The sequence below is a fragment of the Erythrolamprus reginae genome, chromosome 7, assembly GCF_031021105.1.
Source record: "Erythrolamprus reginae isolate rEryReg1 chromosome 7, rEryReg1.hap1, whole genome shotgun sequence".
NCBI classification, from domain to species: Eukaryota; Metazoa; Chordata; class Lepidosauria; order Squamata; family Dipsadidae; genus Erythrolamprus; species Erythrolamprus reginae.
In genome coordinates this window covers 73253499-73533498 of record NC_091956.1, presented here as the reverse complement: position 1 = coordinate 73533498, position 280000 = coordinate 73253499, and the positions used below count along the sequence as shown (strand labels likewise).

General features: G+C 40.3%; 3 protein-coding genes across 13 annotated transcripts in view; 1 reads left to right on the top strand and 2 right to left on the bottom strand.

Moving 5' to 3' along the window:
- Positions 1 to 95051: 95051 nt before the first annotated feature.
- Positions 95052 to 176808, bottom strand: FHDC1 (FH2 domain containing 1). The gene is made up of 12 exons (XM_070757832.1): positions 176536 to 176808; positions 155717 to 156333; positions 132720 to 132781; positions 131947 to 132046; positions 119351 to 119436; positions 119164 to 119264; positions 116267 to 116337; positions 116053 to 116160; positions 114370 to 114440; positions 112945 to 113062; positions 106476 to 106640; positions 95052 to 99346 (listed from the first exon to the last, which is right to left on the bottom strand). The coding sequence occupies exons 2-12, from the start codon at positions 156182 to 156184 to the stop codon at positions 97397 to 97399; spliced, it is 3300 nt and encodes a 1099-aa protein (XP_070613933.1). The 5' UTR covers positions 156185 to 156333; positions 176536 to 176808; the 3' UTR covers positions 95052 to 97396.
- Positions 176809 to 190521: 13713 nt separating this feature from the next.
- Positions 190522 to 253579, bottom strand: ARFIP1 (ARF interacting protein 1). 6 transcript variants are annotated; one of them, XR_011559638.1, is made up of 11 exons: positions 253342 to 253579; positions 243074 to 243153; positions 225234 to 225335; positions 219444 to 219552; positions 218220 to 218315; positions 213282 to 213394; positions 210678 to 210899; positions 209095 to 209252; positions 208006 to 208180; positions 191358 to 192004; positions 190522 to 191187 (listed from the first exon to the last, which is right to left on the bottom strand). XR_011559638.1 is itself a non-coding variant. In XM_070757827.1 (10 exons), the coding sequence occupies exons 2-10, from the start codon at positions 243149 to 243151 to the stop codon at positions 191849 to 191851; spliced, it is 1209 nt and encodes a 402-aa protein (XP_070613928.1). In that variant the 5' UTR covers positions 243152 to 243153; positions 253342 to 253490; the 3' UTR covers positions 190522 to 191848. The 6 variants fall into 6 exon arrangements, 5 of the variants coding, with proteins under 5 accessions (XP_070613928.1, XP_070613930.1, XP_070613929.1 ...); XM_070757827.1 differs by having other exon boundaries at positions 190522 to 192004; positions 253342 to 253490; XM_070757829.1 differs by having other exon boundaries at positions 190522 to 192004; positions 253326 to 253487.
- A 22357-nt stretch (positions 253580 to 275936) lies between these two features.
- TMEM154 (transmembrane protein 154) overlaps positions 275937 to 280000 on the top strand; it is a 39574-nt gene continuing 35510 nt past the window's right edge. For 3 of the 6 annotated variants that reach the window (XM_070756658.1, XM_070756656.1, XM_070756657.1), the window contains exon 1: positions 275937 to 276075. In XM_070756658.1, coding sequence (XP_070612759.1) covers positions 276012 to 276075 — 64 coding nt within the window. In that variant the 5' untranslated portion in view covers positions 275937 to 276011. Of the gene's footprint in view, positions 276076 to 276170; positions 276284 to 278735; positions 278763 to 280000 lie in introns of those variants that run through there. The other 3 variants (XM_070756659.1, XM_070756660.1, XM_070756661.1) reach the window with 3 other exon arrangements.

Below are 280000 nucleotides of genomic sequence, written 5' to 3'. Positions count from 1 at the left end.
AACATCTAAGTCAGTCTGTTGAATAGAACTATGTATCTCCATAGTCATCAAATGCAAATAAAAGCCTTTCTTTGATTTGTGTGAGGATTGTATGTGCAAAACCTAGGTAGGAAGTACAGTGATACCTTGTCTTACAAAATTAACTGGTTCCGGGACAAGGTTCTTAAGGTGAAAAGTTTGTAAGACGAAACAATGTTTCCCATAGGAATCACTGGAAAAGCAATTAATGCGTGTAAGCCCAAAATTCACCCCTTTTGCCAGCCGAAGCACCCGTTTTTGCGCTGCTTGGATTCCCCTGAGGCTCCCCTCCAAGGGAAACCCCACCTCCGGACTTCTGTGTTTTTGCGATGCTGCAGGGGAATCCCAGCAGGGGAATCCCAGCATCGCAAAAACGGGCGCTTAGCTGGCAATGGAAGTCCGGAGGTGGGGTTTCCCAGTGAAGGGAGCATCAGTGAAATCGTAGCAGCGCAAAAACACTGAAGTCCTCAAAACCCCACCTCCGGACTTCTGTGTTTTTGTGATGCTACGATTTCACTGAGGCTCCCCTCACTGGGAAACCCCACCTCCGGACTTCCATTGCCAGCGAAGCGCCCATATTTGCCCTGCTGGATTCCCCTGCTGGGATTCCCCTGCAGCATTACAAAAACATAGAAGTTCAGAGGTGGAGTTTCCCATGGAGGGGAGCCTCAGGGGATTCCCAGCAGCACAAAAACGGGTGCTTCGCTGGCAACGGAAGTCCAGAGGCGGGGCATCCCAGCAGTGGCGGTGGGTTTGTAAGGTGAAAATAGTTTGTAAGAAGAGGCAAAAAAATCTTAAACCCCGGGTTTGTATCTCAAAAAGTTTGTATGACGAGGCGTTTGTAAGCCGAGGTATCACTGTAGTTGATTGGAACAGTGTACAGGTAATTTTTCTGCTAACTAAAACCATGCCTCACCTACAAAAAGATATTGACAAAATTGAACGGGTCCAAAGATGGGCTACAAGAATGGTGGAAGGTCTTAAGCATAAAACATATCAGGAAAGACCTAATGAACTCAATCTGTATAGTCTGGAGGACAGAAGGAAAAGGGGGGACATGATCGAAACATTTAAATATATTAAAACAAGGTCCAGGAGGGAAGTGTTTTTAATAGGAAAGTGAACACAAGAACAAGGGGACACAATCTGAAGTTAGTTGGGGGAAAGATCAAAAGCAACATGAGAAAATATTATTTTACTGAAAGAGTAGTAGATCCTTGGAACAAACTTCCAGCAGACTTGGTAGATAAATCCACAGTAACTGAATTTAAACATGCCTGGGATAAACATATATCCATCCTAAGATAAAATACAGGAAATAGTATAAGGGCAGACTAGATGGACCATGAGGTCTTTTTCTGCCGTCAGACTTCTATGTTTCTATGTTTCTATGCAATTTAAGAGACGTGGAATGTTCAGTAGGATATGAAAAAAGATATTTTCTCCTCTGTTTCCTTCTTCTGTTAAGCTTGCCTTAATGATGATTGGTAACTTTGCTACAGGCAAAGTGTACATGAACTGAAGTTTCACTGATTTATATTTAGAAACATAGAAGAAACATAGAAGACTGACGGCAGAAAAAGACCCCATGGTCCATCTAGTCTGCCCTTTTACTATTTCCTGTATTTTATCTTACAATGGATATATGTTTATCCCAGGCATGTTTAAATTCGGTTACTGTGGATTTACCAACCACGTCTGCTGGAAGTTTGTTCCAAGGATCTACTACTCTTTCAGTAAAATAATACTTTCTCATGTTGCCTTTGATCTTTCCCCCAACTAACTTCAGATTGTGTCCCCTTGTTCTTGTGTTCACTTTCCTGTTAAAAACACTTCCCTCCTGAACCCTATTTAACCCTTTAACATATTTAAATGTTTCGATCATGTCCCCCCTTTTCCTTCTGTCTTCCAGACTATACAGATTGAGTTCATTAAGTCTTTCCTGATACGTTTTATACTTCAGACCTTCCACCATTCTTGTAGCCCGTCTTTGGACCCGTTCAATTTTGTCAATATCTTTTTGTAGGTGAGGTCTCCAGAACTGAACACAGTACTCCAAATGTGGTCTCACCAGCGCTCTATATAAGGGGATCACAATCTCCCTCTTCCTGCTTGTTATACCTCTAGCTATGCAGCCAAGCATCCTACTTGCCTTTCCTACTGCCCGACCACACTGCTCACCCATTTTGAGACTGTCAGAAATCACTACCCCTAAATCCTTCTCTTCTGAAGTTTTTGCTAACACAGAACTGCCGATGCAATACTCAGATTTAGGATTCCTTTTCCCCAAGTGCATTATTTTACATTTGGAAACATTAAACTGCAGTTTCCATTGCTTTGACCATTTATCTAGTAACGCTAAATCATTTACCATATTACAGACCCCTCCAGGAATATCAACCCTATTGCACACTTTAGAGTCATCGGCAAATAGGCAAACCTTCCCTACCAAACCTTCCCCTATGTCACTCACAAACATATTAAAAAGAATAGGACCCAGAACAGACCCTTGTGGCACACCGCTTGTAACCTGACTCTGCTCAGAATACTCGCCATTAACAATAACTCTCTGATGTCTATGCTTCAGCCAGCTTGAAATCCACTGAACTATCCAGGGATTAAGTCCAATCTTCACTAATTTATCTATCAGCTCTTTATGTGGAACCGTATCAAAGGCTTTGCTGAAGTCCAGATAGGCAATATCCACGGCACCACCTTGATCCAACACCTTTGTGACATAGTCAAAGAACTCAATGAGATTAGTCTGACACGATTTGCCTTCAGTAAAGCCATGCTGATTTGGGTCCAATAAGTTATTGTTTTTTAGATGCTGATTTATCCTCTTTTTGAGTAGAGTCTCCATCATTTTAACTACAACTGATGTCAAGCTAACTGGCCTGTAGTTTCCAGCTTCTTCTCTACTTCCCTTCTTGTGGATAGGCACAACACTGGCCATTCTCCAATCCTCAGGAACATCTCCTGTTAACAGGGATTGGTTAAACAAATCAGTCAGGGGGGTAGCAATGACAGATCTGAGTTCTTTAAGAACTCTGGGATGGATGCCATCTGGACCCATTGCCTTATTTATCTTTAATCTTTCAAGTTCTTCTAAGACATCGGCTTCTAAGATCACTGGAGCTGAATCCGTACAGCTGGAAGCAATGCTATATCCCTCTATAGTATTATTTTGTAAGGTGTCCTTTGAGAAAACTGAACAGAAGTAGCTATTGAAATGGTCAGCGATCTCCTTATTCCCATTAATGCATGTATTATTCCCGGTACTAAGCTTTGTGATGCTGCAGTTTTTCTTCTTCCTATCACTAATATATCTGAAGAAGGTTTTATCCCCCTTCTTTACAGATTTTGCTATTTCTTCCTCTTTTGAGGCTTTAGCAGCATATATTATCTGTTTCGCCTCCTTCTGTCTCATTTTATACACCTCTCTATCAGCTATACTTCCAGACTCTTTATACCTCCTATATTTGAATAAAGAGACATCATGAACATTTAATTTACTGCCTGCTTTTACAGAAATAGACAGAAGGCCTTCCTTGCCTTGAGGAGGAGGGGTTAGACTTGAAATTACATATAAACATAAATATTTTGGACAGTGGCTGCCAAAAGCTCAGTTAGAGGACCACACCAGAAGTAGGTGTAACCACTAATACTAAGACACTTTCATGCTTCACTGCAGGCAAGCTTCATGGATATGGAAAAAGCAAAATCCTAAAGAAAAGTTCAGCACAGCTCATGAAATACTCCTTTTATCAATTTTAATGCTCCATGTGACAAATTTACATGGCCCTTCATGGCACTGGACCAGAATATCTCCATGACTGCCTTCTACCGCACGAATCCCAGCAACCGGTTAGGTCCCACAGAGTTGACCTTCTCTGGGTCCCATCAACTAAACAATGTCGTCTGGCTGGGCGCAGGGGAAGAGCCTACTCTGTGGTGGCCCCGACCCTCTGGAATCAACTCCCCCCAGAGATTAGGATTCCCCCCATCCTCCTTGCCTTTCGCAAACTCCTTAAAATCCATCTCTGCCGTCAGGCATGGGGAAATTGATTCCCCTGGGCCATTTCCGTTTTATGTATGGTTTGTCTGAGATGTATGACTGTTTTTTATATTAAAGGGTTTTAAATTGTTTTTTAACTATTGGATTTGTACTGTTTTCTTGTTGTGAGCCACTCCGAATCTTCGGAGAGGGGCAGCATACAAATCTAATAAATAATAATAATAATAATAATAATAATAATAAATAATTTCAAAAACTCTAATTTGTTCACTCTGCGACAAATTTAAAAACTCTTATTAATTCTTAGTGGAGATTGTGTGGCTTCAAAAAATGTTTTTGAAAGACTTTGATTTATGGTTTGAATCAGGGTTGGGTTCTAATTTACCTCGTTGCTGATTTACTTCCTCCTGTGATGTGTGGGTGTTTGGTGCACTTGTGGGTGCACACATACTTCAGGCATGATGCATGGGAACACACAACATGGGTGCATATGTGCTTCATGGGTGCATGCATGTGCAATGCCAAAAAATCCTAAAAAAATAATTAAAAGAAAAAACCAAAAATAAGATGGTGACCACATGCACAGTGCCGGAAATAGATTATATATATATATTTAAAAATAAAAATAAACAGGGAAGGGAGGTAGTTTATCACAATTTCCCTCCCTTCTGGCTGGATATTTTTTTAAAAAAAAAAGCTTGGTCATTTTAAAACAATAAACATACATTGCTGGACAAAAGACATGGTTTTTACTGTTTTTCTCAACAATTGTTTGCTGCATGGTGCAAATATACCCTTTTAATATCTTATTTCTTTTATTCATTAAGTGAAGGAAGTTTGTAATGTTAGCTTTTATTCCGTGCTGGTGTAGATAGTTTAAAAAGTATTTGAAATTTGTAAGAGGGAACATTGAAATGCTCTAATCACATGCAACTATACTCCTTGGCCAGCAGGCGACACTGCAGAAATTATTTCCATTGTTATGCTCTAAATTTTTAATCCCAGAGAGGCAAGTCGATAAGGTGAGAGAGCTTTTCCTATATGAATGTTAGTGAACGATGTCAGGTATACAGTCTCTGAAAGGTAGGAACTACCAGTTGCTGTCTAAGAGCAAAGCTAGAGCATGAAAATACAGATCTTCTTGGAAGTTGGTCCAAGATCATTTTTTATTCTGCAAAGTTACCTATCTTTAGCAGTTTGGCTTTAGTTTAGCATCTTGTGTAAACCTAAAAATTTCTAAAGGAGGGAATGGGATAGAAATTCACAAAATATTCAGTAGAAATATGGGCTGGATTCACATTTTGGTGTAAGATATAAAACATGGATTTTAAATAACAAAGCTAAATTCACTCAACCCCCAAAAGAAAATTCATGCCACCCAATTATAGTTTAGCAGCCTAGAGTTTATATAAGAACCAGAGGTGGGTTGTGGGGGTTCGCAGGAGTTTGGGAGAATCTCTAGCTAAGATTCTCTACAGTTTGGAAAAACCCCTAATTCCACTCCTGGCTAGCCCCGTTAACCCCTCCCGCCCTCGGTAGGAGTTCCCATGTTTATTTTTATTTTATTTATTTATTTATTTTGTCCAATACACAATGAGGGTTTTAGTGGGTATATATCTATATACACATAGTAAAATACATGATGAAGGTTATAGAGGAGATACTCATAGTAAAATACAGTATATCTAAGAAATAATAGAAAAGAAGGTATAGTAATAGAAATACCAACACTCCGCAGTCTGCATTGGTGGCCGATCAGTTTCCGGTCACAATTCAAAGTGTTGGTTATGACCTATAAAGCCCTTCATGGCACCGGACCAGATTACCTCAGGGACCACCTTCTGCTGCACGAATCCCAGCGACCAGTTAGGTCCCACAGAGTGGGTCTTCTCCAAGTCCCGTCACTTGGCGGGACCCAGAGGAAGAGCCTTCTCTGTGGTGGCCCTGGCCCTCTGGAACCAACTCCCCCCAGAGATTAGAGTTGCTCCCACCCTCCTTGCCTTTCGAAAGCTGCTTAAAACCCACCTCTGCCGCCAGGCATGGGGGAACTGAGATACACTTTCCCCTAGGCCTTTACAATTTTATGCATGGTATGTCCCTCTGACCTCTTGCCAATCAACTTAAAGATCTGTTGGAAGAATTGGCACTAAACCTATAGTTGGGGGTCACCACAAGATGGGGAACTGTATTAAGGGGTCTCGACATTAGAAAGGTTGAGAACCACTGTTCTAGATTAGAGACTGAGGGAAAAAAATAGAATGACGCAGATTGAATAGTTTTAGCACAGGTGAAACATGAATTGACTCATGTAATGCAATTGCTTATCAAAAGGTAATGGGATTTCCTGTGACTTAATTTAAAGCTTATAAACACATGCAAGCATCTTTTGAACCATATATTAGATAGAGATTTAACTTCTTGGCACTTAATCATACAGCATATTTGCCTTGTTCAAGGTTATGGAATCCCTTTCCAATTCCGTACAGATTGCTCAAGTTTAACACTTATCAGATCATAAAATACATATCAGCAAATTATTCCTGCGTCATGTGCCTCAAAGGTATCAGCATTTTTCTTTCTACATTATGTGGCTCAGAAAAGTATCTGCAATTTATTCTTAATGTCATAGAGAAAAAATAAAAATAAAAAGCACATTTATTCAGATGCTTTTCAAAAGACAGTTTGGCATCAAATAGAATGAGTAAAAGTATTTGTTTTTTTAAAAAGGATAATTTGATGAGATGAACTAACTTGCATTAAGTGATATTTAAACTTAAAGATCTATTTAAGGTTTTACAAAAATCACAGGGGATGAAGAAAGATTATTCAGATGATGTAGCAGTTGCATACACTCAAAGAAAATTTATATTTCTTTATCTGCCTAAATATTATTATATGATAAATAAAAGCAGTAACACTTCTTTTTTTAGAAAACAATTTCTAAACAATTTCTTTAAAAACAAAGTTATAATCATACTTTTAGTGCTTCTGAATTGTTACATAAAAAGTTTCATATTTATTTATCATCTCAGCACTCTTACAAAAACCTTATTCATTTAATATAACATTTCTTTTTTACATACAGATATTTAAATTTGTACTAATTTTGAGTTACTCACGATCTTCTTATTTCTATTCCTTAATTCAACCCATTTGTGCCTTTGTTCCCATGTCTCATAATACAGTATTCTTATTCTTTTTGGCCCCTTAATTCCAATGTAAGTTTATCCATTTCGGAACAGTCGTAAATTTTATTAATTATTACTTTTTCTGGTGGTGGCGGTGGGAGGTGTCTGCATTTTTCCAGAACTGGGCAAAACCAACCCTAGCTTTAGTTGTGATATGCAATATTAAATATATATTTTCTCCAAGCAGTAACATTTCAAGTTTGTTGGCCTTTTAAGAAGTTACTTGCAATAAATATGTGTATGAGTGTATAAATCCTTTAAAAAGGAAATCAAACCAACCATACAGGGATGGGCTTCAAAAATTTTAGCAAGGGGTTCTTTGCCCAGTAGCTGAGTGGGTATGGCCATGGTGGCCTAGTTGACCTTCTGTACCATGGCAGGCTCTGGAGGCTTTTCTCAAGCCACCAGGAGGGCAAAAACAGCCTCCCCAGGCTCCAGAGGTCCTCTGGTGACCTGACACGGGCCCGTTTTGACCTTCCCAAATTTCCTGTAGGCCCATTTTTCGCCCTCCTTGAGTCTCTGTGCACACCCCGCACTTACCTGCATTCAAAAAAGGCTGCGTGGGGACATCTCGGAGGGGCAGGGCAGGGCGAACAGGGCCAATCAGGAGTGGGATTTGGTGGTTCTCCGAACTGCACAGAATTTTAGCAAGAGGTTCTCCTGATTCTACAGCCCAACCCTGGAACCATGTTGTTTATCTCTTAAAAATAAATACATATTACAGTGATGGGCAACCTTTTGAGCTTGGTGTGTCAAAATTCGCCAAAAAAACGAGCATAACTTGGGTGGTGTGTCACCTTGAGAAAAAAAAACATAATTTTGTGATATTTATAGTTTAAATAACAAATATGTATAATTATTTAACTTACCTGCTTAGTGACTTCTTTGTTCATCTGTCAGTTGGTTTCTTTTGTTGGTCTTGCTGTTATTTAACTTGTGTGGGGTGCCATGAACTAAGATAAGTGAGGGGGAGGGGGAATTCTTCCAGTGAAAGGGCAGAGTTAATAAGCAGAAATAGGGGTTAATAAGGATGCGCAACTATAATAGTGATGAAATGGAGTCTGTACTATGCTGCAAGATGGCGTTCCTTATGTAAATTAATGGCGGGAAACGGCACCCATAGCACAGGCCTCTTCCAGCCTCCCCCTCACTTATCTCAGTAATAACCTCCAGACAGCGATCACAGGACCTCCAGACAGCGATCACAGGACCTCCAGACAGTGATCACAGGGCCTCAGATATGCGTCCCCCGTGGCTGTTCCGCTGCTCCCTGCTGCGCCAGCCGGAAATTCGGCCTACTGGAAGTCCCAGGCCTAGACGCTCTGTTCCGGAGCTCTGCTGTTCTGGCCTATAGACCTCCGGCATAGAGTCACTCTCTCTACAGTCTACACTACAGCAATTTTTTTATCCTCGGCTACTGCACCTGGCCGTGTAGGAGCCGAGGATGAAACGTAACTCTCCGAAAGTGGCTGCATCAGCATGCCGGCGGCCGTGTGTCACTGAAATTTGCTACGCGTGTCAGTGCTGACACGCGTGTCATAGGTTCGCCATCACTGACATATTACAACCAATGTATCACCATGTATTTACAACAGTTACAGCATCCCTGACTTATGTTAAAAGATTTGCAAGCTAAAATCAATGGAAATACCTCAATTTGCTTAATGACCACACGATTCACTTAACAATCTCAATTAATTCCTTAACAAAAGCAAATCTTTTCTGTGGCAAAAAAAAAGGTTTTAAAATTGGGCAAAACTCAGTTAAGAATAATTTAAGCTTAACCACAGAAATTCTGGTTTCAATTGTGCTCAAAAATTGAGGATTACTTGTAGTTAGAGGACTCTGGAATGAAATTATGATTCAATTTCCCAAAACTTCAAGTCCCAATTCTGAGGGTTGAAGTCCACAAGTCTTAAAGTTGCCAAGGTTGGAGACCCCTGACCTAGACTGACATTAATAGTTTTTCTGTGTTAGATGTCTTCATGGCTTATGCTAAGTTATTGGCAAATATGGGAGTGCCAATGGATAAATAAAAGGAAATATGCAGCTGAGCATTTTTGATACAAGTGTCGGGAAGGATGAATTCTTCTGCCAGTTCTCCACCCTGCCTTTCCCGAGAGACTGAGGCTGATGACAGAGATGTGTTGGGTCCCCAGAGAGATTTATTATTTATTTATTTTATTTATTTATTTTATCCAATACACAATGAGGGTTTTAGCGGGTATAAATCTATATACACATAGTAAAATACACGATGAAGGTTATAGAGGAGATACTCATAGTAAAATATATCTAAGAAAGAATAGAAAAGAAGATATAGTAATAGAACATATCAATGAAAGAATAGAAGAAGAGATATAGGAATGGAAGAAAGGTATAGGAGATATAGGAGAGCAATAGGACAGGGGACGGAAGGCACTCTAGTGTACTTCTACTCGTCCCTTACTGACCTCTTAGGAATCTGGAGAGGTCAACCGTAGATAATCTAAGGGTAAAGTGTTGGGGGGTTTGGGGATGACACTACGGAGTCCGGTAATGAGTTCCACGCTTCGACAACTCGGTTACGGAAGTCATATTTTTTACAGTCAAGTTTGGAGCGGTTAATATTAAGTTTAAATCTGTTGTGTGCTCTAGTGTTGTTGTGGTTGAAGCTGAAGTAGTCGCCGACAGGCAGGACGTTGCAGCATATGATCTTGTGGGCAATTGTGGGAAACTGAGTTACAAGAAAGCACCTTCTTCCACTGCTATGATGCAAATTGGCTTTTAAATAAATATAAAAATAAATAAAATCACCTATTTTCTATGCTAGGATAATGGCCTCACCATGACTATTCTTGCAACCTTATGCAAAGATACTTTTAGCCAACAAAATATTCTGTAGCTGGAAACTGACACATAGAAACATAGAAACATAGAAGATTAACAGCAGAAAAAGACCTCATGGTCCATCTAGTCTGCCCTTATACTATTTCCTGTATTTTATCTTACAATGGATATATGTTTATCCCAGGCATGTTTAAATTCAGTTACTGTGGATTTACCAACCACGTCTGCTGGAAGTTTGTTCCAAGGATCTACTACTCTTTCAGTAAAATAATATTTTCTCATGTTGCCTTTGATCTTTCCCCCAACTAACTTCAGATTGTGTCCCCTTGTTCTTGTGTTCACTTTCCTATTAAAAACACTTCCCTCCTGAACCTTATTTAACCCTTTAACATATTTAAATGTTTCGATCATGTCCCCCCTTTTCCTTCTGTCCTCCAGACTATACAGATTGAGTTCATTAAGTCTTTCCTGATACGTTTTATACTTAAGACCTTCCACGGGTCTTTGGACCCGTTCAATTTTGTCAATATCTTTTTGTAGGTGAGCTCTCCAGAACTGAACACAGTACTCCAAATGTGGTCTCACCAGCGCTCTATATAAGGGGATCACAATCTCCCTCTTTCTGCTTGTTATACCTCTAGCTATGCAGCCAAGCATCTTACTTGCTTTTCCTATCACCCAACCACACTGCTCACCCATTTTGAGACTGTCAAAAATCAGTACCCCTAATTCCTTCTCTTCTGAAGTTTTTGCTAACACAGAACTGCCAATGCAATACTCAGATTGAGGATTCCTTTTCCCCAAGTGCATTATTTTACATTTGGAAACATTAAACTGCAGTTTCCATTGCTTTGACCATTTATCTAGCAAAGCTAAATCATTTACCATATTACAGACCCCTCCAGGAATATCAACCCTATTGCACACTTTAGAGTCATCGGCAAATAGGCAAACCTTCCCTACATGGGTACACTGTGTGTCAATTCCTCAGCCATGCGCAGCATAGCTACGGTATCATTCCTATGAGTCCTTGACAACAGGCCAAAGGGAACAGTTATATAACTTAGGAAGAAAGTTAAAACAGTACGACAGAAGCAAACAAGTAAAAGTCATTTTTCAACTTCAAAGAGCCCTTGCAGTGCTTAGTTACCAACCTAAATATTTTATCGTCTCCCTTTTGGCAATCAGAGCTTTCATTAATTGACTTTAAAATATACACACATACATAAATGATAGATAGAGAGCAACACTAATTAAAAGGAAAGGCAACAAGTTGAGAAGCAATGCTTTTAAACAGCTGCCATTACGCACTGTACAAAATTGCAGAAGGGTTGCTTGTTACCTACGTCTTGGCTCCAAAGTGAGATTATCGCAGTCTTGCTTTGGGAGAAGGGATCAAATAAAGCAAGTTGTGTCCTTGCACATCAAAATTGCAAGATGAAAGCAATCATATGGTAATCAAAAATGTTCTCAACCAATTATCCACCCTCCTTCCTGTTGTGGTTAGCTCTGGCCCAGCTCCTGCCCCAAGGACTGTGGGGGAGACATCCACATGCTGCAGGCCTGGTTTGCCCCTGGTGGAATCTGCTGATGAAGGCTCCTCTGACAAAGAAGACAGGAGTGACAGGGAGGGGGAGAGTGTGGCAGACAGCTCAGAAGGAGATCAATTATCTAGCTCCTCCTTGGATTCAGAACAAGAGTTAATGATACAGCCACGCATGTGGAGAGCGATGCATAGGCAACAACAACTGAGAGATTATTATCAAAGAAAATGAGGCCACCTGTGGTTGGGTGGGGCTGTGGTAATTAGTGAGGCTGCTATAAATAGCAGCCTGTGGGTTTGGCCATTGTGGAGGATTATCTGATCGTTGTGTTTCATGACTGCTTTACTGACTTTGACCTTTTGTGTGCTGATTTTTCCCCACTTTGAAACTAAACCAGAGCAAAGTGTGTTTCACTTTGTGAAAGAAGAAGGACTGTGAATTGCCTCACAGCTGCAAGCTAAGTATCACAGAACTGATAAGGGACTTGTATAAATTATCAGTTTGTTTGGAGACAAGTGCTCTTTGCTATATCAAAAGAGGGCTTGCTTTAAGTGAATTTTCATTATAAAGAACATTGTTTTGAATTTTCAAGCGTGTGTGTGTCTGAAATTTGTACCTATGAATTTTTGGGAGGATTCTACCAGAGAGCCTGACAGAACACTTCCATTCTGCTTCCTTATGCGCCCCAACTATTTACATATCTCCTTTTGTTTTTTTATTTATTTCAGTTCCCTTACACTTTTATGTGAGATATTTTAAGGCATTTGTCACTTTAAGGACCAGCTAAAAGATTTCTCCAAATTTTTTCAACAGAGGCTACTTCCTGACATTACTGTATATGTTGCGGTGGAGGTTCAAGCAGCGGTATTGGGGTCTTCCGGGATTCACTGGCTGTTCAGAAGCTGCAAGGAAACAAAGTGGCTAGTGGTGGCTTCTCTGCTCCCGCCCTGTTCTGCCGGCGTGTCCCAACCGCCCGTAATTACAGGGTAATTAGTCCAAAAAGACACACACCACACGATAGAAGGAAAACCAAAAGTCTTTATCAACAGAAAAGCAGAAAAAACTCCCTTTTTAAATGTCAAAGGGATTTTATGGTACACGCAAGGCACAGGTTAAATGCCATCCAATTTCTCACCCAGTAACTGGGAAATTGAGTCCAATTCCAAAGTCCAGAAAGTCCACACACAGTCTTGAATAGGGAAACAGCAAAACCACGATCTTAGTGAAACTATGAATCAGATAAACTTCCACAAGGCTAAACCAGCACGCTGCTCTTTTTATCTGTAGCACTAATTACAGCAGTCCCACCCAACCACAGGTGGCCTCACTTATCTCCTGTAATAATCCTTCAGTTGTTCTGATAATGATGGTAAGGATGATTGATCTCCCGCTGGGCTGTCTGCCAAACTCCCCTCTTCCCTGCTACTCACGCTTCCTTCGTCAGAGGAGCCTTTGTCAGGAGATTCTATCGGGAGCAAAACAGGCCTGTGGCCTGTGGATGTTTCCCCCACATCCACCTCCACATTCCTTGGGGCAGGAGCTGCGCCAGAGCCAACCACAACAACCGCCCATCTCCGGCTCTTGAGTGAAGTCAGAGGGGAAGAAAACTCTTGCGGGCTGCCTGAGGAAGCCAAGCTGCAAGCCAAATTTCTAGCTGGGTGCAGCAGAAGAAACAGCCGGCGAGCAAAGTATAGGGGACAGTGCATGTAAGATACAGCACCAGGACAACGAACCTTTTGACTGTACGCTACATGCAAGAAATCATTCTCCCCTTTTGCTCCTAGAGGCTGTGCAGGCATGATGAGTCTCATTTCTGGTGGAGATTAGAGGAGAGAAAGGTTGCTTGTCCTACTGCTGTGTCTTACAGGCCAAGGCCATATTTTGGGGGTCAAAAATATAAGACTGTGTCTTTTTTTCGGGAAACACAATACTATTAATGTCTGTAACAATTCATGACCAGGACTTGATAAACTGCACAATACCAACACAAGCAAGGCAAGGTCATCAGATCTTACTTAATGGAAAAAGAACTTCATACTTGGCAATGTTTGCCAACCTTGGCAAGCTGAAGATATGTTGCCATGCTTGTTGGGGAATTCTGGGAATTGAAGGCCATACATTTTTTCAAGTTGTCAAGGTTGAGAAATATGATATTCTACATATTTGGGTGTGCCTAGAATAGCCATTATATGGATTCATGTAATGATGAATCAGGAGATAATTGATGCTGCTCAGATAAGTTGATAACCATATCACCAATGAGACATCGTTTTGGTATTCATGATTTGAAAGAAAACCTGTGCAGCAATTAGCACTGCTCAATTATTCTTTTATCCAAATGATAAAGGAACAATTGACCACATAATTGGATAAATATAGTTTATTTTTACAGAGATGGGATTCAAGCCAGGAATACTTCTTCCTTTACATATTTTACAGGGCCTTTAAATTTTTTAAAATTGTATTTCTGAATTTATTAGAAATAGACTATAATTCTACTACATAGAGAACCATAGTAATTGGGAGGCTCATATAATTGCTATCAAAAATGAGCATCTTATTGCTTTATTAGCCTCCAATTAAAACAGTAAATATATGTTTATATTAATACGCATAATAGATGTGCAGGATGGAAGAGGAACAACATATTTTGGGGAACATAACATAGGTGGTTTCCTGCCGGTTCAGACTGGTTCTATAGAACTGGTAGTGGGAAACACCCCCCCCCCCCAGTTTATTGAACCGGCAGCAATGGCCAGCTGGACATGCCTCCGAACCAGCCTACCGAGCCGCCATCTTGGTTTTTTGCTTCTGTGCTCATACAGAATCTGTTTTTTGCTTCCACAGAACCTGGGTTTGTAGCATTACGCATGGTGTAAATTATAGTTTAGAACCAAAATTATGTGTTTCAATAGAAATTGTATTTGCTTTAGTGAATGGAACTGAATATATTTGCATTAATGCTAGCTTATTGTCATAATTTCACTCTGCCTTGTATGTGTTATATCATATAGCAATGTTTGTATGGTGTAATGCCAGCATATTCTACAATACTTTCTATTCAGTTAAGATTCTTTCTCAATTCTATTTTTATAACTAGGCTTTCATTTTTTTCATAGCTGAAAATGCATATATATAAAAGTTATGAAAACATGTCCTGTCCTAAATTAATCTCAATTTCATATGAGATTAATATTGCTATATTTTGATGCACAGATTTCATTATTATAACCTCAATCTCTTTGGAAAATTTGACTTCCCCCTAAAAAAGCTACAATTACCGGTACATATAATATTTGTATTTTTTTCTTTCTACCATGTACAGTAATTTTTAATTAAGACAACATTCCAAGGATCTTAGATCAGATATCTGATCAATACTTTATATTTAGAAGAAAATTGTAGGGTCAGAAATCAGGATCCGAGAACACTAAATCTATCAAAGGCATACAAATAATTAAATGGTCCATTGTGCAATACCAGACAAAAAAGCGTGCCATCAGATAATTTCTATTCTTCTCCCCCTTCCCTTATTTTACGTTTGTTCATCTATGCTTCTAAAAAGATACTTAGAAAAAAAAACCCATATTGCATCGCAAATGGAAATGAAAAGTTTTGCTATTTGCCAAGAGCAAGTACTCCGTGCCAAGAACACTTAATAATATGTAACATTTACTTCAAAACATTTTATAAAACATTTAATTAGTTAAACTAGAAGGCAAACTGCTTTTGCTCACAGAACAAGCTTGAAATAACTGTAAATAGATGCATTTGCTACTTTTATAGGCTGATACCAATTACTGGTGCATTGACCTAATTCTAATTCGGAATCCATAACCAATACCAAAGTTCATAAAATTAATATTTTCTTGGAATCAATTCATTGCCCTTCCCTTCTAGTCACTGACTACATTGTCTTTCACAAACATTTTCACAGCCTTTTTGTTTTACAGGTTTACTAGACCAGGTTTAGGCAAAGTTGGGTCTTGTATGACTTGTGGACCTCAATTCCCAGAATTCCTGAGCCAATCATGCTAGCTCAGGAATTCTGGGAGTTGAAGTCCACATGCCATAGAAGACCCAACTTTGCCTACCCCTGTACTAGACGAATAGTGAAAAACTGGAATTGGAGTGTTTGGCTTTTGGGAAATTCAACTGAAACAGTGCAGTTCTGTTGTTGTTGTTGCTATCTTACAAATTTATTTATAAAACAATAAAAGCATTTTTTTTAAAAATTGGGGAAAATATTGTCCTGGCATCCCAAATGGTAAAAGTGTGGTAAGATTAATATTGCTATATTCCTTCCTTGTTCAGCTCAGAATAGGTTAATTCAATTCAATTTCAATTTATTAGATTTGTATGCTGCCCCTCTCCGAAGATTCGGGGCGGCTCACAACAATAATAAAAACAATATTCCAGCGAAAACAAATCTAATATTAAAAAGCACATAAAACCCTATCATATTTTTAAAAAGCAAACAACATATACATACCCAAACATAAATATAAAAAAGCCTGGGGGAAAGGTGTCTCAACTCCCCCATGCCTGGCGGTATAGATGGGTCTTGAGTAATTTACGAAAGACAAGGAGCGTGGGGGCAGTTCTAATCTCTGGGGGGAGTTGATTCCAGAGGGCTGGGGTTGCCACAGAGAAGGCTCTTCCCCTGGGGCCTGCCAAACGACATTGTTTGGTCGACGGGACCCAGAGAAGGCCAACTCTGTGGGACCTTATCGGTCGCTGGGATTCGTGCCGTAGCAGGCAGTTCCGGAGGTACTCTGGTCCAATGCCATGCAGGGCAGGAGGAGCAGACAAACTCATAACCCAGACTATGGAAGATGTGGTCCAGACAGAATACCCATGATCATAACCAAAGAGGTGGAAAGGGTTGATATCAGGAAGGGATTTAAGTCTGCTTCATTTCCAACCAGTTTTCACAGGGGAAACCAGCAGCTTAAGGTCACTAATATGGAAAAGCTTTTAAAAAGCCTTTTTTTTAAATCATCACTTGATTCCCGTAACCTTTTATTGCCAGACCAACAATACAGCTTCCACACCACAGAAACCACTTCTAGAAAAGAGGAAGTCAGTACATAATACAGGAAAATAGCTCTTCTTGAGGCACATTGCCACATTAGCTGGTCTCTTGCCCTATCTAATGTCCTCAAAATATGCCTGAAGGCCATTATTTCCAGAAAGAATAATTAAAATAGCTAGGATGATTTGCACCTTAGTCCCACATATCTAGAAAGCAGGAAGTAGGGCAAAATTCTTAAAGATATAGGAACAGTCTAGGCTAAGGGCCAGCAATTGCATTTAATCTGGAAAACAAACATGAGATATTTGTAAGCTAATTGATGAAGATCTAATTCTAGATACAGTGTTCCCTCGATTTCCGCGGGGGATGCATTCCGAGACTGCCCACGAAAGTCGAATTTCCGCGAAGTAGAGATGCGGAAGGAAATACACCATTTTTGGCTGTGGACAGTATCACAAGCCATCCCTTAACACTTTAAACCCCTAAATTACCATTTCCCATTCCCTTAACAACCATTTACTCACCATTATTATAAATATCAGTGAACCTGATATTTATAAACATAATTATTTATTAACAATAATTTTTTTGTTTGTTATTTATTTGCAAAAATTATTAGTTTGGCGATGATGTATGACGTCATTGGATGGAAAAAACCGTGGTATAGGAAAAAAGCCACAAAGTATTTTTTAATTAATATTTTTTGAAAAACCGTGGTATAGGCTATTCGCAAAGTTCGAACCCGTGAAAATCGAGGGAACACTTGTACCACGGTTTTTCAAAAATATTAATTAAAAAATACTTTGCGGTTTCCCCCCCATACCACGGTTTTTCCCACCCGATGACGTCATATGTCATTGCCAAACTTTCGTCTGCCTTTAAAAAACATTTTTAAAAATAAACTTTAATAAATAAACATGGTGAGTAATCATCTAAATGGTTGCTAAGGGAATGGGAAATTGTAATTTAGGGGTTTACAGTGTTAAGGGAAGGCTTGGGATACTGTTCATAGCCAAAAATAGTGTATTTACTTCCGCATCTCTACTTCGCGGAAATTCTACTTTTGCGGGTGGTCTCGGAACGCATCCCCTGCGAAAATCGAGGGAACACTGTATTCTATATAATTCTTTCTTGTCATTTTAAGAACAGTGGGGAGCAAGGTTTTCACTGCTATGAGGATTATTTAATTGTGGCTATTTAACTTTAGATGTGACTAATTAAATCTCTTCTCGTTAGTACTTTACTCTTGTCATGAGAGAATAATTCCAGATGGTGGCACCACAAACCAATTTTCATTAAACATGTCTGAACTTGCAGTTTAAAGTTTTTTACAGGTGGAAGCAGCAATTACAATACATGCTAAAACTTATGTCCAAGTCAAATATGATATCTAAACCACATGATGAATTTGCTATGAATCTTGCCAATATGATCAGGGCCAAATGATATTAAAACATGCATAGAATCTCCTACATTGATGAAATTTCCTTACAAAGTATAATCATGGGCCCATGCGCCTTTGGACTAGGCAGGTGTTTCAAATTTGGCAACTTTAAGATTTATGGACTTAAACTCCCAGCAAGTTTGAAGACTTCTGGGTTAGGGCCTAAAATGGACATCCAGAAATTTATTTATTTTTACACCACCATTGCAGTCCCACTTGAAATTTTGTATGCAATTATGCATTTTCTATGCATTTTGTAAGTGTGGGTGGGACTGAGTTAAATGTTTTCATGTTTGATTCCTAAGAGGACAGTAAGGGGCGAGTACAAGTGCACTAGACTAGAGTGCCTTCCATCCCCTGTCCTATTGCTCTCCTATATCTCCTATACCTTTCTTCTATTCCTATATCTCTTCTTTTCTTTCATTGATATGTTCTATTACTATATCTTCTTTTCTATTATTTCTTAGATATATTTTACTATGAGTATCTCCTCTATAATCTTCATCATGCATTTTACTATGTGTATATAGATATATATCCACTAAAGCCCTCATTGTGTATTGGACAAAATAAAAAATAAAAATAAAAATAAATTTTATATCAAGAACATCAAGGGTTGAAGGAGCCTTTTTTTCATCATCACTTGAACAGCATCAAATCGGCTGTTATTCCTTCTGGTACATTTATTCTTACCCATTCCTTCCTTCAGTCTATCAGCATATCTAATAAAATTAAGTTAAAATCATAAAGGAAAGTTACTAAAATTTCCCTCATTCGTGTAACTGTATACAATCTGTTGAAATATTTTATTCCTTGGCAAGTTTATTTCTGAGATGGATTGGAAAAACATCCAATTGCATGAAATTAAATTATTTATTCTTCATCTAATAGTCATAACAATAAGCTGTTGGTTAATTGATCCCAAAAATACCTTCCATCCTGCACAGTTTATACTCATTACAATAAGTCCCTCACACAGAATACCACCTTTTCCAATCAATCATATCCCTCCTCACATCATTCCATGTAAGGAACTTCCTTCCTTTGTCAGGTTTTCTAAGTTTCTTGAGAATATTTATCTAAGGAGAAACTATCCTTGGAATGTACACCTTATCTCACTCACTTCCCTAGGTAAACTACTTTCAAAGTCCGTGGAACAATAAAATGTCAGAAGGCCAACAAATCTTAAATTCAAAAAAGAATAGAATAGAATAGAATTTTATTGGCCAAGTGTGATTGGACACACAAGGAATCTGTCTTGGTGCATATGCTCTCAGCGTACATAAAATAAAACATACATTTGTCAAGAATCATGTGGTACGACACTTAATGATTGTCATAGGGGTCAAATAAGCAATGAAGAAGCAATATTAATAAAAATCTTAGGATATACGCAACAAGTTACAGTCATACAGTCAACATGGGAGGAAATGGGTGATAGGAATGATGAGAAAAACTAGTAGAATAGAAGTGCAGATTTAGTAGAAAGTCTGACAGTGTTGAGTGAATTATTTGTTTAGTAGAGTGATGGTGTTCGGAAAAAAACTGTTCTTGTGTCTAGTTGTCTTGGTGTGCTGTGCTCTGTAGCGACGTTTTGAGGGTAGGAGTTGAAACAGTTTGTGTCCAGGATGTGAGGGGTCAGTAAATATTTCCCCCGCCCTCTTTTTGACTCGTGCAGTATACAGGTCCTCAGTGGAAGGCAGGTTGGCAGCAATTGCTTTTTCTGCAGTTCTGATTGTCCTCTGAAGTCTGTGTCGGTCCTGTTGGGTTGCAGCACCAAACCAGACAGTTATAGAGGTGCAGATGACAGACTCAACGATTCCTCTGTAGAACTGTATCAGCAGCTCCTTGGGCAGTTTGAGCTTCCTGAGCTGGCGCAGAATACATGGTTTCTGAGCCTTAATAAAAGTGTAAATGCTCAGGAGAAATTTCTAATACAATATTCTATAAAATATTCCAACAAACTCACCAATTTTGATAGGTGATATTTGATGAGCTTTTTCATATAGAAGAATGTAGCTTCTTTTTGATCATAATCAAACATGTGCTTGGAAAAAGAAATATTACAAAAGACAGAGTGGAAAATCTCTATCATTGGCCATATGTGAACTTCAGATATAGTTGTCTGGATTTGTCCAAAGGCCCCTCTGTGTTCCACATTACTTAATGTACCTTATTTAGTCTTGTTATTATAAATTCAATTCAACCAATTCTTAAATTCAATGAAGCTTTACTTTTGTTAATTACATTAGTCTGGTTACAGGAAAAATTAAAGTCTTATCTCTAATTTGCTTTCTCTAATTTGCCTAATTATTTTTAATAAATGCTAAATTATTGGAGTAAAAGGTGAAAGATTGCAGTACTAGTGATAATTGTGCTATGGACTAAACCTAGGATAACAATGAATTAATTAAAAAACTAAGTTATTTTTCCTTACTTATAGGAAAAAAACAAGATATAACACTGAGTTTTATTTAAGAAGTGAGCAAAATTTTTATTTGTTTATTGTTTATTTATTTATTTTATTTGTTGTGAAAACAACTTTATGTTCACAGATGTGGGAAATAGTTGCTGAGAAGTCATTGGATGTTGATCCTTTCTTACCTTTGCTACTGTTCACAATTGGTATTGCAATGCCTTGTCAGTCACTAATTGCAGATCACTGGGTGACAGCATTAATTGTTATTGCAAAATATTTGAGACAAACCCAGTTTCTACACATGAAGAATGTAAATGTCAGCATATAAGGCTCCTGAAACAATTGCAGGAGAGATACCTACCTACTAAGAAATAAATTCAGTTGCTTTCAATGAAACTCAGTCTTAAATATATGACCACATTATTGTTGCTTTTAGAAAATAATCAAATTATCACAGATAATCCCCACTCGGTTAAAGACCTTGGTATACTAATAACAAAAGATTTAAGTGCCAAAGCCCACTGCAACAATATAGCCAAGAAGGCTTCAAGAGTTGTAAACCTAATCCTACGTAGCTTCTGCTCTGGCAATCTCACACTACTTACCAGAGCTTACAAAACTTTTGCCAGACCCATCCTCGAATACAGCTCATCTGTTTGGAACCCATATCGCATCTCAGACATTAACACCCTTGAAAATGTCCAAAGATACTTCACCAGAAGAGCCCTTCACTCCTCCACTCGAAATAGAATACCCTACGAGACTAGACTTTCAATCCTGGGCCTAGAAAGTTTAGAACTAAGACGCCTTAAACAAGATCTAAGTATTGCCCACAAGATCATATGCTGCAACGTCCTGCCTGTCGGCGACTACTTCAGCTTCAACTACAACAACACAAGAGCACACAACAGATTTAAACTTAATATTAACCGCTCCAAACTTGACTGTAAAAAATATGACTTCAGTAACCGAGTTGTCAAAGCGTGGAACTCATTACCGGACTCCATAGTGTCATCCCCAAACCCCCAACACTTTACCTTTAGATTATCTACGGTTGACCTATCCAGATTCCTAAGAGGTCAGTAAGGGGCGAGTACAAGTGCACTAGAGTGCCTTCCGTCCCCTGTCCTATTGCTCTCCTATATCTCCTATACCTTTCTTCTATTCCTATATCTCTTCTTCTATTCTTTCATTGATATGTTCTATTACTATATCTTCTTTTCTATTCTTTCATAGATATATTTTACTATGAGTATCTTCTCTATAACCTTCATCATGTATTTTACTATGAGTATATAGATATATACCCACTAAAACCCTCATTGTGTATTGGACAGAATAAATAAATAAATAAAATAAATAAAAAATATTGCCATCCTTCAATTTCAGGAACTATGGTTCAGTTTGGAATCATAATAAGAGAACATAAGCAACACTTTTGTAATTGTTTTCTGTTTCTTTTGAAAAGGTGTTTTCTATCAGTTTCCCTTGTTATTTATTTACAGTATTTGTTTATTTATACAACTTATCGGCCATCCATCAGTTATCTCACTAAACTTCTGATCCTTTATTTATCATAGAGAGTAATGAACATTTCTATACCCAAAAACATAATAAACTAGCCATAAGGAGAGGTGAAACCTGACATTGCTAACAGTAATTTCTCAACTATGAAAGCTCACTTCTGTCACTCAAGTAGAATATGAGTGGCAGCATGTTACTATATTCTAGCTTCAGTCCTACTTCAAACCTGTAGTAAATAGATAATAACTGTGATGTCTGATTCATGTAAGGTCTGTTCTACTTTCAGATTTGGAAATTTGGGAGTTAACAGTCTTAATCATGTAAAGGACCCCTGGTTGAGAAAGACTTCTGTAACCCTAATGGAGTAATGTGTGACACACTCCATTTGTACTACTTTATTACATAAATGCTAAGGAACTTCCGTTCATAAATAACAAGATTGCGAACTTAGCCCTACTTTAACTTGCATTTATGTACATGGCAAATAGTTGTATGCGATCTGTAAATACACATCACTGCAGAAAAAAACAATTGCTACCAACCTGCCTGCCATTGAGGACCTGTATACTGCATGAGTCAAAAAGAGGACCATGAAAATATTACTGACCTCTCACATCCTGGACATAAACTGTTTCAACTCCTACCCTCAAAACAACGCTATAGAGCACTGAACACCAGACCAACTAGACGCACGACCAGTTTTTTTCTGAATGCCATCACTCTGCTAAACAAATAATTCCCTCAACACTGTCAAACTATTTACTAAGTCTGCACTACTATTAATCTTCTCATCATTCCCATCACCCATCTCCTCCCACTAATGACTGTATGATTAAGTTTGTTGATTATATCCTTACGATTTATATTGACTGGTTCCTAATATGATTGGATTGCTTATTTGTACCTGGACTATCATTAAATGTTGAACCTTATGATCCTTGACGAACTTATATTTCCTTTTATGTACACTGAGAACATATGCACTAAGACAAATTTCTTGCGTATTCAATCATACTTGGCCAATAAACTATTCTATTCTATTCTATTCTATTCTATTCTATTCCATTCCAAAGAAACAATTTATAACTGCTTGTCCATTGAACTATTTATTTATTCATTCATTCATTCATTCATTCATTCATTCATTCATTCATTCATTCATTTATTGGATTTGTATGCCGCCCCCTCTCCATGGACTTGGGGCGGCTAACAACACTGACAAAAACAGAATGTAAAAATCCAATACTAAAACAGCTAAAAACCCTTGTTATAAAACCAATCATACATACAAACATACCATGCATAGATTGTAGAAGCCTAGGGGGAAAGATTATCTTAGTTCCCCCATGCCTGGCGGCAGAGGTGGGTTTTGAGGAGCTTACGAAAGGCAAGGAGGGTGGGGGCTATTCTAGTATCTGGGGGGAGTTGGTTCCAGAGGGCCGGGCCGCCACAGAGAAGGCTCTTCCCCTGGGCCCCACCAACTGACATTGTTTAGTTGACGGAACCCGGAGAAGGCCCACTCTGTGGGACCTAACTGGTCGCTGGGATTCGTGTGGCAGAAGGGGGTCCCTGAGATAATCTGACCCGCTGCCATGAAGGGCTTTATAGGTCATAACCAACACTTTGAATTGAATTTGCAGCGCCTATCAGGAAATCATGGTTCAATTAATGATCTACAATTTTTTTTAGCTATACTATCCCCTTTTCCCATCCCTATTCTACTTCATCACCTGCCAAGTTATATGTACACTTTTGCATATATGCACAGTTACAGTAGAAAGTTGGTGGAGATACCATTGTTTCTAAGTACTGTAGTTCACACCAAAAAGAAGGTTAGGTAGTAGGATGGAAGATTTGACACTTTCTGGACTCAATCACTTCAGATGTATTATTTTTTTCACCAAATTATTATGTCCCCTTATCCTTTCTTATAAATTGCCCACTGCCACCCCTAACAAATTACTATTTAATATATTATCTTTAGTCTCAATGGGTAAACAATGAGTTGCAATGTCAAGCATCTTGGCATCGCCACTTTCTGGTAGCAAAATATTTACGAATAAGGAGTCTCAGGGTGTGTAAGTATGTTCCGTATACTTTCTAGTTAATAGAATGTGAGCAACAACTATGTTGGCTTGCAGGATAGTTTCTAGTTTAGAAATTCTAATTTGAATGGAATAGTTTTAAAATAAGAATGGATGTCGCTTGCCCTTGTGGCATATTGCCCCAAATATGGCCAAACCCAATAGAATTTAATTGGGGACTTAAGAGCAGGAACTCTTCCCCTAGTTGTACCTGAAATTGATTTTATTGAATTCCAGTCTGCATTGCAATGGTTTAGCAATGAGGCTGGGCAGGAGATCAGTTCAGATTATGGTAACCATAAACTTTGATTAGTCATTCGCTTGCTTTCCCCCCTCTTTCCCATCTATGCAAAAAAGAAAAAGAAAGAAAGAAAGAAAGAAAGATTTAGTATCTATTCTGTGTGTGGGTGAGTTTATCAGTACTATATTTATTTATTTTTTAATTTTATAGATGGTTCCTTCCTCAGTAACCCCTGTCCTTGTCCTTTGGTTTCCTAGTTATTTGGACACACAGATCCTCTTCACATCCCCATGTTTTTTATTTGAAACTAACCAGTCCCTCCCTCCCTCCTTCTCTCCTCCTTCCTTCCAGCTTCTTTCTCTCTCTCTCACTTCCTTCTCCCTCATTGTAACATTGTGCTTTAATTGGGAGAATCATGTTAATTCATTTCTTTATTCTATAGAAACCTGGCTGTGTGACTATGAAGAATTCATAAATCAGGTTAATAGAAGCAAAAGAACGGGTGCACCAGTTGCGGTCCTACTTGGACCGGGAGTCACTGCTCACAATCATTCATGCCCTCATCACCTTGAAGTTCGACTACTGTAACGCTCTCTACATGGGGCTACCTTTGAAGTGTGTTCGGAAACTTCAGATCGTGCAGAATGCAGCTGCGAGAGCAATCATGGGCTTCCCTAGGTATGCCCATGTTACACCAACACTCCGCAGTCTGCATTGGTTGCCGATCAGTTTCCGGTCACAATTCAAAGTGTTGGTTATGACCTATAAAGCCCTTCATGGCACCGGACCAGAATATCTGCGAGACCGCCTTCTGCCGCACGAATCCCAGCGGCCGGTTAGGTCCCACAGAGTTGGCCTTCTCCGGGTCCCATCGACTAAACAATGTCATCTGGAGGGACCCAGAGGAAGAGCCTTCTCTGTGGTGGCCCCGACCCTTTGGAACCAGCTCCCCCCAGAGATTAGGACTTCCCCCACCCTCCTTGCCTTTCGTAAACTTCTTAAAACTCACCTCTGCCGTCAGGCATGGGGGAACTGAGACATTTCCCTTTGCCTATGTAGTTTTAAGTATGGTATGTTTGTGTGTATGATTTTTATATAATGGGGTTTTTAGGCTTTTAATGTAAAATTGTTATTTTAGACTTTAATATTAGATTTGCTATTGTATATTGTTTTATCACTGCTGTGAGCCACCCCAAGTCTGCGGAGAGGGGCGGCATACAAATCTAATAAATTATAATAATAATAATAATAATAATAATAATAATAATAATAACTATCATAAAGAGATGGAACCATTGCAATATAGTGGGCATATGGTGAGAAAGAAAGGAGATTCTTTCATCAGGCCAGGCAGAAATCAAAAGGATGTTCCCTGGGAAAATGTAAGAAACACTTGGGGGCCAAAGCACTCTTCTGGACATCTACGGAGATCCTCAGTCATCCAGGTCATGGTTGTCCCAAAGGTGCTTATTCAAGGGGTAACTGGACTTTCTGGTTATTCTCTAAAGACATTTTGCTTCTCATCCAAGAAGCCTAAGTGCACCAGTATGCCCATTGTCTCTGTCCTGGGTTTCTCTCTTATTAGTACCAATATCATGTATATAAACTGTTGTGGTTAGCTCTGGCCCAGCTCCTGCCCCAAGGACTGTGGATGTGGGGGAGACATCCACATGCTGCAGGCCTGTTTTGCCCCCGGTGGAATCTGCTGATGAAGGCTCCTCTGACCAAGAAGACATGAGTGACAGGGAGGAGGAGAGTGTGGCAGACAGCTCAGAAGGAGATCAAGTATCTAGCTCCTCCTTGGATTCAGAACAAGAGTTAATGATACAGCCACGCATGCGGAGAGCGATACATAGGCAGCAACAACAACAACAACTGAGAGACTATTATCAAAGAAAATGAGGCCACCTGTGGTTGGGTGGGGTTGTGGTCATTAGTGAGGCTGCTATAAATAGCAGCCTGTGGGTTTGGACATTGTGGAGGATTATCTGATTATTGTGTTTCGTGACTGCTTTGCTGACTTTGATCTTTGTGTGCTGCTTTTTCCCCGCTTTGAAACTAACCCAGAGCAAAGTGTGTTTCACTTTGTGAAAGAAGAAGGACTGAATTGCCTCACAGCTGCAAGCTAAGTATCACAGAACTGATAAGGGACTTGTACAAATTACCCATTTGTTTGGAGACAAGTGCTCTTTGCTATACAAAAAGAGTGCTCTGTTTATTTGCATTTTCGGTATAAAGACCATTGTTTTGAATTTTCAAACGTATGTGTGTGTGTCTGAAATTGTATCTGTGCATTTTTCGGAGGATTCTACCAGAGAGCTCGATAGAACAATAAACATTGATATGTCTTTGTATACTACCAATACATATTTGACAAAATAAAACAAAACAAAATAAAATAAAGTGAACATTTTAACAAAAAAACCCTCCAGAAAATCCAGTTGCCTCTTGAAAAAGCACCTTTGGAACTCTTCTGGACAACTTGGCTTTTACAGAGTTATTGAATCCACTAGAGAAGAAAGAGGAAGCTGCTAATCAGCTGAGAAGACCCTAAGTTGGATGATCATAATTAGCTGGCAAAGAGGGAATGTGCTATAGACCAGTGTTTTTCAACTAGTGTGCCGCGAGACATGGTCAGGTGTGCCGCGAAGCTTAGAGAGAGAAAGAAAACAAGAGAGGGAAAAGAGAGAGAGAGAGAAAGAGAGAAAGAAAGAGCAAGAGAGAGAGAAAGCAAGCAAGAGAAAGAGAAAGCAAGAGAGAGAAAGAAAGCAAGAGAGAGAAAGAAAGCAAGAGAGAGAGAAAGAGAACAAGAGAGAAAGAAAGCAAGAGAGAGAGCAAGAGAGAAAGAAAGAAAGCAAGAGAGAGAGAGAGAGAAAGAGGGAGGGAAGGTGGGAGAGAGAAAGACATAGAGGGAGGTAGGGAGGGAAAGAGAAAGAGAGCAAAAAAGAGGAAAGAAGGAAGAGAGAAAGAAAGAGGGATGGAGAGAGAAAAAAGAGGAGGGGAGAGAAAGGAGAGAGAAATAGAGTGAAAGGGAGGAAGAGAGAGAGAGATTTTTTTTGTCCAAACTTATTTTAGCCCCCCCCCTGCACACTCAATGTGCCCCATGGTTTTGTAAATGTAAAAAATGTGCCGCGGCTCAAAAAAGGTTGAAAATCACTGCTATAGACAATCAGAGGTAGCATGATGTTAGACTGGAATTAGGTGCAGTACATTAAACACTTGGAAGGGCTTCAGACAGCCCTAGATAAAAAACAGCAAAGCATCAAAACCCAGATCATGCATATGAATGAAAGATGACATCATTTGTCTCTGTGCTCACGAAATAGTGGGTGGCCTGTACTTGCCCCATTGCCTGACAATGGGGCAAGCAGGAACTGTGGGTCGGGTCTTAGCCAGGGAATGCTGCATGTGTCACTGGTATGACTACCTAACATGCCTTCTCTACTTTTCCCCAAACCCTTGGTTTAACAAGTTGATGGTGGATATCTGTGATCCCATCTGCTGATGACTATGCACATAGAGGATTATGACTTAGAATATAAGAGAAATACAGTGTTCCCTTGATTTTCGTGGGTTCGAACTTCGCGAAAAGTCTATACCACGGTTTTTCAAAAATATTAATTAAAAAATACTTTGCGGTTTCTCCCCCTATACCACGGTTTTTCCTGCCCGATGATGTAATATATCATCACCAAACTTTTGTCCACCTTTAATAATTTTTTTTAAAATAAACTTTAATAAAGAAACATAGTGAGTAATAATCTAAATGGTTGCTAAGGGAATGGGAAATTGCAATTTAGGGGTTTAAAGTGTTAAGGGGAGGCTTGTGATACTGTTCATAGCCAAAAATAGTGTATTTACTTCCGCATCTCTACTTCGCGGAAATTCAACTTTCGCGGGCGGTCTCTGAACGCATCCCCCGCGAAAATTGAGGGAACACTGTAAATGGTAAAGATAATGCATTAACAAAATGAAAGACATAATATGTATGTTGTACCTGTGAAACTAAGGAAAAAGAAAAATGGGCTACATCCAGGGTTGGGATTCAAAAATTTTAGCAACCAATTCTCTGCCGGTTCTGGGTGGGCATGGCCATGGTGAGTATAGCCTACCCAGCCTTCTGCACCAGGTGGGGAGACATTTTTGCCCTCCACAGACTCTGGAAGCTTTCCTCAAGCCCCCAGGAGGGTGTAAATGTCCTCCCCTGGGCTCTGGAGGCCTTCTGGAGGCCCAAAATGGGTGCATTTATGAACTTCTGGACCTTCTGGGAGGCCTGTTTTTTTCTCCGTCCCAGAGCCTCCCTGTGGGCCTTGCACTTATCTGGCATCCAAAACATAAAGACTCATGGGAGGGTGTTATGGTTGGCTCTGGGCCAGCTCCAGCCTCAAGAATTGTGGGGGGTGGATGTGCCTGTTTTATTGCTGACTGCTTCGGACAGCGAAGTATCATCGGAAACAGGGAGTGACTGTGAAATGGGACCTTCAGAGGGGGTCATGGCAGACAGCCCATTAGGAAGCAATTCATCCTCCTCCTTATCTTCGCTGGATTCTGATGAAGAAGCAGTTATTGACGCACGCCTGCGAAGGGCCATGAATAGAAGAGAGCAGCTATGTAAGTATTACAAGAGATAAGAGAGTTCACCTATGGTTGGGTGTGGTTCAACTAATTAGGGCTGCTGTTAAATGGGCAGTGTGCCGGCCTCTCATTGTGGAAGATTATCTGTTCGTGATAGTGGATGTGGCTTGACTCTCTGGATTCTCGAAGGACTCTGTGCTTTGATGTCAGGGCTCTGAACTTAAATCATAGTTAAACGTGTGAGTTGGACAATGTCTGAAGCAGAGTAGCTGTGACTTCACAGCTACTTGTTAATTGCTTTGAGTTTGTTTGTTTTTTGTTTTTTCACTGCATTCAAGTCTGTTTGCTTTGAAGGTGAGCCCTTTGACTACCAAAAGGGGGTTTTGCTTCTATTTTTCTTTGGATAAAGTATTCTTGACTTTTCATTTGTGTGTGTCTGCTTTTGCTACCTTTGCATTTAATTAGGGGATCGTGCAGAGAGCCCTGCAGAACAGAGGGGAGGGGCAAGTTGGGTGGGGGCCAGTGATGGGCTCCTACGGGAACAGTCAGGAACGCAGTTCCGGTAGCAAAATGTGGAGCTCCACCCCAGAGCACCCAATTTGCACTGAAAGATGTTGAAACGAAATGCATAAGCCACGCCCACAGTGTGGTAGTAAAAATTTTGGTAGCCCATCACTGGTGGAGCCAGCCAGTCCTTGCAACTACTGGCTTGACAAACCAGATGTAAAATTAGCATCTGGTTCACCCGAACCGGTCTGAACCGGTTGAATTCTACCTATCGCTACATCTGTATGAAAGTGGTGTGGAGTAAAGTTGATAAATATATAAAAAGAATTATGAAAGAAAGAGCTAAAATGTCAGAAACTACGAATTGGTATTATCTAGACTGTTATGAATATGTTTACTATATTTCCATGATGGAAGCACTAAAGCATTTCTGTGGTTAAAGGATTAACCTGTGACATCTCTGTGGCCAAAGTGATGCCTATTTGTGAGTTCCTTTAATGTTCCTGTTAATAATTCTATCAAAGTGGTACCTATTTATCTATTTGCAATTGCATGCATTCAAATTGGGTAGGAGCTAGAGCGAATGACAGAGCTTACCCCATCACGCATCAGCACTCCAGCTTAATATTCAGGCTTGCAAATGATCAGCTCAGCATCCTAATTCCACGAGTTACTGCATTCCTTTTGAGCATGTATAAAAGTAGGAATAAACAGGTAGCTGATATATATATCACACACACGTGAATTCCAATAATAATGGAAGAACAAGATAAGTATTTTTAGGAAAAAATGTGTAACATTTTGAGTGAATGCACTCCAGAACAAAAAAAGGTTAGTTGTTTTTTTGTTGTTGTTAAGGGACATGAATGAATAGGTAGAAACAAAATTAAGAGCCTACAGAAAAATCAGGAATTTGAAAATTCAGTAATACAGGAGGAAATAAATTGTTTCAAATGTAAACATCTATTTATACATATTCATAGGTATTTAATTAATCAATTAAAATGAATATAAATATAAGCATAATTGATTTGATATTTTATGATGAAAGGTTAAGAGAATTAATGAGAATATGGAAATGAAATATGCATAATGTAATATAGTAAATTCTGGGGGTGGATCATGGGCAAAAGTGATTGCGATAAGAACAACAGATGTTAGGCAAGCTGTTTCACTGATTAATTTTTCTGACTGTCAGGAAATTTCTACTTAGTTCTGTGCTGTATTTCTCTTTAATGAATTTCTATCCATTGTATCCCTCTGTTGCCCTTAATTATAAATTGACGATCTCTTCCCTATAGCAACCTCGGTGTTATAATAAAACAGCTATGATGTTACCCCGTAATACTTCTGTTTATTAGAGTAGACATACCTAGTTTCCTTAACCATTCCTTGTACAATTAATCTCAAGTCCATTTATTATCTTTATTATCTTCTCTGTACTCTTTCAAGAGCCTCAGCATCTTTTTTGTACCATGTGGCTAGAATTGGATTTAGTATTTGGTTTGGTTCTGCAATCCAACAAGACCGACCCAGATTTCAGAGGATAATCAGAACTGCAGAAAAAACAGTTGCTGCCAACCTGCCTTCTATTGAGGACCTGTATACTGCACGAGTCAAAAAGAGGGCTGTGGAAATATTTATTGACCCCTCACATCCTGGACATAAACTGTTTCAACTCCTACCCTCAAAACGTCGCTACAAAGCACTGCCCACTAAGACAACTAGACACAAGAACAGTTTTTCCCGAATGCCATCACTCTGCTAAACAAATAATTCCCGCAACACTCAAACTATTTACTAAGTTTGCACTATTATTTCTACTAGTTTTTTCTCATCATTCCTATCACCCACTTCCTCCCACTTATGACTGTATGACTGTAACTTGTTGCTTGTATTCTTAAGATTTTTTATTAAGATTACTTCTTACTTATTTGACCCCTATGACAATCATTAAGTGTTGTACCTCATGATTCTTTACAAACATATCTTTTTATTTTATATACACTGAGAGCATATGCACCAAAGACAAATTACTTGTGTGTCCAATCACACTTGGCCAATAAAAATTCCTATTCTGTTCTGTTCTATTCCAAGTGTGGATTCCCTGTGGAGTATACAATGGTACTATTAACTTTCATAATCCTGTACTATCATCTATTGATGAAGCCTAGAACAGCTTTTTTGGAAGCTGCAGCCCCTCGCAAAGATTCCCCAAGAGAGAGAAATGGAGGAAGAGAAACGAGAGGTAAAAAGAGAGGGGGGAAGTTAGGGACAATGTGTAGGGGGTATATATATATATATATATATATATATATATGAGAGGCAAAAAAGGAGCTGTGATGTTCCTTCAATATACCAGGGTGATTCGATACAAAATGTAACCCTTCCCTGGTACTGAGCTGAAGGGATTGGATACTGTAGCCTAGAGGATAATTCTCTGCCTTACAAGGCAAAGGTTGCAGGTTCAAGTCCCAGTGGGTATGGCTAGCTGATGAGGCCAAAATAAGGCCGAAATAGATCTATCCTAGTCTCCCTTAATTTTCAAATTCAGCTTAAACATGTGACATATATATATATATATATATATATATATATATATATATATATATATATATATATTGTCCCTACTTCGCGGATTTTCGTTTATCGCGGGTGGTCCTGGAACGTAACATCCGCAATAAACAAGGGATCACTGTAATATACTGTAGTAGCTAAAATGGTTGATTGAGTTTGGTTTTCATTGATATCCTATGGCTTGGAACTATGCAAAAGCCTTGCTAATCTTGAGAATTAGCAATTCTAACTTGACTCACCTCAATTGCAAATACAAGTAGCAGATCACTGGATAAAAAGTGGCTATGATGCAATTAGAAACTTGTGCCATTCACTGTTCTGCCGAAGTATTCCACCTCTGGACTACATAGAACAGCTTATCATTGTTGCACCTAACAATTTTATGTTAACTTTCAAGAAAAGAAAGATTATAGTCTCTTCACTCAGATGTTAACTAAATATTTGTGTTGAACAAACAGCTGGTGAAAACAGGCCACGGGTAGGACATGTCATGGGCATTTTTCTCCAGTTGTTTAAGGGTAAAGCCAAAGTGGAAGAGTTGGGATTGAACAGATAATAGGACAATGAGAATATAGCCAACCATGAAACTGTTATTGTACTCGGATCTACACTCTTCATTCTCTACATCAACGACCTTTGCAATCTCATCACAAGCAACTGTGTTCTTTTTGCAGACGATGTAAAACTCTTCAACACCACTGATAACACAACTACTCTACAAAAAGACCTAGACTCAGTTTCTGACTGGTCCAACACATGGCAACTCCATATCTCAACCAGCAAATGCTCTGTCCTACACATCGGCAAAAAGAATCAGAACTTCAAATACAAACTTAATAAACAAATTATCACAGAATATCCCCACTTGGTCAAGGACCTTGGGATACTAATAACTAAAGATCTAAGTGCCAAAGCCCACTGCAACAACATCACTAAGAAGGCTTCAAGAGTTGTTAATCTAATCCTACGTAGCTTCTGCTCTGGAAATCTCACACTACTTACCAGAGCTTACAAAACTTTCGCCAGACCCATCCTCGAATACAGCTCATCTGTTTGGAACCCATATCACATCTCAGACATTAGCACCCTTGAAAATGTTCAAAGATACTTCACAAGAAGAGCCCTTCATTCCTCCACTTGAAACAGAATACCCTATGAAACTAGACTTACAATCCTGGGTCTGGAAAGCTTAGAACTACGACGCCTTAAACGTGATCTAAGTATTGCCCACAAGATCATATGTTGCAATGTCCTGCCTGTCAAAGACTACTTCAGCTTCAACCACAACAACACAAGAGCACACAACAGATTCAAGCTTAATATTAACCGCTCGAAACTTGACTGTAAAGAATATGACTTTAGTAATCGGGTTGTTGAAGCGTGGAACTCATTACCGGACTCCGTAGTATCATCCCCTAACCCCCAACATTTTAACCTTAGACTATCCACGGTTGACCTCTCCAGATTCCTAAGAGGTCAGTAAGGGGCGTACATAAGCGCACTAGTGTGCCTTCCGTCTCCTGTCCTATAGTCTCTCCTATATCTCGTATTTCTTCTCTCCTATATCCTCTATATTAACCTTCATTGTGTATTATTGTGTATTGGACAAAATAAATAAATAAATAACAAGGAGTTTATTTAGTTATACTAGCTCTTTTAGGAAACCACTTAAACAACACTGAATAGAGCAATAAGATTCCTTTTGATCAGAAGGAGAACTTTCTCAATGTCCTGCTGGTTCAAATAGCAGGTAAACTTCCTCTGCCTCACCCAAATCCTGACCTTTTTCTTTGTAGATAAAAATCAAGGGACCTTGATGAGCCATCCACCAGTCATCCGTCCTTCACTTTTCTACAGCTGCTTCAGCAGTGACTGGGGAGGCCTATCAGTAACAAGTCAGGAGGACCTTTCAAATGCTTAGACGTGGTCTTTATGGGATAAGAACATCCCAGGTTTCATTCTATTGCACTGAAGTGTTTCTGGAAGCATTGGATTGCAGCAGCTTTGCTAATATTAAAGAGATCAACATTTCTCTGACGCGTTGCAGATGTGGAGGTTGGTGATCCATAAAGCAGTCAACCCTATGCCAGATGCAGCACAGTAAACAGACTTTTACTGCCTTGATCCTTGCCCTAGCACGTTTTTCCTTCATTGTCTTTCACAGAGTACCCTTAATCAGCTGAAGAAACATCCTGGTTACACATGTGCTTGTAATCTAGACTTTAAGAACAGTAGATGTTTTATTTATGTCTTTATTGTGACTTTGGAAACTGCTTGCAGGTGCTTTGTTTAATATTAGTTTATTGAAATTATAACTGCCTGGGTTTATGTAACACTCCAAAACTAGAAATCATGGTGCACAATTCATCCAGTGGGATTTTTATTATTATTATTATTATTATTATTATTATTATTATTATTATTTATTAGACTTGGGGTGGCTCACAACAGTGGTAAAACAATACATGGTAACAAATCTAATAATCAAAATCTAAAATAACAGTTTTACATTACAAAGTCTAAAAAAAACCCCCCAATAGATAAAATACATACACACAGTCATATCATGCACAAATATGACTGTGTGTATGTATTTTATTTTTCAAATTGCATTTTAATTTGAAGCATGTGCAAATCATGAGCTTTAGTCAATGTATCTTAAAAAGAAACCGGTTTGCTAAATACTTAGACTAAGTAATTTATTTATTGATTTTATTGATTGATTTTGTCCATTGCACAATGAGAGTTATATTGGGGATACATATAGTAACTATATAATGAAGGTTATAGAGGATATACTCATAGTAAAGTATATCTAAGAAAGAAGGGAAGAAATAGGAATAAAATATATCAGTGAAAGAATAGAAGAAATATAGGAAAGAAGAATGGTATAGGACATATAGGAGAGCAATAGGACAGGGGACGGAAGGCATGCTGGTGCACTTATGTAAGCCCCTTACTGACCTCTTAGGAATCTGGAGAGGTCAACCGTGGATAGTCTAAGGGTAAAGTGTTGGGGGTTTGTCCTGCCTGTCAAAGACTACTTCAGCTTCAACCACAACAACACAAGAGCACACAACAGATTTAAACTTAATATTAACCGCTCCAAACTTGACTGTAAAAAATATGACTTCAGTAACCGAGTTGTCGAAGCATGGAACTCATTACCGGATTCCATAGTGTCATCCCAAACCCCCAACACTTTACCCTTAGATTATCTACAGTTGACCTATCCAGATTCCTAAGAGGTTAGTAAGGGGCGAGTACAAGTGCACTAGAGTGCATTCCGTCCCCTGTCCTATTACTCCCCAATATCTCCTATATCTGTCTTCTATTCCTATATCTCTTCTTCTATTCTTTCATTGATATGTTCTATTCCTATACCTTATTTTCTATTCTTTCTTAGATATATTTTACTATGAGTATCTCCTCTATAACCTTCATCATGTATTTTACTATGTGTATATAGATATATACCCACTAAAACCCTCATTGTGTATTGGACTAACTAACTAACTAACTAACTAACTAACTAACTAACTAAATAAATAAATAAATAAATAAATAATTGAGTGCCTTCCGTCCCTATCCTATTGCTCTCCTATATCTCCTATACCTTTCTTCTATTCCTATGTCTCTTCTTCTATTCTTTCATTGATATGTTCTATTACTATATCTTCTTTTCTATTATTTCTTAGATATATTTTACTATGAGTATCTCCTCTATAACCTTCATCATGTATTTTACTATGTGTATATAGATATATACCCACTAAAACCTTCATTGCGTATTGGACTAAATAAATAAATAAATAGATAGATAGATAGATAGATAGATAGATAGATGGCTAAATGAATGAATGAATGAATGAATGAATGAATGAATAAATAAATAAATACATCCATACATCCATAAATAAATAAATAAATAAATAAATAAATGAATGAATGAATGAATGAATGAATGAATAAATAAATAAATAAATAAATAAATAAATATGCACACCTGAAAAGCTAGCTGTGTAAAATGCTTGCATGTGTATCTTAACTCCCTAAGGACATAGAAACATAGAAACATAGAAGACTGACGGCAGAAAAAGACCCCATGGTCCATCTAGTCTGCCCTTTTACTATTTCCTGTATTTTATCTTACAATGGATATATGTTTATCCCAGGCATGTTTAAATTCGGTTACTGTGGATTTACCAACCACGTCTGCTGGAAGTTTGTTCCAAGGATCTACTACTCTTTCAGTAAAATAATACTTTCTCATGTTGCCTTTGATCTTTCCCCCAACTAACTTCAGATTGTGTCCCCTTGTTCTTGTGTTCACTTTCCTGTTAAAAACACTTCCCTCCTGAACCCTATTTAACCCTTTAACATATTTAAATGTTTCAATCATGTCCCCCCTTTTCCTTCTGTCTTCCAGACTATACAGATTGAGTTCATTAAGTCTTTCCTGATACGTTTTATACTTCAGACCTTCCACCATTCTTGTAGCCCGTCTTTGGACCCGTTCAATTTTGTCAATATCTTTTTGTAGGTGAGGTCTCCAGAACTGAACACAGTACTCCAAATGTGGTCTCACCAGCGCTCTATATAAGGGGATCACAATCTCCCTCTTCCTGCTTGTTATACCTCTAGCTATGCAGCCAAGCATCCTACTTGCCTTTCCTACTGCCCAACCACACTGCTCACCCATTTTGAGACTGTCAGAAATCACTACCCCTAAATCCTTCTCTTCTGAAGTTTTTGCTAACACAGAACTGCCAATGCAATACTCAGATTTAGGATTCCTTTTCCCCAAGTGCATTATTTTACATTTGGAAACATTAAACTGCAGTTTCCATTGCTTTGACCATTTATCTAGTAACGCTAAATCATTTACCATATTACAGACCCCTCCAGGAATATCAACCCTATTGCACACTTTAGAGTCATCGGCAAATAGGCAAACCTTCCCTACCAAACCTTCCCCTATGTCACTCACAAACATATTAAAAAGAATAGGACCCAGAACAGACCCTTGTGGCACACCGCTTGTAACCTGTCTCTGCTCAGAATACTCGCCATTAACAATAACTCTCTGATGTCTATGCTTCAGCCAGCTTGAAATCCACTGAACTATCCAGGGATTAAGTCCAATCTTCACTAATTTATCTATCAGCTCTTTATGTGGAACCGTATCAAAGGCTTTGCTGAAGTCCAGATAGGCAATATCCACGGCACCACCTTGATCCAACACCTTTGTGACATAGTCAAAGAACTCAATGAGATTAGTCTGACACGATTTGCCTTCAGTAAAGCCATGCTGATTTGGGTCCAATAAGTTATTGTTTTTTAGATGCTGATTTATCCTCTTTTTGAGTAGAGTCTCCATCATTTTAACTACAACTGATGTCAAGCTAACTGGCCTGTAGTTTCCAGCTTCTTCTCTACTGCCCTTCTTGTGGATAGGCACAACACTGGCCATTCTCCAATCCTCAGGAACATCTCCTGTTAACAGGGATTGGTTAAACAAATCAGTCAGGGGGGTAGCAATGACAGATCTGAGTTCTTTAAGAACTCTGGGATGGATGCCATCTGGACCCATTGCCTTATTTATCTTTAATCTTTCAAGTTCTTCTAAGACATCGGCTTCTAAGATCACTGGAGCTGAATCCGTACAGCTGGAAGCAATGCTATATCCCTCTATAGTATTATTTTGTAAGGTGTCCTTTGAGAAAACTGAACAGAAGTAGCTATTGAAATGGTCAGCGATCTCCTTATTCCCATTAATGCATGTATTATTCCCGGTACTAAGCTTTGTGATGCTGCAGTTTTTCTTCTTCCTATCACTAATATATCTGAAGAAGGTTTTATCCCCCTTCTTTACAGATTTTGCTATTTCTTCCTCTTTTGAGGCTTTAGCAGCATATATTATCTGTTTCGCCTCCTTCTGTCTCATTTTATACACCTCTCTATCAGCTATACTTCCAGACTCTTTATACCTCCTATAGGCAGCCTTTTTTTCATTGACTATAGCCCTTACATCATTGCTAAACCATAGCGGTTTCTTCTTCCTTTTACCTTTAGTTACTTGCTTTACATAAAGTCTTGTGGCTTTTAAGATGGCCTTTTTTAATACAGTCCACTGGGTGCTCGCTCCTGCCATTTTATCCCTCCCCTTTAATTCATTATTTAAATATTCCCCCATTGCATTAAAATTTGTTTTTCTGAAATCCAATACTTTGGTTGCAGTATAGGATTGCTCACAATCAGTTTTTACATCAAACCACAAACATAGATGGTCGCTGCAACCTAAATTTTCTCCCACCTTGACCTCTGAAACCCGATTCCCATTTGTAAAAACTAAATCTAGAATATTCTCCCCTCTAGTTGGTGTCTTAACTAGCTGTGCCATAGCTGCTCCTGTAAAGGCCTCTACTATATTCTTACTTTTGCATGTAAGGGCACTGGGGATATTCCAGTCAACATCAGGCATGTTGAAATCACCCATAACCACAATATCTCCCTTTACTGCCATTAGGGTAATCTCATCCACCATCTTGTTGTCATGTTCCTCAGATTGCCCTGGAGGCCTATAGATCACCCCAATTCTAATGACAGAACCGTCTTTATTTTGCATGCAAATCCAGAGGGTCTCCAGATCTTTACATGTATTTTGAATTAGTATTGTTTTTAGACTTTCTTTAACATAAATGGCTACTCCACCTCCCCTTCTCTCTATTCTATCCTTCCTATACAGTGTATATCCTGGTATGGATATTTCCCATTCATTGGAATCCTTAAACCATGTCTCAGTTATGGCAACCAGATCCAAATTATCTCTAGATATTATGGCCATTAACTCACAGAGCTTGTTGCTCAAGCTTCCAGCATTCGTGCACATTACCCGAAGAACATTATTTTCATTATTAGTTTGCCCCTTATCATCAACAACTACATCTATTTTATTTTCAGCTCCCTTTTCATAAGCTTCCAGAAACTGATGTATCCTCATTGGTCGGGGACAGAAATCCTCCACATCTGGTACATCTCTGTCCCCTTTACCTAGTTTAAATGCCTGTCCAAAAAAGCTCTGAATTCCTCACCGAGCACCTGGGTACCTCTGTATGATGGATGCAAACCATCCCTCTTAAACAACTCCCTATTAGACCATCTACTGACATCATGACTTACATAACCAAAACCTTCAGCTTTACACCACTGCCTTAACCACACATTAAACTCTCTGATACAACTTGTTTTACCCTCCTGGCCACAAACCGGTAACACCTCTGAGAAAGTCACTGAATCAGTTATTTTACCCAGCTCCACACTTAGACTTTGAAAATCTCTTTTTACTAGATTAACATTTCTCTGGGACAGATCGTTTGTGCCAAGATGCACTACCACATCAACTTTATTACCTTTACTCACAGCCCTGACAATGTTTGTAATCCGCCTCCTGTCCCTGTGGGCAGTGGCTCCTGGAAGACACCTCATCACCTTCACCACATCCTTCCTCTGTCCCAAATCAACACCTCTGACAATCGAGTCACCCACAAGAACATGTGTCCTCTCTTTATTTCTACTAACTGGACTTGGTTTGGTGACACTATGTTCCTCATTTACAACAACTTCTCCTTTGAACTTTGGACTTCATTGGGATTCTCTCCCTTTGGCGCCAGGACTGTAGGTTGCTGATTCAGGGAACTTGGTTTTGCATTTCTGGAGCATCTCTGCAGCAATCATCAAAGGTCTTGGGAGTTGCTTGTACAAGTGAGTCAGGCCTAAGGGCGAATAGGAAATGAGAAAAAAAAAACCAGTAAAGGGAAAAAAAGACTATGACAAGGGATAGGTAAAACATGAGCAAAAACCAAAGAAGTAAAAGAAGCAAATTTAGCAGCAACACTGATTTAAAAAAAAAACAATGACTGCATAGACTAGACAACAGTGTTAGGGAAATAAAAAGCATGAATTGCAGTGAACAAAACGTTTGTTATTTCCCAGATAAACTTGTCAAGCAGCTCCCTTGTTGTTTGTTTTCACATAAAAGAGAAGCTGATGAGAAAGGCTCGCTCAGTCTTGCCCAAAAGTTGTCGTCCAAGTGTGCTGTCATTGAGAGTGATGTCTGCAAATCCCAATGTTGTTCCTCAGGTTGTGTGATATCCACAAATATCTCTGGCCTTGCGAGTAATTCTCCACCTAGATAATCTACAAAAACCACATTTTAAGCATTTCACATATCAAAACAAAGGCAGAACAGGGGTGGGCTACTGCCTGGATGTGAAAATGGAACTCCACCCCAGAGCACCCAATTTGCACAAAAAGATGTTGAAAGAAAATGCATAAGCCACGCCCACAGTGTGGTAGTAAAAATTTTGGTAGCCCTTCACTGGGCAGAACCCATTACAGTGGAACCCCGACATAAGAGCTGCTCTACTTAAGAGCAACTCGAGATAAGAGCTGGGAGGGGAGAGATATTTTTGTTCTACTTACAAGCCCAAATTCGAGATACAAGCGCCAAGGAGCTGTCTCCTGAAGCCAAACGCTAACTTCCGCGTTCGGCTTCAGGAGACAGCTGCGAAGCGGCGCGCGTGTTTTAAAAGGTTGCAGCCGGCCTGGGGGGCTCGGGGGGGGGTGCTTGCAGCTTTCTTTCTTGCTCTTTTTCTTTCTCTCTTTTACCTTCCCTTCCTCTATTTCTTCTTTTCTTTCTCCTTCCCACCTTCTTCCCTCCCTCCCTTCACTCATTCCTCTCTTACTCTCCCCTTTCATAAGTTTCCTTCCTTCCTTCCTCTGTTCCTGTCCCTTCCCTCTTTCCTTCCTTCCTTCCCACCCTCCGTCCATTCATTCACCCATTCCTCTCTTGATCGCTTAAAGCCGGTCCCTGGTGCAAAAAGGGTTGGGGACCTCTGTCCTACAGGATTGGGTGGCAGAGAAGTTGAACATATGTAAATTTAAAAGTTTAAGAAAGTTTACAAGTTAAGTGAAAGAAACTTCATTATTCATTTATATGTACATGTACATTTCTTCATTAAAAACATGTCTTTCTGCATAATTTAGACTAACTTTGTGAGTTTTTTGAGGGCTGGAACCAATTAAAATTATTTACATTAATTCCTATGGGGAAAAGTCGTTCGAGATAAGAGCTGCTCGACTTAAGAGCCCAGGTCCGGAACGAATTAAACTCGTATCTCGAGGTACCACTGTACAGTGATACCTCATCTTACAAACTTAATTGGTTCCGGGATGAGGTTCTTAAGGTGAAAAGTTTGTAAGATGAAACAGTGTTTCCCATAGGAATCAATGGAAAAGCGATTAATGCATGCAAGCCCAAAATTCACCCCTTTTGCCAGCCGAAGTGCCCATTTCTGTGCTGCTGGGATTCCCCTGAGGCTACCCTCCATGGGAAACCCCACCTCCAGACTTCCGTTGCCAGCGAAGCACCTGTTTCACCTGCTGGGATTCCCCTTCAGCATCACAAAAACATGGAAGTCCAGAGGTGGGGTTTCCCTTGGAGGGTAGCCTCAGGGGAATCCCAGCAGCGAAAAAAAGGGGGCTTCGCTGGCAACGGAAGTCCGGAGGTGGGCATCCAAGCGGCAGCGGTGGGTTTGTAAGGGGAAAATAGTTTGTAAGAAGAGGCAAAAAACTTAAACCTCGGGTTTGTATCTCGAAAAGTTTGTATGACGAGGCGTTTGTAAGACGAGGTATCACTGAATAACTAGTGAATTATTATTTTTATTATTTATTATTTATTAGATTTATATGCCGCCCCTCTCCGCAGACTCGGGGCGGCTCACAACAGTGATAAAAACAATACATGGTAACAAATCTAATAATTAAAATCTAAAATAACAGTTTTACATTAAAAAGTCTAAAAAGAAAACAAAACCCAATATATAAAATACACACAGTCATATCATGCAAAACTACATAGGCAAGGGGGGGATGTCTCAGTTCCCCCAAGCCTGACTCGGGGCAGCTCACAACAATAACAAAGACAATGTAAGAACAAATCTAATAATTTAAAAAACACTAAAAACCCCATTATTAAAAGCAAGCATACACACAAACATGCCATGTATAAACTGTATAGGCCCAGGGGAGATGTTTCAGTTCCCCCATGCCTGACAGCAGAGATGGGTCTTAAGAACTTTAGGAAAGGCAAGGAGGGTGGGGGCAGTTCTGATCTCCGGGGGGAGCTGGTTCCAGAGGGTTGGGGCTGCCACAGAGAAGGGTCTTCTCCTGGGTCCCACCAAACGACATTGTTTAGTCGACGGGACCCAGAGAAGGACAATTCTGTGGGACCTAACCGGTTGTTGGGATTCGTGTGGCATAAGGCGGTCCCGGAGATATTCTGGTCCGATGCCATGAAGGGCTTTATAGGTCATAACCAACACTTTGAATTGTGACTGGAAATTGATCGGCAACCAATGCAGACTGCGGAGTGTTGGTGTAACATGGGCATACCTTGGGAAGCCCGTGATTGCTCTCTTTGCTGCATTCTGCACGATCTGAAATTTCCGAACACTTTTCAAAGGTAGCTCCATGTAGAGAGTATTACAGTAGTTGAACCTCGAGGGCATGAGTGACTGTGAGCAGTGAGTCCCGGTCCAGATAGGGCCGCAACTGGTGCACCAGGCGAACCTGGGCAAACGCCCCCCTCGCCACAGCTGAAAGACTTACTTATTACTTTGATGTAATTATTGATTAGTAATAGCCAGCTGGTATTTTCAATGTTTTACATTATTCCATCAAATGGCAAGCATTAATAAACCAAATGTAAGGTTGTGATAAAGGTACCAGTAAGACCAGATCTGGAGCTCGACGAATAGGCAAGGTTAACTTTGTATCTGGACAACTCCTTTTATGCAAACAATTTCAGGTTAGTGCAGAAACAGTGTATCAGATGTAAAATCTGGCTTAGTCAATCATAGGTTATTCTGATATGCCCTCATAGTGACAGACATTGCAGGAGAGAACTCTATAATTTATTATGTAAATTCAGGTAGAATTACAACATTGGATTATTTCAGAATTTGTCTAGATTACTCATTAGATAACAGAAGAAGTGCATACTAAGAAGAAAAGAATTGGGGCTAACTATAAACAACAAAAAGGCAAATGAAAATACCGTATGTAGTTATGTATCACAACTTTTATGAAAAGCAAAGCAAATTCTATCTTGGAAGAATTAGAGAAACCAATAAGAATGCAATTCTATACATATTCACTTAGGAACAAGCACTACTAAAACTTGGGGGCATTTCTAAAAAAAAAATAAGCATACTTCTGCACTGCTAATAATGCCAAAGTAGAATGTATTTTACTAAAAACAAATGTCAAAATTCTGTAAGTGTGCCTAAAGCTTCACCATCCACCACAGAATTCACAAAATGCCCAAGCTTTGATTCCTGTTTTATGAAAGCATAAGATTTCTGTTTTCAGAACTAAACGAAATGCTATTTAACCTATTTTAATCTGGTTAAAGTATCTAACCTAATTATTGGATAATGTTTCTTCCACTTCCCCTGATTTGTTGTTAGATGAAGAGTTGAAGAGAACTCAAAGATTTGCAAAGTGGATTATCCTGCAACCTAAGTGCTAAAGCCCACTGCAACAATATCGCCAAAAAGGCTTCCAGAGTTGTTAACCTGGTCCTACGTAGCTTCTGCTCTGGCAATCTCACACTACTGACTAGAACCTACAAAACCTATGCCAGACCCATTCTCGAATACAGCTCATCTGTCTGGAACCCACACCACATCTCAGACATCAACAGTCTCGAAAATGTCCAAAGATATTTCACCAGAAGAGCCCTTCACTCCTCCACTCGAAACAGAATACCCTACGAAAATAGACTAACAATCCTGGGTCTAGAAAGCTTAGAACTGTGGCGCCTAAAACACGATTTAAGTATTGCCCACAAGATCATATGCTGCAACGTCCTGCCTGTCGGCCACTACTTCAGCTTCAACCGCAACAACACAAGAGCACTCAACAGATTCAAACTTAATATTAACCGCTCCAAACTTGACTGTAAAAAATATGACTTTAACAATCGAGTTGTCGAAGCGTGGAACTCATTACCGGACTCAATAGTGTCAACTCCCAACCCCCAACATTTCTCCCTTAGACTCTCCACGATTGACCTCTCCAGGTTCCTAAGAGGCCAGTAAGGGGCATATATAAGTGCACTGATGTGCCTATCGTCCCCTGTCCAATTGTCTTCCCTTATCTTAAATATCATATTCTCTCCTTATCTATCTATCTATCTATCTATCTATCTATCTATCTATCTATCTATCTATCTTTCACCAAAACGTCGCATAGACACTCAAAATATTACACGGGGCAAAACCCGAACTCAGCACAATCTACATATCACCATCATCAGGCTGAAGTTTCCAAGCTTCCAAGATGGTGAATGAGATTTCACCGAAACGTCGCATAAACATGCAAAATATTACACAGGGCAAAACCCGAACTCAGAACAATCTACATACATATACCCGTGAAAATTTACGAAAACAAAATATATATGACGGTCTTGGTATACAGTATTCGGGTTTCTTCCCGTGTAGGATTTGGAAATTTCTGGCGACGTTTCGACGAGGTCTCACTCGTCATCTTCAGGCTGGTGTTTCTGTCCTTGTTCTCAGGCGAACACTGCGAGACCTGAGCTGCATTCCTTCTATAAATACTGGTGGCTGGGTGTGGTTTGATGGCTCAGCAATTGCCTGCTGTGTAGAAACTTCCTGGTGAGTCAGTGGGGTAACAATTGGGGTCGTTGATGTCTCGCAGTGTTTGCCTGAGAACAAGGACAGAAACACCAGCCTGAAGATGACGAGTGAGACCGCGTCGAAACGTCGCCAGAAATTTCCAAATCCTACACGGGAAAAAACCCGAATATACCAAGACCGTCATACCTGTACCCGTGAAAATCTACGAAAACACACACACACACACACACACACACACACATATATATATATATATATATTTGGTAGATTTTCACGGGTATATGTATGTAGATTGTTCTGAGTTTGGGTTTTGGCCCGTGTAATATTTTGAGTGTCTATGCGACGTTTCGGTGAAATCACATTCACCATCATCAGGCTGAAGTTTTAAGCTTCGTGCTGTTGTAAATATATTACTTAACGTCTATTCTCTTCCATATGTATTGTATATTGGACAAAGAATAAATAATAATAATAAATAATAATAAAATAATAACCTTACTGGAGAAAAAGAGAATTATTGAGCTTACTTGTATACAACTTTCTTTGTACACAAATCCAATTCAGTACGTCATGTGTGCACTGTGTATATTTATAAATAATGTTTAGCCCAACACAATCTATTTCAAATATATTTATTATGTTTTCAAGTAAATAATTCAATTTTCTTCTGTGGAATAAGCTTAAAAAGAAGCAAACAGAATAGCACAAGTTTGTTTGAATCTAAGTATAAAATAATCTGAGTATTGCATTGGCAGTTCTGTGTTAGCAAAAACTTCAGAAGAGAAGGATTTAGGGGTAGTGATTTCTGACAGTCTCAAAATGGGTGAGCAGTGTGGTCGGGTGCTTGGCTGCATAGCTAGAGGTATAACAAGCAGGAAGAGGGAGATTGTGATCCCCTTATATAGAGCGCTGGTGAGACCACATTTGGAATACTGTGTTCAGTTCTGGAGACCTCACCTACAAAAAGATATTGACAAAATTGAACGGGTCCAAAGACGGGCTACAAGAATGGTGGAAGGTCTTAAGCATAAAACGTATCAGGAAAGACTTAATGAACTCAATCTGTATAGTCTGGAGGACAGAAGGAAAAGGGGGGACATGATCGAAACATTTAAATATATTAAAGGGTTAAATAAGGTTCAGGAGGGAAGTGTTTTTAATAGGAAAGTGAACACAAGAACAAGGGGGCACAATCTGAAGTTAGTTGGGGGAAAGATCAAAAGCAACGTGAGAAAATATTATTTCACTGAAAGAGTAGTAGATCCTTGGAACAAACTTCCAGCAGACGTGGTTGGTAAATCCACAGTAACTGAATTTAAACATGCCTGGGATAAACATAGATCCATCCTAAGATAAAAATACAGGAAATAGTATAAGGGCAGACTAGATGGACCATGAGGTCTTTTTCTGCCGTCAGTCTTCTATGTTTCTATAATAGATGTCACTTTCTTTCTTGAATATAGTGTTTGGCTATTACTGCATTTTAAACTTATCATTTATTTCCAGGATAGAATTCTGAACAATTGCAGTCATTTCTTTACACACACACACACAGAAAAACATGAATAATGTTTTTCAAAATTCAAAATTGTGTCATAATAAGCTTATTGACCTAGTGGAAAAACCTACTGTCTGAAGAAGAGCGGATATGGCAGTGTTGTAGGAGTGGGGTGAATAAATGGGAAGTCACCCCCCTCATCTCTGGCTGCTGGAGTAGACGCTCCATGTGCTGTCTCTCCCACTTGAAGTAACAATGTACGCTTTCATTAAGTTGCAGGTGTTTGAGGCTTGAGAAAAAAGGACTACTGTGAATTAGCAAGACAACAGTGGCTGAATGGTTTAAGAACCCTCCAGCTCTACTTACAATGCAAGCTGCTGGGAATATTGTTCTTCGCTTGAGTTATCACTGAAAGCTGCCTCTCTACTGAGATGAATAGAGGCCAAAATGAAGGATGACGTAGGATGCTTTAAGTTAAACTGCACTGACCTTTGACCTACTGGTTTCAGGGCATGGACTGCTGTTTAATGGCTTTCTCAAAAGTGATTCAGTTTGTCCATAAGCCAGAGCTCCATGAAACACATTTGCTGGGTTTGCTCAATATCTGAAGACTAATTTAAGTAAAACGCATGCTGGTTTGGTTGAGCTTGTCCACACATTCTAGAATAGAATAGAATAGAATAGAATAGAATTTTTATTGGCCAAGTGCGATTGGACACCCAAGGAATTTGTCTTGGTGCCTATGCTCTCAACGTACATAAAATAAAATATACATTTGTCAAGAATCATGTGGTACAGCACTTAATGATTGTCATAGGGGTCAAATAAGCAACGAAGAAGCAATATTAATACAAATCTTAGGATATACGCAACAAGTTACAGTCATACAGTCAACATGGGAGGAAATGGGTGATAGGAATGATGAGAAAAACTAGTAGAATAGAAGTGCAGATTTAGTAGAAAGTCTGACAGTGTTGAGGGAATTATTTGTTTAGTAGAGTGATGGCGTTTGGGAAAAAACTGTTCTTGTGTCTAGTTGTCTTGGTGTGTAGTGCTCTGTAGCGACGTTTTGAGGGTAGGAGTTGAAACAATTTGTGTCCAGGATGTGAGGGGTCAGTAAATATTTTACCCGCCCTCTTTTTTCTAATATGTGAACCCAGGTTTTGTGTCCTAAGAAGAGCAAAGGAATACTTCATACGGCGATTCACAAAAATGCCATATTAATATTAGATTTGTGCATAAATAAAAATTAAAATATGGGTATTGGTTTGTCACCTCTTTGGGACTGTTGGGATTTATTTATTTATTATTTATTTATTAATCAGATTTGTATGCTGCCCCTCTCCGTAGACTCAGGGCGGCTAACAACAATAATAATACAATGTAAACAAATCTAATATTTAAGTTAATTTAAAAAAAACCCCAAATTTAAGAAACCAATCATACATACTGACATACCATGCATAAATTTTATAAGCCTAGGAGTAAGGGAAAGTCTCAATTCCCCCATGCCTGACGACAGAGGTGGGTTTTAAGGAGCTTGCGAAAGGCAAGGAGGGTGGGGGCAACTCTGATATCTGGGGGGAGTTGGTTCCAAAGGGTCGGGGCCGCCACAGAGAAGGCTCTTCCCTTGGGTCCCGCCAAACGACATTGTTTAGTTGACGGGACCCGGAGAAAGCCAAGTCTGTGAAACCTAACTGGTCGCTGGGATTCGTGCGGCAGAAGGCGGTCCCGGATATCTTAACTAATTGTCAAAGTTATGCAGAAAAGTGAAAGAAAATATAAAAAGAGAAATCTTAAATGCATCAAATAAAGCTGGAAGTTGTGTGTGGTCTACGGAGTGCATTAGACTTATTTGTACCTTGCAAAATATGAGCACAAGTAGGGCAAAGTAGCTGCAATTTTATCACAACTGTTCTAAATCTATTTTAAACATATTATTCCTGGCTTATCAAGATTGCCTCCTAATTGCATTTTAATTAACTTATACTTGCTTTTCTGGTTTCTTGCCACACAGATTACCTATAAGGTAATCCTTACAGATAGTGTACATCTTTTAACCTTTAATGTCTGCAAGCTACTATACGTGGTTCATAATAAAGAATATTTCAGGAGCCAGACAAATGTGTGCATAATTGTGTTTAGAGTTCTAGTACTTGTCCATTTAAGATTGAATTGCCAAAAATATGGTATCAGTAATTGATGATTCTATCCTAATAGTGGGATCAATTCCGTTCAAAATATTGAGTTGATGTGGACTTGGTTACTATATTTATCTGATCTATTTAAGAAATGTATAAAAATATTTTGATGCATATAATATTGCCAAATTATCAGATCAATTCAGAAGCAACCTGTTGTAGTTAGCTCTGGCCCAGCTCCTGCCCCAAGGACTGTGGATGTGGGGGAGACATCCACATGCTGCAGGCCTGTTTTGCCCCCGGTGGAATCTGCTGATGAAGGCTCCTCTGACCAAGAAGACATGAGTGACAGGGAGGAGGAGAGTGTGGCAGACAGCTCAGAAGGAGATCAATTATCTAGCTCCTCCTTGGATTCAGAACAAGAGTTAATGATACAGCCACGCATGCGGAGAACGATCCATAGGCAATAACAACGGAGAGATTATTATCAAAGAAAATGAGGCCACCTGTGGTTGGGTGGGGCTGTGGTAATTAGTGAGGCTGCTACAAATAGCAGCCTGTGGGTTTGGCCATTGTGGAGGATTATCTGATCGTTGTGTTTCATGACTGCTTTACTGACTTTGACCTTTTGTGTGCTGCTTTTTCCCCGCTTTGAAACTAAACCAGAGCAAAGTGTGTTTCACTTTGTGAAAGAAAAAGGACTGTGAATTGCCTCACAGCTGCAAGCTAAGTATCACAGAACTGATAAGGGACTTGTACAAATTACCAGTTTGTTTGGAGACCAGTGCTCTTGGCTATACCAAAAGAGGGCTTAGTTTAAGTGAATTTTCATTATAAAGAACATTGTTTTGAATTTTCAAACGTGTGTGTGTCTGAAATTTGTACCTGTGAATTTTTGGGAGGAGTGTACCAGAGAGCCCAACAGAACACAACCTAATCATTTGTATACATTCTACATTGACAATCTAATCTAGAAAGTTAACTGTATGTAGGAATTAAATGAAACAACCCTGGATCCAGAATAATGTTTTGCATAGTTCCAATAGCAAACCAGATAAAGAATTCAGAGCAGTACAAACTGTTTTATTGTAGATCCATCGGATTTAGACATGACCACAATGATACTCTCACCTACTTTCCTTTGCTCTACTGGAATAATCCAGTGATAAAATTTGAGATTTTTGTTATCAAAGGAATATATTCTGCTGTTAAGATAAGATGCTTTTTTATGCATTGAAATCTTCAGTCTTTTATCAGCAAAATAACTGGGAACTTTGACCTAAAATTGACATGGCAATAGGGTTAGACCAAACATATAGACTAAAGTAATGGAAGCTTATGACAGAAAATGATATATGGATTCTAGAAAGAGAAAGTGTTGGAGATTACAAAGTATCAAGAAAATACAGTGTCAATACTGAAGTTGAAAGATTATGGCATAAACTGGCAGTGGTGGACCCAGGAGTTATAGATGCGCTGAGTATTAATATCAAAAAGAGTAGATGACACTTAGAAAATCTACACATTGACAACATTTCCACCAGTCGATTATAAAATGTACACTACTTGGATCTGCACATATGCTACATCAACACTGTAAATAAATTTATATGCTGCCTACTCCCAATGACTCTGGGAAGTTTCTCAAAAATCTCATACATTTAAGTAGACATTTTAAAGTGCAAGTAATATGTAACTCTTATTTATGTTTCCTATTTTAGACCGCCTTTGTTGCAGAAAAAAAGAGAAGTCTTTAGCTTCTGGCGCAGATACAAAACCAAGATACCATTTATTAAAAATTTCCCATAGCCATGGATTTGAATATGTTGGCAACCTGTTTTTGCTTTATATTTTTAATTTTTTTGTGACTGCATACGTTCCATAGGGCTTCCATCTAATTCATTAGTGAAGCTAGCTGAGACAGCACAAACAGTGCTTGTATGAAAAATAAAACTGTTGTAATCTGCACCTGAAGGAACTTGTATACAAGTAAACCCACAAAGCAATTAATGGCAGTCGTTCTTGCTGCCTCAAACTTATCCAACTTTATTCTAAGCAGCCAATTATTCACAAGATACATGCATATGGAGGAGTAGGGGGGAAAAAACCATAAAAGAAAATGATTTGCACAGCACAGATGTGCATTATCTGGGCAACAGTAAACGCTTAGAGCTTTTTGGCTAAGAAGTAAACCTATTTTGAATTTAAATGTTTGCTACTGGCAGCAAATATTAATCATTAATTCCTGTTTAGTGGCTAATTTGGACTAAGGATGCCATATTTTTTTTCTTAGACAGTCTTTAAATTGTTTTTTTTTAAATTTATTATACTATTTCCGTACTGGAAAATGGTTTTGGTTACTGAATTTCTGTTTAATCCTTGATTTAATACATTAGAGAAACATTAGAGAAACATCTTTCAGCTGTGGCGAGGGGGGCGTTTGCCCAGGTTCGCCTGGTGTACCAGTTGCGGCCCTATCTGGACCGGGAGTCACTGCTCACAGTCACTCATACCCTCATCACCTCAAGGCTCGACTACTGTAATGCTCTCTACATGGGGCTACCTTTGAAGAGTGTTAGGAAATGCAGCTGCGAGAGCTATCATGGGCTTTCCTAACTACGCCCATGTCACACCAACACTCCGCAGTCTGCATTGGTTGCCGATCAGTTTCCGGTCACAATTCAAAGTGTTGGTTATGACCTATAAAGCCCTTCATGGCACTGGACCAGAATATCTCCAGGACCGCCTTCTGCCGCACGAATCCGAGCGACCAGTTAGGTCCCACAGAGTTGACCTTCTCCGGGTCCCGACAACTAAACAATGTCGTTTGGCAGGACCCAGGGGAAGAGCCTTCTCTGTGGCGGCCCTGACCCTTTGAAACCAACTCCCCCCAGATATCAGAGTTGCCCCCACCCTCCTAGCCTTTCATAAGCTCCTTAAAACCCACCTCTGTCATCAGGCACGGGGGAATTGATACTTTCCCTCCCCCTAGGCTTATAAAATTTATGCATGGTATGCTAGTATGTATGATTGGTTTCTAAATTGGGGTTTTAAATTAACTTAAATATTAGATTTGTTTACATTGTATTATTATTACTGTGAGCCGCCCCGGGTCTGCGGAGAGGGGCGGCATACAAATCTGATTAATAAATAATAAATAAATAAATAAATAAATAAATGTGTCAAACCTGCAGCATCACATTGCCGTCATGTGACGTATCACAATGTTTTTTCCCCTTCGCGGAGTTGGGGTGCGTATGACACATCTGGCCCATGGGCCACCAGTTATTAGATATTAAAGAGAGTCAGTTTGCATAGTGATTAAGGTGCTAGTCTAGAAACCAGAGGACTGTGAGTTCCAGTTCTGTGTTAGACATCAAAGCTGTCTGGGTGAGTGTGAGTGAGTGAGTCCCTTTCTGATTGGTGGCCTGCAAGTTTGACACCTCTGCATTAGACAATCAGATAGGTTAGATTTAGTTTTAGATACGTTATATTCCTTTTCAGAGTCTTGAAAGTTCTGAAGATCTCATTACACAATAACTGACTGAGAATGATGATTCTGTTATGAGCATATTCTCAGGAAAAAATGTGTCACCCATTGTTTCAAATAAGAATGACTTTTATAGTCCCCGGCTTACAAAAGTTCATTTAGTGACCGTTTGAAGTTACAACAGCACTGAAAAAAATGACTTATGACCATTTTTCACATTTATGACCATTGCAGCATCCCCAAGATCATGTGGTTTACATTTGGATGCTTTACAAACGACTCTCATTTATGATGGTTGTAATGTGCCAGGATTATATGACCCCGTTTTGTGACCTTCTAACAAGCAAAGTCAATGGGGAAACCAGATTCACTTAACAGCCATGTTACTAATTTAGGAAATCTAACGAATGTGGCAAGAAAAGTTGTAAAAAAGGACAACACTCAGGTAATATATTTCTCACTTAACAACATAAATGTTGGGCTCAATTGTGGTTGAAAGGGGAAGTTAAGTAGATGATAGATGATAGATGTTAGAGGATAGATAGATAGATAGATAGATAGATAGATGGATAGATAGATAGATAGATAGATAGATAGAGATAGAGAGAGAGAGGATAAGAGGATAGAGGATAGATGATCGATGGATGGATGGATGGATGGATGGATGGATGGATGGATGGATAGATAGATAGATAGATAGATAGAGGATAAGAGGATAGATGATAGATGATAGATGATGGATGGATGGATGGATAGATGATAGATAGATAGATAGATAGATAGATAGATAGATATACAGATAGATAGATAGAGAGAGAGAGAAGGGGGATAAGAGGATAGAGGATAGATGATCGATGGATGGATAGATAGATGATAGATAGATAGATAGATAGATAGAGGATAAGAGGATAGATGATCGATGATGGATGGATGGATGGATGGATGGATGGATAGATGATAGATAGATAGATAGATATACAGATAGATAAAGAGAGAGAGAGAGAGGATAAGAGGAAAGAGGATAGATGATCGATGGATGGATGGATGAATAGATAGATGATAGATAGATAGATAGATAAATAGAGGATAAGAGGGATAGAGGATAGATGATTGATGGATAGATAGATGATAGATGAAGATGACAGATAGATAGATGATAGATGGATACATATATAGAGAGAAATACAAACAGGCACACAGATATGGATGGATTTCTATCTTTTCATGAAAAGAAAAATCAAATTGAAATTCTCCAGTTAATAAAACCCAGATCCATCCTGCTACTTTCAATACTGAAAAAGTAACCGAATTCCAAATAATTAGTGCCCGACACTGGTCAAGTTCTATCAATCAAGATGTCATTTATTCTCTGACATTTAGGATTGTTACATGAATTTAGAGTGAGCAGGATGATTTAATCTGGGTAATATATTCTGAAATCTTCTTACTTTTCTAGTTGTTAAAATCTCAGCTCAAAATTTAACAAAAAATATTGGATAATAAATTGTGCACTGAATACAATATTACCAGCCTTTAAAATTACAGTACTGAGATCGTAAAACTGGTAGAACTTGATTTTCATAAGACGTTATGACATCTTATTTCATAACAAATATACGAACTACTTTCTCCTGAAATTTAATTAATGCATCTTTAATTTTGTGGTAAATGGAAAAGCAAATGTATTGTGTTATTTTATTTACCCAATTCATATAACTTCAGTTCTTCATACGTGCATTTACTTTTGAAATAGGTGTATTTTTAAAAAGCAGCAAGAATGCAGAATATAATTATTTATTGTTCGAAATGGAGATTTAAGATTACTGTTAAGCTTCATTTTGGCTCAAGCCAAATTCAGAAAGCTGAATAAAAAAGCATTTCCAATCTACTTGTATTAAACGTCATCTTTCATAATTCCCAACCATGCTGTTTAATATATCTAGAAGGCACCCAGGAAAGGAATGAAATATAGAGCTAAAGCAATTTTCCACCATACTCTTGCAGCTGCAACTATTATCTATATAACTTGATGGGTGTGCATGCTACTTAAGACAAAAATGATAAGATCCTGGCCCAAGGATCTTTCAGTCTAGTAAAGACATGCAACACAAGTGTAAACATTAAACCACAAACTGGGAGTGGGACCAGTTAGGAGAGAACCTTGAAAATTTATCTTTGAGTCATCAAAGAGTTGGAAGGAGTCCATCAACCGAATCTTTGAGCTATTACACATTTTAAATAGGCAAGATGAAATCATGAATAATGAGTTCCTCCACAGGCTCTGCTGAAACAGGAGTAATGATGCGGGAACAACTTCCAAATCATTGTGTTTCTGCAACTCAATATTTCTCCTCATTTACAATTCCCTAGAACAAAGCAATCCTTTGCAAAGGCAAAAGAAATTGCATCCATTAGAATCCGGCCTAAAACATCCATCAATAATTTTGTTCTGAATCTCATGGTTTCAACCCTCCATCTTCCACCGAGATATGTTTTGTAATTATCTTTCACTAGCAGCATTGAGATTTCCATATGATATCAGTCATTCGATCTCCCAGAGCTACTATCCTGACATAGCTAGCCAAGAACATATAAAGTATTATCAGGCAGATGGAAAGTAGATAAACTTCCACAAATGGTTTAAGATCTGGATCATTCCATATCAATCAATAGTGAAATGTTTAATCTGGTGCCTGGAAGGAAGGGTATTCCGGTTTTAACCATGTTTATATGAATTGTTGTGAGCCACCTAAAGTTATTGTATGAGATGGGCAGTCACATAAGTCCTGTAAAAGTAAGTAAGTAAGTAAGTAAGTAAGTAAGTAAGTAAGTAAGTAAGTAAGTAAGTAAGTAAGTAAGTAAGTAAGTAAGTAAGTAAGTAAGTAAGTATAATAATAATAATAATAATAATAATAATAATAATAATAATAATTTATTAGATTTGTATGCCGCCCCTCTCCGAGGACTCGGAGTGTAAGTAAGTAAGTAAGTAAGTAAGTAAGTAAGTAAGTAAGTAAGTAAGTAAGTAAGTAAGTAAGTAAGTAAGTAAGTAAGTAAGTAAGTAAGTAAGTAAGCAAGGACTTTTTGTAAGGTCATTTTTGTTTCTATGAAAATCATTCCATTCTGTCACAGTTTTATGCATCTGTTGTCTTCCAGAATCCCTGGCCTCACTAATCTGACAGTTGAAAATTTTTGAAAAGGGGTAAAGAACAAAACAATTTATACTCATCTGTTTCAATGTTTTTCCTCTGATAATTTCCACAATACAGTGGTACCTCTACCTAAGAATGCCGCTACTTAAGAACTTTTCTAGATAAGAACCGAGTCTTCAAGATTTTTTTGCCTCTTCTTTTTTGCCCCCTGGGTTTCTCTCTTTGGCGCAGTGTATGGGAGGCAGCCTCGCCCTGGGTGTATGGGAGGCGTGTGCTCCTCCTCGCCGCCTCAGAGTCCCTCTTCTTTTTTTAAGCCTTAAAGTTTTGGATTTTTTTGATTCCTTCACCTCACCTTCTTCCTTCAGTAGCGACTGTCCTCATCTTCTTCTTCCTCTTCCTCCTCCCACCCAAATTCTGAGCTTTTGTTTCTTTCCTAATGGGTTTGCACGCATTATTTGCTTTTACATTGATTACATTGGGAAAAATTGCTTCTACTTACAAAGTTTTCTACTTAAGAACCTGGTCACGGAACGAATTAAGTTCTTAAGTAGAGGTATATTGTATTGTTCTGTCGGGCTCTCTGGTAGAATTCTCCCAAAAATTCACAGGTACAAATTTCAGACACACACACCCTTGAAAATTCAAAACAATGTTCTTTATAATGAAAATTCACTTAAACCAAGCCCTCTTTTGGTATAGCAAAGAGCACTTGTCTCCAACCAAACTAGTAATTTGTACAAGTCCCTTATCAGTTCTGTGATACTTAGCTTGCAGCTGTGAGGCAATTCACAGTCCTTCTTCTTTCACAAAGTGAAACACACTTTGCTCTGGTTTAGTTTCAAAGCAGGGAAAAATCAGCACCCAAAAAGTCAAAGTCAGTAAAGCAGTCACGAAACACAATGATCAGATAATCCTCCACAATGGCCAAACCCACAGGCTGCTATTTATAGCAGCCTCACTAATTACCACAGCCCCACCCAACCACAGGTGCCTCATATTTCTTTGATAATAATCTTTCAGTTGTTGTTGCCTATGAATCGCTCTCCGCATGCGTGGCTGTATTATTAACTCTTGTTCTGAATCCAAGGAGGAGCTAGATAATTGATCTCCTTCTGAGCTGTCTGCCCCACTCTCCTCCTCCCTGTCACTCATGTCTTCTTGGTCAGAGGAGCCTTCATCAGCAGATTCCACCGGGGGCAAAACAGGCCTGCAGCATGTGGATGTCTCCCCCATACCCACAGCCCTTGGGGCAGGAGCTGGGCCAGAGCTAACCACAACATTGTATATTGTAAAAGACTAGGAGACTGCAATGGAACACCTTCCAGAATTTAAGAATTACCAGAAGTCAAACTCAGTATAGAAACTGTGCTTTCCAAACACATGTAACTGAATCTGGTTCTTGAATGCAATGTATAGGAAATATGCCATCTGATCTAGAATCTACTTTTTAAAATATCTAAACAAAAACTCTCCTCCAAAGTGCAAATAGATTAAAATGGTACGTGAATGTACACAGGTGCACACCTGTCCACATACAGGAAGTACGTGCAAATTCTTCTGGGGGGTGGGAGAAGGTGCCAGACTCTGCTGTCCTTGTGTGTGGCGATTCTAATCTCTCTAACGGTTACCACTTCAATGAATAAAAAAAAGGAATTGGAATTGCTATCTAATTCATCAGTAGGTGTTGTATTATGTATTGGTTCCCATAGTTACATAGTGAGTCACTTTAAATTATTTTAGAGATGATGAAATCTATGTTAATATACAAATATTCTTGCAGGAAGAACTGGGGTTTGATAAGGATATTGATATAACCTAAGATCGGAAACATTGAAAAGCATCACCACAGTCTGTCGAAAGAAAGTACCCGATCACCTCTTTCATTGCAGCTATGTAATTGTCGGAGCCTCACAGTTCATACAAAGCAGAAAAGGAAAATCCCCCATTTATTCCAGAGAAATAATATTCTATGTACACAGCACAAGGAGGTAAAAATATATTCTATTATAACACACTACATCAAAAATTATGACTTGCAAACCACAGCGGTTAAACTATAACCCAACAAACCACACTATAATTTAGCATGTTGTATGAATTAGGCTATCATATTAAGCCATGTTATATTTTGGCATATTACATTATGTGACCAAAGTAATTTTCCTGTCTTAACCATAGTTATGCCACATACAATACGGTTTTCTCTCTTGCTCACTCACTCTCACATATATGCCTTCTTCCAATTAATTTTTTTTTCTCCTTCTATCTGAGTAGAATAAAGTTACCAGTATGCGGTTACCTATTGAGTAATGTACTAGAAGTGGAAGTATATCAAGAACTGACATGAAGCTAGCAGATCTTGATTAAACAAAAACATTCATTTTGCTTCATGGTTTCTTTGTCAGCCTCCTGAGCAAACAGAATGTCTCACTGTAATCTTACCTTCTTGTTTCTGAGCTGCAGACAAGACAATCGATAGCATGTTTCTCTGGCGTACAAACCATAATTTTAGACTCGAAGGAAAAGAAAGTTGTAGTACTGTAGCATAAGACAAAATGTTTTTAAAAAGTATGTGCATACCTATATTTCTGTGAGTTTGTGCATACGAACATATTTAAAACAGAAGTCAATATCGTGTGTAAGTATGTATTCATATACAGTATAAGACAAAAGAATCAATCTTGCAGTGTGTATGTATATATGTATGTATGTATGTATTATTATTAATTAATTAATTAGATGATGATGATGATGATTATTATTATTATTATTATTATTATTATTATTATTATGTCAGTACAACACAGCAAATGAGATCACTATGCTGGATTTCGTATTTCATCATCAGTCGGGCGCTTCCCAAGCACCTAGGACTGCGTGATGTAGCAGCGAATTATGTTTGACGATCCCAGTAAAGAGGCCTTTTGCAATTGACAGATGGAGATTTTGTCAATTCCGATGGTTTTCAAATGTCCGCTGAGATCCTTTGGTACTGCGCCCAGCGTGCCAAGTACCACTGGGACCACTTTCACTGGCTTATGCCACAGTCGTTGCAGCTCGATTTTTAGATCTTCGTATTTCACTAATTTCTCTAGCTGATTCTCCTCAATTCTGCTGTCCCCTGGGATTGCGATGTCCATGATCCATACTTTCTTTTTCTCCACGATCACAATGTCTGGTGTGTTATGCTTCAGAATTCAGTCAATCTGAAGTCGGAAGTCCCACCGTAGTTTTGTTTGCTCATTTTCGACCACTTTTTCGGGCTTATGATCCCACCAGTTCTTTGCCACTGGTAAATGCTAGTTCCGGCACAAGTTCCAGTGGATCATCTGTGCCACAGCATCGTGTCTATGCTTGTAGTCAGTCTGTGCAATCTTTTTGCAGCGGCTGAGTATGTGATCGATTGTTTCATCTGTTTCTTTACAGAGTCTGCACTTTGGATCGTCTGTTGATTTTTCAATTCTGGCTTTGACAGCATTTGTTCTAATGGCCTGTTCTTGTGCCGCCAGTATTAGTCCTTCTGTCTCCTTTTTGAGTGTTCCACTTGTAAGCCATGACCAGGTCTTTTCTTTATCCACTTTGCCTTCAATCTTCTCCAAGAACTGTCCATGCAATGCTTTGTTCCGCCAACTGTCCATACGGCATTGAGTTACATTTTTTCTGTACTGGTCCTTAGTTTGCTTCAGAAAAACGTAACTCAATGTATTATTATTATTATTATTATTATTATTATTATTATTATTATTATTATTATTTAGATTATTATTATTAGATTTGTATGCCGCCCCTCTCCGAGAACAAATTCGAAGAAATCTAATTAATTAAAAACTACATAAGCTAAAAACTCCAATATATTAAAAAAATCAATCAAAGATATTCAAATCGCAGCCATACATTTTTGGCCAGGGGGTCTAGATCTAATTGCACCAAGCCTGGCAATATAATTGAGTCTTAAGACTTCTGCAGAAGGCGAGGAGGGTGGGGGCAGTGCGAATCTCTGGGGGGAGCTGATTCCAAAGGGCCGGGGCCCCCACAGAAAAGGTTCTTCCCCTTGGCCCCACCAAGCGACATTGTCTGGTTGACGGGACTTGGAGAAGGCCAACTCTATGGGACATAACCGGTCGCTGAGATTCATACAGCAGAAGGCAGTCCCGCAAGTCATCTGGCCCAAGTATGTCTCAAGAAATTATTAAAAGAAACTAGCCACAGAGTATGAGAAATCTTGATTGTGTAGAAGGCACTGCAATTTCATACACATACATGGGAATAAATCCCAGTGAACTTCAGAGTAAACATGCAGTAGATTATACTTGCATTGGATATACAGTATATGGACATGATGGCAAACTTATGACACACGTGCCCAGTGAGGGGCTGCAAAAATTTTTACTGCCACACTGTGGGTGAGGCTTATTTTATGGGTGTGGCTTGCCAGCCATGTGATCAGGTGAGAGTGGTCAGGGTGGCTTAAGGTCATGTGACTGGCTTAAAGGTGGCCAACTTGACATCACTCATGTCAAGGATTAGGGTTAGGGCCTCTCCTCGCCTCAAAGAGCTTCAAAGAATCTTGTCAACTGTGCACATGCTTGGCACATGCACAGCTGCTGGTCAGGTAAAGCTATGCATGTAGCTCCATTTTTTGCTACCAGAACAGTGCCCCCCCTTCCGGGAGCTGTCCACCCTTGCCTAGCCAGGTATCTAAAGTGGAACTAGAATTCACTATCACCTAGTTTCTGTTGTGGTTAGCTCTGCCCCAGCTCCTGCCCCAAGGAATGTGCAGGTGGATGTGGGGGAGACATCCACATGCCGCAGGCCTGTTTTGCTCCCAGTAGAATCTGCCGACCAAGTCTCCTCTGACCAAGGAAGCGTGACTGACAGGGAAGAGGGGAGTTTGGCAGACAGCCCAGGAGATAAATCATCTGTATCATCCCTGGATTCTGAACAAGAATTAATGACACATCCACACATGCGTAGAGTGATGCATAGGAGAAAACAACTGAAGGATTATTACAAGAGAAAATGAGGCCACCTGTGGTTGGGTGGGGCTGCTGTAATTAGTGCTACAGAGAAAAGTGCATCTTGGTGTTTTAGCCTCATGGCAGTTTATCTGCGTGATCTCCTTTGGGGCATCTTTTGGAAGGTGATGGGTGGCTCCTCGCCAGAAACTCCGGGCAGATCCAGCCTGAGTAATGGAGGGGGGATGCTTTTGGGGCTCACTTTCCAGGTCCCCCGAGAGGAACTGGGGGTGAGCCTTCCCACATGCTGTGGGGCGTGGTCAGGGACCCCTCTCCTTGCCCAGCAAGGAGCTTCGCCCATAGTTGCTTAGAAATCTTATTGACCAAGTTTCCTGTCTGTTTGGTTTTTACCTCTGCAGGTCTATTCATGACAGCAAAGAAAGCAATAAATTAATAAAGTGACCCATAAAACCCATTCTGGTGTCTTTGCGTTATTCCGCCTCCACGGCAAATTATTTCAACATATCTGGAACTTGGAATCTTCTCTTTTGTTACGTAGTATGGTTGAGGTATAATTGTATTTTTGCAGCAAAGGTGCTTTTTCAAGAGGGAACTGGACTTTCTGGTTTTCTTTGAAGATGTTTTGCTTCTCATCCAAGAGACTTCTTCAGCCCTGACTATTGGTACAAACATAACCTGGATGACCTAGAGAATCTCCACAGATATTTTTGTAACATTTTTACTTTTGACTAAAATTTCAGAAAGAACTTGATTTGATGATCAAGATCTAGATTCGGTTGGTCCTAATCCTATTCTAAGTGAAGGACTTAATACTTGGTACCAAAAGCATGAGAACAAACCAGAAGGAAACACTTTAATGTACCCTGTTTCCCCGAAAGTAAGATGTACCCCGAAAGTAAGGCATGTCAGAGGTTTTGCAGAATTTGCTAATATAAGGCACCCCCCGAAAATAAGGCGTAGTCAAGTTTACATACGGTACGGTGGAAAAACATACGGTACCATTCAAAGCTGTTCATAGCGGTACCATAATAATGTGGTGTCCCCTGCTGGCCCCTTCCATCGCTTTGTACTGTCCAGTACAGCAGACACAGTCTGCTGCTGTCTCACCGCCATTACAGTCTCCATTACAGTGCGTAGACTGTACTTCCTCTGGTGGCCGGAAGCTGCAATAGCGGGAGTATACTGTTGTACCATCCGTTGTTTGTGTGTGGGGGTGCCATACTGACAGGTACCGTATCATAATCAGTGTACCATACGGTACACTTTCTTTGGGGGTGTCAGCTTTTCTGCCTGTGAATTTGTCTTATTTGAGAAATATAAGGCACCCCCCGAAAATAAGACGTAGCACAACTTTTGGAGCAAAATTTAATATAAGACAGTGTCTTATTTTCGGGGAAACGCAGTACTAGTATGTATAATTTACTTCAATATCTCTCGAACAGGCAAATTCAAGATATGCAGATGTCAGCTCTCAGAATTCCCTGGTCAGCATTGGAACTGAAGTCCTCATGTCTTAAAGTTGCCAAGGTTGAGAAACGAGCGATGTGGGATTAACCTCATGCTAACAGCTGTGGAAAAAGGACCCACTTCCTGTGCAACTATTATGCGAATTAGCTCTATCACAGCTAGGAAATCTCACATTCAATGCTGAAAAACCCTAATATGAGCAAGACCATATTCACATATTTAACTCCTTAGCCCCAACCTGATTTCCCTCCCAAAAAACTATATTTATTTCTAGAGTCAGATTGCACTTAGGTGTATACTTACAGTTGTAACCGCAAAACATGGAAACTAATTTTCTAGCGAACAAAATAAAATTGGAATTCTTTAAAAAAATTCTTTGCAGGTTGTTTCATTTATTTTATTTTATTTATTATTTAGATTTGTATGCCGCCCCTCTCCACGACCAGTTCTTATCATTCCTATCACCCATTTTCTCCCACTTAGGACTGTATGACTGTAACTTATTGCTTGTATCCTAAGATTTTTATTAATATTGTTTCTTCATTGCTTATTTGACCCCTATGACAATCATTAAGTGTTGTACCACATGATTCTTGACAAATGTATTTTTTTCTTTTATGTACGCTGAGAGCATATGCACCAAGACAAATTCCTTGTGTGTCCAATCACACTTGGCCAATAAAGAATTCTATTCTATTCTATTCTATTCTACCAGTTTTGACCGGTCCATATGAGCCAGTGGTGGAAATTTTCCCGTTTGCTGAACCGGTAGTGATGGCCAGCTTGCTACACCCCTGAACCGCTTCCCTGCTTGAAAGCAGCTGGTAAAAAAAACCTCTGCACATGGACAAAGGCTTCTGCACATGCGCAGAAGGTCAGTACCCAGATATGTGTGTGTGGGCACAAGTGTAGCGAACGTTTGTGTGCAACGAGTGCACTTCTGACATGACGCACCCACCTTTGAACCGGTAGGGAAGGTAAGAGAAATCTACCACTGACCACAACTATATATTATCGAACTTGAAACACTGAGTTTGGTCCAGGGACCCAGCCAGGATTTACCTGTTTCGAATCTTCAGAATCTTCCCAGACAAGACGGAGTGGCTGTGGGTCTTGCCTCCCAAGGGCAATTCCATCTGTCCGTCCATTACCCTGGGGAGGAGGCAACTACTGACCCCCTCAGAGAGGGTTTGCAACTTGGGCGTCCTCCTCGATCCACAGCTGACATTGGAACATCATCTTTCAGCTGTGGCGAGGAGGGCGTTTGCCCAGGTTCGCCTGGTGCACCAGTTGCAGCCTTATTTGGACAGGGAGTCATTGCTCACAGTCGCTCATGTCCTCATCACCTCGAGGTTCAATTACTGCAACGCTCTCTACATGGGGCTACCTCTGAAAAGTGTTCCGAAACTTCAGATCGTGCAGAACGCAGCTGCGAGAGCCATCGTGGGGCTTCCAAGATTCGCCCACGTTTCTTCAACACTCTGTGGCTTGCATTGGCTGCCGATCAGTTTCCGGTCACAATTCAAAGTGTCGGTCATGACTTTTAAAGCCCTACATGGCATGGGACCAGATTACCTCCGGAACCGCCTGCTACCGCACGAATCCCAGCGACCGATAAGGTCCCACAGAGTTGGCCTTCTCCGGGTCCCGTTGACTAAACAATGTCATTTGGCGGGCCCCAGGGGAAGAGCCTTCTCTGTGGCGGCCCCGGCCCTCTGGAACCAACTCCCCCCGGAGATCAGAACTGCCCCCACCCTCCCTGTCTTTTGTAAACTACTCAAGACTCATTTATGCCACCAAGTTAAGATATTCCTTCCCCCTAGGCCATTACAAGTTATGCATGATATGTTTGTGTGTATGTTTGGTTTTATTATAAGGGTTTTTAGTTGTTTTATTAATTGGATTTCTACATGCTGTTTTTATCATTGTTGTTAGCCGCCCCGAGTCTGTGGAGAGGGACGGCATACAAATCCAATAAATAAGTAAATAAATAAATGTTCTACTCAATACTTCATAGTGATGCAAAAGATACATACCTGTCTGCCATTACCTAATTTCATGCTTACCCCAATCCAATTTCTCTCCCTGGCAAAATCAAGAATGCATTCCATCTAGATTACACGCAAAACCTGCCTTTTGGAATACCACTTACCTAGATGCTCAGCCAGCCGTACATGTGACCGGGCACGTGTTCCTTCACTGAGTGGTAATTATATCGTCTTTCTTGTAGCCCAGGAAATAGTACAAGTCTTCTCAAGCAGCAGTGAGTCACTCTGAATATACCTGGTGTGGTTCTAGTGAAGAAAGCCACCCTTATTACTCACCGCACACTTGAATAAACACATGGATATAAAATTTGTGCTGGCAGTGAAGTGGGCTAGGACAGAATGTTTACCAAAGCCAAGGCATTCCAAAATAGCAATTAGCGTGGTGTCCTGATCATTCCTTGTCGTCTTTGCTGTTCCATTCCTGAGCTCCCAGTACTGCTTATATGCCAGAGCAGTTAGAAAAGGAGGAGTAAACAGATTGAGTCAGAAGGCACATAATATCCTCTCATCCCAACATACTGGATGGGGAATCCTGGGAGCTGTTAAAGTTGAGAACAGAATAGAACAGTGATGGCGAACCTTTTTTTCTTCAAGTGCCAAAAGCACGTGTACATATGCTATCGTGCATCTGTGAGTGCTCACACCCAGGGGTTGGCTATTGCCTACCCGGGGGGGGGGGGACGCAGTGGGGTAGCGAAAATGGAGCTCCACCCCACAGCATCTAATTTGCACTGAAAGATGTTGAAAGAAAACGCAAGGCATCCTGCATAAGCCACGCCCACAGTGTGGTAGTAAAAGGTTTGCTAGCCCTTCACTGCCCACTGCCCATAATTCAATGCCAGGGGATGACAAAAATGGCACACACACACCCCCAGAGGCCCTCTAGCGCAGTGGTTCTCAACCTTTCTAATGCCGTGACCCCTTAATACAGTTCCTCATGTTGTGGTAACCTCCAACCATAAGTCTAGCGCCAATTCTCCCAACAGAGCTTTAAGCTGATTGGCAGGAAGGTCAGAGGGATACCCCCACTGTAAATGCCTGATTGGTTGGATTGTAAAAATATGTTCCCAGACACAAGAATAGAAACTTCAGTTCCTAACACCATGGGAAATTTGTCTTTTCTCATGGTCTTAGGTGACCCATGTGAAACGATCATTCGACCCCCAAAGGGGTCCCGACCCCCAGGTTGAGAACCACTGCTCTAGAGGCTTAAAACAGCCCATTTCCCAACTTCTAGTGGGCCCAATGGGTCATTTTTCACCCTCCCCAGGCTCCAGAGGCAAAAATGCCCTCCCCCATCCTTCCAGAAACTCTCCGGAAGCTAAAATAATAATAATAATAATAATAATAATAATAATAATAATAATAATAATTATTATTATTATTATTATTAATTAGATTTGTATGCCGCCCCTCTCCGAAGACTCAGAGCGGCTCAAAAATGCCCTCTGAGAGCCTCTGGACTAGCCAAAAATCAGCTGGCCGGGGCACGCACATGCATATTGGAGCTAAGCTAGGGTAACAGCTCATGTGCCAGCAGATATGGCTCCACGTTCCACCTGTGGCACCCGTGCCATAGGTTCGCTATCACTGGAATAGAACATAACAGAATAGAACTTTATCGTCACTTTAAATGAACACTAATTAGAAGGCATTAAAATAAAACTTCTTTGTAATCAGATCTTAAAAGATAATCAGTGTGTGTGTGTGTGTGTGTGTGTGCGCGCGTGCGTGCGTGCACACACACAGGTTGATATGTAAACCCAACATGGTTTTTCAAAAACAGATCATGTCAGACAAATCTTATTGCATTCTTTGACAAGGTGACAAAATTAGTGGACGAGAGGAATGCTGTGGATCTAATACACTTTGATTTCAGCAAGGCATTTGACAAATAGACCACAATTTACTACTTGCTTTTTAAAATTAATAATTCATAACTGGCCAACCAACTACACTCAACAACTAGTCCTCAATGGAACTGCATTTGCATGGAGCGAAGTATGCAGTGAGGAACCACAGTACTCAGGCCCAGTTTTAGGCCCAGTACTCTTCAACACCTTCATCAATGATTTCGATATACAGTGATACCTCATCTTACGAACTTAATTGGTTCCAGGACGAGGTTTGTAAGGTGAAAAGTTTGTAAGACAAAACAATGTTTCACATGGGAATCAATGGAAAAGTGATTAATGCGTGCAAGCCCAAAACTCACCCCTTTTGCCAGCCGAATCGCCCGTTTTTGTGCTGATGGGATTCCCCTGAGGCTCCCCTCCATGGGAAACCCCACCTCTGGACTTCCGTGTTTTTGTGATGCTGCAGGGGAATCCCAGCAGCGCAAAAACAGGAGCTTCACTGGCAGCAGAAGTCCGGAGGTGGGGTTTCCTAGTGAGGGGAGCCTCAGCGAAATTGCAGCATCACAAAAACATGGGAGTCTGGAGGTGGGGTTTCCAGGACTTCCGTGTTTTTGTGATGCTGCAATTTCGCTGAGCCTCCCGTCCCTGGGAAACCCCACCTCCGGACTTCAGTTGCCAGTGAAGCGCCTGTTTTTGTGCTGCTGGGATTCCCCTGCAGCATTGCAAAAACACGGAAGTCTGGAGGTGGTGTTTCCCATGGAGGGGAGCCTCGGGGGAATTCCAGCAGTGCAAAAACGGGTGCTTAACTGGCAACAGAAGTCCAGAGGCAGGGCATCCCAAGTGGTGGCAGCTTGGGTTTGTAAGGTCAAAATAATTTGGAAGAAGAGGAAAAAAAATCTTAAACCTTGGGTTTGTATCTCAAAAAGTTTGTATGACGAGGGGTTTGTAAGACAAGTATCACTGTATGCTATGCTATGCTATGCTATATATGATACAGAGAAACAACATCTAATTTTAATTTATACATATAGATGGTGAAGAAAGAGAAAGAGTCCTGTGAGTTTACAAGATGGATGGCATAAGGAACTAAGCTTTTACAAAATCTTGTAGTTGTAAACACTGTACTACTTCGAAATCTCCTCCCAGAGGGGAGCAACTAAAACAGATCATGAAGTGGGTGTGTTTGGTTATGTGCATAATGGTTAGCCTTTGAGAGCTGAATGCAATAACATTTTGTTTTAATGCTGATTAGTACATACGACTTTTAGTAACGATTGTTTTCTAAGATAAATTAGAATTTATTAGAGTAAGAATACCAATGTGGGGGATTAATACCCAGAAGCTAGAGTTAAAACTGACAAGATAATTTTCAAGTCCTTCACCTAGGGCTAACCAAGATAGTTCAAAGCCACACATATTCACCCATAACAGAGAATCCATCTGGTTTATTAAAAAGATAATAATTAGTTCATCCTTTGGACAGTGTCTGCTAATTATAGAAACCTATAAATCGTGGAGAATTTATAAAACTGCAGTTATGTTGTTCCGAAAGATGAGGCAACATAACAGGTACTCTTCATGTTGATCTTCGTCGAGAAAGGAAAAACAACAACAAGGGGCTTGCTCTCTACATGAACAGCCTCAGGTTAAGATTCCATTCTGACAGCTGTAGTATTTGGCTATTCCAGGTTCTGCTGCATTTAGTAATGTCACAGATTAGTTGATGTTTCTATTTTCAACAGATTTAAAGCCTTTTTCTGGAGGATAGACTTGGCAAGACATTTGTAGAGGAATCTTATCCATTTCTTACAGATGACATAAACTTTTAAATTATCAATGAACCTGCCAGATTATGGTAGTGGAATATAGCTCCCGATATATTTATTTATTTATTTATTAATCAGATTTGTATGCCGCCCCTCTCCGCAGACTCGGGGCGGCTCACAGCAATAATAATACAATGTAAACAAATCTAATATTTAAGTTAATTTAAAACCCCAATTTAGAAACCAATCATACATACTAACATACCATGCATAAATTTTATAAGCCTAGGGGGCGGGAAAGTCTCAATTCCCCCATGCCTGACGACAGAGGTGGGTTTTAAGGAGCTTACGAAAGGCAAGGAAGGTGGGGGCAACTCTGATATCTGGGGGGAGTTGGTTCCAAAGGGTCGGGGCTACCACAGAGAAGGCTCTTCCCCTGGGTCCCGCCAAACAACATTGTTTAGTTGACGGGACCCGGAGAAGGCCAACTCTGTGGGACCTAACTGGTCGCTGGGATTTGTGCGGCAGAAGGCGGTCCTGGAGATATTCTGGTCTGATGCTCAAAAAATAAATAAAGGGAACACTCAAATAAAACATCCTAGATCTGAATGAATGAAATATTCTCATCGAGTACTTTGTTCTGTACAAAGTTGAATGTGCACAACGGCACGTGAAATTGATGGTCAATCAGTGTTGCTTCCTAAGTGGATGGTTTGATTTCACAGAATTTTGATTTACTTGGAGTTATATTGTGTTGTTTAAATGTTCCCTTTATTTTTTTGAGCAGTGCATATGTAGGGCACCTTTTTGGGACAGGAGCCTATTTGAAATTTTGAGAGCATGTGGTAGGTGGATTTTCAAAATAGGATTTGGGAAACAATTATAAAAAGGTGTGGTGCATATAGCAAGGATTTTAAGACTTGTGGACTTCGACTCCCAAGAATTGTTGTATTTCTCACTCTGAAGAAGGCTTCTGAATAATAATGGCTTATAGCAGAGGAGAATTCTGGGAGTTGAAGTCCACCAATATTAAAGTTGCCAAGTGTGAAGACCTCAGGTCTAGATAGAAAAGAGGAACCAATGATAGAAATAGGAATGCTCAAGTTTTACCAGCTGTGAGAAGGTGCATCAGGAATTTTAAAGTCATAGTTCTTCCAAAGTGACCCTATCGATTTCTAGCATTCTTTATAAATATGCCGGTGGTATTTGGTCTTCTTCTGGGACAATAAGAAACCAGCTCAGCAAGTGTATGTGCTGAACCCTGCCCTCCTTCCTCCTTTTCTCTTTAGGCATTTTTCCGACAGGCAGATAATGAGGAGGAGGTGGGTACAGTGATACCTTGTCTTACAAACTTAATTGGTTCCGGGATGAGGTTCTTAAGGTGAAAAGTTTGTAAGATGAAACAATGTTTCCCATAGGAATCAATGGAAAAGTGATTAATGTGTGCAAGCCCAAAATTCACCCCTTTTGCCAGCCGAAGCGCCCGTTTTTGCGCTGTTAGGAAACCCCACCTCCAGACTTCTGTGTTTTTGTGATGCTGCAGGGGAATCCCATCAGGGGAATCCCATCATCGGGGAAAACGAGCGCTTTGATGGCAGCGGAAGTCTGGAGGTGGGGTTTCCCAGCGAAGGATCATCAGTGAAATCGCAGCATCGCAAAAACACCAAAGTCCTCGAAACCCCACCTCCGGACCTCTGTGTTTTTGTGATGCTGCGATTTCACTGAGGCTCCCCTCGCTGGGAAACCCCACCTCTGGACTCCTGTTGCCAGCGAAGCGCCCGTTTTTGCACTGCTGGGATTTTCCTGCAGCATCACAAAAACATGGAAGTCTAGAGGCGGGGCATTCCAGCAGCGGCGGTGCATTTGTAAGGTGAAAATAGTTTGTAAGAAGAGGCAAAAAAATCTTAAAGCCCGAGTTTGTATCTTGAAAAGTTTGTATGACGAGGCGTTTGTAAGATGAGATATCACTGTACTGTATTAGGTTACCAGCCCTAACCTTAACATGTCACTCAAAATGTCCAAATACTGTAGCCTAAATTTATCAGTTCATTAATCTATCTATTTGGGTTAGTTGTCCTATCAAACATATGTTCAAATATGCAGAAATTATTGAACTCAACGTTATAAAATCTTTTTTCTCTAAACCAGGGATGGCAAACTATGACATGTGTGCCACATGTAGCACATGGAGCTATATCTATGTTAGCTCCACTACGCATGTGCATGCTGGTTAGCAGATTTTCAGGCTTCTTTTTGGCCATTTTCACAGGGGGCAGTGTGTGTGGGGGTTGTGCGCATAATGCAGCGGGCAATGCAGGGTTGTGTGAAAGTGCGGGGGAGGGCAATGCATGCACATGCTATCATGTGCACACACACTCTTTTGGCCCCCGAGCAAAAAAAAAGTTCGCCATCACTACTTAAGACTATAAAAATAAATATAAAATATAAAAACATAAAATGAATATATGGTGCTGTTATCAGACTTACAGTCTTCGGAGAGGGGTGGCATACAAATCTAATTAATAATAATAATAATAATAATAATAATAATAATAATAATAATAATAATAATATGTCAGTACAACACAGCAAATGAGATCACTACGCTGGATTTCGGATTTCATCACCAGTCGGGCGCTTCCCAAGCACCTAGGACTGCGTGATGTAGCGGCGAATTATGTTTGCCGATCCCAGTAAAGCGGCCTTTTGCAATTGACAGATGGAGATTTTGTCAATTCCGATGGTTTTCAAATGTCCACTGAGATACTTTGGCACTGCGCCCAGCGTGCCAAGTACCACTGGGATCACTTTCACTGGCTTATGCCAGAGTGGTTGCAGCTCGATTTTTAGATCTTCGTATTTCACTAATTTCTCTAGCTGCTTCTCCTCAATTCTGCTGTCTCCTGGGATTGCGATGTCGATGATCCATACTTTCTTTTTCTCCACGATCACAATGTCTGGTGTGTTATGCTTCAGAATTCGGTCAGTCTGAAGTCGGAAGTCCCACAGTAGTTTTGCTTGTTCATTTTCGACCACTTTTTGGGGCTTATGATCCCACCAGTTCTTTGCCACTGGTAAATGGTAATTCCGGCACAAGTTCCAGTGGATCATCTGTGCCACAGCATCATGTCTATGCTTGTAATCAGTCTGTGCGATCTTTTTGCAGCAGCTGAGTATGTGATCGATTCTTTCATCTGTTTCTTTACAGAGTCTGCACTTTGGATCGTCTGTTGATTTTTCAATTCTGGCTTTGACAGCACTTGTTCTATATTATTATTATTATTATTATTATTATTTTCAAGTCCATTACCATTAGGGGTGCAGGGGTGGGCAGCAGGCAGGATGGGGTAGAACGCAGTTCCACCAGCGGAAATGAAACTGCATGCCCAGCTCCAGCTGACCGGCGGCAGTCAGTTCTCGGATTACTGGTCTCGGCTCAGCTCTCCTTTCCCCCCCTGCTGCTGCATCTGCGCTCCTCGCTTTTTTCCTCTTTCCTCCTTCCTGGCCTCGGACAAACTTCCCTCCAGACTCACGCTGCCACCTCCCAAGGCCAGGAAGGAGGAAAGAGGAAAAAGGCAAGGAGCGTGCAGCAGCAGCAACAGGGGAAAAAGGGAGAGCTGAGCCAAGCTGTGCCAAAGCGCTCAGGGCTGAGGTCTTTTTCCCCTCACGAAGCCCTCACTCTGCCCGCATCTGAGATGAAAAGGCATTGTGCGGCAATAATTATCAGATTATAATTATAATAAGACCAGACAATCTCAGGGACCGCCTTCTGCTGCACGAATCCCAGCAACCAGTTAGGTCCCACAGAGTGGGCCTTCTCCAGGTCCCGTCAACTAAACAATGTCGTTTGGCAGGGCCCAGGGGAAGAGCCTTCTCTGTGGCGGCCTCAGCCCTCTGGAACCAACTCCCCCCAGAGATTAGAATTGTCCCCAGCCTCCTCGCCTTTCGTAAGCTCCTTAAAACCCACCTCTGCCGTCAGGCATGGGGGAACTGAGATATTCTTTCCCCCTAGGCCTTTACAATTTGTGCATGGTATGTTTGTTTGTATGTATGTTTGGTATTACAATAAGGGTTTTTTAGTTGTTTTAGTATTGGATTTACATGCTGTTTTTTATTACTGTTGTTAGCTGCCCTGAGTCTATGGAGAGGGGCGGCATACAAATCCAATAAATAAATAAATAAATAAACAAATAAATAACCTTGTAACTCTCCCTCAGCTTTCTAATATTTTTAAATCCTACCCCTCCCATCCTCCTCCGTCTTCTCGGAAAGCGGCAGGGAGACCAGCACCGGCAGGAGTTGTAGGGGGCCTTTTTCCTCCCCATTCTTTTCTCAACAGCTGATCTACACCTGTTTGCCTAGCTACCCAGCCTGAGGCAGAGGGCAACCCAGGAAGGAGAGCGGGGGGAACACAAAGCAAACGTCACCCCAGTGAGCGACACCGGTGGGGTTGTAAGTTGGGGACTTAACAGTTCACTTGAACAATGATGATCATTCAAGCCACTCCCACCTGGTCACATGGCCGGCAAGCCACACCTACCCAGTCACATGACCATCAAGGCACACCCACAATATAAGCCACGCCGATAGTGTGGTAGTAAAATTTTTGGCTGCTCATTGCTGTAGGGGTGGACAACCGCCTGGACAGGGGGGAATGCAGTGGGGTAGTGAAAATGGAACTCCACCCCAGAGCACCCAATTTGCACTGAAAGATGTTGAAAGAAAATGCAGGATGTCCATGCATAAGCCATTCTCTTCTATATGTATTGTGTATTGGACAAAATAAATGAATGAATGAATGAATGAATGAATGAATGAATGAATGAATGAATGAATGATGAATAAATAAATGTCCACAGTGTGGTAGTAAAAATTTTGGTAGCCCTTCACTGATTACTATCATTCTCTTTTATTAAAATTAAAATGCACTTACAGTAAGTTTGAAGCCAAGTTTGAAAATGACCTGGGGTTTGAACCCGTGATTTGCAAATTAGGTTATCAATCATACATACTTCCGATGTCATCCTATGCATTCCCAAGGCAATTGCCATGTATAGACTTGATCCTGAGGCTTCAAGGCCTACTCTATTACTTTAACTACTGTGCTACATTAGCTGGAACATTCACACGGTAATAAACTCATAACCCTACAGGTTGGGTAATCAGATGACTATAGAAATGAGTTGGATGTATTGCTGGAAATTATTCAGACCTGTATGGACAAGGTGACATGGTGAATAATATATAGACTTAGGTCTTTTAATTCTTTCTCTTTGCCATCAACCTACAAGATTGCAGCGAGTTTGCTTCAATAGTGCTTGCCTGTTCTTGTCTTCTGCCTTCACTCCCAATTTCTTAAACTTAACGACCACATTTAGACCCCTTGCTTCACTCTCAGATCATGCTAGATCTAAACATTTTTTTAAAATATTTTTTATTTGTTTTGCACATTTGAAAAAACATAAAACAAACATAAAACAGTGCACAGTGCATGTGCCCATCACCCGACTGACAATACCCATCACCACCACCACCAATTGCGGGGGGTTCAAATATTTACTAGTTTATGTTCTTTTATTTCCTTAGCTCTAATTTGCATTTGTTTACAATTCAAAGAGTGATTGGAGTTTATTTTTCTCATTTTTTGTCACAAATTCTACTCAACATATAATCTTTCACCTTATTCCATCGTACCATCAGCTTCTCCAATTTATTTTCATCAAAATTGTTTAATCTTATTTCCATGATTTCAAAATGAATGTGATCCACCATGTACCAGTACCAATTCTGTAATGTTCATTTTTTAAGACTCTTTCCAACCCAATACCACTACCGCTTGAGCGCTTTCCAATGCTGCAGTTTTTATTTCTTTGAAGTCTCTTAATTCTCTTTGTTTAACTAATATCGCTATTTCTTTTGTAATTATCCACTTAATATTTAACATTTTATTTATTTCATTCTGCATTTCCTTCCAAAATTTCTGAACTTCAACACACTCCCAGAACATATGCATAAAGATTCCTTTATTTTGGCAACCATGCCAACAATTACCTTTCCCTTTCCTCTGGAAATGTGAAAGTTGTGCTGGTGTATAGTACCATTTATGTAAAATTTTCCTTCTCATCTCTCTAATTCTTGTATTCTTAGTTTTATATATATTTTCTACTATTTCTTTCATTTCTCTTTCATCGATTTGTAAATCGTTTTGCCAGCATCATGTCAAGCCTTTTATTACTCCCTCTTCCGCTTGCAATAACATTCTGTATATATTACTTGCCTGTGCTTTTGTTTCATCAATCTTTTCTTCTAATATTTTCTCTAAGCAATTTTCTTCTCTCAAAAAGGCTTCTTTATTCTCACTTTTGTTTAAATATTTACATATTGCATTAATCTGCAGCCATTTCTGTTGACCCAACCACCATTCCAACCAAGTTCTATTAATTATCTAGATCTAAACATATTGAATCATTCTAGCTAGCAAGCTTGGCTTTCATGCAATCACGAGATGAATTTCAGGCATCTTTCTGTAAAAGGAAAAATATAACGAGACCAATGCTGTCATATTGGTTTCTGAGCTTACCTTTCTCTTCAATATTTGCTTTAAGGAAACTTCAGGAATTGAATTTATACAAGTGATCTAATTTACTGCCATAGTGCTAACTGTTCACATTTGCACAATATGGCAATTGCCCTTTGATTTCAGCTATCATGTCACGCAAATAGGGCTTCCGGACAAATAAAAATGATTAGGAAGAGTTCTATAGTTTAAGGGCAGAATACATGCTGTTATATGCCAAGGATCCCAACGTACAATAAAACTTTAAAGTATGAGATTTGGACAGTCTTTATAATCATTCTGCATATCATTATGGTCTGTCAGTCAGATATTATGACTGGATTTGGCATTTGTATCCACCTGTTGAGTCCTTCTCTAGGACCTGAGATAGGTTGGTGAAGCAGGTTGATGTTTGATGGTGTTAAAGATATTATCACAAAATGATAGTTGTTCCAAGTAAAACTGCCTTCTGAAATTGACTGATGGCGATTTTATAGAAACATAAAAACATAAAAGTCTGACGGCAGAAAAAGACATCATGGTCCATCTAGTCTGCCCTTATACTATTTTCTGTATTTTATCTTAGGATGGATATATGTTTATCCCAGGCATGTTTAAATTCAGTTACTGTGGATTTATCTACCACGTCTGCTGGAAGTTTGTTCGAAGGATCTACTACTCTTTCAGTAAAATAATATTTTCTCACATTGCTTTTGATCTTTCCCCCAACTAACTTCAGATTGTGTCCCCTTGTTCTTGTGTTCACTTTCCTATTAAAAACACTTCCCTCCTGGACCTTATTTAACCCTTTAATATATTTAAATGTTTCGATCATGTCCCCCCTTTTCCTTCTGTCCTCCAGACTATACAGATTGAGTTCATGAAGTCTTTCCTGATACGTTTTATGCTTAAGACCTTTCACCATTCTTGTAGCCCGTCTTTGGACCCGTTCAATTTTGTCAATATCTTTTTGTAGGTGAGGTCTCCAGAACTGAACACAGTATTCCAAATGTGGTCTCACCAGCATTCTATATAGCGGGATCATAATCTCCCTCTTCCTGCTTCTTATATCTCTAGCTATGCAGCCAAGCATCCTACTTGCGAATAGTGTTCAGGTTGTTTGGGGGTTGTACACAAGGCCCTTTTATTAGTAGTACTATTTTTGCTTTATTTTGCCACAGTTGTTCAATTTCCATTTGCAGGTTTGGTATGTTATCATCTTCTCCACTTCGTTCTCTCCTCTTCTGCTGTCTCCAAATACTTCCATGACCACTATCTAGACATTTTTGTCTTTCTTATTGACCAAACAGGTCTGAATTCTCAAGTCCTAGAGCACTTTTTCAATTACTTTCTTTATTTTGTAGTCCCATCAATTCTTGTTTGCAGACAAACGGTATTTCTTATAGATCTTCCAATGCATCATTGTTGCTACTGTGTCATGCTGTTGTTTGTAGTCAAACTGTTTTATTTTATTTATTATTTATTTATTTATTTTGTCCAATACACAATAATATACAATGAAGCTTATAGAGATATAGTAGAGAAGATATATGAGATATAGGAGAGACTATAGGACAGGGGACGGAAGGCACTCTAGTGCGCTTATGTACGCCCCTTACTGACCACTTAGGAATCTAGAGAGGTCAACCATGGATAGTCTAAGGATAAAGTGTTGGGGGCTAGAGGATGATACTACGGAGTCCGGTAATGAGTTCCACGCTTCAACAACTCAATTACTAAAGTCATATTTTTTACAGTCAAGTTTGGAGCGGTTAATATTAAGCTTGAATCTGTTGTGTGCTCTTGTGTTGTTGTGGTTGAAGCTAAAGTAGTCCTTGATAGGCAGGACATTGCAGCATATGATCTTGTGGGCAATACTTAGATCATGTTTAAGGCAGTGTAGTTCTAAACTTTCAAGACCCAGGATTGTAAGTCTAGTTTCGAAGGGAATTCTGTTTCGGGTAGAGGAGTGAAGGGCTCTTCTGATGAAGTATCTTTGAACATTTTCAAGGGTGTTAATGTCTGAGATGCAATATGGGTTCCAAACAGATGAGCGGTATTCTAGGATGGGTCTGGCGAAGGTTTTGTAAGCTCTAGTAAGTAGTGTGAGATTTCCAGAGCAGATCTTCTTGCAGTAGCTAAACATTATTTTTATTATTTATTTTATTTTATTTTATTTATTGGTATCCCACCTTTGTTATTTTTACAAATAATTCAAGGCAGTAAAAATGTTCACCATATTTTCTCCTATTTTCCTAAAGCAATCAATCCGTGAGGTGAGTTAGGTTGAAAGTGTGGTTGCCTCAAAATCAACTGTCTTTCATGAGTGAGGCGGGACTTTACCTCACAACCTCCCATTTTCCACTGTGGTGCTCTAACCACTAAATCAAACTGGTTCTAGCAACTGCATAAGAAACAATAATATAAGCAGCCAGCAGCCATGCCAATGACAGTGATGTGAAAGACAGAATTCTGTTTAGTGGTTTTATGCTAAATAAACATTGAGACGTAGAAATCATATTAATGAACTTGAGTCTTATAAGAAGCTAATATTGTTGTTAATAGTTGTCATATTAATGTTAAGGAAATATTTTAATGCTTGAGATCTTGTTTAGATGATTGTTTTGATATTTTGACACTATAGAGAAGTTTATACATTTAATTTCCATTTTTTAATTATTAAATAAACTGACTGAACTGTTAATAAACTGAGAAGAGTAAATATGCTCTGGGGCTAGACAATAAAATATGTTTGTTTTGTGGACTTCATTTTCTGCCCATAATTTAAAAAATAATCAATGTCATGCCTCACAATCACAATGTATAAATGTGATGTTTAAAAAATTTCCTATACTGTATAGCATAAAATCAGATCTCCTTATGTCTAAGAGTATGATCCCACTTATTCGTATATGGTAGTAATAACTTATTTCCTACTGTTGTGGTTAGCTCTGGCCCAGCTCCTGCCCCAAGGAATGTGGAGGTTGATGTGGGGGAGACATCCACATGCGCAGGCCTGTTTTTCTCCCAGTAGAATCTGCCGACGAAGTCTCCTCTGACCAAGGAAGCGTGAGTGACAGGGAAGAGGGGAATTTGGCAGACAGCCCAGGAGAAGATCAATCATCTGTATCATCCCTGGATTCTGAACAAGAATTAATGACACAGCCACGCATGCGTAGAGTGATCCATAGGAGACAACAACTGAAGGATTATTACAAGAGAAAATGAGGCCACCTGTGGTTGGGTGGGGCTGCTGCAATTAGTGCTACAGATAAAAGTGCAGCCTGGTGTTTTAGCCTCATGGTAGTTTATCTGATTCATTGTTTCGTCAAGATCGTGGTTTTTGCTGTTCAGGATTGTGTGTATGGGCTCTCTGGAGTTTAGAATTGGACTCAATTTCCCAGTTATTGGGTGAGCAATTGGACTGCATTTAACCTGTACCTTGTCTGTACCAGAAAATCCCTTTGACATTTAAAAAGGGAGCTGTTTCTGTTTTTCTGTTTATAAAAACTTTTGGGTTTTCCTTTTATCGTGTGGTGTGTGTCTTTCTGGACTAATTACCCTGCAATTACGGGCAGTTGAGACACACCAGCAGAACAACTACTGGTATAGTTTTAGATTCTTATATCTACCTCTACAATAATTCTACCCAACTGTGCAAATAAATTATTTCTTCAAAATTTATTCTTATTGGTTTGGGGCCACTAAGTTTAACATTTAGCCCTGGCCGATGAATGAATCTAAATGTATGATTGGGTGAATGTAAGTGACTGATTTTAAGATATTGGGGTTTTATGATGTTTTTAGATTAGGTTTCCAAATGTTGTATTTTTTTCTTGTTGTGAATCGCCCTGAATAATAATGATAATAATGATAATGATAATGATGATGATAATGATCCATTATTAAAATGGCCAGAATATGGATATCAATTGGCAGGTGTCAGTCTCCTATACCCTTACCATTATGCCTGCTACCGCACGAATCCCAGCGACCGATAAGGTCCCACAGTGTTGGCCTTCTCCGGGTCCCATCGACTAAACAATGTCGTTTGGTGGGCCTCAGGGGAAGAGCCTTCTCTGTGGCGGCCCTGGCCCTCTGGAACCAACTCCCCCCGGAGATTAGAACTGCCCCCACCCTTCCTGTCTTTCATAAACTATTCAAGACTCACTTATACCGCCAGGCATGGGGGAGTTGAGACACCTTTCCCCCCAGGCTTTTTTTTATACTTTGTTTTATGTTTGGTATGAATGTGCTGTTTGGTTTTTAAAATAATGATAGGGTTTTATATGTTTTTTAATATTAGATTTGTTCCACTGCTATATTGTTTTTATTACTGTTGTGAGCCGCCCCGAGTCTTCGGAGAGGGGTGGCATTCAAATCAAATCAAATCAAATCAAATCAAATCAAATCAAATCAAATCAAATCAAATCAAATCAAATCAAATCAAATCAAATCAAATCAAATCAAATCAAAAATAAATTACAATGGCAGCAAAGTGATACACAAAACTCTCATTTTTACTATCAAGTGTTCATCTGGATCAAGTCATATCAAGTCAGATGTGGTAATGCTATTATTCCATAACAGAACACCTGTCTAGGTAGCCTGAGATGAAAATGCAGATTTTTTAATGAAGCACAACAGGTTATATTTGTCAGGCCTCTAAGGTAACTCAGGCAACAAGCACCAACCACAAATACCAACACTATATTGTATGGTTACAGTAATCTTGCAACCCGCCCCTGCCTTACTTTTACTTGCCTGAAAACTAGGGAGTATCCTTCTGAGATGTTTTCTCCACCCTCCGCCCTCCTTCAGAATCAGATGTTGTTATCAGACAGTTGCCTAGGCTTCAGCTTCTCTTCTGCCTTCCTAGGTCCATTTCCATATAACCTTACAATATGGCAGCAACAAACATTTAATGTCCATGAGAATTTTAGAATAATACACAAAAATATAGAACATTTTATTGCTATTGGTGGCCTTCCAATCTGTAACGTAAAATTGCCTGGAGAGAGAGGGGGAGTGAGAGAGAGAGGGAGAGGGAGAGAGGGAGGAATGGAGAAAGTGATAAAGAGAGGGTGGCAAGAAAAAGATAGAGAAAATGATAAAATGGGAAGACACAGGTAGGAGTGTTGACAAAGCAGTTAAAAAAATCAAGATGGTGTTGTGGTTGGCTCTGGCCCAGCTCCTGCCTCAAGGAATGTGGTGGTGGATGCAGGGGAAACATCAACATGTCATAGGCCTGTTTTATTGCCGACAGAGACAGGTAGTGAAGTTTCCTCGGAAGAAGAAGAAGGTGGGGGTGACTTGGAAGAGGGGAGTTTGGCAGACAGCCCAGGAGGAGATCAATCATCCTTATCATCCCTGGATTCTGAACAAGAATGCATGACACATCCACGCATGCGTAGAGTGATGCATAGGAGACAACAACTGAAGGATTATTACAGGAGATAAATGAGGCCAACTGTGGTTGGGTGGGGCTGCTGTAATTAGTGCTACAGATAAAAGAGCAGCCTGCTGTTTTAGCCTCATGGCAGTTTATCTGATTCATTGTTTCGTCAAGATCGTGGTTTTTGCTGTTCAGGATTGTGTGTGTGGACTCTCTGGACTTTAGAATTGGACTCAATTTCCCAGTTATTGTGTGAGCACTTGGATTGCATTTAACCTGTGCCTTGTGTGTACCAGAAAATCCCTTTGACATTTAAAAAGGGAGCTGTTTCTGTTTTTCTGTTGATAAAGACTTTTGATTTTCCTTCTATCGTGTGGTGTGGGTCTTTCTGGATTAATTACGGGCGATTGAGACACGCCAGCAGAACAGATGGTAGCCATAACTAGGGTATTGAATAACTTTATCTTCTTATGCTATTGCACATTTATGGCACAGGTAAAGGGAACACAACTTTGACTGCACAGTTGCCACTGGACCTTTTCTACAACTATGCAGAAAAGCTCTTCAGCATCCATGACATGCAAGAAAAATCAGATATTTAATAGCTGACATAAGATGTATTTAAAACTATTAGGAGACCGAGAACATCCCCTCATCTCACCAGCCAGCCTTCTCCTCACAGTTTTTTATCCAGGATTTTACTCTAATTGTTAGCATTTATTTCCTAAGTTTCCTTCAGATTTATTATTTCCCATCTCATTCTGGAGCAGGGGTAGGCAACGTTGGCTCTTCTATGACTTGCGAACTTAAGTTCCCAGAATTCCTGAGCCAATCATGCTAGCTCAGGAGTTTTGGGAGTTGAAGTCCACATGACATAGAAGAGTCAACTTTGTCTACCCCTGTTTTGGAGAAGAGATCTGTTCAGATCTGTTATCTCTCTCCCCACAAAGGCCATTTTTGATGCCAACTTCTATTGAGGATTTCAACTGTAGAAGTCTTCTGTAGAAGTTAGCGATTACTGTACTTCAGCCTAATGACACGTAATCAGTCAAGAACAGACCTCTACTACTACAACATTTGGAGAATAGGGGACCTATTTCTCCCAACATACTATTTTCCTTATGTTTATTAGTTTCAGTCATTCACCCCAATTGTAGCATATCAAATCATAAGATACTAGCCGTCCAACTGTTAGAAGGCTACTGTATTTCTTCCTTACAACACCTAGCTAGCTGTCAATCATGGCAGAACCCATCTCCTTCACTTTGGTGTTATTTCTGATTTGACATCTTTTATATAATTTCCTATGTTTACATTTGTTTAAATTTGAAAGATGTCCTAATGGTATAAGAAAAGAAAAGGAGAAAAGGCAACATAGAAAAAGTATCGGGAAAGATATTTCCCCTGCAAAGACCTGAATGGCAACTAATGACCCGCTGGTGACAGCTGGAAGCCATTAAAGAAATCAATTTATCTATAAGTAGGCTTTTTTTTTTTGCCAATAATTCAATAATAATACCATGGAGCTGAATAGAAATTAGTAACAGGATAGCAAATATTATGCTGACACTGTTCTAGGTAGGCTCAAGGTTAGAGGGAGAGTCTTTTTATTTATTAATGGGGAATGATTTACAGGGAGAGAAACATGGAGGGCCCATATCTATAACATTCCCTGAGACAAATGTTCTTTGACGGACAGTTTCCTTTGATACAAAAGGTGTTTTTTCTACGGTCCTAAATAAAATTGAGAAGTTTTAAGGAAATGCGTATTTGAGTATCTTTTCAGGGAATTAAGCTCAATTTGAAGAAATACGTGAGCTGTTTGGAGTTAGAAACATAGAAACATAGAAGACTGACGGCAGAAAAAGACCTCATGGTCCATCTAGTCTGCCGTTATACTATTTTTTGTATTTTATCTTAGGATGGATATATGTTTATCCCAGGCATGTTTAAATTCAGTTACTGTGGATTTATCTACCATGTCTGCTGGAAGTTTGTTCCAAGCATCTACTACTCTTTCAGTAAAATAATATTTTCTCACGTTGCTTTTGATCTTTCCCCCAACTAACTTCAGATTGTGTCCCCTTGTTCTTGTGTTCACTTTCCTATTAAAAACACTTCCCTCCTGGACCTTATTTAACCCTTTTAAGTTAGTTTTTTTAGTATTGGATTTTTACTGTATATTGTTTATGACTGTTGTTAGCCGCCCCGAGTTTTCGGAGAGGGGCGGCATATAAATCCAATAAATGAAATGAAATGAAATGACATATTTAAATGTTTCGATCATGTCCCCCCTTTTCCTTCTGTCTTCCAGACTATACAGATTGAGTTCATTAAGTCTTTCCTGATATGTTTTATGCTTAAGACCTTCCCCCATTCTTGTAGCCCGAGTTTTATTTTCAAACGTCTTCTTAATTCAACTGCTTTGTCAGAGGAAAATGCTTCATGTATAACGCTTCCGCTATCCCTGTGTGTACATGATTTTTTTTAAAAATGGCATCTCTGGAATTTTTCCTTAGGCAGATGTAACATGAAAAATAATCTTAATTTTAGAAAAAATTCACACCTGCGAAAATGAGTGGTTTGGCCATTTATCTGTAGTTCTTTCCTGTCAAAATGCTACAAAACCAGTGAACTCCAATCATCACTGTAGGATTGTTAAAAGGACTTTCTCAATATTCTGTCATCCACTAGGATTATATGAGGAAAATTAGTTTCACAGATTTAAAATTTAAAGATCTGGCTATACTAATTGAAAAAGAAAATAATATGTTGGGAAAGGGGTGGGGGACACAACATTCCAATGTGAACCAAAAAAGAGCACAAATTATAGCACAGCTTGTTAGGATAGGGTGGAGAAAAGACAATATATGGAATGGGAGTGGGAGGAAATTACTTTAGACAAAATTAAAGGAAGGGTTGGAATAATAGGAGAAAAGCAAATGAAAATATTACAGGGGAAAATTTCACCAAAATATATATTTTATATATATATATACAGTTATAGGAAAAACAATATTTAAATAGAATCTGTAGCAATTTTACATTTGAAAAAATCATATGGGACAGATTATGTTAGTTTGCAATTAGTTGCTGAGTTACTACAGTTTAAATGGATGTTTCTCAACTTTTACAACCTGAAAATGTAACTTCAATTCCTAGAATTCTCCAGCCAGCACACTCATAGTCATCAAAAAGCCAAAGGAACAATATGAAATTATTTCACTTATTTGGATTTAGCTTGATTTCATGTAGAGGGAATGGCCTAGTTTGTTAGGCAAGGGTTTAAAACAAGAGATAATATAATCAAATAGTAAGAGAATAGTGCTGTGAAGGCAACCAAGGCTCTCACTCTACATACCTGAACAGGAACTGTAGGCAGGAGGGAAATTTTGCTTTAATCACAGTCCAGATTAAACCTGGGACCCTGCTGCATGCAGAACCTCCATCCCAGAATGTAAGCAGGCAAGAATAATTGCACCCCCTCATGCACAGGGCCCTTGTGGCAACTGGGCTGATTTCAAAATGGCAGCCCCCTCACTCAAAATGGCCGCCACCACATGGCAAGGGAGCCCAGTAAACTATGCTGCAATTGCCCGCAAGCTAGTTGAAATCCCTAGGTCCCATCTGCCTCTGCAGAGAGGCAAACCAGAAAAACTGAGCCTTTGACATTCGCTGTCCTCCAGATTGGTCTGTTTGAAGCCGGGTGGGCCCACTATACCTGTTCTCACCTTCCCAATCATTTCTGAAGCCGGACAGCTCATCAAACTCATACCGACTTCCCCAACGTCCTTCCTAAGCTTCAAAGCAGAGGGGAAGGAAGAGCTTCCTCTTCCAAGCCTTTGGAAAAGCTGGCACCATGGTTAGGGTTAACCAGCAAAGCACGTGATTGCCGCCTGGAAATCAGTGAAGGGCTACCATATTTTTTACTACCACACTGTGGGCGTGGCTTATGCAGGATGCCCTGCGTTTTCTTTCAACATCTTTCAGTGCAAATTGGGTGCTCTGGGGTGGAGGTCCATTTTTGCTACCCCGCTGTGTTCTCCTCTGTCCGGGACTGCTCAGCAGCCAGAGAGGTAGCAAGTGGAGGGTGCTGTGAGGTCATGAGTCCCTCCAATTCAAAGTGCTCCCCTCCTGCTCTGTTCGAGATGGACCAGGAAGAAAGAAAGGAAGAGTTCTCCACCAGAGAATATAGAATAGAATAGAATAGAATTTTATTGGCCAAGTGTGATTGGACACACAAGGAATTCGTCTTGGTGCAGATGCTCTCAGCGTACATAAAAGAAAAAGACACATTTGTCAAGAATCATGTATATCACACTAAACACAATAGCTCCCATTTCAGGAGCCAAACAAGAGCATGTCCAAGAGCAGAGACTGCATTGAACAACTGGAGACCATGATTGGGGACGTGTTTCTTCAGTTAGTCGATATAGTCATAGAGCTAGAGAACTAGAGATGACCCATCCTGGACGTCTCCATTGATCAGAGTATGAAAAGCAATATATTTAGGCTATCCGATTCAATCCTTGGCTCATAGGTGATCCCATGTAAATTGTATTATTATTCCACTAATTTACAAATTGCTCTGCCATCCCACTGATACTGCATTTTATTTCAGTTCTTCATTAAGCAGATATCCGTATTTTTTACACAATGTACCTTTGCAGTTACTCCTATCTCTTTAACAGGAAGAGGAAATTAATACGAGAACATTTGCCAGCTTTGTTAGCATGGGTGTGGATATGTAGGGAAATAACAGTGAATCTTCTCATACCGGCCAGCCCATTTATTAGTATCTACTGGGGGAACACCTTTTTCCTGGTTGAAGGAGGTGAAACATTTAGGAAGTTAGACTAGTCATGAAATATCTTGTTCCACGAGTCTTGAATGTCTTAATTGACTGTATTTACTTGTGAATTTTTATTTTGAGAAATGGTCAGTATGTTAAATTGACCTGAGAAATGGTCAATATGTTAAACTGACCTGAGAAATCTCACTAAATGATTTTATTTAAGGATGTGATTAGTTCACTGTATTCTTTCCCATAATCCACTTAATCTCACTGGCCATTAACCTATTGAAATTGCCTTACTAGCAATTCTGGGAGAATATATGGCAATGCTCATCATCTTTGACAATACTCATTTACTTTCCCTGTAGCAGGATTGCATGCCACAAACTTCTTAATATAATTAAATGCTGGATATTGTGATTCTTCAATGTGTCTATGGATATTTTTTTCTGTTGGATTTGGTGGGATGCTTGGACACAGCTGAACAGATAGTTCTGCAAATAACCTGACCCTTTAAGTGTTTTAGAAGTGACCATAAGCATCTTAAATTGACCCAGAAGTGAGTGGGAGTGAGTATTGCTCATACAGTGACAGACAGGACAACTTGCCCCAGCCATCCCCCATGGCCAAATCAACAACTTACCAACTCACCATGGGACAAATCAACAATTCAATTTAATTATGTAAAATAATTAAAAAGTTACAGTGATCCCTCGATTTTCGCGGGTTCAAACTTCGCGAAACGGCTATACCACGGTTTTTCAAAAAATATTAATTAAAAAATACTCTGCGGTTTTTTTCCTATACCACGGTTTTTCCCACCCGATGACGTCATACGTCATCACCAAGAGTCACTTCTCTCTCTTTCTTTCCTGTCATTCTCTGCTTCAATCATTTTCTCATTTCTCTTTTTTTCTCCCTTTTTCTATCATTTCTCTCTCTCTCTCTACCTTCCACTCTCCCCCCTCTTGCTCTCTCTCTCTCTTTCTCCCTCTCTCTCTCCCTCTCTGTGAGAATGCCTGCCCCACCTCTCCTGCAGCCCCCTCGCTGATAACTGGGATGAAAGCGCTCTCGGCTAAGGGACTGTGAGAGGGGCGAGGCAGGCATTCTCAAAGCGCTCAGAGCGGCTACCGGCCGAATGAGGAGGATGAGAAGCCGTAGCCGCCAGCGCTGCTGCAGGAGGACCTGTGTCCCAAGAAAGCCGGTGAGAGGGGTGGATCGGGCAGGCGGGCGGTAGCGGCGAGGGGGCCGGAGGTGCTGCGGGGTGGGGGCAAATAATCTTTGCTGGCCTCCGCACTTTCGTCGCTCCCCGCCCCCAACTTCAAGCCCGGCTCCTTGCGCTGCCTTGAAAAAGGGTGCGTGGGGGTAGTTTTTGGCTGTCCATAGCAAAAAATGGTGGTTTTACTTCCGCACCGCTATTTCGCAGAAATTCTACTTTCGCGGGCAGTCTTGGAACGCAACCCCCGCGAGAATCGAGGGAACACTGTATTTTAACTTTTGTTGTTAATATTTCATTTTGTCCTTCCTTTGGAATCCTTTCTTTGGTGATTCTATTCCAGTATTTCTATTATATTGGTGCAACTCTGGTCCCTATGGTGAGTTGTCTTGTGGAGAATTGTCCATGACCAGTTGTCCTAGACCTGTGTGGTAATTGACCTGCCCATGCCATTGCAAATTAGACAAGCAACAACGTCTAAATCTCTTCAAGGGTTTACCCCTGAAGAGTCATTGAAGTAATCCAGTGAGATAGTGCTGTGACTAGAAGTTCCAGAATAATGACTCATTAGATAATTTGTGTAAAGGCCTTGCTGGTTACACCTATCACTTGATTTTGGAGAATGAGCCATTAATCCAGAAGGATGTCCCCTCCCCCATTATGTATCAACAGTATTTGAGAGTCTACAACTCTACACAGAGTCTTCTTCCGCATTCAGACCCTTTCCAGCCTTTAGGCCAACGGTCCCCAAACTACGGCCCACGGGCCACATGCGGCCCACTGAGGCCATTTATCTGGCCCGCCGGTGAGTGACAAGAGCACAGGGAAAAGAGAGGGAGAAAGAAAGAAAAGGGAAAGAGAGGGAGGGAAGGAGAAGTGGAGAGGAATGAAGGAGGGAAGGAAGGAAGGAGAAATGGAGGGAGGAAGGAAGGTAGGAAGGAAGAATGAAATGAATGGAGGGACAGAGGAAGGAAGGACTGTTTGGGAGGGGGGTAATTTTTTTAAATTTTTCTTTCAACATACATTTAAACAACACAGTGTACCATCTAATTTTCCATGAATAAAATGCAGTATTTTGTTAATAACTAATATCAATCATCAAAAAAGTTGCAAAAGGTTTTTTTTCTAATTTTGTCATCCAGTTACATTCATTTTCTTTTAATTAAATTTCCTCTTTAATGTTTCTTCAAAAAGTGCAACACCAATTATATTTCTAACTTATTAACCATTATGCCAAAGTGCTTCCTTCTTTCTTTATACATTTTTCATAAGCCAAGAAAACCTTGTACAGCCAATCAGATGTCAACAAAAGAAAATTAAAAAAAAAACATAAACATATATGAATTTCAGACCTTCGCCCCCCTCTAAATAGTACGTTCCCATTTTGTTTTTTACTTAAAAACAAGGTATGTGCAATGTGCATAGGAATTTGTTCATAGGTTTTTTTTAATAGTCCGGCCCTCCAACAGTCTGAGGGACAGTGAACTGGCCCCCCATGTAAAAAAATTGGGGAACCCCTGCTTTAGGCACTGACAAAGAATCCTGACCACATGATTTGAGCAGCCTTGGGCAGAAATATATCGTTCAAAATCATCAGCATACTGTTGGTAACTTAACTCTGCACTAATGAATGATCTCACCTTGTAGCTTCCTGTGGGTAGATGGTAAATAGGAGTGGGGAATGAATTAAACCCCAAGGCATTATGTAATGAAGGAGTCTAGGGTAGGACTTCCTCACCAGTGATAGGAACCAGTCCCTAAGTAAGGGGGAAAAAACACAGCCCAATAGTGTTCAACACTCCCCTCCACCCTATGAGGGAATATGCAGTGTTCCCTCGATTTTTGCGGGGGATGCGTTCCGAGACCGCCCACGATAGTCGAATTTCCGCGAAGTAGAGATGCGGAAGTAAATACACTATTTTTGTCTATGAACAGTATCACAAGCCTTCCCTTAACACTTTAAACCCCTAAATTGCAATTTCCCATTCCCTTAGCAACCATTTAGATTATTATTCACCATGTTTATTTATTAAAGTTTATTTAAAAAAATATTTATTGAAGGCAGATGAAACTTTGGCGATGACATATGAAGTCTTCAGGCGGGAAAAACCATGGTATAGGGAAAAAACCCATGAAGTGTTTTTTAATTAATATTTTTGAAAGACCGTGGTATAGACTTTTCGCGAAGTTCGAACCCACGAAAATCGAGGGGACACTGTATACCAAACCATAATTAATGTTATTGAAAGCTATTGAGAAATCAAGGAGGGCACACTACCCCATCCAAGCTTTCAGAGGCTATCTGTAAATGTGATCAATGCTATCTTAGTATTGTAGCCCAGGCTAAAACCCGGCAGAAATCTGCTTCTGTAAGCAGCTGTATGCCTACTATCTTCTCAACAAGCTTCTCCAAGAACTTTTTTTTTAAAAAAAATAGAGATTGAATGAAAATTTCCAAAATCTTTTGGATCCAGTGATGGCCCTTTGAAGTGAGACTGCACCATCATTTCTTTCAAATAAGAGACCTATTCATCACGACCTGCTTTCCACCACATTTAATCTCCCAAATGACCTTGATCAGTCAGGTACGACCTGGATTTAAGGCATAAGAGGTAGAATGTAGAGGGCAAGGACCCTTTATTGAGATGAATAGGCTTGAGTCCCTTGCAGATAATCAAACAAGGTAGGACCCACATAAAAAGAATAAAAAGGACCCACATAAAAAGAATTGGCAAAAATAATCCTAACCGCACATACGAACTGAATAAACAATCTCTCACTGCTAACCCACATTCTGTAAAAGACCTTGGAATACTAATATCGAATGACCTAAGTGCTAAAGCCCACGGCAACAATATCGCCAAAAAGCCTCTAGATTTGTTAACCTGATCCTACGCAGCTTCTGCTCAGGCAATCTCACTCTACTCACAAGAGCCTACAAAACTTTTGCCAGACCCATCTTAGACTACTGCTCATCTGTCTGGAACCCATACCACATCTCAGAAATCAACACCCTTGAAAATGTCCAAAGATACTTCACCAGAAGAGCCCTTCACTCCTCCACTCGAAACAGAATATCCTACAAAAACAGACTTACAATCCTGGGCCTAGAAAGCCTAGAACTACAACGTCTAAAACATGATTTGAGTATTGCCCACAAGATCATATGCTGCAATGTCCTACCAGTCAATGACTACTTCAGCTTCAACTGCAACAACACAAGAGCACGCAACAAATTCAAACTTAATACGAACCGTGCCAAACTTGACTGTAAAAAATATGATTTCAACAATCGAGTTATCGAAGTGTGGAACTCATTACTGGACTCAATTGTGTCAACCCCTAACCCCCAACACTTCTCCCTTAGACTCTCCACGATTGACCTCTCCAGGTTCCTAAGAGGCCAGTAAGGGGCGTACATAAGTGCACTGGTGTGCCTTTCGTCCTCTGTCCAATTGTCTTTCCTTTCTTTCACCTATCTTATATATTTTCTTCCTTTCATATATCCTCTCCTCTAAGCCAACTTCCACCCTCTTTTATATTATCACATGTCTATTTTTCTTCCTATGTATTTGTGTATTGGACAAATGAATAAATAAAAAATAAACAAATAAAAGAATCCAACTCAATTAGGATCCAAGCAGCATAAAAATAGTTCTCACGGTGGCTTGCAAGGGTTTTCCCAGCCTGTAGTATCTAGAAGGGATAACAAAGTGACGCAACTGCTATCCATCTGAAAACTCTACCCTTGCTAAAAGATGATTCTGCACCTGCAAGGCCTCTCCCAAAATGAAGTCATTATGCTAATGGCTGTCTTATCTTTGAATTAAAATCAATAAGCTAAGTGCATGAAAGGGAAGGAAGTTAACAGATCAGAGAAACATTTTTGCTTTTCTTTTTTTTTTGCTGGAATCGATTTCCCATGGTGAGTGACAGCTGTCTTTTATATTTATTTCCTCATCTAGCCAAAGTTTTAAAAATAGCTAAGAATACTAGTTTACGAAATCAGACCAATGGGACTAATTTTGTTGCACATTTGGACTACGTTGTATGCTAACATCATCACATTTTAATATTTCCTTTCTTGTCTAGTTTTGTGTTCAATTTTAACATTTTAATTTCTAATCTTTTAAATGTTTTGTTTTATATTGCTGTCTTATGATGTTGTAAAGTGCCCATAGTTGCTTGTCTATAAGATGGAGTGCATATAAATTTCTTTCTTTCTTTCTTTCTCTTTGTTTGTTTGTTTGTTTGTTTGTTTGTTTATTTAATTTGTATGCCGCCCCTCTCTGTAGACTCGGGGCGGCTCACAAAAGTAATAGGAAAACAATGTACAATACAAATCTAATAATTAAAACTAAAACCCCATAATTTAAGAGAACATACACACAACATACCATACATAAACAGTATAGGCCTGGGGAAGTTATCTCAGTTCCCCCATGCCTGACGGCAGAGGTGGGTTTTAAGGAGCTTGCGAAAGGCCAGGAGGGTGGGTGCAGTTCTAATCTCAGGGGGGAGCTGGTTCCAGAGGGTCGGGGCCGCCACAGGGAAGGCTCTTCCCCTGGGCCCCGCCAAACGACATTGTTTAGTCCAGCGTTTCCCAACCGGTGTGCCGCGGCACAGTAGTGTGCCGCGAGACACTGGCAGGTGTGCCGCAGAGCTACGGAAGCTCCAGCTGGGCAGGGCGCTGCCGGTGCCGACCTGGAGCGCCCGCTCGCAGCTGTCCCCTGGCTCCTGCCCGATGCTGCGGTTTCCGGCGCTCTCCTGCTGAGCCTCAAAGAAGGAAGGCAGGAAGAAGAAGGAGAGCTTCGTTCTTCGTGCCTTTTTCCCGCCTTCCTTCTTTGGGGCCTAGCAGGAGAGCGCCGGAAACCACGACATCGGGCAGGAGAGGACAGGAGAGCGCGCGGGCCGGGCCGGGGCGCAGAGGCGGGCCGGGGCTGGGGAGCGCACGGGGGTTGCCCTTTTGGTTTGGAGCTGCAAGCGCGGCTCCCCGAGGCAGGCGGGCAGGCAGCTTCCCTCCCTGCGCCTTTCCCTTTCCCAGCTGCAGCCGCACCCCCCCGGTCCCCCCGCCAGTGCCCTCCCGCCGGGCCCTGGCGTCGGCGGCAAGTGTCCTTTGGGGCCCGGCGGGAGGGCACTGGCGGGGGGAGTGGGGGGGGTGGCTGCAGCGGCCGCAGGCAGTCGCGGGGAGATGGCGGCGGCGAGAGGGAGCTCCAGGCGGCGGGAGCTCTCTCTCTCTCTCTCTCTCTCTCAGCTGACTGCAAGTGGGAGCTCTGACGGTGGCGATTGGACGTGCTGCTGGACGCCGTACTGCTGGCGCTGCGGGCTTGGCATATACGGCGTCCAACAGCACGTCCAGCTGCCGTCAGGGCTCCCGCTTGCAGTCAGCTGAGAGAGAGAGAGAGAGAAAGAAAGAAAGAGAGACATATAAGAGAGGCAGAGAGAGAGACAGCAAGAGAGGCAGAGAAAGAGACAGAGAGAGAAAGAGAGGCAGCAAGAGAGGCAGAGAAAGAGAGACATAGCAAGAGAGGCAGAGAGAGAGAGAAAGAAAGAGAGACATAGCAAGAGAGAAAGAGAGACATAGCAAGAGAGGCAGAGAGAGAAAGAGAAAGAAAGAGACATAGCAAGAGAGGCAGAGAGAGAAAGAGAAAGAAAGAGAGACATAGCAAGAGAGAAAGAGAGACATAGCAAGAGAGGCAGAGAGAGAAAGAGAAAGAAAGAGAGACATAGCAAGAGAGAAAGAGAGACATAGCAAGAGAGGCAGAGAGAGAGAAAGAAAGAAAGAGAGACATAGCAAGAGAGACAGAGAGATAGCAAGAGAGGCAAAGAAAGAGACATATAGCAAGAGACAGTGAAAGAGAGAGAGAGAGCAAGAAAGAGAGAAAAAAGCAAGAAAGAGATAGCAAGAGAGAAAGACAGAGGAAGGGAAGGAGGGAGAGAGAAAGAGCAAAAAAGAGAGGAAGAAAGAAAGAGGGATGGAGAGAGAGAAAGAAGGGAAGGAAGGAAAAGAGAGAAAGAGGGAGAAATAGAGCGAAAGGGAGGAAGAGAGAGGGTTTTTTTGTCCAAACTTTTCTTTAGCCCACCCCCCACCTGTTCCCCAGGATTTTGAAAATATGAATAATGTGCCGCGGCTCAAAAAAGGTTGGGAAACACTGGTTTAGTCGACAGGATCCAGAGAAGGCCAATAAGTAAAATACTCAAAGAAGAATACGAACATGTGCATGTACATTTATATCTATGTATATTTATACAGAATTATAAAATGTTGTCTAAGAACAAGAAAATAATTAGGCAATTGGTAAAAATTGGTAATTGGGGCTTTCCCCCTCCCAAAGAGCAACATTTTAAAAAATGTGTAATCTCTTATGGTATTCAGTCATCATTTGGGAGATGTTAGTTAAGCATTTCAAGAACTCTTCTGAGGTAGATTTCCCAGGATGGAATACATGAAATTTCCAAAAAATATATTAATAATATCTGAAGCCTTTAGAGCAGAAGTCTTCAAACTTGGTAACTTTAAGACTTGTGGACTTCAGCTCCCAGAATTCTCCAGGCAGAGTTTTGTATTACTTTCTTAAGACATCAAATCTGCTTTTAACTCTCTAAAGCAAGGGTCCCCAAACTTGGCAACTTTAAGACTTGTAGACTTCAACTCCCAGAATTCTCCAGCCAGCATAGAAGTCCACAAGTCATAGCTGGCTGGAGAATTCTGGGAGTTGAAGTCCACAAGTCTTAAAGTTGCCAAGTTTGGGGACCCTTGCTTTAGAAAGTTAAAAGCAGATTTGATGTCTTAAGAAAGTAATACAAAACTCTTAAAAACTTGATCACTCTTATGCTGCAGGCTAGCAATGAGAACACTTGTCTCCAAACCAAAAAAACTAATGACAAGGAAAATATCTGAAACTTACACAGATTTTAAAGTTTTCTACATAAATTCTACACAATTATTCCATATAATTATTATTATAAAATTTGTAACTTAAAACCCCTGCTAAATTTTTGTAACAATGTAATTAACAAAGTAATTTGTTGGACTGACATACGTATTAAACCATGACTTCTTAAAATAATTTGTAAAACAAACCACAATTGGCTGAATTCGTGCAACACTCTATGTCAAAAACCTTTGTGTTAACAAACTGTATGTACCACACCAGGATGTGCAGTAGAAAGGCAGACTCGGAGCACTAGTCTACCTTTAAAAGCAGTTTTGGCAGTTGACTTTGTTCATCAGTTGTTGGTGTTTCCAATTGTCGTGTTTTTGTGCCAAATACATTTGATTCAGCTGTTGTTATTTTGTGATATTCAACTTGTATTTCGGATGATTTGCCTTTATAAAAGGGCAATCTAATCTGTGTCATATGTGACTTCCAGTCCTGTCTAAACTAGTGTTTAATTCCCCTTCTTGAAATTATGTAGCAATAGATAAAATATTCTAAGTGAATACAAACAAATGCAAAGGCAGATTCAGACTCGTCAATTTTTACATATTCACAAGGCAACCAAGCCTCAAACTGGAAGGGAGAATACCTCATCCAGACTATAATTTCCCTAAAAGAATATGGTATCATGAATAGTATTTGCACCCTAAGCTTAAGCTTGGTTTGGTAGGGAAGGTTTGCCTATTTGCCGATGACTCTAAAGTGTGCAATAGGGTTGATATTCCTGGAGGGGTCTGTAATATGGTAAATGATTTAGCTTTACTAGATAAGTGGTCAAAGCAATGGAAACTGCAGTTTAATGTTTCCAAATGTAAAATAATGCACTTGGGGAAAAGGAATCCCCAATCTGAGTATTGCATTGGCAGTTCTGTGTTAGCAAAAACTTCAGAAGAGAAGGATTTAGGGGTAGTGATTTCTGACAGTCTCAAAATGGGTGAGCAGTGTGGTCTGGCAGTAGGAAAAGCAAGTAGGATGCTTGGCTGCATAGCTAGAGGTATAACAAGCAGGAAGAGGGATATTGTGATCCCCTTATATAGAGCGCTGGTGAGACCACATTTGGAATACTGTGTTCAGTTCTGGAGACCTCACCTACAAAAAGATATTGACAAAATTGAACGGGTCCAAAGACGGGCTATAAGAATGGTGGGAGGTCTTAAGCATAAAACGTATCAGGAAAGACTTAATGAACTCCATCTGTATAGTCTGGAGGACAGAAGGAAAAGGGGGGACATGATCGAAACATTTAAATATATTAAAGGGTTAAATAAGGTTCAGGAGGGAAGTGTTTTTAATAGGAAAGTGAACACAAGAACAAGGGGACACAATCTGAAGTTAGTTGGGGGAAAGATCAAAAGCAACGTGAGAAAATATTATTTTACTGAAAGAGTAGTAGATCCTTGGAACAAACTAAAAGAGTAGTAGATCCTTGGAACAAACTTCCAGCAAACGTGGTTGGTAAATCCACAGTAACTGAATTTAAACATGCCTGGATAAACATATATCTATTGTAAGATAAAATACAGGAAATAGTATAAGGGCAGACTAGATGGACCATGAGGTCTTTTTCTGCCGTCAGTCTTCTATGTTTCTATGTTTCTAAGCACCTCTTGAATTTTTCCCCCATTTTCAGTTAGGGATAGTTGCTCTTATCTTTTCTTTTATGTACACTGAGCATATGACACAAGATAAATTTCTTGTGGGTCCAATCATACTTGACCTATAAAGAATTCTATTCTATTCTATATTCTATTCTATTCTTATATCATGCCAAGGACTCTTCCACAAGAACATTGGTGGTTTGCAAGAAGCAGAAACACTGGATAGTCTCAGATGGCTATTCCTTAGGGCAGATGTCTTCAAACCTGGCAACTTTAAGATTTAAAGCTATACTATATAGGCTGTAGAATTCTGGGAGTTGAAATCCAGTGGTACTTGGCACGCTGGGCGCAGTGCCAAAGGATCTCAGCGGACATTTGAAAACCATTGGAATTGACAAAATCTCAATCTGTCAATTGCAAAAGGCCGCTTTACTGGGATTGGCAAACATAATTTGCCGCTACATCACGCAGTCCTAGGTGCTTGGGAAGTGCCCAACCGGTGATGAAATACGAAATCCAGCATAATGATCTCGTTTGCTGTGTTGCATTGACATAATAATAATAATAATAATAATAATAATAATAATAATAAGAAGAAGAAGAAGAAGAAGAAGAAGAAGAAGAAGAAGAAGAAGAAGAAGATTTGTATGCCACCCCTCTCCGGAGACTCAGAGCGGCTATAAGTCTTAAAGTTGTCAAATTTGGGGACCCCTGCCTTAGGTCAAAAGACAGACATTGGGTACTCTTGCCTTAGACATCTCTTATCTAGTTTCAGAATACTTTAAGTATTGAATGTAAAACATAGTTCCCTCTAAGCTGAGCAGTGAGCTCACTTAAAAATCATCATCAACTCAGAGTTTTCCAAACCTGCCCAGAAGCCGAGAGGGAAAGAGTGAGAGGGAAGGAGAGAGAGAGGAAGAGAGGAAGAGAGAGAAACAGATAGAAAAAAGAGAGGAAGGAAAGAGAAAGAAAAAGAATGGGAGTAAGGAAGAGAGAAAGAAAATCAAAATCTAGTTTAAAACTAGCTCAACTATTTAAGTGGCATTTTGATATTGATAGAGTTGCCCTATTATGAGTTCACTGTTATAGACACACAGTACAGTATTTTATTTTGAAATTCTCTAAGGCAAAACAGGGTGGGTTTTTTATTTATTTGTTTGTTTGTTTGTTTGTTTATTTATTTATTTATTTGTTTATTTATTATTTCTGTGCCGCCCAGTCCCGAAGGGACTGCCACTCAGACACTATACTTTTCCGCCCACCACCCCAAAAAAATTAGAGGGAACACTGATGTAAAATGGTCAATTTATCTCTTAATTATATTTTTTTTTCAAGGCATTTTATGATTAATCTTTCCATCCTGGTTTTTAACTAGAATACCAACCAAAACCCTAAGCGAAATCCCAGTGGAAGAATGGAAACATATAGCACAAATCCCACAAATGGGAACTTTATTAAACTAGCAAGATAAACTCAGAAATGTATAAATGGTCCATTAAATACAACCAGTTCATCTTTACATATGCTTTTATATAGAAATTTACTTACAGTTTCCAAACATGTAACATTTAAATTATTTTCTCTTTTTAAGGTCACTACCATCAAAAGGTAATAAAAATCTACCACCTGCTTTTTCAGATGAGTATAAAATGATGTAAGTAAAGCCAAAGGGACAGATTACTGCATTTTATCTATGGAGGAAGGAGAACTCGAAGAACCTGCTAAAATGAAAAGCAGTGATACCATTCAAAGAGCATTTACCATAAGGAAGTTTGGCCAGCCATTCTACTGAAGTGGTAGCTCAACTATACACTTGATGGCATTTTGGCATACAAGCTGGGGAGAAAATAATAATTCAGTCAAAGAAAAACACAATATCATGAGCTGAAATTGTAAAATTATTCATTTCAATTGTTCAGTGTCCGGTAAAATTACATAGGCTGATGTACATATAAAGAGTGGGGATGCTAAAAATGCTAAAACATGGCTTCATAACTAAAAGTTATTTTTCCAAATATTATTATTATTATTTGCATTTTCACAATATTTCATCAATGAATAAAATGGCAGTTGCTTAAATGAAGAGGCTGAGTAGCCACTTTCCCTATAAACCTCACCACCCAATATTTATTTGGAAAGGGACCAAGGAGAATGCAAAATATACATTAACAGGTTTTTCCTCATTCTCTGTACCTTAGCCTGTCGTGGTGTTATTTCTCATGCAGTGAACTATTTCTCTAACACTAACATACTAACACACACACACATGCATACACACCTAAAAGTGAAGTTTAAAAAGGAGTGTTAAAACCCACACTTGAAGCAAAAGAGCCTTTTGTCATACTTTTTAAAAAGTTTGCACATTCCAAGCCTACTTGTTTTTTTTACAAGAAAGTGGCATCGGGAAACTGAAGGCTTTTCCTAACTGGAGCAGCAATTCAAGTAAGTGGCAAAGTTAAAAAATCAATGGAAACCAGAACTGTTAGGAAAAGTGCTCTGCAAAAGGTTACATCCCTTGCAGGTTTCAAGCTGCAGCATTTGTGGTAGGTATCATAAATATGGCACTTATGCAGCGGTGGGCTAGGAGCCGGAACGCTAAATTGTGCTCGCCGCCGCGGCTTGTAAATTCTTGCAGGGCCAGCGCGATTTTGCTGCTGTTCCTGGGGAGGCAGAAAAATCGTGCATGGAGCTGCAGGTGCACCCGTGTTTCATTGAGGTTTTTTTGCTTCCGCGCATACCGAAACACGGGCGCACCTGCAAAATCGCGCTGCCCCCGCAAGAACTTACGAGCCGCGGCGGCGAGCATCATTTAGCGTTCCGGCTCGTAGCCCACTGCAGCAATTATGTATACCTAAAGCTGGCAAGTTTGCACATGACTGAGACAAGCCAAATCAACCATAAACATATTTCTAACCACCACTTGTAGTTTCTGAGAGCTATGGCTTGCAACTAACCAACTAATTTCAACACCAATCATTCCTTTTAGTATCCTATTTGTACATGCAAGGCAGCTCTGCTACAGTTACGGAGAATAAAAATTCTGTCCTGCAGAGTTTTCGCTCCTTCCAAAAGACACACACACACACACACAACTGAAGACATGCTGTATATTCTTTAGATGAACTTATTGTCACACCCCTTCCAAAGTCAGCAGCGTTCAATTTTAATCACTTAGTAGGCCAGAAATTCCATGTGTCCAATTGCCAGCAATGGACTGCAATAGACACAATTATTCTGGAACTCAAGTGTTTAAAATAATCCATGTGTACTTTTTATACTTTTTGCGCACACACACAAAAAAGTTCAGGACTGCATTTTCAGAAAAGCAGTGACAATACAATAACTGGCCATCATTCCTAATTCTGAATTCCCTGCCTTTCACTGCACGAAAGAATTTGTTAACACAATCTTCCCCAGCTTTGCAATATTTTTCCCAACATGTAATTAACTCTAGTTCATCTCATCTCAAGCCAGCTAACTTGGAGATGAGTTGTTGTCTGGCAGGACACTAAGTTGAGGAAATCAGTTTTAGCATGCTAAATTCCTGAAGAGGTACTATCTCCCCAAGACAAGGGATCTTAGTTACAGCTATTCCATCACAGTAGTTTTGAAATACATTCAATTCAGGCATCCCTCAGGATTCTCACAAGGTACCTTTAGTTTCTATCGAATAACAAAATACAGCATGACCGTTTAGAACCTTTCGTAACAAAATAGATACCTGGTTTTCACATCCCATATTGCCAAATGATACAAATGCTTTTTATGTTTTAGAAGTGATTGAATAGTTTCCCAATAGTGGTTGGAATCCCATCTTTGTATTTAAGGGATTCCGATTTTTCCATTATTTGTTCCCTCGACACAGGGTCTGCTTTAACACTAAGAAGGTCACTGCTGTCAGTGTTTCTTTTGATAATCTTAGCACTGTTGGCTCTTTTCAGTGTGCTTCCACTGTTTTCCCTTGGGTTAAAATCATCAAAGGCGGCGGTTACTTTCATTCGAGGTAGTCTTTGAGACAAAGACCTTGTGAGAGGTGGGGCTCTGGAAGGGAGGGCCAAGTCCACCTTTGCGCATTTTGACGAAGAGGCCACTGTATTTCTGGCAAAACTCGGAACAGGAGCTGCTGCCTTGGGAGCCAGGGAAGAGGTGCTTTTGTTAACATCCACAGGGCCCTGAGATTTGTTCAAGGAGCGGCACATTTTCGTTTCATCCGTTTTGGATTTGGGAACATATCTGACTGGTTTGCAGCTTGGTTTTTTGAAAGAGCCTCTATGCTGAAGCTCAAAATGGCCACTGCTTGAATTTGAAGTTCCATGCTGAAATTTCGGCTCTTCTACTGATATGCTCTGCCTGTATTGAGGTTTTGGCGCTGCGTCTACAATCCCCCGGACAGAATTACGACGTGACGGACGTGTTTCAGCTACAACGGTGTCTCGAGATGCAGGCTTAGCCTCTGGTTTTTTGGGGCAACTAGGAGATGCTGGTTTAGTGGACCTAGAAATGGGCACAACTTTTCTCATGCTTGCGTTTTCTGATGAATTCAGAGTTCTCACGGGCCTGGGATGATTTGGAGAGGCAGTGCTGGGTTTTGTAGTACCTGATGTTTTGTCTTTCAAGGAATTTCTCTTTGGTCCCAATGTGTCTTTGCTCCTTACTGATTTCTCCTTTGGAAAACTAGACTTATTGCTGCAGTCAGATTTATCATTAGAAAAGATGGCATTGTCACAAGTCTGTAGTTCATTCGTATAAGGGGAGTTAGCACCATTTTTGTTATCCATTTTATTGCCACCTAGCTTTGAACTGTTTTCTTCCGAGAGATCGAGCGTCAATGAAGATTCAAAATCTGATTCAAAGAAAAGTGGTCCTTGAGTTTTAGTTCCCGAAACGCTACCATCTGAAGAGATGGGGCTATTGTTATCAGGTTCCAGAGCTTCATTAACATAACTCATCAATTTGGCAGAATGTTCAATTTTATAATGAGTCTTTTCTCTATTGGATGGATGTCCTGGAATGGCAGGAGAGTGTAATGGACCATCCTGAACATCTAAGCCTTGCATTCCAGCCACAAAATGAACTGGAGATGACTCCTCTGCATCATTTATTTCATGAGAGTTGAACTTCTGTTCATGTTCTTCCATGGCTAGGTCCCAAGGAACTGCACCACCAGATTCTACACAAGGCACATTGAACCTATACTTGTCATTATTTGACCTCTCTTGATTGCTATAGAGGTTATCACGGGAAGCATCTTCTACATGTTGAGCCTGAGATGGGAAAAAGTAGTAACTGCGGACCTTGTTTTTGGAACCTTGGTCTAAGTGCAAATGGGTGATACTGACATCCGCAGGCTCCTTATTTTCTGACCATGCTACACTTGGTCTTGTTGGGCAAGGATGTTCACGAGGAAGGCTGCTAAACTTGTTCAGATCTTCTCCTTTTGAGGTACCCAGGAAAGTGAAGAGTTCTCTTTCTGCAGTCACGCCCAAGGAATGTCGAGAACGTCTTGTGCTGGTATTTCTGTAAGAAGGACTTTGGGGTCTTTGTTGCAAAAAGGGTAAAAATTCTTCGAGTCCTCGCTTTGTTAATGTACCAACATCATTTTCACTACTGCTCCTGCCGAAGGCACTAATATCCGCAGCAACCCACGACCGGCGTTTGTCCTCCATCTCTTTAAGTCGCTGTAGCTGCTGAAGTTGTTGAGCCTCTCTTTCTTTGTTTTCCTGTTCAGAAAATACATATTTATAATCATGGAATTAATTACTTATTTACATTAAATCCTCCTTACCTGTACCCCATCTTTATCCTTTTTTAAAAATTTTTTATTTTGATTATAATACAAACAAACAAAACAAGACATATAAACATACCTATATATATACAGATTAAATTTGCTTAATATTTTATACTTTACAATTCTGTTTCTATTAATTCATTTCCTTCCCTTAAACATTAGTTCAATTTTTTTTCTATCCAATTATATAGTTTTCCCCAAACTGTATAGTAGTCCTTATTTTGTTTATTCTGTAATTCATATGTTAATTTACTTAATTTAGCACAGTCTAACATTTTCCTAATCACTATTTCTTCATTTGGTATACAGTGTTCCCTCGATTTTTGCGGGTTCGAACTTCACGAAAAGTCTATACCACGGTTTTTCAAAAATATTGATTAAAAAATACATTGTGGGTTTTTTCCCTATACCACGGTTTTTCCCACCCGATGACGTCATATGTCATTGCCAAACTTTCGTCTGCCTTTAATAAATATTTTTAAAATAAACTTTAATAAATAAACATGGTGAATAATAATCTGAATGGTTGCTAAGGGAATGGAAAATTGCAGTTTAGGGGTTTAAAGTGTTAAGGGAAGGCTTGTGATACTGTTCATAGCCAGAAATAGTGTATTTACTTCCGCATCTCTACTTTGCGGAAATTCGACTTTCGCGGGCGGTCTTGGAACGCATCCCCCGTGAAAAGCGAGGGAACACTGTATTCTCTTGTTTCCAAGTTTGTGCGAACACACAACCTTGCTGATGTTAATATATGAGTTATTAAATAGTAATCTTCTTTGCTATGTTGTCCTCTGATTATTCCCAACAGATACATTTCCGGATTCATTTCCAATTGATAATTTAATATTTCTTTCAACCAATTTTGAATCCTAGTCCAAAATCTTTCTGCTTCCGGACATAACCACCAAATGTGATAGTACGTTCCTATGGCAGATTTGCATTTGATTTAAAAAAACAACAAAGTAGCACTATAATAATGTTCAGTGAATAAGAAATGGAGCAATACATATTTTGTGAAAGTCTCATTGCAAGTATATAGGCCTACCTGCAAGTGGGTTATATGCTCCCAAAATTTTATTTCGTTATGCTAAAGAATTATTCCATTATTCTTTAAACATTCAACTTAGTCATAATATTGCCCAGAATTCTAAAGTAGTCATTTAGTATATTAGGAAAACATAAGCAAACCAGTCAAAGCAAACAATAAAATTCATGTCCAGATTTGAATATGTTTTTTATGAATGGGAGCATGTTTTAAGTACAATGTAGGATAATAATCAGTATATTTAGCATTATTCCCATATTGTTTTCTTTTATAAAGCATTTAAATGCTTTTAATGTGGTACGGCAATGTGATTCTTGCCTTTAAAAAAAACCCTGGGTTTTCTGTGCCATAAAAACATTGTAATGAAAACCATCACTTGGAAGAAAACAAAGCTCGTCCACCAGTCTACATTTCACACAAACCAGTTTGGAAAGCATTGATAATTCTTATGCACCTGCAAGTTTGGTAGTAGTCATCTTGGCATTCAACATGTAATTACATATTTACACATTTAAAATGTTCTACACTTACAAAAACATCTAGTAGAAACATAGAAACATAGAAATCTGACGGCAGAAAAAGACCTCCTGGTCCATCTAGTCTGCCCTTATACTATTTTCTGTATTTTATCTTAGCTTGGATATATGTTTATCCCAGGCATGTTTAAATTCAGTTACTCTGGATTTACCAACCACGTCTGCTGGAAGTTTGTTCCAAGGATCTACTACTCTTTCAGTAAAATAATATTTTCTTATGTTGCTTTTGATCTTTCCCCCAACTAACTTCAGATTGTGTCCCCTTGTTCTTGTGTTCACTTTCCTATTAAAAACACTTTCCTCCTGGACCTTATTTAACCCTTTAATATATTTAAATGTTTCGATCATGTCCCCCCTTTTCCTTCTGTCCTCCAGACTATACAAATTGAGTTCATTAAGTCTTTCCTGATACGTTTTATGCTTAAGACCTTCCACCATTCTTGTAGCCCGTCTTTGGACCCGTTCAATTTTGTCAATATCTTTTTTGTAGGTGAGGTCTCCAGAACTGAACACAGTATTCCAAATGTGGTCTCACCAGCATTCTATATAGCGGGATCATAATCTCCCTCTTCCTGCTTGTTATACCTCTAGCTATGCAGCCAAGCATCCTACTTGCTTTCCCTACCGCCTGACTGCACTGTTCACCCATTTTGAGACTGTCAGAAATCACTACCCCTAAATTCTTTTCTTCTGAAGTATTTGCTAACACAGAACTGCCAATACAATACTCAGATTGAGGATTCCTTTTCCCCAAGTGCATTATTTTACATTTGGAAACATTAAACTGCAGTTTCCATTGCTTTGACCATTTATCTAGTAAAGCTAAATCAGACATTCTATTCACATATATAATTCCCATTGAACCCCTTCGGAGTCTAAGACTGATACCGAAGATCTAAGAGATCTTTTGAAACCAAGTCAGTTGGAGGATGAAATGTGTAAATGCACACACAACCATTTAAAAATCTGTAATTCTTCATCATTACATTGACACACAGATGTAGGTAAGTGTCTTATTTGAAAGGGAGTTTGGTTGCTATAAGGTAAATGAAGAGAGGGGCTGTTTTCAAGAGACTTTTACCCTTGAGATCAAAGATGCAACCAAATGTATGCAGTATGATGTATTATTATTATTATTATTATTATTATTATTATTATTATTATTATTATTATTTATTGGATTTGTATGCCGCCCCTCTCCGCAGACTTGGGGCGGCTAACAACAGTAACAAAACAGTATAATCCAATACTAAAAACAGTTAAAACCCATTAATATAAAAACCAAACATACATACAGACATACCATGCATAAAATTTTAAAGGCCTAGGGGGAAAGTGTATCTCAATTCCCCCATGCCTGGCGGCAGAGGTGGGTTTTAAGTAGCTTACGAAAGGCAAAGAGAGGGGGCAATTCTAATCTCTGGGGGGAGTTGGTTCCAGAGGGCCGGGGCCGCCACAGAGAAGGCTCTTCCCCTGGATGCACATATACAGTATATCCATGTAACATGAAAGGAACGTTGCAGAAGAATGCTACTGATGTTGACATTGGCATTTTCTCTGGCAGAAAGTTGCAGGAGGCCTGGCAGCCGAAATCGGTGCTCGGGAGCCTGTTTTCACTGGTAGACCACTCACGCCACCATAGGTACCCCCATTAGTGATGTTGAGCTGACCACACCCACACTGACCATGCTTATCCTATCCCATCCTATCCCATCCCATCCTATCCCTAACCTGCTGGTTATAATATACTTCCAGCATGTGTCTTTCAGCTGTGGCGAGGGGGGCGTTTGCCCAGGTTCACCTGGTGCACCAGTTGCGGCCCTATTTGGACCGGGACTCACTGTTCACAGTCACTCATGCCCTCATCACCTCGAGGCTCGACTACTGTAATTCTCTCTACATGGGGCTACCTTGGAAAAGTGTTCGGAAACTTCAGATCGTGCAGAATGCAGCTGCGAGAGCAATCATGGGCTTCCCTAAATATGCCTATGTCACACCAACACTCTGCAGTCTGCATTGGTTGCCGATCAGTTTCCGGTCACAATTCAAAGTGTTGGTTATGACCTATAAAGCCCTTCATGGCACCAGGCCAGATTATCTCAGGGACCGCCTTCTGCCGCACGAATCCCAATGACCGGTTAGGTCCCACAGAGTGGGCCTTCTCCGGGTCCCGTCAACTAAACAATGTCGGTTGGTGGGGCCCAGGGGAAGAGCCTTCTCTGTGGCAGCCCCGACCCTCTGGAACCAACTCCCCCCAGAGATTAGAATTGCCCCCACCCTCCTTGCCTTTTGTAAGCTCCTCAAAACCCACCTCTGCCGTCAGGCATGGGGGAACTAAGATAATTCCCCCCCCTAGGCTTCTACAATTTACACATGGTATGTTTGTATGTATGATTGGTTTTATAACAAGGGTTTTTAGATATTATAGTATTGGATTGTTACATTCTGTTTTTGTCACTGTTGTTAGCCGCCCCGAGTCCACGGAGAGGGGCGGCATACAAATCCAATAAATAAATAAATGAATATTGATTGTGACCTACAACGCCTTTCTCCAATTACTTCTGCCTGTCTGGTAAGATTTGATAGGATTGGCATGCTCCAGGTCCCATCATGTAACAGTCCCATCTTGCCTTGTTTCCTGTTGTATTTACTGCAAGGCACTGCTTCACCCAAAGCATACAGGATTGGCCACAATCCTACCCGCCTTTTGGAAAGCCATGAATCCCTGGCTTTTTTTCCAGGAACTAGGTAGGGAGTTTTTGTGACTGAATAACAGAATAACAGAGTTGGAAGGGACTTCGGAGGAAACCCTAATCCATTTCAGCCAAAGATTGCCTAGGGCTTTCCACCCATTGCTTTGGATGGATGAAATTGCCTAATGTACAATACTTTTATTTTTTAAAAAATATGGCTTTTATTTTTATTTATTTATTATTTATTACTTAGATTTGTATGCCGCCCCTCTCCGAAGACTCGGGGCGGCTCACAACACGTGGAAACAAATCATAAATAATCTGACAATTTAAAATATTAAAGATTTAAAAAAGACCCCATATACTAACAGACATACACACAAGCATACCATATATAAATTAGACATGCCCAGGGGAAGATGTTTCAGTTCCCCCATGCCTGACGGCAAAGGTGGGTTTTAAGGAGTTTACGGAAGGCAGGAAGTGTAGGGGCAGTTCTAATCTCCGGGGGGAGTTGGTTCCAGAGGGCCAGTGCCGCCATCTGTGTATGGTTTTATTTTACCTATTTATTTAATTGGACTTCTAGGCAACCCTTCTCTTACATAATGAAATCAATACAGTACAAAACTTGAGAAACTCAATATAAAACTTATAAACAATATAAAACCTAATCTAATACATTTAACTAACATTAGTCAGTCATTCATCCCGTCGGTCAGAGCATGAAGGCAAGGCTCAACAGCCCTGAGCCTGCAGGCAAAGATATGTTTTTAGCCAGGAGGGTGGGGGCGATACGAATCTCTGGGGGGAGATGATTCCAAAGGGTAGGAGCTGCCACAGAGAAGGCCCTTCCCCTGGGCTCCGCCAGGCGACACTGCTTGACTGATAGGACCTGGAGAAGGCCAACTCTGTGGACCCTAACCGGTCGCTGGGATATGTGAGGCAGTATGCGGTCCCATAAGTAATTTGATCCTAAGCCATATAGGGCTTTATAGGTAATTACCAACATGATTTAGTTTTCATGATTGGGTGGTAATATAAATTAATAAATGAATGAATAAAGAATAACAATACTTTAAAGCTGACATTGGAACATCATATTTTGGCTGTGCCGAGGAGGGCGTTTGCCCAGGTCCGCCTGGTGCACCAGTTGTGGCCTTATTTGGACAAGGAGTCACTGCTCACAGTCACTCATGCCCTCATCACCTCGAGGTTCGATTACTGCAATGCTCTCTACATGGGGCTACCTCTGAAAAGTGTTCGGAAACTTCAGATCGTGCAGAACGCGGCCGCAAGAGCCATTGTGGGGCTTCCTAGATTCACCCACGTTTCTGCAACACTCCGTGGCCTGCATTGGCTGTCGATTAGTTTCCGGTCACAATTCAAAGTGTGCATGGCATTGGACCAGAGTACCTCCGGAACCGCCTGCAACCAATAAGGTCCCACAGAGTTGGCCTTCTCCAGGTCCCGTCGACCAAACAATGTCGTTTGGCGGGCCCCAGGGGAAGAGACTTCTCTGTGGCAGCCCCGGCCCTCTGATATCAACTCCCCCCGGAGATTAGAACCTTCCCCCACACTCCTTGTCTTTTGTAAATTACTCAAGACCTATCTATACTGCTAGGCATGGGGGAGTTGAGACACCTTTCCCCCAGGCTTTTTTATATTTATGTTTGGGTATGTATATGTTGTTTGCTTTTAAAAAATATAATAGGGTTTTATGTGCTTTTTAATATTAGATTTGTTTTCGCTGGAATATTGTTTTTATTATTGTTGTGAGCCGCCCCGAGTCTTCGGAGAGGGGTGGCATACAAATCTAATAAATTGAATTGAATTGAATTATAAAATACACATTATTACCATGCATCTGAGCGGTTTTGTCAGTAACCATAATCACAGCCGCACATATTTGTATGAACACATATGTAATTATGTACTCCAAGAACTTTATGATCTTGGGTTTTGCAGAAATAGCTCTTTTAGGAATTTGGCAAGGGTAAGAAGCGCAATTCTGGAAAATGAGGAGAAGGCAGGCAAACACGGATGAGAGAACAGAGAACATGGCTTTCTGGTAGCCTCAAAGGGTGTCATGCATTATTTGACTCCAAGGACTGCCTGAGATCACCTAGTATCGTGCAGAATGCAGCTGCGAGAGCAGTCATGGGCCTACCTAGGTATGCCCATGTTTCACCAACACTCTGCAGTCTGCATTGGTTGCCGATCAACTTCCGGTCACAATTCAAAGTGTTGGTTATGACCTTTAAAGCCCTTCATGGCACTGGACCAGAATATCTCCAAGATAGCCTGCTGCCGCACGAATCCCAGCGACCGATTAGGTCCCACAGAGTGGGCCTTCTCCGGGTCCCGTCAACTAAACAATGTCGGTTGGTGGGCCCCAGGGGAAGAGCCTTCTCTGTGGTGGCCCCGGCCCTCTGGAACCAACTCCCCCCGGAGATTAGAACTGCCCCTACTCTCCTTGCCTTTCGTAAGCTCCTTAAGACCCACCTGTGTCGTCTGGCATGGGGGAACTGAGACATCTCCCCCGGGCATATACAATTTATGAATGGTATGTGTGTATGTATGTATGTTTAGAAAATGGAGTTTTTTAAATGTTTTTAGTAGAAATTTAGATTTGTTGTAAATTGTTTTTTCACTTTGTTGTGAGCTGCCCCGAGTCTGCTGAGAGGGGCGGCATACAAATCTAAATAAACATAAACATAAACATAGTAATAAAGCAGCGTTCATTTAAGGCCAATAGATATTTCTGAGTTTCGCAGTTGTTGTTACCTTAACAGCTTTGTTGAATCTTAAACAAAAATCTCGGAAGATCTGAAAGCACTCTTCCAGTTTCATAGTTTCTTTGTCTTCGCACAAAAAGTCTATAAGGGTGTGTGCTTCTTTCATCAGGTCTCGTTTCCAATGGTCGAGTTCTTTCAATTCTTTAACAGCAAACTTTAAAGAAAAGAAAAATACATGAATGATTATTTCTACGTGCTGTGCATGCAGTTGCTAATTTCAGAACCAGTGAAATTTAGAGTGTCATCTGTAGCAAAAGGACTAGTAAAGATCGTAGCCCTGGCATAACCATTGCTGTGCTCACCTTGATCTACATAAAACTTTTTATCCTGCCAGTCAAACAGGTTTTGGGGTTGTTGTTTTTTTTAAAGTATGGCACAAACCTGTGATACTAGTTTATACAAAACAGAAGTAGAACGAGTGGGCACTTCATGGACAATAATATCATTATGCCACCAGCATTCAACATTTAGAAATTAATCAAACATATTATTTATTTGATTATTTATTTATTAATTGGACTTTTATGCCACCCCTCTCTGAGGACTTAGGGCGGCTTGCAACATATAAAATAACAATATACAGTGTTCCCTCGATTTTCGCGGGTTCGAACTTTGTGAAAAGTCTATACCACGGTTTTTCAAAAATATTAATTAAAAAATACTTTGCAGTTTTTTCCCCTATACCATGGTTTTTCCTGCCCGATGACGTCATATGTCATCGCCAAACTTTCATCTGACTTTAATAAATATTTTTTTAAATAAACTTTAATGAATAAACATGGTGAGTAATGATCTAAATGGTTGCTAAGGGAATGGGAAATTGCACTTTAGGGGTTTAAAGTGTTAAGCGAAGGCTTGTGATACTGTTCATAGACAAAAATAGTGTATTTACTTCCGCATCTCTACTTCGTGGAAATTTGACTTTCGCGGGCGGTCTCGGAACACATCCCCCGTGAAAAGTGAGGGAACACTGTATAACATCCTGAATCCAATTAATAATTGACAATCTAAAACCCGAAAGACCATAGAAAACATTCATACCCATTCAATCCACTAACTCACATAACTTTCCTTGGCCAGGGGGCAGAAGTCTAATAGCTCTACGCCTGGTGACATAAATGGGTCTTGAGACTCTTATGGAAGGCAAGGAGGGTGGCAGCAGTACGAATATCCGGGGGGAGCTGATTCCAGCGGGCTGGGGCCGCCACAGAGAAGACTCCTCCCCTAGACCCCACCAAACGACATGGTCTAGTTGATGGGGCCTGGAGAAGGCCAACTCTGTGGGATCTGACTGGTCGCTGGGACTCATGTAACTCATATTATACCTCTCTTCACAAAAAGGAAAGGAATAGAATATAGCACATGCTCATTATTTTCATGCCAAATATTTCATTTGATCTACAATGATACAGAAAATGTCCCCTGTCCTATAGTCTCTCCTATATCTCCTATATCTTCTCTTCTATCTCTTCTATCCATCATCTTATGACCTATAAAGCCCTTCATGGCATCGGACCAGAATACCTCCGGGACCGCCTTCTGCCGCACGAATCCCAGCGACCGGTTAGGTCCCACAGAGTTGGCCTTGTCCGGGTCCCGTCGACTAAACAATGTCGTTTGGCGGGACCCAGGAGAAGAGCCTTCTCTGTGGCGGCCCCGACCCTATGGAACCAGCTCCCCCTGGAGATTAGAACTGCCCCCACCCTCCTTGCCTTTCCTAAAGTTCTTAAGACCCATCTCTGTCGTCAGGCATGGGGGAACTGACACATCTCCCCCGGGCCTATACAGTTTATACATGGAATGTTTGTGTGTGTGTTTGCTTTTAATAATGGGGTTTTTAGTGTTTTTTAAATTATTAGATTTGTTTTTTACATTGTTCTTGTTATTGTTGTGAGCCGCCCCGAGTCTATAGAGAGGGGCGGCATACAAATCTAATAAATAAATAAATAAATAAATGAATGAATGAATGAATGAATAAATAAATAAAATCTATCTATTATCTCTCTTTTATCTCTTATATTTTCTGCTATTCTCTCTAGTTATATTTTATTCCTATATTTCTCTTCTGTACTCTCTTTGATACATTCTACTCGTATAAATCCTGTATAACCTTCATTTTGTTTTATTGTGTATTGAACAAAACAAATAAATAATAAAAATACCCAACCATGAATCTCAGCTAAAATTATCCCTAAGGAGTATAAACAGAGAGCATCCTCCTATATGTATCAACAGCTTCAGTATCTCTTCTTGTGATTAATGTAGCCCTTTGGAACACTGGGTTTCAATTTCAAACTCAGATCCTATTTAGCAGGCAACCAGTAATATATATTTGATCACGGTGCTGCAATCATGCATTAAAAAAAAAAAAATCTGGAATTTTTCCAATCCCTTTTATTATTATTTTCTTTTAAAAAAACATGAAACAGAATCAAAGGATTCAGAACTTTCATTCCATTCAGAACTTCAATTCATTCCCTAAAACAGTGTTTCCCAACCTTGGCAACTTGAAGATATCTGGACTCCAATTCCCAGAATTCCCCAGCCAGCATTTGTTGGCTGGGGAATTCTGGGAGTTGAAGTTCAAATATCTTCAAGTTGCCAAGGTTGGGAAACACTGCCCTAAAAGATCCTTTAAAAAAAAAAGTGCTGTCATTGCCAGACTTAAGCTTTATTTTCCTGATGACTTTGGTTAGGAAATAAAAGGGAAAGCCTGAAGGTTAAAGGCATGGAGATATATAAATGCTGTTCTAAGAAAGGTGAATTATCTTAAAGTCATCAGTTATCCCAAAAGGAAAAAAAGCCATTTCACTCAGCAAAGCAGTTATGAAGATAACCTAAAGAAGGAGTTTGAAAAATTGGCTCCACCTTTCTTATTAGGTAGGTTTGTTTCTGAATCACAATGAGAGCAAATTTTTAAATCAGGTTATTCATTCAGCATTTTTAGTAAAGTAACCTGGAATTAGTCTAATTAAAATTAATAGGAAAATTATATGTCTGTTGCCTCAAATTTTAGGCTTTCAGTATTAACATTTTAAAAAGGGACATTAGCACCTTTAATATAGCAGTCGAGGGTTCTTTTTAACATCAGGAAAACATGTGTTTTTCTTCTTTGTCAAGGTTATTTATTTTTGTATGCAAAAATCCATCTTTTCAGTGCTAAACAATAAATAGTGTATTCCGAAAGTCCTTGAATACACTTGCAAATTTTAAGAAAGATACAAAATCGGCTGGAGAAGAATAACATAACCCAGAAATTTGCTGTAGGATGTTTTCTAGAATCAACATTTTCTATTGTTCAAGTCTCACATGTAATCAATCTCTTTTATTGTTTGATCTTTTGCTTTCTGACTTATTACATATACCGAATATACAATATGCTTCATTTTTCTGTCTCTACTTTATAAAGAGACTTTGATGCCTGAATTACTTAGTATTTCACACTTTTGTGTGGGCAAAGAAGCTGCTTTGCAAAGGTAAAAGTTTCTTCAATTCTGGGATCAAGTCCTTATCAGCTACAAATCAAATTTATGATGCAAACAAAAGATTAACAAGACATTAGGAAAACTTAAACATTTCTCAATACTGAATAGGTGATACAAAATCATTTGTAGTAGTAACTATTACCGATAAAGTACAAGAGTATCTAAGAACAGTTGGCGCCTATCATCAATGTCAAGTATAATACCTAATATTAAAGGCTAAACAATAAACTGTCGGTTTAGATAGGTTTGACACTTACATATATTTTTCATGCTTCATATAATTGCATTTGTTGCTTACAAAGTTCAAATATAGATGTTAATGCCTACTTAAAGCTTTCATCTTAAGATCTCATGTATTTAAAGATATTACAGTCTAGTAATATTATAGTCGGAGACCCAATTTTGTTACCATTTTTATTGCAGTTAAATTAATCCTGCTTTTCCAATAAACTGCTTCTTGGAAACGGAAGCAGGAAAGGTTGCAAACCATTAAAACCAAACTTCACTCTAAATATTTTCCCATTTATCTATAGTAATAAGAATTGTCAACTGTTTAAAATTTTACTTTCTCATATTATTTAGAATACTTTCAGAATCTTTACTTAATGTGTATATTTAGTGTGTTAAGTGTAACTAACATAATGTAAACACCAGGCAAGACGTGAATATAGGCCTCTTATTGGACTTACACAATAGTTTCAATTAACTACAGGTATCTTCGGCTTACGACCATTCATGAACGACAATTCAAATAATGACAACCTCAGAAAAAGTTATGACTTATTCTCTGTTACAACTATTGCATATCCCCCATAGTTACAGTATGAGTGCTTGGCAATGGGCTTACATTTATAATTATAGCAACATCTTGTGGGCATATAATCATGATTTTGCAACCTTCTCTGAGTCTCTTTGCAAAGAAGCAAAGTCAATTGGGAAAGCTGGATTCACTTAACAACTACAGTAAAATGTTCATAAAATTATGTCCCTAACTATAATATCACTCAGTAACATGGAATCTTAATGGGTCTTGCCTCCCAAGGACAATTCCATCTGTCCGTCCATTACCCTGGGGGGGGGGAACTATTGACCCCCCTCAGAGAGGGTAGGTAACTTGGGTGTCCTCCTCGATCGACAGCTGACATTGGAACATCATCTTTCGGCTGTGGCGAGGAGGGCGTTTGCCCAGGTTCGTCTGGTGCACCAGTTGCGGCCCTATTTGGACAGGGAGTCATTGCTTACAGTCACTCATGCCCTTATCACCTCGAGGTTCGATTACTGCAATGCTCTCTACATGGGGCTACCTTTGAAAAGTGTTCGGAAACTCCAGATCGTGCAGAACGCGGCTGCGAGAGCCATCGTGGGGCTTCCCAGATTCGCCCACATATCTACAACACTCCGTGGCCTGCATTGGCTGCCGATCAGTTTCCGGTCACAATTCAAAGTGTTGGTCATGACCTTTAAATCCCTACATGGCATTGGACCAGAGTACCTCCGGAACCGCCTGCTACCGCACGAATCCCAGCGTCCCACAGAGTTAGCCTTCTCCGGGTCCCATCGACTAAACAATGTCATTTGCCGGGCCCCAGGGGAAGAGCCTTCTCTGTGGCGGCCCCGGCCCTCTGGAATCAACTCCCCCCGGAGATTAGAACTGCTCCCACCCTCCTTGTCTTCCGTAAACTACTTAAGACCCACCTATACCGCCAGGCATGGGGGATTTGAGACATCTTTCCCCCAGGCTTATTATAATTTATGTTTGGTATGTATGTGCTGTTTGGTTTTTAATTATGATAGGGTTTTTAGTTTTTTAATATTAGATTTGTGCCATTACAATATTGTTTTTATCGTTGTTGTGAGTCGCCCCGAGCCTTCGGAGAGGGGCGGCATACAAATCTAATAAATTATTATTATTATTATTATTATTATTATTATTATTATTAATTAAGACAAAAGCTCTAAGCAGTTATAGCCTTATATAGCTGAACATTGCGAGCCACAAATGCAATTTTAAGGACAGAAAACACACATAAGAGTCAAATCTGTCTAATATAAATGCTAATAGGTTTAGTAGATATGATCCATAAAACAGCAAAACAAAGCATTCATAAAAATGCTATTCATAAAAAGTTATAGTCTAAAATAAGTGCTTCTTTCTTCTAGAAGTAAATTAATTCTTTATCTCAGAAAGCCTCGTTCTGTAAGACTAATCTGAGAAGCATGACGTCAATTGTAAAAATACCGATTAGAGTATACTAATGAATATTACAAAATGCAACTTCTTATCTGAGACACATTAGGGTAGCCTGACTCTAATTACTAATTTACAAAACCAATAAGATGCTAATTCCTGTTGTTCCAACCATTCTGTCCTTTCAATAATGAATAAAATACTAAACAGACTTTTAAAAACCAGGATGTTTAAAATAGTCTATAATGGAAGAACTTTTAACAAATACAATCTAAGATTGTAGGAAAGAATGCTTTGATCATCAGTATAAAGGCAAACGGATGGGTTCAATCGCCTTAAGCATTATACTACTTGCCTTTCATCAAATTGAAACAGTGGTGCAATTAAATGTTTCTACTCAGCTTCATAACTACATCAGCTCAAAGCTACTGAAAAAGCACATATTTGTTAAGAAAAGAAGCCTTTTAAAAGCATTATTATTTCCGCGAGCAGAGGAAAGTGGGTGGGCAGGAAATGCCATTGATCAACCAGTTAGCACTGCTTAAATAATAGGCACTTGACACAACCATTTCACACAAATTAAGGAAGCATACCCTTGCAGGACAACAATTAACAATGAAGTCGCTTTGACTGTGAAAAGCAACCTCTTAAAACACCTACAGAATTTTAGCAAGATTATCACTGAAAAGGGGTTTTAAGGGAAACAAGGGGTTTATTATCTGCTAAGCACACCAACTGAATTTAAAATTATGCAACTCAATATATATCAAGCGTCTGTGACAAACCTGAAGAAATCCTTCCATCTGCCGAAAAAGTTCTGTGTCCCGGCGAATACTATCCTTTAGAGATTTTGTCTTTGATGACAGGGAGTGAAGTTCATTTTCAATATTTTCTAGGGAAATCCTGCAGGAAAACAGTAATTTCAATCTACTTTGGAAAAGAGAATGTCCCCGTTGAAATGTGAACAACTTAGAACATACTAATTGCTAATCGAACACATTAGTGAACAGACAATCGAATTAAGCAAATGATCAGTCAACATTAAGTTGCACCATGACGTTCACAACACAAGTTGATGCATATGCATTAATGTAATATGAGTGTTACGATACTGATTCGTAAGTGGAAGGATACAGTGATGGCAAGCTGTTAAATAATATGATTGTTACACTAAACCTAACTTTAATCAGTCCATTCAGTTGGTTAATAAGTATAACCCCAGTAAGCTTTAGTAAGTTAACTGCCATAAAAAAATCATTTAAAAGTCAATCTCTAAATGGGAAAGCTGCATATATCGTTCTTTTTGCTGTGAAAAGGAAAACAGAGTATACAGTAAATATTTCCTGAGAACTGCAACAATATCGCCAAAAAGGCTTCTAGAGTTGTTAACCTGATCCTATGCATCTTCTGCTCTGGCAATCTCACGTTACTCACCAGAGCCTACAAAACTTTTGCCAGACCCATCCTTGAATACAGTTCATCTGTCTGGAACCCATACTACATCTCGGACATCAACACCCTTGAAAATGTCCAAAGATACTTCACCAGTACTTCACCTTCACTCCTCCACTCGAAACAGAATACCCTACGAAAGCAGACTATCAATCCTAGGTCTAGAAAGCTTAGAACTACGTCACCTAAAACACGACCTAAGTATTGCCCACAGGATCATATGCTGCAACGTTCTACCTGTCAATGACTATTTCAGCTTCAATCATAACAACACAAGAGCACACAACAGATTCAAACTTAATATTAACCGCTCCAAACTTGACTGTAAAAAATATGACTTCAGCAACCGAGTTGTCGAAGCGTGGAACTCATTACCTGACTCAGTAGTGTCAACCCCTAACCCCCATCACTTCTCCCTTAGACTATCCACGATTGACCTCTCCAGGTTCCTTAGAGGTCATTAAGGGGCGTGCATAAGTGCACCAGTGTGCCTTCCGTCCCCTGTCCAATTGTCTTTCCTTTATCTCCTTTATCTTTTCTTCCTTTCAAATATGTTCACCTATACTTTTATATCTTTTCTTCTATTCTTTTCTTTACTTATATTATTACATATCTTTCTCTTCAACGTGTATTATGTATTGGACAAAATAAATAAATAAATAAATAAATAATAATAAACTTTTCATGCTCAAACTCTGCACACCAATTTAAATGCCCTGTGTAGAAAATAACCCAATGCTTACATGTTTCTTACTTACCTTGCTGCTTCAGGAACATGGTGCAATTTTTCTGAAAAGGCGAGAAGAACTTTATCTTTCTTTTGGGCTTCCTGAAAAGGACAAAAACCTTGAGTAACATGTCATTTCATTCAACAGAAACCAAGGGATGCAATGTGGATGTTTCGCCACAGCAGTTAAGAAGTTTCCTGCTTTAAACCTAATTTAAAGATTATCTCATGGACCGCCTTCTGCTGCACGAATTCCAGCGACCAGTTAGGTCCCAAAGAGTGGGTCTTCTCCATGTCCCGTCAACTAAACAATGCCGCTTGGCGGGACCCAGGGGAATAGCCTTCTCTGTGGTGGCCCCGACCCTCTGGAACCAAATCCCCCCCAGAGATTAGAATTGCTCCCACCCTCCTTGCCTTTCGTAAGCTACTTAAAACCCACCTCTGCCGCCAGGCATGGGGGAATTGAGATACCCTTTCCCCCTAGGCCTTTACAATTGTATGCATGGTATGTCTGTATGTATGTTTGGTTTTTTTAAAATTATAATGGGTTTTAATTGTTTTTAGTATTGGATTATTGTCATACGCTGTCTTATTATTGCTGTTAGCCGCCCCGAGTCTCTGGAGAGGGGCGGCATACAAATCCAATAAATAAATAAATAAATAGATTAAGAAAACTGATAAGGTTGATCATAATTGTGGACATTGTTAGAAAGACCGAGTATAATCTACCACTGAATACAATCATTTTGCAGTAGGGAAGACCATTGGATAAAGGCTGCATACTAATCTGAAAACTAATCTGAACACAATTGAGTCTAAAATTTATGTCACTAAAATAGTTGTTAACTGAGTTTTGCCCCATTTTAACAACTTTCTTGCAATGGTTGTTAAGCGAATCCCTGCACCTGTTATGTTTATTAAAGGGAACCTAGCTTCCCCATTGACTTTGCTTATCAGAAGGTTGCAAAGGCTGATCACGTGACAACCCCTCAACACTGATCACGTGACAGCCCCCCAACATTAAAAATACAATATGAGTCAATTGCCAAGCATCTGACTATGAGATTGCTGCAATGGTCGCTAGGATGAAAAATGTCACAAGTTGCTTTTTTCAGCCCTGTTGTAATGTTGAACAGTTACTAAATGAATTAATGTAAGTTAGGAGCCGAGGTAGCGCAGTGCGTAGAGTGCAGTACTGCAGGCCGCTAATGCTGACTGCTAGATCTGTAGGTCAGTGGTTCAAATCTCATCACCGGCTCAAGCTTGACTCATCTTTCCATCCTTCTGAGATGAGTAAAATGAGGACCCGGATTGTGGGGGCAATATGCTGGCTCTGTTAAAAAGTGCTATTGCTAACATGTTGTAAGGCGCCCTGAGTCTAAGGAGAAGGGCGGCATAAAAAATTGAATAAATAAGTAAATAAAGCTGAGGACCTGTCTGTACAACATTTCTTGCTTAATCTCTTTTTTGTCATCCCTCTGGACACTTCAAATTAGCTCTTAAAACAGTGTTTGTAAAATATTAACAAAATCACTAAAATGAATGCTAAATTTTAGATTCTTAGGAGCATATAGCAAACTGAGCAAGGAGTAGGAAATACAATCTGCTCCTCAATTCTTGCAGCCCCTATCTGTCCCAAAATATCCTATATATTACCCAGTCCTTCTGCTTAGATGTCTATAGTCTTTTATCTCAGAAATGGCAATTTACATACCAAAGCAACAAAATGAAGTAGATTCATCCCAGGCTTGTTTGCTTTTGTATCTGCCAACTTGAGTAATGAGGATAGCTTGAAGCCAACTGCATTGCCAGCGAAGCCTCCCTATGCAGAAGAGCGGAGGGGGAGGCAGAAGAGATATGGGAGGTCAGTCCACAATGCTTGACATTCTTTGCCCTACTGCCATCTGCAAAGAGGCTAATCCACTTACTGCATTCATAATATTCCCAGCCTGAAGCACCAAGTGCAATATGGCATGCAACTCTTCACAGCACATCAGCTCTAGAAAAATACACAAGAAGTATTATCCAATGGGCATTTGTTTAGGAAGCAAATATATATATTTGAAGGAATCAGATCTGGTGGCCTAGAGGTTAATTCTCTGCCTTACAAGGCAGAAGGTGCCGGATCAAATCCCAGTAGGGGTATGGCTAGCTGATGAGGCCAGAACAAGGCCAAAATAGTGCTATCCTAGTCTCCCTTAATTTTAAAAATTCAGCAAAAACATGTGTTTTTGTTTTTTGAAGAATTTGAAAATTAAGGGAGACTAGGATAGATCTATTTAGGCCTTATTATATATATATATATGATGTTCCTTCAATACACCAGGGTGATTCGACACTAAATATGTAACTCTTCCCTGGTGCAGAGCTGAAGGGATTGGATACTGTAGCCTAGAGGTTACAAGGCAAAGGTTGGAGGTTCAAGTCCCAATGAGGGTATGTTTAGCTGATGAGGCCAAAATAAGGCTGAAATAGATCTATCCCAGTCTCACTTAATTTTCAAATTCAGCAAAAAAAACATGTGATACATATATATATGTTTTCGTAGATTTGTACAGATATGTATATGACAAATATAGAGTATATATGTATATCACACACACACACACAAACACATTCCTTAGCTGGAGCTAAGGAAAACTTTATCAGTTGCCTTATTTGGCCAATCTTTGGCTAATAGTTGTTTTTTTAAAAAGTTTATTCTGAACTCTGAGGTTGTACTCTATAACAGGAGTCACCAATCTTTCGGACCTCAGGGACCACTAAATTCATAATTTTAAATCCAGTAATATGGATTTTTAAAAAAGATAAATAGTATTTAGTGCAGAGGCCTTCAAAGTTGGCAACTTTAAAACTTGTAAATTTTAACTTCCAGAATTCTGAAGTCCACACGTCTTAAAGTTGCCACGTTTGGGGACCTCTGATTTAGTGAAATATAAAAATGCAAATTATTTTTCTGCTGGGCCATTAAAATTTTCTCGTCGACCATCAGTGGTCCATGGACCACCAGTTGGTCACCACTGCTCTATAAGATGGACCACTGCACTCCAGACAAGGAAAGCCAAGCTTTTAGGCTCCATCATGATAACTCATCTTCATTTTGATATTTTATTTGATACTATGACTACAGTATCCTTTTAAACTAGTTGTGGGGGTTTGGAATGGAAAGCAGTGTTCTCCAATGGTGCATCTCCTTCAATAGCAGTTGTTTGATGGTGGAAAGATGCCAGAAGCTGATTAACTTGAGGAACCCCTACGTATTTAGATGTTTCTGCATGTCTAATGGACAGAAAGAATCATTCCTCAGGCCAATAAATGTCCAAGTAGCACAACAGATTTAAGCCAGGGTAAGTATTTTTGCCAATCAGCAACATAGATAAGAGAAATGCAACATGATTATATTTTAAGAATCAATGGATGGTTTCATATATTTTTCTAATTCATTCTGTGATTTACAGTACTGTATACAGTATTGGTGCAAGATTTGGCAATTGCTGCGATTTGCAAATTATAATTTAGGTGTTTGGGAATCCAGCTTCTTTTAAATTATTCACTATCAACACTAGGAAGCCATGTCATAAAGTTATTCAATAAACCCATGACTAAACATACTGTGGCTTTAATATTAGTCTAAAATCACTGACTACCTATCTGCACAATGCAATGATTTTTATTCAATAAATTAAGCACCATTGCTCAGTCAAAATAGCACTGCAACAATGAATAATGCATAAAGGAAAAATGAATGCACATTTGTGCTGTTCCCAAAATTTAATAAGATTATTAGAAAACTCCTTGTTATGCAAAGTTTTGGAAAAGAAAATTATATGATATTAAGAAAAGCAAAATCAGAATACAGGAAAAAATAGAAAAGGGGTGAATGATACTATCCACTTCAGAATACAGTGATACCTCATCTTACAAACCCCTCGTCATACAAACTTTTTGAGATACAAACCTGGGGTTTAAGATTTTTTTTGCCTCTTCTTCCAAACTATTTTCACCTTACAAACCCAAGCTGCTGCCACTGGGATGCCCCAGCGCCCGTTTTTGCACTGCTGGGATTCCCCTCAGGCTCCCCTCCATGGGAAACCCCGCCTCCGGACTTCCGTGTTTTTGTGATGCTGCAGGGGAATCCCAGCAGCACAAAAATGGGCGCTTTGCTGGCAATGGAAGTCCGGAGGTGGGGTTTCCCAGCGAAGGGAGCATCAGTGAAATCGCAGCATCACAAAAACACGGAAGTCCGGATGTGTGGTTTCGAGGACTTCCGTGTTTTTGCAATGCTGCAATTTCACTGAGGCTCCCCTCACTGGGAAACCCCACCTCCGGACTTCCATTGCCAGCGAAGCACCCATTTTTGCACTGCTGGGATTCCCCTGCAACATCACAAAAACACGGAAGTCCAGATATGGGGTTTCCCATGGAGGGGAGCCTCATGGGAATCCCAGCAGTGCAAAAACGGGCGCTTTGACTGGCAAAAGGGGTGAGTTTTGGGCTTGCACGCATTAATTGCTTTTCCACTGATTCCTATGGGAAACATTGTTTCATCTTAAAAACTTTTCACCTTACAAACCTCATCCCGGAACCAATTAAGTTCGTAAGACGAGGTATCACTGTACATCAAACATTGTTATACACAAACATACACACTTGATTGATAACATATGTACATGGTGACACACACCCTTATGGAATGTGTCAGAGCTAGCTTCCTTCTTTAAATAGCTAATAGGTACCTGAAATTCCAGATTTCATCTCCCTAGTTAGTTGATTAACCTGCTAAGAAAAACAAGCTCCTAATGCATGCTGCAGCAAGTTTAATTACCCTTTGTAGCCATTTTTATAATTGTCATGTTTTTCTGTAGTGAAGTACACGATGGAGAAAATTCTTTTTTTAACACCATTGCTTCAATGCGCAGTGAATAGCTGAAAATAAACAAAATAAATTTTAGAATTTTGATGCAAGAAATAGTGAATTTAGGGCAAATAATAAGGATTGAACATTTCCTTACTTTGGCACCTGGATTAGCATATACATAAATGAATCTGCTTGACATAGTTTCGATAGATCGCCACTGTAATCTTTTAATCTCTTTACCTGGTGGTGGGTGGAATAAGGAAAATAAATAGATCAGAATTGAAGCAAAATGTTAAACAGAAAATTTAAGAGTCACCCCAGTAAAAAATTATTTTGAAGTTAATATGAAAATAGTATATGCCACGTCCACACTATTTAATATTTGGATTGGAAAATATGTTATGAGATACTTAAACTTCTTGTCTATTATTAAGGGAAAATGAAATGATACCACGACTACATTTTTTTTTAGAAGATTCCAGGGAAGGAAAAAAAGATAATGTATCCGATTGTTCCTTCTCACATTTTCCTGTAACATCTAATTTCAGCTCAGATGCTTTGTTTAATATTGTTGCAAATGATGATAGCATTCACCAATATTATCTGTGCTGAGTAAACTAACTTCCCTAGTCTTATGTCTCCAAATCTATGAAAATATTGTGCAAAAGTTCCAAACAGAGACTCAACAAGACTCAAACTCAACCCTGATAAGACGGAGTGGCTGTGGGTTTTGCCTCCCAAGGACAATTCCATCTGTCCATCCATTACCCTGGGGGGGGGAGTTATTGACCCCCTCAGCGAGGGTCCAACTTGGGCGTCCTCCTCGATCAACAGCTCACATTAGAGAACCATCTTTCAGCTGTGGCGAGGGGGGCGTTTGCCCAGGTTCGCCTGGTGCACCAGTTGCGGCCCTATTTGGACCGGGAGTCACTGCTCACAGTCACTCATGCCCTCATCACCACGAGGCTCGACTACTGTAACGCTCTCTACATGGGGCTACCTTTGAAAAGTGTTCGGAAACTTCAGATCGTGCAGAATGCAGCTGCGAGAGTAATCATGGGCTCTCCCAAATATGCCCATGTCACACCAACACTCCGCAGTCTGCATTGGTTGCCGATCAGTTTCCGGTCACAATTCAAAGTATTGGTTATGACCTATAAAGCCCTTCATGGCACCGGGCCAGATTATCTCAGGAACCGCCTTCTGCCGCACGAATCCCAGCGACCAGTTAGGTCCCACAGAGTGGGCCTTCTCCGGGTCCCATCAACTAAACAATGTCGGTTGGGCGGGCCCAGGGGAAGAGCCTTCTCTGTGGTGGCCCCGGCCCTCTGGAACCAACTCCCCCCAGAGATTAGAATAGCCCCCACCCTCCTTGCCTTTCGTAAGATCCTCAAAGCCCACCTCTGCCGTCAGGCATGGGGGAATTAAGATAATCTTTCCCCCTAGGCTTCTACAACTTATGCATGGTATGTTTGTATGTATGATTGGTTTTTATAACAAGGGTTTTTAGCTGTTGTAGTATTGGATTTTTTACATTCTGTTTTTTGTCACTGTTGTTAGCCGCCCCGAGTCCATGGAGAGGGGCGGCATACAAATCCAATAAATAAATAAATAAATCCAATAAATAAATAAAACAAGCAATTGTCCTAGGAAAAACACAGCCTGCTTTTTCACAATAAATTAATTTGACGACTTATAACCATTGAAAATTCTGTTTCATAAGTATCAGATACAGAGAGGTCTTCAAAATGTTTGCCCAAATGCAGAATAATGTACATACACCTGGAAGTTGTTAGCATTCAATGCTATGAAATAGTAGGACAGCTTGCCAACTCATTAGCACATAAATAATTAAAAAACAAGTTGTGTCTCATTTCTCTATGTTTCTCCTTTAGGAAGGCAATTCTTGGCCTCTATTCAAATGAGATGTTTCTTTCATTAAGGATTTCTTTGCCTTGGCATAGTTTAGAGTCCAAGGGTGGGTTTAACATGAAGAAAAACCTATTTTTAAACCAAATAAAATTTCACAATTTGCAAGTGGCTTTGCTCAATAGGTATTGCTAGCCATTTAAGGGAAGATCTGTCATACACCACGGTATTTGCCTGAAACGTATTACAAATAATGGGATTTGTAATTCAAACATTTAAAGAGCATTAGATTGAAGAAGACTATTTGGCTTAAAAGATATTTCTAAATTTACAGCACATTAAAAACTTCTGTAGCAATTAACAATTACTATGCCACAGAGACAATAACAGAATCACTCCCACATACTATGTAAATGAATGCAAACATATTATGTGTAAGTATTTATGAGACTCATTTGAATATATAGATTCTCTACATATGTGGCACTGTAAAAACAATGCACTTGCTAAAAACAAGGTTATTTTTGTGAAGTAAAATTACAATCGCAACTGACAACAGTGATGAGAGAAGGTTGCAAAACTTTCTATCATCCTGTCACCAGTTGGTAGCTAGAGGTACAGTGATACTTCATCTTACAAAGCCCTCATCATACAAACCTTTCGAGATACAAACCCGAGGTTGAAGATTTTTTTGCCTCTTCTTCCAAACTATTTTCACCCTACAAACCCAAGCCGCCGCCACTGGGATACCCCACCTACGGACTTCTGTTGCCAGCGAAGCGGCCATTTTTCCGCTGCTGGGATTCCCGAGGCTCCCCTCACTGGGAAACCCCACCTCCGGACTTCCGTGTTTTTGTGATGCTACAGGGGAATCCCAGCCGCGCAAAAACAGGCGCTTCACTGGCAACGGAAGTCCGGAGGTGGGGTTTCCCAGCGAGGGGAGCCTCAGAGAAATTGCAGCATCACAAAAACTTGGAAGTCCGGAGGTGGGGTTTCAAGGACTTCCGTGTTTTTGTGATGCTACAATTTCCCTGAGGCTCCCCTCTCTGGGAAACCCCACCTCCAGACTTCCGTTGCCAGGGAAGCACCCGTTTTTGTGCTGCTGGGATTCCCATGCTGGGATTCCCCTGCAGCATCACAAAAACACGGAAGTCCGGAGGTGGGGTTTCCCATGGAGGGGAGTCTCAGGGGAATCCCAGCAGCGCAAAAACGGGCGCTTTGGCTGGCAAAAAGGGTGAGTTTTGGGCTTGCACACGTTAGACACCAACAGGAGTGATGTTGAGATGGTCCCGCCCTCTCTGGTCACACCTACCAAGATCAAACACAACCCTGTTGCAGTTCTCAATGAAATGTAGTTTAACACCTCTGATGCATGCATTTTGTTAGGGTCAAGATCAGACATTTGATTCAGCCATTTGAAAAGGAGAAATTATTCTGTTTCATCCACTGTGTAATAAGATTTACTTGGGTGTACAGTATTGCTGTCATATTACATGACCTACATTCATTTAAGCTTCGGTGCCTTGTTCTAGACACTCCTTTGTAGAATTTGCTGTTATCTCAAAGATTGAGAGCCATTTAAATTCAAAACAAACCAATGCTCACACTGCGATGCTTCATAGCTCAGGTCAGTTCTTTAGTTGGAAAACAGTATTTATTATTTCCCAAATGAAATATTTTTACATTAGTGTCAAAACATTTCACTTTCATCTAGAACAGAGTGTTGTTCCAAAGGCCTGCTGGTCTCTGCTAAGTTTAAAATGTCTAACAACATGTTTTCTGGGCAATAGTAGTACCATGCTCACCAGAAGTATTCTACAGAGCTTATGACCCTAGGATTATTTAGAATATTGAATGTGGGGTGATTTTGTTGGATTGACCATCTGGAGAAGATGTTGTATTTTGTCCATCTATGCATTATTTTCTTCACAGTGGATTGACAGAGGCCTTGGATTGATCTATGACACTTGATTGATACTTCTTTGATCAGAGCAGTTGATTGAACTTACTGCCCTGATTATCCTGAGCTGATTATCCTAGGCTTCAGTTACATCTTTCAACAAAGCCTGAATCTGTCAACAAAGTCATAACGTAACTACAATGTTTGAGTATTGTTTGTTGACTCCACTTTTTATCTATTAATTGGGCTTAGATAAAGCTCTAATCAAATTGCAGGTCACAGTCCTGATAGATTATGGATAGTTCAAAAAGATTCAAAAAGACTATGGATAGTTCAAAAAGATATGGGTGAGCAGTGTGGTCGGGCAGTAGGAAAAGCAAGTAGGATGCTTGGCTGCATAGCTAGAGGTATAACAAGCAGGAAGAGGGAGATTGTGATCCCTTTCTATAGAGTGCTGGTGAGACCACATTTGGAATACTGTGTTCAGTTCTGGAGACCTCACCTACAAAAAGATATTGATAAAATTGAACGGGTCCAAAGATGGGCTACAAGAATGGTGGAAGGTCTGAAGCATAAAACGTATCAGGAAAGACTTAGTGAACTCACTCTGTATAGTCTGGAGGACAGAAGGAAAAGGAGGGACATGATCGAAACATTTAAATATGTTAAAGGGTTAAATAAGGTTCAGGAGGGAAGTGTTTTTAATAGGAAAGTGAACACAAGACCAAGGGGACACAATCTGAAGTTAGTTGGGGGAAAGATCAAAAGCAACGTGAGAAAATATTATTTTACTGAAAGAGTAGTAGATCCTTGAAACAAACTTCCAGCAGACCTGGTTGGTAAATCAACAGTAACTGAATTTAAACATGCCTGGGATAAACATATATCCATTGTAAGATAAAATACAGGTTGGTAAATCCACAGTAACTGAATTTAAACATGCCTGGGATAAACATATATCCATCGTAAGATAAAATACAGGAAATAGTATAAGGGCAGACTAGATGGACCATGAGGTCTTTTTCTGCTGTCAGTCTTCTATGTTTCTATTTACAAACTATTTTTACTACAGTACGTGCTTCCATAGCAAGAATATTTCAAAAGTTGCAATGTATAGCTACGAAACAAAATATTATCAATTTTCATTCTACAACTCCTTACACACAAACCAGAAACATCACTATATATATTTTGTGCATATAATGAGGATTTCTAAAGCTGTGAAAATTTGGTGGGTTACAAGAAAAGAGAGAACAACTTCAAGATGACCCTGCTGCCGGCAAGCAATAGGTTCAAGGGCATTAGTTACCTTTTGTTATTTGTTTAATTGCCCGTATTTTGTTTCATGGATTTTGTCACTACAGCCTCTCTTAATATTTTCAGCAGTCGTTATGCTTTAGTTTTGGGCACAGCTCAAAGTCTACTGGAAATGAATGGCCAATAAATTAAAATATTATAAGGAGCTGATACTTAATTTCCAATATACAAACAAAATCTTTTTCTAAAAAAGTATGCATCTAACACTTTTAAATATTACTTTAAAAAAAATATTTTCAAAGCTGCATAGCCTTTCTAGCAACACTTCTTTTCCTGCAAGTGTTTGAAGTCAAATATTTGCTTTATAAAACTTTAGCAAAACACTGGAGCTTTTCAAAGATGTTCTTTCTGCACCAGCTCAGGAAGCTCAAACTGCCCAAGGAACTGCTGATACAGTTCTACAGAGGAATCACTGAGTCTGTCATCTGCACCTCTTTAACTGTCTGATTTGGTGCTGCAACCCAACAGGACAGACACAGACTTCAGAGGACAATCAGAACTGCAGAAAAAGCAATTGCTGCCAACCTGCCTTCCATTGAGGATCTGTATACTGCCCGAGTCAAAAAGAGGGTGGGGAAAATATTTACTGACCCCTCACATCCTGGACACAAATTGTTTCAACCCCTACCCTCAAAACGTCGCTACAGAGCACTGCTCACCAAGTCAACTAGACACAAGAACAGTTTTTTTCCCAACGCCATCACTCTACTAAACAAATAATTCCCTCAACACTGTCAGACTTTCTACTAAATCTGCACTTCTATTCTACTAGTTTTTCTCATCATTCCTTTCACCCATTTCCTCCCATGTTGACTGTATGACTGAAACTTATTGCTTATATCCTAAGATTTTTATTAATATTGCTTCTTCATTGCTTATTTGACCCCTATGACAATCATTAAGTGTTGTACCACATGATTCTTGACAAATGTATATTTTATTTTATGTAAGCTGAGAGCATCTGCACCAAGACAAATTCCTTGTGTGTCCAATCACAGTTGGCCAATAAAAATTCTATTCTATTCTATAACACAAAAATAAATTTGCACTTCATTTTTAGCTAGTGATATTGATGTAGCATCTACTATCATATAAAAATCCATATATTATTGAAACAGCATTGGAACCATCCACAGTTGGATATAATATGTAAGTTAAGTTTTTGGAATATAGCAGGTTCATCACTAATGATAGGAAAATACGTGCAAGGTAGAATTTAATGATTTTCAGACAGGCATTTTTCCTCTTGCACATTCAGAAAAGTGCAATCCTATCCTTTTCCAACTTTTACTTTGTATTTTGTTTAGCATAGGAAATAGGACTGAAGCATTAGATTGATCAGCCAAGAAGGTAGGTAGCAGTCTAAAGAGAGAAAAGAATTGTGAAACAGCCCATAGGCCCTTTCTTACAAGATTACGGTATGTCACATTCAAAAAATTTCTATGTTCTGTCATTCAGTACAATACAATCTAACATCTTTGTTTCACTAATACCCTGTATTATAGGACTATTTAATATTGTTTATTATTGACTAAAGAATAACTGTGGGAGTTGAAATGATATGGTTGAATTCAAGGTTTGTTTCCACTGGTTTTTTGAGTAAATCTAATGACCAAATTCAAAGATTTATCTCTCTCTCTCTCTCTCTCTCTCTCTCTCTCTCTCTCTCTCTCTCTATTTTGTCCAATACATAATACACATTGAAGAGAATAGATATGTAATAATATAAACAAAAGAAAAGAATAGAAGAAAAGATATAAAAGTATAGGTGAACATATTTGAAAGGAAGAAAAGATAAATGAGATAAGGAGAGACAATTGGACAGGGGACGGAAGGCACACTGGTGCACTTATGCACGCCCCTTACTGACCTCTAAGGAACCTGCAGAGGTCAATGGTGGATAGTCTAAGGGAAAAATGTTGGGGGTTAGGGGTTGACACTACTGAGTCAGTTAATGAGTTCCACACTTCGACAACTCGGTTGCTGAAGTCATATTTTTTACAGTCGAGTTTGGAGCAGTTAATATTAAGTTTAAATCTGTTGTGTGCTTTTGTGTTGTTGCGACTGAAGCTGAAGTAGTCATTGACAGGTAGAACGTTGCAGCATATGATCTTGTGGGCAATACTTAGATCGTGTTTTAGGCGACGTAGTTCTAAGCTTTCTAGACCTAGGATTGATGGTCTGCTTTCATAGGGTATTCTGTTTCGAGTGGAGGAGTGAAGGGCTCTTCTGGTGAAGTATCTTTGGACATTTTCAAAGGTGTTGATATCCAAGATGTGGTATGGGTTCCAGACAGATGAACTGTATTCAAGGATGGGTCTGGCAAAAGTTTTGTAGGCTCTGGTGAGTAGTGTGAAATTGCCAGAGCAGAAGCTGCGTAGGATCAGGTTAACAACTCTAGAAGCCTCTAGAAACATCATAATAACCATATATCTATTGCAAATGTGATTTAGTGTAATGCTTGAAACGAGAAATATGATTTTTTTTTTTTAGATTTCCTGTCTCAGTCTAGTTTGATTTTTGCACCCAAACAAACTTCTAATCATCTAGAAATGCTAGACAGCTATAAAAAAAAAGTGGGCAGAAACCAGGAATTGGTCAGACAACCCAGAACTATGTTCCTCATCTCCAAACCCAATTCTAAATTATTTAGAAACTTTGTTGAAGCAGTGCATATCACTTAGCATGGTACAAATGGTACAAAGCCATTGTATTTGATTTCTAAATGTTCCCAGCTTTCTTGTATGCACTGGTAGATGAAGAGTCATTGAGTGCCCAATTCTCAACTTCACAGATCACTAATGAAAGGGACTTTGTTACTTGAGCAGATGCTGTACAGAACATCTACTTGAAACAAGAGAATCAACTTTCTACTTAAACATGGGAAGTATTTCAAGGATTTAAGCTGTAAAGTAGGCAATACAATGACTTACTCTAAATGAAAAAAAAATCTGTATCAATGTAAATTAAGTAAGGTGCATAAACAACAGTTCACAAATGTAACCACCATGGGAACGGCCTGGCCATTTTTTTAAATAACCTTTTTTATCCTAACTCTTCCTTCCTGTGATTTAAAGGGCAGTCAAGATCTTCCCACCACCCTGAGCCTAAAATGGGAAGAAGGAAAATCAATTAATAAAATCAGCATAAAGTAATACCTGACTTTATGCTATATTTTAAAAGACATTCCTGTTCCCTATAGGGTCCCGTCGACTAAACAATGTCGTTTGGCGGGACCCAGGAGAAGAGCCTTCTCTGTGGCGGCCCCGACCCTCTAGAACCAGCTCCCCCCGGAGATTAGAACTGCCCCCATCCTCCTTGCCTTTCGTAAAGTTCTTAAGACACATCTCTGCCATCAGGCATGGGGGAACTGAAACATCTCCCCCAGGCCTATACAGTTTATACATGGTGTGTATGTGTGTATGCTTGCTTTTAATAATGGGGTTTTTAGTGTTTTTTAAATTATTAGATTTGTTCTTACATTGTCTTTGTTATTGTTGTGAGCCGCCCCGAATCTACGGAGTGGGGCGGCATACAAATCTAATAAATAATTATAATAATAATAAGAGTACTGGGTCAAGATGGGACTTTCTTTTTAGTGGAATCATTTACTGTGTCTTATGAATAAACACTGGCAAAATTTGAGATTTGTGGTTTTAGATTTATACACAAAACTTGCTTTTCCCAAAAGTGTGACACCAAGTGGAAAAACCATACAGTTAAATGTTAACATCAGATTATTAATTTGTTGCCCCTACTTTATAGAGTTTGAGACATTTAAAATAGCCTTGTCCTATATAGAGTCTTAACAGCTGCCTTAGCTTGATTATTAACATGCCGGTTTTACTTGACTCAATTTTTAACTTAAAAAAGATATGTTTGTATCAAAACAAGATGTTGTTGAAGGGAGATTTCTAGCTGAATACTTTCATACTTCTAATGTGTCTGAAATGATGTGTTCAAGTTCAAGCATGTTAATTTTAAGGTAAAAGAAAAACATTCATGACACCAAACATATTTACTTGCAGTCTTGCTAAACAGAAGTTTTCTCTCATCCTTGTTCTTTGCACATTGGCTTTTTCTTTCTCCTTCACATTAGTCTTATTTGATGGTAAAAGAGTTTTAGCAATCCAACTTCTTAAGCTACCTTTTAAAAAACTGAATCTAGCACCCTTCACATTTATGGGAGTCCAGTTTCTAAAATACCATTCCAAAAGTCCAAAATGCTATATAATTTTGAGGTTATTATATATAAATTATATGTTAAATATGCATCTAATTAAATATTTTATACTTCTTTCAGATACACAGAGGGAGAGAGAGATGGAAAAGAGAGAGTGCTCAAATGAAATTACCATGAGAAACTGAGAATCTTCACTGCCATGATGCAATAGCAATATTTTCAATTCCTTCCTCCTCACCCCATTTACAAGAAAGTCTATTACAGTGATCCCTCGAGTTTCGCGATCTCGATCTTCGCGAAACGCTATATCGCGATTTTTCCCACCTGATGACGTCACTCTCTTCCTTCCTTTCTCATCTGTCTTTCTCTCTCTCTTTCTCTATCTTGCTTCTTCCTCTCTCACACTCTCTTCCTCCCTCTCTCATCTCTTTCTTTCCTTCTCTCTCTTTCTCTATCTCTCCCCCTCTTGCTGGCGGGCGGGCAGGCGAGCGGGGGCATCAGCGAGGAGCCGGGGTTTCCCCTTTGCGTGGGCGGCGGGGAAACCGCGATCTTCGTCTGCTCGCTGCTGCTGCAGCAGCAGCGAGCAGACGAAGATCGGGGTTTCCCCGCCGCCCACGCAAAGGGGAAAGCCCGATTCGGCTCCTCGCTGCTGCCGCGGCCGCCCAGCATCTGATCTGCTCGGCGGCAGCAGCGAGGAGCCGAATCGGGGTTTCCCCGCCGCCCACGCAAAGGGGAAAGCCCGATTTGGCTCCTCGCTGCTGCCGCGGCCGCCCAGCATCTGATCTGATCGGCGGCAGCAGCGAGGAGCCGAATCGGGGTTTCCCCGCCGCCCACGCAAAGGGGAAAGCCCAATTCGGCTCCTCGCTGCTGCCGCCGAGCAGATCAGCTGCTGGGCGGCCGCAGCAGCAGCGAGCAGACGAAGATCCAGGTTTCCCCGCCACCCACGCAAACTCCACCATCTGCGCATGCGCGGCCATGGAAAAAGGGCGCACATGCGCAGATGGTGTTTTTACTTCCGCAACCCTACATCGCGAAAAATCGATTATCGCGAGGGGTCTTGGAACGGAACCCTCGCGATAATCGAGGGATCACTGTATACTGCTTTTTTAGATGTTTTTCTACATCTCAAGATTCCATTCGTTTCTGTTTAGTAGCTACTGTTCATGGTCTTGAGGACTGTAGGTTGTCCCTTATTATGGTTTGTACTGTATTTATATCTCTGCTACACCTTTTTTTTTAAAAAAAAAAGCTCATTTCTTGATAAGTCTATGAAATTTTTTAAAATGTTTTTTTCTTCTGCTCAGAATAGTCTTCCCATTTCTATAACTGAAATACAGTGGTACCTCATGATACGAACCCCTCGCCATACGAACAATCTGAGATACGAACCCGGGGTTCGGAAATTTTTTGCGTCTTCTTCCGAACCTTTTCCATCTTACGAACCTGCCACCCAAATGCTGAATCCGGAAGTTCGGCAAAAGTTCAGGTTCGGGTGGCCGCCGAGAAGCCCCACCGTCCGGCTGTCGCCTTTTGAAATGGGGAGGGGGGGTTTCTCGGCGTCTTCCCGAACCCGAACGCCAAACCCGAACTTTTGCCAAACCTCCAGGTTCGGCGTTCGGAGGCCGTCGAGAATCCCCCTGGCTGTTTCAAAAGGCGACAGCCGAGCGGCGGGGCTTCTTGGCGGCCACCCGAACCCGAACTTTTGCCGAACTTCTGGGTTTGGCATTAGGAGAACGCTGAGAAGCGCCCGGCTATTTCAAAAGGTGACAGCCGGGCGGCAGCGTTTTTTGCGGGGGGTTTTGCACGCATTAATTCATTTTACATTGTTTCCTATGGAAAACAATGTTTCGTCTTACGAACTTTTTGCCTTACGAACCTCCTCCGGGAACCAATTAAGTTCGTAAGACGAGGTATTACTGTAAATGGTCCTTCTCAGATGGAGTTTTTTGGTGGCATTTTATTTTGTCACCCAAACCTAATACCTAATGTGTATTTCGGAGTTTTCGGAGAGGGGCGGCATACAAATCCAAATAATAAATAAATAAATAAATAAATTTCAAGACATACATAATGTCTGTTGAAAACTAAGTGTGAAACTAGTTGTATAAGATACACATATCATGGCTAGTACATTTTCTTTTTAGTTCTATGCTATAATTTTAAGAGTTTAAGTTTCTCTTCTTTCTCCAGAAATAGGACTGTAGGTTTATTTTGCTATTTATTTCATGCCATTTAGGTGGGTACCTAATTCCAAACCAACTGTAGACAACTCATAGTGTAATAAACAATAAAAACAAAAACACATTCAGTAAAGATGTTTTGAGAACAACTGGGTCTTTCAAGGTCTAACGGTATGTAAACTGGGTGGAAGCCGCATAGATCTCAGGTAGAACCACCATCCAGAGAGCAGATGCTGTGAAGAGAGGTTTTGTGAATCCCAACTCTTTAATTAGAGTCTGGTGCACACCAACTCTGCCAGCATGTACCGGAAGAATCCAGCCAATGAAGGAGGCGGACAGGTTCAGAAATAACCACTCTCACTTTATTGCAAAATCAACAGCAACTCTTGATAACAATGGTGTAACAAGAAGATGGCCGCCCCTGGCAGCTATTTATATCCCTTGCTGCCAGGCTAAGCCAGCCAATCCAGACTCTGAATTTTCCCACCAGTCGGACGTCTTCGTGACGTCAAAGCTCCGCCCATGGAATTCCCTATTGGGATTCCCCACCTCCTTTCCAGCCTCCAGATCGGCTGAAGACGCCGCTGCCGATCGCAAAAATGACGCTCTGCCAAGCGCCGCCGCCCGGCTGTAACCTTCTGAAACAGCCAGGCACTTCTCGGTGGCCTCCAGAACCCGAACCTGAACTTACGGGTTCGGCGTTCGGGAGAACGCCGAGAAGCCCCCCGGCTGTTTTAAAAGGTGACAGCCGGGCAGTGGCGCCCAGCGGAGCGCCATTTTGCATTTTTTTTTTTTTGCACGCATTAATCGCTTTTACATTGTTTCTTATGGGAAACAATGTTTCGTCTTACGAACTTTTCGCCTTACGAACCTACTTCCGGAACCAATTAAGTTCGTAAGACGAGGTATTACTGTACTACCTTTGACTGGCCCCACCACCATCTATTCTCTGCCTCCCGAGTCCTAGCTGATCAGGAAGAAATGGGGATTTTGAAGTAAACTTCCCCTGGAGTGAGGAGTGAATGTATTCTTCCTCTACCATGCCCCCCTAGCCATGCCCACCTTGCCACACCTCACCCACCAAGCCACGCCCACAGAACCAATAGTAAAAAATGTTTGAATCCCACCCCTGATGCCATGTCTTACTCAAAATGAATTGCTCTGGCAACCAGTGCAGCTTATGAAGCAGAATTATCACACAGCCATACTGAGTCATGCCCATTTCTGCCTATGCTGTTGCATTCTGATTCAATCAACGTGGTTTCCAAGTGGTTTTCAATAGCAGACAATCCTATTCTTACCTCCTCACATTCTGGCAATAATTTAAGAAGCTCACGTAAGGTCTCAGAGCTATAGAAGTCTTTTCCACTGTGAAGATCTTCAATTATGGAGTCAAGTGATCTTAACGAGACAACAGAATAGAAAATATATTTTAGTTTAGGAACATGTGATTTCTAACAACTTTTATCAACCTTATACCTAAGGCTTCAAATTTTCAGTTTTTAGAATTCTCATTACATCTAATGCTGGTTAGGAATTATAGGATGAAACCCAGCACATCTGGAATGTTAAGGAAAGAAGAATACATATTTTTTTTAAAAAATATCATGAGATGATCCAAAACAATTTTCAATAGCAAAAGTATTTAAATGTATTATTTTTGCCTCTGAGCAAGTTCATCTGAAATAAACACAACTGTTCTTAAAAAGACATTAATATCAAACTATTGTCCTTACTGTCACGAAATTTTCATATTATCAAAAATATATTATAGTCTAATTTAAATGTCAGTAGCTTATTTTAACTAAAATTACCTCTAATATTGTAGTATTGTGTATTGCCTAAAATTTCAAAATTATGGCTTAAAATGAAAATGTAAGGTTAAATTTCAAAATTATTGCTTAAAATGAAAATGTAAGGTTAACCCAAATATAAGATAAGGTTATTAACAGCTTGAATGCCTTTTCAAGTTAAATTAAGTCTGTAATTACACTATTTGTGGCTGGATATATCGCTTTTCTTGATGTTATGTTATCATTAATGTAATAATTACAATAGCAGGAGAATAACTTACTTTTTAAACTGTTTGAGAAAAATCCCAATATTCATACTTCTTTTGGCATCCAAAATATTAATCTGCAAAAGGCAACAAAAGGTATCATTTCAGGCAGAGTAAAAGAATCCGAATTGTTATTTTTAGTCATTATAGGTGGAATAAAATTATTCTGCATAGCAAAAACAAGGATAATTCTAAATATCATAAGAAAATGTAAACATACTTCCAAATAATAATACAGTTCCACTGAGAAAGAAATATGAACCAAATTGTACCTGTCAATTCTCAGATCATTATAATGACAACAATTCTTAAATTTCAACTGGTGAAAATAAGTTAGGCTGCTTACTCGTACAGGGATATACAATAATATTGTGCCAGTATTTCATTATCTGCCTTTGCAGATAATGAGGAACATAGGTGGATGCTAGGAGTCATTTCAGTTGTTATATCATTATGACACCCCACCCCCCACCTCCTGAGGCTCACCTAATTCCTACATTATGTTATTTTTTAATTAAAAGTCTTTCTCCTGTCTAGAATTGCAATTCATCCAGAGAAATATGTTGTAGACTACATAGCAAGTGTAGGCTATATACAGTAGAAGAAAGGATTGGCTACAGTAAATGTCACATGTGGGAGAGCTACCATTCTTTGATAAATATTTGCCCGTCCCATTCTGACCTGTTTTCTATTCCTCCCCTCTTTCTGTCTTTGGGAAAGGCTTTAACGTTGGGAAAAGTATTTATTTGTTTGTTTGTTTGTTTGTTTAGTTATTTAGTTAGTTAGTTAGTTAGTCCAATACACAATGAGGGTTTTAGTGGGTATATGTTGTGGTTAGCTCTGGCCCAGCTCCTGCCCCAAGGACTGTGGATGTGGGGGAGATATCCACATGCTGCAAGCCTGTTTTGCCCCTGGTGGAATCTGCTGATGAAGGCTCCTCTGACCAAGAAGACATGAGTGACAGGGAGGAGGAGAGTGTGGCAGACAGCTCAGAAGGAGATGAATTATCTAGCTCCTCCTTGGATTCAGAACAAGAGTTAATGATACAGCCACGCATGCGGAGAGCGATGCATAGGCAACAACGACTGAGAGAGTATTATCAAAGTAAATGAGGCCACCTGTGGTTGTGTGGGGCTGTGGTAATTAGTGAGGCTGCTATAAATAGCAGCCTATAGGTTTGGCCATTGTGGAGGATTATCTGATCGTTGTGTTTCGTGCCTGCCTTGCTGACTTTGACCTTTTGTGTGCTGATTTTTCCCTGCTTTGAAACTAAACCAGAGCAAAGTGTGTTTCACTTTGTGAAAGAGGAAGGACTGTGAATTGCCTCACAGCTGCAAGCTAAGTATCATAGAACTGATAAGGGACTTGTACAAATTACAAGTTTGTTTGGAGACGAGTGCTCTTTGCTATACCAAAAGAGGGCTTAGTTTAAGTGACTTTTCATTATAAAGAACATTGTTTTGAATTTTCAAACGTGTGTGTGTGTCTGAAATTTGTACCTGTGAATTTTTGGGAGAAGTCTACCAGAGAGCCAGACAGAACAGTATATATCTATATACACATAGTAAAATACATGATGAAGGTTATAAAGGAGATACTCATAGTAGAATATATCTAAGAAATAATAGAAAAGAAGGTATAGTAATAGAACATATCAATGAAAGAATAGAAGAGATATAGGAATAGAAGAAAGGTATAGGAGATATAGGAGAGCAATAGGACAGAGGACGGAAGGCACTCTAGTGCACTTGTACTCGCCCCTTAATGACCTCTTAGGAATCTGGATAGGTCAACCGTAGATAATCTAAGTGTTGGGGGTTTGGGGATGACACTATGGAGTCCGGTAATGAGTTCCACGCTTCGACAACTCGGTCACTGAAGTCATATTTTTTACAGTCAAGTTTGAAGCGGTTAATATTAAGTTTAAATCTATTGTGTGCTCTTGTGTTGTTGTGGCTGAAGCTGAAGTAGTCGCCGACAGGCAGGACGTTGCAGCATATGATCTTGTGGGCAATACCTAGATCTTGTTTAAGGCGTCTTAGTTCTAAACTTTCTAGGCCCAAGATTGGAAGTAAATAAGAGGATTACCAGCAACAAGGTGGACTAACAGTGTTACAGAAGTGATGGGTGCACTGTTAGATTATCTAAAAGCAATAGCCCTTATATACTGCTTCATAGTGCTTTACAACACTCAGTGATTCTCAACCTTTCTAATGGCACAACCCCTTAATACAGTTCCTCATTTTGTGAAGACCCCCAACCATAACTCTAGTGCCAATTCTACCAACAGAGCTTTAAGTTGATTGGCAAGAAAGTCAGGACACACCCACTATAAATGCCTGATTGGTTCGATATGTTCCGAGGCGCCATAATAGAAGCTTTAGTTCCTCACACCATGGGAAATTTGTCTTTTCCCATGGTCTAAGGCGACTCCTGTGAAACTGTCATTCGATCCCCAAAGGGATCCCGACCGGCCAGGTTGAGAACTACTGCTCTAATTGATTTACAGATTCAGCATATTGCCCCCAACAGTGTGGGTCATTATTGTTCTGACCTTAGAATGATAAAAGGCTCACTCACTCTACCTTGAGCTGGTCAAGATTGAACTCCTTCCATGGGCAGAGTCAGCGTGCAATACTACATTCTAACCACTGGGCCACCATGGGTCATCGAGAAAAACTATCTTTGTAGTTGAAATTTTACATAGTTGTGATATTTATGTAGTTACTTGCCAAGCATGTCTAAATTATATTAAAGTAACCAAAATATCTTCACAACCCTCAAGCATATCACAACTTTTGAGCACCCCAATGATTGAAAATTGAAAGTTGACACATCTTAAATAATCAATAAACTAGTAAATCTTTTCTTCTGCTTCCAACCCAATTCTTTCTTCTAGCAGACTAAGAGAAAACTGAGATCCTTCAGCCCAAGAATCTGAATAATTATGACTGAAACCTAGTTGTTATTATGGTAAAAGCTACACGCAGTCCAAGAGCCACAAACTACATAGGCTGCCTAGCAAATTTAACTTAAGATAACACATCCTGAAAAGTCATTGTGTGCTATGTAAATTTTGTGAATAAAATACATAAGTGCTTTTAACCAAGAAAATGCCAAATTCATTTCTTACTTTTTTCCCTTCCTTCTCTTCCTTCCTCCTCTTAAGCACATGTGTCTTGAAATATTATAATAAATTATCTTTTAAAATCCCGTTACATCTTTATAATGGTGATTAACATCAGTATAGAGAATAAAGAATATAAAGAATAAACAAATTCATAAATGGGTGGAATTACAATGCTTCAATAATATTATTATTATTATTTATTATTTATTGGATTTGTATGCCGAGACCGCCTCCTGCCACACGAATCCCAGCGACCGATTAGGTCCCACAGAGTGGGCCTTCTCCGGGTCCCGTCAACTAAACAATGTTGGTTGGCGGGCCCCAGGGGAAGAGCCTTCTCTGTGGTGGCACCGGCCCTCTGGAACCAACTCCCCCCGGAGATTAGAACTGCCCCTACTCTTCCTGCCTTCCGTAAACTCCTTAAAACCCACCTTTGCCGTCAGGCATGGGGGAACTGAAACATCTTCCCCTGGGCATGTTTAATTTATATATGGTATGCTTGTGTCTATGTCTGTTAGTATATGGGGTCTTTTTAAATCTTTAAAATTTAAAATTTAGATTATTTATGATTTGTTTCTGCGTGTTGTGAGCCGCCCCGAGTCTTCGGAGAGGGGCGGCATACAAATCTAAGTAATAAATAAAATAAATAAATAAATAAATGCCGCCCCTCTTCATGGACTCGGGGCGGCTAACAACAGTAGTACAAAACAGCATGTAAATCCAATACTAAAACAGCTAAAAAACCCTTATTTGTAAAACCAAACATACATAGGTTATGTAGCCCTGGAAGTTCTTCCTAATGAAGGATCACCAGGCACTTAGATGGAACATTTTCATTATCAGGAAAGTCCTATTTGTTTTTCTATTGATTGATATTATATTTTGTTTATACTGTACCATGAAAGCACATGACTTTTTAGTTACACTAATAAACAGTTCATTTCACTTAATACATACAATCTCATTCTATACGTTATGTAAGATGTAAATTGCTGAAACGACACTAACTGTAGTCAAGATAATTCTAGCACATATTCCTAAGGCTTCACACAAGCGATCAGACAGATATACTGGTTTTCTGTGTTATGTTAACTGTACCATGTTAACTGCGTCTTGTATTTTTCACAAACATTATTTTAAAATATTAAGTCAAGATCCCATCTAATTCAATACAGTGCAATTAAATCTTATAATGCTTTGCAGTAGTTAAATAAAAGAGACTTATGCTTCTCCCACAAATTATTTAAAATCTGTTTTTTCCCCGAGAATTGTCAAGTAACAACCCAGCCAACTAAGTCATAAGAGTACTGTACTTATACATTGGCCAACCCAGTGTTTTGGCAAGAATATAGCTGAATCCTGATGTTGATCAGAGTGTTATTCATGGTGTCTATTGTTCTTGTATTTGCTTAATTCTTTAGCATCTCAGCAATTGACAGAACAGGCCTGACCTGTGCTTAGAATTAAACTGAGCTAGACCTGGTTAACACTTTATGACATCTTCAGAGAGGCCTAAAGCAGTACAGTAGTTACAAATTTTAAAAATATCCAGGAATGGCTGTTCCAACCACTTCTATACCATTAGTTAAAGCACAGAGAACAAGCCTAGCCAAGTCCATCTAGTCTTCAGGAATCGAATCTATCTTAACATCTCTAGTTTTAGTGTCCACTAAGATGGCTATCTCTAGCTGGACTCAAAAATCCAAATTCTATAATTAATACTTGAATGGGAGATTATTACCAGGAAATAGCAAGATAATGGTCTGGAAGACAAGCCACTTCCCAAAAACAATGCAAACCACTTTTGTATTGTTGCCAGAAAACAAAATAAAAAACACAACATGGACATACCTGTGAAGTTACAAGGAAGTTATTTATTTATTTATTTATTTGTTTGATTGATTGATTTGTACGCCGCCCCTCTCCGTAGACTCGGGGCGGTTAACAACAATAATGAAGCAACATATAACAAATCTAATATTTAAAATAATTAAAAGACACATTAAAAACCAAACATACACACAAACATACCATGCATAAATTGTATAGGCCTAGGGGGAAGGGGATATCTCAATTCCCCCATGCCTGACGACAGAGGTGGGTTTTAAGGGGCTTACAAAAGGCGAGGAGGGTGGGGACAATTCTGATCTCTGGGGGAGTTGGTTCCAGAGGGTCGGGGCCGCCACAGAGAAGGCTCTTCCCCTGGGTCCCACCAAACAGCATTGTTTAGTCGACGGGACCCGGAGAAGGCCAATTCTGTGGGACCTAACTGGTCGCTGGGATTTGTGCGGCAGAAGGCGGTCCCGGAGATATTTTGGTCCAATGCCATGAAGGGCTTTATAGGTCATAACCAACACTTTATTTTTGCATTTTTGCAAACTTTAATATGGCTTTAGTACTGATGCATTCCAATAAAATAAAGTAGCCATAAACCTCCAATGAAAACTTTCGAATATTTCTTAAGATGAATACATTGAGCCCTCTGCCTGCTGCTCCATTCTGAGCAAAACTTCAAAAGCAAGCAACGAACCTTGATTTTGAAATAAAAGCAGGAGCTACCCTAGAGACTAAGCATAAGTTGTTGTCTTTATCCTTTCATGTTTTCTGGCTACTCCAGCAGCAGTTTTAGCTCAGTAGTGACCCAAGATTTGATTGGCCTCAGATCATGCCTGTGATATTTGTCTAACACAAACTCTAGTAAGTGTCTATAGCCTGATTCTTTTCTGTACAACAACAACAACAATCATAAGCAAATGATACAGAGAACCTTCATTTATTTATTTTTATTATTATTATTATTATTATTATTATTATTATTATTATTATTATTATTATTATGTCAGTACAACACAGCAAACGAGATTACTATGCTGGATTTCGTATTTCATCACCAGTCGGGCGCTTCCCAAGCACCTAGGACTGCGTGATGTAGCGGCAAATTATGTTTGCCGATCCCAGTAAAGCGGCCTTTTGCAATTGACAGATGGAGATTTTGTTAATTCCAATGGTTTTCAAATGTCCGCTGAGATCCTTTGGCACTGCGCCCAGCGTGCCAAGTACCACTGGGACCACTTTCACAGGCTTATGCCAGTCGTTGCATCTCGATTTTTAGATCTTCATATTTCACTAATTTCTCTACCCCACTGATGGGTACGCCTTGTCGTGGTAGTGGGGCTTGTGTGCTTCAATGAAGCTGAGAGTTGTGCCGGTGGTAGTGTAAACTACTGGTAGGTCTAACCTTGCCAGAGAGGTCAAAGCAGAGGAGCCAGACTAAACGTACCTAACCCATTTAAGCTAATGGAGAGACAAAACAAAAAGAAGTCCATACTGGCTCGGTCGTCGCCCAGGATAAAAAGGACCGCGGTGGCTGCTGTGGAACCTGGGCAGCCATTGACAAATGAGCTACAGCAGGGTTCCCCAAACTTTTTACACAGGGGGCCAGTTTACTGTCCCTCAGACTGTTGGAGGGCCGGACTATAAAAAAACCCTATGAACAAATCCCTATGCACACTGCACAAATCTTATTTAAAGTAAAAAGCAAAATAGGAACAAATACAATATTTAAAATAAAGAAGTAATTAAATAATTAAGTAATAAAGTAATTTATACTTCTTTATTAACAAGTAAATTTAAACTTAAATCAACAAACTCCCTCCATTTCTCCTTCCTTCCCTCCCTCCCTCCTTCCTCTCCATTTGTCTCTTCCCTCTCTCTTTTCTTCCTTCTCTCTCATTTGCTTCATTTTCCTCTCCCTCATTTTCTCTCCCTCATTTTCTCATTTTTCTCTTTTCCCTCTCTCTCTCTCACTCTTTCCATCTATCCCCCTTTCTCTCTTCCTCTCTATCTCTCCCTCTTTCTCTCTCTCTTTCTTTCTCTGTCCCTCTCTCTCTTTCTTTCTCTCTTTCTTTCTCTCACTCATTCTCTTTCTCTCTCCCTCTTTGTATCTCTCCCTCTTTCTCTCTCTCCCTCTCTCTCTATCTCCCTCCTATCCTCCCCGCCCCTTGCCTCTGTACCGCCTCCTCGCTCAGCAGCAGACCGCGGTGAGTTGACAGGAGATTCGGGAGCTTATTATATCTATTGATAAAATCTCGTGGGCTGCCGCGGGCCGGATAAATTGCCTCAGCGGGCCGCATCTGGCCCCCGGGCCGTAGTTTGGGGACCGCTGAGCTACAGGAACAAAACAAACAAAGCTTACAAATCAAAAAGCGGCAGAAATTCTCAATGTCAGAGAACCGCACAATCATAAAGTGTTATTACAACTCGGAGCCTGAAAAACGTGGATATCAAAGACGGATGTACTTATTATTATTATTATTATTATTATTATTATTATTATTATTATTATTATTTAGATTTGTATGCTGCCCCTCTCCATAGCACCAAGACTTTATCTGCCAGAATTTTTTGGCATGCTTTTTCCTTTTTCTCCAAGGGCTCCGTCCCTCCCCTCCCTCTGCTCCCTTTAGCCAGGCACTGACCCTTTGCTTCCTGATGAAAAGTTCTCCCTAAGATGAAAGTAATCCTTATCTACATTCAAAAGGCTGAACTGACAGAAGAACTCTTCAAGATTTTAATATATAGTTTCCCTTAAAACCTCAGCCAGAATGTATATGGGGATCTTTTTTTTATAGACAGCTGCTACCTGGGGATGAGGAAGCTAACTCTCCCACCAGAAACATAGAAGACTGACGGCAGAAAAAGACCTCATGGTCCATCTAGTCTGCCCTTATACTATTTCCTGTATTTTATCTTACAATGGATATATGTTTATCCCAGGCATGTTTAAATTCAGTTACTGTGGATTTACCAACCACGTCTGCTGGAAATTTGTTCCAAGGATCTACTACTCTTTCAGTAAAATAATATTTTCTCACGTTGCTTTTGATCTTTCCCCCAACTAACTTCAGATTGTGTCCCCTTGTTCTTGTGTTCACTTTCCTATTAAAAACACTTCCTTCCTGAACCTTATTTCACCCTTTAACATATTTAAATGTTTCGATCATGTCCCACCTTTTCCTTCTGTCCTCAAGACTATACAGATTGAGTTCATTAAGTCTTTCCTGATACGTTTTATGCTTAAGACCTTCCACCATTCTTGTAGCCCGTCTTTGGACCCGTTCAATTTTGTCAATATCTTTTTGTAGGTGAGGTCTCCAGAACTGAACACAGTATTCCAAATGTGGTCTCACTAGCAATTTGGTCTCACCAGCAATTTGAACTAATCCATTCTTGAAAATTCTCCCTTGCACTGCAATGAAAACCCAGTTGCAATATTTATGTAAGTGTTTGTGAGAATGTGATAAGAACATAAGAGCATAAGAAGAGCTCTGCTGAATCAGGCCAAAGCCCATCGAGTGGAGCATTCTGTGTCACACAGTGGCCTACCAATTGTATATGGGGATCTTGAGCAGAAAGAGAAGGCAAAACCCTCCCCTTCCCTTGACCCCCAACAAATGGTACTCAAGGGAATCCTGCTTGCCTCAACCAACATAGAGGCGGCACATGGACATCTGTTTCAATAACGACCGATACACTTGGCATCCATGAATCTGTCTAATCCTGCCTTGAAGCTATCAAGGCTGACAGCTGTCACGACCTCTTCTGGAAGTGAATTCCATAAACCAACGACCTTCTGATGTTTACATACAAGTAGTCCTCCACATATAATCACAATTAGGAGCAGAATTTTGGTCACTAAGTGATACAATCATTAAGTACTCACTATATAACCAGTATCAATTTTACAACCAATTTTTAAACTACAAATTAAACGAACCTGGCTTCCGCAATTGACTATTCAAAAACTAGCTTGAAAAATTGCAAATCACTCCAAGATGCTGCAGCTGTTATAAATGGAAGATGTTTGGCAAACACTCAAATTGAGATCACATGACCAAGGAGGTGGTGGAACGGTCATAACTTCAACAACAGATTGTGGATCATCTTTGAACATTAAGTGAATACAGTGATCCCCCGGTTATTGCGTTCCCGACCATTGCGAACAGGCTAATTTGCGATTTTTCAACCTGGAAGTCAAAACACCATCTGCGCATGCGTGCCCTTTTTTCTATGGGCACGCATGCGCAGATGGCGCCGGGCAGATCAGCTGCTGGGCGGCTTCCCTGGGTCTTCCCCCTCTTGCTGGCGGGAGGGCGAAGCCCCCCCCCAGCACCCGCTCGCCCGCCGTTCGCCCGGCCACCCGCCGTTCGCCGCTCGCCCGCCCTTCGCCCGGCCACCCGCCCTTCGCCCGCCCTTCGCCGCTCGCCTGCCCTTCGCCCTTCGCCCGGGAAGTTCGCCAGGAGGCAGCGGAGAAGCGGCGCGCCTGTTTTAAAAGATCGGAGCTGGCCTGGGGGGGCTTTCCAGCAACCCCCGAGCCCCCAACCCGGGCTTGGGGGTTGCTGGAAAGCCCCCCCAGGCCGGCTCCGATCGTTTTAAAACAGGCGCGCCGCTTCTCCGCTGACTCCTAAAGCGGGGAAGTTCGCCAGGAGTCAGCGGAGAAGCGGCGCGCCTGTTTTAAAACGATCGGAGCCGGCCTGGGGGGGCTTTCCAGCAACCCCCAAGCCCCCAACCCGGGATCGGGGGTTGCTGGAAAGCCCCCCCAGGCCGGCTCCGATCTTTTAAAACAGGCGCGCCGCTTCTCCGCTGACTCCTAAGGCGGGGAAGTTCGCCAGGAGTCAGCGGAGAAGCGGCGCGCCTGTTTTAAAACGATCGGAGCCGGCCTGGGGGATCGGAGCCGGCCTGGGGGGATCGGAGCCGGCCTGGGGGGGCTTTCCCTTTCAGGGCGGGCGAGCGGCAGGCGCGGCAGCAGCGAGGAGTTTGCGTGGGCGGCGGGGAAACCCCAATCTTCGGCTCCTCGCTGCTGGGAAGTAAAAACACCATCTGCGCATGTGCAGATGGTGTTTTTACTTCCGCAGCGTTACTTTGCGAAAACCCGCTCGTTGCGGGGGGTCCTGGAACGGAACCCTCGCAATGATCGGGGGATCACTGTAGTTGTAAATCGAAGCCTAGCTATATCTGGGCAGGAAAGTACACTAAAACCTGTATATTCATAGAATAATCTCCCAGATGTCTCTATCCCCATCATAGGGATGCCCCCTCTAGACAAGTTCAGTCCATTCCTTGACCCTTGCCTAGCAGTAACTATTAAAATATTTCATTAAAATACCACAGCCCAATATTTAAAAATTAGGAATAATCAGGACTCAGTGCCAATTTTAAAGTCAGAATATTTATTTATTTATTTTGTCCAATACAAAATACACATTGAAGAGAATAGATATGTAATAATATAAATAAAGAAAATAATAGAAGAAAAGATATAAAAGTATAGGTGAACAGATTTGAAAGGAAGAAAAGATAAATGAGATAAGGAGAGACAATTGGACAGGGGACGGAAGGCACACTGGTGCACTTATGCACGCCCCTTACTGACCTCTAAGGAACCTGGAGAGGTCAATCGTGGATAGTCTAAGGGAAAAATGTTGGGGGTTAGGGGTTGACACTACTGAGTCAGGTAATGAGTTCTACGCTTCGACAACTCGGTTGCTAAAGTCATATTTTTTACAGTCAAGTTTGGAGCGGTTAATATTAAGTTTGAATCTGTTGCGTGCTCTTGTGTTGTTGCGATTGAAGCTGAAGTAGTCATTGACAGGTTGAACGTTGCAGCATATGATCTAGGGATGCCCCCTCTAGACAAGTTCAGTTCATTCCTTGACCCTTGCCTAGCAGTAACTATTAAAATGTTTCAATAAAATACCAGAGCCCAATATTTAAAAATTAGGAATAATCAGGACTCAGTGCCAATTTTAAAGTCAGAATAATGTTTACGCATGCAAGGAAACAAACAAACAATCCCTCTCTTTTTTCATTCTTTCTCTCTCACTCAAGTGTTCACATCTTCTCTTCAGAAAACATGTCTCTACAATCTGATCATGATAAAGTGGCAGCAGAGCGCACGGGCGTGCTATTGTGCATGCATGAGTGTCCACACTCACAATTCAATGCCTGGGGAGGGCGAAAACAGCTCAGAGTCCCTCTGGAACCTGGAAATGGCCTATTTCTCAAATTGTGGTGGGCCTAGTAGGCTCGTGTTTTGCCCTCCCCAGGCTCCAAAGCTTCCCTGAGGCTCTCTGCAAGCCAAAAACACCCTCCCAGAGCCTCTGCATGAGCCAAAAATCAGCTGGCTGGCACACACATGCACGTTGGAGCTGAGCTAGGACAACAGTTCATGTGCCAGCAGATAAGGCTCCGTGTGCCACCTGTGGCAACCGTGCCATAGGTTTGCCATCACTGTTCTAGGCCCTTGCAATGTGGTATGACTTGAGGTTCAGGTCTTTCACCACTGTACATGTACATGAAACTACTGGGTGAGATCATTGAATGGCAAGGAGTGCCAATACCCAGTTATGTTACTCCACCCATGGCTGAGCAGGTGATGCTATTTCAGAACTGACCCAGTGCCTAGATGCTGTATAGGTCTGGATGTGGACAAACCAGCTCTAACTCAATCCAAGCAAGACAGAGTGGCTTTGGGTTTTAGCTCTCCTGGGAATGGTGATGTGTTTTCTTTGAGTATCAATAGGAGAACACTATCCAGACACAACAGGTACACAATATTATTATTATTATTATTATTATTATTATTATTATTATTTATTGGATTTGTATGCCGCCCCTCTCTGTAGAGTCGGGGCGGCTAACAACAAAGATAAAAACAACATGTAACAATCCAATACTAAAACAACTAAAAAACCATTATTATAAAACCAAACATACACGCAAACATACCATGCATAAATTGTAAGGCCTAGGGGGAAGGAATATCTCAGTTCCCCCATGCCTGACAGCAGAGGTGGGTTTTAAGGAGCTTACGAAAGGCGAGGAGGGTGGGGGCAATTCTAATCTCTGGGGGGAGCTGGTTCCAGAGGGCTGGGGCCGCCACAGAGAAGGCTCTTCCCCTGGGTCCCACCAAACAACATTGTTTAGTTGACGGGACTCAGAGAAGGCCCACTCTGTGGGACCTAATCGGTCACTGGGATTCGTGATCCTTCCACATGTTGTGGTTGTTGTGGTGATCCTTCCACAGTTGTGGAGGATCAGGTGGCAGATATGGCAAGGGGCTTGTTCAGATACATCTTATGAACATCCTATTGGACTATTGCAATGTGCTCTTCATGGGGCTACTCTTAAAAACCATACCTGGAACTTCTATCTGGTCCAGAATGTGGTGGTGTAGAGTGTTTTGGGTTCCTCTCAGTTTGCTCATAAGAATATAACATAATGCTCATATCACATCCCTGTTACATAAACTACACTGACTTTCCAGTTTTTTCATCAGGTAATTAAAGGTGCTAATTGTCTTCTTTAAGGCCTTTTAAAGCTGCTAATTATCTTCAAGACCTTACTTGTAGGATTGTCTCTCCCATTCCATGCTAGGTCAGGTAGGGTCCCTTTCCTTAGTGGGACCTATGAAATACATCTTTCTGTAGGATCTGTGGTCATGTAGAACACCTTTCCCCCCTGGAATCTGATAAGCCCCCACCCTTTCAATCTTCTTGAAACTCATAAGGGTTGGTTTTTCACCTAATGAAAAACCTCACCTTATAAGTTGCAGTTGGAGTCTGAGAATTGCATTGCTTCAAGGATTAGACGCCATATTTTAATGTTTGTTTATTATCATTGTCGTGAGCCACATAGAACTGTGTTTCATAAAACTGTAAGACCAGTCTTTAGTTTATATTCTTTAGTTGCAGAATATAAACGTGTTTCTTCACCTAGCAAAATCTGAGAAGAACCTTCCTCCATAGAAAAAGTACCTATCAGCCAGTCTTCTTCTCAATCCGCAGTCTGCATTGGTTGCCAATCAGTTTCCGGTCACAATTCAAAGGGTTGGTTATGACCTATAAAGCCCTTCATGGCACCGGGCCAGATTATTTCAGGGACCGCCTTCTGCCGCACGAATCCCAGCGACCAGTTAGGTCCCACAGAGTGGGCCTTCTCCGGGTCCCGTCAACTAAACAATGTCGGTTGGCGGGGCCCAGGGGAAGAGCCTTCTCTGTGGCGGCCCCGGCCCTCTGGAACCAACTCCCCCCAGAGATTAGAATAGCTCCCACCCTCCTTGCCTTTCATAAGCTCCTCAAAACCCACCTCTGCCATCAGGCATGGGGGAACTAAGATATTCTTTCCCCCTAGGCTTCTACAATTTATGCATGGTATGTTTGTATGTATGATTGGTTTTATAACAAGGGTTTTTAGCTGTTTTAGTATTGGAATTTTACATTCTGTTTTTATCACTGTTGTTAGCCGCCCCGAGTCCACGGCATACAAATCCAATTAATAATAATAATAATAATAATAATAATAATAATAATAATAATAATAGTAATAATAATAATCTGCAGTATGTACTTAACAGAATAGTGTGAAAGTTCATTGTTACACCTATTGCACCTTCATTACAGTAAGTTTTCTTCTTCTCACAAATACAACTTATATTGTAATCAATTCATTAATTAAACTCTTGGAGCCTTGATTTAGACCATATCTTCAATTTTAATAAACAAAAATAATCATTTATTTTTTCCTTTTGGAAGGTTGGGTATAATGTTCTAACTTTTCCTATGAGAATACTCTCAGTTAGGAATTTAAAGTATCACTAGAGTCTGTGATTTATTCTCTTTTAGAAACAGAATAAATAAGAAAGGATGATGATGATGATGATGATGATGATGATGATGATGATGATGATTATTATTATTATTATTATTATTATTATTTATTGGATTTCTATGCTGCCCCTCTCCGGAGACTCGGGGCGGCTAACAACAATAATAAAACAGTATACAAAATAATCCAATAGTAAAAACGATTAAAAACCCATTAATATAAAAACCAAACAGACATACAGACATACCATGCATAAAATTGTAAAGGCCTTGGAGAAAAGAGTATCTCAGTCCCCCCATGCCTGACAGCAGAGGTGGGTTTTAAGTAGCTTACAAAAGGCAAGGAGGGTGGGGGCAATTCTAATCTCTGGGGGGAGTTGGTTCCAGAGGGCCGGGGCCGCCACAGAGAAGGCTCTTCCCTTGGGTCCCGCCAAGCGGCATTGTTTAGTTGACGGGACCCGAAGAAGACCCACTCTGTGGGACCTAACTGGTCACTGGGATTCGTGCAGCAGAAGGCGGTCCCTGAGATAATCTGGTCCGGTGCCATGAAGGGCTTTATAGGTCATAACCAACACTTTGAATTGTGACCGGAAACTGATCGGCAACCAATGCAGACTGCGGAGTGTTGTTGTAACATGTCACTGGATTGTCACTGACCAAGCACAGCAGCCATTTTTCTCAGACTGCTACTGTACAATATAAATACTTTCTAAAAAGTCCTATTGCAAGTTCTATTTTAGCCTCCAAAGTTCAATATTTCAGAAACAGGCTGAAACATTAATTATAGGAGACATTGTGGTACAGTATTACAGGCTAATTCATCTTACTGCCAGGAGTTTGATCCTAGCAAGCTCAAAGTTGTCTTAGCTTTCCATCCTTCCAAGGTTGGTAAAATGAGGCCCAGATTGTTGGGCAATATGCAGATTCTGTGAACCACTTAGGGCTGTAAAGCACTGTGAAGCGATACACAAGTCTAAGTGCTATTGTTATAGTTAAAGACAAAGTTGAGCTATGTTTTTCAATAACCGTGCAGAATGCAGCTGCGAGAGCAATCATGGGCTTCCCAAGATATGCCCATGTTACACCAACACTCTGCAGTCTGCATTGGTTGCCGATCAATTTCCGGGCACAATTCAAAGTGTTGGTTATGACCTATAAAGCCCTTCATGGCATCGGACCAGAATACCTCCGGGACCGCCTTCTGCCGCACGAATCCCAGCGACCGGTTAGGTCCCACAGAGTTGGCCTTCTCCGGGTCCCATCGACTAAACAATGTCGTTTGGCGGGACCCAGGAGAAGAGCCTTCTCTGTGGTGGCCCCGACCCTCTGGAACCAGCTCCCCCCGGAGATCAGAACTTCCCCCATCCTCCTTGCCTTTCGTAAAGTTCTTAAGACCCATCTCTGCCGTCAAGCATGGGGGAACTGACACATCTCCTCCGGGCCTATACAGTTTATACATGGAATGTTTGTGTGTTTGTTTGCTTTTAATAATGGGGTTTTTAGTGTTTTTTAAATTATTAGATTTCTTCTTACATTGTTCTTGTTATTGTTGTGAGCCGCCCCGAGTCTACGGAGAGGGGCGGCATACAAATCTAATAAATAAATAAATAAAACCCCATAACTAGCTGAGTTAGTTCAACACATTAAATATAATGTATGGCTTACAAATCACAATAATTTCCAACCAGAGAAATGCTAAGTCAATGAAATATTATTAGGACATTTCTTTAGATAGAATTATTGTGAGCCAAGATTCATTCTGAATATGTTGCACTAAGTCAGCCAATTATGCAACAATTTTATAGGTTAGTTCTTACATTACAATTGAAATATTAATCTCGGACATTAACACCCTCGAAAATGACCAAACATGCTTCACCAGAAGAGCCCTTCACCACCACTCGAAACAGAATAGCCTGTGAAACTAGATTTTCAATCCTGAATCTCAAAAGATTAGAACTACAACGCCTCAAACACGATTTAAGTATTGCCCACTAGATCATATGTTGCAATGTCCTCCCTGTCAATGACTACTTCAGCTTCAACCACAACAACACAAGAGCACACAATAGATTCAAACTGAATATTAACCGTTCCAAACTTAACTGTAAAAAATACAACTTTAGTAATCGAGTTGTCAAAGCGTGGAACTTATTACCTGACTTCGTAGTGTCATCCCCTAACCCCCAACATTTTACCTTGAGACTATCCATGGTTGACCTCTCCAGATTCCTAAGAGATCAGTAAGGGGCGTGCGTAAGTGCACCATCCGTCCCCTGTCCTATTTGTCTCTCCTATACTTCTTTATACGTATATCTTTTAATCCTTTCCTATATTTTTCTTCTATTCTCTCATTGATATATTGTATCCCTATATCTTTCCTTCTATCCTTCATTGATACTTTCTACTATGAGTATATCCTTTGTAACCTTCATCATGTTTTGTACAAAGTAAATAAATAAAAATAAAATAAAAAATAAACAATGAATCAGTCCACATAATATCAATATAGCTTTCCTATCTGATGTTTTGGTAACATGAGAGACATAGAAACATAGAAGTCTGACGGCAGAAAAAGACCTCATGATTCAATTCAATTCAATTCAATTTATTGGATTTATATGCCGCCCCTCTCCGAAAACTCGGGGCGGCTAACAACAGTCATGAACAATATACATGAATAATATACAGTAAAAAAAAAGTCCAATACTAAAAACTAACTTAAGACCCCTTAATGTATAAAACCAGCATACGTACACACATACCATACATACAGTTGTATCAGCCTAGGGGGAGAAGAAGTCTTAATTCCCCCATGCCTGGCGGCAGAGGTGGGTTTTGAGTAGCTTACGAAAGGCAAGGAGGGTAGGGGCAGTTCTAATCTCTGGGGGGAGTTGGTTCCAGAGGGCCGGGGCCGCCACAGAGAAGGCTCTTCTCCTGGGTCCCGCCAAGTGGCATTGTTTCATTGACGGGACCCGGAGAAGACCCACTCTGTGGGACCTAACTGGCCGCTGGGATTCGTGCGGCAGACGGCGGTCTCGGAGATATTCTGGTCCGATGCCATGAAGGGCTTTAAAGGTCATAACCAACACTTTGAATTGTGACCGGAAACTGATCGGCAACCAATGCAGACTGCGGAGTGTTGGTGTGACATGGGCATATTTAGGAAAGCCCATGATTGCTCTCGCAGCTGCATTCTGCACGATCTGAAGTTTCCGAACACTTTTCAAAGGTAGCCCCATGTAGAGAGCGTTACAGTAGTCGAACCTCGAGGTGATGAGGGCATGAGTGACTGTGAGCAGTGACTCCTGGTCCAAATAGGGTCGCAACTGATGCACCAGGCGAACCTGGGCGAACGCCCCCCTCGCCACAGCTGAAAGATGTTTCTCTAATGTGAGCTGTGGATCGAGGAGGACGCCCAAGTTGCGAACCCTCTCTGAGGGGGTCAATGTTTCTCCCCCCAGGGTAATGGACGGACAGATGGAATTGTCCTTGGGAGGCAAGACCCACAGCCACTCCGTCTTGTCTGGATTGAATTTGAGTTTGTTGACACCCATCCAGGCCCCAACAGCCTCCAGGCACCGGCACATCACTTCCACTGCTTCGCTGACTGGACATGGGGTGGAGATGTATAACTGGGTATCATCGGCATATTGATGATACCTCACCCCATGCCCTTGGATGATCTCACCCAGCGGTTTCATGTAGATGTTAAATAGCAGGGGGGAGAGGACCGACCCCTGAGGCACCCCACAAGGGAGAAACCTAGAGGTCGACCTCTGACCCCCCACTAACACCGACTGCGACCGACCGGAGAGGTAGGAGGAGAACCACTGAAGGACAGTGCCCCTCACTCCCAACCCCTCCAGCCGGCGCAGAAGGATACCATGGTCGATGGTATCGAAAGCCGCTGAGAGGTCAAGAAGCACCAGGACAGAGGACAAGCCCCTGTCCCAGGCCCGCCAGAAATCATCCATCAACGCGACCAAAGCAGTTTCCGTGCTGTAGCCGGGCCTGAATCCAGACTGCTGAGGACCTAGATAATCGGCTTCTTCCAAGGACCGCTGGAGTTGGAGTGCCACCACCTTCTCAACAACCTTCCCCATAAAGGGAAGGTTGGAGACTGGACGGTAGTTATTAAGCACGGCTGGGTCCAGGGAAGGCTTCTTGAGGAGGGGGCGCACAAGTGCCTCCTTATAAAGGGCCGGAAAGGACCCCCTCCCCAAGGAGGCGTTGACAATCTCCTGGGCCCAGCTCCGTGTCACCTCTCGACCGGCCGAAACCAACCAAGAGGGACACGGATCCAGTGAACAGGTGGTGGAACTCACAGCTCCAATGGCCTTGTCCACTTCATCAGGTGTCACCAAGTCAAACTCCTCCCAGACAGATGGACAAAGACGTTTAGCCCCAGTCACCTCGACTGACTCGTTGTGATCCATCTAGTCTGCCCTTATACTATTTTTTGTATTTTATCTTAGGATGGATATATGTTTATCCCAGGCATGTTTAAATTCACTGTGTTACTGTGGATTTACCAACCACGTCTGCTGGAAGTTTGTTCCAAGGATCTACTACTCTTTCAGTAAAATAATATTTTCTCATGTTGCTTTTGATCTTTCCCCCAACTAACTTCAGATTGTGTCCCCTTGTTCTTGTGTTCACTTTCCTATTAAAAACACTTCCCTCCTGAACCTTATTTAATGTCAATACCTATAATTCCCTAGACAACACAGTCAATTCCATGCTAGGTCAGGTAGGGTCCCTTCCCTTAGTGGGACCTATGAAGTACCTCTTTCTGTAGGATCTGTGGTCATGTGGAACACTTTCCCCCTGGAATCTGATAAGCCCCAAGCCTTTCAACCTTGAAACCCATTAAAGGCTGGTTTTTCTACGTGATGTTTTGGTAACATCAGAGACATTTAATGTCAATACTTATAATTCCTTAGACAACACAGTCAACTGACATAATATTATGTGACATTTATAGACCTAATCTACAATAAAGTATTTTGATAGTATTTACTAAACTCAATTAAAATCTCTTAGATATCTCTCTCTTAATATGTAGTGGTGGAAAGTTTGTACATATGTCAATATCAGTGTACTTATACATTAATTTTTGATGTCTCTTTCAGTCTTAATCAAAGTATGAGCTTAAACCATATTGATTCCTTTGCAATTTTAATAATTAATTGCTATATGGAGGGGCCTTTGAGCGGCCACATGTATGATTGTAATGGAATGAATGGGGGATGACTATTTTTTAAAAATTGGAGTTTTTAGATTAGATTTAGATTAGTTTTAATGTTTGGGTTTCTTACATGTTCTTTTTGTATTTATTCCTATTTTGTAAGCCGCCCTGAGTCTAGGGAGAAGGGAGGCCTAGAAATCCAATCAATCAATCAATCAATCAATCAATCAATCAATCAATACTTTCCTTTTTTTAAAAAAAGTTTACTTCTAGGATTAGAAGGGCTCTGCTCATTCTTATATGCTTAAACATGCCTTTTCTAAGAACCCACACAATTTTTAAAAATTATGCTTTGCACCCAATCTTGGATGCTTTCCCCAAACCACATGATAACAGTTTCCTGAAGATGCAAATCCTGAGAAAACATCAGCAGAGGGTAAATAGTAAGTACAGTATTACTATTGTGTTGAAATAGAAAGCAGTGAAAGCTTTAAAAGGTACAGTGTAAACATATTAGCTTTTTAAAATATTTTACAGCTCCCATGAATGTTTATAGTAAAAATCTATGATAACACATTTGAGAATACATTGGGATTCCGGTCTCCCCTCTTTCCAAAATGGACTTTTTTGCTGTTTATCTTTTAAATGTACACATTTATCAAAAGTTGCATTACAGTGGTCCCTCGATTTTCGCGGGTTCGAACTTCGCGAAACGGCTATACCATGGTTTTTCAAAAATATTAATTAAAAAATACTTTGCTGTTTTTTCCCCTTTACCACGGTTTTTCCCGCCCGATGATGTCATATGTCATCACCAAACTTTAGTCCGCCTTTAATAAATATTTTTTTAAATAAACTTTAATAAATAAACATGGTGAGTAATAATCTAAATGGTTGCTAAGGGAATGAGAAATTGCAGTTTAGGGGTTTAAAGTGTTAAGGGAAGGCTTGTGATACTGTACATAGCCAAAAATAGTGTATTTACTTCCGCATCTCTACTTCGCGGAAATTCAACTTTCACGGGCGGTCTCGGAACACATCCCCTGCGAAAATCGAGGGAACACTGTATATGTATTTGGTAAAAGTGATTAAATCGATTTTAATGTTTAAGATATACAGTGATCCCTCGATTTTCGCGATCTCGTTCTTCGCGAAACGCTATATCGCGATTTTTCCCACCCGATGACGTCACTCTCTTCCTTCCTTTCTCATCTTTCTTTCTCTCTCTCTTTCTCTATCTTGCTTCTTCCTCTCTCACACTGTCTTCCTCCCTCTCTCATCTCTTTCTTTCCTTCTCTCTTTCTGTATCTCTCCCCCTCTTGCTGGCGGGCGGCGGGCGGGCGGCGGGCGGGCGAGCGGGGGCATCAGCGAGGAAGACCCAGGGAAGGTTCCTCCGGCCTCCCAGCAGCTGATCTGCTCGGCAGCGCAGCGAGGAGCCGAATCGGGGTTTTCCCTTTGCGTGGGCGGCGGGGAAACCCCGATCTTCGTCTGCTCGCTGCTGCTGCGCTGCCGAGCAGATCAGCTGCTGGGCGGCCGAAGGAACCTTCCCTGGGTCTTCCCCGCCGCCCACGCAAACTCCACCATCTGCGCATGCACGGCCATGAAAAAAGGGCGCGCATGCGCAGATGGTGTTTTTACTTCCGCAACCCTACATCGCGAAAAATCGATTATCGCGAGGGGTCTTGGAACGGAACCCTCACGATAATCGAGGGATCACTGTATCCACTTTCCTCCATATTATTAGAACCACACTGTGTTTAGTTGGAAAGCAAATTCAGGGAGCTTAAAGGAATCCAATCAGTTAGGATTGTCATTTTAATGTTAAAAAAGCAAGAGCCCAGCCTGGTTTATGAGGAGAGAAAAATTAAAAATAACAGTAAACTAAAATCCAGTATAAAAGCAGTACTTCTACAAAAGGATAAGCCTGATCTAACACTTAGTTAGTGCATAAGCATAAAGCCTTTTAAGTATTGCATTTTTAAAAGCCAAGTTTCACTTCAATAAGGCAAGAAATAAAAGGACATAAAGGAAAATATAAGTATAACTTTATAGGCAAGACTATCAACAAGACTCACTTGTCATATTCATATTCTATTTTATGTGAAAAAAAGGAAAGGGCAATTTCTAGAGAGCAAGACAAGGGCTGGTCTTTTTCTTAACTACAATTAAAATGACAAGAAAGAATGAAAACCCAGCCAGGTTTTTATTTTAAAATTATACTTGACTTGCACATCCTAGTGTTTAGGATTTATTTTGATTCTATGCTTGCTGGACAAGGCAACAACAAAACAATATCTACTATTTTCTAAGACAGATCTAAAAAGGAAAGATGAAATTGTGTTGCTAGTTTGTACTTGGGCCAGGCTGCAATTCAAGGCTACACAAACCTTTCCTTGATGGCCTTCTAATAAAGGAAACTAGAAAACAGAAACAATGCAGAAACAACTCAAGCCCTTTCCCTTCACATTCTAACCTGGAAATACCGTTGGAGAGTTTGTTTTCTGGCATCTCAATTCACAAAAGTTCACACTGATAACATTACTCTGTGTTTCTGAGATGTAGCAACAGGCAGTTCAAGGACAAAACTCTTTCTTTACTTTGCAAGGTCTAATAATTCCAATAGGCAGCCATAAAGAAGTCCCTCTGCACTCATGAGGACTAGAAACTTGTCCTTTTAGAAGGGATATACCTTCAAGTTTGTAAATACTTTGTTCAGCAGAAAACCTTAAATATAGTCCTAAAAAGATTATAGGGAGTATAATTCTAGTACTTGAAAGGCATGTTTTCCCCCTAAATGCCCAGTTACAGTATGGGTGCGCAATCTGATTATCACTTTAAAATTTGTGATGACAAGACATTTTTCATTAGTTAGTTTCATTAGTTAGTTTCATTAGTTAGTTTCATTAGTTAGTTTTTAGTTAGTTTCATTAGTTAGTTTTTAGTTAGTTTTTAGTTAGTTTTATTAGTTAGTTTCATTAGTTAGTTTTTAGTTAGTTTCATTAGTTAGTTTCATTAGTTAGTTTCATTAGTTAGTTTTCTGATAACTTGAAAAAGGCAACATTTTCTTAAATATAAAATGTCACTTTAGTTTAAAAAATTGAAGAGATATTTGGCTACTTCAACAAAATCTTCTATCTTTATGTTTTCAAGTGTCACAGAAGGCAGTAGAAAGTTACAGCCAAATTGCCCTAAACTAGCTGTTATTTGCCGTACATTACATTTAAATGAAGTTCATTTTGTTCTCAATCAGAATGACATTATATTACAAGATGCACAAGTAATTAAACCAGGTTCGCAGAAATGTGTTCCATCTAGCTCTGTTGTACAACAACCCCAATCATTGCTGATGAACAAGAATCATGGCTAGCTGAAACATAATGATAATGGCAACCCAGCATTTCTAGAAGGCAGGGTAGACAATTACAGTGGTACCTCTACCTACAAATGCCTCTACTTATGAACTTTTTTTAGATAAGAACCGTGTGTTCAAGATTTTTTTGCCTCTTCTCAAGAACCATTTTCCACTTACAAACCCAAGCCTCCGAAACTGTAACCGGAAAAGGCAGGGAGAAGCCTCCGTGGGGCCTCTCTAAGAATTTTCTGGGATGAAACAGGGCCGGAAAAAGTGGGGAGAAGCCTCCATAGGGCCTCTTTAGGAATCTCCTGGGAGGAGGCCGGAAAAGGTGGGGAGAAGCCTCTGTGGGGCCTCTCTAGGAATCTCCCGGGAGGAAACAGGGCCAAAAAAGGCGGGGAGAAGCCTCCGAGGGGCCTTTCTTGGAATCTCTTGGGAGTAGGGCCTCCACCCTCCATGTGGTTTCCCCAATTGCACACATTATTTGCTTTTACATTGATTCCTATGGGAAAAATTGCTTCGTCTTACAAACTTTTCTACTTAAGAACCTGATCATGGAATGAATTAAATTCGTAAGTAGAGGTACCACTGTATTACACAACTCATATCTTAGCAAATAGGCTGCCTTTAATAAAAATCCAAAAATAAAATGCTTCTTTCCATGTTCACGCTTACCTCTTGTTTGGAATCTTTAAACGACCTTCTTAAAGATCTGCTTCTAGGTTCTAATGGCGCAGGTTCTTCTTGCTGACCAAAGAATTCCTCAATTGTCTTTGTGTCAATCTGATAGTTCTGCTTAGCACCAACAGTCCAGATGTTGTTTTTACCACGGACTTGTTCTTCAGGGATGGTTTTCCAAAAGAAACTACGTATTCGCTTCTTCTTGCTCAGGTGGCCATGCCCATTCAACAGCTGGGATACTGAGGATCTGCTTAGGTTGGGAGGAGGAGGCGGCGGTGGCGGTGGTACCCCTACTGAGGATGGCAGTCCAGCTTCTATGGAAAAGCATAGTGGAGGAAGAGGTGGGGGTGGAGGGGGTTGCTCTTCCGGTCCGTTGTTATCGTCAATCATTAATCCAGCTTCGGCAGAAATTGCTCCATTTTCTTTATCATTGACCAAGGAGACACAATTCATAACATGCATTTTATAATCTCTCTCAGTGGAGAGACAGGCTTAGTTCTGTGGGTGTGCATAAAATGCTTAGCAGCTGAACAACATGTGACTTGCTCATCAAAATGTTGGTTTACCATCCGTCAATGAAATTCAAAAGGTCTGGTGTTTGCCCCTGAAATCTGTAACACAAAAACGAGACGAGGTCAATGCTTTTGAAAATATGAGAAAATATGAAGCACCAATTTGTAGACTACAGTAGTCCCTCGCCTATCGCTGGTGTTACGTTCCAGACCCGGCCGCGATAGGTGAAATCCGCGATGGGGAATTTATCGACTGATAGTACTTATTTAAGTATTTATATTGTAATTGTTTGGTAAGTTTTCATTGTTTTAAGTGTTTATAAACCCTTCCCACACAATATTAATTTTAGATACAGTATTTAAATACAGTATTTACAATTTTAGATATATTTTTTTTGAAAAACCTGCCGATCGAGTTCGGCGGGCTGTTTAAATCTGCCGATCGACTTCCTCAGAAACCCGTGAACCAGCGAAGATCCGCGAATGATTTTTCTCATTAATATTTCTTGAAAACCCGCGATGAAGTGAAGCCGCAGTAGGTGAAGCGCAGTATAGCGAGGGACTACTGTATATTCAAATGATTCCACCAATCCAGACATACCAATTACTAACTCCCTTTTATAACCCTTGTAATGCAACATACAACCTGAGCAAGCTTTGTAAACAACACAGTCAGAAGCCTCTGTTTATAACCGTGCCCAAAGTATTTAAAACTGAACTTCCTCTCTGTAGACCTAATTTAATGTCAACCTAAGAATAACCTCCAGGGCTGATCTATATCTCCAGTATGAAGACAAGGGGGCACACTCCGAGGTTAGTTGGGGGAAAGATCAGAAGCAACGTGAGAAAATATTATTTTACTGAAAGAGTAGTAGATGCTTGGGACAAACTCCCAGCAGTCGTGGTTGGCAACCCAACAGGATCAACACAGGCTTCAGAGGATAATCAGAACTGCAGAAAAAACAATTGCTGCCAACCTGCCTTCCATTGAGGACCTGTATACTGCCCGAGTCAAAAAGAGGGCGGGGAAAATATTTACTGACCCCTCGCATCCTGGACATAAACTGTTTCAACTCCTACCCTCAAAATGTCACTACAGAGCACTGCACACCAAGACAACTAGACACAAGAGTTTTTTCCCGAACACCATCACTCTACTAAACAAATAATTCCCTCAACACTCTCAGACTTTTTACTAAATCTGCACTTCTATTTCTACTAGTTTTTCTCATCATTCCTATCATCCTTTTCCTCCCACTTAGGACTGTATGACTGTAACTTGTTGCTTGTATCCTAAGATTTTTATTAATATTGATTGTTTCTTCATTGCTTATTTGACCCCTATGACAGTCATTAAGTTTTGTACCACATGATTCTTGACAAATGTATCTTTTTCTTTTATTTACGCTGAGAGCATATGCATCAATGATAAATTCTTTGTGTGTCCAATCACACTTGGCCAATAAAGAATTCCATTCTATTCTATTCAATGCAATTCAATTCTATTCTATTCTATTCTATTCTATATCCACAGTAACTGCATTTAAACATGCCTGGGATATATGCATCCTAAGATAAAATACAGGAAACAGTATAAGGGCAGACTAGATGGACCATGAGGTCTTTTTCTGCTGTCAATCTTCTAGGTTTCTATAGGATACTTCAGAGGTGAAATACTACCGGTTTGGCCCGGTCCATGAGTACCAATAGCGGCAGTTACCGGTGGTTCAGAAAACCAGTAGCACCCACCCGCCCACTCGCCTGGACGTTATTATTTTCATATTTTTAACTCTCCGTGCATGGACAAAGCTTTCTGCGCATGAACAGAGGGTGAAAATGCGTGTATGATGGGAGGGGGGGACATGTGCAAAGCATGTATTTCTGAATCAGTAGAGAAAATAGGAAGACAGGAATGGATGGTGTCATTCGTAGCCTATCGCCAAGAATCTCAAAAAGTGTTCCAAGTGCACTAAGTCTTCCGTCCCCTGTCCTATTGCTCTCCTATATCTCCTATACCTTTCTTCTATTCCTATATCTCTCCTTCTATTCTTTCAGTGATATGTTCTTTTACTATACCTTCTTTTCTATTCTTTCTTAGATATATTTTACTATGAGTATCTCCTTCATCATGCATTTTACTATGTGTATATAGATATATACCCACTAAAACCCTCATTGTGTATTGGACAAAATAAATAAATAAATACATCAAAAATAGTGCTTTTTTTTCATCTCCAAATGAAACAAGCCAGTCCTCTTGCTACACTTCATTTCATCTTACACAACTCCACTCCAGGTGGCTGGTGTGTGTTCTGGCAGGCAATTGCAGTAGTCCCCACTCTGTGACTTCAACGACCTTTTGTCTTGGGCTGCTTGGCTACATGCCATGAAATAATGGGTCTTTATTTTGTTTTTATATTTTGTTCCAGGTTTAATAGCGGAACGGTGAGATGCTGGCTATTTTTGCTTGTTTTTAACAGGTTCAGCAGAAGGATAAAAAACTGAAATCAGCAAGAATTTTGTTGTTTCCCCTTGAAGTCTAAGGGGACAGAGAGAAGGGCAAAACTGTTAATGCTCCCTCTCCCCCAGGTCTCTAAATAATAATAATAATAATAATAATAATAATAATAATAATAATATATAAGAACAGGCCATTAGAACAAATGCTGTCAAAGCCAGAATTGAAAAATCAACAGACGATCCAAAGTGCAGACTCTGTAAAGAAACAGATGAAACAATCGATCACATACTCAGCCGCTGCAAAAAGATTGCACAGACTGACTACAAGCATAGACACGATGCTGTGGCACAGATGATCCACTGGAACTTGTGCCGGAACTACCATTTACCAGTGGCAAAGAACTGGTGGGATCATAAGCCCGAAAAAGTGGTCGAAAATGAGCAAGCCAAACTACTGTGGGACTTCCGTCTTCAGACTGACCGAATTCTGAAGCATAACACACGAGACATTGTGATCGTGGAGAAAAAGAAAGTATGGATCATTGACATCGCAACCCCAGGAGACAGCAGAATTGAGGAGAAGCAGCTAGAGAAATTAGTGAAATACGAAGATCTAAAAACCGAGCTGCAACAACTCTAGCATAAGCCAGTGAAAGTGGTCCCAATGGTACTTGGCACACTGGGTGCAGTACCAAAGGATCTCAGAGGACATTTGAAAACCATTGGAATTGACAAAATCTCCATCTGTCAATTGCAAAAGGCCGCTTTACTGGGATCGGCAAACATAATTCGCCGCTACATCACGCAGTCCTAGGTGCTTGGGAAGCGCCCGACTGGTGATGAAATACGAAATCCAGCATAGTGATCTCGTTTGCTGTGTTGTACTGACATAATAATAATAATAATAATAATAATAATAATAATAATAATAATAATAATAATATAATAGATTTGTATGCCGCCCCTCTCCGAAGACTCGGGGCGGCTCACAGCAATAATAAAAACAATGTTTTTATGTAAATAACAATTTAAATACCTGCTTGTAGAAGGGAGAGCAATTGGCACATATTTTGCAAGTATGGGAAGGAAAGAAAGATGCAGGATTAACTGTGGTCCAGAAAGAACATCAGGTCACCACCGTGAGCAAAGTTGAAGAAAGCCAGTTGAAATCCAGAAAAGGATTTCTTAAGCCAGCTTCATTTATGCATGGGAGGCAAGTGAAGGCTAGAAAGGATTTAGATTGAGCCAATGTAAAACATTTGATTTAGGCTTCTGGCCAATCAATCACACCAATATTTAAAATCTTATTTGGGCTGCATCACAAGGTTTGGTATGAGATGACTACTTTACATTAAACCTGTTACCATTAATTCAGTAACTGTCAGACTACATAGCAACATATGCTTTACTTATTATCTTAGTGATAAAAGAAAACAATAGCTGACTTGGTATAGCTTGTTAAACTATATTATAAATAATTTTGACTTATTGTAGACTATATTATTATGGCTAAGCAATCTTTCACTGATACAACACATAATTCTACCTTCTACTTGCATGGTACCAAACAACTCATTCAATTATAACATATTTTTATTATTTTGGTAAGCTTTGAATTTTATGCTAAGCTTTTTTGAAGTACAGTGGTACTTCTACTTACAAACTTAATTCGTTCCATGACCAGGTTCTTAAGTAGAAAGGTTTGTAAGAGGAAGCAATTTTTCCCATAGGAATCAATGTAAAAGCAAATAATGCGTGTGATTGGGGAAACCACAGGGAGGGTGTAGGCTCTGTTTCTTCCCGGGAGATTCCTAAAGAGGCACCATGGAGGCTTCTCCCTGCCTTTTCCGCCCCTGTTTCCTCCAGGAAATTCCTAGAGAGGCCCCACGGAGGCTTCTCCCTGCCTTTTCTGTCCCTGTTTCTTCCAGGAAATTCCTAAAGAGGCCCCACGGAGGTTTCTCCCTGTCTTTTCCGGTTACAGTTTCGGAGGCTCGGGTGGAAAATGGTTCTTGAGAAGAGGCAAAAAAAATCTTGAACACCCGGTTCTTATCTAGAAAAGTTCCTAAGTAGAGGCATTCTTAGGTAGAGGTATCACTGTATGTTTATTGACGACAATTATGCATGTGCACTACCAATACATTCTCTACATTTGATAAATTAATTCTCTACCTGCTCTTTGATATGAATATTTTATATCTTATATCAGAATAGAAAAATTAAATGTGAGCAATCCAGATTAAAATCAGTTTACTAAACAGTTTTGTGATGACACAGTATGTTTATTGTTAAGCATGCTACGTAAACCAATATATTGATTTTAATCAGAACCATTTAATTATTTTAATTCTTAATTTTTTTATGCTGACTATCTCCCACATAAGGCGGTTTTGGATATTTTAATTAACCAATCATGATTAATAAAATGCCTTTATTAATTAATAAACCACTAACCAATTTGTTTCATATATCACATTAAATCAAACCAATGAACCATCATGGTTTATTGTGATCTGTACATTCAGTCATATATTTTTTCTAGACTGGTAGTTGTGTGGAGTACAAAAATTATCTTTAAAGCATTTATTCTGTGCGTATGTGCAGTACCATAAATTGTAATCACTAAAATTAATATAAACTTTTACTGAATTATCATCTTTTAAGGAACTTGAACATTAAATATCACAGTTGAAGCAATTTTTAAATGATTGATAAATATCTCAAATTCAGTTTAGTTTTACATCTCAACTATATTACAGAATTTGAAAATATAAAGTACGTACATTTGTTTTCCAAATATGTCAGAACATCATTTTTTTGTTGTTTTTGCAGTACAGATAGATATTTTAAGTTGGACTGTTTGGGTTAGTATTATAGCAAGCATAAACAATGAAAAGGAAGAGAGAAGATGCATAACTACGTAAATCTGCAAAGCTAAATATTTACATAGGCAAACCAGTATGTCCAGATTATCTAATACTAGGATGATAGGTATTTTAAAAGCTGGAAGAGCCACTGTATAATTGCATTTTTATTATCAGTAAATAAATACAACATAGACAGCAACTATTTTAGATATCACTTTTTGAAATACAGTTTTCAAAATCTAAGTTAAAAACTCCTGACCTAGACCTCATTCTTGGTCAGGGCAGTGTTTCTCAACCTTGGCAACTTGAAGATATTTGGACTTCAACTCCCAGAATTCCCCATCCAGCATCCGCTGGCTGGGGAATTCTGGGAGTTGAAGTCCAAATATCTTCAAGTTGCCAAGGTTGGGAAACACTGCATTAAGGGCTACACATGAGTTGTGTTTGACCTCAGGGACTGAGTGGGCATTGACCAAAGGATGGGCCAGCTCAATTTCCTGTAGCCCTATGCCAGCAGAAACAGAGCTTGGGCTCCATTTTCACTGTCAGAGCCACCACTGGCAGGGCTCTGCTTTTGGCTGCAATGGCCTCCTGCAACCAGTAGTGGGCTGCTGCCCCCACGAGGGTGTGTGTGTGACTCAGTGGGGGTAGTAAGTTTATGCACTATGTATTGAATGCTTAATAGTTTATTTTATTGTCCTTCCTTCTCTAGTACCTTAATATAATCCTTAATTACTAATTACTACTAATAACAATAATTAAATAGCATGTTTTCCTCCATAAATGCTTTAATCGTTTTAATCATCTAGAACTGAACTTTTATAGCAATTAAAGAAAATTGAGCTACTTGCCTAATCTGTTATCGTACTGAACCTTGTGGGTTCAGTACAAAAACTTAAAATGATTGCCATACAAATCTTTTGAATGAATAAACAAACACATGAATGTTGATTTCAAGCTCTATACAGTACTCATTTAGGCAACATCAATTTGGAGAAAGCTCCCATATCAGAAGAAAGGGAAAAGAAATTGCTGGGATAATTTTCGATATTGATAGAAAAAGAGAAATGTATTAAAGATCTATAAGGCAGCATTATAGGATGGTGTAATAAAATTATTCTTGTGGTGGACGTAGTTTGACTGAGTAATTAATTTGATTTGCTGTTGTCCCTATCTCAGTATCTGCCAATAATAAAGCTAGAGGCCAATAAAAAACAAATTTTTGAATAGAAGAGTTAGCAAGAGAGAGTAATATGGCTTTCTTTCAATTAAGTCAAAATATGTGTCTTTTAGCTGGGATTAATGCTTAGGTTTTTACATGTTTCTTTTAATCTTTAATAGAAGTGTACTTTGAAGACTTGACTACAACTTTATGGTGTGTGTATAAATTATGTAGTATCCATAATTCTGTATGTGTCACAGCATATTATTGCAAGAAAAAGCTCTGCTGAATCCAATATGTATAAATCTTTACTTTGCTAAATCTCAGAGCACTTATAAAATGTATTAGACTTTATGGAGTACTGAAACGAATTGAAGTTCCTACATGCCTCGTTCCTAAATTGGCTGTATAATTTGATATTGTACCATTAGGCTTCAATCCTAAACTCTCAATTCCTTAATCTTTTCTTTTTACCATATACTGTACTGAGAGCAGAAATGGTCTCTTGTCTTTTAAAAGATGACTCATCAATATATTCCACTCATATACTGACACTTATTTTTTCCTAAATAATTTTCTGCGTACTATTTTAGGATTTTGATATTTTTTCAAAAGCTTTGTTATATTGTTTACAAACAACACTGTAATTTAGATATCCCCGTTATAAGACATTTTCCTATTAATCATTTGAATCCAGCTAGGCTTTGCTGTAAGCACTTTTAAAAGAACATCTATTCACTTAGAACAGAGGTGTCAAATTCAAGGCTTGCGGTGCTTAAATTTTGCCCACAGGGCCACCCTGGAAACAGCAAAGAACCGCATTGCTGTTTCCAGGGTGCCACAGCTCGCAGTGCCTCTGCTAGCAAAAATGGAGTTCAGGAGGGCTGTGTGTGGCCCTCTTGAGATCTGTTTTCATTAATAGAGGGTTGCAGGGAGTGAAGGGTTGCCAAAAATTTTACTGGCTTATTTTGTGGGTGTGTCTTGATGGTCATGTGACCAGGTAGGAGTGGCTTACCGACCAAGACAAATTTTCAAATACCGGTAGGTGCTTGGACCCTTTTTCAGTTGATTCTACAGAGGAATCATTGAGTCTGTCATCTGCACCTCTATAACTGTCTGGTTTGGTGCTGCAACCCAACAGGACCGACACAGACTTCAGAGGATAATCAGAATTGCAGAAAAAACAATTGCTGCCAATCTGCCTTCCATTGAGGGCCTGTATACTGCACGAGTCAAAAAGAGGGCGGGTAAAATATTTACTGACCCCTCACATCCTGGACACAAATTGTTTCAACTCCTACCCTCAAAATGTTGCTACAGAGCACTACACACCAAGACAACTACACACAAGAACAGTTTTTTCCCGAACTCCATCACTCTACTAAACAAATAATTCCCTCAACACTGTCAGCCTTTATACTAAATCTGCACTTCTATTCTACTAGTTTTTCTCATCATTCCTATCACCCATTTCCTCCCATGTTGACTGTATGACTGTAACTTGTTGCGTATATCCTAAGATTTTTATTAATATTGCTTCTTCATTGCTTATTTGACCCCTATGACAATCATTAAGTGTTGTACCATATGATTCTTGACAAATGTATATTTTATTTTATGTACGTTGGGAGCATATGCACCAAGACAAATTCCTTGTGTGTCCAATCACACTTGGCCAATAAAAATTCTATTCTATTAAGTCACATTATTTGAATAGCCACAAAAAGGACAAATATGATAAGACAGCATTATTTGCTGAGGAGCATAGTACCAATCTTAAAACACAACTCTGGCTGGTTCACAATATAGGATGAACAAAACAGGAAAGCCTCCAGCACCTGTAGATGGGGGGAAATGGCCCAACTGAACTTCCGGTAGGTCTGTTGGGCCATTTTTCGCCCTCCCCAGGCTTCAGGAAAGCCTCCTGAAGCCTGAAGATGGCAAAACACGTCCCAATGGGCCTACCGGAAGTTCATTTACAAACACAGTTGGGCTGTGTTTTCCTGAAGTCAGGCTTCAGGAAAGACTTCAGAGTCTATGGATGCCAAAAAATGGGCCCAACAGGCCTACCAGAAGTTCAGAAACAAACTTTTGATAGGACTATACGGCCATTTTTTGCCATCCACAAGCTCCGGAGCTTTCCTGAAGCCTGGGGAGGTGTGAAAACATGTGTGCTGGAGCTGACATAGGGCAACATCTCATATGCCCTCAGATATGGCTCTGCGTGCCACCTGTGGCACGCATGTCATAGGTTCGCCATCACAGTCCTATGGTATTAAAGCCAACATTCAAGTTCAAGATATAATGAAATATGGAATATATTCAATATATATTATGCCTAAGGAAGAGGTGTAAAGCTTACAATTACGGTAAATTCATATTGTGCTGAACAAAAAAAAACACAGAACACAGAAAGAAAGATAAAGTCAGAGACAGAATCTGACAGAAAATTATAAAACTAAATTGTATTGTCAGAACAATATAGCTCTTTGTTAAAGAAATGCAAAGACTAATAAGCTTTCAAACACAGTTCTTAAAATGGAAATGTTTAAATATCTTCAGAACAACCAGTACTATGTAAAGTGTGGCAGATTGACATTATTTATGGATTGATATTAAGCAATTCAAAAACCAGTATTTTCTCTTATTATAAGCAAATTGGTTTTCAGCAATATAAAAAAAATTAAAGAACTTTAGTTGCAGAGAAAAATTGATTACTTTTTTTGCAGAGCAATACGTAGGTAAACGTCTAGATTTGTATCAATCAAATAACTTGGCAATTAACAGCAAGAGAAATAACAATTCCAGAATATAATTTACAATGCAAAATTTATATACGGTAATTAAAATGGGTATTTATGATCCAGCTGACTAATGAATCACAAAGCTTTTTAAAAAAACAAGCATGTTTGACAGTCTTCGGAGAAGGGTGGCATACAAATCTAATAAATTATTATTATTATTATTATTATTATTATTATTATTATTATTATTATTATTATTATTATTATTTAGGAAACGATAAACCTGTGCTCAGAATAATACAACTACCGTAATTTGAAATATATTTTCTAACTAAAGGAAAAACTGTATATGTGAAGTTCTTGTGCACTGGACCAACCAGTTTTAAAACAATGAAGATTTTTCATGGAAGTGACAATTCTAAATGCACCATGTACATGCATAACATTCACAAAAGCTCAGTAATTCCAAATTGCCACTTACATCCAAGGTAAACATGAATGCTACAAGCTGGTCTCTCTTCCAGCCTTCAGTTAAGAAAGCAGGTAATGAGTGGCCCAAAAGGAAGTGATTAATTCATTCTTGCACTATTCTGATGGTGACACTGAGAAGATGTATAAGGAAAACAAGAGATATGGAACAGGTGTTTTAGACAGGCTACAAGAATGGTGGAAGGTCTTAAGCATAAAACGTATCAGGAAAGACTTAATGAACTCAATCTGTATAATCTGGAGGACAGAAGGAAAAGGGGGGACATGATCGAAACATTTAAATATGTTAAAGGGTTAAATAAGGTCCAGGAGGGAAGTGTTTTTAATAGGAAAGTGAACACAAGAACAAGGGGACACAATCTGAAGTTAGTTGGGGGAAAGATAAAAAGCAACGTGAGAAAATATTATTATACTGAAAGAGTAGTAGATGCTTGGAACAAACTTCCAGCAGACGTGGTAGATACATCCACAGTAACTGAATTTAAACATGCCTGGGATAAACATATATCCATCCTAAGATAAAATACAGAAAATAGTATAAGGGCAGACTAGATGGACCATGAGGTCTTTTTCTGCCGTCAGTCTTCTAGGTTTCTAGGTTTAGCAGAATCACTTCAAGAAGGGGTGAAGCAAGAGACATGGACATTACTAATTTCATTTTATACATGCAAGTTGTCCTGATTCAAGTGAAATGAGAAATAATTAATACTACTATGATTCTGATAAAGTCAGTATCATTTTGTGCCTACAGAAACTTTGCCCCAGGTTGACGCTCTGAGGATGGACAGGTGTATCTGTGTTATAATAACTGAATCAGAAACAACCATGTTGTTTGAGGGGATAAGTGCCGAACACTAATGAGTGCAAAATCCAGAGTTTGGGGAAGCTATGTACTACCCCTAGGTTAACCCTATTGGCCTTCCACAATGCAGGCTGAGGCTCTTGATCTCACCATTATATCCTTATAAGATCCAACCAGAAATGAATGATGTATATGTTTCTTAATTGTTTTTAATAGATGTTTTTGATGGTTTCGATGTTTACGATGTTTCATCTTTGCTGTGAGCCGCCCAGAATCCTCTGGAAGTTGGATGGCATGCAGGTTTAGTTAGTTAGTTAGTTAGTTAATACATACATACATACACACATACATACATACATACATACATACATACATACATACATTTATGAAAAATTAAGCACGCAATAAGAGAAAATAGAGCAAAATGTATCACCTATAATTTAGCATTTAGACTTATATACTGCTTCACAGTGCTTTACATCCCTTTCTAAGTGGTTTACAGAGAGTAAGCCTATTGCCCCCAACAATCTGGGTTCTCACTTTACCAACCTTGGATGGACAGAAGGCTGAGTCAACCTTGAGCCTACTAAGATTCGATCTGACAAACTGCTGGCAGCCAGTGATCAGCAGAAGTAGCTTGGAGTAATGCACTCTAACCACTGCACCACCGGGGCTAATAATAATAATAATAATAATAATAATAATAATAATAATAATAATAATAATAATAATAGTAGTAGTAGTAGTAATAGTAATAGTAGTAATAGTAATAATAATAATAATAATAATAATAATAATAATAATAATAATAATACACTTCCCCATCTAGGAGATATGTGCAAAGAGGAAAACCACACCAAGGGAGCTTAATTGTTATTGGAAAGAGGCACAACTGACATGATAATGCTTTGTCACTATATCAGCCCCTTTCTTTGCATATTAACTGCAGAATTAAAACATTTCAGAAAGATCTCAGGTGTAGATGAACACATCTAGCTTTGCATCAAGAAACTTGTTCCAATTGACAGAGGCTCCCTGGCTTACAGAGACTCAGCAGGGTTCCACATCACCATTTATACTGAATGAGAATCATAAACCCAAGCCTATTTAAGCCAGCATTCTCCTTCAGGGAATGGTTAACCAGACACCTGTTCAAACAAATGATGATTTCCCGGAAACGTTTTGTCCTCTTTTTTCCAGAAGCCTTTGAACTATGGTGCTGGAGGTGACTATTACCCATTGCATGGACTGCAAAAATAATTTTAAAAAAGTCCTAGGCTGAACCTCACCAAAAATATCGCCAAAGAGAGTCTGTCACACTTTGGTCACCTCATGAGAACTGTTTCACTCAAAAAGTCAATCATGCTGGGAGAGATCACTGGAAAAAAGGAGAATACCCTCTGGCTGGACCCTATAAAGCAGAGGTCACAAATTGGTGGTCCATGGACCACTGGTGGTCCACAAGAAAAGTTTGATAGTCTGCAGAAAAAATATTTGCATTTTTTATATTGCACTAAATACTACTTAGTGTAATATTGGTGGTCCCACAGACCACTAATATTAATTTTTTAAAAGATAAATACTATTTATCTTTTAGTGGTCTGCGGGATTTAAAATTATGACTTTAGTGGTTTCTGAAGTTGGCTGCCCCTGCTATAAAGGATGACACTAGGATGACCATGGCCAGTAATGGGCGGCCCGAAAATGGAGCCACTGCCATCTTCCACCTCCCACCACCACTGGGGTGGATGAGTGAACCAACCCATTCATCTACCCCAGGTTTTGGGAGTGCTGGCTTGGTTATGTTTGTGTTTTGAAATGAGTTGGCCTTGTACACTTGAGGAAGTAGCAGCAGTAGTTGCTGCAAAGGTGGATAAGAAGATGGGGCGCGCGAGGAAAGCCCAAGAGGTGAGCGAAGTGCCCCTGAGTGGGTCAGTAGCTCTTGCCCATCCCCCTACAGCTGCCACTGCTGTTGGTGGCGGGACTGCACCGAAGGAACACTGGGAGCCCACTCAGGCACACAGGGCAGCATTTGTTGGCTGGGCAGCCACCCTGCCCACTGCTCCTTCTCCAGCTCAGCTCGGCTGGCGGCAGAGCAGCAGGCATGGTGGGAGTTGGGTGGGGGCACCACACCGCCTGCTGTTGATTTTGCACCTTCCCTATTTTTACCAAGCTCTCCCCGAAAAAAACCTTGGATCCCAACAAACGCCTACAGTTTTAGCCAAAATGGAGTTTGTCTGTCACTCCTGCGCAGACCAACTCCAGTCCTGTTGGAATCCCAGCCCCTTGTCCTTGGTGTGCCTTCATAGCTGCTCGCTGGGCCGGGAAACAGCTGACATTGCTTCACTTTGTATCTCTGACAGGACAGCGTAGCTCTGACACTCCGCAGTTTAACATACATGCCCAGCTTTTGGAGGAATCTTTCCTGAAGCATTCAATTTAAAATTATGGAAATTAAAATGAACATGATCGATGAAAATAAAGTGTAAAAACCAATGGGAAGACGGGATAGAGTCAGAGGTTTTATGGCTAGTAGAATTCAAGGCCGAGCCATAAAGAACAAATTGGAATCACTCTATATTCTGTAAATATGTTGATGTCCCTGGTTTTAAAATATTATAAATTAACACACCCACATTTGGTGGAGGGATTGAATGATTGGTGTTGGGTGGCGGAAGCACATATCACTGCGCTCTGTTTTGTGTTGTGTGCATTTGTTTATTATTATTGTCATCTGCACCTCTATAACTGTCTGGTTTGGTGCTGCAACCCAACAGGACCGACACAGACTTCAGAGGACAATCAGAACTGCGGAAAAAAGAATTGCTGCCAACCTGCCTTCCATTGAGGACCTGTATACTGCACGAGTCAAAAAGAGGGCGGGGAAAATATTTACTGACCTTTCGCATCCTGGACACAAACTGTTTTAACTCCTACCATCAAAACGTCGCTACAGAGCACTGCACACCAAGACAACTAGACACAAGAACAATTTTTTTTCCGAACGCCATCACTCTACTAAACAAATAATTCCCTCAACACTGTCAGACTTTCTACTAAATCTGCACTTCTATTCTACTAGTTTTTCTCATCATTCCTATCACCCATTTCCTCCCATGTTGACTGTATGACTGTAACTTGTTGCTTATATCCTAAGATTTTTATTAATATTGCTTCTTCGTTGCTTATTTGACCCCTATGACAAGCATTAAGTGTTGTACCACATGATTCTTGACAAATGTATATTTTATTTTATGTACGCTGAGAGCATATGCACCAAGACAAATTCCTTGTGTGTCCAATCACACTTGGCCAATAAAAATTATATTCTATTCTATTCTATTATTATAAAAATCAAAAAAATGTATTAAAAGAAAGCCATCAGGAGGGGAAAAAGAGCATCACCTCTCCAGAGGACCGAAATCAGTTGGTCAGTGCGCATATGCGCACTGAAGCTAACAGGGCAACACCTCACCTGCGCTCAGATATGGCTCCGCGTACCACCTGTGGCACGCGTGCTGTAGCTTCGCCAACACGGACCTGGTGCAAGAATAAAACTGGAGGCTATTACCACACATTTTGCTGGATGTGGGATTTCATGCTGAACAACTAGTCTGAAGGAAACCAGAGTTTTAATCTGAAGAGGTCTTGGGGCCGGTTCCCACACAATCCTGGTGTTCAAGTTACGCAGGGTATGGGTGGGGTGTGGTACTGAGCTGCCGATAGACCCTGATTCACAGGAAAGGGTGTGAATGAATAAATGTGTACGCCTAAGGCATACTCTCACAACCCCATTGTATAAATAAGCTATGCACCTGTGTTGTGCACAAATAACACTGAAAATTACATTAGATATAAAAGTAGATGTGTCAGTATAAAGTCCTAGAGAGGAATTGAGGTACAGATCTTTTTATGGGGGAACTGAGACACCTCCCCCAGGCTTTTTATATTTTATGTTTGGTATGTGTTGTTTGGTTTTAAACGATGGGGTTTTATATGTTTTTTCTCTTTTATTATTAGATTTGTTCCACTGTAACATTGTTTTTATTATTGTTGTGAGCCGCCCCGAGTCTTCGGAGAGGGGCGGCATACAAATCTAATATATTATTATTATTATTATTATTATTATTATTATTATTATTATTATTATTATGTCAGTACAACACAGCAAACAAGATCACTATGCTGGAATTATTATTATTATTATTATTATTATTATTATTATTATTATTATTATTATTATTATTATTATTATTATTATATGTGTGTACCAGCAGTACAAATAGAGTCAGCCCTTTCCACAGCCTGATGTTTTCTCCAGAATGTGAAAATGTGAATCCAATGCAAAGGTGAAGAAACAATATTAGAAATATCTAAAGAAATATCATATATCAGCAAGAATAGGTGCTGATGTGTAAATTCACCTCGGTTCTCTAATAATAAGCCCACCAGGAATCCACAGGCAAACAGAGATATTCCTAAATATATACTGTATGATACAGTGGCTGCTATGGTTTAACTATTTGAAATTTTCAGAAATTTGAGTAATTTACAATTAATCCTATAATAATCAAGTCATATCTAAAAGTGGTATGTTTCTAAGAAATCCACACTCACATCCATAATAATAAAATAACAGATATCGTCATAATGGATGAAAATATAATTGACTGGAATTCATATTTTAAGACAAATTTCTATATCAGAATACTGATGCTGCTAATTTTAACATGCTAGAAGCTTTCAGCACAATGCTCGGATATCAACATATCAATGTTTTAATATCTACACAGTAATTCCCTTACAAAAATAGGAGCTTGAGCAACTACCCTCAAATACTAAAGCAGCAAATTCTGGAGTGCAGAAGGCATTTGAAAGGATGTTTTTGTTTTGTTTTCCTTAAAAAGCAAACATGGGTGTTTATTGTATTTGCAACACAAAAAACAAAGTCCTTTTATATTTTTAGGAAACCTATATTATTTCTAAGGATCAGCTTATTTAATGCAGAACATGCAATATGGTAGTTTACTGCTTCTCCTTTGTAATCACAATATTCATTCCTATATCCAATCCATTGCTGAGACTTACAATTTCTTCAGGCCTTAGATCAAAATATTGGGTTATCTGCCAAATAGTACTTGTTTTTACATCAGCTAACATAACTGAAAATAAAGCAGGGATATACAGGGAGGCTGGAATAGGTACACTGTTGCTTTTCGAGTTACAACTTGATAGCATCTTATAACTGTAAACTTTGGGCTCACTCTCTCTTATGTCCCAACTAGTGAATGGTCAATAATGGATTGAAGCCAAACCATTTCTCTTCCTTAATGGCTGAATTTAAATTATGTGCCATCAATGCCTGACAGGGACAGCAGTGCTAAGCCATTCAGGCAGCAGAAACTTTAGCATCTAGAACAAGCTGGATACATTTCATGAGAACATGAAAAAGTTGTTGCTGAATATTTTTTTATAAATCAAACCAAGCCTGCACAATACAGCTTGACAATTAAACTTAATGCCTTACTAAAAGCGAAAATGCAATTTTAAAGTATCCTTAAAGCCTTAAACTCTTTATAGATTAGGGAAACAATCTTTCCCCGCCCCCAGTCCTCATTTTCCAAGCTTAAGAAGTTTGCTATCTAATTTTTTTAAAATTATGGGAGGAGGCACATGTGAATTTGGAATAATAAAACAGCCTTCTGCTTAGGGGACCACCCAAGTGGGGGCTCTCCCCTGTGCTAGAGCACAAGATGATCATTTGAAAAAGAAGTGAATCTAAGTCTGTTCCAGTTCTCATTTGATTAACAGCTTCTGAAATTAGAAATTTAAGGGGTTTTTAGAAGGTACCTTTACTTTTAACTTCTGTTTGATTAAACCCACCCAAAAACCTATAAGGAAAACCTATGCAACTAGACTTTCAATCTAGGTTTAGAAAGCTTAGACCTACATCGCCTTAAACACGACCTAAGCATAGCCCATAAAATCATCTGCTACAACGTCCTTCCTGTCCATTAACTACTACTTCAGCTTCAACCGAAACAATACACGAGCACACAACAGATACAAACTTAAACTAAACCACTCCAAACTCGACTGCAGGAAATACGACTTTAGTAACCGAGTAATTAATGAATGGAACTCACTGCCTGACTCTGTAGTATCATCACCTAACCCCCAAAACTTTACCCTTAGACTATCCACTACTGACCTCACTCGATTCCTATGAGGTCAGTAAGGGGTGTGCATAAGTGCACCAGCGTGCCTTCCGTCCCCTGTCCTCTCTCTCTCTCACACACACACAAACTAGTATCATGTATGTAAACATTGTTATATCTTTGTATACTACCAATACAATCAATCAATCAATCAAATTCTGCAGGAACAAATTCCCTGAACATTGCATCTCCATCTCAGATCACTGGTGCCTCTATTTACTCTCCTAGGCACTAGCTGATGCTATTACTGTATTATTATGCTATTAACCTGCTTGTTTTGTTTCTGGACAAATCCTTACCAAAAAAAAATTGGGAAGCAGCCAATTAAAAACATCAAGCTCATTAACAGCCAGAGTCGAAGTGAGATCAGAGGCAGTCGTCCCTCTTGATACTGTTTGTACGGGTATACAATTTTTATTTTCTCCACCACAAAATAAAGCAATATGTATACTGCCCCCCAAAAAATAAAAAAGGGAACACTCAAATAACACATCCTAGAGCTGAATGAATGGAATATTATCTTTGAATACGTACTTTGTTCTGTACAAAGTTGAATGTGCACAACAGTATGTGAAATTGATTGTCAATCAGTGTTGCTTCCTAAGTGGACAATTTGATTTCACAGAAGTTTGATTTACTTGGGAGTTAGATTGTGTTACGTTAATTTTTTTGAGCAGTGTAGTTATAAACACAACAATGCTTAAAATCAACCACATATAAACTTTTCTTATTACTCACTCAACAAAGGCTCTCATCTCTCCTCATCTAAAAATGTGTATGAATTTTACACAACGTTGCCAATTCTTAAAAGTCTAAATCAAAATTCTTCTTCTCCATCTTACTACACTCTTGATTCTGTTAAGGGCGAGGCGTTGTGGGCTGCAGCGAAGATCACCCCCCTCTCCAAACCAGGAGAGAGAAAGACAGATGCTGACGCCAAAGCTACCGGTACCCGCCTTGCAGTGGCAGAAGCACCATCAGAGATGGTGAATGTGGCGATAAGGGGGTCTCTTTCCCACAGCAGATGATGCAAGAGACATTTTATTTTTTCTTTATTTAATTAAAATGAAACAAGACACCAACATATATACAAGAAAACGACCAACATATAACAAAATATAGGAGCTATTACTGCTCTGCTCCTATCAGAAGTTTCCGGGAGAAAAACCTTTGCAAATCATCTCATGCAACAAAACATACTTATATTTCCTGTTATTTACAGATTTTTTAAGCTATTTAGTTCCATATAATATTTGTAGTTATTTACAGATTTTTTAAAGCTATTTAGTTCCATCTGATATTTTTAGTTATTTAATTATTCCTTAATCTTCTGTTCAACCAATCATAGACCTTATCCCATACTTTGTAATATTCAGTTTCTTGCCCCTTCAACCTCCTGCAAGAGATATTTTCTAACCACGCCCGTTCCAACCAAACGGACCGCACCAACACACTCCCCTTCCTCCGCTTTCCTGCTTCCCACCTGCCCGGCTTGCTGCTGCTTCTTCCCGCCGGGGCGCGAGGCAACAATTCCCCCCCTCACGGGCCGCCCCCCTCAGAGCAGCTTCTGCGCCAAGGAAGCCCATTGTTTCCATGGCTGCGCCTCCTCCGCGGCCCACGAGAGACTTGGCCTCCCTCTCTCCGCCGAAAGCGCCCGGGGGCTCCCGCGGGCACCTTGCGACACCTCCCGGGAGGGGGAGGTTGCTGTGGCGGCGGGGAGGTTTTTTAATCGCTCCTTCCTAACTCCAGCCTTTGTAAGCAGGGGCGGCGTTCTCCTTTTCCAGCCGCAGTCCGAGGGAAACGCTGACGGGGCGGCGGCGGGGGCGGCGAACTATCCGGGGGATACCCGGCGACTCCCACCTCACGCTTTTTTTTTTTCCGCACTCACCCTCCCTTCCCTCCCCGCTTCCCCCGCTTTTAATTCCCGGGAGCTTAAGGCTGCCTTTCGGGCTTCGGCCGAGCGATCCAGGGTTTCGCGTTTCCCTCAGGATTACGTGAGGGGAAAAGGAGAGACTTAAAGGGCGCTTCTTCCCGCCGTCCCTCTTCTCCCCTATACAGTACTTATTTTCCGGGGAGGTGTGTGTGTGGGGGGGGGGAGGGTGAGAAGAAGCCATAAGCCTTGCCCGACGCATACACAGCCCCCTTCTTCCCTCACGCTGAGGGAGCCCAGCTAGTCCGAGCCATAATATAGCGCTTCGGTCGACAACTTCTGAGGGAATTCAAAGCCTTTCTTGAATTCAAGCCACACCGGGGAAGAAAGCGAGCAGAGAGAAGGGGATGAGTGCCTCGGCACCGGCTTTTAAGTCGAGGGTGTCTGCCTGAAAACGTGTGTGTGTGTGTGTGAGAGAGAGAGAGTATGAATGTGTGAGAGAAAAAAAAGTGTCTTTGAGTGTGTGAGTGTGTGTGAGAGAGAGCAGAGTACGTTGTGTGTATGAACGTGTGTGTGAGAGAGAAAAAAGAGAATGTGTGTGTGTGTGAAAGAGAGAAGAGTGTGTATGAATGTGTGTGTGAGAGAAAAGAGTGTCTTTGAGTGTGTGAATGTGTGTGAGAGAAAAAAGAGAAGGTGTGTGTGTATGTGTGTGTGTGAGAGAGAAGTGTGTGTTTGAATATGTGTGTGTGTGAGAGAGAGAAAATAGTGTGTCCTTTAGTGTGTGTGTATTTGAGAGAGAGAAAGAAGAGAATGTGTGTGTGTGTGTGAGAGAGAGAGAGAGAGAGAGAGAGAGAGAAGTGGAGGAAAAGGCGAGTTTTACAGAAGAACTCCCTCTTCAATACAACCCAATACTATTACAAGGGCAAAGATGCCGGGCTGGCGGGAGTGTGTCTTAATTTCATGGGGGGGGGGGGCGGAGAGAGAAAGAGTAAGAGAAATCTAACCGAAGCCAACGACCCTGTACCCTTTCCTTCGAAACAAACACACAACCGCCTCCTTCCTCCCGAAATCCACTTCCATTCCTCTCCCCCCACCCCCGTTCGCTTCCCAATGGTTTATTTCCTTTTTAATTGACATATAAAACAACGATACGATTCCCGAAAACATTTAAAAACACAATGCAAACCTCCCAGTGGTTTAGATAGAGCTTTTCCCGAGACGGGGACACCGCGGGGCATCCTTTGAAGTGCCCCAGTTAGTACACCTGCTGTTGGCTCGGATGATGGGAACTGTAGTCCAACGCTAGAACCGAGCTGCGGCCGGGGTCTCTATGGCTGGAAGGGGGACGCCGGGGAGGGAGAGAAAGGAGATCGGATGCCGAGAAAGCCGGCTGGCGGGTCCCTCCGAACCAGCCTCCCTTCCAAGCAAACGCGAAGAGAGCCGCAGCCCGGGGACCCAAAAGCAGGGCGCGGAGGAAGGCAGAGGACGCCTCTAAAGCCTTCGCTGACCTCCGCATATCAGCCCGAGTGACCCAGACCTCCGACCTGTTGGGAGGAACGGCGACTCCCTCGCCAGCAGCCGTTCCAGCTGCGCCTACAGTGGGAACCGTAGTCTTAGGTAGAGACGTCGGGAGTTGCGCTAATAGACACACCGAGCTTTTTAAAAATCCGAACTTGGATCACTCGACCTTACCTGCCTGCCTCCCACCCGGGGGGAGCTCCGCCAAGCGAACCCGCAGCGTCCGGACGCCGAGCGGGCGGACTCCTCAAAGCCCTCCGGACGCCAGCGCTGCTACCGCCGCGGCCGCCACCACCTCTTTCGCTTGCCGGGATTAAGCCGGACGAGGCGGGGACGCTGCGCAAGCGCGGCTTTAGGCGGGGCTGCTTCAGGTAGCAGCAGCAAACCAGCCTTGCTCGCCAAGTAGCAATTAAGACGGAGAGGCCGGGAGCTCGCAGACCTTCGCTCGCGCTAATAGCCTTGCGGGTGTTTTTAACAGGTTCCGCGCTCTCCCCCCCCCCCCCCGGCCTCTACCTTCGTGCCCGCTCTTGTGGCCACGAGTTTATTTATTGCATTTATATGCCGCTCACTGCAAACGGAATGGCCGAGCTCGGAGGTACAAAAGCCCTGCCTGGTGGGCAGTGCAACTCCAAGCAATTGACGCTTGGAGAGCCACCCCATTCAACCCCAAATAGCAAGAGCAACAGCACTTAGACTTATATACCGCTTCACAGCGCTTTGCAGCCCTTTCTAAGCGGTTTACTCTCTAAGCCGCTACAGAGCACTGCGCACCAAGGCAACTAGGCACAAGAACAGTTTCCCCTCCCACGCCATCACTCTGCTAAACAAATTCCCTCAATACTTATAAAATATATGACTTCAGCAACCGAGTTGTCGAAACTCATTACCTGACTCAGTAGTGTCAACTCCTAACCCCCAACATTTTTCCTTAGACTATCCACGATTGACCTCTCCAGGTTCCTTAGAGGTCAGTAAGGGCATGCATAAGTGCACTCGTGTGTCTTCTGTCCCCTGTCCAATTGTCTCTCCTTATCTCCTTTATCTTTTCTTCCTTTCAAATTTGTTTCTTTATTTATATTACTAAATATCTATTCTCTTCAATGTGTATTATGTATTGGAATAAATAAACAAACAAACAAACAAACAAAGAAAGAAAGAAAGAAAAAAGAAAGAAACATTTTTTTAAATTTATTTGTTTGTTTTGTCCAATACACAATAATACACAATGAAGGTTATAGAGCAGTGGTTCTCAAACTGGGGGTCGGGACCCCTTTGGGGGTGTTGAATGACTGTGCCACAGGGTTGCCTAAGACCCTAAGAAAAGACAAATTTCCCATAGTGTTAGGAACTAAAGTGTCTATTCTAGCACCTTGGAACATATTTTTACAATCTGACCAATCTGGCGTTTACAATGGGGGTGTCCCTCTGACCGTCCTCCCAATCAGAATTGGTGCCAGAGTTATGGTTGGGGGTCACCACAACATGAAGAATTGTAATAAGGGGTCGCGGCATTAGAAAGGTTGAGAACCACTGTTATAGAGGATTCAATTCAATTCAATGTATTAGATTTGTATGCCGCCCCTCTCCGTAGACTCAGGGCGGCTCACAAGAATAATAACATAATATATAACAAATCTAATAATTAAAAGTCATTAAAAAACCCTTATTAAAATAAAACGTACACACAAATATACCATACATAAACTGTATAGTTTATGTTTAAAAAATCCAGCCAATCAGGAGCGAACTTGGATCGCCCGTATATATGAGTAGAATGTATCAAAGAGAGTATAGAAGGGAAAATATAGGAGTAAAATATAACTAGAGAGAATAGCAGAAAAGATAGAAGAGATAGAAGAGATAGAAGGGATAGAAGAGATAGAAGAGAAGATATAGGAGATATAGGAGAGACTATAGGACATGGGACGGTAGGCACTCTGGTGCACTTATGTACGCCCCTTACTGACCTCTTAGGAACCTGGTGAGGTCTACCATAGATAGTCTAAGGGTAAAGTGTTGGGGGTTAGGGAATGATACTATGGAGTCCCGTAGTGACCACGCTTCGACAACTCGATTGCTAAAGTCATATTTGTCACTGTCAAACTATTTGCCAAGTCTGCATTACTATTACTACTAGTATTTTCTCATCATTCCTATCACCCATCTCCTCCCACTTAGGACTGTATGACTGTAGCTTGTTGCTTGTATCCTTAAGATTTTTTTTATTAATATCGATTGTTTCCTCATTGCCTATTTGACCCCTGTGAAAATCATTAAGTGTTGTACCTCATGATTTTTCACAAATGTATCTTCAACTGAGAGCATATGCATCAATGACAAATTCTTTGTGAGTCCAATCACACTTGGCCAATAAAGAATTCTATTCTATTCTATTTCTATTCTATTTCTATTCTATTTCTATTCTATTTCTATTCCATTTCTATTCCATTTCTATTCCATTTCTATTCCTATTTCTATTCTATTTCTATTCTATTTCTATTCTATTTCTATTCTATTTCTATTCTATTTCTATTCTATTTCTATTCTATTTCTATTCTATTCTATTTCTATTCTATTTCTATTCTATTTCTATTTCTATTTCTATTTCTATTCTATTTCTATTCTATTTCTATTCTATTTCTATTCTATTTCTATTCTATTTCTATTCTATTTCTATTCTATTTCTATTCTATTTCTATTTCTATTCTATTTCTATTCTATTTCTATTCTATTTCTATTCTATTTCTATTTCTATTCTATTTCTATTCTATTTCTATTCTATTTCTATTCTATTTCTATTCTATTTCTATTCTATTTCTATTCTATTTCTATTCTATTTCTATTCTATTTCTATTTCTATTCTATTTCTATTCTATTTCTATTCTATTTCTATTCTATTTCTATTTCTATTCTATTTCTATTCTATTTCTATTCTATTTCTATTCTATTTCTATTCTATTTCTATTCTATTTCTATTCTATTTCTATTCTATTTCTATTCTATTTCTATTCTATTTCTATTCTATTTCTATTTCTATTCTATTTCTATTCTATTTCTATTCTATTTCTATTTCTATTCTATTTCTATTCTATTTCTATTCCATTTCTATTCCATTTCTATTCCATTTCTATTCTATTTCTATTCTATTTCTATTCCATTTCTATTTCTATTTCTATTTCTATTCCATTTCTATTCCATTTCTATTCCATTTCTATTCCATTTCTATTCCATTTCTATTCCATTTCTATTCTATTTCTATTCTATTTCTATTCTATTTCTATTTCTATTTCTATTTCTATTTCTATTTCTATTCTATTTCTATTCTATTTCTATTTCTATTTCTATTCCATTTCTATTCCATTTCTATTCCATTTCTATTCCATTTCTATTCCATTTCTATTCCATTTCTATTCCATTTCTATTCCATTTCTATTCCATTTCTATTCCATTTCTATTCCATTTCTATTCCATTTCTATTCCATTTCTATTCTATTTCTATTCCATTTCTATTCCATTTCTATTCCATTTCTATTTCTATTTACAGAGAGTGAGCATATTGCCCCCAACAATCTGGGTCCTCATTTTACCGACCTTGGAAGGATGGAAGGCTGAGTCAACCTTGAGCCTACTGAGATTCCATCTGCCAAATCTGCTGGCAAGATCAAACGGAGCTTGCCGTGGAGTGGACCTGCAGAGAATTACATTGCACCCGCCCACACTCCCTTGGGAAACGGTAGTACAGGTAGTCCTAAACTTATATAGAGCCGGGGTGGTGCAGCAGGTAGAGTGCTGTACTGCAGGCCACTGAAGCTGACTGTAGATCTGAAGGTCAGCGGTTCAAATCTCATCACTGGCTCAAGGTTGACTCAGCCTTCCATCCTTCCGAGGTGGGTAAAATGAGGACCCGGATTGTGGGGGCAATAGGCTGGCTCTGTTAAAAAAGTGCTATTGCTAACATGTTGTAAGCCGCCCTGAGTCTAAGGAGAAGGGCGGCATAAAAATTGAATGAATAAGTAAGTAAGTAAGTAAGTAAGTAAGTAAGTAAGTAAGTAAGTAAGTAAGTAAGTAAGTAAGTAAGTAAGTAAGTAAGTAAGTAAGTAAGTAAGTAAATAAATAAGTAAATAAGTAAATAAGTAAATAAGTAAATAAGTAAATAAGTAAATAAGTAAATAAACTTGCAACAGCTGATTTAGTGACTGTTCAGAGTTATAACAGCACCATTCAAGGACAACAGAACTGGAAAAAAGGTGACTTAGGATGAGATTTCACGCTAATGGCCGCTGCACAAGATCCTCATGGTCTTTGATTGATATTTAAGACGCTTGGCAACTGACTCACATTTATGACAGTTGCAGAGTCCTCCGGTTACGTGATCCCCTTGTGTGACCTCTGGACAAGCAGTGTCAAGGAGTGAAACCAGATTCAGTTCAACAACCGTGTTACTAATTTAAGAACTGCAGGGAGTCACTTAACAAGTGTGGCAAGAAAAATCATAGAAAAGGACAAAACTCACTTAACCAATGTCTTACTTGGTAACATGAGTCCCTATGGGATTGGGCGGCATAGAAGAATGAATGAATGAATGAATGAGTGAGTGAGTGAGTGAGTGAGCGAGCGAGCGAGCAAGCAAGCAAGCAGATGGATGGATGGATGGATGGATAGATAGATAGATAGATAAGTAAGCAAGTAAGTGAGTAAATAAATAAATAAATGAATGAATGAATGAATGAATGAATAAATAAATAAATATTGGGGTCCATTGTGGTTGCAAGTTGAGGACTTCCTGTACATAGTCCCAGAGCCAAAAGCAAGGACGGTTCTCTCTTTGCTATGCACACCTTGACTTTGTTAGATCTGTGATGTGCCAAAAAGAAAGAAAAAAAAGCAAAGTTGATCCTGGCAGATACGGGGAGGGGGAATCCCCATCTTAAATGTTTTTTGATATTTTAAAGGAATTGATGAATCAACTTTTTTTTAAAAAAAAGTCTATTTATTAATTTTTACAAAATGAAAATGAGTATACATCACAATACTCTTGCAGATCATAGCCTATTTCATTGTATTTCTTGTTTAAAAATCTATATACAATGTATTCTATTAAAGAGAGAGGGATGGGTATGGTAAATAAGACAGGTGGGTATGAAGTATTTGCATTTATAGACATATGGAGATATCAATAGATATAGCAGGTAGAGAAAGAGGCCTCTGGAACCAGCTCCCCCCCGGAGATTAGGATTGCCCCCACCCTCCTTGCCTTTCGTAAACTTCTTAAAACCCATCTCTGACATCAGGCATGGGGGAACTGAGATAGCTTCCCCAGGCCTATATAGTTTATGTATGGTATGTTGTGTGTATGTTTTTTAAAATTATGGGTTTTTAGTTTTTTAAATATTAGATTTGCATTGTACATTGTTTTCTATTACTGCTGTGAGCCGCCCCGAGTCTACGGAGAGGGGCGGCATACAAATTCAATAAATAATAATAATAATCAACTTTTTAAATTCAAGGCAGTAGAACTACTGTAGGTTCCTAGGAATTTCTTAAATATCTTATATTTTCCCCTTCTCCCGCAGTCTCCAGGCTCTGGGACCACTGACTTCTAGGAACAAAAATAAATAAATCAAGGGATAATAATATGCAAGTACAGTGATACCTCATCTTACAAACGCCTCGTCATACAAACTTTTCGAGATACAAACCCGGGGTTTAAGATTTTTTTGCCTCTTCTTACAAACTATTTTCACCTTACAAACCCACCACCGCTGCTGGGATGCCCTGCCTCCAGACTTCCATTGCCAGCGAAGCACCCGTTTTTGCGCTGCTGGGATTCCCCTGAGGCTCCCCTCCATGGGAAACCCCACCTCCGGACTTCCGTTGCCAGCGAAGCACTTGTTTTTGCGATGCTGGGATTCCCCTGCAGCATTGCAAAAACACAGAAGTCCAGAGGTGGGGTTTCCTATGGAGGGGAACCTCAGGGGAATCCCAGCAGCGCAAAAACGGGCGCTTTGGCTGGCAAAAGGGGTGAATTTTGGGCTTGCAGGCATTAATCGCTTTTCCATTGATTCCTATGGGAAACATTGTTTGATCTTACAAACTTTTCACCTTAAGAACCTCGTCCCAGAACCAATTAAGTTTGTAAGACGAGGTATCGCTCTACTGCTGGATAAGGTGAGAACAAGTTGGGGACTCCTTGAGCAATTTGTCATTCAACATTTAAAAGAATTTGGGACAAAGAACAGGCTTGGAAGCTCAAAGTGTGTAAAACGGTCTGGATCTTCTCAAATCCCTCTTATGGACTTTCATCCTCTAAACCTTCTCTAAGAGGTGGGGGTGGGGGCTATAGAAAAAAGAATCTAACACACAAAGATCAAGTCTCTGTGGGAAAACAGGTCTTCTGTGACCCCCTTTAGTTAATATTAAAGGATTCTGGGTTTGCACAGCATGCTAAATTGAAACACAGCTGTCTGGTTAGTGGAACAGTGTTTAATGCAAACACACGGTATAAATGGACAATAGGCAAGATTCCCATGTTGTGCCAAGGTATAATGAAGTTTGTTTTTGCCACAGGCTTTAGCCTAATATTTATTTATTTATTTATTTATTTATTTATTTATTTATTTATTTATTTATTTATTTATTTATTTATTTATTTATTCTTTGTCCAATATACAATACATATGGAAGAGAATAGACATTAAGTAATATATATAAAGATAGAAAGTAAAAAAGAAGAGAAGTAGATGGGAGGGAGAGAATATATATGATATAAGAGATAGGGAGAGAATATATATGATATATATATATATATATATATATATATATATATATATATAGAGAGAGAGAGAGAGAGAGAGAGAGAGAGAGAGAGAGAGAGATAAAGAGAGAATATATATGATATATGATATAAGGAAAGGCAATTGGACAGGGGACGATAGGCACATCAGTGCACTTATATACGCCCCTTACTGGCCTCTTAGGAACCTGGAGAGGTCAATCGTGGAGTCCGGTGCCATGAAGGGCTTTATAGGTCATAACCAACACTTTGAATTGTGACCGGAAACTGATCGGCAACCAATGCAGACTGCGAAGTGTTGGTGTGACATGGGCATATTTAGGAGCGCCCATGATAGCTCTTGCAGCTGCATTCTGCATGATCTGAAGTTTCCGAACACTTTTCGAAGGTAGCCCCATTTAACATCATACTTTGATTAAATTTTTAAAAAAATTCTTTATTTGTACAATGTTAACTTAAACTAGTTTTACTTGCAGAAACACGATTTGCGGAAAGCAACGAATGGTATATTTTTATTTATTGAATTGTTGTGAATCACCCTGGAATCTTTAAGTACAATACATATCCTAAACAAAACACAAATATAAAATCTTGACATCTGCCAGTGATCTAACTCTGCCAAGAAACAGAAAACTATCAATCCCCCACTCCCTCCAACAACATTTCTTAGAAAGTTGAAGAAAGAACAAGGAATTCTATTTTCTTGACATCATGATATCAAGGGATTAAAGTTTTTGGCAAGGTTTACGCCCTAAGACTTTAGTTGGGCAGACTTTGCCCTTTAAGCTTTGAGAATACCACAAGGATCCTCGGGCAACATATATTGGGATACTAATTTTCGTATTCTAAGTCAAGTTCCCAGTCCCCCAGCCTTTGTGGCTCTACAAAAGGGCATTTGCCAATCTCCTACTTCTCCTCTATCACAGTCCTGCATTGTTGCTGGGACTGCATTTTGGCCAGATGGAAGAAGTCTAAAAATAATATACTGTATAAGCAAAGCTCTATGAAATAATGAAAAGGAGGAAAAACATGAATATGTATACATGGGAAATGACGATCTTTTTGCCGACGATGTGAAACTTTTCAACACCACTGATAACACACTCACCCTCCAGAAAGACCTGGACTTTGTCTCAGACTGGTCTAACACCTGGCAACTTCAAATATCAACCAACAAATGATCTACCCTCCACATCGGCAAAAAGAATCCAAACCGCACATACGAACTGAATAAACAACTTCTCACTGCTAACCCACATTCTGTAAAAGACCTTGGAATACTAATATCGAATGACCTAAGTGCTAAAGCCCACTGCAACAATATCGCCAAAAAAGCCTCTAGAGTTGTTAACCTGATCCTACGCAGCTTCTGCTCAGGCAATCTCACTCTACTCACAAGAGCCTACAAAACTTTTGCCAGACCCATCTTAGACTACTGCTCATCTGTCTGGAACCCATACCACATGTCAGACATCAACACCCTTGAAAATGTCCAAAGATATTTCACCAGAAGAGCCCTTCACTCCTCCCCTCGAAACAGAATATCCTACGAAAATAGACTTACAATCCTAGGCCTAGAAACCCTAGAACTACGGCGTCTAAAACATGATTTGAGTATTGCCCACAAGATCATATGCTGCAATGTCCTACCAGTCAATGACTACTTCAGCTTCAACCGCAATAACACAAGAGCACGCAACAGATTCAAACTCAATACGAACCGCGGCAAACTTGACTGTAAAAAATATGATTTCAACAATCGAGTTATTGAAGCGTGGAACTCATTACCGGACTCAATTGTGTCAATCCCTAACCCCCAACACTTCTCCCTTAGACTCTCCACGATTGACTTCTTCAGATTCCTAAGAGGCCAGTAAGGGGCGTACATAAGTGCACTGGTGTGCCTTTCGTCCCCTGTCCAATTGTCTCTCCTTTCTTTCATCTATCTTATATATTCTCTTCCTATCATATATCCTCTCCTCTAAGCCCACTTTCACCCTTTTTATATTATCACATGTCTATTTTCTTCCTATGTACTTGTGTATTGGACAAATGAATAAATTAAAAAAAAAAGAATAAATAAAAGAATGCAAGGCAGGTTCCAGAAAAAGTAGAACTTGTGTCAGAAAGACTAAAACTTTTCTACTTAAGAACCTGGTCACAGAACGAATTATGTTCATAAGTAGAGGTACCACTCCATTATCTTTTTTTACATTAATTTCTATTCCACTAAAATATAGTAAAGTTGCATCCCAATCTTATATTGGTACAAGCCTCCTTTTATGTGCATATACTTTTAAGAAAACGGAATGGAACTTCAGTCATATAGTTGTCCCCCCACCTCCTGATTTTTGACTCATCATGTTGGTATCTTTTCCCCCAGAGATCTTTGGGGCTTAATGTATGAAGCTGAAAAATATATTGGAAGAAGACAAACTACTTCTAAACTCAAGAAAACTCTATTGATTTGTCCACGATGGCCAACAGGTGGTGACATTTTTTCTTCACGCTTTCCTTAATAAAAAGAAGACATTAAACAACAAAAAAAATTAATTTGGAGAATGTTTATTTTGAGTTCATGCCTGGGGTGTACATGTGGGATGTGGACCTGTTTAATAACGTTAAGATAGTGTTAAAAAGACTAAATGGCTGAGCTCTGCAAGTCACAAGCGCTTAACTGTTGTTGACAAATCTCGAGAGTATCTGGGAGGTCAGAGGAGGCTACAGGGAAAGCTGAAACCCACCTCATTGTATCTATTGAAAACAAAACAAGAAAGATCAACATCTTGTTAGATATGTAGGGACCTCTTGTGCTGTTTCAGAGCAGGAAATGGTTCAAGTTGAACTGTGCTGGTACAAAGTGGCTTCTAAAAATGTTATCTTCAAATTTCTTAATATTTTTTAACTTCTAATCTACATCATAAGTCTACAAGTGTATTATTATTATTATTTATTTATTAGATTTGTATGCCACCCCTCTCCGTCGACTCGGGGCGGCTTAGAGCAATGATAAAAACAACAAATCTAATAGTTAGAATCTAAAATAACAATAATACAAAAAAAACAAGAAACCCCAATATATAAAAACATACATACAGTCATCATACACAAAAAAACTACATAGGCAGGGGGAGATGTTTCAGTTCCCCCATGCTTGATGGCAGAGGTGGGTTTTAAGGAGTTTACAAAAGGCAAGGAGGGTGGGGGCAGTTCTAATCTCTGGAGGGAGCTGATTCCAGAGGGTCGGAGCTGCCACAGAGAAGGCTCTTCCCTTGGGTCCTGCCAAACAACATTGTTTAGTTGACGGGACCTGGAGGAGACCAACTCTGTGGGACCTAACCGGTCGCTGGGATTCATGCGGCAGAAGGCGGTCGCCCCTCTCGGTAGACTCGGGGCGGCTCACAACAGTAATTAAAAACAGTATACTGTACAATGACAAATCTAATATTAAAAGTCTATAATAATAAATCTATCATTAAAAGTCTAAAAAACCCATTGTTTAAAAAGCATACATACAACATACCATACATAAAACTGCATAGGCAAGGGGAGATATCTCAGTTCCCCCATGCCTGATGACAGAGGTGGGTTTTAAGGAGTTTACGAAAGGCAAGGAGGGTGGGGGCAATCCTAATCTCCGGGGGAAGCTGGTTCCAGAGGGTTGGGGCCGCCACAGAGAAGGCTCTTCCCCTGGGTCCCACCAGACGACATTGTTTAGTCGACGGGACCCGGAGAAGGCCAACTCTGTGGAACCTAACCGGCCGCTGGGATTCATGTGGCAGAAGGCGGTCCCAGAGATATTCTGGTCCGGTGCCATGAAGGGCTTTATAGGTCATAACCAACACTTTGAATTGTGACCGGAAACTGATCAGCAACCAATGCAGACTGCGGAGTGTTGGTGTAACATGGGCATACCTAGGGAAGTCCATGATTGCTCTCGCAGCTGCATAATTTTACCTATAACTTCATTAATTTACAACAATAAAATACAGCAGGCTAAATCCAATTAATTAAAACTAAGTAAATTACTCTAAAATTCTTAATTATATTAAACATCAATCATACCCATTTAAACAACAACCATACATAACATTCATCAGCTAGGGGGCTAAGGTCTTATCGCCCCAAGCCTGAGGCTCTTTCCCTAGACCCCGCCAAGCAACATTGTCTAGTTGACGGGCCCTAGAGAAGGCTGACTTAAATTCAGAATTTAATTCATTCCGTGACCAAGTTCTTAAGTAGAAGTTTCTAGGAAGCAATTTTTCCCATAGGAATCAATGTAAAAGCAAATAATGTGTGCGGTTGGGAAAACCACAGGGAGGGTGGAGGCCCTGTTTCCTCCCAGGAGATTCCTAGAGAGGCCCCATAAAGGCTTCTCCCCACCTTTTCTGGCCCTATTTCCTCCCAGGAGATTCCTAGAGAGGCCCCATGGAGGCTTCTTCCTGCCTTTTCCACCCGTTTCCTCCCAGGAGATTCCTAGAGAAGCCCCATGGAGGCTTCCTTCTGCCTTTTCCGCCTGTTTCCTCCCAGGAGATTCCTAGAGAGGCCCCATGGAGGCTTCTCCCTGTCTTTCCCGGTTACAATTTCGGAGGCTCGGGTTATAAGTGGAAAATGGTTCTTGAGAAGAGGCAAAAAAAATCTTGAACACCCGGTTCTTATCTAGAAAAGTTTGTAAGTAGAGGCGTTAGGTAGAGGTACCACGTTTTTCTTTTGCACCAGGCTTTTGTTTTGCAATATTTCTTATTTTTAATCAAAAGGAATCTTATAACCTTATAAAGTGGGCATGAAGCTCCGAAGGAAGCAGTCAGGCTTCACACCAAAGTTACTAAGCACCCTGTTGTTTATTCTGGGTTCAAGGTTTTGATATTACAGTGAGTTCCACTGAGGTTAATTAAAATAACAATTATATTTGTTTTGGTGGTAAAATGCAAGCAAAAATTATTGCTAGAAAATGACACTGGGATTCTATTTCAGTTATAATGAGGCAATACCTTTTTACTATTTCAGAAGTACAGAAGATGAAATAATTTGTCCTCAGTGACTTCTTATAATTCTTCATAAAGAAAGTTATTACCGTTACATGAATCACCACTGTAAGAGATAAATCCTAAAATTAAATAAATCTCAGTATAATTCAACCAGGTGTTGAAATACCAAACACTGCATTCAGAGGGACATGAAACAGACATATATATATATTTTAAAAAATGAATTTAAGTAATTAAGAAATCATTTTCTCTTTTAGTACTGCAACTCTATTATCAGAAGCAAATAAGAATATTTACTATCATTCACTTTGCTATAGGTGTAATTCAGAAAAAGAAACCAAGACAGAAATCCATAGTAATTTTTTAAACATTTATTGCTTGGAGGTTTTATTGTATTTAAGAATGTGGAATATACATGTTTAGCTGGAGTCATTATCTTTCTGTCCATTTGAAACAACTTTGCATCCAAACAACCAGCTCTAAAAATCTTCCAATATACATAAAGGCTTATTTTCTTTGAACTAATAACAAACTACCATTAATATCAATTGTAGCAAAATGAAAATGTTACTGCCATGGATAGTGTACAGGCAACTGAAGGTTCGTTTTAATTTAATTCATTTTGTGTATAATGTGGAATTTAGATCAGCCAATCCTTAAAATTGTCGGTTGTTTTTGAAAGTCGGAGGTTCAGCCTTTGTTTATCTACATAATAGCAGCAGTAAGTTAATAACGTATTCGAAAACATCATGTAAAAATGCATATTTACTACGTACATATGCATGTCTCAAAACATTTTATTTCTGTGATACAAGAATTGAAAGCTAGGACCTAAATTGCTTTGAATATAAATCAAAGATTCAAGATTATGCAATATTATTACTGATATTTGGGATATCATTATAATATTCAAATGTAACAACGCACACAGCATGTCTGATGACCATGAAATTTATCTCCAAAGGTTTCCTTAACAATTTGGACCAATCAGATCCTTACAATCTGACCAATTTTTCAGGAATTAAAAAACGACGTCAATTTGATACAACTGAGTCTAGATGAAGATACAAAACTACATCAAAAATATACAAATACATAAAAATATAGCTATTTTTGAATTAACTTGGTCCTGATGGCTACTTAGAAAGGTCCACATAATTATTTTCAAGAAAATATATAAGTCGTTTGCCTTTGTCCAGGCAATGAATTATGAAGTTATTTATGTTACATTACTAATTAAAGCATTTGTGCAACCCTTTAGGACAAAATGATGATTTTTTTTAAAAAAAATGAGATAATCAAATGCTATTAACCAAATTTTTAAAGTCCTTATAAACCTTTCTGATTCTAGCTTTCTAAGACATGTAGCTACTATAATGAAACAAGCTTTCACTAGTTTTTTCCTTTAAAAAAGAATTAAAACCAAAGGCCTTAATTACCTTTGAATGACCTATTTTGTGTTTACACCAAGCTGGATCTCACCAACTCTCTCTTTGATAAAGTCACAGGTTTCCCATTAGCTTAAAAGTGTGTGGTCAACTAGAATCAGGACATTTGCATCAGAATAGAGATGAAATCATTGATAGAAATGTTTGAGTATGCTTTATACTTGGAGAATAGGTAAGGTTAGGGTAGCTTCTATTATCATAGCTAATAGGATCACAGAAACAATACAAGGCACCTTGTTCTTCGGTATTAATAAAAATTGAAGCATTTAATCTCTAGTTGCAAGAAACAAACTACAAAACATTTTCCTTTCTTTTAGGCAAGACAGTAGATCAGGAGTGTCAAACTCGCATCGTCACAGCGACATCATGTGACTATCCCCCCCTTCGCTAAACCAGATATGCGTAGTGTGTGACACATCCGGGCTGTGGGCCATGAGTTTAATAGTCCTGCGCCCTAGATTGATGTTACTTCTCGGTATACAGTGTTCCCTCAATTTTCGCGGGTTCGAACTTCGCAAAACGTCTATATCACGGTTTTTCAAAAATATTAATTAAAAAATACTTTGCGGTTTCCCCCCCTATACCACGGTTTTCCCCACCCAATGACGTCATATGTCATTGCCAAACTTTCGTTTGCCTTTAAAAAACATTTTTTTAAATAAACTTTAATAAATAGACATAGTGAGTAATAATCTAAATGGTTGCTAAGGGAATGGGAAATTGTAATTTAGGGGTTTAAAGTGTTAAGGGAAGGCTTGGGATACTGTTCATAGCCAAAAATAGTGTATTTACTTCCGCATCTCTACTTCGCGGAAATTTGACTTTCGTGGGCGGTCTCAGAACGCATCCCCTGCGAAAATCGAGGGAACACTGTATATGTATTGTGCTAATTTCTGCTGGTGTGAATAAATGCTAATAATGAGCCACACTCTGGGAAATAGCAACCAACTTTACTTCAAGAAAGAACCTGGCAACCAAAACATAATGGACAAGAATACAATGAGGAATGATTTAAGATATACTTGATAAACATTTTACTTTAAAGATTGAAATAAAACCATTTAAAGAAGCAACTTAATTTGTTTCAACATATAATACATAATTATACAATTCATTTAGCTGAGATAACTTATATTTTAAGTACTTCATTTATATAAACAGAAAAAGCCGGAGAAAGTGTGCAAACAATGATGCTCTAAAACAGTAAATTTTGAACGGCTATGATAAAGTAACAAACTTGTACTTGTAACAACTACTGATTCAAAAAACAGACTCTGTCCCTCTCGGGTGACATGGTCTGCCAGTCAAACAGAAAAACACAGACTAAACTGGCCTTAGTCTCTTTAAAAAAAAAAATCATAAATCTAGAAAACGTTTTGTAAAGGTGTTATATTTTGTATAGAATAGAAAGAGTGTTTCAAAAGGCACTTTTTAATTTAAGACAAGGTATGATTTCAGAGAAAGTTAAACATTGAAGTGGTACAACTAAGACTCCTTTTTAAGCAGTTCCTTTATGATAAAAAAAATGGATTCATCTCAGAATGGAAACTCAACTTCTAGTGTTTTCTAAGCATACAATAGAACAGTGTTTCCCAACCTTGGCAACTTGAAGATATTTGAAGTTCAACTCCCAGAATTCCCCAGCCAGCATTTGCTGGCTGGGAAATTCTGGGAGTTGAAGTCCAAATATCTTCAAGTTGCCAAGGTTGGGAAACACTGCAATAGAAGGATCTAGGTGTAAAAAAAACACCTTTTTTGCAATTCCACATTGTCACTAGGTCACTGATTTTGTGAATGAAGCTGTTTAACAGCCTTAATGTGTTTTTTCTTTAAAAAAATACTTTTGGAACACAGTTACATGAAAAAGAATCTGTAGAGGTTTTTTTTTAATACATTTATATAAAATATCAGATATAGCAGGTATAAATCATGAGCATCTCCTTTGGAAAATTGATCACCTTCTTGCCAGAGTTAACCAAAGATCACAAATATTTTATGTCAGTGCAAATCTATGCTTCTCTACTACAGAAAACCATTCACCCTTAAATACAAAACATTTTGATTTGGAAATGACATTAATTTGGTGACATCCATCCACCCTGCCAAATTATTATAGTATTCATTATTGGAGAAGGGGAGGAATCAAAGCTGCTTGTGCAAGTATCACTACAAACAGTCCTTCTTCTAGGAAAGCTTCTTGATTCTGCCGGGATAGAGAAGATCCTGGGCTGAACAACGGATCTCTGTGCGTGGTTCGATTACTGATCTTCGAGCCAAGAAGGAGCATCAACTCCAGGTATTTTCAATTTGATGTGGAATAGCTTAAGGGTCTGTTCAAGCTGTTTCTGATTTCCTGAAAAATAGGCTGCAATGGCATTGTGGAACAGAACAAGCTGGTTGTGCAGCACTTTCACCTGCGGGGGAAAAATCAAATTGAAAATGAAAATATATAATAATAATAATAGAATAGAATAGAATTTTTATTGGCCAAGTGTGATTGGACACACAAGGAATTTGTCTTGGTGCAGATGCTCTCAGCGTACATAAAATAAAATATACATTTGTCAAGAATCATGGGGTACAACAATGATTGTCATAGGGGTCAAATAAGCAATGAAGAAGCAATATTAATAAAAATCTTAGGATATAAGCAACAAGTGACAGTCATACAGTCAACATGGGAGGAAATGGGTGAAAGGAATGATGAGAAAAACTAGTAGAATAGAAGTGCAGATTTAGTAGAAAGTCTGACAGTGTTCAGGAAATAATTTGTTTAGTAGAGTGATGGCGTTCGGGAAAAACTGTTCTTGTGTCTAGTTGTCTTGGTATAATAATAATAATAATTATAACAACAACAACAATAATAATAAACAACTTGTGCCGGAACTACCATTTACTAGTGGCAAAGAACTGGTGGGATCATAAGCCCGAAAAAGTGGTCGAAAATGAGCAAGCAAAACTACTGTGGGACTTCCGACTTCAGACTGACCGAATTCTGAAGCATAACACACCAGACATTGTGATCGTGGAGAAAAAGAAAGTATGGATCATCGACATCGCAATCCCAGGAGACAGCAGAATTGAGAAGAAGCAGCTAGAGAAATTAGTGAAATACGAAGATCTAAAAATCGAGCTGCAACGACTCTGGCATAAGCCTGTGAAAGTGGTCCCAATGGTAATTGGCACGCTGGGCGCAGTGCCAAAGGATCTCAGGGGACATTTAAAAACCATTGGAATTGACAAAATCTCCATCTGTCAATTGCAGAAGGCCGCTTTACTGGGATTGGCAAACATAATTCACCGCTACATCACGCAGTCCTAGGTGCTTGGGAAGCGCCTGACTGGTGATGAAATACGAAATCCAGCATAGTGATCTCGTTTGCTGTGTTGTACTGACATAATAATAATAATAATTTTATTGTCATTGTCAGAACAACGAATTGTCATTGGCAACGAAAGTCGTGTGACACCCAAAGACCAGTCCCACCATACATAAAATCAGAATAGGTAAATTTAAAAATAGAATAAAAAATAGAATAAAATGTCCCACCCACTACAATTTCCCCACCCTGAACCACTCAACCATGCACATGGCAAACCGAGTAATATTGTCCAACAATTCACCGATGGTGACCCTTAAGTGCGAGTATAGCTCTGGAATAGAAACTATTCAGGAAACGTGTGGTCCGAGTTCTAGTTGTTCTGTATCTTCTGCCAGAAGGCAACAGTTCAAAAAGATTGTAAGCAGGATGAGAAGAGTCTTTGAGAATGTTATTCCGGAACCGCCTGCTACCGCACGAATCCCAGCGACTGATAAGGTCCCACAGAGTTGGCCTTCTCCGGGTCCTGTCGACCAAACAATGTCGTTTGGTGGGCCCCAGGGGAAGAGGCTTCTCTGTGGCAGCCCCAGCCCTCTGGAATCAACTCCCCCCCCGGAGATTAGAACTGCCGCCACACTCCTTGTCTTTCGTAAATTACTCAAGACCCATCTAATACCGCCAGGCATGGGGGAGTTGAGACACCTTTCCCCCAGGCTTTTTAAAATATATATATTTATGTTTGGGTATGTATATGTTGTTTGCTTTTTAAAATACGATAGGGTTTTATGTGCTTTTAAAGATTAGATTTGTTTTCGCTGGAATATTGTTTTTATTATTGTTGTGAGCAGCCCCGAGTCTTCGGAGAGGGGCAGCATACAAATCTAATAAATTGAATTGAATTGAATTATGCACCTTCCTAGAACAGCGAGATGTGAAGATGCCATCCAGGGCGGGTAGCTGGAGCCCAATGATGTTTTGGGCAGTTTTAATAGTTCTCTGTAGAGCTTTTTTGTTTGCTACAGAGCTGCTCCCATACCAAGCTAGAATGCCATATGTCAAGAAATTCTCAATGGTACAGAATATTGAAAGCTACACCCAAGGAATAATGTGCGTGTTTTTTTGTTTTTTTTTAACAAATTGTCTCTACAGTGAAATGATCAAATTAAAAAACAAACGTAAAATAATGCACTTAGGGAAAAGGAGTCCTCAATCTGAGTATTATATTGGCAGTTCTGTGTTAGCAAAAACTTCAGAAGAGAAGGATTTAGGGGTAGTGATTTCTGACAGTCTCAAAATGGGTGAACAGTGCAGTCAGGCGGTAGGGAAAGCAAGTAGGATGCTTGGCTGCATAGCTAGAGGTATAACAAGCAGGAGGAGGGAGATTATGATCCTGCTATATAGAGCGCTGCTGAGACCGCATTTGGAATACTGTGTTCAGTTCTGGAGACCTCACCTACAAAAAGATATTGACAAAATTGAACGGGTCCAAAGATGGGCTACAAGAATGGTGGCAGGTCTTAAGCATAAAGACTTAATGAACTCAATCTGTATAGTCTGGAGGACAGAAGGAAAAGGGGGGACATGATCGAAACATTTAAATATGTTAAAGGGTTAAATAAGGTTCAGGAGGGAAGTGTTTTTAATACGAAAGTGAACACAACAAGGGGACACAATCTGAAATTAGTTGGGGGAAAGATCAAAAGCAACATGAGAAAATATTATTTTACTGAAAGAGTCATAGATCCTTGGAACAAACTTCCAGCAGACATGGAATCCACAGTAACTGAATTTAAACCCGCCTGGGATAAACATATATCTATCCTAAGATAAAATACAGAAAATAGTATAAGGGCAGACTAGATGGACCATGAGGTCTTTTTCTGCCGTCAGTCTTCTATGTTCCTACGTTAAACAAAAAACCAGTTTCACCAACAGAAGCAAATATCAACTACCATTAATACCGACAGCCAAATTAAATGAAGAGGCTGCGTATGATAAATATAACCTTACCTGCATAACTTCACTTAACTGACTATACTCACATGACCTGCTAAGCATAATTTGGCTTAGTGACAGATGAGCAAAACCCTGCCACAGGCTCTTCCTGTGAGTGGGTACATTGAATGAACTGTGAATGATATAAATCATAGCCAATTTGGAGGCTATTTGTGCAATCCTGCTAATTTGTAGTCATCCATGTTACATCTTATCACCACAAAGAATTACGCCCCATTGTTTTGTTTGCTCGTTGCTCTAAGAGATAGAGTTGTTCATCAACATGTCAAAAAGATTGCTTGATTACGGTATTTTATCCAACAGATATGCTGATCAGTTGCATCTTTCTGTCTATTTTGTTTTCTGATGAGGACGTTACTGTATTTTATTATTGCATTTGATTGTTAACAGCCATCAATCAATTAAGGATAATATTAGCGCAAGCTTATCAGCTGGAAAGAGGCATGTAAGGATAATTTACAAGTAATGAAACTGTACCAATTACTTCAACACATCGCGGTTATCATTTGATCAAGTTTTAATTCAGCCAAAGAAAATAAAGACAAAAATATGTATGGTGGGAAAAAAGTAGATCTAAAATAGTGATGGTGAACTTTTCGGCACCGATTGCCCAACCAGAACACATGTGAATGAGCGCGTGCCGGAAACCCAAAGATCAGCTGGCGGGTGTGCACATGCCTGTTTTGGGATCATTTTGGCTCATTTTGATTCGGAAACTTCAGATCGTGCAGAATGCAGCTGCGAGAGCAATCATGGGCTTCCCTAGGTATGCCCATGTTACACCAACACTCCCCAGTCTGCATTGGTTGCTGATCATGGCATCGGACCAGAATATCTCCAGGACCACCTTCTGCCGCACGAATCCCAGCGACCGGTTAGGTCCCACAGAGTTGGCCTTCTCTGGGTTCTGTCGACGAAACAATGATGTTTGGCAGGACCCGACCCTCTGGAACCAGCTCCCCCCGGAGATTAGAACTGCCCCCACCCTCCTTGCCTTTCGTAAAGCTCTTAAGAACCATCACTGCCGTCAGGCATGGGGGAACTGAGACATCTCCCCCGGGCCTATACAGTTTATACATGGTATGTTTGTGTGTATGTTTGCTTTTAATAATGGGTTTTTTACTGTTTTTTAAATTATTAGATTTGTTCTTACATTGTCTTTGTTACTGTTGTGAGCCGACCCGAGTCTACGGAGAGGGGCGGCATACAAATCTAATAAATAATAATAATAATAATAATAATAATAATAATAATAATAATAATAATAATAATTTTCCAGCCCTTTGGGGGGGGGCAAAACCACCCCGAAAAACAGCCTCCAAAATGATCTGAAAACGGCCAGATAAGGGTCAGGAAAACCGTTTGTTTGGGGGGCATTTTGGGGGCCATTTTCCGGAGCTCCGGTACCCGCAAAGACGGAAACCAGAAGAGCAGCTGGCATCAGAGGACGTGCCCAGAGAGAGGGCTCTGCGTACCATCTTTGGCACGCATGCCATAGGTTTGCTATCACGGATCTACCATGTTTCCCTGAAAATAAGACACTGTCTTATATTAATTTTTGCTCCAAAAGTTGTGCTACGTCTTATTTTCGGGGGGGGGGGGGGGGCTTATATTTCTCAAATAAGACAAATTCACAGGCAGAAAAGCTGACACCCCCAAAGGAAGTGTACCGTACAGTACACTGATTACGGTACGGTACCTGTCAGTATGGCACCCCCACACACAAACGACGGCACATATATGGGACAACCGTATACTCCCGCTATTGCAGCTTCTGGCCACCAGAGGAACTACAGTCTACGCACTGTAGTGGAGACTATAATGGTGGTGAGACAGCAGCAGACTGTGTCTGCCGTACTGGACGGTACAAAGCGATGGAAGGGGCCAGCAGAGGACGCCACATTATTATGGTAACGCTATGAACATCTTTAAATGATACCGTATGTTTTTCCACTGTACCGTATGTAAACTTGACTACGCCTTATTTTCGGGGGGGTGCCTCATATTAGCAAATTCTGCAAAACCTTTGACATGCCTTACTTTCGGGGTACGTCTTATTTTCGGGGAAACAGGGTAGTAGTGTCTATAACAATGAGAGCCACTATAATATGCACAGATAGTTTTCAACCTTGAGCCAGTTACACTGAAGTCACTAAACAGGATTGAAAAAAGTGACCGATGACCGTTTTTCAAACTTATGACCAGTGCAGCATCTCCATCATGGTGACATCATCAAAATTCAGATGCTTGGGAACTGACTCAAATTTATGATGGTTGCAGTGGCCTGGAGTCATGTGACCATCTTGCAATTCAATGAGGAAGCCAGATTCGTGTAACAATCGCGTTGCTAACACTTTCAGTTACTCACTTAACAACTAAGGCAAGAAAAGTCATAAAATGGGGCAAAACCCACTGAGCAAAGGTTTCATTTAATCACAGAAATGTTGTGCTGATCCTCCATGCATGCATATTTTGGAATTTTTCACATTATCATTACCTAAGCATCTTGGGTCAAAAAAAATTGTCTTATTGAAAATAAGACATTGAAAAGAAAAAGGAAGTTTATGTAACCCTGAAGAACAAGAGGCAGTAATTGTTATTGTTATACTTCCCATAGTTGATTAAGCCAAGGAAGAGTATGGGCGTCCTTATTATGTCAGACTGAAAAAAATTTCCCAGAGAAATTGCAAGTACCTGAAAATGCTTGATTGCAAGTCTCCACCCTGCTAGTACGGCTCAAGGGAAATCTTCACGTCAGGCCAATCTGGTTCAATCCAGACACCCTGCCAACTTCCTCACACAAGTAACATTTCCATTGTCTCCAATCTCCCATTTTCAAGTCTAAGATCAAACCCCATAGAAAATCCTTTCAATTCTTCAGTTGAACTTTTTTTAAACCCACTCTCAACACAGCCCTGGATGTCTTAAGTACTTTGCAGTTTTTGTTTGAAGCCTTAAAAACAGTAGTCTGGAACAAAAAAAATAGTTTTCAGGACATTCTACTGCAGAGGTCTTCAAACTTGGGAACTTTAAGACTTGTGGACTTCAACTTCCAGAATTCTCCAGCCAGAAGTCCAGTCCAGAAGACTTAAAGTTGCCAGGTTTGGGGACCCTTGTTCAATTCTGGGAGTTGAAGTCCACGAGTCTTAAAGTTGCCAAATCCCCAAACCACATCTCAGACATCAACAAGATATTTCACCAGAAGAGCCCTTCACTCCTCCACTCGAAACAGAATCTCCTATGAAAATAGACTAACAATCCTGGGCCTAGAAAGCCTAGAACTACGGCGCCTAAAACATGATTTGAGTATTGCCCACAAGATCATATGCTGCAACATCCTACCGGTCAATGACTACTTCAGCTTCAACCACAACAACACAAGAGCATGCAACAGATTCAAACTTAATACGAACCGCTCCAAACTTGACTGTAAAAAATATGATTTCAACAATCGAGTTATCGAAGCTTGGAACTCACTACCGGACTCAATTGTGTCGACCCCTAACCCCCAACATTTCTCCCTTAGACTCTCCACGATTGACCTCTCCAGGTTCCTAAGAGGCCAGTAAGGGGCATACATAAGTATGCCTTTCGTCCCCTGTCCAATTGTCTTTCCTTTCTCTGACTTATCATATATATTTTCTTTCTTTCATATATCCTCTCCTCTAAGTTCACTTTTACCCTTATATATATTACTACATGTCTATTTTTCTTCCTATGTATTTGTATATTGGATGAATGAATGAATGAATGAATGAATGAATGAATGAATGAATGAATGAATGAATAATCCAGCCACCTATGCTGACTGGAGAATTCTGGGAGTTGAAGTCCACAGTCTTAAAGTTCCCAAGTTTGAAGACCTCTGCAGTAGAATGTCCTGAAGTGTTCCCTATTTTGAAGGATGACCTGGAGATTATTCTATCACCTACCAATCCCCAGCCAATTTCACGCTCAAATTAAAATGTTACAATGTTAATTACCCATCCCAAAGCTTTCAATAGTTTAGATTACAAAATTTTACTAAGCACGCTTTCCAACAGTATAGAACCAGAACAGAAATATTGCAACACATCACGCCAAGACTAAGTGTGAAAAAAGATCTTGAAGTGAAGCGTCCATAAATCAAATAAATAAATAAAAATGTTTATATTCCATAACTATCTACTTCTTCTACAACTGTTGCTAGTTACATGCTTATAGTTACAAACTGGGAAAGCAGATTTGTGTGTGAAATACGTGGGATGGCCATACTTAAAAGTAATTTGCAATTACAATAATCAGACAGCAAACCTAGACAACACTATGTTTTACTGACTGAACAGGATTTTAAGATCCAGTTTTATGAATTAGACATATGTATGCAGTTATAATGCATTATGCAATTAAGACACATCCCACAATAGTTCTGGCAATATTTCTACATACCTACAAAACATCAGGGGGGAAAAACAGAAGTGAAAATCTTGTAGTGACTTTATAGAGTTACATTCCAGGCAGTTAAACAAACTAGTGCATCCATAATATGAACTAACTGGTGATGAAAGATGAACGGTTCTATTAACAATCTAGACAAACAGGAAATAAAATGATAGCACAGCAAAAAATTGAATCAATCCAACTAAATGCACGCATTGCAGAACATAAAAACGCAGTCAAAAAAGGAGAAAAAACTTCCTCCCTTTTCCAGCACATTAAAAAAACAGGACATGAAATTGACTTCGAAAAAACTAAATTACTCTCCAAAACAGAACACGTATATAAAAGAATAATCATGGAAGCCGTAGAAATAGAAAAACACCCCCAGTATGAATAAACGTGATGACACGTCCCGCCTAGCAGAAATTTGGAAACCAGCCCTAAACAAAAAAACATATCACAATCATCACCATGTCAATCCTTTAACTAAATGTGATTCCACCAACCAATCAAATCATTAAAACACAGCCACCCAATCTATTTGCTACATTCAAACCAAATCTCCACCCCCACCACTATTTATAAGGAACAAATGGCAGTTGCATGTGATCCCTTTTCTTCCAAAATTCAAATCAGAATTTTCATATTTTATGACCTCATTCCACAACGGAAAAAATATTTTCTTCTACTGAAGACTTCTATTTACTTCTTGTTCGTAGACAAAATTCTTACTGTAGCCATTAACTGTTCTCACTTGAAACTACAAGAAATTTATAATTATAAAACTCAATTTGAGAAGTTAATTCTGGACATTCAGCACTATTATTATTATTATTATTATTATTATTATTTCAGTACAACACATCAAACGAGATCACTATGCTGGATTTCGTATTTCATCATAGTGATCTTGTTTGCTGTGTAGTACTGACATAATAATAATAATAATAATAATAATAATAATAATAATAATAGTGTTGAATGTCCAGAATCAACTTCTCAAATTGAGTTTTATAATTATAAATTTCTTGTAGTTTCAAGTGTGAACGGTTAATGGCTACAGTAATAAGTATTATTATTATTATTATTATTATTATTATTATTATTAATTCAATTTGTAATCCGTCCCTCTCCGCAGACTCGGGGCGGCTCACAGCAGTGATAAAACAATATACACTAGCAAATCTAATATTAAAAGTCTAAAATAACAAATCTAACATTAAAAATCTAAAAGCCCCATTATTTAAAAATCATACACACAAACATACCATATATAAAACTACATAGGCAAGGGGAGATGTCTCAGTTCCCCCATGCCTGATGGCAGAGGTGGGTTTTTAGGAGTTTACAAAAGGCAAGGAGGGTGGGGGCAGTTCTAATCTCTGGGGGGAGCTGGTTCCATAGGGTTGGGGCCGCCACTGAGAAATCTCTTCCCCTTGGTCCCGCCACCTGACATTGTTTAGTCGACGGGACCCGGAGAAGGCCAACTCTGTGGGACCTAACCGTCCGCTGGGATTCGTGCGGCAGAAGGTGGTCTCGCAGATATTCTGGTCCGGTGCCATGAAGGGCTTTATAGGTCATAACCAACACTTTGAATTGTGACCGGAAACTGATCGGCAACCAATGCAGACTGCGGAGTGTTGGTGTAACATGGGCATGGGTATCTAATGCATCAACACCCTTATCTAATTGTTAACTATCTTAAAAGGTTAATACATGCAATTGTTAAGTGCTTTCCCAATATATGGAAAAGTATCCTATTTAGCCTTTTTTAGGCATACAATATGCAAGTATTTATTTATTTATTGGATTTGTAAGGAATCAGCAATATGTACAGTGTTATGTGGAGTTACAGCTTTTGCAAATCTACTGGGCTTTCTGAAAGAACTTCTGCCCTCTAAAGGCCCAATTTTCTAATCATGGTTCAGAAACTGCTACAGGTAGCAAACTGATTTCAAAGTGAATAATTTGCTTGCAGAAATATTCCAGCCAGATGAAGAAATTTTTATTGATTTTCCTCCTGTTTTTCCACTGAACCAGGGAGTTCCTATCTCTCTTCCAGCAATAATTAAAACATGGATTCAACATATATACACATACGTTTACACACAAGCACGCACACACATATTTATGTAGCTAGTTTTGGATTCATTATTCAATTGCTTGATTAGAAAGGTTTTGAGAGCCCAACTTAGTTTTATCCCTGATCATTCAAACATTCTCTTGACATCAAGTCACCCGAATGGCATTCCTGAACAAACAAGGCACAGGAAACAATATGTTGCAGCTGATAGCGGTATCCCAATCACAGGACTGGCAACGCACCCTGACTAAGAGAGCTATCGGGCACAGCAATTACACAAATATGTGCATTCTAGAACTGGAAGTGAGTTAACAGGTGGAATATTTTAGTGTGATGCCCAATTTATTTTTGCACACACATCTAGAAAAATCTTGCCACGTTTTTCTAGATACTTTCAAAGATACAAGCATTAATATTTGTAGTTACTTACTGGGTGACATTATCGCTTTGAGGAATATAGCAATTATTGTAAATATGTGCACGTTTTGTATTTCTGACAGCAGAGAATAGCTTTGTAACAGACCTGACAGGTGCAGAAACAAATAGAAACAGCTTAACTTGCACAATAGAGAGGGCCGTGTAGTTTTGCATATAGGGTAGAAAAGAGAAAGACATTTTAAACAAAGGCCTAAGTAAAAGTGTTATTCTTGAATCATAGTGGGTATTAAAATGTTTGCTATTATGACTTAGCTGGATTATATCTGTTGTGAACTTGTCTAAGTTGTTCATTTCTGCTTGTGATACCTGTCAATATTTATTATTATTATTATTATTATCAATATTATTATTATTTATTTATTAGATTTGTATGCCGCCCCTCTCCGTAGACTCGGGGCGGCTCACAGCAATAGTAAAAACAATATACAATAGCAAATCTAATAATTAAAATATCTAAAAAGCCCCTTATTTAAAAACAAGACAAAAACACAAACATACCACGCCTAAACTATATAGGCCAGGGGAGATGTCTCAATCCCCCCATGCCTGACGGCAGAGGTGGGTTTTAAGTTTACGAAAGGCAAGGAGGGTAAGGGCAATCCTAATCTCCGGGGGGAGCTGGTTCCAGAGGGTCGGGGCCGCCACAGAAAAGGCTCTTCCCCTGGGTCTCGCCAGACGACGTTGTTTAGTCGACGGGACCCGGAGAAGGCCAACTCTGTGGGACCTAACTGGTCGCTGGGATTTGTGTGGCAGAAGGCGGTTCCAGAGATATTTTGGTCCGATGCCATGAAAACCTGGACATTTATATTATATAATTATATTTTAAATTATATAATTTATATAATTATATAATTTCTCCCAAAGTGCTCTCAAAAACATGTGTAGGAAACTTGAGCCAAGGAAAATGAAATTTGGTACACACATAGCCCAAGATGAATAATCAACACACTCAAATTTGGCACTGAATTGTTGAGTCAACTTCTTAAATTTTTTAAGGTTGATGAATATACTAGGCTATCTACACTAGCAGGTAGACTGTTCTATAACATTCTTTACTAATCTATGTTAATAATTGTCAAAAATTTACCCATACCGTAGTATAATTAATATAAAATAACATAATAATGAAATGAAGTACAGAACTGGGCAGGGAAGTAGTCCTATGAATCTCCTTGCCCTTACTTTTTATGTCTGCAGTACAAACCAGCACAAGATTTAATATTCAAGACTGGAAAAAATAAGTATCAGAAAGGGGGAAAACATAAATATATATTGCATCTAGCCTTATCCGGTGAATAGTAATCTAGTTATGAGTTTCATTGAGATGACCAATACAACACAGTTGACAAGCTCCTTAAATTGAAATTAAATTTAAATTTATTTATTTAATTTATTGGATTTGTATGCCGCCCCTCTCTGTAGACTCGGGGCGGCTAACAACAGTAACAAAAAACAGCATGTAAATCCAATACTAAAACAACTAAAAACCCTTATTGTAAAACCAAACATTCATACATGCAAACATACCATACATGAATTGTAAAGGCCTAGGGGGAAAGAATATCTCAGTTCCCCCATGCCTGACAGCAGAGGTGGGGTTTAAGGAGCTTACGAACGGCAAGGAGGGTGGGGGCAATTCTAATCTCCGGGGGGAGCTGGTTTCAGAGGGTCGGGGCCACCACAGAGAAGTCTTTTCTCCTGGGCCCCGCCAAACGATATTGTGTTGTTAGTGGGACCCAGAGGAGGCCCACTCTGTGGGACCTAACCGGTCGCTGGGATTCGTGCGGCAGAAGGCGGTCTCGTAGATACCCTGGTCCGGTGCCATGAAGAGCTTTATAGGTGATGACCAACACTTTGAATTGTGACCGGAAACTGATCGGCAACCAATGCAGACTGCGGAGTGTTGGTGTTACATGGGCATTTTTGGGAAAGTCCATGATTGCTCTCGCAGCTGCATTCTGCACGATCTGAAGTTTTGTGAAGAAAATACTGATAAAATTCCTTCAACAGGTCAATCGAGGTTCTAGCAGTGAAATATTATATACACATTGGCTGCTAGTGAGCATTTACTATAAGTCAAAGCAAGACATGCGAGAAAGGTGTGAATTTAGATAGACTTCCTTCCCTGCATCACTAAAGTTTAACACATAAATAACATTTCCTGTAGATTTGCAGGCAAAACAGGACATACGTGACTTTTTTTGCTTGTTCGAAGAAAGAAAACCTCTCGAGGCAAAGTAGAAGGTAAGAAAAACAGGCTCTCCCTATTTCTATAGACATTTTGAGTTTTTAAATCTTGATTTTGGGCGGCGGGTGGAAATCATAAGTACAACCAAGAACAAATTGATTGCTTCATTTAACAAGTATATGCAAAAAAATCCACAAATCTATCAACGGATTATTCAAAACTATGGAACAAAATGAAAGTGTTCGGAAACTTCAGATCGTGCAGAATGCAGCTGCGAGAGCTATCATGGGCTTCCCTAAATACGCCCATGTCACTCCAACACTCCGCAGTCTGCATTGGTTGCCGATCAGTTTCCGATCACAATTCAAAGTGTTGGTTATGACCTATAAAGCCCTTCATGGCATCGGACCAGATTATCTCAGGGACCGCCTTCTGCCGCACGAATCCCAGTGACCAGTTAGGTCCCACAGAGTTGACCTTCTCTGGGTCTCGTCAACTAAACAATGTTGTTTGGCGGGACCCAGGGGAAGAGCCTTCTCTATGGCGGCCCCGACCCTTTGGAACCAACTCCCCCCAGATATCAGAGTTGCCCCCACCCTCCTTGCCTTTCGTAAGCTCCTTAAAACCCACCTCTGTCGTCAGGCATGGGGGAATTGAGACTTTCCCTCCCCCTAGGCCTATAAAATTTATGCATGGTATGTTAGTATGTATGATTTGTTTCTAAATTGGGGTTTTAAATTAACTTAAACATTAGATTTGTTTACATTGTATTATTATTGCTGTGAGCCGCCCCGAGTCTGCAGAGAGGGGCGGCATACAAATCTGATTAATAAATAAATAAATAAATTTGAAACATTTTTCATTTATTTACAGAGTACCTTTTTGCTATAATTCACCATGATGAGATTGCAAAAAAACACCCTGTTCTTTTGGGGTTGGGAAGAGCTGATCATTCTCCAAGTTCTATTATATCCACAAGAAATGTACTTGAATGAAAAGTTTTAGGATCCACAGAACAATAAATAAATAAATATGTTAAAGGGTTAAATAAGGTTCAGGAGGGAAGTGTTTTTAATAGGAAAGTGAACACAAGGGGACACAATCTGAAGTTAGTTGGGGGAAAGATCAAAAGCAACGTGAGAAAATATTATTTTACTGAAAGAGTAGTAGATCCTTGGAACAAACTTCCAGCAGACGCGGTTGGTAAATCTACAGTAAATGAATTTAAACATGCCTGGGATAAACATATATCCATTGTAAGATAAAATACAGGAAATAGTATAAGGGCAGATTAGATGGACCATGAGGTCTTTTTCTGCCGTCAGTCTTCTATGTTTCTTCTATAAAATAATTCACTATAGTTTAGCAGTTAGGATCTTCCTTTCAGTTACAATTATAGGTTATAATAAAATCAATAATTTCCTTGAACGTGTGAATCATCAACCTTAGATACCAAAAGAAATCTATAATTATTTTAGACTAGAAGTAGGGTTTTACACGAATAATTATTCCTTCTGAAACTAATTAAAATCAAACATATCATACAGAAAATTAGGATAGAATTCCCCCCCACTGCTGGCTGATCCTTTATTCATCATCAGAAAAATATGTAGCAATGAGTTTCATGTCAGCGATCTTAAGTAACAGCGTAAATTGTACTTCTACATGTCTTGAGGCCATCAATTCGCTGAAGACCTCTGTACAGAAATAAACAAACTTTGCCACTAAAAAGTCTTGTGATATCACACTCTTTAAAGATTTTGGACCAGAATACCTCCGGAACCGCCTACTACCGCACGAATCCCAGCGGCCGATAAGGTCCCACAGAGTTGGCCTTCTCTGGGTCCTGTCGACCAAACAATGTCGTTTGCCGGGGCCCAAGGGAAGAGCCTTCTCTGTGGCGGCCTCGGTCCTCTGGAATCAACTTCCCCCGGAGATTAGAACAGCCCCCACCCTCCTTGTCTTTCGCAAGTTGTTTAAGACCCACCTATATCACCAGGCATGGGGGAACTAAGACATCTCCCCCAGGCTTATTATATTTCATGTTTGATGTGTATGTGCTGTATGGTTTTTAATTGTTGAGGTTTTTATATATTTTATTATTAGATTTGTTCCATTGTTATACTGTTTTTATTACTGTTGTGAGCCGCCCCGAGTCTTCGGAGAGTGGCGGCATACAAATCTAATAAATTGAACTGAATTGAATTGACTTTGCCCAAACTTCACAAGACTACACTTAGCTTATAAGCAAATACCAAAACTTCTAAACTGGCCCGCCTTGCTTCATTGGAAAACTATTTCTACCAAATGTGGGAATTCGACGTTTAGGAATACAGGTTCTCCCTGACTGACGATGGCAATTGGGACCTGGATTTTCACCTCTAAGCAATGTGGTCATAAATCATGCTCATATCATTTAGTGACAGCAATTCCCTTCTGTCTTGGGAGACCAGTGTTGACTGAATCCTATGTTGATTAGGCAAGGTAAACTCTTGTTGACTTTCCCCAACAAAATCAGTGGGAGAAATGGCAGGAGGTTTGTTTGTTTGTTAGAAACATAGAAGACTGACGGCACAAAAAGACCTCATGGTCCATCTAGTCTGTCCTTATACTATTTCCTGTATTTTATCTTAGGATGGATATATGTTTAATCCCGGGCATGTTTAAATTCAGTTACTGTGGATTTACCAACCACATCTGCTGGAAGTTTGTTCCAAGGATCTACTACTCTTTCAGTGAAATAATATTTTCTCACGTTGCTTTTGATCTTTCCCCCAACTAACTTCAGATTGTGTCCCCTTGTTCTTGTGTTCACTTTCCTAAACACTTCTCTCCTGAACCTTATTTAACCCTTTAACATATTTAAATGTTTCGATCATGTCCCCCCTTTTCCTTCTGTCCTCCAGACTATACAGATTGAGTTCATTAAGTCTTTCCTGATACGTGACCTGGACTGGTCACTTAGTGTCTCGTCATAGGTCAAGGGCTACCTGTTTTGCTTTCTTTCATGCCTGCTCTTAGGCATTACAGATCTCTGGGAATATGGACATGAAATTTGCGCTTAATAAAACATAAACTCTGAAAATACATATTAGGTTCAAATAATAATGTTGATGGTTCCCAGGGATTGACATTATTTGTGTACAGCTTTTGCACTTTTATTAGAAAGACAAAAGTAATTCACGTTAATATCTGAAGAATTACATTACTGACTGGTAACATATCAAAGAAATGGATGAGTAGTCATTAGGAGTAGAAAGCGGCTTAATGACAGGTAATCAATCAATCAATCAATCAATCAATTAGTAATCTTTATACACAGCAGGGTGAATTTATTTGAAGCAGAAACAGGCCCAGTGAACTCAAGGGCTAAGATTATATTTCCCATATTGTTCATATTGAGGACCTGTATACTGCACGAGCCAAAAAGAGGGCGGGTAAAATATTTACTGACCCCTCGCATCCTGGACACAAATTGTTTCAACTCCTACCCTCAAAACGTCGCTACAGAGTACTGCACACCAAGACAACTAGACACAAGAACAGTTTTTTCCCGAACGCCATCACTCTACTAAACAAATAATTCCCTCAAAACTGTCAGACTTTCTACTAAATCTGCACTTCTATTCTACTAGTTTTTCTCATTATTCCTATCACCCATTTCCTCCCATGTTGACTGTATGACTGTAACTTGTTGCGTATATCCTAAGATTTTTATTAATATTGCTTCTTCATTGCTTATTTGACCCCTATGACAATCATTAAGTGTTGTATCACATGATTCTTGACAAATGTATATTTTATTTTATGTACGTTGAGAGCATATGCATCAAGACAAATTCCTTGTGTGTCCAATCACACTTGGCTAATAAAAAATTCTATTCTATTCTATTCTATTGAAATGGTGAAATTTAACTGATCTCTAACAGAAATTTTAAAACAGTTCCTTACCTTATTTTCCTCCAAAAATTTCAATTTAACTGATACATCATTGCGCATTTTGTCATATTTCTCTTTATGTGTTTGAAATAGTTGTTGGGATTGCTCTATCTTTGGCAAAGTATTAGCATCGCGGGGCCCAAGATTAAGTTCTTCTAGATCTGTACGGTAAGCATCATATTCAATCCTGAGAATAAAATAATTAACATGCACAAATATTCAGTGAATTGCAAGATTTAATTAGAGAGCTAACACGGAACAGTGGTTTTGGTGCTGGGCTAAACATGGGGAGACCCCATTTAGACCCAAGTTCTAAATCGTTATTAGGAAAATCAATTGAAAGTTATGTATCATATTTTGAGATTTTGTTGGGGACAACATGAATCTAGTAAAAAGCAAACTTCATTTTATATCACAGTTCTAAAACCTTGTAGCGACAAAAAACTACACTACAGTGCTGTCTCGATTTTCGCAAGTTCGAACTTCGCGAAAAGTCTATACCACGGTTTTTCAAAAATATTAATTAAAAAAATACTTCGCTGTTTTTTCCCCTATACCACGGTTTTTCCCGCCCAATGACGTCATATGTCATCGCTAAACTTTTGTCCGCCTTTAATAAATATTTTTTTAAATAAACTTTAATAAATAAACATGGTGAGTAATAATCTGAATGGTTGCTAAGGGAATGGGAAATTGTAGTTTAGGGGTTTAAAGTGTTAAGAGAAGGCTTGTGATACTGTCCATAGCCAGAAATAGTGTACTTACTTCCGCATCTCTACTTCGCGGAAATTCGACTTTTGCGGGTGGTCTCGAAACGCATCCCCCGCAAAAGTTGAGGGAACACTGTATTGTAATGTATACTCTTGGTCAAAGACTTTTGTGATTGAAGCAGCCAACAAATGAATAAAATGAAAACTTCAAAAATCTGCCATACCTGTATTATTCACAAATTACAAAACTTTTATTGATTTTAACAGGACGGCTTTAGAATACATCTAAATTCCGATCCAACACAACACTGGAGTAAGAAGTAAATTCATTGTTCAATAAATAATAAAAGAAAAAAAAAAGTAAAATAAATACTAATATATAAGACATTACCTGGAGTTTTCATACTGCTTCACCGTCATTAGGGTATCCTCAATAGTTTTATTTACCAAAGTGTGGACACTCGCTATAAAAAAATTAATTGCGCCAAGCAGAGTTTCACCATTTTTAGCAAGCAGTTTCTGTGTGTCTGCATTGTATCCAAATTCCTCCTGTTAATATATAATTTTGGAATACTTAATTCTTCTTTATTGAATTGTGCTGACATTATAACAGTAATCAAGGTATTTTAATCCCTAATATGAAAGCAACCCAGTTAGCTTACTGGTTTGCAATATGTCTGTCTCATGGCAACAACAACAACAACAACAACAACAACAACAACAACAACAATAATAATAATAATAATAATTTATTAGATTTGTATGCCGCCCCTCTCCTTAGACTCGGGGCAGCTAACAACAATGATAAAAACAGCATGTGACAATCCAATAATAAAACAGCTAAAAACCCTTATTTATAAAAACCAAACATACACACAAACATACCACGCATAACTTGTAATGGCCTAGGGGGAAGGAATATCTCAACTCCCCCATGCCTGGCGATAAAAATGAGTCTTGGGTAGTTTACGAAAGACAGGGAGGGTGGGGGCAATTCTAATCTCCGGGGGGAGTTGGTTCCAGAGGGCCGGGGCCGCCACAGAGAAGGCTCTTCCCCTGGGCCCCGCCAAACGACATTGTTTAGTCGATGGGACCTGGAGAAGGCCCACTCTGTGGGACCTTATCGGTCACTGGGATTCGTGCGGTAGCAAGCGGTTCCGGAGGTAATCTGGTCCAATGCCATGTAGGGCTTTAAAGGTCATGACCAACACTTTGAATTGTGACCGGAAACTGATCGGCAACCAATGCAGACTGCAGAGTGTTGGTGTGACATGGGTATATTTAGGGACACCCATGATTGCTCTCGAAGCTGCATTCGGCACGATCTGAAGTTTATGAACACTTTTCAAAGGTAGCCCCATGTAGAGAGCGTTACAGTAGCTGAGCCTCGAGGTGATGAGGGCATGAGTGACTGTGAGCAGTGACCCCTGATCCAGATATGGCCGCAACCGGTGCACCAGGAAAACCTGGGCAAACGCCCCCCTTGCCACAGCTGAAAGATGTTTCTCTAATGTGAGCTGTGGATCGAGGAGGACGCCCAAGTTGCGGACCCTCTCTGAGGGGGTTAGTGATTCCCCCCGCCCCCCAGGGTGACGGACAGACAGATGGAATTGTCCTTGCGAGGCAAAACCCACTGCCACTCCATCTTATCAGGTTGCATGGAGTCGCCCATAGAATCATATCAGATCAGGGGGTCCAATTCACCACCAGGAACTGGAGATAATTCATCCGCGCCATTAGATCCACCCAAGGACTTAGCTCTGCATTCCACCCTTCCACAAATGGAGCAGTTGAGAAAGCTAATTCCCTGTAGTAATAATTCATATTGGGATGCAATGTGGAAGGCAGGCATTACTGGGTTTATTTTCATTAAACTACCATTTAATGGACCCAATGTCTTTACCAGTAGGACTGAACATAAATGTAGGCATTTCAGCAGAAGATAAAAAACAATTAATACAAATGAAATCTTACATGGAGTTCTAATGACTTCAAACTTAAGTCTGCAAAAGCCTCTCCAAGCTGTCTTTGAGTATGCACCATCTGGGAAACTTGAGTTGATAGAGTTTGCGCCAGTTTGAGGACATTCTCGTACTTCTTTTTGTTCTCCCTCAAGATTTCAATTTGAGCTTCTAACTCAAGGTCTACGGTTCGTGATCCCCGGCCCAGCTTCTCTGAGATTATTTGTCGAGTGCACTGTAAAATTTGAGAGAGAAGCTTAAATTAAGTTTTTCAGCTTCTCACCAATACAGATTATGTAATTTCTGACAGTCTCAAAAGGGGTGAGCAGTGTGATCGGGCAGTAGGAAAAGCAAGTAGGATGCTTGGCTGCATAGCTAGAGGTATAACAAGCGGGAAGAGGGAGATTGTGATCCCCTTATATAGAGCGCTGGTGAGACCACATTTGGAATACTGTGTTCAGTTCTGGAGACCTCACCTACAAAAAGATATTGACAAAATTGAACGGGTCCAAAGACGGGCTACAAGAATGGTGGAAGGTCTTAAGCATAAAACGTATCAGGAAAGACTTAATGAACTCAATCTGTATAGTCTGGAGGACAGAAGGAAAAGGGAGGACATGATCGAAACATTTAAATATGTTAAAGGGTTAAATAAGGTTCAGGAGGGAAGTGTTTTTAATAGGAAAGTGAACACAAGAACAAGGGGACACAATCTGAAGTTAGTTGGGGGAAAGATCAAAAGCAACATGAGAAAATATTATTTTACTGAAAGAGTAGCAGATCCTTGGAACAAACTTCCAGCAGACGTGGTTGGTAAATCCACAGTAACTAAATTTAAACATGCCTGGGATAAACATATATCCATTGTAAGATAAAATACAGAAAATAGTATAAGGGCAGACTAGATGGACCATGAGGTCTTTTTCTGCCGTCAGTCTTCTATGTTTCTATGTGAATTATTTATAAACATCATTCAGGTTCCAGAGTCATTATAAAAATATCCTAAAAATATTGCACTTGCTTTTAAAAAATTCTCTACATACCTTCTTACGGTTTAACTATTTTAAAGAGTGAGTTCATCTAATATAAGGAAAAAAAAGTTGTGCTGAAAATCAACGGAACAAATTACTGATAAAATCTTCTAGTAATAAATGCATACACAGTTTCCAAGTCACTAAAATAATATGTTGTAGGTCATAAATATGAACACATTTCCGCCCTAAATCCCATGGGATTTGGCAGCATAGAAATCAAATAAATTAAATTTGAAATATGGGAAATATAAGCTGCACCTGATTTAAAATTCGACATATTTGGTTGGTTACTGTATTTGACAGCAAAATATGTAGTTCTAAGCACTGGCTAAAAGAATCACCCACTTCTGTAGGACATATACTATCAAGACACACTTTTCCACAGCCATTCTGTCTTATTAGGTGAAGTTCCCCATCCAGGCTCCTGTAACCTCCAGGTACCATGACAAGGTAGCCACAAGTAAGTATGAGCAATGAAACAAGTTTCAGCTATTCAAGAATTGTCTGGTGAATGCTTAGAATGACCCCATGTCTCGTTTTAACTGATTTATTTTAGGGCTACTCAGTAACATAGCTTTTTTTGTAATATCTCAATGTTTCATTTGAATCCAAGGAAAGTGATCACAGGTGTAAAAATAACCACAGAAAAATAAACTATAGGAAACAAATTACAGTGATACCTTGTCTTACAAACTTAATTGGTTCCAGGATGAGGTTCTTAAGGTGAAAAGTTTGTAAGACGAAACAGTGTTTCTCATAGGAATCAATGGAAAAGCGATTAATGCGTGCAAATTCACCCTTTTTGCAGCCGAAGTGCCTGTTTTTGCGCTGCTGGGATTCCCCTGAGGTTCCCCTCTATAGGAAACCCCATCTCCGGACAAATGTGTTTTTGCAATGCTGCAGGGGAATCCCAGCATCGCAAAAACGAGTGCTTCGCTGGCAACGGAAGTCCGGGGGTGGCGTTTCCCAGCGAAGGGAGCATCAGTGAAATCACAGCATCGCAAAACACCGAAGTCCTCGAAACCACATCTCTGGACCTCTGTGTTTTTGCGATGCTGCGATTTCACTGCGGCTCCCTTCACTGGGAAACCCCACCTCCGGATTTCCGTTGCTAGCGAAGCACCCGTTTTTGCAATGCTGGGATTCCCCTGCTGGGATTCCCCTGCAGCATCACAAAAACACGGAAGTCCAGAGGTGGAGTTTCCCATGGAGGGGAGCCTCAGGGGAATCCCAACAGTGCAAAAAAGAGTGCTTCGCTGGCAATGGAGGTCCGGAGGCGGGGCATCCCAGCGGCAGCGGTAGGTTTGTAAGGTGAAAATAGTTTGTAAGAAGAGGCAAAAAAATCTTAAACCCTGGGTTTGTATCTCGAAAAGTTTGTATGACGAGGCCTTTGTAAGACGAGGTATCACTGTACTTCCCTTGCTAAATACCACTGCTGCAAAAAGTTTCTTCCTATTGAATTACTGTAGCAGAGAAAGATTATTATTTTAACTGCACATCAGCCTTCAGGGTGGAAAATGCAAAATTTTATGGCAGGTGAAATGCCTGGATCACTTGGCTCCTGCAACAAAACTAATACAAACCTTGTATGTATTTAAACTCCATTTTCTTACAAGCTCCAGTTTTTCCATAGCTGGGTTCTTTACTTCTTCTGCTAGAACAACGGGTCCGCTTTTCTGCTGAGGTCTTGGATTGCCTATTTGGAAATCACAGGTGAGTGAGTCAAAGCTTATTTAGAGCTCTATAAATATATTAGAGAGAGAGAAGGAAACTTTATTTTCAGCATCGTCCTAAAGAAAATAGCACAATAATTTGATTGTGGTAAAATCTGAAAAAATGAACATTGCTTGCATTTAAATCGTAGCTAGCAATACATTAGAATGAAGCAACTGCAAAATATTCTGCTGGATTCTCAAGTTTTGCATTAACGCACAATTATTTATTTATTTGTTTGTTTATTTATTTATTTATTAATTATTTGTTTATTTATTTATTTGGCTTATATGCCGCCCCTCTGTGGACTCAGGGCGGCTTACGACGTTTCTATAAAAAAGATACACTATATAAACCATTTCTACACCAATTAATAGAATAGTTAATTGAAAAATTATCTTAAAACTAATCATTAAAATTGAACAATCACATGTATTCTATCACATCCAACAGGTTTACTGGGCAGAGGCTGGGGTCTAGTGACCCCAAGCCTGACGACATAAGTGTGTTTTCAGATTCTTACGAAAGGCAAGGAGGGTGGGGGCAGTGCAAATCTCTTGGGGGGGAGTTGATTCCAAAGGGCCGAGGCCCCCACAGAGAAGGCTCTTCCCCTAGGACCCACCAAATGACACTGTCTAGTTCAGTGTTTCCCAACCATGGCAACTTGAAGATATTTGGACTTCAACTTCCAGAATTCCCCAGACAGCAATGACTGATTCTTAATGTAATATTAAAGTATTATGGCTCTATTTTTGGCAGTATATTGTTGATTCCAAAATAGTGTACTTTAATACTCAATATTTTTTAACAGGTAAAAGTAAAGGTTTCTCCTGTCCAATCGTGTCCGACTCTAGGGATAATCTCCATTTCTTAGCTGAGGAAATCAGTGTTGTCTGAACAAACCTTCTGTGGTCATGTAACTATACACCAAGATACACAGAAAGGCCTCGTTCCCACCAAAGTGGTACCTATTTATGTTGCATTGCATGCCTCTGAACTGCCAGGTTGGTGGGAGCTGGGGAAAGTATTGGGAGTTCATGGGAGATCTTGAACTGCCGAGTCATGGCGCCCGCTGCCGATATTGTTTAATATCAACATAAAACTGGTGACTAAAATATCATCAATATTTAAAGAGAACCTAGTCGCTTCCTTTTTTTCCATTTTATCAGAAAGACTAGGTGCTTTGAAAAAAAAGTTTAGGTATGATGGCAGACACAAAAGACACCAATAATCCAGATTGTCATAGATGGTTTCTCTATTCATGTAATTAATAATTTAGTTTGGGAGTGTCTGAATTCCATCGAAAGCAGTACAGTCATACCTTGTCTTACGAACTTAATTGGTTCCGGGAGGAGGTTCGTAAGGTGAAAAGTTTGTAAGACGAAACAATGTTTCCCATAGGAATCAATGGAAAATCGATTAATGTGTGCAAGCCCAAAATTTAACCCTTTTCCAAGCCAAAGCACCCGTTTTTGCACTGGTGGGATTCCCCTGAAGCTCCCCTCCATGGGAAACCCCACCTCCCGACTTTATGTAGCGAAATCCCAGGAGGGGAATCCCAGGATCGCAAAAACGGGCACTCCGCTGGCAACGTAAGTCCGGAGGTGGGGTTTCCCAGCGAGGGAAGCCTCAGCGAAATCGCACCATCACAAAAACTCAGAAGTCCGGAGGTGAGGTTTCGAGGACTTCCGTGTTTTTGTGATGGTGCGATTTTGCTGAGGCTTCGCTCGCTAGGAAACCCCACCTCCGGACTTCCGTTGCCAGTGGAGTGCCCGTTTTTGCGATCCTAGGATTCCCCTCCTGGGATTTCCCTATGGCATCGCAAAAATGTGGAAGTCGGGAGGTGGGATTTCCCATGGAGGGGAGCCTCAGGGGAATCCCAGGATCACAAAAACAGGCGCTCCGCTTGTAACTGAAGTCCAGAGGTGGGGTTTCCCAGCGGCGGCGATAGGTTCGTAAGACAAAAAAAGTTTGTAAGAGGCAAAAAAATTCCGAACCCCGAGTTCATATCTCGAAAAGTTTGTATGACAAGGGGTTCGTATCACGAGGTACCACTGTATTTCCCAAATTGATGATGTCTAGATGTTTCTGATTATAATTCCAATCAACAATGACTAGGTCTTTTAAGAAACACAAGCAACACAAAATGCCCACAAGCCTAGGACATTTGGAGGATTCCAATTTAGAGACATCTGGAGAATGTTAAATCCAGCAGGCAAGGAAGGCACAAGTTACTCTTAGTAGCAGTTTGCAAACCCTTTTGTTTGTTTAGACTGGAGGCCTTCAAACTTGGCAACTTTAAAACTTGTGGACTTCAACTCCCAGAATTCTCCAGCCAGCATAGTGTTGAAGCCCACAAGTCTTAAAGTTGCCAAGTTCTGGGATCTCTGGTTTAGATTAATATATGTTATAGAGATAGCCTAACTGTAATAACTCACATCCTGGTTACTTTTAACTTGACACCTGTCAATGAGATTATACTACAACATTGCTTTGCCATTTCAAAGGTTTACTTAAAACTTTTAAAAGTTTCTTTCCCAAATGTGATGAATCAAATAGAGTCAAGTGTGTGTGTACAATATAGAATATTTTGGTGGTTGACATTTGGATAGCAGCACATCCAGAAAAGCTTGCCTGGCAACTATATTATAAACTTTTCAACACCAAAATAATGTTAGAGAAGTACAAATCATTTTGAACACCAAACAAACAGTTTGAATTGGAAGACGTTGCTCTGAATACAAAACTAGCTATCAATTCTGCAAGTATTCATTGATTTGGGCTTGAAATACAGTGTTCCCTCGATTTTCGCGGGTTCGAACTTTGCGAAAAGTCTATACCACAGTTTTTCAAAAATATTAATTAAAAAATACTTCATAGTTTTTTACCCTATATCATGTTTTTCCCCGCCCAATGACGTCATATGTCATCACCAAACTTTTGTCTGCCTTTAATAAATATTTTTTTAATAAACTTTAATAAATAAACATGGTGTGTAATAATCTAAATGGTTGCTAAAGGAATGGGAAATTGCAATTTAGGGGTTTAAAGTGTTAAGGGAAGGATTGTGCTACTGTTCATAGCCAAAAATAGTGTATTTACTTCCGCATCTCTACTTCGCGGAAATTCGACTTTCGTGGGCGGTCTTGGAACGCATCCCCCGCAAAAATTGAGGGAACACTGTACTGCAATCTAGTCAACTTTGATTTAACTGCAAACTGACCATTTAAAATGGTTGTATGAATTTCAGTTTGAAACATTTTGCAGTAAATTCTTTTTTATTTTCCTATCATTTTCAAACTTCACTATTTTTTTAAAAGATGCCAGTAGTTTTAGTAACTTTTTGAATCTATTTTTATTCATCTAGTGATGCATTTCAAGAGTGGTAGTATAATTTTTATAAAGCCAAAGTCTGTTATTTACTTTAAAAAAAATGTTACGAACATCAGCACAAATTTTCAAATTTGTATTGATATACAGTGATCCCTCGATTAGCACGGTCTCGATTAGCGCGAAACGCTGCAACGCGGTTTTTCAAAAAATATTAATTAAAAAATAATTAATAATAAAATAATCAAAATAATAATCAGTCTTCTATGTTTCTATGTTTCTATGTTTCTATAAGTCCGCGCTAGTTCTCTCTCTCTTTCTCTCCCTGTTGCTGGCGTGGTATATGAGAGAGAAAGAGAGAGGCAGAGGTCGGGCGCATTACCGGGAGGTGGAGGCGGCGTGGGGACGCTGGGTGCCGGGGACACCGAGGAGGGGGTGGACGTGGCCTCTCAGCTGCAGAGCCGAACAAGGGCGGAGGCAACGGCGGAGTCTGGCGCTGGGGCCATGCGGGGCCGCTCATCCAGGGGGGCGTGGACTGGCAAGTCGCCCTCCTTTCTCTTTCTTTCTCTCTCTTATACCACACCGGTAACAGGGAGAGAAAGAGAGAGAGGGGAGGGCACCTTGCCGGTCCACGCCCCCCTAGATGAGCGGCTCCACATGGCCCCAGCGCCGCCCAGGCAAAGGGGAAACCCCAAGATCGCTTGCCGCTTGCCGTATTGCAGCGAAGGAGGCGAAGCAAGGCTCCAAGCTGCAATACGGCAAGCGGCAAGCGGCAAGCGATCTTGGGGTTTCCCCTTTGCCTGGGCGGCGGGAAGACCAAGGGAAGGTTCCTTCAGCCGCCCAACACCTGATCCGCTCCGCAGCGCGGCAGCAGCGAGGAGCCGAAGATGGGGTTTCCCCTTTGCCTTTACCCCATCTTCGGCTCCTCGCTGCTTCCGCGCTGCGGAGCAGATCAGCTGTTGGGCGGCTGAAGGAACCTTCCCTTGGTCTTCCCCGCCGCCCACACGCAAACTCCACCATCTGCGCATGTGCGGCCATGAAAAAAAAATGGCGCGCATGCGTAGATGGTGTTTTTTACTTCCGCACCACTATAACGCGGAAATCGATTAGCGCAGGAGGTCTTGGAACGTAACCCCCGCGCTAATCGAGAGATCACTGTATATTTGTATATTGCATTTCCATTACAATGGATTACTCAACACCATCATTATTTAGTATTGTAATAATAAAATTTAACACAAAATAGCATTCTAATTAACAGTTTGCACAGCTCATTTTTGCTGAATGCTTTGGTGGACATGCTTATTATTGAAAGAAGATAGTATGCAGAAAAGAAAAGGTAATTATTTGGCAAGCTAAAGTAGCATAAAAGGCAGCATTCTACTTAGCCATAGAAGTTAATCAGAAGTCAAGTGATTGGCAAAGATGGGAGTTAGTATTGTATCACCAAAGCCATTAACTGCTTAGACTCTGAATACCTTTGGGAATAACTAAATCATTCCCTTCTCCAGCCAGTCTGCAGGCTGCAGCACTGCTAGGCGATATAACAGGAGACATGGGTAATGATGAAGGACCTGGAAATGGGACATACGCCATCAACATCCATCTTCATTTAATCAATATATTTTTAATGCACAAAATATTGATGAAACTGAAGCAAATCTCGAAGTGAATTACAGTACACTTTGCATTTGGGACTACTTTAAACAAAAGACAATCTAATACAGTGGTACCTCATCATACGAACTTAATTGGTTCCAGGAGGAGGTTCGTAAGGTGAAAAGTTCGTAAGATGAAACAATGTTTCCCATAGGAATCAATGTAAAAGCAAATAATGCGTGCAAATCCTTCAGGAAAATCCCAAACTTTAGAAGGGAGGCAAACAGAGGGCAGGGAGGAGCAGCTAAAGGGGGCGGGTGGAAGAAGCAAGGCTAGGCTAAAGGGTGAGTGGGAAGGAAGAAAGGCAAGGGGGGCGCCCCTCCCTTTTCTTTCTTCAAAAGACACCCTTTCAGTGCCTTTGCAAGCACGCTGTTCTCTGCAAAAAATTTCCTCCCCCAAGCTGCCCCTCCCTCCTCCCTTTTCTTTCTTAAAAAGACACCCTTTCAGTTCCTTTGCAAGCATGCTGTTCTCTGCAAAAAATTTCCTCCCCCAAGCTGCCCCTCCCTCCTCCCTTTTCTTTCTTAAAAAGACACCCTTTCAGTTCCTTTGCAAGCACGTTGTTCTCTCCAAAAATTTCCTCCCCCAAGCTGCCCCTCCCTCCTCCCTTTTCTTTCTTAAAAAGACAACCTTTCAGTTCCTTTGCAAGCACGTTGTTCTCTGCAAAATGTTTCCTACTCCAAGCAGCCCCTTCCTTTTCTTTCTTCAAAAAAGGGGGGGGGAAAGAAACCCCTTCATCCCAGCAGCAGCTGCTTGGTGAAAATAGTTCGGAAGAAGAGGCAAAAAAATCTTAAACACCGGGTTCGTATCTTGAAAAGTTCGTTAGAAGAGGCACCACTGTATATTCTTCATATGGTGACTAAATCATATAGAGAGCTATTTTGGGGGTACCCATTAGAGTCTCAACCACAGTTTATTACCAATTGCTGGTGGCATTTAAATATTACTGCTGAAAATCAATGTGTTAAATTGAAGGATGCAGAATACTCCTTATTCTATGCTTTTATACATATATTTTACTACTAGCAGACACTGAATTCTGTTACCTTGAAAAGGTCCAACTGCGATAGTCCCCTCCCTGGTACTGTCAAAGCCATGAGATGTGAACTGTGTTTCGGACAAGCCAAGTCCAGGCGGCAGAGAACGCTTCAACTCCTTAGAAATGTTTGAATAAAAGGGAATATCCATGTAAAAATCCCAAATAAGGGAACACTTAGGCATAATAGCAGTCTTTAAGTCATCTTGAAAAATGTGTTCTGTACTTTGGAATCTATTTTATGGTGTCATGATGTTCTATTTTAATGACAGCACAATGCTCAATTACAACGGTTTCCAGGTTTAAGAGTCCCTTTGTATAATCTAGGCCAGGGATAGGCAAAGTTGGCTCTTCTATGACATGTGGACTTCAACTCCCAGAATTCCTGAGCTAGCATGATTGTCTCAGGAATTCTGGGAGTTGAAGTCCACAAGTCATAGATGAGCCAACTTTGCCTATCCCTGATCTAGTCTAATTGATTCCAAACTGGAAGACATTTTTCAAGACTTGATACTAAACCTTCTGTAAGGAAGAATCTCCTAATACAGGGTTAACTGTTTGAAGAGCTGAGATCCATCACAGATGCACTTATGGATCAAACTTTTATTATTTAATAGTTTAATTAAACAACTGTGGGTCTCAGATAGAAAGGTTAAACCTCTAAATTGGTCTTAGTATCAAAAATAAGTGCAAACTTAAGTAGATGGCAGATTTAAAAATAATTTTAAAAATAATAAAGAGTCCATTTTAACAGTCCTTTTCTTCCAGCTGTTCTTAAAATAAGTATTTGAGCAGTAAACCACCCATTCTAACACTCTTGCTTCTGTTGATGAAATTTCCCCATCAACAAAATATATACACTGAACTTGACATTTGTCTGTTCTATAATATTTAAGACAGCCATCAAACTAAAACAATATTTAACTGAATGATGGATAATCATTTGTAATTGGCAGGTCAGCAGAACATGACATTTTCATTTGCAGCACAACTGCAAAACCGGAATTTGATAATCTACTATATTTGCTTCAATAAATAGCAGAAATTATGTCAGAAGAATGAAGACAGAAACATAGCAAATCAAAGACCTATACAGTGTTCCCTCAATTTTTGTGGGTTCGAACTTCGTGAATAACTTATACCACGGTTTTTCAAAAAATATTAATTAAAAAATACTTCGCGGTTTCCCCCCCTATACCACGGTTATTCCCATCCGATGATGTCATACGTCATCGCCAAACTAATAATTTTTGCAAATAAATAAAAATAATAATTATTGTAAATAAATAATTATGTTTATAAATATTAGGATCACTAAGTGCCTTATTCAATAGTGAGTACCAGTAATAATGGTGAGTAAATGGTTGTTAAGGGAATGGGAAATGGTAATTTAGGGGTTTAAAGTGTTAAGAGAAGCTTGTGATACTGTCCATAGCCAAAAATGGTGTATTTACTTCTGCATCTCTACTTCGCGGAAATTCAACTTTCGCGGGCGGTCTCAGAACGCATCCCCCACGGAAATCGAGGGAACACTGTATACAGATAATTATCGAGACAAGTCAAAACAGGGAACGTATGATATGAATTCAAAATTGATGGTTAGACCCCCTTGGAGGTCCTGCGACCAAACATTTATGACTGCAATGACAAACAACCTTAATGGGCAGGCTCCATTCTGTCATATGTAATAAGTTACCAGTATGTAGATATGTGCAAAAATCTATTGGAATTTCTCTAAAAATGTAAACAGTTATGGCCAAATGGTATATGCAAGTGTAATTAATTACATAGTCAAGAAATTATCATTATTTAGATGGAACAGAAATATGCACATTAACAATGCTTTTAACAGGGTTAAACTATACTGTCGAGAAGTAGATTAAAAATAGTACAAACATAAGAGTATTTTTGTAAAATTTTAAAATGCAATTTTTTAAACTGTTTAATTAATTAACTTTAACTAGTTAAATTATATTATTAAAATGATATTTTAGAAATAAATTGAAAAAAATTATAGATATGAGAACTCATTTGAGTTATTTGAATTACAACATAAAAATGGAAATATAGAGGTAAATTTAATAAGAACGTAGAATATTATCAATTGTATTTCTGTTTTGATCTGACTATAACTAGATTATTTTTTTCTGTATTAGTTAGACTTCTATGACGAGCGGAGCAATGGTAGCTCCTTTAAATGTTAAATGTTGTCTGTCTTGTCTGTTTAAAGAAAAATAATAAAAATATTATAAAAAAAATTAAACTATACTGTCGAGAAATCCCCAAACTTTACAAAAAATGGGAATATTGAAAAGATAGCATTGGAACTAGTTTTTGTCAGTAAGCATTATTGCACACTGAAAAGATGTCTTTAAAATGAAGCCTGGTAATAATTTATTAATGAATAAATTAATGAAAACAAGAAATTTTCTCTCTCTTTTTCAATTATGTTATTTTCTGGTTCAGTTGACTAAAATACTTACTATTTTGACTTGCATTGGACCAAAGAATTTTCCTAGAGGTCCCTGTTTTTCAGATATGAAGGGCAAGTACTTCCCCTACCCAACTGAACTAAGAGGTTTTATTTATTTTTTAATTGAAGTTGAATGAAGGTGTGTCTAGCACATATCTTCACCACTGGTACAGGTATGTGGCTGGCGTTAGTTATTTTTAAAAGAATTCTTTACAAAGTTCTTTTTTCCCCCAAATAAGAACGTATTCCTTTCAGTGTTCCCTCTAATTTTTTGGGGGGGTGGGCGGAAAAGTATAGTGTCTGAGCGGCAGTCCCTTCGGGACTGGGCGGCACAGAAATAATAAATAAACAAACAAACAAACAAACAAACAAATAAATAAAAAACCCATCCTGTTTTGCCTCAGAGAATTTCAAAATAAAATACTGTACTGTACTGTGTGTCTATAACAGTGAGCTCATAATAGGGCAACTCTATCAATATCAAAATGCCACTTAAATAGTTGAGCTAGTTTCAAACTAGATTTTGATTTTCTTTCTCTCTTCCTTACTCCCATTCTTTTTCTTTCTCTTTTCCTTCCTCTCTTTTTTCCTCTCTTCCTCTCTCTCTCCTTCCCTCTCACTCTTTCCCTCTCGGCTTCTGGGCACGTTTGGAAAACTCTGAGTTGATGATGATTTTTAAGTGAGCGATTGCTCACTGCTCAGCTTAGAGGGAACTATGATTCCTCTACTTCCCTGGATTTTTGTATTTCTTAAATTAATAATCTGGAGATTTCTATAAATATCCCAGATTCTCTCTCAATCCTTTCCACGCCCATGTTCTGGCAACTGCAAAATATTTTCTTGTTTCCTACGAAGTGCCAACGTTTTACAACTTCAGCAATGAACAATAAGCAGGGATAAAGCTTTAATCATTTACAAGGTTCAGTCTTTATAGAAAAGCTGTCAGCATTAGTTTCAAAGCCCCAGTGTTAATGACCATAATAGGCTTGAAAGTATGCCAGAAGTCTCTCTTCATTGTTCATTTGACTGCTTCCAAAAATTAGAACACATATATAGTTTCACTATTTTTTTTCCAAGGTCTGGTTGGCATGGAACACTTGTCAGGCTTATATTTATTCCATTTTAAACTAATGGAATGACTATTTCCAAGTACAGAATATTCAAAGTTGGTAGATATTTCGGAAGCAATATTCTTCTTAATTTTTCATTTATATCTATATTTTTACCTCTTCTTTAAGGTCAATACAGTGATACCTTGTCTTACGAACTTAATTGGTTCCGGGACGAGGTTTGTAAGGTGAAAAGTTTGTAAGACGAAACAATGTTTCCCATAGGAATCAATGGAAAAGCGATTAATGCGTGCAAGCCCAAAACTCACCCCTTTTGCCAGCCGAAGCGCCCGTTTTTGCGCTGCTGGGATTCCCCTGAGGCTCCCCTCCATGGGAAACCCCAACTCCGGACTTCTGTGTTTTTGTGATGCTGCAGGGGAATCCCAGCAGCGCAAAAATGGATGCTTCGCTGGCAACGGAAGTCTGGAGGTGGGGTTTCCAGCGAGGGGAGTCTCAGCGAAATTGCAGCATCGCAAAAACACGGAAGTCCTCGAAACCCCACCTCCGGACTTCCGTGTTTTTGTGATGCTGTGATTCCGCTGAGGCTCCCCTCGCTGGAAAACCTCACCTCCGGACTTCCGTTGCCAGCAAAGCGCCCATTTTTGCGCTGCTGGGATTCCCATGCAGCATCGCAAAAACACGGAAGTCTGGAGGTGGTGTTTCCCATGGAGGGGAGCCTCAGGGAAATCCCAACAGCGCAAAAATGGGCGCTTCGCTGACAACAGAAGTCCGGAGGCGGGGTATCCCAGTGGCAGAGGCTTGGGTTTATAAGGTGAAAATAGTTGGGAAGAAGAGGCAAAAAAATCTTAAACCCCGGGTATCTCAAAAAATGTGTATGACGAGGGGTTTGTAAGATGAGGTATCACTGTATTTACTATGAGGACATCTGCTGCATCACTTTGGTAATATTACAAACCTGGTGACCTGGTTTGTACATAACAGTGCGGTATAAGATCATTTCTGAAAAAGCCACAATCTTCACGTTCATGTTCATTAACTTGCACCGCCCATAAACATCCCCCAAAAACCATATCCATATTTTAATAATGCATCAATTGCATCTATCACAAAACATTACATTTTTCAACATTTTCACAGGACATTAATTTTAATCATTTTTTTTTCTTGGACTTATATAGCATTCACTTCTGTTCCACTCTACAGTTTAGAGCATTCATTTCTGTTCTACTCTTTTACCTATCGTGAATGCAAATCTCTAAAATAGTCTATATAAGCATTTTCTCACTTCAATTTTATCGTCATCAATTCTATTTTAAATTTCACTCGTGCTGCTAGATTGAGCTTCTTTTTTAAACCCTCTACATTTTAAAACAGATACGAATGATAGTCTACTTCCAGCAGATGTAATTGGTAAATCCACAGTAACTGAATTTAAACATGCCTGGGATAAACATATATCCATCCTAAGATAAAATACAGGAAAAAGTATAAAGGCAGACTAGATGGACCATGAGGTCTTTTTCTGCTGTCAATCTTCTATGTTTCTATTTTTTATTCCATTTTATATACAGTGGTACCTCATGATACGAACTTAATTGGTTCCAGGAGGAGGTTCATAAGGTGAAAAGTTCGTAAGACGAAACAATGTTTCCCATAGGAATCAATGTAAAAGCAAATAATGCGTGCAAATCCTTCAGGAAAATCCCAAACTTTAGAAGGGAGGCGAACAGAGGGCAGGGAGGAGCAGCTAAAGGGGGCGGGTGGAAGAAGCAAGGCTAGGCTAAAGGGTGAGTGGGAAGGAAGAAAGGCAAGGGGGGCGCCCCTCCCTTTTCTTTCCTCAAGACACCCTTTCAGTGCCTCTGTAAGCACCACTGTTCTCCTACTTTTTAAAATGCAAACTCTTTCCCCCTCCAAGCCGCCCCTCCCTTTTCTTTCTTCAAAAAAGGGGGGAAAAAGAAGCCCCTTCATCCCAGCAGCAGCTGCTTGGGTTCGTAAGGTGAAAATAGTTCGGAAGAAGAGGCAAAAAAATCTTAAACACCGGGTTCGTATCTCGAAAAGTTCGTTAGAAGAGGTGTTCGTAAGATGAGGTACCACTGTATAGCTCTAGAAATAAAATACCCATTTTTGATGAATAAGTCTCCTCCGATCAGGAAAATCTTGGCTACCTTGACACAAGTTCTCCATTTCTTGGATTGCTTAATCATTAGCAAACCTGGATTATTGTCAAGCAATTCAGGGGATATTTATAGATTCATACCCTGGTATAATTGTGCCCATGTATGTCTTCCAATTCTCCATTGCTTGTCACAGAAATCTCTGCTGCTGACGTCTTGGGGGATTCTTGAGCCATTGAGCATGCCTACAATATGAAAAAAAGTGCATTAGCTTTCCTCAAACATAATCAATGTTCAGCTTTTGGACATTAAGTTATTTTTTTTCCTGGGCAGGGCAGGAAACGGAGGAAACCTTGCGATATCCAAGGTGTAGCTTGAGACTCTTATATAAGAGTTTTATGAAACATGCTGTTACTAAGCTTTGTTTTTGTACCTTCAAGTCTGTGTTGGCTCTGGGCGACTGCTTGGTGTAGCCCTTACTAATTTTTTCGCAAGCTTGTTCAAAAGTACTTTGCTATTGCTTCATCCTGGGGCTAAGAGTGAAGGTCAGGCCCAAGGTCACCAAGGTGGTTTCATGGCTAAGGCAAGACTTGAACTCATAGTTTTACTTACTTACTTACTTACTTACTTACTTACTTACTTACTTACTTACTTACTTTCTTACTTACTTACTTACTTACTTACTTACTTATATGCCGCCCCTCTCCGAAGACTCTGGGCGGCTAACAGCAATAACAAGACAGCATACAATAATAATCCAATACTAAAAACAATTAAAAACCCATTATTATAAAAACCAAAACATACATACAGACATACCATGCATAAAATTGTAACGGCCCAGGGGGAAAGAGGATCTCAATTCCCCCATGCTTGGCGGCAGAGGTGGGCTTTAAGTAGCTTACGAAAGGCAAGGAGGGTGGGGGCAATTCTAATCTCTGGGGGGAGTTGGTTCCAGAGAGTCAGTGCCGCCACAGAGAAGGCTCTTCCCCTGGGTCCCGCCAAGCGGCATTGTTTGGTTGACGGGATCCGGAGAAGACCCACTCTGTGGGACCTAACTGGTCGCTGGGATTCGTGCAGCAGGAGGCAAGTTTCTTGGTTTCTAGTCAGATCCTTTAACCCGGGGTTGTAAAACTCAATTTCATTGAGGGTCGCATCAGGGTTGTGTTTGACCTGGGGGGGGGGGGGGTTCATGGTGCCTGTGGCCAGATGACATCACTTGTGCCCAAAAATGGGCTACCAATCTCTGTTTTCAGCTCGGATAGCTTCTTGCAACACTCTGCCAGCAAAAATGAAGCTTAGAAGGGCCTCCCAAGTTCCATTTTCCCTGGGAGAGATTGCAAGAGGCATTCTCACCCAAAAATGGAGATTGGGAGTCTGTTTTGGTTGGCAGAGGAACTGCAGGCTGTTTGCTGTTTCCAGGATGGCCCCATGGGCCAGATCTAAGCCCCCCACAGGCTGGATCCAGCTCGCGGGTCTTGAGTTTGATACCCCTGCCTTAACTGCTACATCAAATTGGCTCTCTGTTACTATATTACTGGAATCTAAATAAACAACTACAGAGTTTCTCCGAAAATAAGACACTGTCTTATATTAATTTTAATTATTATATTAATTATTTCTCAAATAAGACAAATTCACAGGCAGAAAAGCTGACACCCCCAAAGAAAGTGTACCGTACGGTACACTGATTATGGTACGGTACCTGTCAGTATGGCACCCACACACACAAACGACGGCACCTATATGGTACAACAGTATACTCCTGCTATTGCAGCTTCCGGCCACCACAGGAACTACAGTCTACGCACTGTAGTGGAGACTGTAATGGCGGTGAGACAGCAGCAGACTGTGTCTGCTGTAGTGGATGGTACAAAGCAATGAAAGGGGCCAGCAGGGGACGCCACATTATTACGGTACCCCTATGAACAGCTTTGAATGGTACTGTATGTTTTTCCACCGTACCGTATGTAAACTTGACTACGCCTTATTTTTGGGGGGTGCCTTATATTAGCAAATTCTGCAAAACCCCTGACATGCCTTACTTTCGGGGTACGTCTTATTTTCCGGGAAACAAGGTATGCATGCATTGTCAGGGTTCCCCACCACAACAGTATATTTATTTATTTATAAAATTTATTTATGAAATTTATAGTCTAAAGTTACCTCCAGCATATGGCATAGGTAGAGTGACGTATAATCATAATATGAAATTACAATCTAGCACAGTAGTTTATGAACAATTGATGCTGAAAGAACGTAAGTGAATCACACCATAAGTATTAATAACTTAATACTTATCAAGTAATAAGTATTAGTGTTGTATGTTAATTAAATTATTAATATGTTTTAAGCAATATCTGATCATGCAAAATAGACAGTCTCAATGGCACATGAAACTGTATTGCTCAATTTCTCCTGTCAAACCTACAGAGGACTAAAATATGATCATTATACAGTGATACCTCATCTTACAAACACCTCGTCATACAAACTTTTCGAGATACAAACCCGGGGTTTAAGATTTTTTTGCCTCTTCTTACAAACTATTTTCACCTTACAAATCCACCGCCGCCACTGGGATGCCCCACCTCCAGACTTCCATTGCCAGCGAAGCACCCGTTTTTGCGCTGCTGGGATTCCCCTGAGGCTCCCCTCCACGGGAAACCCCACCTCCGGACTTCCGTTGCCAGCAAAGCACTTGTCTTTGCGATGCTGGGATTCCCCTGCTTTGATTCCCCTGCAGCATCGCAAAAACACAGAAGTCCGGAGGTGGGGTTTCCCATGGAGGGGAACCTCAGGCGAATCCCAGCAGCACAAAAACCGGCTGGCAAAAGGGGTGAATTTTGTGCTTGCACGCATTAATCGCTTTTCCATTGATTCCTATGGGAAACATTGTTTCGTCTTACAAACTTTTCACCTTAAGAACCTCGTTCCGGAACCAATTAAGTTTGTAAGACAAGGTATCACTGTAGTTCTCTTGTATCATTATAGTTCTCTTGTAGCCTTGTGAATCTTGGAATGCTTCAAAGGAACCATAACGACCAGCATTCCTTAACATCAGCTATTCTAACCAGCATTGATAAAAGATGCACGGTACATTAGAAATATCAGGAGGGTTTAGCGTCCCAGTCTGAACAAGTATTGTTTAAAACAAAGGTTACCTCGCTGTCTTTGTGATGGGTGGTTGTTGGGATGAGTAAAAAAATACTTGGAATATAAATCAAAAGTATATACTCACAACAGGATCACCCAAGGCCTGAAGGTGATACTTGGTACACAATTAAAGCAAGCAGCACCTATACCAGGCAGCATTAATGGGAGAAAGTGATCCTGTATTTTACTAACAAAATTACATGGATATATGAGTTAAGGTAACTTACAATATAATGCCAGATGACTGGCCTCTCCACTACTCAAGAACTTAGGATCTTAGGGGTAAGAATGGCTTATTATTAATCTGATACCACTGGACAATATAGTTAAGATGAAAAAAAGCAATTATATAATTCAATTCAATTCAATTTATTAGATTTGTATGCCGCCCCTCTCCGAAGACTCGGGGCGGCTCACAACAATAATAAAAACAGTATAACAATGGAACAAATCTAATAATAATAAAATTATATAAAAACCCCCAACAATTTAAAAAACCATACAGCACATACATACCAAACATAAAATATAAGAAAGCCTGGGGGAGATGTCTTAATTCCCCCATGCCTGGCGATATAGGGTCTTGAGTAACTTGCGAAAGACAAGGAGGGTGGGGGCCGTTCTAATCTCCGGGGGGAGTTGATTTCAGAGGGCCGGGGCTGCCACAGAGAAGGCCCTTCCCCTGGGGCCCACCAAATGACATTGTTTGGTCGACGGGACCCGGAGAAGGCCAACTCTGTGGGACCTTATCAGCCGCTGGGATTTGTGCGGTAGAAGGCGGTTCCAAAGGTATTCTGGTCCATAATGACCTCAGAATGGAACTAGACAACTTTATTCAGAGGTTCAAACTTCACAATTCGGAACATGAAAAATAAAGATTAAACAACATAGTTTTCATATTCAGGTGGAATATAGTAAGTCACTACTTGGAGACAGTATGGTCAGTGACCAAACAGTATCAAATAGACTGTGTGGACAACTCTTTCTTATATGCCACTGATGAAAAAGAGGAGGTTGATAGGTTTTATGGTCAACAGACCATGCAAGCAAGAAATGTTCTTCGTAGTTGGAGACTGGAATACCAACATTTGAAATAATAGGGAGGAAACTGTAGATGAGTTGCATGGTGTAGAAAATGGAAATGAAGCCAATTCAATTACTTCTTCATTGCATTATAGTATTCAAGCAATCAAAACCACACACACAAACACACACACACACACATGAAGGAATATACAGAAAGAAAAAGGACAATATTAATGGTAGAAAAAATAGAAATACTGTTTTAACAGAAAAACACGGCCAGGGACCGACTATAATATGTAATCATTTGTAACTTCAAGGTCAAAGAAAAGCAGGACAAATTTGATAATTTACCAATATACCTATAAAGCCCTTCATGGCATTGGACCAGAATATCTCCGAGACCGCCTTCTGCCGCACGAATCCCAGCGACCGGTTAGGTCCCACAGAGTTGGCCTTCTCCGGGTCCCGTCGACTAAACCAGTGTTTCCCAACCTTTGCAACTTGAAGATATTTGGACTTCAACTCCCAGAATTCCCCAGCCAGCATTCCCTGCCTGCGGAATTCTGGGAGTTGAAGTCCAAATATCTTCAAGTTGCCAAGGTTGGGAAACACTGGACTAAACAATGTCGTTTGGCGGGACCCAGGAGAAGAGCCTTCTCTGTGGCGGCCCCGACCCTCTGGAACCAGCTGCCGCCGGAGATTAGAACTGCCCCCACCCTCCTTGCCTTTCGTAAAGTTCTTAAGACCCATCTCTGCCGTCAGGCATGGGGGAACTGACACATCTCCCCCGGGCCTATACAGTTTATACATGGAATGTTTGTGTGTGTTTTTGCTTTTAATAATGGGGTTTTTAGTGTTTTTTTTAATTATTAGATTTGTTCTTACATTGTTCTTGCTATTGTTGTGAGCCGCCCCGAGTCTACGGAGAGGGGCGACATACAAATCTAATAAATAATAATAATAAATAATAATAATACAGCATTTTAAAAGCCCACACTAGGCCTGAATTTCATTATCAAACGATCAGAGAAACTATAGGATGTAATCAAGGCTGCTAAGGATGAATATGCAAAGATATTGCAAAAGATTAAAAAAAATATAAGAGAGCAAATTGAATATCAGAACAAATTAGGAAAATTGCCAAGAAGAGAAAACCAAAGCCAAGAAAGATAAAGATCACAAGGAGAAATTTTACAAAGAGTTTCAGAGAGCTGTAACAAGAAACAAGGACCAAATATAGAAACAGGGAACATTTCCAAAAGATTTCCTAACTTAGAAAGTGCTTTCAACTTCAAATTGGTATTATAAAGAACCCCAATAGACAATACAGGATTCAAATAAGATGAAATGAAGATGGAAGAAGCATTATTGTAGTGTATTATTATTATTATTATTATTATTATTAAGATTTGTATGCCGCCCTTCTCCGAAGACTCAGGGAGGCTCACAAAACAAGCACATAGCACAAATCTAATATATTAAAAAGTAATATAATGTTGTCTGGTGGGGCCCAGTGGACGAGCCTTCTCTGTGGCGGCCCCGACCCTCTGGAACCAGCTCCCCCCAGAGATTAGGATTGCCCCCACCCTCCTTGCCTTTCCCAAACTCCTTAAAACCCACCTCTGGCGCCAGGCATGGGGGAATTGAGACATCTCGTCCAGGCTATATAGTTTTATGTATGGTATGCTTGTGTTGTATGTTTTTTAAAATAATGGGTTTTTAGATATTTTTAAATATTAGATTTGTTCATTGTACAGTTTTATTGTTGTTGTGAGCCGCCCCGAGTCTGCAGAGAGGGGCGGCATACAAATCTAATTAATAATAATAATAATAATAATAATAATAATAATAATAATATATTATTGAACAATATATATACAGTGATCCCTCGATTATCGCGAGGGTTCCGTTCCAAGACCCCTCGCGATAATCGATTTTTCGCGATGTAGGGTTGCGGAAGTAAAAACACCATCTGCGCATGCGCGCCTTTTTTTCATGGCCGCGCATGCGCAGATGGTGGAGGTGGGGAGCGACGAAAGTGCGGAAGCCGACAGATTGCTTTGAATGTCGGCTGCCCCCGCCCCCCCCAGCACCCGCTCGCCCGCTGTTCGCCGCTCGCCCGCCCTTCGCCCGGCCACCCGCCGTTCGCTCTCTGCTCGCCCGGCCACCCGGGTTCGGGGGGGTGCTGTGAAGCCCCCCAGGCCGGCTGCGACCTTTTAAAACAGCCGCGCCGCTTCCCAGCTGAGTCCTGAAGCCAAACGCGGAAGTTCGCCTTTGGCGTTTGGCTTCAGGACTCAGCTGGGAAGCGGCGCGGCTGTTTTAAAAGGTCGCAGCCGGCCTGGGGGACTTCCCAGCACCCCCCCGAACGGGTTGGGGGCTCGGGGGGGGGTCCTGGGAAGCCCCTTAGGCCGGCTGCGACCTTTTAAAACAGCCACGCCGCTTCCCAGCTGACTCCCGAAGCCAAACGCGGAAGTGGTTTTTTTTTTAATTAATTTTTTTTAATTAATTTTTTTAAAAAAATCTCGATATAGCGTTTCGCGAAGATCGAGATCGCGAAACTCGAGGGATCGCTGTATTATAGAACAAGGCCGAAATGGTACCATCCTAGTCTCCCTTAATTTTAAAATTTCAGCTAAAAACATTTGATACATACAGAATATAGTTGTCGGCTATGAATAAATTAACTGCCTTGAAATGGTCCTGGGTTGGGCCTAGAGGCAAAAAGGAGCTGTGACGTTCCTTCAATATACCAGGGTGATCCGACATAAAAAAATATATAGCCCCTCCCTGGTACAGAGCTGGAGGGATCAAGGTCTGGTGGCTCAACTGCTAATTCTCTGCCTTACAAGGCAGAGGCTGCCAGATTGAATCCCAGTAAAGAAGGGTGTGGCTAGCTGATGAGGCCAGAACAAGGCCGAAATGGTACCATCCTAGTCTCCCTTAATTTTATAATTTCAGCTAAAAACATATGTGTGTGTGTCAAATGTTTGTTTGTTTTCCTGCCCAACACATACAGAATATAGTTGTCGGCTATAAATAAATTAACTGCCTTGAAATGGTCCAGGGTTGGGCCTAGAGGCAAAAAGGAGCTGTGACGTTCCTTCTATATACCAGGGTGATCCGACATAAAATATGTATGTATGTATGTATGTATGTATGTATGTATGTATGTATGTATGTATGTATATATGATGAAATTCTGTACAGTAAATTTGTTTCAAGATTCCTTAAAACAGAGTTCTCAAAATGGTGAGGTCTTCCTTGAGAAGATGCGGATAGAGTCCAGGGAAAGTATGAAGAACCTTTTAGTACATTATTATAATAAATCTACTTTCCCCAAAGTTTGTTTGTTTCCAAACTATATTGATTTCATTGTTCATTTTGGTGTTTAGATTTTTAGGGATATGTGTATATGTGAAGGTTATACTAGAGAGTATACTAGAGAGAGAGGTCACAGTAAAAAGTTTAGAAACTCTACTTTGATATTCCTAACAAGAAGACGAAGTTAGATTGGCATCTAGTCATTATTTATTCATTAGATTTGTATGATCAACAAACCATCTCAGAGCACAACACTGGGTAGATCACAACAAAAATTAATAAAGGTTACAACACATGAATCAGTCTAGGTTCCAACCAAAGTATGCTAACAAATGGAGCTGGAGATATGACCGTCTGGCCAATCAATTAAAAGATTGAAGCATATGTATCCATGTCAAACAAAGGAGATTTACAGATTGTGTAAACTATCATACAATATTCTTAATTTCACATGGTATCAAAATAATGCTTAATACAGTGATACCTTGTCTTACGAACTTAATTAGTTCCAGGATGAGGTTCGTAATGTGAAACGTTCATAAGACGAAACAATGTTTCCCATAGGAATCAATGGAAAAGCGATTAATGCGTGCGAGCCCAAAATTCACCCCTTTTGCCAGCCGAAGCGCCCGTTTCTGCGCTGGTGGGATTCCACTGAGGCTCCCCTCCATGGGAAAGCCCAGCTCCGGATTTTGCGATGCTACAGGGGAATCCCAACAGGGGAATCCCACCAGCGCGAAAAAGGGCGCTTTGGCTGGCAACGGAAGTCCGGAGGTGGGGTTTCCCAGCGAAGGAAGCCTCAGCGAAATCGCAACATCGCAAATGGAGGCAGCGGCGGGTTCGTAAGGTGAAAATAGTTCGGAAGAAGAGGCAAAAAATTCTTAAACCCCGGGTTCATATCTCGAAAAGTTTGTATGACGAGGGGTTCGTAAGACGAGGTATCACTGTATCTTCCAATGCAAACTAGACCGTCTATAGAAAGGCAGGTATCGGATGTTCAAGATGGTTTCAGAAAAGGCCAAGGAAAAGAAGACATTATTGTAGATTCACACTAGATAATTCAGAAGCCAAAGAACAACAACAAAAAAGGTAAACATGTGCTAGATTACAGAATGATGTTAAATTATGTTGACATCAAGCTATGGACTATCCTTATGAAAATGGGAACCCCATAAAATCCCTGTCGTTAAAACGTATAAATAATAATAATAATAATAATAATAATAATAATAATAATAATAATAATTTATTGGATTTGTATGCCGTCCCTCTCCGCAGACTTGGGGCGGCTAACAACAATAATAAACACAACATGTACAATCCAATAATAAAAAACAACTAAAAACCCCTATTATAAAACCAAAAATGCACACAAACATACCATGCATAACTTGTAATGGCCTAGGGGGAAGAGCTATCTCAACTCCCCCATGCCTGGCGGTATAAATGAGTCTTGAGTAGTTTACGAAAGACAGGGAGGGTGGGGGCAGTTCTAATCTCCGGGGGGGAGTTGGTTCCAAAGGGCCGGGGCCGCCACAGAGAAGGCTCTTCCCCTGGGGCCCGCCAACCGACATTGTTTAGTCGACGGGACCCGGAGAAGGCCAATTCTGTGGGACCTTATCGGTTGCTGGGATTCGTGCGGTAGCAGGCGGTTCCGGAGGTAATCTGGTCCATTGCCATGTAGGGCTTTAAAGGTCATGACCAACACTTTGAATTGTGACCGGAAACTGATCGGCAGCCAATGCAAGCCACGGAGTGTTGAAGAAACGTGGGCAAATCTTGGAAGCCCCACGATGGCTCTCGCGGCTGCGTTCTGCACGATCTGAAGTTTCCGAACACTTTTCAGAGGTAGCCCCATGTAGAGAGCGTTGCATAGGTCAGGAAACCACAGTCTGGACAGAAAATGGCAACATGGATTCATTCCAGGTTGGCAAAAGAACGCATACGTAGGCAGTGATGAGCTTTTGGCGCTGAAAGGCCATGGACTCGTTTGGCCATTTATGCAACAGCCATGCAGCCTGAAAACTCATTATTACTTAATTGGCTGCTATGAAAACCTATACAAGTATATACAATTACATATTCTTTCCTTATTTATCCAACCTATGTGTTGAATATATATTGAGGAAGACTGGATTGGAAGACGAGCGTGGTTTTAACACTGGCGGCAAAATATCAATAACCTGCTCTGGGCTGATGATGAAAACGCAAATGAGTTGCAAGCTCTAGTAATGAAAAGATACGGAGAAAGGAAGATGACCTAATAGAGCTGATAGAAAATCAAGAAGAACAATGAAAGGAATGGGTCTAAGATTAGAAACACAGAAAACCAAACAAATGTAAACAGGCATGTACTGTTACTGTCTTTTTTGTTGTTGATATGTTTCAGTAGCTGCTGTTTGGGCACACTCAGCTGTTTGCGTCACATCCTTTTGACATTGTAAAGCAAAAGAAAGCTCAAATTGTAAGCAGTCTTGGTCACATGATTTTTCACAGTGACTTTGCTTAATAATCAAGTTGCTTGTCCCAATTGTTTGCTTCACCTGTTTCCAAAACCCTGTTACAGGCCTTAATTTACACGTTATTTTCCCCCCTCGGAAATAATGATAATCTCTATAGTTTTGAGATTGATATCTAGTTATACAGTGGTACCTCATGATACGAACCCCTCGTCTTACGAACAACCCGAGATACGAACCCGGGATTCAGAATTTTTTTGCCTCTTCTTACGAACTTTTTCCTTCTTACGAACCCGCCGCCGCCGCTGAGAAGCCCTGCCGCCCAGCTGTCGCTTTTTGAAACAGCCGGGGGGCTTCTCAGCGTCCTCCTGAACCTGAACTTCCAGGTTCGGTGTTCGGGAGGCCGCCAAGAAGCCCCCTGGCTGTTTTAAAAGGTGACAGCCGGGCAGCCGGGCTTCTCGGCAGCCTCCCGAACGCCGAACCCGGAAGTTCAGGAAAAGTTTGGGTTCGGGAGGCCGCTGAGAAGCCCCACCGCCCGGCTGTCACCTTTTAAAACAGCCAGGGGGCTTCTCAGCGTCCTCCTGAACCCGAACGCCAAACCTGAACTTCCAGGTTCGGCGTTCGGGAGGCTGCTGAGAAGCCAAACCCGGAAGTTTGGGTTTGGCGTTCGGGTTCAGGAGGACGCTGAGAAGCCAACCCCCGGCTGTTTTAAAAGGTGACAGCCGGGCGGCGGCGTTTTTTTGCGGGGGTTTTTTGTTGCACGGATTAATTTATCTTACATTGTTTCCTATGGGAAACAATGTTTCATCTTACGAACTTTTCATCTTACGAACCTCCCCGGGGAACCAATTAGGTTTGTAAGACGAGGTATTACTGTATATACAAATGAGGTTTGTGTAAGTTTCTAATTCCCTGGTCCTAAACCTAACGGTGGTCACTTAATTTTTAAAAATGCCACACGAAGACAAACATTCCCAAGAATTGGATGAAGTACTGTACCATGTTATAACTTTAATCAGATAACAGTCCTTATCTTTTGAGTCTACTCTGTTCAACATTATTTCTTTTACAGTACCTGTAGAATTTTGGAATTATCATGAAGGGATATCTTGCCACCCCTTTCGTGCAAGTGAAGCTCTGTGCTCAAGTTATTATTATTATTATTATTATTATTAATTAATTAATTAAATTTGTATGCCGCCCCTCTCCGCAGACTCGGGGCAGCGCACAACAGTGATAAAACAGTATACAATGACAAATCTAATATTAAATCTAAAATAACAATTTAACATTAAAAACCTAAAAAAACCCTTATATAAAAACATACACACAAACATTCCCTACATAAAACTACATAGGCAAGGGGAGATGTCTCAGTTCCCCCATGCCTGATGGCAGAGGTGGGTTTTAAGAGGTTTACGAAAGGGCAGTCCTGATCTCCGGGGGGAGCTGGTTCCAGAGGGTTGGGGCCGCCACAGAGAAGGCTCTTCCCCTGGGTCCCGCCAGCCGACATTGTTTAGTCGACGGGACCTGGAGAAGGCCAACTCTGTGGGACCTAACCGTTTCTAGACCTTTGCTTTTAAAAAACACAAATATTCCATTTAATATACTGAAACTTATAAACAAGTAATTATAAATACAATGCAGTTGAATATATTAGAGAAATGCAGATTGCATCCAGTTGTGCTACATTTCCCCACGTAGCATTTGAAATTGTTCAGGGCCAGCCTAGTATTATTGGGAAAATATGCATTAGCAACAAACTGCACATTACAAATGATGTGTTTGTCTAACCTGTTTGCAAAAGAAAAACAATGTTTTCTAGTGTTAAGCAGAAACGTAACACAGAAGCTTGTATAGTTTGGCAGGTTACTTGGCCACGAGTAATTATTTGCTCTAGATAAGAAGCCAATAACGAAGATTGTGTGTGCTTAACACGTCTTTCAATAACTCAAAAATATTGAACTGACATTCTTATAGTAATTGAGAATGCCCTTGAATTTATTACTGAAAGGAAGCTACATTTAAAATTTAAAAATATACAAGTACAGTGATACCTTGTCTTACAAACTTAATTGGTTCCGGGACGAGGTTCTTAAGGTGAAAAGTTTGTAAGACGAAACAATGTTTCCCACAGGAATCAATGGAAAAGCGATTAATGCTTGCAAGCCCAAAATTCACCCCTTTTGCCAGCCGAAGCGCCCGTTTTTGCACTGCTGAGATTCCCCTGAGTCTCCCCTCCATGGGAAACCCCACCTCCGGGGGGGAATCCCAGCATCGCAAAAACGAGCGCTTCGCTGGCAACGGAAGTCTGGAGGTGGGGTTTCCTAGCAAAGGGAGCATCAGTGAAATCGCAGCATCGCAAAAACACCGAAGTCCTCGAAACCCCACCTCCAAACCTCTGTGTTTTCGCGATGCTGCAATTTCACTGAGACTCCCCTCACTGGGAAACCCCACCTCCAGACAAAAACAGGCGCTTCGCTGGCAACGGAAGTCCGGAGGCGGGGCATCCCAGTGGCGGCGGTGGGTTTGTAAGGTGAAAATAGTTCGTAAGAAGAGGCAAAAAAATCTTAAACCCCAGGTTTGTATCTCGAAAAGTTTGTATGACGAGGCGTTTGTAAGACAAGGTATCACTGTATGTTATAGTTCATTTTAGCAATCATTATTATTCCTATTATTCCTTTTTCCTCTTTCAATGTCTGACTATTCTTCAAGAATGTAGGATCTAAATTGGTACACAATTTATGTCACACAGTCAATATTGTATGTTGTATTTTATATATTTGGCTGAAACCAGCTAAAACTCCAATAAATATTGAAGACAATTTAAATGGTCCCAGAGCGCCCTCATGTGGAAGTTATTGAATACTCAAGGGCTTTCATTAAAAATATTAGTTGTAATGTTTCAATGGAAAGAAAATGAATAATTCGGATTGGTAGAATTCAAAGCAAAGATAATTTTTTTTCAGGCTAAGAAGAATATTAGAATCTGTATTCAAAGAATTTATTGGAATAATATGCATTACAATTTATGAAATGATTCCCTCTGTAGTTAATAATTTCCATATTTTATTACATTAAATATGGTAATTAAATAAAAACTTTTGGGTGGCATTCAAGCCTTTGAACTAAATTTCTCTTTGTCTCTCAGTATGTTACTAGGAGATTGTAACCTGCCTTGAATTCAGAATCCCCTAAAATACAGTGATACCTTGTCTTACAAACTTAATTGGTTCCAGCATGAGGTTCTTAAGGTGAAAAGTTTGTAAGACGAAACAATGTTTCCCATAGGAATCAATGGAAAAGCGATTAATGCGTGCAAGCCCAAAATTCACCCTCTTTGCCAGCCGAAGCGCCCGAAGCAAAAACACAGAGGTCCGGAGGTGGGGTTTCGAGGACTTTGGTGTTTTTGCGATGCTGCAATTTCACTGATGCTCCCTTCGCTAGGAAACCCTCCGGACTTTCGTTGCCAGCGAAGCGCTCGTTTTTGCGATGCTGGGATTCCCCTGCAGCACTGCAAAAACACAGAAGTCTGGAGGTGGGGTTTCCCATGGAGGGGAGCCTCAAGGGAATCCCAGCAGCGCAAAAACGAGTGCTTCGCTGGCAACGGAAGTCCGGAGGTGGGGCATCCCAACAGCAGCGGTAGGTTTGTAAGGTGAAAATAGTTTGTAAGAAGAGGCAAAAAAATCTTAAACCCTGGGTTTGTATCTCGAAAAGTTTGTATGATGAGGCGTTTGTAAGACGAGGTATCACTGTACAGTACTACTTTATAATACAGGTAGTTCCTGGATTAAAGAACATCCGGTTTACAGGTAACTTGTAGATATGACCAGGGCCAACAAACTGCTGAAGCCACATAATCTTTTCATAAGCCACTGAAGTCACATATTTTTAATACACAACCTGTTTTTAGCAATTCACGAAAACACTGCATGACTTCAGTAATTTTGCAGTTCAAGGAAGGCGAACTCTGCCTGCCATTTTTAGTAACAGGCAGTTCACTGCATACGTACAAACTCTGCTTTGTATACAAATTTGAGTTAAAGGCAGACTTGGGAATGGACGTGCTCTTAAAACGGAGACTCCTTGTACATCTTCTTGCTACTGGAGACATTCTAGGCTGTTTACATGATTTTAACAACCCTGGTATTCACACTAAAATTAACAGCAAGGTGGATCCCTGAGGTTATTACAATGCCCAAGAGAAGGCATTTCAAACTTGCCGACTTATTGAGTGTTTAAATTTAAAAGACTGTGCATTAAGTTAGTCCTTTGTTGGCTTTTTCAACCTATCCAGTTATTCCATATTACTACCATTTTAGAAGGAATGTCGTAAATCAAGAATTATTTTTAAACATGTGGCTCATATGCCCAAATGATTTTGCTTTTAGAAAAAAATATGTATCTTATTTTAAACATTTAAACTTTAGGATGAATATAATGTGGGACACGAGGAATATGATTTCCACCATTATGGAAACATATTATAATTAATTTTAATACGTATATTCAGTTGGGTCACAAGATTTTTCACAGTGAAAAAGTTCATAATTTAAAAAAGAAACAATTAAAATGGTACATAAATTCTAAACCCCAAAATCCTAAAGAGTAGACTAATTCTCCGGGTTGCGTCGACTAAGCAATGTCGTTTGGTGGGACCCAGGGGAAGAGCATTCTCTGTGGCGGCCCCGACCCTTTGGAACCAACTCCCCCCAGATATCAGAGTTGCCCCCACCCTCCTTGCCTTTCGTAAGCTCCTTAAAACCCACCTCTGTCGTCAGGCATGGGGGAATTGAGACTTTCCCTCCCCCTAGGCTTATAAAATTTATGCATAATATGTTAGTATGTATGATTGGTTTCTAAATTGGGGTTTTAAATTAACTTAAATATTAGATTTGTTTACATTGTATTATTATTGCTGTTAGCCATCCTGAGTCTGCGGAGAGGGGCGGCATATAAATCTGATTAATAAATAAATAAATAAATGTGATCAGCTTTTGGGTTCTTCTGACAAGCAAATTGTCAATGGAAATGTCAAATTCTCTTAACAACCCTTATTAAGTTACTAACTTAATAACTGCAGTAATTCACTTAACAGGTATTGAAAGAAAGGTCATAAAATGGGGCGAAATTCATGTAACACATGTCTCACTTAGCAACATAAATTTTGGGCTCAATTGTGGTTGTACGTTGAGGGCCACCTGTATAGCAACAATGCTATATAGCTTGAAATATTTTTTGTCACTTAATCCGGACGATGTTTGAAACTGTTCATTAATACTTTAGCACAGTCTAGTGTCTTGTCTACATCTCATCAGGTTACTTTGCAAGAAGCTAAACAGAGACGAAATAAGCTACAGTGATGCCCCGAGTTTCGCGCTCTCAATCATTGCGAATCGCTATATCGCGATTTTTCCACCCGATGACGTCACTCCCTTCCTTTCTCATCTTTCTTTCTCTCTCTCTTTCTCTATCTTGCTTCTTCCTCTCTCACACTCTCTTCCTCCCTCTCTCATCTCTTTCTTTCCTTCTCTCTCTTTCTCTATCTCTCCCCCTCTTGCTCTCGAGCGGCAAGCGAGCAGCCGGGCGGGCAGGCGAACGGGCAAGCGGCAAGCGAGCAGCCGGGCGGGCGGGCAAACGGGCAAGTGGCAAGCGAGCAGCCGGGTGGGCGGGCGAATGGGCAAGCGGCAAGCGAGCAGCTGGGCGGGCGGGCGAACGGGCAAGCGGCAAGCGAGCGGCCGGGCGAGCGGGTGACGGGCAAGCGGCAAGCGATCTTGGGGTTTCCCCTTTGCCTCGGCCGCCCAACAGCTGATCTGCTCCGCAGCGCGGCAGCAGCGAGGAGCCGAAGATGGGGTTTCCTCGTTGCCTGGGCAACGGGGAAACCCCATCTTCGGCTCCTCGCTGCTGCCGCGCTGCGGAGCAGATCAGCTGTTGGGCGGTCTTCCCCGCCGCCCACACGCAAACTCCACCATCTGCGCATGTGCGGCCATGGAAAAAGGGGCGTGCATGCGCAGATGGTGTTTTACTTCCGCACCACTACATCCCGAAATATCGATTATCGCGAGGGGTCTTGGAACGGAACCCTCGCAATAATCGGGGGATCACTGTATTTCAAAATAACAGAAGGTGATCTTTCTACAGAATCAATAACTGTTTCTCAAACATCACATTCAAACATCTCACGAGGTTACTTTGCAAGAAAGCAAACAGGAACGATATAAGCTATTATTCAAAATCAGAGAAACTGACCCTCCTACAGAAAAAAAAACCCTTAACTGTTCCTCAAATATGGAATGAGAAAAGCCAACCATTTATCTCATGAGAATACACCCAGAAGAGCAAAAAAATCCATGCTTTACATACTACATGGTTTTTCAAATCTAGATATCTATATCAGTGTTTCCCAACCTTGGCAACTTGGAGATATTTGGACTTCAACTCCCAGAATTCCCCAGCCAGAGAATGCTGGCTGGGGAATTCTGGGAGTTGAAGTCCAGATATCTTCAAGTTGCCAAGGTTGGGAAACACTGATCTACCGTTGTTTCCCCGATAATAAGACACTGTCTTATATTAATTTTTGCTCCAAAAGTTGTGCTACGTCTTATTTTCGGAGGGTGCCTTATATTTCTCAAATAAGACAAATTCACAGGCAGAAAAGCTGACACCCCCAAAGAAAGTGTACCGTACAGTACACTGATTACGGTACGGTACCTGTCAATATGGCACCCACACACAAACGACGGCACTTATATGGTACAACAGTATACTCCCGCTATTGCAGCTTCCAGCCACCAGAGGAACTACAGTCTATGCACTGTAGTGGAGACTGTAATGGCGGTGAGACAGCAGCAGACTGTGTCTGCTGTACTGGACGATACAAAGCGATGGAAGGGGCCAGCAGGGGACGCCACATTATTACAGTACCGTTATGAACAGCTTTAAATGGTACCGTATGTTTTTCCACCGTACCGTATGTAAACTTGACTATGCCTTATTTTCGGGGGTGCCTTATATTAGCAAATTCTGCAAAACCTCTGACATGCCTTACTTTCGGGGTACGTCTTATTTTCGGGGAAACAGGGCATATAAATGTTTCTTTCTCTTTGTAGAAGGCGCCCATGGTGGATTTGGTGCCAGGATCGTAGAAAGGGCAAGAAAAAGGAGCGCATTGGAAGGGGAAGGAGAGGGCAGGGATGATGGGTATGGGAGTAGGGGGAAGAAAGGCCCCTCTCAATAGCTACCTGTCAGACAAGGGCTTCGGAGTCTATGCTTCTTTTTCCCCAATACAGGTTTGGGATAAATAAATACCCGGGCAAAGCCGAGTTATCAGCTAATAACTAACATAATATCCTATCAAAGTAGGAGAGAGGGTGGGGTCACCTATACACAAATGAGTTCATTGGTAAGCACTGAAACAATCTGGATCAATAGACCCCCATTCGGCAAGCCTGTCATGTAATAATAATACCTACAATGGCTGGCCCAAAGGTAGGAATGTTTTTAGTTAATCATTTTTGGATTAACATCCATATAACAGAGATGGAATTCAATTTGTTTTTCCAATCTGAGCTTGTTAAGACTTAATGAACTCAATCTGTATAGTCTGGAGGACAGAAGGAAAAGGGGGGACATGATCGAAACATTTAAATATGTTAAAGGGTTAAATAAGGTCCAGGAGGGAAGTGTTTTTAATAGGAAAGTGAACACAAGAACAAGGGGACACAATCTGAAGTTAGTTGGGGGAAAGATCAAAAGCAACATGAGAAAATATTATTTCACTGAAAGAGTAGTAGATCCTTGGAACAAACTTCCAGCAGACGTGGTTGGTAAATCCACAGTAACTGAATTTAAACATGCCTGGGATAAACATATATCCATTGTAAGATAAAATACAGGAAATAGTATAAGGGCAGACTAGATGGACCATGAGGTCTTTTTCTGCCGTCAGTCTTCTATGTTTCTATGTTAAAGGATCGGTTGATTTATAAATAGCTATCACTGGTATGTTATCACTCAATCACCTCAGAGTCAAACTGGATTTCCTCTGGAGCCTGGTGAAGTTCATCCATCACTGGGGAACTCTTGTTGTGTTCTGACATACCTGAAATGAAACAAATTGAGCATGCATTATTTTTTTAAAAATAGTAACTATGTGTATTCCAATAAAGCTCCTATAAGATCTTATACAGTGATACCTCGTCTTCCAAACGCCTCGTCATACAAACTTTTCGAGATACAAACCCAGGGTTTAAGATTTTTTTGCCTCTTCTTACAAACTATTTTCACCTTACAAACCCACCACCGGCACTGGGATTCCCCGCCTCTGGACTTCCGTTGCCAGCGAAGCACACGTTTTTGCGCTGCTGGGATTCCCCTGCAGCATCGCAAAAACACAGAAGTCCAGAAGTGGGGTTTCCCATGGAGGGGAGCCTCAGGGGAATCCCAGCAGCGCAAAAACGGGCGCTTTGGCTGGCAAAAGGCGTGAATTTTGGGCTGGCACGCATTAAGAACCTCGTCCCGGAACCAAATAATAATAATAATAATAATAATAATAATAATAATAATAATAATAATAATAATAATAATTTATTGGATTTGTATGCCGCCCCTCTCCGTAGACTCGGGGCAGCTAATAACAATGATAAAAACAGCATGTGACAATCCAATAATAAAACAACTAAAAACCCTTATTATAAAACCAAACATACATACAGACATACCATGCATAACTTGTAATGGCCTAGGGGGAAGGAATATCTCAACTCCCCCATGCCTGGCAGTATAAATTAGTCTTGAGCAGTTTACGAAAGACAGTGAGGGTGGGGGCAATTCTAATCTCTGGCGGGAGTTGGTTCCAGAGGGCCGGGGCCGCCACAGAAAAGGCTCTTCCCCTGGGGCCCGCCAAACGACATTGTTTAGTCGATGGGACCCGGAGAAGGCCAATGCTGTGGGACCTTATCAGTCGCTGGGATTCGTGCGGTAGCAGGAGACCGATTGTAGTTTGTAAGACAAGGTATCACTGTATTTTGCTTTATTATACATGCATATATGTATAATAAATACATATATGCATGATATGATATGACATGACATGACACACAACATATATGAAAGCCAATTTGGTGCAGTGGTTAAGAAGCTGTCCTAGAGACTGTGAATTTTAGTCTCCCTTAGACATAAAAGTATATCAAAACACCTCATAGGATTATTGTTGTAGGAAAATATGAGGAGGAAAGTATATTAAGTATGTTTGCAACCTTCAGTAATTTACAAAAAGACAGGATAAAAATTTAATAAATAATCATTATTATTATTATTTGTTATTTATTGGATTTGTATGCTGCCCCTCTCCGCAGGACTCGGGGCGGCTAACAACAGTGGTAAAACAACATGTAACAATCCAATTTAATAAAACAACTAAAAACCCTTATTATAAAAAAACCAAACATACACACAAACATTATACATTTCAACAACTAATAGCTCTTGGAAACGTCATCACTGAGAGGATTAAAAGGAAAGAGAATATTTACAAACTAGATAAATAAAATCTTTTTAGATGTATTGTCCCTATTTCCTTTAAGCCATAACCCATAGCAATCAAGGAAGGGAGAAAAAGTAGAGAAAGTTGTTTATGGCAGCCCCGTTGTGTTTGATTTGACTGGGAAAAAAGCCAAAAAAATGCAAGGTCTACTTGTATATCAAAACAACTAAACAAATATAAGAAAAAGAAGATTATAGAGTTGGAATGTTCTGTTTAAGATAGTCTGCTGCTTTAGGAGCTTAATTTTTCCCCAGGATTTCTGCACTATGATGGTTCTAAAAATCTTTTTTAGTTTAAGCATTAAATGTTAAACAATGACTTAATCCCAAAAAGCAACTTTGGGAGTGGTACGTGAACTATGGTAATGGTACAAAAAACAAAATGTCTAGAATGAGTCATAAAAACTTACAATCTTCCTCATCTGGCCACTATCCAGTGTTTGAGTGCAAACAGCTGGCCTGACAGTTCCTATCATGGAATCATCTGAAGTTAATTCCTTAGACCAGTGTTTCCCAACCTTGGCAACTTGAAGATATTTGGACTTCAACTCCCAGAATTCCCCAGCCAGCGAATGCGCCTTGGAACATATTTTTGCAATCCGACCAATCAGGTGTTTGAAGTACGAAATTCCTGCCAATCGGCTTAAAGCTCTATTGGGAGAATTGCGCTAGACTTATGGTTGGGGGTCACCACAACATGAACTGTATTAAGGGGTCGCGGCATTAGAAAGGTTTGAGAACCACTGCTCTACACAACACAGAAAGATTTCAGAAATTCTCCAAACTGTACTTATGTTGACATTTATCAACTTGATTAAAGAGTCTTTCAGTTCTATGTAGGTCTACAAATAGCTTTAATTAACTTATAGAAGAAAATCAGGTTTCAAAAGAATAAGAAAGAAAACCCCCTATTTTCTTCTTCCTCTCTTGGAAGTCATGCAATTTCTGAGCACCATCATAAAGCCTCTATTCTAGGCTGGATAAATTTAAAAAAATACTTTGGAGTCACAAACTGTTTTGTCCTGATTTCAAAGTACAGGAACTGCACATTTTAAAAATTAAATTGATAGATATAGAACAGAGTTCAGGAACTGAGTCAAGGGCTTATAATAACAGCATGACGTATTCAACCATGCTTTTATTATACGGCATGTACCTGTTTATGCACCTCCATGCACCAGTCAATGTTTTTTGTTGACATCTTTATATCTAACCTTAAAACATAGATGCAAATATATTAATGTACTATCTTTATTTGTTTGTTTGTTTGTTTAATTTGTATGCCGCCCCTTTCCGTAGACTCGGGGCGGCTAACAACGATAAAAACAGCATGTAACAATCTATAACTAAAACAACTAAAAACCCTTATTATAAAACCAAACATACACACAAACATACCATGCATAAATTGTAATGGCCTAGGGGGAAGGAATATCTCAACTCCCCCATGCCTGGCGTTATAAGTGAGTCTTGAGTAGTTTACGAGACAGGGAGGGTGGGGGCAGTTCTAATCTCCGGGGGGGAGTTGGTTCCAGAGGGCCGCCACAGAGAAGGCTCTTCCCCTGGGGCCCGCCAAACGACATTGTCTAGTCGACGGGACCCGGAGAAGGCCAACTCTGTGGGACCTTATCGGTCGCTGGGATTCGTGCGGTAGCAGGCGGTTCCGGAGGTAATCTGGTCCAATGCCATGTAGGGCTTTAAAGGTCATGACCAACACTTTGATTTGTGACCGGAAACTGATCGGCAGCCAATGCAACCCACGGAGTGTTGAAGAAACGTGGGCGAATCTTGGAAGCCCCACGATGGCTCTCGCGTCTGCGTTCTGCACGATCTGAAGTTTCCGAACACTTTTCCAAGGTAGCCCCATGTAGAGAGCGTTGCAGTAATCGAACTTCGAGGTGATGAGGGCATGAGTGACTGTGAGCAATGACTCCCTGTTCAAATAGGGCCGCAACTGGTGCACCAGGCGAACCTGGGCAAACGCCCTCCTCGCCACAGCCGAAAGATGATGTTCCAATGTCAGCTGTGGATTGAGGAGGACGCCCAAGTTGCGAACCCTCTTTGAGGGGGTCAGTAGTTCCCCCCCCCCAGGGTAATGGACGGACAGATGGAGTTGTCCTTTTTGGGAGGCAAGACCCACAGCCACTCCGTCTTGTCTGGGTTGAGTTTGAGTTTGTTGACACCCATCCAGGCCCCAACAGCCTCCAGGCACCAGCACATCACTTCCACTGCTTCGTTGACTGTTTTGATCTTTACAATTACCAAAGCAAGAAACTTAAAGCCTTCAACAATCCTTTTTACTTCTATGTATGAAATGAAAACTAGGATCTATGGTTGCAAAGTTAAACCGAGGAACAATACTCTTCCATAGCTAAAACTTCTCTGTAACTGATATTTCTACTTAATGACTCCCTACAAGCCCAAACACAGGAGAAATAAAACGTCATTTGTTGAACCATTCAAAATACATTTGCAGAATAATGTACTGGTACAATGACTTTTAAAACACTTTTACAGCACGGAAGCAAGGAACAGAAAACCAAACTGTTTTGAACTTTTACAGTTGTACAGGAGAATAGTAGTACAAACTACAAAAACTATAAGTAAATTAATACTTTAAAAAAAATGTTATTAGATAAATTACCACCTTCTCCCCCTTTTTATTATGTTTTCGGCCTTACTGTATGATGGATTAGATTGAATGTGTATGATTGTATAGTTAGAGATTTTACCATGTATTAATGTTTTTAAATTGATTTAACTTCTACTATTAGATTTGTAATGTATTGCATCACTATTATGTTGTGAGCCGCCCCGAGTCTTTGAAGAGGGGCGGCATACAAATCTAATAAACTATAAACTATAACGTTTGCCCAGGTTCGCCTGGTGCACCAGTTACAACCCTATCTGGACCGGGACTCACTGCTCACAGTCACTCATGCCCTCATCACTTCAAGATTCGACTACTGTAATGCTCTCTACATAGGGCTACCTTTGAAAAGTGTTCGGAAACTCCAGATCGTGCAGAATGCAGCTGTGAGAGCAATCATGGGCTTCCCCAGGTATGCCCATGTTACACCAACACTCCGCAGTCTGCATTGGTTGCTGATCAGTTTCCGGTCACAATTCAAAGTGTTGGTTATGACCTATAAAGCCCTTCATGGCATCGGACCAGAATATCTCCGGGATCGCCTTCTGCCGCACAAATCCCAGCGACCAGTCAAGTCCCACAGAGTTGGCCTTCTCTGGGTCCCGTCGACTAAACAATGTCGTCTGGCGGGACCCAGGGGAAGAGCCTTCTCTGTGGTGGCCCCGACCCTCTGGAACCAGCTCCCCCCAGAGATTAGGATTGCCTCCACCCTCCTTGCCTTTCGTAAACTTCTTAAAACCCACCTCTGCTGTCAGGCATGGGGGAAGTGAGACATCTTCCCAAGGCCTATATAGTTTATGTATGGTATGTTGTATGCATGTTTTTTTAAATTATGGGTTTTTAACTTTGTAATATTAGATTTGTATTGTATATTGTTTTCTATTGTTGCGGTGAGCCGCCCTGAGTCTGCGGAGAGGGACGGCATACAAATGTAATTAATAATAATAATAATAATAATAATAATAATAATAATAATAAATAATAACTATAATTTATTCCCCATTGGGCCATCATGTAGATATATTTTTTTATGTAAAGATCAAAACAGAATGACCAGAGATGGGCAAAAAAGCAGTGGGAATGACAGAGTCTTATAACTTCATGCAAGCTTCCTCATTGTGTTTCCTTAGGAGAAGGTAGCAGGGAGAAATCTGTGCTCCTTCTTTGGGAAGGGTGTCGTGCAGTGATGACGAACCTATGGCATGGGCGCCACATGGAGCCATATCTGTTGGCACATGAGGCGTTGCCCTAGTTCAGCTTCAGCACACGTGGTACCTCATGATACGAACTCCTCGTCTTACGAACAACCTGAGATACGAACCTGGGGTTAAGAAAATATTTGCCTATTCTTACGAACTTTTTTCTTCTTATGAACCCGCCGCTGCCGCCGCCGAGAACCCCCGCCGCCAGCAGCCTCCTGAACCCGAACGCCAAACCCGAACTTCCAGGTTCGGCGTTCGGGAGGCCGCTGACAAGCCCCCCCGGCTGTTTTAAAAGGTGACAGCCGGGTGGCGGGGCTTCCCAGCGGCCTCCCGAACCTGAACTTTTGCCGAACTTCCGGGTTCGGCGTTTGGGAGGCCGCCGGGAAGCCCCGCCGCCCGGCTGTCACCTTTTAAAACAGTCGGGAGGCTTCTCGGCGGCCTCCCGAATGCCGAACCCGGAAGTTCGGGTTTGGCGTTCGGGTTCAGGACGCTGGGAAGCACCCCCGGCTGTTTCAAAAGGCGACAGCCAGGCGGTGGCGGTTTTTTGCATTTTTTTTTCATTGCACGGATTAATGGATTTTACATTGTTTCCTATGGGAAACAATGTTTCGTCTTACGAACTTTTCGTCTTACGAACCTCCCCCTGGAACCAATTAGGTTCGTAAGACGAGGTACCACTGTACTTTAATTCTGCACAGTATCTGTGCAGTGGGGGGGGGTAGGTGGGTGTCTATATCTCCACTTGGGCACACAGCGGACTCACACTCACACAGCTCCATTTGTGTGAGTGGCGGGTATGTGTGCTTGCCGCTTGCTCAAATGCAATTGTATGCGTGCTGGGTCACCATTTGTGCAGAACTATCCCCTCTTTCTTCTGGTCCTCAAAGTCGGAAAAGTTGGAGATTACTAGTCTATCTGATAGGACTGACAGCCATACTCTTTATTATTTTGATTGTGAAGGACCATAATGTATAGGCATTTACATTTTTTTTAAAAAGGTCACTGGTACTCTTATCAACATTTTAAAAAAAAAAAAAAACTGCCTCTGCTTAGTCCTAAGTGAAGTCAGCATATTCTCACCAAGATTAGTCTTGTATATACTGACAGCTAAAGCCTTATTTGCCTGAACATGCCCACAAAACACATCAGTCATCATTAAAAATTATTGATTGTATTCTTTGTTATTGTATTTAATAGTAAACTGCTGTTTATTTTAACTGAATGAGAGCATTAAATAAGGCATTAAAGGAACACATGAAATTACAGCTTTATGCAATTTCCTTCAGAAATTTTGATGGCATTTTTTTTAAAATAAACCATCTATCTATCTATCTATCTATCTATCTATCTATCTATCTATCTATCTATCTTATCTATCTAGGTATCTATGTATGTGTGTGTGTGTGTATCTATCTATCTATCTATCTATCTATCTATCTATCTATCTATCTATCTATCTATCTATCTATCTATCTATCTATCTATCTATCTATCTATCTATCTATTACATTCGTATGCCAGCCCTCTCCGAGGACTTATTTAGCATTACTTTCCAGGCTGTTTTCATCATGCTTCCTTGCCATAAAATATACTGCAATATATTGCAGTGGTTCCAACCTGTGCTCCATGGATCCCTAGGGGACCACAGTGTCATCACAGGGTGTCTATGAAGGCTTGAGAAAATGTTATGATTTAAAATCTTGATTTAAGTCTTAGGGCTCTGAGGCTATGGTTCATGGGCAAAAAAGTATTTGAAAGGGTCCCGTGATAAAGAAAAGGTAGAGAATCACCACCTTAGAGCATTTAACTATGTATAAATCCACAAGATTTTCTCTCTCCAAAAATTATGGATCCCCTTTTTTACTTTTCTTAGATGTACCATATAACATTCAACAGACTTAGTAATAAAGTCTAAACATCTAAAAAGGTATTCTTTTTCCTTATCCCATTACAAGGATATAAATCATATTACAATTTATAGACAAGATAATGTAGTATTTCTTTCTTTATACAAATGAAGCTACAGTTTTATGTATGCTATTCAGACATTTAGCTATATTAAAGTTCAAATAAACTTAGTTCTAAGTGTAAACTTATAACATATTTCAAAAGCAGTGTCACATTTAATTACCAAGTTGCTACTGATGCAAATCTTCTCTGAAAAAGAGATAAAATCATTGTGTTAATTGGCCCAAGTTTAATAGACTGTGAACCCAACAGAGAAATTTATCATTGGAAGTTCACTCCCATTTAATGTCAAAATGAGATTTCACTTCAAATAATGCCTAATTATCAGATGACATTAATTCTAAGTGATGTGAACTCAAGATTTAACGGATCCAACAGTGACCACTCCCATAAAATGACCACTAAGTAATGGTATTGCAATGTTGGAGAGAGAGAGAGAAGGAAGGAAGGAAGGAGAGAGAGAACATTTGAAACCTAAGATGCTATTCAGACATATTGTGAAAGTGCAGTTAAACTTCTCCTAGAATATCACAGGGACCTTCTATTTTCCACCTGTTGCTAACACCCTATTAACACAAATAGCTATCCCAAAATCAAAGAAAAAGACTGGGTGTAAAATTATAGCATATTCCCCTTTTAAGCAAATGTAACTTTTTGCACTTTTCAACAAAAACCTGCCAGCTTTCCTTATGATAACTTTTAGATGACCAGAACACCCAGCTTTGGTGGTGCAGTGGTTAGAGTGCAGTACTTCTGCTGATTACCGGCTGCCAGCAGTTTGGCAGATCAAATCTCATTAGGCTCTAGGTTGACTCAGCCTTCCAGGGTCGGTAAAATGAGGACCCACATTGTTGGGGGCAATATTTATTTATTTATTATTTATTTATTGGATTTATATGCTGCCCCTCTCCGAGGACTAGGGGCGGCTTACGACATATAAAAGGAACAGTAAAATAGTGTCAAACTTCAATTAATTAAAACTAGGTAGATTAATCTAAAATCCCCAATAATCTATCATACCGGTTCAAACAGCAATCATACAAAAAATTTGTTGGCCTGGGGGCCAAGATCTAATTGCCCCAAGGCTGGTGGCATAAATGAGTCTTATGACTCTTGCGGAAGGCGAGGAGGGTGGGGGCAAGTGGGAATCTCATATTACTATGAGAGTAAGGTGCTTACTCTCTGTAAACCGCTTTGAGAGGGCTGTAAAGCACTGTGAAACGGTATAGTACTACTACTACTACTACTACTACTAATAATAATAATAATAATAATAATAATAATAATAATATGGATCATCGACATCACAATTCCAGCGGACAGCAGAATTGAGGAGAAGCAGCTAGAGAAATTAGTGAAATACGAAGATCTAAAAACCGAGCTGCAACGACTCTGGCATAAGCCAGTGAAAGTGGTCCCAGTGGTACTTGGCACGCTGGGCGCAGTGCCAAAGAATCTCAGCGGACATTTGAAAACCATCGGAATTGACAAAATCTCCATCTGTCAATTGCAAAAGGCTGCTTTACTGGGATTGGCAAACATAATTCGCCGCTACATCACGCAGTCCTAGGTGCTTTGGAAGCCCCCGACTGGTGATGAAATACGAAATCCAGCATAGTGATCTCGTTTGCTGTGTTTTATTGACATAATAATAATAATAATAATAATAATAATAATAATAATAATAATAATATATAACAACAACAACAACAACAACAACAGAGTTCGAAGGGACCTTGGAGGTCTTCTAGTCCAACCCACTGCTTAGGCAGGAAAGGTTATTCAACATTTGCTTGAAAATTTCCAGTTCTGGAGGCAAGCTGTTCCACTGATCAACCGTTCTGACTGTCAGGAATTTTGTCCTTAGTTCTAAGTTACTTCTCCCCCTGTTTAGTTTCCACCCATTGCTTCTTGTTCTACCTTCAGGTCCTTTGGAAAATAGGTTGACTCCTTCTTTGTGGCAACCCCTGAAAATCTAAATGCACAACAAATCTAAATGCTAATGCTAAAATGCTAACACACACATACACACATCCCAGTCCCAAACGTTGGGTCAGAATGGCCTAAGCACCTAAATAAAAGCTACAAGTGCACTAGAGTGCCTTCCGTCCCCTGTCCTATTGCTCTCCTATATCTCCTATTCCTTTCTTCTATTCCTATATCTCTTCTTCTATTCTTTCATTGGTATGTTCTATTAATATATCTTCTTTTCTATTCTTTCATAGATATATTTTACTATGAGTATCTCCTCTATAACCTTCATCTTGTATTTTACTATATGTGTGTGTGTATATATATATATGTGTGTACCCACTAAAACCCTCATTGTGTATTAGACAAAATAAATAAATAAATAAATAATAAATAAAGCAAGCAGGAAAAAGATTGGGAATGGGGAGGGGGGTGGGAAGCCACCTATTCAGGGCATCGAAGAATAAACTGAATAGAGTACTTCCTGCTGGTTTTGCATCAATACCGCCCCACCTGCTTCAGGTAAATCATGGATCCGGGTGTGCAACAGGATTGCGCCTCTTTTTTTTTCCGGGCAAAGTTTCAGATGTTTTTTTTTTAAAGAAAGTGAGAAGCGACTGTTTGCAAAATGAGCCAAACTTCCTCCTTCTGCCCGTCTTCATGCCGGGGGGGGGGGAAGAGAAGCTGCCCCCCCGCGCCCATTTTCGGGAATCTTACAGGTAATACGACTCAGGTGCTAAGGGCATCATAAACTCCCCCACCCATCATCCCCATCCCTCGGCGGGAAGCCTTTGGCCCGTCTCCACGAGCAACGAAGTCCCGGGGGAAAGAACTTCGTGGCTGCCCTGCACCCCGCCCGGCTACCCGCTTCTCCCTTCCCACCTCCCATCTCCCGGCGAAGAGCAGAGACTGCCGCTAACCGGCTCGCCTTCTACTCACTCTTTCTCTTTCTCACCGTCGCTCCTTCCTGCTACTTTGCCGGGAGAAAACTCCGCTCGGTCCGGTCTGCCTCCGCCTTTTTTATTTTTTTTTATTTTTTACCCCCAATCCTTTCCCGTCCACAACTCCGGCACAGATCGGAACTGGGTGGCCGGAAGTGGAGCCTTCAAGACTCGACTCTATCGTCTTTCCTCCCTCCCTGAGCGGGACCCTTCTAGGAGACCGCTATGCGTGGCACAGCCTCCTTCCCGCGGAACGGTTAACAACATCCGGGTCTTACATCCCCCCCCTAAAGTCGCATGCGCACTTTTTTTTCTTACAGGGAATCCCTTTTGGAAGAGCCCAAGTAGGAAGGGTCATAGATTCGAGGAATGGTAGAGATGCTTCCGAATCTCAAGGAAACGAGTAGGAAGGGGCTTTCCTAGAACGGGGTCATCAACCTGGGCAACTTTAAGGCTTGTGCACTTCAACTCCCAGGATTCCTCAGCCAGCAAAGTTTGCACAAGTCTTAAAGTCGCCAAGGCTGAAGAGCCCCTTTCTAACAATAGACCAAGTGATTGAGCTTCGCCTAAGGCGGCGTCTCAAAGGGAATAAAATGTTAAGGCTGCACGTTTTTCTTTTCCAGAAGAGAGGCTGCGGCTGAGGCTTGGTAAACAGCTTCAAACAGCTTCAAAGAGATGCAAAACAGCTTCAAAGAGATGCAAAACTACGGGGAATTCTCGACTTTACGGCCACAATTGAGCCCTAAATTTCTTATTTATTTCTTATTTATTTTATTTATTTGTTTTTTCAAGTACATATTGGTGGTGTACAAAGATATAATATTTATATATATGATACTAGTAAAAGAGAAATATTAGGACAGGGGATGGAATGCACCTGGTGCACGTCCCTTACTGACCTCTTAGGAATCAGGAGAGGTCAACAGTGGACAGTCTAAGAGTAAAGTTTTTGGGGTTAGGAGATGACACTACAGAGTCTGCAAGTGAGTTCCATGCTTCGACCACTCGATTACTAAAGTCGTATTTCCTGCAGTTGAGTTTAGAGCAGTTTACTTTAAATTTGTATCTATTGTGTGCTCGTGTGCTGTTGTGGTTGAAGTTGAAGTAGTCATTGACAGACAGGACATTGTAGCATATGATTTTATGGGCTATGCTTAGGTCATGTTTAAGGCAACGTAGTTATAAGCTTTCTAAATTTAGGATTGTAAATCTAGTTGCACAAGGCATTGAATTATCCATTTAGATATTATCTAAATACTAAATTTAACAGGATTGCTATGGATTGCAAGAAAAGCCAGTCAATTGTGGAAGAAATAAAACATTACTATTTCCTTAAGATCATAATCAGAAGTCACTTATTTTGCTATAGCAAACGAATGGATGATGGATAGAAAAATCAAATTGAGAGAAGTAGAAAAAAGAGGAGAGAAAAACATCAGCAGACAAAATTAGCGTTATTACTGGCAAGTTTGTGGAAGAACTTGATTTTTGTCATGAGAGTATAAGGATGGTGAGCATTTGTCCATGTCGATTGTATTGATTGTATTGGTATGTATGTTAGGTCAGTGATTTTCAACCTTTTTTGAACTGTGGCACATTTTTTACATATACAAAATCATGGGGCACATTGAGCAACGGGGGGTGGGGTGGGGCTAAAAAAGTTTGGACAAAAAAATTCTCTCTCTCTCTCTTCCTCCCTTTTGCTCTATTTCTCTCCCTCTTTCTCTCTTTCTCTCTTTCCCTTCCTTCCTCTCTCTCTCCATCCCTGTTTCTTTCTCTCTTCCTTCCTCCCTCTCTTTTTTGCTCTCTTTCTATCTCTCCCTCCTTCCCTGCCTTTCTTTCTCTCTCGCTTTCTTTCTCTCTCTTTCTCTCTCTCTTTCTCTCTCTCTTGCATTCTTTCTCTCTCTTTCTTTCTCTCTCTCTTTCTCTCTCTGTTTCTCTCTCTCTCTCTTCCTCCCTTTCGCTCTATTTCTCTCCCTCTTTCTCTCTTTCCCTTTGTTCCTCTCTCCATCCCTCTTTCTTTCTCTCTTCCTTCCTTCCTCTCTTTTTTGCTCTCTTTCTATCTCTCCCTCCTTCCCTGCCTTTCTTTGTTTCTCTCTCTCTCTCTTTCTTTCTCTCTCTTTCTCTCTTTCTCTCTCTCTTGCTTTCTTTCTCTCTCTTGTTGAGCTTCGCGGCACACCTGACCATGTCTCGCGGCACACTAGTGTGCCACGGCACACTGGTTGAAAAACACTGTGTTAGGTCATTGGATTGATTTGCAGGTTTGTATAATGGGATTTTATTGTAATTTTAGTGTGTTGAATATTAATTGACTTCTTTTCTATTATATTGTATGGTTTTATATTGTTGTAAGTCACCCTGATTCCAAAGGGATTGGGCGGCATAGAAGTCAGATTAATAGTAGTAGTAATAGTAATAATAATAATAATAATAATAATAATAATAATAATAATAGAGGTCAGATTAATAATAATGATGATGTGTCCTGTCCAGGAGTCAAGTTGAATTACAGTATATGACATCTATTTAACTTAATGAAAAGAAGGGACCAGGGGAGATATGATGGCAATGTTCTAGTATCTCAGGGGTTGCCACAAAGAGGAAGGAGTCAACCTATTCTCCAAAGCACCTGAGGGTAGAACAAGAAGCAATGGGTGGAAACTAAACAAGGAGAGAAGTAACTTAGAACTAAGGAGAAATTTCCTGGCAGTCAGAACGGTTGATCAGTGGAACAGCCTACCTCCAGAAGTTGTGAATGCCCCAACACTGGAAGTTTTAAAGCAGATGTTGAATAACCATTTGTCTAAAACAGAGTAGGGTTTCCTGGCAAAGCAGGGAGTTGGACTAGAAGACCTCCAAGGACCCTTCCAACCCTGTTGTTGTTGTTGTTATACTATTTTTATTATTATGATTGTGACAACTCTGTTTCTGACCACTAAAGCTCAAGTTCTGTAGAAGTAAACAAAGAGTATGTTTCCTATGTGGTGAGACATTTGTTTATGTCTGTGGGGTACTTTGTCCTTGCAATAAAAGATATAACAATGAAATAGAATAGATATTCCTAGAGGGAGCTCTATCTCAGTGCTTAAAATAAATATTTCTACAGTGCTCTTTGTCATCTAATGGTTTACAGAGTATGTGCAGTTGCAGTTCCATTCCCTAGCCAGCCCAGGGGGTGTGGGTGTGGTGGCTGTCTACACTTTTCAGTAAAACAGTCTCAATGCAATTTGTAAATTTTACTTTTTGATTCATTTTCTTGATCGTTAGACGTTCTGAGTCAAGCTCAGTCTCTTCTAACTTCACGAAAACTTTTAGTCAAACTTTACTTGAATGAACTTACTTAGCTTCTTATCTGGAGTGACTTACATACATCTCAAGCATGATCATCGCATTCCAACTTTATTGTTTTTAATTGTCATATAACACATGGTTGTGACTCGGTTGAAAAATGTGCACAACAGTACGGACCGTAATATCGTAAATTGTTTTTCCAGAGTTTTCTTATAAACTAAAAAAAAAAAAAGATAAGTCTCTTTTGAGATGAACTCAATGTTCAGTAATTTAATGGACACTTAATATTGTTTTTTTCTCAATAATATCAAATTGATTTGCTTCTGACTTTTTGGAGGATGGTTTTTGACCACTTGGCTTAGTCTCCAGTACTTATATTCCCAGATAGCCGCCCCGAGTCTACGGAGAAGGGTGGCATACAAATCTAATTAATAATAATAATAATAATAATAATAATAATAATAATAATAATAATAATAGGACTTTTGCAAGTGAAGCAGACAGTGGAAGAAGAGAAGCATGCACTAGCTGACTATGTGAAGGGGAGCAAAGAGTCGGCATTGATGGAGGTCAACAATAGGAAGCTTCTCAAGGTGAAGCAAACTAAGGACCAGTACAGAAAAACTGTAACGCAATGCCCTATGGACAGTTGGTGGAACAAAGCATTGCATGGCCAGTTCTTGGAGAAGATTGAAGGCAAAGTGGATAAGGAAAAGACCTGGTCATGGCTTACAAGTGGAACACTCAAAAAGGAGACAGAAGGACTAATACTGGTGGCACAAGAACAGGCCATTAGAACAAATGCTGTCAAAGCCAGAATTGAAAAAATCAACAGACGATCCAAAGTGCAGACTCTGTAAAGAAACAGATGAAACAATCGATCACATACTCAGTTGCTGCAAAAAGATCGCACAGACTGACTACAAGCATAGACATGATGCTGTGGCACAGATGATCCACTGGAACATGTGCCGGAACTACCATTTACCAGTGGCAAAGAACTGGTGGGATCATAAGCCCGAAAAAGTGGTCGAAAATGAGCAAGCAAAACTATTGTGGGACTTCTGACTTCAGACAGACCGAATTCTGAAGCATAACGCACCAGACATTGTGATCGTGGAGAAAAAGAAAGTATGGATCATCGACATCGCAATCCCAGGAGACAGCAGAATTGAGGAGATGCAGCTAGAGAAATTAGTGAAATACGAAGATCTAAAAATCGAGCTGCAACCACTCTGGCATAAGCCAGTGAAAGTGGTCCCAGTGGTACTTGGCACGCTGGGCACAGTACCAAAGGATCTCAGCGGACATTTGAAAACCATCGGAATTGACAAAATCTCCATCTGTCAATTGCAAAAGGCCGCTTTACTGGGATCGGCAAACATAATTCGCCGCTACATCACGCAGTCCTAGGTACTTGGGAAGCCCCTGACTGGTGATGAAATACGAAATCCAGCATAGTGATCTCGTTTGCTGTGTTGTACTGACATAATAATAATAATTTCCCATGTGAGTATTATCCAGACCGTGTCCTAATTAACTTTCAATCTCAAGAGTAGTTATCATCCAGTACAGGACATATCAGACTAAAAAATCAATACTATTTAGGTCAGTACTACTTTTATTGTAACAGCTGTATAACACAATCTGAATGTGCACACCCTTCATCACTTTATCTTTGTGTGAACTAAGTGAGAATTACCTGATGTTTTCTCAGTTATATTCTTGGCCCAGGCTCAGGCCTTTTTTATCTGACGGTTGCCTTGGTAGCAGCTTTTCCTTCTCTCCTCCAAGGTCATTCCTTCTTCCTAAATAAGTTAGCTGGTGCTGCCAACTGTTAAGGTGAAACACACAGACGAATAAATATAACATTTTGTTTTATGGGCTTATCCACATACCCTCCTTTCCCTACCTCTGAGACAAGTTGTCGATGGGTTTTTTTCTTCAAAATATGTCCTCTTACTTCACTGCAATCGGTAAGGGTCCACAGGGTTGGACTTCTCTGGGTCAACATCTGCCAGCTGGTGGGGCAGAGCCTTCTCTGTGGTGGCTGCGGCCCTTTGGAATCAACTACCTCCAGAGATCTATACTATCCATTAACAATCCTGGGTCTAGAAAGCTTTGAACTACGACGCCTAAAACACGATCTAATTATTGCCCATAAGATTCTACACTGCAACGTCCTGCCTGTCAATGACTACTTCAGCTTCAACCGCAACAACACAAGAGCACTCAACAGATTCAAACTTAATATTAACTGCTCCAAACTTGACTGTAAAAAATATGACTTTAGCAATCGAGTTGTCGAAGCATGGAACTCATTACCGGACTCAGTAGTGTCAACCCCTAACCCCCAACATTTTTCCATTAGACTATCCATGATTGACCTCTCCAGATTCCTAAGAGGTCAGTAAGGGGCGTACATAAGTGCACCAGTGTGCCTTCTGTCCCCTGTCCAATTGTCTCTCCTTTATCTCATATATCTTTTCTTCCTTTCATATATCTTCTCTATTTTTATATCTTTTCCTCTCCTTTTCTTTATATATATTACTGTACTACATATCTATTCTCTTCAATATGTATTGTGTATTGGACAAAATAAATAAAAATAAAATATCTCCACCCTACTAGTCTTCTGGAAAGCCTTTAAGACCTAGCTTTTCCGGCAGGCCTGGAATTAGGAGTGGCTGTGTGTATGTATGGCTTTTTAATGTTTTTACATACCTAAGTGACTGGTTAGGTCCCACAGAGTCGGCCTTCTCCAGGTCCCGTCAACTAGACAATGTTGTTTGGTGGGACCTAGGGGGAGAGCCTTCTCTGTGGGGGCCCCGGTCCTCTGGAATCAACTCCCCTGGAGATTCACACTGCCCCCACCCTTCTCGCTTTTCGTAAGACTCTTAAGTCTCATTTATGATGCCAGGCTAGCCCCTTGGCCGATGAATGTTATGTATGATTACTGTTTGAATTGTTATGATTGATTTTTAATATACAGTGATCCCCCGATCATTGCGAGGGTTCCGTTCCAGGACCCCTAGCAATGATAGGGTTTTAGCGAAGTAGCGCTGCGGAAGTAAAAACACCATCTGCGCATGCGCAGATGGTGTTTTTACTTCCGCAGCGCTAGCGAGGAGCCGAAGATTGGGGGCCGCGCGGCTGTTTTAAAATGTCGCCGCCGGCATGGGGGGCTTGCCAGCACCCCCCGGACCCCCAACCCGGGTTTGGGGGGCTGCTAGGAAGCCCCCCATGCTGGCGTCGACGTTTTAAAACAGCCGCGCGGCTTGCCAACTGAGTCTCGAAGACAAACATCAAAGGCGAACTTCCGCGTTTGTCTTCGGGACTCATTGGGAAGCCGCGCGGCTGTTTTAAAACGTTGCCGCCGGCATGGGGGGCTTCCTATCAGCCCCCCAAACCCGGGTTGGGGGTCCGGGGGTGCTGGCAAGCCCCCCATGCCGGCGGCGACGTTTTAAAACAGCCGCGCGGCTTCCCAATGAGTCCCGAAGACAAACGCGGAAGTTCGCCTTTGACGTTTGTCTTCGGGACTCAGTTGGCAAGCCGTGCGGCTGTTTTAAAACGTCGCCGGCGGCATGGGGAGCTTCCTAGCAGCCCCCCAAACCCGGGTTGGGGGTCCGGGGGGTGCTGGCAAGCCCCCCATGCCGGCGGCGACGTTTTAAAACAGCCACGCGGCCCCCAATCTTCGGCTCCTCGCTAGCGGGCAGGCAGGCGGTGGACAAGCCGTTCGCTGGCGCCGCTCGCTCGCGCTTCCCAGCTGAGTCCTGAAGCCAATTCGCTTCAGGACTCAGCTGGGAAGCGGCGAGAATGAACAGCGTGGGCGGGCGATGCGCGAGCGGGCGGCGGACAAGCCGTTCGCTCGCGCTCGCTCGCGCCGCTTCCCAGCTGAGTCCTGAAGCGAATTCGCTTCAGGACTCAGCTGAGAAGCGGCGAGAATGAACGGCGTGAGCGGGCGAAGGGCGGGCGGGTGGCAGCGAGGAGTTTGCGTGGGCGGTGGGGAAACTCCTCGCTGATGCCCGCCGCTCGCCCTCCCGCCAGCAAGAGGGGGAAGACCTAGGGAAGCCGCCCAGCAGCTGATCTGCCCGGCGCCATCTACGCATGCGTGCCCATAGAAAAAAGGGCGCGCATGCGCAGATGGTGTTTTTACTTCCGGGTTGCAAAATCGCCATATAGCCATTTCGCAATGATCGGGGTCGCAATACCCGGGGGATCACTGTAATGATTTTAGAGTAGTCTATTTAATTTTATTTAATTGGATTTAGCATATTGTATTTTATTGTGCTTTTTTAAAATTGTGTTGTAAGCTGCCCCAAATCCTCGGAGAGGGCTGGCATATAAATTCAATCAATCAATCAATCAATCAATCAATCAATAAGCAAGCAAACAAACTAGAAAATGTAAAATATGCTATGGTTCTTATTTATTTTCATATAATTTATTGAAATGAAACAGGCTTTTTTCAGATTATCTGACAACAACACAAAACTAATGCATGGAGTAAATAAATGATCCATGAATATATGACTATAACACTCTTCAGAAGGGAAGGCGTCATGTTTTTTAATTTATTCCAAATATTTGTACTGTGTCTCAATTTTATGTTGCAAGACACATAATGAAAATCTCATTTTCATGTTGGAAAACACACTATTAGGAGTGGAATGTTTCAAAAAAATACTCTTGGTTCATTGGAGATACTCTGCTGGGAGAACAGAGCGAGAATTCAAGCCATGTATATCAAATATCACTGTGGATGTTTAGCATATGTACTTGTACAGGTACTTTCCTGGCTTTTGCTATTTGCAATCCTTGGCTATAAGAGTAACATGCAACCAGGAAACAGAATCTGAGTATTATGTGTTGCAGTTTATACTATGTGGGGGAGTGGGGGTGGAATTGAGCCTGTATATTACAATTCATTATCAAGAAAATATTGACTGTGTGACTAATAAAAACATAAAAATTTCATAATTACAGTGGTACCTCTACTTACGAACTTAATTCGTTCCGTGACCAGGTTCTTAAGTAGAAAAGTTTGTAAGAAGAAGCAATTTTCCCCATAAAAGCAAATCATGCGATTGGGGAAACCACAGTGTTCTGGTTTCTGGTAGAAATTTAGCAATTACAAATAACTCTTATTAAATGCATTATTTCATGAATAAAGAAACTCCATTTATTTCTCTGCTCTTCTGGAATTCAAACACATTTCATACAGGCACTTATCTGTTGGTCCGTTATCTCCCTTAACGGCATTTCTCACATTCCTTCTCCTTCTCCACATAACAAGATATATTTTCCTAACAGCATGATTTCTAAAACAGCAGCCGTGACTGTTAATCAACACAGAATACTTTTGCTTACTTGGGAGCGGCAAGAAAAACCTCAATTTTTCTCTTCGGCAACGTTGAAACTCCACCCGTCTTCCCCACTGACCCCTTGATGTGCCAAATATATCACTACAGTATTTAACACATTCCTCTCCTTAATATCTTCTTCCAGACACCTGTTCTCTACGTTTTTGGGCCCTTCTGAATTTAGGGTTAACCCAGCGAGCGTCTGATTCTCCCTCGCTAGATCCTGAACTCATAGCCCCATCCTGTGGCTGGCCTCCCACCTGTTCTACTACTTGTAATCCCAGGCCCTCCACTAATTCATAAACACTATCTGAATCCGAGTCCTCAATATCTTCATCATCCTCCAACTGACCAGGAGTATGTACAACACACAGGGAGGGTGGAGACCCTGTTTCCTCCCAGGAGATTCCTAGAGAGGCCCCACAGAAGCTTCTCCCTGCTTTTTCTGGTCCTCTTTCCACCCAGGAGATTCCTAGAGAGGCCCCATGGAGGCTTCCCCCTACCTTTTCCAGCCCTCTTTCCTCCCAGGAGATTCCTAGAGAGGCCCCACAGAGGCTTCTCCCTGCCTTTTCCGGTTACAATTTCGGAGGCTCGGGTTTGTAAGTGGAAAATGGAGAAGAGGCAAAAAAATCTTGAACACCCGGTTCCAGAAAAGAGAAGTTCTTAAGTAGAAGTGTTTGTAGGTAGAAGTATTACTGTACTCTTATTCTGCACCTTTTTAAAAATTCTACTGTACTTGTAAAAGGGATTATGCAGATCTCTGGATTTTGAGGAGTAAACTTCCTATGCCGTAGCCAAGTAAATCAATCTTAGCAGTGCCTCTGCTTTCTCTTCCATTTTCACTAAGTGTTGCCTGCACATGCAGACAATGCTTCCTGGATCGTTCAAACATCTGTTGGGATGCGGTGCTTAACGGTGACCTTTTCAATCCAAGCTCAGAAGATCAGAGTTGTTATGAGAATAAAAGAGAGGCGCCATGGAAACCACTCATGCAACCCATGCAAAAAGGATGGGGGATATTAAATAAAATGGAAAATGCTTTTAAAAAATGAACACTGATTATCCCAGGCTGCACATGACGCACTTATGTGGAATAAACACACACATGTTTTGGCTTTGCCCCTTTTGCCTTTCTTCTGGCTTGTCAAATGATTTTGGCCTGAATATTTTAATTTAATTTAATTTAATTTAATTTAAATTTTATTTTATTCATTCATTCATTCATTTATTAAATTTGTATGCCGCCCCTCTCCGCAGACTCGGGGCGGCTCACAACAGTAACAGAAAACAATGTATAATACAAATTCAATAATTAGAAAGCTAAAAACCCATAGTTTTAAAAAAAACATACACACAACATACCATACATAAACAGTATAGGCCTGGGGAAGATATTTCAGTTCCCCCATGCCTGACGGCAGAGGTGAGTTTTAAGGAGTTTGCGGAAAGCAAGGAGGGTGGGGGCAGTCCTAATCTCAGGGGGGAGCTGGTTCCAGAGGGTTGGGGCCGCCACAGAGAAAGCTCTTCCCCTGGGTCCCGCCAAACGACATTGTTTAGTCGACGGGACCCGGAGAAGGCCAACTCTGTGGGACCAATACATAATACACATTGAAGAGAATAGATATGTAGTAATATAACTAAAGAAACGAATAGAAGAAAAGATATAAAAGTATAGGTGAACAAATTTGAAAGGAAGAAAAGATAAATGAGATAAGGAGAGACAATTGGACAGGGGACGGAAGGCACACTGGTACACTTATGCACGCCCCTTACTGACCTCTAAGGAACCTGGAGAGGTCAATCGTGGAGAGTCTAAGGGAAAAATGTTAGGGGTTAGGGGTTGACACTACTGGGTCAGGTAATGAGTCCCACACTTCGACAACTCGGTTGCTGGTCATATTTTTTACAGTCGAGTTTGGAGCAGTTAATATTAAGTTTAAATCTGTTGTGTGATTTTGTGTTGTTGCAATTGAAGCTGAAATAGTCATTGACAGGTAGAACGTTGCAGCATATGATCTTGTGGGCAATACTTAGATCGTGTTTTAGGCGTCGTAGTTCTAAGCTTTCAAGATCCAGGATTGATAGTCTGCTTTCATAGGGTATTCTGTTTCCAGCGGAGGAGTGAAGGGCTCTTCTGGTGAAGTATCTTTGGACATTTTTAAGGGTGTTGATGTCCGAGATGTGGTATGGGTTCCAGACAGATGAACTGTATTCAAGGATGGGTCTGGCAAAAGTTTTGTAGGCTCTGGTGAGTAGTGTGAGATTGCCAGAGTAGAAGCTACGTAGGATCAGGTTAACAACTCTAGAAGCCTTTTTGGCGATATTGTTGCAGTGGGCTTTGGCACTTAGGTCATTTGATATTAGTATCCCAAGGTCTTTTACTGAGTGGGGGTTGGCTGTGAGATTTTGTTTATTCAGTTTATATATGAGGTTTGGATTCTTTTTGCCGATGTGGAGGGTAGAACATTTGCTGGTTGATATTTGAAGTTGCCAGGTGTTAGACCAATCTGAGACAAAGCCGAGGTCTTTTTGGAGAGTAGATGTGTTGTCTGTGGTGTATGCATCTGTATGATGTGTTAAGCAAATAGAATTAATTTAACCCGTTGATACCACTGCCCGTGTCTGTCTCAAACATCACCAGTGAGTGGGAAAACATCAATCTGTGTTGACAGAAATATGGAATGGGTCAGATAGGTCACTCCTCCACTCGAAACAGAATATCCTATGAAAATAGACTAACAATCCTGGGCCTAGAAAGCCTAGAACTACTGCTCCTAAAACACGATTTGAGTATTGCCCACAAGATCATATGCTGCAACGTCCTAACGGTCAATGACTACTTCAGCTTCAACCGCAACAACACAAGAGCACGCAACAGATTCAAATTAATACGAACCGCTCCAAACTTGACTGTAAAAAATATGATTTCAACAATCGAGTTATCGAAGCGTGGAACTCATTGCCGGACTCAATTGTGTCAACCCCTAACCCCCAACATTTCTCCCTTAGACTCTCCACGATTGACCTCTCCAGGTTCCTAAGAGGCCAGTAAGGGGCGTACATAAGTGCACTGGTGTGCCTTTCGTCCCCTGTCCAATTGTCTTTCCTTTCTCTCACTTATCATATATATTTTCTTTCTTTCATATATCCTCTCCTCTAAGTTCATTTTACCCTTATATATATTATTACATGTCTATTTTTCTTCCTATGTATTTGTGTATTGGACAAATCGATAAAAAAATAAAAATAAAAAAATAAGATTTGTCACCTTTGAAAATTTATGTCCAAGGGTCTCCTCTATTTTGGGTGAGGCAGGCAGGATTCCCTTGGATACCATTTGTTGGGCGTCAAGGGAAAGAGAGGGTTTTGCCTTCTCTTTCTGCTCAAGATCCCCATGTACAATTGGTGGGCCACTGTGTGACACAGAATGCTGGACTCGATGGGCTTTGGCCTGATTCAGCATGGCTCTTCTTATGTTCTCATTCCCTACCTCTTCACTGTTAAAGGCATTAGGCCAGGGATGGCAAACCTATGGCACGGGTGCAACAGGTGGCACGCGGAGCCATATCTGTTGGTACATGACCTGTTGCCCTAGCTCAGCTCCAAAATGCCAGCTGATTTTTGGCTCGAACATGTTGTGGTTAGCTCTGGCCCAGCTCCTGCCCCAAGGGCTGTGGATGTGGGGGAGACATCCACATGCTGCAGGCCTGTTTTGCCCCCGGTGGAATCCGCTGATGAAGGCTCCTCTGACCAAGAAGACATGAGTGACAGGGAGGAGGAGAGTGTGGCAGACAGCTCAGAAGGAGATCAATTATCTAGCTCCTCCTTGGATTCAGAACAAGAGTTAATGATACAGCCACGCATGCGGAGAGCGATGCATAGGCAACAACAACTGAGAGATTATTATCAAAGAAAATGAGGCCACCTGTGGTTGGGTGGGGCTGTGGTAATTAGTGAGGCTGCTATAAATAGCAGCCTGTGGGTTTGGCCATTGTGGAGGATTAGCTGATCGGGGTTTTTTCGTGACTGCTTTACTGACTTTGACCTTTTGTGTGCTGCTTTTTCCCAGCTTTGAAACTAAACCAGAGCAAAGTGTGTTTCACTTCATGAAAGAAGAAGGACTGTGAATTGCCTCACAGCTGCAAGCTAAGTATCACAGAACTGATAAGGGACTTGTACCAATTACCAGTTTGTTTGGAGACCACTGCTCTTTGCTATACCAAGAGAGGGCTAAGGGTAAGTCAATTTTCATTATAAAGAACATTATTTTGAATTTTCAAACGTGTGTGTGTCTGAAATTTGTACCTGTGAATTTTTGGGAGGAGTCTACCAGAGAGTCCGATAGAACAGAACAGAGGCTCCGAGAGGGCATTTTTGGCCTCCAGAGAGCCTCCAGGGAGATGGGGGACACTTTTACTTTCCCCTGGCTCCAAGGAAGCCTTTGGAGCTTGGGGAGGGTGAAACACAAGCCTACTGGGCCTACCAAGAAATTGGGAAACAGGCCGTTTCTGGCCTCCAGGGGGCTTCCGGAGGTTGGGGAAGCTGTTTTTGCCCTCCCCAGGCATTGAATTATAAATATGGGCACTCACACATGCGCGATAGCGCACACACATCTTATTTTAGCACCCGAGGAAAAAAAGGTTTTTCATCACTGCATCAGGCAGTGACCATGGCTACATAGGAGCTGAGGTGTATATGCAGGTCTACATACATGAAAAACATAAACATCAACTTCCTCAAATTATGAGGTCAGAAAGGCCACCATTAGTCATTTCATTGTTTTGTAATTTTAGCTTTCTGCAAAATCTTTATCTGAAACCGCACCTAGGAATAGTGAAGCAAGAGAGTTCAGCTGGAGCCCTTTTAAGGAACTGTGCAAGTTTGCTTTACACAGTGGTTTACACAAAGGTTTTACAGAGAACAGAAAAATAACCACTGAAGCAAAAATATTCCCGGCAACCCATGTTGTATCCTGCTTTACATGCTGGTTGAAAAAGGGATATCGAAGGTCCAAAATAATCAAGATGTAATATTTGTAATCAAAGCGCAAGTTTTAAATTGACAGTTATAGTCTCTCAGGGCAAAAATATTGGTAATTTGTTTAGCTCCATGATTGAAAAGTGCCTGGGGAGGGCAAAATCATCTTCCCCCGCTCCCCGAGGCCCTCTGGAGGCTGAAAACAGCCTGTTTCCCAACATCTGGTGGGCCCAGTAGGCTTGTGTTTTGCCGGGCTCTCTGGTAGGAGCCTACTGAAAATTCAAGGGTACAAATTTCAGACACACACACGTTTGAAAATTCAAAACAATGTTCTTTATCACAAAATTCAAAATAAACAAAGCACTCTTTTTGTATTGCAAAGAGCACTCTTTCCAAAACAACCGGGTAGTCTGTACAATTTCCCTTAACCAGTCATTAAGTACTTAGCCAGCAGCTGTGGAGAAACTTCACACCCCTTCTTCTTCCAACGAAGTGAGACACACACACACGTTGCTCTGCTTTGGTTTCAAAGACGTGAAAAAGCAACAAAGTCCAGCAACACAAGATTCCTGATGAACTCCGATCAGATATTCTTCCACAACGGCCAAACCCACATGCTGCTATTTATAGCAGCAGCCCTAATTTCTGGAGCCCCACCCAAACACAGGTGGCCTCCCTTATTTCCTGTAATATGTTCTTACTTGGTCTCTTCTACACATAATTCTGTGCTTGCGTGGGTCCAAAACGTCATCATCTGAATCAATGGAAGATAAGGGAGAGTGACTGCCTGGGCTGTGTGCCAAGCCCTCCTCTGCCGAGTCACTCCCACCTTCTTCTTCGTCCGAGGAAACTAAACTCTGAACTGACTCTGTCGGCAATAACACAGGCCTGTGACATGTTGAATTTTCCCCTGCATCCACCTCCCCACTCCCTATGGCAGGAGCTGGGCCAGAGCCAACCACAATACCCAGGCTCCAAAGACTTCCTTGGAGGATAAAAACATCCTCCCCATCTCCCCAGAGGCTCTCTGGAAGCCAAAAACACCCTTCCAGAACCTCTGTGCAAGTAAAAAATCAGTTGGCTACGCACATGTACGTTGGAGCTGAGCTAAGGCAACAGCTTGTGTGCCAGAAGATATGGCTCTGTGTGCCACCTATGGAATCCGTGCCATAGGTTCGCCATCAATGATATAATAATAATAATAATTTATTGGATTTGTATGCCGTCCCTCTCCGTAGACTTGGGGCGGCTAACAACAATGATAAAAACAACATGTAACAATCCAATAATAAAACAACTAAAAACCCTTATTATAAAACCAAACATACACACAAACATACCATGCATAACTTGTAATGGCCTAGGGGGAAGAGCTATCTCAACTCCCCCATGCCTGGCGGTATAAGTGAGTCTTAAGTAGTTTATGAAAGACAGGGAGGGTGAGGGCAGTTCTAATCTCCGGGGGAGTTGGTTCCAGAGGGCCAGGGCCGCCACAGAGAAGGCTCTTCCCCTGGGGCCTGCCAAACAACATTGTTTAGTCGACGGGACCCGGAGAAGGCCAACTCTGTGGGACCTTATCGGTCGCTGGGATTCGTGCGGTAGCAGGCGGTTCCGGAGGTAATCTGGTCCAATGCCATGTAGGGCTTTAAAAGTCATGACCAACACTTTGAATTGTGACCGGAAACTGATCGGCAGCCAATGCGGACTGCGGAGTGTTGAACAAACGTGGGTGAATTTTGGAACCCCCACGATGGCTCTCGTGGCTGCGTTCTGCATGATCTGAAGTTTCCGAACACTTCAGTTGGCAAGAGGTGGATAGAAGTGAGCAAGAACAGCGCTTTTGGTGCCTACTCTCCAACCATGTGAAATGAACTGACAACGGGAGATCCCCTTCTCCTGCCCTCCATCTCAAGCGATGGGTTTGAAGCAAAACAGCAGAGGGCAATGCAAGCAGCAAGAGTTTTCAGAATGTTGTTTCCTACCCTGTTTCCCCGATAGTAAGACACCCCCGATTGTAAGATGTATCGGGGGTTTCAGGGGGGTCGGCTAATATAAGCCGTACCCCGAAAGTAAGACATATGTCTTACTTTCGGGGAAACACGGGGGTATTGCCGCCTCCCTGTCATCTAGCTGCGCGCCGCCTCCTGCCCACGCCTGCGCCGTCCCCCTCTCCATACGTCGCCGCGTCTGCCACCTCCCTCTGATCTTAATGAGCGCCGCCTCCTGCCCACTTCCGCGCCGCCCCCCTCCATACGTCACCGCGTCTGCCGCCTCCGTCTGTTCAGGTTGTTAATAAATGTTAATTTTATGGTTAAAACAAAAAATTTGACAATTTTTTTCCAATATAAGACATACCCCGAAAGTAAGACATAGTGGGGCTTTTGAGGATAAAAAGAAAGTAAGACACTGTCTTACTTTCGGGGAAACACGGTAGGAGTAAAACACTTCAGTGCTGCCTCACTGAAGAGCCTACCATCTGTAAGTAACTCTGTCCCTAAATTCAACCTCCAGCGAACATGCTTCACAACTCCACCCTCATTCTGATCCCAGTCTTGCTGAAACTTGTAGTGTCAGCAATCTGCATGCTCAACAGATAAATATGAAAGAAAACCTGAAATGCCCAAGTACACAACGTGAATTTCAGGGAGAAGGCCGGGGAAAGAGCAGTAAGGCTATTGTGAATAGAAGGTTGTAACGCTGAATGTACTTGCAGCTACATTCTTATCCTACTTCATTATATTGTAAACCCTGCAGCCACCTAAGACTTATATTTACAGATATCTCAACAGATAATTTTATTCTCCAGTTATATATATTATGTCCGTCAGGCATGGGGAAATTAATTCCCCATGGCCGTTTCCACTTTATGTATGGTCTGTATGAGATATATGATTGATTTTATGTTAAGGGTTTTAAACTGTTTTAAATATTGGATTTGTACTGTTTTCTTGTTGTGAGCCGCTCCAAGTCCTCAGAGAGGGGCAGCATCCAAATCTAATAAATAATAATAATAATAATAATAATAATAATAATAATAATAATAATAATAATACAGAGATATTGACAAAATTGAACGGGTCCAAAGCAGTGTTCCCTCTAATTTTTTTTTTGGGGGGGGCGGAAAAGTATAGTGTCTGAGCGGCAGTCCCTTCGGGACTGGGTGGCACAGAAATAATAAATAAATAAATAAACAAACAAACAAACAAATAAAAAACCCACCCTGTTTTGCCTCAGAGAATTTCAAAATAAAATACTGTACTGTGTGTCTATAACAGTGAGCTCATAATAGGGCAACTCTATCAATATCAAAATGCCACTTAAATAGTTGAGCTAGTTTCAAACTAGATTTTGATTTTCTTTCTCTCTTCCTTACTCCCATTCTTTTTCTTTCTCTTTTCCTTCCTCTCTTTTTTCTATCTGTTTCTCTCTCTTCCTCTCTTCCTCTCTCTCTCTTTCCCTCTCACTCTTTCCCTCTCGGCTTCTGGGCAGGTTTGGAAAACTCTGAGTTGATGATGATTTTTAAGTGAGCGATTGCTCACTGCTCAGCTTAGAGGGAACTATGGTCCAAAGACGGGCTACAAGAATGGTGGAAGGTCTTAAGCATAAAACATATCAGGAAAGACTTAATGAACTCAATCTGTATAGTCTGGAGGACAGAAGGAAAAGGGGGACATGATCAAAACATTTAAATATGTTAAAGGGTTAAATAAGGTCCAAGAGGGAAGTGTTTTTAATAGGAAAATGAACACAAGAACAAGGGGACACAATCTGAAGTTAGTTGGGGGAAAGATCAAAAGCAACATAAGAAAATATTATTTTACTGAAAGAGTAGTAGATCCTTGGAACAAACTTCCAGCAGATGTGGTTGGTAAATCCACAGTAACTGAATTTAAACATGCCTGGGATAAACATATCCATCCTAAGATAAAATACAGAAAATAGTATAAGAGCAGACTAGATGGATCATGAGGTCTTTTTCTGCCGTCATATGTTTCTATGCATAACCCTCCCACCCAAAAAACCTGGCAGAACATTCTATGACCTTTGTAGTCTTTTGGGGGGAAAATATTGTGTAACAATATCTGTCTTCCCTATTTTCAGTTAAACTTCAAATGTTCAGATTCAAACATCATCTTAAGACATAACATAATTTATTTGGTTTTGGCTTAGTTATATGAATAAACAGATTGCGGTTTACCAATCTTGTGATTTGTAGTGAATCTGACTATTGTAAATTAGTCAATAGCCATTATTAAAACAAACACAGGTAGTGTTGTGTGTGAAACCCGCATGGGTGTGTTGTGGCCCACTTGTGCGACTCATAAGGGTCAAGACAGCCCCAAATCTTGCTCTATTGTACAACAAGAAAGATGCAATTGTTTTCATGAGGTTTGAATAAAAAGTAAACTTGATCTATAAAGTTTATTTTGAAAAAAATAATTATAGTTTGTCTTTAACCATAAAAAGATACTAAATTAGACATTGGATGATTAATTATTGTAAAAGAAATAAACATGAATATTTTTAAAAAATTGTTTGTTTTGTCAAATACATATTGGTGGTATACAAAGATATAATAATATGTAGATTGTTTTGAGTTCGGGTTTTGCCCCATGTAATATTTTGAGTGTCTATGTAACGTTTCGGTGAAATCACATTCACCATCATCAGGCTGAAGTTGTAAGCTTCGTGCTGCTGTAAATATAGTTATTTACAGCAGAAACATAGAAAATTGATGGCAGAAAAAGACCTCATGGTCCATCTAGTCTACCCTTATATTATTTCCTGTATTTTATCTTACAATGGATATATGTTTATCCCAGGCATGTTTAAGTTCAGTTACTGTGGATTTACCAACCACGTCTGCTGGAAGTTTGTTCCAAGGATCTACTACTCTTTCAGTAAAATAATATTTTCTCATATTGCTTTTGATCTTTCCCCCAACTAACTTCAGATTGTGCCCCCTTGTTCTTGTGTTCACTTTCCTATTAAAAACATTTCCCTCCTGAACCTTATTTAACCCTTTAACATATTTAAATGTTTCGATCATGTCCCCCCTTTTCCTTCTGTCCTCCAGACTATACAGATGGAGTTCATGAAGTCTTTCCTGATAAGTTTTATGCTTAAGACCTTCCACCATTCTTGTAGCCCATCTTTGGACCTGTTCAGTTTTGTCAATATCTTTTTGTAGGTGAAGTCTCCAGAACTGAACACAGTATTCCAAATGTGATCTCACCAGCGCTCTATACAGCGGGATCGTGATCTTCCTCTTCCTGCTTGTTATACCTCTAGCTATGCAGCCAAGCATTCTACTTGCTTTCCCTACTGCCTGACCGTACTGTTCACCCATTTTGAGACTGTCTGAAATCACTACCCCTGAATATGCCAACTTTCAGGAAAGTGGTAAGCAAAAGCTGATGAAAGCAGAACAGTGTTGGTGAGAGATTGGCTAAGCCAAGGGGAAAAGTTAAAAGGTAAATTAGTCTGCAATTCTTACGTTGACATAAGAGGGCAACGTCTGATCACTTCCACCCCCCTCGAATGCTATTGGTAACACATGCCTATTGAACCTTATGTAATCTGGACAAAAGCCAGTCTGAGAAGATTCCTGTGTTTTAGGCTTGAGCAATAAAATAGCTAATTGAACTCTTCAGGTGCGGATCTGATTGTTCATAACTTACAAAAAGAGATACAAGAACGACAAAAGCCAGTTGGCTCACTAAGCCCAAAGGTTTTGTTAGTGGGAATTGATAATACCATCTCGTAAGTTTACTTATACAGTATATATATATTTTAGAAAATACTTTTTGCATTGAACTAATTGACAAAAGAAAAGTATCTTTGCTTACAATAGTGTTAGTTAGATGATACAACTTCAGTAATAAAATCAAAGGACAGGGAGGGGGGAAAAGGTGTGGGGGGAAGGAGAAATACTTAAACAAGACAATTCATTGATGATCAAAACTGGGGGAAATGCAGACAAATCTATATAGCTCAGAAGCTGAGCATTGGCACGTCATGCAACAGATCCAGAGTAAGCCTTAAGGCAGGACCAGAAAATGCTTTCCTGCATCTACTAATCCATCTTTATTGGTTAATGATCTATCTTGCTATCAAGGTAGCCTCCTGCATAACAAATGAGAAGGAATCTAACAATACAGAAGGTGCTGGATAATAAACCAGCCCCCAGCCTTACTTACTTACTTACTTACTTACTTACTTACTTACTTACTTACTTACTTATTTTTTGTATGCCGCCCCTCTCTGTATACTCGGGGCGGCTCACAGCAGTGATAGAAACAATGTACAATACAAATCTAATAATACGAAATTAAAAACCCATAATTTTAAAAACATGCACACAACACACGATACATAAATTATATAGGCCTGGGGAAGATATTTCAACTCCCCCATGCCTGATGGCAGAGGTGGGTTTTAAGAAGTTTACGAAAGGCAAGGAGGGTGGGGGCAATTCTGATCTCTAGGGGGAGTTGGTTCCAGGGGGCTGGGGCCACCACAGAGAAGGCTCTTCCCCTGGGTCCCGCCAAATGACATTGTTTAGTCGATGTATTGGCAGTTCAGTGTTGGCAAATACTTCAAAAGAAAAGGATTTAGGGGTAGTGATTTCTGACAGTCTCAAAATGGGTGAACAGTGCAGTCAGGCGGTAGGGAAAGCAAGTAGGATGCTTGGCTGCATAGCTAGAGGTATAACAAGCAGGAAGAGGGAGATTATGATCCCACTATATAGAATGCTGGTGAGACCACATTTGGAATACTGTGTTCAGTTCTGGAGACCTCACCTACAAAAAGATATTGACAAAATTGAACGGGTCCAAAGACGGGCTACAAGAATGGTGGAAGGTCTTAAGCATAAAACGTATCAGGAAAGACTTAATGAACTCAATTTGTATAGTCTGGAGGACAGAAGGAAAAGGGGGGACATGATCGAAACATTTAAATATATTAAAGGGTTAAATAAGGTCCAGGAGGGAAGTGTTTTTAATAGGAAAGTGAACACAAGAACAAGGGGACACAATCTGAAGTTAGTTGGGGGAAAGATCAAAAGGAACATGAGAAAATATTATTTTACTGAAAGAGTAGTAGATCCTTGGAACAAACTTCCAGCAGATGTGGTAGATAAATCCACAGTAACTGAATTTAAACATGCCTGGGATAAACATATATCCATCCTAAGATAAAATACAGAAAATAGTATAAGGGCAGACTAGATGGACCATGAGGTCTTTTTCTGCCGTCAGACTTCTATGTTTCTATGTTTCTATGATGGGACTCGGAGAAGGCCAACTCTGTGGGACCTAACCGGTTGCTGGGATTCATGCGGTAGAAGGCGATCCCGGAGATATTCTGGTCCGGTGCCATGAAGGGCTTTATAGGTCATAACCAACACTTTGAATTGTGACCGGAAACTGATCGGTAACCAATGCAGACTGCAGAGTGTTGGTGAAACATATATAAGAACATAAGAAGAGCCATGCTGAATTGGGCCAAAGCCCATTGAGTCCAGTATTCTGTGTCACACAGTGGTCCAACAATTGTACATAGGGATCTTGAGCAGAAAGAGAAGGCAAAACCCTGTCTTTCCCTTGACCCTCAACAAATGGTACCCAAGGAAATCCTGTCTGCCTCACCCAAGATAGAGACGGCACATGGACATCCATTTCAATAACCACCGATACACTTGGCATCCACGAATCTGTCTAATCCTGCCTTGAAGCTATCCAGGCTGACAGCTGTCACGACCTCTTCTGGAAGTGAATTCTATTAACCTATGATACATTCCTGCATTGGTGTTTATACATTTTTTGGGGGACCTCAACTTTAGTGTATTATATCCACAGTGACCCACATTAGATTGATCCCACTTTAAAAAGTTTTACCCCTTCCCTCTCTCCCTTAAATGCCATGATCTGGAGGTTCGATTACTGCAACACTCTCTACATGGGGCTACCTTTGAAAAGTGTTCGGAAACTTCAGATCGTGCAGAACGCAGCCCGAGAGCCGTTGTGGGGCTTCCAAGATTCAACCACGTTTCTTCAACACTCTGTGGCTTGCATTGGCTGCCGATCAGTTTCTGGTCACAATTCAAAGTGTTGGTCATGACCTTTAAAACCCTATATGGCATTGGACCAGATTACCTCCAGAACTGCCTGGTACCACACGAATCCCAGCGACCAATAAGGTCCCACAGAGTTGGCCTTCTCCGGGTCCCGTCGACTAAACAATGTCGTTTGGCGGGCCCCACGGGAAGAGCCTTCTCTGTGGCAGGCCCAGCCCTCTGGAACCAACTCCCCCCGGAGATTAGAACTGCCCCCACCCTCCCTGTCTTTCGTAAATTACTCAAGACTCACTTATGCCGCCAGGCATGGGGGAGTTAAGATATTCCTTCCCCCTAGGCCATTACAAGTTATGCATGGTATGTCTGTGTGTATGTTTGGTTTTATAATAAGGGTTTTTAGTTGTTTTATTAATTGGATTGTTACATGCTGTTTTTATCATTGTTGTTTGTCCCCCCGAGTCTGCGGAGAGGGGCGGCATACAAATCCAATAAGTAAGTAAGTAAGTAAGTAAGTAAGTAAGTAAGTAAGTAAGTAAGTAAGTAAGTAAGTAAGTAAGTAAATAGGTAAGTAGGTAAGTAGGTAAGTAAGTAAGTAAGTAAGTAAGTAAGTAAGTAAGTAAGTAAGTAAGTAAGTAAGTAAGTAAGTAAGTAAATAAATAAATAAATAAATAAATAAATAAATAAATAAATAAATAAATAAATAACACTCAGGTTCTGAAGACACAAGAGGACGGAGAGATTCTGCTAGGGAGGTTTCACTCTTCACTTTCCTTCGGTTGAATCAGTGCTTTTTCCAGGAACCTTTTGCAATTGTTTGCTCGTGTGATAGGCCCAAACCGAATTACATCACTTCCTAAATGTAAACGAACATAGCCCATCTTCCGAAGGCATCTTACACATCCACCACAGAAGCAGTAAGCAGGAAACACACAAAAGAATGAAAGCAGTATTGCATCTGCTTTAGAGAAGTAACATGAATAAGTGCAACTTTTTGTTGTCCTTCTTTCTGTTGCTGAGTGGCGCGTCTGACTTCCACGGTAAGTAGGAACATGCCTTCTGCATTGTTAAGAATAACCACGCAGACAATATTGTGCTCCAGGCTATAAAACTGTTTTTGATGTGTCACACCCAGAAAATCTGGTCCCTGCAAAGACTGTACAAGCCTGCACCATTTCTTTCAGTGTTGTTTCCCAGCTGCACGCTGACTTGTCTTTCCATGGATCCAGTTTGAACTACAGATCCAAGGTGTGTTAATCTGTGAATGGATTTTGTGTTTCTGACCCATTGTTTACTGTGCTTAAGGTATTAATTTACTTGAGTTTTTTTTAAAAAAACCCAATAATACCTATTATTATAATACACTCTTAATAAATACTAATAATTTCTTTTTCTAAGTTGATTTTCTAGGAAACGCCGTAATATTTTATATTTTAGAGGCACATGAAACAAAACTCTAACAATCTTGTACTAACACGATCGGTAGAACATTTATAACTGTAAGGAAGGATTAAGTTCCTGAAATAGTATACAAGATGAAGCTTTGCTATTTAAGATAGTATAATTTAAACTTCAGAAGAGAAGGATTTAGGGGTAGTGATTTCTGACAGTCTCAAAATGGGTGAGCAGTGTGGTCGGGCAGTAGGAAAAGCAAGTAGGATGCTTGGCTGCATAGCTAGAGGTATAACAAGCAGGAAGAGGGAGATTGTGATCCCCTTATATAGAGCGCTGGTGAGACCACATTTGGAATACTGTGTTCAGTTCTGGAGAGCTCACCTACAAAAAGATATTGACAAAATTGAATTGGTCCAAAGACAGGCTACAAGAAAGGTGGAAGGTCTTAAGCATAAAACGTATTAGATAAAGACTTAATGAGCTCAATCTGTATAGTCTGGAGGACAGAAGGAAAAGGGGGGACATGATCGAAACATTTAAATATGTTAAAGGGTTAAATAAGGTTCAGGAGGGAAGTGTTTTTAATAGGAAAATGAACACAAGAACAAGAGGGCACAATCTGAAGTTAGTTGGGGGAAAGATCAAAAGCAACATGAGAAAATATTATTTGACTGAAAGAGTAGTAGATCCTTGGAACAAACTTCTAGCAGACGTGGTTGGTAAATCCACAGTAACTGAATTTAAACATGCCTGGGATAAACATATATCCATTGTAAGATAAAATACAGGAAATAGTAAAAGGGCAGACTAGATGGACCATGGGGTCTTTTTCTGCCGTCAGTCTTCTATGTTTCTATGTTTTTGTTCCAGATAAAAATCATCAGAAAAATTATTTTCATTTCATATACGTAGGATTATATACATAACCAAGTGTTTCGCATTTGTTTCCAAAGCAACAGACTGTAAACACCATCATCTGTGGCCAGGCTGGTGTAATCTAATCTAATGTGTATATCATAACGGTTGGGAAGGCTGAAACGAAGATTTTTATATTGAAATATTAATTATTTGCTTTCCTTTTAATTTTAAAACATTTGCCCTATGTATAAATATACCATACCTACGTTAAGCAAATGTCTAAATTAGATGAGACATTTGATTTCCTAATATTTATAGATTTACTCTCAATTGTTATGAAAAGGAAAAAAATTCTCTAAAAGTTAACTGCAAAGGACAAACTATACCAGTCTGTTTCATGTCTGTCACTGCTGTAGATGTCATCATTCTTACCTGCTGAGTTACGTTCTACACGTCTAAGCTTGCTGTTTAGAATAAAAGCAGTACCCAAGCATGTAGCCCTAATGCTATGTAGGCAACTATTTTGTAATTGGAACTATTCTTGCATTGTACAAATCGAAACAGCAGTTCTTGAAGGCTACAGGAACAGAACTTTGGACCGGGTGTCACTGCTCACAGTCACTCATGCCCTCATCACCTCGAGGCTTGACTACTGTAATGCTCTCTACATGGGGCTACCTTTGGAAAGTGTTCGGAAACTTCAGATCGTGCAGAATGCAGCTGCGAGAGCAATCATGAGCTTCCCTAAATATGCCTATGTTGCACCAACACTCTGCAGTCTGCACTGGTTGCCGATCAGTTTCCGGTCACAATTCAAAGTGTTGGTGATGACCTATAAAGCCCTTCATGGCACCGGACCAGAATATCTCTGGGACCGCCTTCTGCCGCATGAATCCCAGTGACCAGTTAGGTCCCACAGAGTTGGCCTTCTCCGGGTCCTGTCAACTAAACAATGTCGTTTGGCAGGACCCAGGGGAAGAGCCTTCTCTGTGGCGGCCCCGACCCTTTGGAACCAACTCCCCCCAGATATCAGAGTTGCCCCCACCCTCCTTGCCTTTCGTAAGCTCCTTAAAACCCACCTCTGTCGTCAGGCATGGGGGAATTGAGACTTTCCCTTCCCCCTAGGCTTATAAAATTTATGCATGGTATGTCAGTATGTATGATTGGTTTCTTAAATTGGGTTTTTTTAAATTAACTTAAATATTGGATTTGTTTACATTGTATTATTATTGTTGTTAGCCGCCCCGAGTCTATGGAGAGGGGCGGCATACAAATCTGATTAATAATAATAATAATAATAATAATAATAATAATAATAATAACAACAACAACAACTTCTGACAGGATGATATCTATTTTATTTATTTATTTTATTTAGTTTGTCAAATGTGTACAAGATAACAGTAATAAGTATGAACACAGACATGAACGAAAGAAATGAATACAAATGAATGAGGACAGCAGGACAGGAATGGTAAACACGCTAGTGCACTTACACACTTCCCATTTATAGACCTCTTATGGATGGGATGAGGTCCAGTTTACGGTTGAAGCTGTGAGGGTTTGAGGATATAACAACGGAGTCAGGTAGAGCATTCCATGCGTTGACCACTCTGTTGCTGAAGTCATATATTTTCTGTGATCAAGTTTGGAGCCGCTTACCTTGAGTTCCTATTGCTTGTTAGCCGGTGTATTATTGAGGTTGAAGCTGAAAAAGTCATTGACAGGTAAGATGTTGTAGCAGACAATTTTGTGTACTATGCTTGGATCAAGCTTCCAGTGGCACGGTTCCAGATTGTCCAAGGCCAAAATTTCAAGCCTGGTGGCATGAGGGATTCTTTAAGACTTGATTGGGATGTATGACGTGTATGATTGCATTAGTGAGATTTTAATAGGATTTTATTTATTATTTTATTTATTTATTTATTATTTGGATTTGTATGCCGCCCCTCTCCGAAAACTCGGGGCGGCTCACAACAAGTGAAAAGACAATCCAATACATAATCCAATTAATTAAAATATTATAAATTTAAGAAAAACCCCTATACTAACATACACACACACAAGCATACCATATATAAATTCAACGTGCCCAGGGGAAGATGTTTAGTTTCCCCATGCCTGACGGCAAAGGTGGGTTTTGAGGAGTTTACGGAAGGCAGGAAGAGTAGGGGCAGTTCTGATCTCCGGGGGGAGTTGGTTCCAGAGAGCCGGTGCCGCCACAGAGAAGGCTCTCCCCCTGGGGCCCGCCAATTGACATTGTTTAGTTGACGGGACCCGGAGGAGGCCCACTCTGTGGGACCTAACTGGTCGCTGGGATTCGTGCGGCAGAAGGCGGTCTCGGAGATATTCTGGTCCAGTGCCATGAAGAGCTTTAAAGGTCATAACCAACACTTTGAATTGTGACCGGAAACTGATCGGCAGCCAATGCAGACTGCGGAGTGATGGTGAAACATGGGCATACCTGGGTAAGCCCATGACTGCTCTCGCAGCTGCATTCTGCACGATCTGAAGTTTCCGAACACTTTTCAAAGTGTTTATATTATTGTTGTTATTGTAAGTTAATTGTTATACCGTCTTTGCTATTTTATTGTTGTAAGCTGCCCTTCAGGATTGGGTAGCATACAAAATAGATAGATAGATAGATAGATAGATAGATAGATAGATAGATAGATAGATAGATAGATAGAGATGGATGGGCAGACAGACAGA

Excerpts from the sequence above, each read along its gene's own strand:
- FHDC1 (XM_070757832.1), bottom strand. The coding sequence starts at position 156,184 with ATGCATGTTATGAATTGTGTCTCCTTGGTCAATGATAAAGAAAATGGA. Across the intron at positions 132,782-155,716 it reads TTAAAGATTCCAAACAAGAG|ATTAATATTTTGGATGCCAA; the intron begins GTAAGCGTGAAC and ends TGCCTTTTGCAG. Across the intron at positions 106,641-112,944 it reads AGATGGAAGGATTTCTTCAG|TTTGCTGTTAAAGAATTGAA; the intron begins GTTTGTCACAGA and ends TTTTCTTTAAAG.
- ARFIP1 (XM_070757827.1), bottom strand. The coding sequence starts at position 243,151 with ATGTCAGAACACAACAAGAGTTCCCCAGTGATGGATGAACTTCACCAG. Across the intron at positions 225,336-243,073 it reads AAATCCAGTTTGACTCTGAG|GCATGCTCAATGGCTCAAGA; the intron begins GTGATTGAGTGA and ends TTCATATTGTAG. Across the intron at positions 219,553-225,233 it reads ATGGGCACAATTATACCAGG|GAGTTGAAGCGTTCTCTGCC; the intron begins GTATGAATCTAT and ends AACATTTCTAAG.